The sequence below is a fragment of the Orcinus orca genome, chromosome 15, assembly GCF_937001465.1.
Source record: "Orcinus orca chromosome 15, mOrcOrc1.1, whole genome shotgun sequence".
Taxonomy (NCBI): domain Eukaryota; kingdom Metazoa; phylum Chordata; class Mammalia; order Artiodactyla; family Delphinidae; genus Orcinus; species Orcinus orca.
Genome location: NC_064573.1, coordinates 32,503,169 through 32,791,526, shown reverse-complemented (window position 1 = coordinate 32,791,526; position 288,358 = coordinate 32,503,169). Strand labels below are relative to the sequence as shown.

General features: G+C 36.9%; 1 protein-coding gene and 1 pseudogene across 8 annotated transcripts; both read left to right on the top strand.

Moving 5' to 3' along the window:
• Positions 1 to 96,342: 96,342 nt before the first annotated feature.
• PIK3C3 (phosphatidylinositol 3-kinase catalytic subunit type 3) lies at positions 96,343 to 251,436 on the top strand. Of its 8 annotated transcripts, none has more exons than XM_004283538.3 (25): positions 96,343 to 96,502; positions 99,493 to 99,681; positions 104,880 to 105,023; positions 110,786 to 110,915; positions 148,106 to 148,192; positions 150,172 to 150,267; positions 152,894 to 152,965; positions 157,211 to 157,315; positions 158,125 to 158,217; positions 166,518 to 166,703; positions 174,900 to 175,054; positions 176,650 to 176,740; positions 180,441 to 180,508; positions 186,921 to 187,026; positions 188,507 to 188,623; positions 193,956 to 194,087; positions 196,266 to 196,394; positions 197,053 to 197,122; positions 199,307 to 199,371; positions 202,039 to 202,123; positions 212,108 to 212,182; positions 233,425 to 233,593; positions 239,700 to 239,790; positions 244,129 to 244,254; positions 251,073 to 251,436. In XM_004283538.3, exons 1-25 carry the CDS (start codon positions 96,435 to 96,437, stop codon positions 251,085 to 251,087), a joined length of 2,664 nt encoding a protein of 887 aa, XP_004283586.1. In that variant the 5' UTR covers positions 96,343 to 96,434; the 3' UTR covers positions 251,088 to 251,436. The 8 variants fall into 8 exon arrangements, with proteins under 8 accessions (XP_004283586.1, XP_033268359.1, XP_033268360.1 ...); XM_033412468.2 differs by having other exon boundaries at positions 166,518 to 166,736; XM_033412469.2 differs by lacking the exon at positions 158,125 to 158,217 and having other exon boundaries at positions 166,518 to 166,736.
• Positions 176,751 to 179,527, top strand: LOC101273498 (integrin beta-1-binding protein 1-like; annotated as a pseudogene).
• Positions 251,437 to 288,358: the final 36,922 nt, after the last annotated feature.

Sequence of the window (288,358 nt, the reverse complement as noted above, 5' to 3'; positions counted from 1 at the left end):
GTGCCTTTCCTTTGGATGAGCAAATGCACCTGCTCTGCAGAATCATCAGAGGCCCATGTAAATATCAAAGACTACACAGGGACCCTTAGAAACGTCCCCAACTGAAGACACATGTTCTTGAGGTTGTTTTGAGACCCTGACAGTCCTATAGTTAACTGTCCAGAAACCCTGTGTTTTACCCCTCTGATTCTCATTGTAGTGCCATAACTAAACCCAAGCTGCCAGTCTGTCAGTGTTCACCAGGCAGCAGGAAAAATGTCTCTTCCCAATATCAGATTTTCTAATATTGCTTGTCTGATAAAAGTTATTTCATTCTGGCTCTATTTCCAAAAGATGACTTCTGGGTTGATAATGAAACTCTTCCTATAACCTTATCCTCAGTCATATTAACAGGTAGCAAACACCAAGCTTGGGGTTTAAAAAATAAAATAAAATAACCTGGTTTCCAGTCCCCTTTCATGCTTGAAAGGAAATTTGTAAATTGTCAACTTGACTTAATTTTTCCTCTGGACTTACACCTATTTTCTGTAATAAGAAATCCCCCCCTGGGTATCACTCATCTGCAGCACGTGGCAGAAAAAAAGGGGATTAGGATTGTATTTGTTGATTTCTCGAAGCGGATTTTCTTTCAGCAAGTCTGCTATCAATTCTGTCTGCCAAAATAACATTTTAATATGTTACCTGCCGGTCAAGTATGCTCTGTTAAGTTAACTTCTGCCTATGCTGTGTTTTCTGATGCTGTTTACCATTAATTTTTTCCCATTGTTACCAAGCTTATTATTTTTAATACAAATGTGGATTATGCTATTTTGATCGTGTCTCTATTTCCGCAATGCATTGGTTTAAAAGAAAAAAGAAGAGGGTGCAGAGAGGGTAGAAAACTGGTTTTCTCTAGCAGGAAAGACTATTTTAATGAGTTTTGTTCTGTGGTTGGGAAGATGCTCTTAACCTCCTTGGCCCAGTAGGAAATGATTTCTTGACACTGTGCATATTGCAAATGCATTTTTATCAGAGCTGCGTAAGGTGGACACAGAGGGGATTTCTCCAGTATTTAACGAAGCCATCTATTTGCAACACAAAGTAACACTATGTTTACCCTTCCTCTTTGTCCTGGGTATGGTATTATTCCAGAGGCATTGCTTCTCCCTTGCAACTGTCAGTGGCCAAGGGTACTTTTCAGCGTGTTTGGGATCATAATTGGCAAAAATGTCTGCTCGGTAGTGAAGAAGGAAAGGTCAGACGTGACCTGGTGGGGGCCGTTCTCCAGTTAGTATGACACGGACATCAAAGTGCTTCGCGCATTCTCCAAAGTTCACAAACCCTTCTCTGCATTCCAGGGACACAGCTTTCCTCCCTGCCAGATAATTAGCAGCAGCAGCAGCCCAGCCGCCTTGTCGCTGGGCACTCAATGGTGCTCCTTTCCTCCAAGCTCATTTCCTTGGAAGGCGAGAGCCATTATCGTAAAGAGGGACATTGTAAATTCTGTTCCTTCTGCTACATCATGGCTCTGAGCAGAGAAATTTGTGTTTTCTGCCAGGGAGAGGAATAACATTTATTTAATGGATGCTGAGCAAAAGGAATTCACATTTCATGCTTCATGGCTTAAGCTGATCCTGGATCAGAAGGGAACTTTTCCAGGCTCCAAACTATACAACTGTGTAAGTGCTTAGTGCTAACAACCCTTCTGTCCCATCTGGGGATGTTTTGAGGGGTACCACCTCAGGGGTACCTCCACAACCCCTCAGCTCCTGAATTTGTTCACAAATCATGTTTGTTTTTTACCACTCTCCCGCCAGCTTCCCCCAGAAATTTAAACCTAGTTATGCTTCACACAGATGGCTCTGTTCCATGGAATTTCAGCTCTGCCCATTGAGCCTCCCAGACCTGTCAAGAGAATCCTCGACAGTGTTATAGCTGTAATACATTAGTGTGTCCTCACTCAGCATCAGGAACAGCAGAAAACTGTGAGGACAGAGAAAGCCTGGGATAGGGGAAAGAGGACAGCTTTCAAGCTAGAAGGATTGATCCAGGTTCGAATCATCTTTGTACCCTAAATAGTTGGGTAATCATGAATTGCTTTATCTCACTGACAGTTTTCTCATCTATAAAAAAGAATAATAAATCTTACCTCACAGCACAGTTGCGGGGACCAATTGAAGTCACATGTGAGATGTGAAGTCTGTAGAGGACAAAAGTTGGTCCATGTCTCCCTTCTCTCAGGAGATTACCATTTAGTCCTGTTCTAACACTAACCAGCTAAGTAACTCCTGGCAAGTCATTCAAGTTCTCTGTGAGTTCATCTTCAAAATGAGGAAAAGAAAAATCTCTATCCTGCCTTCCCTGAAGGATTATTATACAGATTAAATAAATATTCATTAAAATAGAAACTTTTACAATGCAAAAAACAAAAGTGTTGCCAAGAAATAAGGTGTTAATATTATGCTGATGCTACTGTTAATATCTTTAAATTCTGGAAATTGTGTTTTATAAACTATCATGCACAGTTAACTAAGCCCATCTAAAAATACAATGATACCTTTTAATCACATGTAGATATAGGTCACAATGATGTGATGGTGGAAAAGTTGACATAATCTTGTGTCTTAAGAATAGGTTTGTTCTCAGAGCTGAGATAGAAGAGTCTTAGTGGCTTAGTCTATAAGTAAAATGAATAAGTACTTGGAAATTTGAATGCATTATAATTTGGCAAAGGCCTTGTTTATATAACATGTGAAGCATGTTACAGATGCTCATTGAATGTCCGATTTCAAGTGTTTGTGGTGTTCTAATCAGCTTTGACCATCTTCCTTACCCCCATTGCTGGCCTCTGGGCCCTCTCTACCATTCTCTCGTATACACTCTGCCCCACTTCAGTTCCCAGTGTCTCATGAACTTGAGAAAGGTAATAACCAGGCATTTCCAGTTGTAGACTCAATTCTTGCTGCTGGTCTTCTTTGGGCATAAGTTCCCAGTCTCCTAGCTAAGGTTCTGCTCCATACCTTTAACTCTACTAAAGGTATTCCTCACCTGTCCATGCCTCTGCCCCATTTCTCAGTCTCTCTACAGTGAGCCTCTTTTGTTCCTCAGTCCATGTAACCACTGACAGCTTCAGAGAGTGCAAGACAAGGATCCAGCTGCCGGCAGATAATAAATCAGTCTCTGGAGCCTGGCTGCAAATTCATGGATAATGGAGACTAATTAGCCCAACCTAAGTCACATGCTCACACTGATTAAACAACAGTAACAAAGGGGTGGATCACTGTTGACCAAAATTGAAAGAGTAGTAGGACATTATTAGCTGGATACCCCCAAGGTATCCACCAGACATGGTAGCGTGGTCCCCAGCATTGACCTCTACCCCTGTCCTAGCCCCTTTAGGTGATATCTTCCATTGAGCCCTCCACAGCCTGCAAGATATCATCAGGCCATGCCAGTGGCTTTACAGGCCCTAGAAGACAATCGCACACAGTGTCTGCCACTTGGTTCACTCCAGTACTTTATCTGCCTATACTGGACAATGCTCCTACTTCTACTGTATCTCCCTATCTCCACTAGAAGGTGTTGCCCCTCTATTGAGTCCCTCCACATCCATTAGGCAACAGGCAGCTTCAGCCAGGTTCCATCACTCCTGCTGCAGTGCCCACCTTTGTTGTGCGTTGTGAAAGTTCTAAGAAATACCTCCAACAAGACACTGCTGTTGCTCAGAAGTCACTGTCTCCTCAGCTGCCCTTCTATAGACTGCACTTCCCGCCAAGTAACTATACTGGTACATGAACTATTTAAAGAGCCACAGTACTTGAGAGTGATATGGAGAAGGGAACTAGGAAAGGAAAGAATGCTTCCAGAGTTCCACTCCATTCTTGTGTCAAAGTCTGTTAGTGGTGTATTAAATCCAGATTGCTCATGCCTTCTGTGTTACAGAGATTTAGGTGGAACTACTTTTTCTGTCATTTATTAGTGACCCTCAGCATCACTCTAAACTCGAGGCTTTGCCAGTGGGTCAAGTGGATCAAGATCATCATGCCTGGTTCCTTCCTTCTTTTTTTATTTTTAATTTTATTGAAGTATAGTTGATTTATAATGTTGTGTTAATTTCTGCTGTACAGCAAAGTGACTCAGTTATACATGTATATATTCTTCTTCATATTCTTTTCTATTATGGTTTATCAGAGGATATTGAATATAGTTCCCTGTGCTATACAGTAGGACCTTGTTGTTTATCTATCCTATATATAATAGTTTACTTCTGTTAATCCCAAACTCCCAATACTTCCCTCCCCCACCTCCCCTTCTTCCTTCTTCAACATGAGTTTTTTCTCCTATGGGACCACTTAGCTTTCATGAAATTCCTTCCGGCATGGCCTCAAATCCCATTGTTTCTTAGGCATGAACATGTAAGAATCTCATCTTGAACTGGGATCTTGCCACAGTCAGAATTAAAAAGACATAACTATGGACTAGATGTGAAGCTATAGTTTAATTAAAAAGGATTTTCCTCACCATAAGTTTATCAGAATCACCACCCTTGATGAATCTCATTATCCAGTCAACTAGGATTTTGTTTTTATCAGAAGCAGTCTCCTACAAAGAGGAAGTTGTCCCCAAACAACTTTGTTTTCTCTGTGTCAAAACATTTTTGTATTGAAATTGTATTACAATAGATCTGCCAAACATGGGAGTAGTTTGAAACTGGTTACAAAAAGCTGGTTCAATGACAGTTTCCAAGGCTAGGGAAGATGTTGGTGGTTGGGTAAGGCTGGAGCAAGGAAAGAAGGAGAGATTGGCTCAAGTTGGAGAGCCACAGTAAAATACTGTAAAATGCTGCTGAGGGCATCATCCTGAGTGCCTTCTCTCTGAGTCCCCTGGAAGAACTAACAACTGCCTGGCCTTTACAAAATGAAATTGACATTTGCAGGCTATGGTTCAACAGAAACTGAGAAGGGAGGGGTGGGTGATGCTGCAGGCAAAGCCAGAGCCCAGTTTCCTGGATCCAGGGCAGCAGACCCATAACTCTTCTGTGAGTGATGGGTCAATATACAGCTCCAAATCAAAAGCTGAAGTCTTCTTGAGTCAGCAGAGCTGAAGCCTCCTTCAGGGGGTAAGAATATAGCACTGGCCCTTCTCACGGAGCTGGAGTTGCCTGTAGCCTTTAATCTAAGGAAACCACAGGCAAAGCAAACTTGCCATATAAGTTTTCCTACATTAATTAGCACCCTTAAATTTAAAGGGAGAAAAATAATAATACTCAGGAGAGCAGCTAGAGCTCAAACTCAACTCATTTGCATTCAGAGCACAAAGAATCTTGGAGAGGGGACAATGGGGTGGAGAAAAGAGCACAGGCTGGAGCAGAAGAGAATATTTTCAGGTCAACTGAACAGTGGCTCTGAGAAGCTGGCCATTGTTTGAACTGTGCTTCATGATATTGATTACAAATCACCCGTAACAATTCTTCACCCTTTTGGTCAGGCTTCACCTGTCCTATTGGAAATGAGATGTGATGCATCCTAGAGCTGTGCTAAATGTGCTTTTTTCTTAGAAGCCATGAGCCTGTTGGGTGGACATGATTTTAAAATGTATTCTTAATAAGTTATTGTCTCATAAAGGAAAATTAGCTAAATATTTTTATTCCCACTGATCAGAAATCAAAAACAAATCAGTGACTGAGAAACATTACAGAACATATGTACTGTTTATTATTTATGTGATGTGAAAGATATAAAGTTCTTTTTTAAAAATGAACCTAGGATACACACATCAAACTCACCATAGTGATTCCATGTTGTGAAGAGGACAGAACTGAAAATGGTGGACAAAGAAGACAGTAAGCTTTAACTTATCATTCTAGTTTTTCTTTTTGAAAAGAATAATTAAAATTCATAAATCATTTGTATAATGATTTATAGAAAAAAATTAATCAATGTAGCCTTTTGTATTTCTGTTAAATTCCCAAAATTAAGACAAGGACTTGGCATTAGGTGGTTATTGTTTCTATCTGAAGATGACATTTTAAGAACTGTCCTTAGACAAAGGATACTGGACTCCTGACTCTGAGATCACTATCTAAATTCTTCCTAATTTCAGTGTGGACACAGGTGTGAGACTTTGTTGCCTGAGTCAGGCAGAGAGGCAGTAGGAGTTAGGCTTTTTGGAGCAAACCATCTCCACTTCTTCATGTCTGCTTGGCCAAGAAGAGCATTGGCTTAAATTCATCCACAGGGCTCTATCTCCTTTTATTTATTTTTTTTTGTTTGTTTACCTTTACTGCACATGTAGCACATTTTAAAACAGTAATTTAAAATATTTTTGAATGTTGTAAAAATTCAAAAATGAAAGCAATTTAAAATTATATTTCATTCTTCAGTTATACAAGTACATTTGCATCTATTATATTATTTAATTATCATAATACAGTTTGGAAGGTGCAAGGATTGGCACTATTTTACCATTTTGCAAATGAGTAAACTGAGATTAAATAACTTCTAAATCATACCAATAGTAGTAAGAGTTCAAGAGTTGTAAGAGTCCAACCGTAACTAGAGTTCAAGTCTTTCAATTCTTAGTAGTCCATCTATTTATTAATTCAACAAAAATTTATTAAGGCTCCTAGTATATAGATGGTAGATGTTGTATAGATGGTAGAATCCAAGAGCTGCAGAAACTTCAGGGAACATTCTCAGTGCCTGTGTTATCCTAGGAACTGTTCTAAGCTTTTGTTTCATTTCCACTTAGAGCCTATTACATAACATTGAGAACATAATCAGACAAGACCTTTAGGTTAGGAAAAAAAAAGTTAAAGAACACTTAATTTTCAGCTCTCAATTGGTTTTTATTGAGGTCCTATTACATGCACAATATTTTGGATGATATTATAAATAAACAAAGTAAAGCACACAGACCCCTTCCTTTTCCTCAATGTGAATTGTACTTTACAGTTTGTATGCTATCTCATTTCAAACTTTATAGTCCAGCATGGCAGTTATATGCCTGAGCTCTGAGTCAGACAATCCAAATTTAAATCCTGACTCTAATACTTTCCAGCTGTGTGACCTCAAGCAATTTGCTTAATCTCTCCAAGCCTCAATTTCCTCATTTGTATGACAATGATAATAGGGTTCTTGGGAAGATTAAAAGAGATAATTCATGTAAACAACTTAGCACAGTGTCTGGCACCGCGTAAGCCCTCAGTAAATGTTAGCTATCCCTATTATCATCTTTACAACCATCCTGCAAGGTAGGTAAGACACATTATTTATACATTACAGAGAAGACTGAAGCTGAGAGAAATTATGTTAGTTGCAAAAGGTGACTACAGGCATTCTCCCTCCAGTCCCAGTGCTAACCCCATTTCACACTGAGGTGAGGAAAAATACAAATGTGGAGGACAATTGCTTTAATCAATATCTGATCTGCAACTTACCAACAGATGAACACATACCTGGTATTATGAAGTTCTTTCCAATCAAACTTATTTTCCTTAATCTATGACAATTCTCTGTATTTTAATCTCATGTAAAGACTTATTGTTGGATTTTTGACACCACACTGTGCTTTCAGACTGAACTAAATAATACAAAACACATATTTAAATGTTATTCATTAATGAATCCAGAGAAATAATGAAGGAGGCAAAATTTATTTCTAGTCCCACACCTAGTTCTTAAACTTCAGTAAGCATCAGAATCACACAAATTGTTGGGCCAATTTCATAGTTTCTGATTCAATAGACCTAAAATGAATCCCAAGAATTTGTATTTCTGACAAATTCCCAGGTGATGCTGCTGGGACCACACTTTGAGGACTGCTCAATATCAGTGTTCCCTAAAACATAGTCCCCAGATAATCTATACCCGATCATTTTAGGCAATTATTAAATGCAGCTTCCTAAGTCCCACTCCAGACGTGCTGAAGTCTCTTTGGATGGGTCCTAGGAATATGCATTGTCACAAGTTTCCCAGGTGAATTTTAAGCCTATAAAAATTTGAGAACCACTAATTGAAATTCTGAGTTTTTCCATGACCTAAATCTTATTATTGTATGCCCAGGACCTAATAAAATGTTTGGTTTATAGTAGCTACTAAAAAAGTTTTTATTTAGATAAATCCCCCTTTGTGCATCCTGTTCCACAGTCCCCTCCCCACACCCGCTTCCCCAAATAACAGCTCTATTCTCTGAATTCCCACCTTACTGCCACAGCCACTCACTCAACATTTACAATTTGTTGCCTTAGAACAGCTTTTTTCATTGCCTTTTTAAGTACTTCTGCAAACTGTTATTAAACCTTGTGCAAATCCCCCCTTTTTAAATGGGATTATAATCTCCCTGAAGAGAGTGAGGAGGTCCCTCGCCTTTCTTCTTCCACCCGTAGAACCTCAATCCCAGTCAATACATTGTCACTTCACCCCAAAATAAAACACTCAATTTGTTTTTAATTTTGTTTCATTGAATTAGAAACCTGTTTTTATTTTGGTAAATAGTACCATTTGGTCAATGGCACCTACTTGGTACCAGACACTTAGCAAGATACTAGGCTCTCAATTAACATATATAAAAATAATCAGAGAATGAATACTTAGCAAATATTAATCTTCTCTCTTTCTTGTCTCCCCATCACAACACACACACGCACACACACACACACACACACACAGATACACACACACACACACTTCTAGGAGGCTGACAGTATGCACTAGAAGCTGAAAAGGAGAAAAGATCTGATAACAAAGTGATTTTTCAGGGAAGTCCAGGGAGCTTATCTCAATAAATATCTGTGCAATTCCATCCCTACCTCACCCCGGAGAAAGAAGAAGTCACTCTCTTTGCCCCTTAAACCTGATGACAGACACTTTCATCTTCCCCACATTCAATCCATGCTTTATCATATCACACTACATTGTTTTTTCACTGTATGGCACGGAAATGCTATAATCATTTTTATGGAAGCCTCTCCCAGAATCAAGTAGCTGTAGACAAGACTGGGTGGCAGCACAACTTAGACATTTACAGACGTGGATCTAGCTGTGCAGGAGAAAAAGGCAATTTAAAGGGACATTGTCAGATTTGAGAAGCCTAAATATTTCATCTTTAGTTTGGTAATTAGTAGCTTGAAAAACACCTGATTAGAAATATTTTCATAAATGTTTTAAAAAAAACAAAGATTTTTTAATCATATGAAGTTTTCCCCAGATAATAAAGCCAGGGAGTGCTAAAGGGTAAATGATAACTGCCTTCACATAAATATAAGTTTTTGCTGGAAGAGGCCTTAAAGATCAGCAATCCAACACCCTCTTAGGAGGAAGCTGAGGCAAGATTTTGTTACTTGCTGATCAGGTAAAATGTTAATGGCAGAGACCCTTAGAAACCTTAAAGAGATAGTGTACAACTGAGAACATGGGCAAAACCGTGATCCAGGGTCACACAGAACCCTCTCAGACTTGCAACCCTGTGTCCTCCTACTCCTCACTGCACCTTTGGAGAGAGGCTCTCCCCAGATGCCAAACAACATAGGAAAAAAGCAGTCTATCTTCATAAAGGATTTCAATTAGATATAAAAAACCCATTTCCCATGGTAAACTTGGCTACAAGGAATCTCTCCTCCCACATTCTCCTATTTTTCTTTAAAAGTCATGAATGATGGCAATGCTATATTTGTACTTGAGCAGATGCCTGTGATGTGAAGTTTATAAGAACTAAAAAAGTACTTTTGTGCCTTGAAACCTCCTTGTCATTTGCCTATCATGATGTTTAAAGTTCTCACCATCAGAAAATTGTTCCAAAACCCAGGGCCTCTTCCTGCCACACAGGTCCCAGGCCTAAACCCCACCCCCACCAAAGCCTCTTCCAGCTGTGCAGATCCCAGACCTGAATCCCACCTCTGCCAAAGGCTCTGAGGTCCTGGCAGTCCAAGTGCTGCCCTTGACAGGGCCTCCTCTGGCCACGTGAGTCCAGGTGGGCCAAGTGCCACCCCCATCCAAGTCCTCCTCCGGCTGCGCCAGCCCCTGTAGTCACACCTGTGGAGGTCTGTGCCCCAATTGACCTGCATGGGCACCTGTGCTTCAGGCCAGCTTCAGGAGCAGTTGCTTGTAAGAGGAAAATGCACAGAAGTGGGGCTGATACAGCAGGTCCAGAGACCTACCTAGAGGTCTTGGAAGGCTCCCTGGGGAGGTGGAGATTGGCTGTAGCTCACAGTGGAGGCAAAGACACTGATAATTGAGGCATCAGGGAAGTTTTCATTTTTTAAATTTTTTCTTTTTTTCTTTTTTATTCCTATCTTTTAATTTTATTTTTAAAAATTTTTGTATTTTTATTTCATTTTTTGCTGCTGTGTTTCTGTTTTGTTTTGTTGTTTCATTTTTATTGTTCTGATATATTTTTATTTTTCTAATTTTATTTTATTTTTTATTCTTTGTTATTGTTCTGCTCTTTTTTGTTTGCTGTCTTTTTTTTTTTTTTTTTGCCACACCACATGGCTTGCAGAGTCTTGGTTCTGAGGCTGGGGATCAGGCCTGAGCTCCTGTGTGGCAGCACCAAGTCCAAGCCATTTGACTAACAGACAACTTCAGGCCCCAGGGAATATTAATCATTGTGAGCTCTCCTGGAGGTCTTCATCTCTGCACCAAGACATGGCTCCAACCAACTGCCTGCAAATTCCAGTGCTAGACGCCTCAAGCCAAACAACCAGCAAGGCAGGTACATAGCCCCACCCACCAAGAAAATAAGATGACAAAAAATATGTTGCGGATGAAGGAGCAAGGTAAAAACTTACAAGACCATATAAACGAAGAGGAAATAGGCAACCTACCTGAACAAGAGTTCAAAGAAATGAAAGTAAAGCTGATCCAAAATCTCACAAATAGAAAGGAATCATGGATTGAGAAAATACAAGAAATGTTTAACAAGGACCAAGAAGAACTAAAGAACAAATGAACAGAGATGAAAAATGCAGTAACTGAAATGAAAAATACAACAAAAGGAATCAATAGAAGAATAACTGAGGCAGAAAATTGAATGAATGATCTGGAAGATAAGATGGTAGAAATAACTGCCGAGGAGCAGAATAAATTAAAAAAAGAATGAAAAGAAATGGAGATATACTACTGGGCATATACACAGAGAAAATCATAATTCAAAAAGACACATGCACCCCAAAGTTCATTGCAGCACTATTTACAATAGCCAGGTCAAGGAAGCAAACTAAATGCCCATCGACAGATGAATGGATAAAAAAGATATCATACATATACACAATGGAATATTATTCAGCCATAAAAGGGAATGAAACTGGATCATTTGTAGACATGTGGAAGGACCTAGAGACTGTCATACAGAGTGAAGGAAGTCAGAAAGAGAAAAACAAATATCGTATATTAACAAATATATGTGGAATCCGGAAAAACGGTACAGATGAACCAGTTTGAAATGCAGAAATACAGACATAGATGTAGAGAACAAACATATGGACACCAAGGGGGAATAGTTGGGGGTGGGAGGGATGAAGTGGGAAATTGGGATTGACATATATACACTAATATGTATAAAATAGGTAACTAATAAGAAACTGCTGTAAAAAAAATAAAATTATATTATATTTAAAATAAAAAAAAGAAATGAAGACAGTCTCAGAGACTTCTGGGACAACATTAAACACACCAACATTTGAACTTTAGGGGTCCCAGAAGAAGAGAAAAAGAAAAGGTCTGAGAAAATATTTGAAGAGATTATAGTTGAAAACTCCCCTAACATGGGAAAGGAAATAGTCAATCAAGTCCAGGAAGCACAGAGAGTCCCATACAGGATAAATCCAAGGATAAACATGCCAAGACACATATAACTCAAACTATCAAAAATTAAATACAAAGAAAACATATTAAAAACAACAAGGGAAAACCAACAAATAACATACAAGGGAATCCCCATAAGGTTAACAGCTGATCTTTCAGCAGAAACTCTGCAAGCCAGAAGGAGTGGCAGGACATATTTAAAGTGATAATAGTGAAAAACCTACAACCAAGATGACTGCCTAGCAAGGATCTCATTCAGATTTGACAGAAAAATGAAAACCTTTACAGACAAGCAAAAGTTAAGAGAATTCAGCACCACCAAAACAGCTTTGCATCAAATGTTAAAGGAAATTCTCTAGGCAGGAAACACAAGAGAAGGAAAACACCTACAAAAACGAACCCAAAACAATTAAGAAAATGGTAATAGGAACATACATATTGATAATTAACTTAAATGTAAATGGATTAAATGCTCCAACCAAAAGACACAAACTGGCTGAATGGATACAAAAATAAGACCAGTCTATATGCTGTCTACAAGAGACCCACTTCAGACCTGGGGACATATACAGACTGAAAGTGAGGGGATGGAAAAAGACATTCCATGCAAATGGAAATCAAAAGAAGGCTGATGTAGCAATACTCATATCAGATAAAATAGACTTTAAAATAAAGACTATTACAAGACACAAAGAAGAACACTATATAATGATCAAGAGAGCAAACCAAAAAGAAGATAAAACAATTGTAAATATTTATGCACCCAACATAGATGCACCACAATACATACGGCACATGCTAAGAGCCATAAATGGGGAAATCGACAGTAACACAATAATAGTAGAGGACTTTAAAACCTCACTTTCACCAATGGACAGATCATCCAAAATGAAAATAAATAAGGAAACACAAGCTTTAAATGACACATTAGACCAGATAGACTTAATTGATATTTATGGGACATTCCATCCAAAAACTACAGAATACACTTTCATCTCAAGTGCTCATGGAACATTTTCCAGGATAGATCATATCTTGGGTCACAAATCAAGCCTCGGTAAACTTAAGAGAATTGAATCGTATCAAGTATCTTTTCTGACCACAATGCTATTAGACTAGGTATCAAAGACAGGAAAAAAAAAAAAAAAAACTGTAAAAACCACAAACACAGGGAGGCAAAACTGTATGTTACTAGATAACCAAGAGATCATTGAAGAAATCAAAGAGGAAATCAAAAAATACCTAGAAAAAAATGACAATGAAAACATGACAACCCAAACCTATGGGATGAAGCAAAAGCAGTTCTAAGATGGAAATTTCTATAAATATAATCCTACCTCAAAACACAAGAAAAACCTCATATATGCAACCCAATATTACACCTAAAGCAATTAGAGAAAGAACAAAAAAACCCAAAGTTAGCAGAAGAACTCTTAAAGATCAGATCAGAAATAAATGAAAAAGAAATGAAGAAAACAATAGCAGAGATCAATAAAACTAAAAACTGGTTCTTTGAGAAGATAAACAAAATTGATAAACCATTATCCAGAGTCATCAAGAAAAAAAGGGAGAAAACTGAAATCAACAGATTTAGAAATGAAAAAGAAGTAACAACTGACACTGCAGAAATGCAAAGCATCAGGAGACATTACTACAAGCACTAAATGTCAATAAAATAGACAAAATGGAAGAAATGGACAAATTCTTAGAGAGGTACAAGTTTACAAGACTGAACCAGGAAGAAGTAGAAAATATGAACAGACCAATCACAAGCACTGAAATTGAAACTGTGATTAAAAACCTTCGTATGACCAGATGGCTTCACAGGTGAATTCTATCAAACATTCAGAGAAGAGCTAACACCCATCCTTCTCAAACTCTTCAGAAAAATTGCAGAGTGAGGAACATTCCCAAACTCATTCTATAAGGCCACCATCACCCTGATACCAAAAAAGACAAAGATGTCACAAAAAAGAAAATTACAGACCAATATCACTAATGAACATAGATGCAAAAATCCTCAACAAAATACTAGGACACAGAATCCAACAACACATTAAAAGGATTATACACCATGATCAAGTGGGGTTTATCTCAGGAATGCAATGATTCTTCACTATAAGCAAAACAGTCAATGTGATACACCATATTAACAAATTGAAGAATAAAAACCATATGATCATCTCAATAGATGCAGAAAAACTTTTGAAAAAATTCAACACCCATTTAGCATAAAAAGCCTCCAGAAAGTAGGGATAGAGGGAACTTACCTCAACATGACAAAGGCCATATATGACGAACCCACAGCCAACATCATTCTCAATGGTGAAAAACTGAAAGCATTTCCAATAAAATCAGGAATAAGACAAGGTTACCCACTCTCACCACTATTATTCAACATAGTTTTGAAACATTTAGCCACAGAAATCAGAGCAGAAAAAGAAATAAAAGGAATCCAAATCAGAAAAAAAGAAGTAAAACTGTCACTGTTTGCAGATGACATGATACTATACATAGAGAATGCTAAAAATGCTACCAGAAAACTACTAGAGCTAATCACTGAATTTGGTAAAGTAGCAGGATACAAAATTAATGCACAGAAATCTCTTGCATTCCTACACACTAATGATGAAAAATCTGAAAGAGAAAATATGGAAACACTCCCATTTACCACTGCAACAAAAATAATAAAATACCTAGGAATAAACCTACCTAAGGAGACAAAAGACCTGTATGCAGAAAACTATAAGACACTGATGAAAGAAATTAAAGATGATCCCAACAGATGGAGAGATATACCATGTTCCTGGATTGGAAGAATCAACATTGAGAAAGTGACTATACTATCTGAAGCAATCGACAGATTCAACGCAATACCTAACAAAAGACCAATGGCATTTTTCACAGAACTAGAACAAAGTATTTCACAATTTGTATGGAAATACAAAAGACCCTTAATAGCCAAAGCAATAATAAGAAAGAAAACAGGAGCTAGAGGAATCAGACTCCCTGACTTCAGACTATACTACAAAGCTAGAGTAATCAAGACAGTATGGTACTGGCACAAAAACAGAAATATAGATCAATGGAACAAGATAGAAAGCCCAGAGATAAACCCATGCACATATGGTCACTTTATCTTTGTTAAAGGAGGCAAGAATATACAATGGAAAAAAGACAGCCTCGTCAATAAGTGGTGCTGGGAAAACTGGACAGCTACATGTAAAAGAATGAAATTAGAGCAATCCCTAACACCATACACAAAAATAAACTCAAAACGGATTAAAGACCTAAATGTAAGGCCAGACACTATAAAACTCTTAGAGGAAAACAAAGACAGAACACTCTGTGACATAAATCACAGCAAGATCCTTTTTGACCCACCTCCTAGAGTAATGGAAATAAAAACAAAAATAAACAAATGGGACCTAATGAAACTTAAAAGCTTTTGCACAGCAAAGGAAACCATAAACAAGATGAAAAGACAACCCTCAGAATGGGAGAAAATATTTGCTAATGAAGCAACTGATAAAGGATTAATCTCCAAACTATACAAACAGCTCATGCAGCTTAATATCAAAAAAACAAATAACCCAATCCAAAAATGGGTGGAAAACCTAAATAGACATTTCTCCAAAGCAGATATGCAGATTGCCAACAAACACTTGAAAGGATGCTCAACATCACTAATCATTAGACAAATGCAAATCAAAACTACAATGAGGTATGACCTCACACCAGTCAGAATGGGCATCATCAGAGAATCTAGAAACAATAAATGCTGGAGAGGGTGTGGAGAAAAGGGAACACTCTTGCATTGTTAGTGGGAATGTAAATTGATACAGCCACTATGGAGAACAGTATGGAGCTTCCTTAATAAACTAAAAATAGAACTATCATACGACCCAGCAATCCCACTACTGAGCATATACCCTGAGAAAACCATAATTCAAAAAGAGTCATGTACCACAATGTTCATTGCATCTCTATTTACAATAGCCAGGACATGGAAGCAACTTAAGTGTCCATCAACAGAGGAATGGATAAAGATGTGGGACATATATACATTGGAATATTACTCAGCCATAAAAAGAAATGAAATTGAGTTATTTGTAGTGAGGTGGATGGACCTAGAGTCTGTCATACAGAGTGAAGTAAGTCAGAAGGAGAGAGACAAATATCGCATGCTAACACATATATATGGAATCTAAGGGGGAAAAAAAATGTCATGAAGAACCTAGGGGTAAGACGGGAAAAAAGACACAGACCTACTAGAGCACGGACTTGAGGATATGGGGAGGAGGAAGGGTAAGCTGTGACAAAGTGAGAGAGTGTCATGGACATATGTACACTACCAAACGTAAAATAGATAGCTAGTGGGAAGCAGTCTCATAGCACAGGGAGATCAGCTAGGTGGTTTGTGACCACCTAGAGGGGTGGGATAGGGAGGGAGATGCAAGAGGGAAGAGATAAGGGAACATATGTATATGTATAATTGATTCACTTTGTTATAAAGCAGAAACTAACACACTATTGTAAAGCAATTATACTCCAAAAAAGATGTTCAAAAAAAAAAAAAAGATCTTACAACACGAACAAGTGGGGTTTATTCCAGGAATGCAAGGCTTCTTCAATACACACAAATCAATCAGTATGATAAACCATATTAAAAAATTGAAGGATAAAAACCATATGATCCTCTCAATAGATGCAGAAAAGTTTTTGACAAAGTCAACACCAATTTATGTTAAAAACTCTCCAGAAAGTAGGCCTAGAGGGAACCTACCTCAACATAATAAAGGCCATATATGACAAACCCACAGCCAACATTGTCCTCTATGGTGAAAAACTGAAACAATTTCCTCTAAGATCAGGAAGAAGAAAAGGATGTCCACTCTCACCACTGTTATTCAACATAGTTTGGGCAGTCTTAGCCTTGGCAATCAGAGAATGAAAAGAAATAAAAGGAATCCAAATTCCTTTTCCTTTGGAAAAGAAGAAGTAAAACCATCACTGTTTGCAGATGACATCATACTATACATAGAAAATCCTAAAAATGCCACTAGAAAACTACTAGAGCTAATCAATGAATTTAGTAAAGTTGCAGGATACGAAGTTAATACAGAGAAAAATCTTGCATTCCTATATACTAAGAACAGAAGATCAGAAAGGGATATCAAGGGAAGAATCCCATTTACCACTGCAAAAAATGGATAAAATACCTATGAATAAACCTACCTAAGGATGCAAAAGACCTGTACACATAAAACTATAAAACATTGATGAAAGAAATCAAAGACAACACAGATAGAAAGATAAACCAATGTCTTGGGTTGGAAGAATCAATATTGTGAAAATGACTGCCCAAAGCAATCTACAGATTCAATGCAATCTCCATCAAATTACCAACAGTATTTTTCACAGAATTAGAACAAAAAATTGTACAATTAGTATGGAAAAACAAAAGACCCGAAATAGCAAAAGCAATCTTGAGAAAGAGAAATGGAGCTGGAGGTATCAGGCTCCCTGACTTCAGACTATACTACAAAGCTAGAGTAATCAAGACAGTATGGTACTATCACAAAAACAGAAATATAGATCAATGGAACAAGATAGAAAGCCCAGAGATAAACTCACACACATATGTTCAACCTTATCTGTGATGATGGAGGCAAGAATATACAATGGAGAAAAGACAGCCTCTTCAATAAGTGGTGTTGGGAAAACTGGACAGCTACATGTAAAATAATGAAATTATAACACTTCCTAATACCATACACAAAAACAAGCTCAAAATGGATTAAAGACCTAAATGTAAGGCCAGGCACTGTAAAACTCTTAGAGGAAAACAAAGGCAGAGCACTCTATGACATAAATCACAGCAAGATCCTTCTTGACCCACCTCCTAGAGAAATGGAAATAAAAACAAGAATAACCAAGTGGGACCTAAGAAAGTTAAAAGCTTTTGTACAGCAAAGGAAACCATAAACAAGATGAAAAGACAACCCTCAGAATGGGAGAAAATATTTGCTAATGAAACAACTGACAAAGGATTAATCTCCAAACTATACAAGCAGCTAATGCAGCTCAATATCAAAAAAACAAATAACCCAATCCAAAAATGGGTGGAAAACCTAAATAGACATTTCTCCAAAGAAGAAGACATACAGATGGCCAAGAGGCCCATGAAAAATGCTCAACATCACTAATTATTAGGGAAATGCATATCAAAACTACAATAAGGTATGACCTCACACCAGGCAGAATAACCATCATGAAAATATCTATACACAGTAAATGCTGGAGAGGGTGTGGAGAAAAGGGAAACCCTCTTGCACTGTTGGTGGGAATGTAAATTCATATAGTCACTATGGAGAACAGTATGGAGGTTCCTTAAAAAACTAAAAATAGAATTGCCATATGATCTAGCAATCCCACTACTGGGCATATACCCAGAGAAAACCATAATTCAAAATGACACATGCACCCCAATATTCACAGCAGCACTATTTACAATAGCCGGGACATTGAAGCAACCTAAATGTCCATTGACAGATTTATGGGTAGAGAAGATGTGGTACATATATACAATGGAATAGTACTCAGCCATTAAAAGGAACAAAACTGGGAGATTTGTAGTGATGTGGATGGACCTAGAGACTGTCATACAGAATGAAGTAAGTCAGAAAGAGAAAAATAAATATTGCATATTAACGCATATATGTGTAATCTAGAAAAATGGTACAGATGATCCTATTTGCAAAGCAGAGATAGAGATACAGACATAGAGAACAAATGTATGGACACCAAAGGGGGAGGGGGTGGGAAATGGGAGATTGATATTGATATATATATACACTACTATGTATAAAATATATAACTAATGAGAACCTGCTGTATAGCACAGGGAGCTATACTCAGTGCTCTGTGGTGACCTAACTGGGAAGGAAATCCAAAAAAGAAGGGATATTTTTATACAAATAGCTGATTCACTTTGCTGTACAGCAGAAACTAATACAACATTGTAATGCAACTCTACCACCCCCCCCAAAAAAAAATAAAGGAAAAGAAAATTATTCCAGAACCACTAAAATTAAAAGCATTTTCTCTTCAGAAAACTCCAGTATAATACTGCTAGTTCTAGGAAGGCTAACAAATGAATCAAATAGTAGTCATTAAGCATTGGCAAAGCTGGACCCTAAGGAAATGGGACATGTTGCTCATACTGGGAAAAGTAGAGTCTGAATCCATGAGTGCTGCCTAGGGAGACAAACATATAGGTGGCATAAATATGGGTCCTAACAAAGCCAGGTTACAATTTGAGGAAAGCCAGTAGCTGAGTTACTGAAGGAAAGAAAAAAATAAAAGAAGAAAACCCAAAATGAGCCACCTTACTTCATAATTTGAACTGTGGTGAACTTTGGATGATCCCCATGAAAATCATAGGCTAACACAAGCTTAATGATTCATTAAGCAAGTATTGATTTCATACTTCCTCTGTGTTACATTCGGTGAAGGAATACAGAAGGGAACCTCAGGTATGTGTTTCTTTCCTTAAGGATAGCAAATGAGTAAAAAGACAAAAAGCTAACAACAAAAGAAATGCAATGGCTACAGTTTAGAAGTATGGCCAACCAGCTGTGGACAAAGAATGTTGGCATTTCAGTAAACAACAAATGTGGCCATCAAACCATCAACCACTGCAGCTGCCCTAGATTATGTGCCCTGTGGATATTTCAGGATGGAGAAAAACAGGATACTGACCCTAGATATACAGTTAGGTTGCATATCAAAGGAATAATTTCTATGAGCCCAGACTCTTGCATCTTCCCATATGTAGAAAAGCACTAAAATCATTAACTTAAGATATCTGTTTTTTGTGATCAGCAGATGTTCAACTACATGTTTGTTTGTTTTTCAGCAAAAACTTCTATATAACCTGACTCCTCCCTTACCTCTTTGGAACAGCTCCTCAGAGCTATCTGAGACTCTGTCTCCTGGGCTATAGTCTTCAGTAAGGTCCCCAAATAAAACATAACTCTCAACGTTTAGTGAGTTATATTTTTTTTCAGTCAATACAAGATTCATTGAACCTTAATATGACTAAGGCTGTGATTTAAATATGTGGGAGTTCTTGATGCCCTCATAGTCTAATGATAGCAAAGATAGCCTTGGTATACAAATAGCCCTAGTAGGATGGGACATGAAGTCCAGGCAGGAGATATAAGGAAAACCTAAGCCATAATTGTGTGTGTTTGTGGGAGAGAGGAGGATGTTACTTCTACTGCAGAAAGTCTTCATTGTAGATATGTCACTAAACCTAAACCTGAACTTGAAGGAAAGGTAGACCTCAGTAGTTGAAGATCAGGGATGGAGCTTTAAAGAAGGCCATGGCAGCAGATATACAATATATGTTTTCAGGACTGTGAGCAATCCTGTTGACTGGGATGAAGAAAACAATTGAGAATTTAGGTGGGTCTTATATGGTCTTGGAGACCTTGTCCTTTTTCTACTTTTTAGGCATCAAGGAAACCTTGAAGGGCTCTTAAAGCCGAAGCATATTTCTCTAAAGTAGTAGAGTGAATTAGAGCCAACTACAAGGCTTGGGTTCCTCATTTAATGTGTAAATGACTCAGACAAATCATGTAACCTCCCTTAGCTTGTTTCCTCATCTGTAAAATGGAGAAATTTTTACTACTGGCTTTGTAGGGTTATGAGAGCCAAATAAGATAAAGTTTAAAAAAAATCCTAGACAGAGTTACACAAATATTCATTATCACCATTATTATGGAAATGTGCCTAGCATGCCTGGTGGAAGCCAGCACCAGGGCAGGACACTAGTCTGTCCTGAAAAGACCTCATATTCTGGGAAAGTAAATATCTATCTAAAATAGATATTTTAGACCTGACCTTCTAGAAGTGTTCAGATAGACAAAATGCTACAAGTGCTTTCATAAAGAACAACCAATAGAAATATTTCTCTCTACTTCTGATTGGCTAGTACTCCTTTGTATGTCATAATGCTAATAGGATTAAGTCTTTCAATACAACCAGTGTATTTTCTAATTACAGCATAAATACAATGCACAATGTATTATATTTTCCTTTACATGTGCTTCAAAGACCTCAAGTACATCTCTGAAGAGTCTTGGGAAATCTTAAGGATAGTCAATGACCACTTCTGGGTGAGTGAAAAATAGATTGAGTGGTAATAACTGTGGAGATCTTTAACTTATTATAAAGATATTCCAAAGGATCTAGATAACAATATGTTCTCTTTTGATGTAAATGTCTCCTGTTGCTTTAATTAGCCCCATCCCTACTCTTCCTAATGAGTACCATTATCTGCAGATTTCCCATACATTTTTAGAACAAATGAAAGGCAAGGGTGTAATCAGGCTTTGGGAGCAGTCACACAGGGTCCCACATTCAGAAAGGTTCCATACATAGTTTAAAGCTCTTATTCTTAATAGTAGTAATCTTTTCTTTGAACTTGTGTTTTATAAGCAAGTCTGATGGAACAATGGAGAGTAAGTTTGAGCAGAGGAGAATAAACAAAGGAAAAGAAAAAGTTTCACAATTTAATACCTTTCAATGGTGAATTTTGGCCTGAATTGACCAATGGCTATATTTGCAGAACAGCTCTTTTGACAGGATGCAAGACCACCAGGCTGACCTTGCAGGTATTGTTTCCTCATCTCCCGTTGGGCCTTGTTCTTAAGGCCCTGCTATGCCTCTAGCCTCTTCCACTGGAGCCATAATTTGACACTCTGTGACCCAGACTGTACCTTCTTTTGACCACAAAGCTATGCTACACTTTCAGAACTATATTAGGGTGGTAATATGTATTAGCTTTGTATTAGCTTTTTGAATTGTAAGAATGGTGTTAATTTTCTGTTTTAATCTATGATGAAGAAATATTCCCTATCAAAATCATTCCAGCCATGTTTTTCAAAGTAATTCCTGAAAATAAAAGCCAAAGAAATATTAAACAACTTAGAAATTCAAAGTAAAAACAGTGAGTTAAGATTAAAATTCTGAAATGCCAAATTAGCTTCTGTTTTGGCGGGTTCTTATCTAATTCCCTTCATAGGACTAAATTTGGATTTCTTTTTCATTTTTAGTACTTCCAACACATTCTGATTTGTTTTAAATGGGTGTAGGACACACAGACACACACACCTATCTGTGCATTTGTTAAATTCGCAGTCTGTAGTTATTGATGTTCTATTTAGAAGCAAGTCAGACAATATATAAAAGCTGTACGGAAAAGTTTCTTTGCATAACAAAAGAGCTAATGCATCAAGTTATGTTTGTTAATAACATTCAATTAACATAACTATTGTTAGTTGATTAAAATTAACTGTGAATAACCATTTAACATTTAGCACTTACAAATGTTCCCTGATTTATTAAAATTGTGGGAGCTAAGGAGTCTGGGGAGAAACTAGAAATATTTCGATGTTTTAATGAAAATTTTAGGCACAATGTGCACTATTTCTTCCTAGTAAATATACATTTGCAAATCAAGCTTCATGTTTTAACCCCCTGTGAAGAATTTGCAGACCTCCTGTTTTAAAGGCACTTGAGAAATAAATACCTGCCAGGGAGAGAAATCCCATCAGTTTTCTTGCTGTTCCTATAAAGATGGTAGACCATACTGTGAAATTTGCTGTTCTTCGATTGCTCCATTCTGCACATGCCCCAAGGAATCTCAAAATTGTAGAAACTAGAGATGTAGTAAACTAAATAGGTCATCTATTCTAATAGAAAATTTACCAGAGTTATACAAGACTCTTTTGAATTTACAATACAACATACTTCCAAGGGGGTCCAAATGCTGAACAGAAAATTGGCTTTTATTTTCCAGCCACCCTAGTGTCCTATATTATGTTCTATCATTAATCATGTGTTTCTCTTGTGAAGATAATACACTAGCAGAATGTGCACATGGAATTGCTTTCCCAACAAAAGGATTAGACTTGCAGTGATCCGTTTCCAGGCTCTCATCTGCACCCCCATCCCAAACCCAAACCAATGACTGTATTCTCAAGACAGCTATCTGAGGTCTCAGGAGTATTTCATGGCCTCAGAAAAATAAATGTACAGGTAAATGACCTATGTATGCATAATATTCAACAGTTTGGTGTCTTTAAAAATATACCCTAACCAATCAAAATAACCAGCTGCAGACATATTACATAATTACTCCAAAATAATTTCAACATATGTTTGAACACCAAGTGTGTGTAAAGAATAGTCAGGGAAACAAAAAAATTGAAACACAGTCTCAAGTCTTAAAGTTTGCATTCTTAGGTGGAGGAAAAACCATTAAATACATGAGAATTTCATGTGGATGTCCATTGTTTTGTCTGCCTGCCTTCATTCTTCTGTTCCTACAGGGAATATTCTCTCTGTGGTTCAGATGGAACCAACCCCACAGTAACTCATACATGTTGCCATAGCAACTGGTGCAGAAGTGATCAGCAATCTAAGTCAGCAAATCAGGGTCCTCCCAGGAATTTCATGCTAGAGGTCTCTAGGAAAATTTCCCTCCATCACCGGAAGTCCTAAACTTCCTAAACTGGGAGATGCAGAGTGAGAGGCTGCCAGTGGCAACTTAACAATGGGGAGCCCATCTGAGAAAGAAGCAGGGGTGAGAGAAGCCAAGAAACTGTGAGTCTTAACAATATCTTCTAAATTCAGCTGCTCCTGAGTCTACATCCAAATTTTTAATTTCTCTGTTCTGTGAACTCCCACAAAAGATCCCCTTCCTCTAGTTAAGATAGTTTGAGTTGGATTTCTAACACTTGTAACTGAGAAAGATCTAACTAATATGTAGAGACACCTGCCAAGTGAGATAACGAGAGTTATGGGAGTTCAGGGTAGAAGTTCAAGGGAAGATTTTCTAGAGAAGATGGAGCTTGAGCTATGCTTTTAAGAATTTGGGAAGATAGACAGGAGAAAACAGGCACTGCAAGTGAGATGGTGTATAAAAATGCTGAAAAGTACAACCTGGTTTCAAGGGTCAGAGAAGATAAGTTTGGGTGAAATGGAAGCTATGTATAGGATAAGAACTGGAGGTAAGGACAAGAGTAGAAATAAGCTTAATAAATGTGGAATGTAATTGATAACCTAAAAGAGACAATGTTTTTGAATAAACTTTGAAGAGAATAAAATGTTGAACAAGTATCATTTCATCATTATTAAAAACTACCAAAAATTAGATTCATTCACAAAAGCTTTACCCTGCACTCTCTTTTCCCCTGAGAGGATCTTGGGAGCGAGTCTTGAGAAAGCAGCTTGTGGGTAACCAGCCTTGCACATGCACTCTGGCTCATCTACAGAGTCCAGGGCCATCTACCCAACATTTGTCATGATGACATAATCCTTTTAGAAAGACCAGTAGAATCGACTCCCTGTATGGATTGTAATTTTTCTCCTCTTTTGGTCTCTTATCCCTGGAAAATTATTCAGTTAGATACTCTTTCTTCTCCCTCACACCATCCTGATCTTTTGTTTTTCTATGTCTTACATTCCATATCCTAACTTTCTCTTGACCTAGTGTGTTGTTGCATGCACAATACAGAAGAGAAAGGTTTATAATGTTTTCTTCATCTGCATCTGAAAAGTTCTTTTGTACTTATATAAAGCATGGAAAACATATGTCAAATGTAAAAATAATTATCTAGCCATCCTGATTTTTGGGAGTAGTGGTGAGGAGTTTGCAGTAATTTATAAAGACAAATTTTGTAAGCCTCATTAATAGGAGCATATAGTTAGATATATATGGCTATGGCTATGGATTTGGATATGGATATGGATTTAGTTATATAAAGATATAGATGTAGGTGTAGGTAGAGGTAGAGGTAGAAGAAGAGGTAGGGATAGGGAGAGAGAGAGAATGAATATGTCTGTGATCTGAGATTACCAAGGTGATTTATACTGCCTTCTTCTCATCTCCCCTTTCCCAATGACTTCTGGTCAAACTGTACTCCTTTTAGTTCTATAAGAGCTGTTAAATATCCTGTGTCTTTTATTAGAGTGAGCTCACTCAAGGAGGTAGTATATCTTCTGTATGTTAGACAATATTGGCAGAAAATTTGAACCAATCACTTGAACCACTTCATAATGTTGGCTGGGGAAAAGCAAAGGTTCAGCTATGTCTGACCAAGAAAAACATTAGGCAAAATCTTTTTCCACAAGTATCATTTTTCTCATCTACACACTTAGAGTTCATCCTTATGCACACATATCTAATCACCAGAGAGAAAAAAATTTGCAGTGGAGGCAGGGATTGGGATGAGAAATGGAAGCCAGTTTTACAATTTCTAAACAACTGAGTTATATTAATAATTTAGTTAACAAACATTGATTGAATACCTACTGTGTTCTAGGCATTGTTGGGGAAGAAGAAATTTTCCTCTATCTTTCTAGGTTCTCTGACTGGTCTAAGAATTAAATTGACATGAGACAGATTAACAGGAGAAAATCATATGGAGTTTAATGTGTACCTGTGTACATGGGAGAGACCCAGAAAAACTGAGTAACTCTCCAAAATGGCTGAAACTCTCACCTTAAATACCATCTTCAGCTAAAGACAAAAGAGGATGTTGAGGGTAAGGGTCTGGGACTTCAAAGGGGAGAAAGTCAATTGTCATGGAGGCAGCAAAGCATATGTTTGGTCAACAAATGTTTGTTGGGCCAGGCAGAGACAATGGAACACACAGTAGACTCTTATCTCTAGGCCCTGCCCAAGTTTCCCCCACCACATCAAGCCCATGTTCTTTGCAGATATTTCTAGTGATAGCTATATTCTTGTAATAGGCCCTCAATATAAATTCTTCAGACACTTAGGAAGAGGGTCAAAATTTCTTCCTGAATCTTTTGGGCCTTGATTGTTTTCAGCTTGAAATAATCTGCATGCTAAAGACATTTTGGGGTGGCAAATTTTTATTCCTCTACAACATCAAATTAGCTGCATGTTCATGCACCTGAGTTCCAGACCGTGAACTTGCTGAATGATCTACCCTGTGTCTCTCCATTTTTGTATCATAGAACCAAAGCAATGTCAGATATGTGGTAGATGGTCAATATTTGTTCAACAGATTAGTGGTTTGATGATTAAATTATATTAGGCATGCAAATTATAGAATTAGTATTCCATCAATGTTACTGTCTTTAATATTGTAACATTTAAATAGTAGATAAAAGAAGAAGAATCTGCAAAGACTGAGAAGGAAGCGATAAGGGAATCAGAAAACTGTAACGTCACATAAGCCATGCCTTCTGGCATCATATATTTTCCTCTGTGGAATGCCCTCATAACCTCTTTTGTCTGACTTCTTTCTTTTTTTTTTTTAAGTTTTACAACTTGTTTTTTTTTACAAGTCAAAACATTGCAGGAGTTTATTAGAGATCATCCAACTGGTATGGAAATGAAAGTTCTGGGGTTTTTTTTAACATTTTTATTGGAGTATAATTGCTTTACAATGGTGTGTTAGTTTCTGCTTTATAACAAAGTGAATCAGCTATACATATACACATATCCCCATATCTCCTCCCTCCTTCATCTCCCTCCCTCCCACCCTCCCTATCCCACCCCTCTAGCTGGTCACAAAGCACCAAGCTTATCTCCCTGTGCTATGAGACTGCTTCCCACTAGCTATCTATTTTACATTTGGTAGCGTATATATGTCCATATATACACTACCACTCTCTTACTTTGTCCCAGCTTACCCTTCCCCCTCCCCGTGTCCTCAAGTCCATTCTCTAGTAGGTCTGCATGTCTGACTTATTTCTACTCATCCACTAAGACGCAGTTTCCATGCCAGTAACCACCAGTCTGGGTTACATGCTCTCCTTTTCTAGTGGTGCCAGACTCCACATCTACCACCCTACATTCAGTATTTATAGTCTCTGGAGACCATCAGAGTTAAGATAATGAAGGCAGAAGTCTGATGAGTTTGTTTATTTAGATTCTCTGATGACCTCATTTATTTATTCAGACTATATTTATTGAGCACCTACGATGTGATATACACATCTCAAGGTCAGCCCAAAGAGTAAGCTTTTCAAAAAGTTCTATGCTAAGCCTATCTTCACACTTCACACTAGCAGCTTTTGCAGGTCACTCCTATTACTATAACGACAGAAGCCCATAATCAGCAGCATTATAAGGAAATTGAAGAAATCTTTTCATTTGTCCACAGGCATATTCAATAAAGTTAAACATTTCTGAGAAGTCAAGTAGCATGAGGCCTGAAAAGTCTTCTGGATTGAGACTCAGATGTTTGTTCACACTCTCTGTCAGGAATGTTGAAGTGAAGTGTGTAGAGATGGAAATCAGAAGGCAGTGGCTTGAACGTGAAGTCAAGAAGCTTAACTCTCATCCAAAGGAGTGCGAGAAATGGTTTCTAGAGGGGAGTGTGGAATACAGAGAGATTGATCTGAAGATTTTTTGTTTGTATGTTTTTAAGATAGAAGAATCTTGAGCACATTTATAGGATAAAGAAAAAGAACCAATAAAGAATGAGAGGTTGAAAATGAGGAGAGAAGCAGAAAATGACAATGTCTTAGGGGACACATATGGGGAGGGATTCACCTGTTCCTCAGGAAAGGAGAGGAGCCTAGGTGAAAATGTACCTTTCTCAGAAAGTGTAAGTCAAGGTGACCTGCTATGGCAGGGGCAGATTGGGGGCTGGGGACTTTGGAGACATGATGAAGTGACCCTTCAGGATGTTAGTGCTTTGGGAAGGCCAGAATTAGGCCTTACCTTTGTAGAGATGCTAACCTTACCATGGAGCTAGGCTGGCCAGGGAAGGAGGTAAAATCATGCTGGGTAGCAGACTGGGAAAAAAGGAGAGGGATTGGAAGTCCATCACTTTAGGAAGGATGGAGGAAGGGTCAGAGACCACAGAGCCAGTTTAAGATTTTAGTTGATTAAAAGAAACAAAAACCCAAGGTATGATCTTAGAATTATGAACCTGAGGTAGAAGGGATAAATATCATTTTAAGTTTGAGACTAGAGTAAGGGGGTTAAATATGTTTTTTTTCCTGAAGTGCTACGCTGACATGGGTGTTGAAGTCACCTAAGATTTTAGAGAGAAGAGCAATGGGGTGAGGCAGGAATCGAAGTCCCCAGTGACAAAGAATGGATAGCTGCTGGTTGCATGAACTCAAAAAAGAAGGGACTTTTTCCTGTAATCGTGTAAGACAAATGATCTCAAAACAGCAAAGGGAATTAACAAAATACTGACAAAACATTAGAAGATAAGCAGTTCTGCTAGGATAAAGGAGATGATGGCCTTAGGGGAAATTCAGTTTTCCATTAAGAACATTGATGGCTTTGGGTTTACCATGTAGAAAACTTGGTTTACTTTTGTGCATAAATCACTTAGGTGTAACAAGAGCCCTGAATCTGATCTGTGGGAGAAAAAAATTTGCCACCCCAAAATGTCTCTTTGGCATGTGAATTATTTTGAGCTAAAAGCAATCAAGGCCCAAAAGACCCTGGAAGAACTTTGACCTTCCCCCTAACTGCCTAAAGAATGCAAGTGGAGAACCTGTTCCAGTAAGAAAGCTATCACCATAGATATGTATAGTGTGAACTAGGTGTGTAGACAGGGAGGAACCTAGCAAGTCTGTTTGTTAGATTTCCGCTCTGTGTCTCATTGTCTTTGTCTGGCCCAGCAAATATTTATTTACAAACATTTGCTTTTCTGTCTCCATGTGAATTGCCTTCCTCCCCTTTGAGGTCCTAAAACACTACCCCCAATATCCTCTTTTGTCTTAAGCTGAAGATAGCATTTAGGGTGAAGCTTTCAACCATTGTAGTGAGTTAGTCAGTTTTTCTGGTCTCTCCCATGTAAGCATGTTATTAAACTGTGTTTTATTTACTCCTGTTAATCTGTCTCGTGTCAATTTAATTCTTAGACCAGCCAGAGAACCTAGGAGGGTAGAGGAAAATTACTTCCTCCCAGACAGATTGTACGTGGGTAAAGTGGTTAACAATCATCTGAAAGACCACTCTAAAATGACACTCTTTGATTCAAAAACTTTCATTGAAAACCCATATTCCTTAGCCTGGTTTCAGTCTAGTTTTACATTTTTTTCCCACCACTCCCCTAGCTAACTTTCTGCCCTAACCAGGCTGATGTGTCCACAGCCAATGCCTATTCCCACCTTCTCATGCTCATTCCCTCCTTTCAACATCATCCCCATCTCAGGGGCCCTTTGTTTCTTTCTGGCAATTAAGATCTTTCCTGCCCTTTCAAGCCTAGTCCACCACCGACTTGTTTCATGAGCTCTCCCTTTGATACCAGAGAATTATGACATCACTCTCCTCTGTAATCACTTGCACCCATTTTTTTTAGTTGTCACTTTTTTCATCACCAACAACCCTATTAGATCCTTGCATGAAAGAACAATCCATGTCTCCTACTTCGTTTCATCCCTCACAATACCTGACATATACTAGATACTCAGTAAATAACTGATGGATAAAGGAGTGAATGAATTAAGGAAACAACACCTATATTACTTCCACCCTGTAAGTTTTACCTTCTTAAGGGAGTGGAATGTGGGGGGTGGGGGAGAGGGGTTGAGGGACCGCATTTGGGATCCAGAGACTTCAGCATGATTCTAATAGGGAGAGGGAGGCAGAAATTCAACTTTAATCTGACAGCTGCAGAGTGGCAGTAGGAGGAGCTATAACCATCTGAAGGACAGGGGTGAGGAGGGGCGCAGCCTCTCCCCCATCGTCAATCACCAGAGAGTGTGCAGCACTTCTGGCAAGCTCCCATTATCCCATCACTCTCTCAGATGGTGGGCAGTGGAATCGATATTCCCAAGGCTTTAAAAAGCTCCCAAATGTGCTGCCATTCATTCAACAACAGGGGGAGAAATAAGGGAAGAAAAAACTGATGTTGGCTTCTTATTTTGCTTATGTTGTTAAAAGCTGCTCCAATGCTGTGGTTCTGGAATAGGTCTCCTCTTCCTTTGAAAGCATGCTGTGTGATAGACTGTCATTTGTCCCCTGCCTCCAGAAGAGCCAGCTGGCAGCTAAGTGCCAAAGCCAGTGACTTGCATGTGTTTTTCTGACATTTAACAAATGGGAACAGCTTGCAAATCTGCATTAACTCACTCTGTCTCACAAATAATCAGGGCCTATGCAGTGTAGACGCTGGGAACATTAGCTCTGACACAAAAGAGTGAGAGGCTGGGGGATGGGGGGGGCAACAGAAAACAAGTCAGCAAATAACGGATGTTTTAACGAAGAGATGAATGTAACATTCTGGTTCAGAGGGAAGAGTTTTGAAGTCATTTTTGTTTTTCAACAAGCCACTGCTAATGGTGCTAAATCTGTCTGTCAAGGCCCAGCTTTGCAGCTTGAAGTCATCTTGCCTGCACTTCACAAATGCTGATCTGTTGGTTGCTTCCATCTTGCAAATAGCATTTCAAATTCCTTATGCTTCAGAGCCAAGGATCTTTCAAAGGGGCTGTGCTTGACCGCAAGTGGACTTTTGCAAGTCTGCACCACACAATTAGATTGCTGCCCCTACTCTGACCCTGAATGAAGGAAAGAAAAGATATCACAGTTAAAAGGGCACACACAAACATGCATTTGCAGGAAAGTTGTTAAATGCATGTTCAGGTGTCTGTTATATGACTTCCTCACACAAACATGTCCCCATAAATTGAGGTACAGGTCCAGCTCATGTTAGCACTGTGCATTTATGATAAATTTAGGAGCCTTTCTCATCACGGGTGATTTGGCATTTGGGGAATGCACTATCATTCCCTAATGTTTCATTCCATTTAGAAGATAACTGTATTTGTGATGTTCCAACATCTAGCCTCAAATATCCAAAGAAAATAAATCCCTAATCATGGATAAATAGAGAAATAGATACACTGGGGACTGTATTTGGCAAAGGGCTTGGAAAATCTGTCTTCTAGGAGAGGAGAAATAAACTTGTACTTTCCTTAAACTTTCAGGAAGGGTTACTCTGGAGCAGCATAATTCCCATCCTCCTATTGGGGCCTGTGAGACACCGAGACAGGCCCTCAGACCCCCTGGAGGAACCCATGAAGAGGACTAAGGGGATCATAATTAGATCACTGGACCACAGAGCTAGGAGATTTTCACAAAGAAGAGGAATACAAATACCCCAATGACAGGCGTGAATGCCTGGGAAGACAGTCGCCTGGCCCGAGGGAGGGAAATGTCATAGAGCATGGCCCAGCCTGAGGCCTGGTCATGGTCAGAGCTCTTGAGGTGCCATCTCTCTGTGCTACCCCGGGACACAAGGAGAGTTTCCCAGTGAGGACTTTCCTCCTTCCCAGGTGCCTTGATAGAGGGAACAAAATCCTTGAAGACCAAAACAAACTTTCAGGGATCGAAAGACCAGGAATTAGAATCCTAGTTGATCACTGCCAGTTGAAAGAACAGCCACACTCAGAGGCAGAGGGGCAGCTGCCAGTGGAACAGATAGCGATTGGCAGCCCTACAGCTGAGGCTGCAATATTTTGGCAAGAGCTCCAGCTCAGCAAGGAAGCAGAGGAGAGTACAACACAGAGTTGAGGTTCAAGGGCATGAGGCCAGGTAGTCAGGATTAGGGACCCTGTGGCCTTGAGACTCTCCAGCTTTTTCTACAATGCTTTTGAGTCGTTTGTGATGCTGGGAAGAAAGACCAGAGAAAAGTGTGGCCCATTCCCTTAGTGCAGGGCATAACGCATGCAGCCACCATGGCACTGGACATGACCCAAAGGCCTCTCTGCAATTCCCATGAATCCTGATTCATTCCATGATAGGAGTCTGGGGTAAATAAGGGTTACAGACAATTTTTATACGTAAAAGATTAGCAAATTACAGATCTTGCTCGACTTACAATAAGGTTAACCTTACAAATAGGGTTACATGTGAAAAATCCATTGTTAACTGAAAATATCGTAAGTCAAAAATGCATTTAGGGGCTTCCCTGGTGGCGCAGTGGTTGGGAGTCCGCCTGTCGATGCAGGGGACACAGGTTTGTGCCCCAGTCCGGGAAGATCCCACATGCCGTGGAGCAGCTGGGCCCATGAGCCATGGCCACCGAGCCTGCGCGTCCGGAGCCTGTGCTCCGCAACAGGAGAGGCCACAACAGTGAGAGGCCCGCGTACTGCAAAAAAAAAAAAAAAAAAGCATTTAATACACCTAAGGTACAGAACATCATAGCTTGGCCTAACCTACTTTAAATATGCTCAGAACACTGACATTTGCCGACAGTTGGGCAAAATCGTCTCTCACAAAGTCTATTTGACGAAGAAGTGTTGAATATCTCACGTAATTTATTGAATACTATACCAAAAGTGAAAAACAGAATGTTTTTTTGGGTACAGAATGGTTGTAAGTGTATGGGTTGTTTACCCACATGATTGCATGCCTGACTGGGAGCTGCGCTCACTGCCACTGCCCAGCATCCAAGAGAGCATATCACTAGCCCAGGAAAAGATCAAAATTCAATATTCAGAGTACTGTTTCCACTAAATGTGTATCGCTTTTGCACCATCATAAAGTCAAAACATCGTAAGGCGAACATCATAAGTAGTTTAAAATGCCAGACAGCTGCGATATATATCCCTGCAGCTAGATCAAGCAGAGCTTGTTACAACATAATATATTTCAAAAACATTATATCCTAAAATAAATACTTGTGGGTCCAAATCCTTTATTTTCCCTGCCCTTGCTCTCAACCCAAACCTTGTGTTTTGATGGCTTTTATTTTAAATAATATTCAGACATACTTCTTCATTTCTGTTCACACTGTGCTAGACTAAGATGCCATCATTTTACTTCTCTACTGCAACAACATTTGAAGTCATCCTCTCCAATTCCACTTTTGCTTCTGAACAATCCACAGGCCAGAGGGGTTTCTTCAAAACAAAGGCTCGGCATCCGAATGTTCTACTTAAAACCTTTCAATTGGTATTTCTCAAAATGTACTCCATTAAAAACTCACAAGAGTGTTCTGGGATATTTTTAATTTTTTGAGGGAAACAGCAATACTCTACATCAGACACTACAATTTCAACATTAGATCACACTACATTTCTTTCAATGACATCATATCTTTTAGAAGCCATTTGCAATGATGGTTACGATAAGAAAGCCAATACCATATGAAAATCAATGTGGGACAGAAAATAAGGGTGGAGGTGTCCAATCTGATTCCAAGATTTGAGAAGCTGTGTGGTGTCCATCTGGCAAAACATCCAATTGATAAGTCAGGACACAGACTGCTACACCAGGCCTGGGTCCTGTTAGGGAACTAGCAATGCCTAGTGTGAGCATAACACTATAGTTTCCTGTAGTTAACACTCCCTGCAGCCAATCCTTTATCCATATGATTGGCCTTCTGGCCTGGTTTCTTGCTTGTATTCTTGCCTGCACCCAGAATGAAGTCTTGCTGTAAACCACCAAGCAGGCAGCCAGGGTCCTCAGCACTGCTTCCCCACTCTGCCTGGGCCTTTCTCCCGGAACTGGTCCCCATATCTCTTCTCCCAGATTAGTCCTCTTTGAACTGAAGCAGTGAGCCAGAAACTGCAATCTGCTGCCACTGAGAAGCCCTTTCTTTCCACTGTACCCCCCATCTTTCAACAACAATAAAAAATTATTGAGACTACTGTGTGCCAGTCACTGAAAAAAACGTAATATTCATACAAACAAAATTTAAATATGCACAGTGCTGGAGACAGACAATAAGCAAGTACAAAGAAATAATGTCATTTTCCAGTTGGTATTAAATGATCCCATTTGTTCATCAACATCAGCTTGGACTTCACTTGAGTTAACTCTGCCTTCCATCCCTGGTATTTTCTACTTCTGTCTCCTCCCAGAGAGATAAGAGACTGCTGCAGCTGCCACAGCCAGCTTACTGCCCATAGCTACTGGGCCAGTCTCCCTCATTTATTTCTGCTATGAGCTCCAATATCCTACAAACTCGAGTTCAAATTATTTAGAATACCCTTGCAGTGGTTAATTTTATGTGTCCACTTGGCTGGGCCACAAGGGGTCCAGATATTTGGTCAAACATTATTCTGGGTATTTCTGTGAGGTGTTTTCCTACTATGTGCCAGGCATTGTGCAGGATGCCAGTAAGATTGCATGTATTCCATGTAAACAAATAATCAATGCAAAAGCCAGAAGACACTGAGTTTAGAAACACACACCTCAGTTGGAGAGGCAACCTAGTATGCTAAACCAGGGGGCTAAGGTTCTAAATTTGGACCTGCCTTTAAAAATCTGTCTATATTTTTATTTTTTATATAAAAATTTAGGCAACAGGACTGAATGAGGAATGTTCTTTCTAGCTTTAAAATTTTAATTTAGAAATCTATTCAAGATCTCCTGAAACTACCCATGTTCCATTACATAGAAAAATAATTTACTTGTACTTTATTTCATCTCATATTGGCTATCAATGTTCTCTTCATTATAGTGCTATTCTACCTTTCTAATAATTAGATAAAATCTCCTACAATTTACCTCTTATACCTACACCAATTTGCCTCCCAGTTTAACCCTTAACAGTATCCTAAAATCATCTCACATTATCCCATCCAAATGCTTTTGCCATCACTGTTCTTTCAATCTGAAGTGTCTTTTCCTACCATCTCTATCAAAAGGCCACACTTTTCTGTGTGACTCAACAAAAAATGTTTCCTAATCCATAAACTTTGCACTCCTTGCTTCAGTTAATAATGAGAAAGAAAGAAAGAAAGAAAGAAAGAAAGAAAGAAAGAAAGAAAGAAAGAAAGAAAGAAAGAAAGAAAGAAAGAAAGAAAGAAAGAAAGAAAGAAAGAAAGAAAGAAAGAAAGAAAGAAAGAAAGAAGAAAGAAGGAAGGAAGGAAGGAAGAAAGAAAAAAAGAAAGAAAGAAAGAGGAAGGAAGAAAGGGAGGAAGGAAGAAAGGGAGGGAGGGAAGGAATAAAGGAGCTGCAAGGAGAAGGGTGCTGGATGGGCTGGTGGTGTGTAATCCCCTCACTGGCTCTCAGCTCCCTTCTGTTGATGAAATAAGGCTCTCTCACTGCCACAGATGACAGGAAACACCACTGGGATCTTGGGCAATTGATCACCCAGCAGGGATACTCCTCTCAGAATTTTGCCATGGAAGCTGCTACATTTTCAAGAAGCTTGTTTCACATTCCCATTTTTTCAATAGTCTATATTATAATAAGTAATTACCAGAAGCATGGACTATTTGGTCAAGCTATATCCCCATCTGAAAGCAGCAGAGGGTGGGGTTTTTCCTCCCCATCAGTCATCCATATTCAGCAGGTAGCCCTCTGCCTTGATAAGTGGTCCCTTAGTGTTTTGGATGAGGTTTCTCCTGAATACTACCTTAGCCTTCAACTTACTCTTAACATTTTTGTTAATACCCTCCTCTGTCATAACCTTTGGCAGTTTACAAGGAAACTTAGGCTTTATGATATATTGATATTATGCTCTGACAAATACAAATAACTTTCTACTTTATAATTTCCACTCATAGCAATTCATTCTCATAAGCGATGTTTCTAATACTTTCCCAAGATGATGCTGTAGGTAGTAAAAAGAATATACACATGCTAGTGGTGGTGCATGAAGTAAGCACAGTAACACAGTTACATACAATCAGTGATCTGGGTCTGCCTTTCCTACAAAACAAAGAACTCATGGACGTTAAGCCCACGCTTCCCAGACCTCATAAATCCATGGAAAATGCAATCATAAAATATCTGATTTAGAGCCCCTGTCAACAAAAAGATTGTTAAAACCCTGCCTACCTCTCACACTACACCCACATCCTTTTGTCTCTCCTCACTGATTACCTCACAAGTCCTACACGTAGCCAGTAGAGAATGGCTGTAGGACTAAGATTCTCAGGTAGACAGCAATATGTACACCTTAAAAATGATGGTATGTTGAAAACCATTCATTAGCACCAAACTGAATCATCATCCTGGCCCAGACAAAGTCAGTGAGCCCCCACCCCTCTGTATAGGAATAACTATTTTACACATTGCTTGCTTGAAAATTTCAGCACTAGGGGTAGACTGTGATGAGTGCCACCCTCTCTGGAATATCTAGTCATTCCTTATACAAAAGTCTCCTGAGGGTCCAGCCAGCAAAAGGTGTCCATATTGTCCAACCATAATACCCTTTGGGATTCTCCCTAGATAGTGCAATAATTATACACATGAAAGGAGGAAATGGTCTTATTGTATCATCACTGACCTGCAGCTTTCAAAGAGCCAACTGCTTCCAGCACTGCCTAGGAAGCACTCAACAACAATTTATGAGGCAACCCACACGACCCCCATTTTTCACTACCATGTAAATGTAACCCATCTGTGTCTTAGAATTTAGCCCATCTCAGAATCTTCTGAAGAAGTCAACAAGAAGGGTATTTTTAAGAGAGAAAACAAAAATAAAAAGAAGAGAGTATTTTTCCCTTGGTATATTTACTTCTGAAATATTTCATGTTGTTCTGAAAGATCCAGAAAATACATTTGAGATTTTTAAGGAAATAGAGAGTTCCTCTATAATGTCAAACTGCAAAATCCAAAGGAAGTGCAAGAACTGACAAGATATAGTTGAAATCAACTGGGTTTTTTTAATCATATGTCATATTAGTTTTACTCCATTACAGTTTACCATATAGTTTCATGTATGTTAAGTAATTGCTTTTCAGAGTCTACACAGAAGGCAGAATTTATCTCTATTTCTCAGAGGTGGAAACAATGTCACAGAAGTTAAGTGAGCTTCTCATATTTATCCAAATAAGTGTTGGTGGAACCAAAATTGGAGGACCTTCTAATTCTTAAACAAATGTGCTTCCATTTCACTACAAATCCTTTTTCACAAAAGGTTTGGAGTGGTGGTGGAGAGGGGGTTTATAACACTGCAGAATATCAGAATTTGGAAAGGTAGAGTGAAGAGATTTAAAAATAGAAAGAAACGATTTTAAGATGAATAGACTTGTTATTAAGGCAGTTTAGCAAACCTATCATGCAGACAAATTCTGCAATCAGAATACCTGTTTTAGGATTCCAGCTCTTTCATTTACTTTAAGTGTGTTCTAAGGCAAATAACCTTCCCAAAAGTCTCAATGTGATTGTCTGTAAAATGGGGGTTATCAGAGTATCATCCCTTTCAAGGTTGTTATAAGGATAAAATTAGACGATGCACATAGTGTAGTGAATCACATAGTGTAGTAAAACATAATAAATACTTCATACACTTTAAGAATTATCATTGGCATCTCACAAGTTGTAACACCAGCTAGAAATTTAAAATAGCTCAAAAGTGGTTGTTATGAATTCATAGATAACAGATCTAGAGATGTTCTTGAGAAGAATCAGAGTACTTGGAAAATGTTCCTAACTTCTTAACTCCAAGGAAAAGGGCTACAGCCCCCAACAATCTCTCCTTTTGTGCCTTGCTAGAATAAATCTTAGGTGGATGGAACAGAGCTTAATATATGTATTCATAGAAAATTTTTGTCTTGGTTAATACATACTTAATGCTATTGACTTCTGGAGGGCAAGGACGTGGAGTCTTCCTTAGATCACCTAAACCCCTCCCAAAGACCAATACACTACTCTGCATGCAATGAAATGATTTTAATCACATATTTATTGATGGGAAAAATATGAGGTATTTGGAGACATGCCAACAACAACTGATTGTGAAAAACAGCAATTAAACTTTATCAAGCAAAATCAATGGCAGGCAGAAACCGAGGAAATAAGCACTAGAAATTTGGAAATTGAGGCAACAATTGCCTGATATAGAAAATTACCCATAGAGGAGCATTTATTCTGTAATTTTACATTAAGCATTACAATTGATCCTCTTGATAGCCCTGAAAGGTAGGGTAATGTTTTCACATATGATTCAGAGATTCAGAGAGAGAAAATGACTGGCTTAGTGGTACACGGCCAAAAAATTGATATAAAAAGATAAAGCCAGATTGGTTCGAGATGGCAGAGTAGAAGGATGTGCTCTCACTCCCTCTTGTGAGAACACCAGAATCACAACTAACTGCTGAACAATCATCGACAGGGAGCCACAGGAACCCACCAAAAAAGATACCCCACATCCAAAGACAAAGGAGGAACCACAATGAGATAGTAGGAGGGGAGCAATCACAATAAAATCAAATCCCATAAATGCTGGGTGAGTGACTCACAAACTGCAGAACACTTATACCACAGAAGTCCACCCACTGGAGTGAAGGTTCTGAGCCCAACGTCAGGCTTCTGAACCCGGTGGTCTGGCAATGGGAGGAGGAATTCCTAAAGAATCAGACTTTCAAGGCTAGCGGGATTTGAATGCAGGACATCAACAGGACTGGGGGAAACAGAGACTCCAATCTTTGAGGGAACAAACAGAGTAGTGTGCGCATCAGGACCGAGGGGAAGGAGCAGTGACCCCATAGGAGACTGAACCAGACCTGCCTGCTAGTGTTGGAGGGTCTCCTCTTTAGGGAGTGGCTCTGTCTCACCATGAGGACAAGGACACTGGCAGCAGAAGTTCTGGGAAGTACACCTTGGCATGAGCCCTCCCAAAGCCCACCATTAACCACACCAAAAAGCCCGGGTAGGCTTCAATGTTGGGTCGCCTCAGGCCAAACAACCAACAGGGAGGGAACCTAACCCCACCCATCAGCAGACAAGCAGATTAAAGTTTTACTGAACTCTGCCCACCAGAGCAACAGCCAGCTCTACCCACCACCAGTTCCTCCCATCAGGAAACTTGCACAAGCCTCTTAGATAGCTTCAGCCACCAGAGGGCAGACAGCAGAAGCAAGAACTACAATCCTGCAGCCCATGGAACAAAAACCACATTCACAGGAAGATAGACAAGATGAAAGGCAAAGGGCTATGTACCAGATGAAGGAACAAGATAAAACCCCAGGAAAACAACTAAATGAAGTGGAGATAGGCAACCTTCCAGAAAAAGAATTCAGAATAACAATAGTGAAGATGATCCAGGACCTCGAAAAAGAATGGAGACAAAGATCAAGAAGATGCAAGAAATGTTTAACAAAGACCTAGAAGAATTAAAGAACAAACAAACAGAGATGAACAATACAATAACTGAAATGAAAAATACACTAGAAGGAATCAATAGCAGAATAACTGAGACAGAAGAACGGATAAGTGACCTGGAAGACAGAATGGTAGAATTCAGTGCTGCAGAACAGAATAAAGAAAAAAGTATGAAAAGAAATGAAGACAGCCTAAGAGACCTCTGGGACAACATTAAATGCAACACATTTGCAATATAGGGGTCCCAGAGGAGAAGAGAGAGAGAAAGGACCCGAGAAAATATTTGAAGATATTATAGTCTAAAACTTCCTAACATGGGAAAGGAAATAGCCACCTAAGTCCAGGAAGCACAGAGAGCCCCAAACAGGATAACCAAAGGAGAAACATGTCAAGACACATAGTAATCAAATTGGCAAAAATTAAAGACAAAGAAAAATTATTGAAAGCAGCAAGGGAAAAACGGCCAATAACATACAAGGAAACTCCCATAAGGTTAACAGCTGATTTCTCAGCAGAAACTCTACAAACCAGAAGGGAGTGGCATGGCATATTTAAAGTGATGAAAGGGAAGAACTTATAACCAAGATTACTCTACCTGGCAAGGATCCCATTCAAGTTCGATGGAGAAATCAAAAGCTTTACAGACAAGCAAAAGTTAAGAGAATTCAACACCACCAAACCAGCTCTACAACAAATGCTAAAGGAACTTCTCTAAGTGGGAAACACAAAAGAAGAAAAGGACCTACAAAACCAAACCCAAAACAATTAAGAAAATGGTCATAGGAACATACATATTGATAATTACCTTAAACGTGAATGGATTAAATGCTCCAACCAAAAGACACAGGCTTGCTGAATGGATACAAAAACAAAACCCATATATATGCTGTCTACAAGAGACCCACTTCAGACCTAAGGACACATACAGACTGAAAGTGAGGGGATGGAAAAAGATATTCCATGCAAATCGATATCAAAAGAAAGCTGGAGAAGCAATACTCATATCAGATAAAATAGATTTTAAAATAAAGAATGTTACAAGAGACAAGGAAGGACACTACATAATGATCAAGGGATCAATCCAAGAAGATATAACAATTATAAATATATAAGCACCCAACATAGGAACATCTCAATACATAAGGCAACTGCTAATAGCTATAAAAGAGGAAATCAACAGTAACACAATAATAGTGGGAGACTTTAATACCTCACTTACACCAATGGACAGATCATCCAAACAGAAAATTAATAAGGAAACACAAGCTTTAAATGACACAATAGACCAGATAGATTTAATTGATATTTATAGGACATTCCATCCCAAAATAGCAGATTACACTTTCTTCTCAAGTGCGCACAGAACTTTCTCCAGGATAGATCACATTTTGTGTCACAAATCAAGCCTCAGTAAATTTAAGAAAATTGAAATCATATCAAGCATCTTTTCTGACCACGATGTTATGAAATGAGTTACAGGGAAAAAAACGGAAAAAACACAAACACATGGAGGCTAAACAATACGTTACTAAATAACCAAGAGATCACTGAAGAAATCAAAGAGGAAATCAAAAAATACCTGGAGACAAAGGACAATGAAAACACGACAATCCAAAACCATGGGTTGAAGCAAAAGCAGTTCTAAAAGGGAATTTTATAGCTATACAAGCCTACCTCAAGAAACAAGAAAAATCTCAAATCAACAATCTAACCATACACGTAAAAGAACTAGAGAAAGAAGAACATACAAAACCCAAAGTTAGCTAAAGGAAAGAAATCATATAGATCAGAGCAGAAATAAATGAAATAGAAACAAATAAAACAATAGCAAAGATCAATAAAACTAAAAGCTGGTTCTTTGAGAAGGTAAACAAAATTGATAAACCATTAGCCAGACTCATCAAGAAAAAGAGTGAGAGGATTGAAATCAATAAAATCAGAAATGAAAAGGAGAAGTTACAACAGACACTGCAGAAATACGAAGCATCCTAAGAGACCACTACAAGCAACTCTATGCCAATAAAATGGACAACCTGGAAAAAATGGACAAATTCTTAGAGAGGTATAAACTTCCAAGACTGAACCAGGAAGAAATAGAAAATATGAAAAGAGTAATCACAAGTAATGAAATTGAAACTGTGATTAAAAATCTTCCAACAAACCAAAGTCCAGGACCAGATGGCTTCACAGGTGAATTCTATCAAACATTTAGAGAAGAGCGGACACCCAGCCTTCTCAAACTCTTCTAAAAAATTGCAGGGGAAGGAACACTCCCAAACTCATTCTATGAGGCCACCATCACCCTGATATCAAAACCAGACAAAGATACTACAAAAAAAGAAAATTACAGGCCAATATCACTGATGAATATAGATGCAAAAATCCTCAACAGGGCTTCCCTGGTGGTGCAGTGGTTGAGAGTCTGATGCAGGGGACACGGGTTTGTGCCCCGGTCCAGGAAGATCCCACGTGCGGCAGAGAGGCTGGGCCCGTGAGCCATGGCTGCTAAGCCTGCACGTCCGGAGCCTGTGCTCCGCAAAGGGAGAGGCCACAACAGTGAGAGGGCCGTGTATCGCAAAAAAAAAAAAAAAATCCTCAACAAAATATTAGCAAACAGAATCCAACAACACATTAAATGGATCAGACACCATGATCAAGTGGGATTTACCCCAGGGATGCAAGGATTCTTCAGTATATGCATATCAATCAATGTGATGCACCATATTAACAAACTGAAGAATAAAAACCATATGATTATCTCAATAGATGTAGAAAAGGCTTTTGATAAAATTCAACACCCATGTATGAAAAAAGCTCTCCAGAAAGTGGGCCTAGAGCGAACCTACCTCAACATACTAAAGGCCATATATGACAAACGCACAGCAAACATCATTCTCAATGGTGACAACCTGAAAGCATTACCTCTAAGATCAGGAGCAAGACGAGGATGCCACACTCTCACGGCTATTATTCAACATAGTTTTGGAAGTCCTAGCCACAGGAATCAGAGAAGAAAAAGATATAAAAGGAATCCAAAATGGAAAAGAACAAGTAAAACTGTCACTGTTTGCAGATTACAAGATGCTATACATAGAGAATCCTAAAGATGTCACCAGAAAACTACTAGAGCTAATCAATGAATTTGGAAAAGCTGCAGGATACAAAATTCATGCACAGAAATCTCTTGCATCCCTATACACTAATGATGAAAAATCTGAAAGAGAAATTAAGGAAACACTCCCATGTACCACTGCAAGAAAAAGAATAAACTATCTAGGAATAAACTTACCTAGGGAGACAAAAGACCTTTATGCAGAAAACTATTAGACACTGATGAAATAAATTAAAGATGATATCAATAGATGGAGAGATATACTATGTTCTTGTATTGGAAGAATCAATATTGTGAAAATGATTATACTATCCTAAGCAATCTACAGATTCAATGCAATCCCTATCAAATTACCAATGGCATTTTTTACAGAACTAGAACAAAATATCTTAAAATTTGTATGGAGAAACAAAAGACCCCAAATAGCAAAAACAGTCTTGAGGGAAAAAAATGGAGCTGGAGGAATCAGACTTCCTGGCTTCAGACTATACTACAAAGCTACAGTAATCAAGACAGTATGGTACTGGCACAAAAACAAATATAGATCAATGGAACAAGATAGAAAACCCAGAGATAAACCTATGCAACTATGGTCAACTAATCTATGACAAAGGAGGCAAGGGTATGCAGTGGAGAAAAGACAGTCTCTTCAATAAGTGTTGCTGGGATAACTGGACAGCTACATGTAAAAGAATAAAAGTAGAACACTCCCTAACACCATACACAAAAATAAACTCAAAATGGATTAGAGCCCTAAATGGGAGACTGAACACCATAAAACTCTTAGAGGAAAACATAGGAAGAACACTCTTTGACATAAACCACAGGAAGATCTTTTTTGATCCACCTCCCAGAGTAATGGAAATAAAAATAAACAAATGGAACCTAATGAAATGTCAAAGCTTTTGCACAGCAAAGGAAACCATAGACAAGATGAAAAGACTACCCTCAGAATGGGAGAAATATTTGCAAATGAATCAATGGGCAAAGGATTAATCTCCAAAATATATAAACAGCTCATGTAGTTCAATATTAAAGAAACAAACAACCCAATCCTAAAATGGGCAGAAGACCTAAATAGACTTTTCTCCAAAGACATACAGATAGCCAAGAAGCCCATAAAAAGCTGCTCAACATCACTAATTATTAGAGAAATGCAAATGAAAACTACAATGAGGTATCACCTCACACCAGTTAGAATGAGCATCATCAGAAAATCTACAAACAGCAAATGCTGGAGAGGGTATGGAGAAAAGGGAACCCTCTTGCACTGTTGGTGGGAATGTAAACTATTACAGCCACTATGGAGAACAGTATGGAGGTTCCTTAAAAAACTAAAAATAGGATTACCATATGACCCAGCAATCCCACTACTGCATATATACCCAGAGAGAACCACAATTCAAAAAGACACATGCACCCCAATGTTCATTGCAGCACTATTTACAGTAGCCAAGTCATGGAAGCAATGTAAATACCCATCGACAGATGAATGGATAAAGAAGATGTGGTACATATATACAATGGAGCATTACTCAGCCATAAAAAGGAATGAAATTGGGTCATTTGTTGAGACGTGGATGGATCTAGAGACTGTCATACAGAGTGAAGTAAGTCAGAAAGAGATAAACAAATATCGTATATTAATGCATATATGTGGAACCTAGAAAAATGGTACAGATGAACCTGTTTGCAGGGCAGAAATTGAGGCACAGATGTAGAGAACAAATGTATGGACACCAAAGGGGGAAAGTGGTAGGCGGTGGGGGTCGGGTGGTGTCATGAATTGGGAGATTGGGATTGACATGTATACACTGATGTGTATAAAATGGATAAATAATAAGAATCTGCTTTATAAATAATAATTTTAAAAAAAAGAAAACTAATATTAGAGAAATGAGACTACCTCTGTCACTGATGTAGCCTGTGGTTAGTTAATAAACCAGGAGATGAAACCACACACACACACACACACACACACACACACATACAGAGAGAGAGAGAGAGAGAGAGAGCCAAAGCCTTGAATTTGAAAAAAAAAAAAAGGTAAACAATGTTTGGGGAAATGATCCTCTTTCAAATTTTTGTGTTTAAAGGCATCTATACTGACAATAGTTTTCTGGTACTTTAACTGTCAAGCTAATAATACTTTTCAATAGCAGGTGAATTTTGTTTTTTAATGTAGTTATAGTTGCTAAGGTATAATATTTGATAACTGCATGGCATTGCCCTGAAAACCTGACCCCATAGCCTGAAATGTTGAAATATAAATGTAAATATATATGCATATTCTCACCTACCACCACTTCAGTCCACTCTTAATAAGGTCATGTGAGAGAATAATACTGTGAAAGACCTGGGAGCCCCCAGCAGAGTAACCTGAGCAGGGAGGAGTCCTGCTCCTCTCAGCCCCACATCATGGAGTCCCACCCAGCAGTGCTTCTGAGGGCCATGCTGATCTGATCTGATCTGCCCAACTGTCCTGAAAGCCCCTTAATATCAGGTACAATTCCTTCTCCTTTTACTTAGACAAGAGTAGGTACTTGGCAAATATTTGCTGATGAATATGTTGGGGATGGGGAAATCTAATGAAACTTATTAATTCTTTGTGGGGAAACGTGAAAGAATACTATACAAATACAAATAAAGAAAAAAATATTTCTGATTCAGACTAGACGTTATAACATAGCATTTGAACTGGGCCCTAAGGGGTTACTGGATCACCACAGAATGAGGACAGTTAGGTAAACAGAGGTCTAGATAGAAGTTTAATGGTAATGCAGTCCAGCAATGCTTTTGATATGATAAAATCCCTCCATAATTTGAAAAGTGAACTCAAAATTTCCAATCACATAAAATGTCTAGGCTGATTATTGTGAAGTTAATGAAATAACAAGTGTGGCATTTCATTTGGTGGCATAATCTGGATCTATCCAGATCCCAGTTATGGTTTAGTGCCACCTGATGGTGGTTATCTATTCCAGATTAACATTAATGAGACAATTCAGGGCTTGGGGCTGGCTGAGACGTCTAAGATTGCTGTAGCAATTCCTGGAATCATTTAATGAAATGACATCTGTTCCTTAGGTCTGGTCAGGAGAGATTAGACCAGAACATAGTCCTGCTTTCCTGGATGGGTTGCCTCCTATTTCCCTACTTAACTTCCCTCCCCTGTTTACAGCCCAGTGATATCTCCATTCCCTCCACCTCTAAAAGATAACAAATTTAGCCAGTCCATGTTGAAGAAAAGAATGGACAAAGGGGTCAATTGTCAAGTATATTATATTTTAATCCCTATCCTCATGGAGTTTATTATCACAGGATTTTACTATATTTGACTCTCTTATAAGAGATCAGTCAAGTTACTCTGTACACCCCAGTTACAAAGCAACCCATTCCATCCATGGATGCTTTTAATTGATGGAAAGTCATGGCCTAGACACTACACTATTTTAACATACATACATTAGTACTAGCTCTGTGATCATTCAGAAGGATGCTACATCCTTCAAATATTAGAAAATAACACATATTTGCTAAGTTTTCTCTTTTACAGGCTAGTTCTCAGTTCCCTCTGGAATTACTTGTCTGGTGTGTTTGCTGTTGTATCCCAAGAGCAAAGAGAAGTGCCTGGAACACAGGAGGCACTAGTAAAAATGTACTGAATGAGTGCTTGAGCCGAGGAGTGGTTCCAAATGCTTTTGCCCTATGATGAGCATGCCCTCTTCTGTGTCTGTTCCTCTTAGTGTAGCACCCAAAATAGAACGTAAAAGTCTCAGTATCATCCAGCAAGCACAGAGAACCAGAATGATCTTCTCTCATCCTGGATACTAAACACCCATGAACACGACCTAAGACTGACTTCACTTTTTGAACAATCCTTTTACTATGGATTCATATCAAGTTTATAGTCAGCTAAGACCCCCCTCCTGAGATTTTTTTCACAGATCTACTGTTAAATTATATCTCCTTCAATTGAGTTTTCAGACTAAAGTGCAAGACCTCACATTATTCCCTACAAATTTCATATTATTGAATTTAGACCATTACACCAGCATCTAAAGACCTTTTTGAGCTCTGATCCTGGCATATTAGATATTCATATTAGATATTTAGCCTAGCTTTGCACCACTTACACATTTGATCAGCATTTTCTCACTGTCTTCAACAAGTAGCTGGACGGTGTCCTGGTCAGAGCTCTGAGACTTGCTTCAAGAGACTTTCCTCCAGATTCATGGACATATATCTTGCAGCTGCATTATTGTCTAAGGCCACATGGGAAGTCATAAAAAAGCGAAATAGTATAGCACCAGAGCTTAAACAGACCTACTTTGTAGGTCTACCCCAGCTTATCATTAACTAATTGTGTTTCTTCTGCCAAGAGATAAGGAAAAAACACAGTATTTATTGCACAATTATGGTTCATATGTCAGATATTGGTAAAGGGTTTTGAACTCATAAGTTCATGCCATCATTAGAACAATTTACATAAGTATCATGATACAGAAAATTAAGGTTTAAAAAGGTGAAATAACTGTAACTATTTAAGTAGGAGAGAGCAAAGGCAATATTAGAATCCAGATCTTCCTCAGTTTAAAGCCTATGTTCTTTCCACTAAATCTGTGCTCCATACAAATCTAATTTTATAGGACAGACAATTTAGAAAACTTAGCAGTGGAGGAACCAACAGACACAACCTCAGTATAATCGTATATTAAATCTTTGGGGCATATAAGACATCTTTCGGCCTTTGGGGTGTTTTTAAAATCTCTTGAACATTTTTTAACTTTAGAAATAAATTCTGGCTTTAAGAAAAAAAATTCTGGGAAATTAATCATGTTACCCAGAGACATAGGGTGGTTGGTAACAAAGCCCATTTGGCAAACACCTAATGAGAAACAGACTTCCATCTCCTTCCGACTCTACCATGCTTCAGGATAGGAAAACATCTGCCTTATGTTAGGTGGAGATCAAAATCAATCAACAAATACTTGGCAAGTATATTCTTTGTACAAATTTCTTCCTTATGAGTTTCTGAGAGCACACAGAGAATAGTAAGATATGGACTCTTCCTTCAAGATGTTCACATTCTAAATGGGGAGATATAATATACATGATTTGATGCTATCTTATCTACATAATTCAACACCCTTGTATTAATGGTCTACCACAGGTAAGATGGGATGAATTGTACAGGTATAAGTAAGAGGCAGCTCCTGTGGGGAGAATTTTTATCCACCAGTAAAGTACTTAAACTAAGTAAACCATAGGATGAGGTATAACAGTATACACGTACCCAAGAGATATAGGCAAAGTGTTCCAAGGACTCAAGGAAGAAGTAGAGGCCTTCCTAAGATCTAGCGTGGTGCCTGGATCTTTTTTGGTACTTGTGGCAAAAAGGGTTTTCACAGTAACAAAAATATTAGCTCAGTAGGAAATATTTTTGACCTGCAAAACATAGGAAAAAATATGATGGGAAAAGGAAGTTTTATTTTGATCTTGAGAAACTGGTAAGACTTGACAATACTGGAAGGCTCTTCATCTGCACTGCCTAATGGCTACTTATGGCAATAAATCACTTGAGATGCAGCTTGTCAAAACTGAGATGTGCTATAAGTGTAAAATGCATATCAGATTTAGATGACTTAGTACAAAGAGAAGAATATAAAATATACCATTAGCAATTTTCTATATCAATTACATATTGAAATAATAATATTTTGGATATATTGAGTTAAATAAAATATATTCTTAAAATTAATTTCTACTGTTTAAATTTTTTTGTGACTACTAGAAAATTTTAAATCTCACGTGTGGTTTGCATTCTGTTTCTGTCAGACAGCACCAGTGTTGAGAGTGTCTGGCACAGAAAAGATGTTCACTACATGTGTGTTGAACTGGACTGAGACATAGGAAGACTATTCCAAGAGATGCAAACAACAAAAGCAGTGGCACAGAATCAGAAAACTAAGGCATTCCAGGGGACAGGAAAAAAATTATGATGTGATGGTGCTTTGGAAAAAGGATAAGCTATGAATGCACCATTTTCTTTCCATTTATGTTTATATAAAGATTGCCTCCATTTTTCACCTATTATTGGGGCTCATTAATTGGGAAAATAACTCCCTTAAGTGATAACAAAATAATTTCTTTTAAAACAAGTTTTTATGTACAAGTTAGCGTATCAAAAGAAGACAGGGAGTCCTGGTTCTTTGCAAACTTGCTTTGTGACATTGGCTAAGTTGGACTTAAGGTCCCTGCATTTTACTGTGGAGGGGTAGGTTTGGGCAAGGGGTTAGGGAGTAGACTATGGGGACAAAAAACAATAAGTTACCTTCTAGTTCCATCTGATGCATGTTTTTCTTTCCTCTAATCTTGCTGCTGTTAAGCTTAAGCTGCCTTGGACTCTAAAAATCCTCCTTCCATTCTACTTTTTGTTCTTGTTAGGAGAAAACACCTGAATATTTTCCAGCTCAGCACGCTGCCAATCATCATGGTAGTTAAGAAAAAATCCCAGTAATTGATGAAAAACACATTCACTCTAAATTCCCCTATGAAAATGTGGTAAATTGTTGCAAATATTATTTGATTCCATCCTAAATAATACCTCTTGCAGGGACAACTAATACATGTGCTTCAGGTCATAAAATGATCATGAGTCAAGATGACCAAAATTTGAACTGTAGTTATATTTTCTTCTAAAGACATTGACTATTGTCTCTATTAGAATAAGATGGCAAGCTGAGCCAGAGGTGTAAAATAATTTACTTAATGAAATTCCTAGTAGCAACACATGTGCCATATTAGAAGACCCAGTTGGACTGGCTGGGGATATATTAGTCAATATTCTCATGCTTGCCAGTAAAAGAAACCCAACTCAAATACTTTAAGCTAAAAAGGGATTGCATTGGATCATATAATTGGGAAGATCAGAGATGGAACTACTTCATCATCTTTCCCTTTGCTCATCTCACATCGCTGTTTCTCTCTGCAGCCTCATTCATTATAACTTCAGACAATTTTGTTTCATGTATTGATTGAGGAGAGGAAGTAGCAAGACCACCAAAAGTTCCAGGTTTGCATCATCCCAGCTTTACTATTCCAGAGAAAGAGATATCATTTTTCCATATATAAAATCCCAGGGAAGAACTCTAATTGGCTGGTTTTGGATTGTAAACCAGTTATAAGCCAGATACTATGATTGATGAGGCCTGGTAACATGCTTAACCCATAACCAGAAGTTTGAGAGACTGTGATGCACATGATTCTCAAGCTTCTCATGCATAATTTTCAATGTATTTGCTATTTCACGTTCTTATATGTGTCCCTCCCCAAACTCCAGTTCTGGCAGTTTACCAGTAATTCAGCCCCTCTATTTCCTAATCAAATTGAGCATATTTGGTGCTATGGAAACCAAGAAACTAACTAGGTTCCTGGTGGTACATTAATTTATGTGGTCAGGGATGGTTTTGCAAAAAAAATTTAGGTAGCCTAAATGATGGCTTCACAGAGGAAGATATCACTGGCATTGCTTGCAAAAACTTACATTCCTACCATCAGAATTTGATTGCACTGCTTATGAAATTCTTGCATTGTCTCCTGTTAAAATGGAAATCTTCAGTTGAAATTAGTTTATCAATCCTCTTCCCAAGGCATGATTTGATAAGAACTTGGAAAAGCATAAAAGCTCCAACTAACCAAAAAGAGGACCAAAGGATGCCATCCTGGAGGTCAAAGGCATAGGACCACAGACACTAAAGACAGCTCCTTCTCTGGCATTGCACTGTCCCAGCACATACAGTTCTGTTTCTGATTTCCCTTTATTCCTATGACCTAATCCGTTATTTTCCTTTTGCTCTATTGGGGCTCCCTGAGGCCACCCTAATCTTCTTTAGGACAGATGCCCCTTTTATATCAGAGCTGGCGATACTTCGAAACGTGTGCTTACAGCAGCTTAGGCTAAACAGAAAAAAGCTGAGGCTACTGAAAGGCCAGATTAGATGAGACCCAAAAGAGATCAGCATCAGCACAGTGGTGACAAGCTAATGGGGTTGCCAGAGCTGTAACTGCCAGATTGCCAGCATCTTACCTTCCAGAAAGGGAGTTGTGTATTGCTAGGTGGTTCTAAATGTTGATAATAGCTCCAGGGCCAGAGAAATAAAGGACACAGGTCAGACAAGATTATCAGTTCCACTGGCCCTCCATTGGGCTGTCTTGCATTATTAAGGTTTTGCTCGTTTGCTATTCTCTCTCTTTTTTTTTGAGGATGTGTCCTACACTGGTCTAGATATGGTTGTTGATGATGTTCACAGTTGCTATCACCCTTTGCATTATCTGAGAATGTCCTGATGAGTTGGAGGCAGCAATGAACAACCAGGCAGCCAACTCTCATAAAGATGAATCAAACTACGGTGATCTGATAAGAATACTTGTGAGATCCAAGTTTTTCACCCAGAAGGGTAAGAGTTATTATATCTTCTGAAATCGTCAGTGTGATAAAGTAACCAACTGGAAAATACGTTATACATGCTTCACCCAAATCCACTGACTGGGTAAACAGAGAAGCATGGCTTGTACCACAACCATAAATTTAAAGATAGTATTTCAGGTCTATATCTAAAGAATGACAGAATATCATCTCTCCTGATTCATCCAGCAAAAATGCATCATCCTTTTTCTCCCGATCTAATCAGGAGCACTTCTGCCATGTTCATTTTTCTTTATAAGTCAAAAAAACACAGAAGAGATTTAAGCCCTCTCTTCTACACCTCTCTTGACTCTGGGTGGGGGAGGAAGCAGGCTGCATCAGAGCAAAACCTGTTTCTACTCTGACCACACCATAGGTACTCGTTTTAATAATTTCAAATGCTGTACACAAGTGCCATCTAGTGGTTAGTAAAATTCACATGACTCTTCAAGAAGGAAGGAAAGATTTAATGCTTCTCATGAATAACCAAACATCTTTTTACCTTTTTCACTTAAACAGGAAGATTTTTTTAATTTGTCTTCTTTTTTAGAGGAAATTGTTTCTTTCATCTGTTTCTCTTTGGTCAGAATAGAAGTATCTTGGCTCATCTTCTGTCAAAGTGTGCTTCGAGCCATAAAATGTATGCTGGGGTGTATTCACAAGGAAACACACTGAGAATATTTTCTTTATTGCCAGTCAGTACCCTGAGGAATAAAATAGAGGTGCTTCCATTGACCCTGAACTTTACTTTAGCAGACAATATAGGAATGAGTGGCTAGAATGAAAGAGAAAAATAAGAAATGGGGATGGAGCAAACCACAGTCAATACCTTCAGTGGTATTGTATACCGGATGACAACAAAATCTCCCACCCCAAAGTCAAAATCTCTACAGTCTGACTCACATTCACTTTTCTAGCCTGTTTCTCCTTCTGCTCCCCAGTGTAAAGTTTTATCTTCACGTTAGCCTATCCACTGACTCCTGAATAAATAGAGTTGATCCTTGAACAACCCTCCCCGTAGTAGAAAATTCCCATATAACTTATAGTCAACCCTCTGTATGTGCAGTTCCTCCATATTTGTGATTCTGCATCGCAGAATTCAACCAACCACTGACTGTGTAGTAATATAGTACTTACTATTGGGAAAAAAAAAAGCATTTATAAGTGGACCTGCACAGTTCAAAACCATATTGTTTAAGGGTGAACTGTATATATTTTAACTGCTCTTCATTTTCTTACTATTGTCCCTTCTCCCCAGTCTGTGGTATTCTTCCTCTCCTTTCCCTGCTTATTCAACTCTTTTCATCCTTCAAGTTACATATTACTGTAATAGGATATCAAAATAAAATTATTTTAGTCTTGATTATCACTGAAACCTGTATCAATTAGTTATTGCTACATAACAAATCACCCCAAAACTTAGTGGCTTTAAACTACAAGCTTTAAGTATTGTCCACAAGTCCGTGGGTTAGGTAGGCAGTGCCAATCTCAGCTAGACTTACTCGCGTATCTGTGGTCAGTGGTGGGTCATGATGGCAACTCTGCTATTCTTTGTCCAGCTCTCTCACATGTACATTAGTATGAAATAATAAGAACTACATATTTGGTTTCTGTTTGTGGTTCCTGACACAGAGCTCCTAAAACCCTTGGAATATCCTTGGTGATAGAAGAGTCTTTTGTTCTAAGGAGACGGCTCTTGGTGGGCTTCCAGGTAGCTTCAGGATGGAGGCTGGTTACCAGAAAGACCAAGCCATGATTAGAAGCTTGGAACTTTCAGCCTTACCCCACAACCTCCGGGGATGGGAGAGAGGTTGGAGATTTAATTAATAGTCTATCAGGCCTATATGACGAACACTCTATAAAAATCCCTGAACTATGAAGTTTGGAGAGCTACCAGGTTGATGAACACATCCACATGCTGAGAGGGTGGCACAACCCAACTCATGGGGACAGGAGGTCTTATACTCAGGACGCTTCCAGACCTTGCCCTATATAACTCTTCAGCTAGCTGTTCATTTGTATCCTTTAAAATAAATCAGTAAATGTAAGTTAGCGTTTCCTTGCATTCTGTGTGTCCTTAAAGCAAATTATCAAACCTGGAGAGAGGGTTGTGGGAACCACAGATTTATAGCTAGTTAGTCAGAAGTACAGGTGACAACCTGGGACTTGTAAATGGTGTCTGAAGTGGGGGGCAGTCTTGCAGGACTGAGTCCTTAGCCTGTGGGATCGGCACTAACTCTAGGTACTTAATGTCAGAATTGAATTGTAGGACACCTAGTTGGCATCCAGAGAGTTGTAAAATTAATTGACGTCAGGAAGAACCCCACATACTTGGTGTCAGAAGTGTTATAAGTATAGTATAGAAAAATAGTTCCCTACTTAATTAACTAGCTGACTCTAGGCTGGTCTACGATGGTCACAGCTGGGACAACTGAACTCTTCTTCTAATGCTCTCCCATCTTCCAGTAGCCTAGCCTGGGTTTGTTCACATGGTGGTACAAGGTACCCAGAGATAACAGAACCATTCAAGACCTGTTGAGTTCCAGGCTTGAAACCAGCACTCTGTCATTTCCACCACAATCAGCTGGCCAAAGCAAATTACAAGATCAGTTGAGATTTCAAAGGAATAAATTCCACCTGCTGATAGTATCAATATGAACTACAAAGTCACTTCACACAGGGTGTGGATACAACGAAAAGTGAAGAAAAATGGGTATTTTAGCAATCAATCCACTTCAACGTCCCCATAGATGCTACATTTCACAGTGACCTGAAAGTTCCTCTGTAGAATTTTAAAGGGATTCTCTGAAATTGGGATGTAGTTTTTTTTTTTTTTTTTTTTTTAATTTTGGGCCACTCTTCTCGGCTTGCAGGATCTTAGTTCCCTGACCAGGGATTGAATCCACGCCCTCGGCAGTGAAAGCGCGGAGTCCTAACCACTGGACTGCCAGGAAATTCCCAGGCTTGTCGTTCTTAATCCTCACTCTCATCCAGATTTGGAGCTCAGATGAGGTGTTGTGCTTTGAATATAACTAACACTCCCTCCAACACACACACCAAGATTAAGTGTGAGAAATACCTGCCCTTAAACTGAGGTCTACAAAAGAGGTAATTCAGTTGGAGCTTTTAACAACCTTGAAATGTGTCTCCTAAAATCTGGAGGATGCTGTGAACTGGTGTCTGACTCAACATGGATAAGTATTAAATAAGAGCAGTTGGATAAAGCACTGTGGTTTGTGAAATTACTGCATTCCGGCCAGTGAGGGGTCACACATGCAAGGCTTCCTGTAGGAAATATGTGAACCAGAGATTTTCAGAGAGATGATACAATGTTGTCTTGGATCTCCCTCTAGAGGGCCATGAAAACCTAAAAACTGTGAAGAACTCAAGCATAAGAAAGCAGAATGTGCTCCACAGAATGCCTGGAAGTTAAGTGACCAGCTGGGAAAAAATGTAATTACCCATTTTGAGGAACCTGATGATCAGAGATGCTCAGATTGGGAGGAGGGGGGAAAAGGTGGAGTTCTCAAGAACAACAGGCACACTCCTATGAGAGAAAGAATCAGCCTTTGGTAAAGACAACTCAGATCACAGTGATACTTCTAGTCAAGTAAGAACTTTCCTGCTGCCACTGACTCTCCTTCTTCTCCTCCCCAACCCCCAACCCATTATAATTCATATTAAGGAAGATGAACAAGAGGAATAGCACTAGGTGAAGAACCACAGCAACTTCACTCTTTGCAAGACCTAGTCTTGGGAGAGGGAGGCAGAGGAGCTGTAATTTCAAGAGAAGTTTTACTTTTTTATTACTGTACTAGACATACTAATTACTGAGCTGGAATCACTTTTATAGCCTCAGATCTAGAAAGTCATGGACCATGCCTTGGTTTCCACTCAAAGGTAAAGAAAAATATTAGTCCTGCAGCATGTGTTTGAATGGGCATTGGAGCAATAAATCAATTTTTTTTTTTTTTTTTTTTTTTGCGGTAAGCGGGCCTCCCACTGTTGTGGCCTCTTCCGTTGCGGAGCACAGGCTCCAGACGTGCAGTCTCAGCGGCCATGGCTCATGGGCCCAGGCGCTCTGCAGCATGTGGGATCCTCCCTGACCGGGGCACGAACCGGTGTCCCCTGCGTCGGCAGGCGGACTCCCAACCACTGCGCCACCAGGGAAGCCCCAAACTGTTTTCTAATTACACCTCTCGAGTGCTGCAAGTTCACTGTAATGATTTCCTTAAATTTCCTCCTTAGTGTAGCTGTCCCAGGTGTCTCTTCAGCCACTGTCCTCTCTGCCTTCTCTGGTTTGGTCTGAGCTTTTCTTAAAAGAAAGCATAAAGTCTATATAGAGCTAGAGAATCTAAATTGGAATTCTAAATTGGAATTATAATTTATTATATGACTGTGAGCACATCCCATAACTTCTCTGATCCTGTATTTTCTTCCTTTTATTAAAAGTAAAATTAGTAAAAGTAAAATATGATAATAATACTCATATTCATGGTTATTGATAGTATTAGATGAGGTAGTACAAATGAAAGAGACTTTAAAATATCTACTGTTTTAGCCATTAAAATATGTTTTTAAAATATTTATTAAGTCATTTACAGGAACAATAATAAACCCATTACATATTTATGCAGTATAAGTAATATATTTGTATGAAAAGTAACTATACTTTCCAAAGCAAAATAATTTAGGGAGATGAATGTCATTGATTTCATTTTTACAAATCTTTTTAATGTCTGCCCTAGTAGAAGACAGCTAGATTCTAATATCTGCTTTTGCATTAAATACTGCAAAGTGTGATTTTTATAGTACATGAAGAAAATAGTACATTTTATAGTACATGAAGAAAATTTGGCCTCAGACAGGTAGGTGAAATAGGGAACAGTATATTAATAGCAACTTCAGATAATTCTAGATATTCTTCTTTGATACTACACCAAAACTCAACAAATGGTTATTTCTTTAAAGTTAGTTACAATGTGGAATCCAAACCCTATCAATGATTTTTGTACTCTACATAAAAATTCATTGGTTTATTGTGTACTTTGAGCAGATTTTTTAACCATGATGATTTTATAACATAATGTATTGGCCATTTGGAAAATACTGGCTCATTGAGTTATACAGATCATCCAAATGTTGACACATTTCATTATACAATATTTTTTAAAATCACATTTGTTAATAATATCACCACTGACCTCATCAGAAAGTTCTTTAAGTATTGGGACGCTATCATGGTCATGTGGCAGATATAAAGGGTTCATATTGCCAATTTTTGTTTAAAATCTCAAATGTTTTCACTGGCAATAAATATTGTTCATGTTTTCTTGAAGTGACAGATTTACATTGTTCATTTTAAGAAAATATCTGCCAAATTCTCGAGTCTGAATAATCATAATTTGTCTGTCATGTTTGATTTCAAGCAAAATGGTGTCTCATGAAAAAAGCTGCTAGTTAGATGATTGCAAAAGTGCTTTTCCAGTGGGAAAGGGAACATCTACAATGTTGGACACATTGTTCATGCCTCTTGGCCAAGTTAACAGTGGTGGCCTTCAGTCATATGGCTCAATAAGAATTTTATTTTGGCTTGAATCATCTAGAACAGCCATAGTAATAATGCCAAATTTAGTGAATCACAGAATTAGAAAATATTTTAAACATCATCTAGCCCTTTCTGAAAGAAAATCTTCTCTACAGCAGGCTTGAAGGTCACTCAGCTTCTGATCAAGTACTTCCAGTGATTTGAATCTCAATAGTTCTCTAAGCAGCCTATTCCAACATTCTTGGAGAGCTTCAATTATCATTCAGATCTTTGTCATACTAAGCCAAAATGTTCCGTTTTTGGTTACATGATGCAGAAGAGAATGAATCTACTTTCTCTTCCATATGGCTAAACTTCAAGCACTTAAACCTTAAATTTCTTTGAGTTTTAAAGACCACATTAGTACATACCCTTTCCCACTTCCTATCCGCCCCCGCCCCCCACCCCGCTGAGACACACACACACACACACACACACACACACACACACACACACACAAAACCTTCCCTCATCATGCTATTTCTTCTCAAGGACAGAACCTGGATTCTTTAGTACTCATCCTCAAATAACAGTTTCTAGCTCCCTGTCATCTTGTCATCCTGGACTCTTTCTGTTCACTCACGGGCCTCTTCAAAATAATGCCAGAACACTATTAAAAGACTCTGAATTAAGTATTTCTGGATCAATTCCTTTCCTTCCTGTACACTTGTACTGATGCAGTCTACAACTGTATTTGCTTTTTTGTTTGATTTTGTGTTTGTTTTTTAGGAACCACCTCAAACTGTGGGCTCTAATTAGTCTTCAAGCAAAATCTCCAGCTCTTTTTCTTGTATGAACATTGTTAATTTGTCTTTCCTATTCTGTACTTGGGCAATTCATTTTTTTTTTTTTGGCCTAAATGAAGGTACTTATACACTATAAGATAAATTTTTATCTTATAGGTTTGCACCCACTTAGAAAGTGTAGACTGTTTAAATTTTTATCAATTTCAATTTTGTATTTATGGCAGAGAATACTTGCTAGCCACCAAAACCTAGTCTCTCCTTCCCGGGCACATGACTGGATTATATTTCACAGCCCCCTTTGTAGTTAGATGATGCACTGAGACTGTTTTCTAGCCAACTGAATGTGGATAAAATACTGTACTTCTTTGGGGGGCTTTAGGGTAGCAGCATGCCTACTTCATCCTCTCTCCCTCCTTCTACTCTTGAACCCAGACATGATGACTCACCTTAACTATACTGTTGACAAAAAATTGGGGGGTATGACAAAGCCATAGGCAGAAGCAGCCTAGTTCCCTGAATCTCTGTGCAGAGAAGAGCTGCATCCTGACATGGGATACCTGTCCTGGAATTACAAACAAGAAATAAACTCTTCCTTAAGTCACTACATTTAGGCTCTATTTATTATAACAGTTTAGCTTAATTAACTAGTATAATATGCAACATATTAGTTGTAGGTATGATTATTAGGATATTTGTCTTCAACCAAATTATGTTTTCTGTGGTAGGAATAACGGAGAGAAATGTAATGCTCACTAATAAAATTAGTCCTTCTATATGTCTATGCTTCATTTCAGCTCATGAAACCTGTCTTTTTTCCTAGAAGATACCCTAAGCCCCTGATTCTGGTCGTAGTGCTTTTATTATAAGAAACCTCCTCTTTGAAGTCTCTTCTGTCTTCCCCAGGCAGAGTCAGTACCTGTCTCTACCAATGCTCCCACTGAAACTTTGCCCAAGCCTCACCACTCATTAATTCCATTAAAAATGTTTGCCTGCTCTCTTTTCATTAGACTATGTGCTCCCAAGGATAGGGACCACATTTTATTTATCTGTGTATTCTCAGTGCTGTGTCACAATGTCTGACACATAATGAATACTCAATAAATGCTTGAGAATGAATAAGTAAACAACTGGATACTTTTAGATTTGTACCTATAAGAAAAAGAAATCATCAGGAGCCATTGGTTCTAATATCACTATGTTTCTATTACTGTCAAAAAAAGACTGAGTCCCTGAGTACAAATTTACAGAAACAGAGCAGTTAGTTCTCTGGAGAGTCTCTCTGGTATTCTGAGTTCTTTAAATTCTTTTCTAATCCTATTTTTGCTTTGGCTCTCTAGAACTAGTTATGGTGTCATCATCACCTATGACTAGTCAATGTTACATGTTGCAATGAACAAGCCTCTGAAAACCACAGCATATTTTTCAAAACTTGTACAATCTCTTAAGATGGAACATACTATCTCCTTAGATATTTTTTACTTTTGGTTCGATTTATTTAAGACTATTCATGATGGCCATTTTGTCCACACTAATTTCAGACAATTTATCACGGTGCCCAGCTGTTGCATTAAATCTATTTCTTAAAGAAGAAAAATAATTTATTATTTTAACAAGAAGAGAATAGAGCACCAGACCTACGAAGTAGCCTAGATGTCAGTTCATGGCTCCCTGATCTTTACAATCTTTATCTAGAACTTATCCGATTGGCTCAAACTCCATTCAGTATCCTGTGAAAATACAAAGCCCTTACCAGATTTTCTCCAAATTCTTGGAAATATGGGAGTGGGGGGGCAGAATATGTCCTAATGGTGACCTCTTGCTTGGAGGTTTTCCTTCGCACCATCTCAGGTATACTCTACCTTCTGCATAATGTCAACCCAGGTATGGAGTTAAACTCCTTTCTCAATTCCCTCTAAAAATCCCATCAAATGTTATCGATGATATGGGGGAAAGGGAAGGAAAGCCAACATTATTGAATTGCAAACAACTTCAAAATGAATGTTAGCCTTTCAAGTAGCCTTGCTCTCTCAAATCCACACCCAGGGATTTTTTGCAACTGGTCACTTCACCTGCTGTGCATTAACCCTGTGTCTTCTCACTGGCTCTTCTCTCCTTCCCGCTTCTTAGACCTCTTCTCTCTCCCATCTCAATTTCTATTTCTTTCTAACTCAGAGCAATGTGGTTGTTTCATTTTTGGTTTGGGTTTCTACAGACCCAGTTAAGATCTCACCTTTCTCTCTTAATCTTATCAAGGTACTTTCCCAAATAATAACATTATTTTTTTTAAATGAATTCCAGACAATAAAACTTAAAGCCCGTTACAAACATATCCTGGGTGGTGGGGAAAGATTACTGATATCTGGACCTCAGTCATTCTGTATAGAGACTTGTCCAGGAGAAGCCTAAAGTATATCAGCTGCAGAACATAGCCCTGCCTCTGGGCCCCCTGACTCCCAGCCGACTCCTCACCACAGACCATATCACCAGCCTCTGCAGTGTGGAGTGAGTGACCACTACCCTAAGCCCAATCAACATGCCTCTATCCTCCTCCCTTTATGCCCCAAGTTCAGTAACAGTGCACCTTTCTCATTCTCTGATCCCATGTTCCTGTCTTCACAACGTGCTCACTACCTCTGTCCATCTAAGACTGGGACTCTGATACCCCAATGCATCCAAGATTAGAACCACAGTACCAGCTCTTGTTATTTCACTGTTCCCAGATATTATGATATTTCCATGTCCTAAATTACTATAGTTTGTTCATGTTTTTCAAAATCAGATCTGTATGATTTACATCTTGAGTTAAACTTAAAAAGCATTCTGACTGTATCTTCTCCCTCTTTAAAATCCCTACATTGTATCTTGTTATTTTAATTCACATATCCTGAGTAAGTAGGGAGGTAAGGCATGTTTTCTAATCTGTATTTATTGGTCATTTGAATTCATTTAGGACTAGATGACTAGATTATAAATTGTTAGAAGTTGGGATGGAGATGGGGGAAGCCAAGAAAAAGGAGAGGTGGTTATATTGTTTAATTAACCATTACCAGGATGAAATATTCAATATTAGATATCCAAATAGGGTTGGGCATTAGATAATCAGCCTTCATACATATGCTGAGATAGAATTACCCACATTTTGTCAATAAAACCACATATAATATGGACTGTACATAAACATTCCTCTAAACTATATCATATATGCTTTATCTCAGAGATGGGTACAGGAGGGGTTAATAATTGTTTCAACATGACATCAATATGTCTCCTCAAAAAGTTCATACACACACACACACACACACACACACACACACACATCTTCCAGATGTGTTACCTTCATGTTCTGGGCACCTGGCTGTTTCTAAATAGCTGAGTGCATGGGCTCCTGCAGGTGGAACATCTGGGTGATTGACTGTATTCTTCCTTATTCATCCAAAAGTTTTGGCAGCTACCTGCAGTCAGATTGAAAATCTTCCCCTGAAACAAGCAAGAGTAGCCTCTGTCAGCTGAATATTAACAGGATCCATTGGAGAGTTTCTTTCCCTAGTCTTGTCTACCATCAAAATGTTATTTTCCAGCTGCTAAGTGCTGACCTTATATATTATAACTCAAGAACAATTATATTCAGAATGAAACATGAAAGATAAATTAAAAAAAAAAAGAAAAGAAAAATACATTTAGTGAGATTTCAGTCCTCGCAGAGGCGTTTAGGTAACAGATAAAGTCATAGAATGGTACATAGGGCAATGTGTTTGTGAATATCAGACTATTTGACATCTGAAATATTCCTTCATGACTAATTTAGGCTTTATGTATTTAGGAAGAATTGTAATTGGTCATCTATTGGCAATTAAATTTATGTTGGTCCAGATCTGTGTGTGTCCATTTATTCTCATAAATTGTGAAATACTAAATTAAGGAATTTTCTGAGTTCCAATGGAATAAACAGGTGTTTTTAGTTGATTACAGATTGTCTGGCATTAGCAATCACAAATAAATTGTGTGAAATATACCTATACAGTAAAATATACATATATTTTTTCCTGCATATGCATACATTATTTAGCTGTATGGTTTTGTGGGTAAGAACATCTGTTTAGCAACCAAGCTGGGGTTGAATTTTGGCTCTAACATCTACTATCTACATGAACTTGGGCAAAGTACTTAACCTCTGTGTGACTTTACAAAATGTGCATAACAGTAGAGCCTGCATCATAAGGTGATTTTATGAGGGTTAAATGAGATAATATGTGTAAGCCATATGGGAGGTGCCTAGAACACAATAAACTTTCAATAAACATAATAGGATTGTATCTGTGAGTGTGAATAAGACAGAAAGGGAGTGTGTGTGTGTATGTGTGTATGCTTACGGTCTAGATATATACTAATTTCTTCTGAATAATGAAAAGCTTTTGGCATTGATTTTCTAAATTTTACCCTTCGCCTGCCAATGCAGGGGACACGGGTTCGAGCCCTGGTCTGGGAAGATCCCACATGACGGCGGAGCAACTGTACCCGTGAACCACAACTACTGAGCCTGTGCATCTGTAGCCTGTGCTCCGCAACAAGAGAGGCCGCGATAGTGAGAGGCCCACGCACCGTGATGAAGTGGTCCCCTCTTGCTGCAACTGGAGAAAGCCCTTGCACAGAAACGAAGACCCAACACAGCCAAAAATAAATAAATAAATAAAAAATACAGGAAGAAAAAAGCAAACTTAAAGAATGGAAAGAAATTTTGTTCAAAAGCAAAACGCTATTAGAGCTTATCTCTAAATTGCTAATCTTTCTTAAATATCACTCTGATCATTTCACTTCCTGGCTCTAAAACCTTCAGTGGACTTTGATCAAGTTCTTGCTTGGCCACTTAAAATATATTTGACTTTGGGCCAGCTACTGTATCCTCATCAACGGATGAGAATGGGAATCCCAATCCTACCTGCCTCTTGGAACTGTTGTGAGAATCACGTGGGAAGCTTTAACAGATATTTGCTGCTCTTGTGTGCCTAGCTCCTTCTTTCCTTGGAGGAACTGCCCTCTTTCTCCATTTGCATGTCTCCTGTGGGATTGATCAGCACGGGGCATGCTTTCTCCTCATCTCAGACCTGGGCACGTGGTAGAGGCCTGATCAGTTGTGGTACTCCATTCCCTTGTCCTCATCACGTAGTCCAAGGAATAGACATCCAAGGAGAATCAAGAATACTTTACCCATGAATTTAGATACAAACAGACCCTTGGTGAGAAAACATCCTCTTCTTGGATCACCATTTGTATAGAGGATGGAGGCTGGATCTTTTGCTATCACTTCCCCAGCCACATAAGGGAAGCTCTCAATAATAGTAGAGAAAGAGGGCAACCAGTAAAAAGTAGATATGAACAAAAGGACACAGAACAAGTCCATAGCAGAACCACTTTTCCAATCTCGCTATAGAGCTACAAGGCATCATTTACATTATTTCTCGCTACCCCATATCATGCAGCCTACAGGTTTCTGCCTTTACTCAGCACTGCTCTATTACCACTCCTCTCCCCACACCCCACTTCCAACACCTAAATCTCTTTTCCTGTTGCATTTTTAAATCTTGGACACTTTAAATTCTAGATTTCTTTTACTTCTCCACCCCTTACTGATTTCCTTCTCCTCTGAAATTTTACCAAATATTACCATGTACTTCGTATTTAGACACAATGATATTTATGCTATAATGATACTTTTAGATGTTTCATGTATCAGTCTGGGTTTCTGATGTACACCTGCTTCTGTATTCCAGTCCCAAGACTTCTCTTCCTCTGTAATAGAAGTCAAGGCTGCTTGCTTGCCAGCTGCTTCCTAACTTTTAAATATCCAATCCTGTTCACAGCAAAATTAACAGGTCTTTAATAGATAGTGCTTAGTTAGAAAGTTTTAAAAAACCTAGAATGTTAAACCAAACCATTTACAGACATTAAACATACTCACAGACAAACAAAACATGCATCTTATAAAAACAGATATAAACAAAAAGGTATATATTATACAGAATAAAGTGGATGTGGAAGAAGGGCATAATTGTAGGAGTAGGGTATGGTGATGAAAGACTTCTTACATGAGTTAATGGTAATGGTGTGCTATAAACTGAATTAATGGTGATGGTGTGCTGTAAACTAAAGAGGATTAAAAAAATGTCAACTCTCCACATCTAAGACCCTAAATACATTCATACATGTATACCTATATTCTGGGTCACAAGTATTACAGAATCCCTCAACAGTTTGGAGAATTGAAATCAGAACCTCCTCACGTACATGTTTTGTTACATATACCCTGTTTATACAATGAAGCAAAGAGATTGCACATTAAATGGATGTCAAACTTGAAGAAAATCTAATGTAAGAAAATATGGATTAAAAATTCTAAAACATATATTAAAAAGGTTGGGAAGAAATTATTTCTCCTGCCAAAAAAATGTGTCCTATTTAATAGATAACTTGCTGCAAGCTTAATTTAAAATTGAGCAGTCCAGTTCATGTAAAAGCATGTTTCAGTTAAATCGTTCTATTTTAAGAAATTTCACTCACACCAATATTTCATAAAAAGGAGCAGCTCTTTTTGTTGTTGTCGAAACTCTGCTTTTCCAACTTTAGTGTACATGTTTCACACCTTAATAATGAAGAGTATGCTGTATAAACTGTATACTAGAGAAGTCTGAGAACTTTCATTTTAAAAGTAATTTAACCAATTTTAAAATACATTTTCCAGGGCTTCCCTGGTGGCACAGTGGTTGGGGGTCCGCCTGCCGATGCAGGGGGCGCGGGTTAGTGACCTGGTCCGGGAGGATCCCGCGTGCCGCAGAGCGGCTGGGCCCGTGAGCCATGGCCTATGCTCCGCGGCGGAAGGGGCCGCAGCTGTGAGAGGCCCGCGTACCGCAAAAAACAAACAAACAAACAAACATTTTCCAAGTATTTGTTGAAACTTATTTTTCCATTTTTTGTTTGTTTTTTGGTTTGGGTTGTGTGTGTGTGTGTGTGTGTGTTTTAAATGCTGTATAACAAAGGCTCTCAAGAACAAAGGCGCATGGTGCCTTTTTTGTGTGAATCCAGATTTGCAGGGTCTGATGATGGCGATGATCACACTAATGATGTTAATGACAATAATAATGTTGGTGGCAGAGCAGTCAAGACTGGCAAAATGAAAAATCTTACATTTGAAATGGGCCTTTTTAAATTGTCATTTCTTCCTTCTTTTTTTTTTTCCTTGTCCTTTTCTCCATTGGCAATAATAGATAGAGAATCACAGATAATTTCAAACTATATTATGTTCCTTGACACAGGAGAGACCATATCTTAAAGCGCAAGTTGTCATAACATACTTATTTGCTCATAACGTACTCATTTTTCCTAACAACTGTGAAGTACTTTAAAATAAATCGTAGTGTGTGATATAAGTAATTAGACGTTAATAGGGAAAATACTTCAAAATGTGATTTTTAATAAAACAGTATCTTTAAGGCTCTACCATGAACAATGTCACTTTCATTCATTTCCTTTCAAATATGCTCTTTTGAGAGAGGAAAAAATGAAGATATAACTAGTATGTTAAAAATTGCACATAAAGCCTTTCTATTTTGTCCATACCACAACCCCATGCTGAAAACCTTCATGGATCCTCATTTTAAATGTACTGTCATCCCCCAAACAAGGAAAGATTCCAGCATTCATGTTACTATCTCACAATCTAAATCTAACGATGTGCTTCTCAATGGCAGAATTGGCACAAAAATCTTTTGTCAAATTCTAGATCCTGAATTTTTTTTTGAAAATTATGGTCACCATGAAAATCTGCTAAAAATAATACAATGTTTGTTTATTGCCATATAAAAGAGAAACAGAACCAGAGAACCACTATGCAGACATTTAATCAGATATAAATCAGGCATAAACCAGTAACATATGAAAACCCAGGTTAAAAAAAATTCTCTTCCATCAGAGCAATGCATTTAACTGATAATTTCAAGAATCCCCATCTCCAAACTCTTTTTACTGTGTCTGTTAACAAAAAAAAGAAAAAAAAAAAGAAAAAAAAAGAAAAAGGAGAAACTGCAAAGGTCATTCAAGCTTCTAAGAATTTGTAAGACCAAAACGGGAGACATTTAGCTATATTCATACCTGCAATAGAGTGTCAGTCATTTGCAGTGCACTGAATAAAGAACTGCCATTTTCAATTCACACTGGGGAGAGAGAATGGGAAAATTCTAGAGGCAAAAAGGAAAATGTCACATTCACACAAAATACTAAAGATATAAAGTTGAGTGAGAAAAAATGTGGGAAGAAAAAGGGAAAAGAAGACTGTGGGTGTTGGGGCAAGACGGAAGGAGCAAAGAGACGAAATTGAGTTTTTAATTTTAAGAGGAGGAGGAATTAAATTCTCCACCAGAAAAATAAATCAAGGGAACTTTTATAGGATGCCTAATACATTAATAACCTACAGGAAGAGCTGAGCTCTCAGGCAAAGCCAGTTCAAGGACAAAAGGGCGAGCTCTCACTCTTCCAATACTGTCAAGGGATCTTCAATGAATTCACAGAGCAGAGACACAGAATCCAGAATTCTTAGACATGCTCATCTGTGTCCAGAGCATCTCTTGTGTACATCTCTGAAAGGCCTTATTATTGACTAATGAGCTTGTCTGAACCACCTATTTGCTTTATTATTTGCAGGCAAACATACAATTATGCCTGAGCTAATTTGAGATTCCAACTTTTCATTTTTTATGCAGCTTAGTTAATGCATAAAACCTTTCACAGTGTTCATGACAAAAAGGTTACTCTTTATTCCTTTGTGCTAGTGATTTTTTCAAAGCGAGCTTCACTGGATGTCATTTTCTCTACAAACTTTTTTCCCTCCTTCCATTAGTGGAACAGTCGAATTACTGCATAATAAAAAAGAGAGGCACACAGGGCTGCCTGGCTTCACCACATCCACACAATGGTGCCAAATACGTCTTAACAGTCCAGTGAACTGTCAGCCGCAAAAATAATTGGAAATTGGGGGCTATTTCTTCATGTACTGGTAATGGGAGTTGTGCTTGTTAATAGGCAAATCACTCTCCAGAAGTAGGGAGTCTATAGTTAGTTTGTAAAGACTCTTTATAATGTTAAAAAAAAAAAAAAAAAAGGAAAGAAAGAAAAGAAGAAGAAGACACTGCCTTACTCCCTCCTAAAAATTTTTTTTCAATTACACATTAAATGACTTGGCATTGAGGTAATGTTATCTAGCTTTAATTCATCTGTTAGGAAATTGCCTCTCTCTAGAACCTGGGGTTAATAGAGTACAAAAGACCATTCTTATCAAGGGGTGGGAGAAAGGTGATTAATTTACACTATAAATTAAAACATGGAAAATGGAAAGAAAACAGACTCCAAGTTCTGGCCTCACTCCTGAAAAGCTATTATGTTTTGTTGTTTTTTCTGTTTTTATTTTGTCATTTTTGTTCACTTTAGCAGGCCTCTAATCATTCCAGGCAGAACACACAGCATGGATGAAACTACATGAAAGAATATGCTTCAGGAAGCAAAATTAATTGACATTTCAGGGAACATATTCACAGAGTCCATGGAGTTACAGCTGTGTGACTTCTATTCACATCACAGTAGAATCATTTGTCTGTTTAATATTTGCAAAAATGCATTGGAAAAGGAAAACCATGAAGTGCTAAGTAGCCTTACTGACAAGCATGAATCTTCTTTATCATATTTCATCTTTAATAAAAATAATGATGCTTGTAGATTTTTGAGTCTGTCATACAGAGTGAAGTCACAAAGAGAAAAACAAATACCATATGCTAATACATATATATGGAATCTAAAAAAAAAAAAAATGGTTCTGAAGAGCCATGGGGCAGGACAGAAATAAAGACACAGACGTAGAGAATGGACTTGAGGACACGTGGAGGGGGAAGGGTAAGCTGGGATGAAGTGAGAGAGGGGCATTAACATATATACACTAACAAATGTAAAACAGATAGCTAGTGGGTATCAGCCTTATAGCACAGGGAGATCAGCTTGGTGCTTTGTGACCACATAGAGGGGTGGGATAGGGAGGGTGGGAGGCAGACGCGAGAGGGAGGGGATATGGGGATATATGTATACATATAGCTGATTCACTTTGTTATACAGCAGAAACTAACACAACATTGTAAAGCGATTATACTCCAATAAAGACATTAAAAAAATATAATGATGCTAATAATGATTTAATCCATTTGTATCACATTCAGAACCCATTGCAAAGCAATGTAGGTCAGAAGATGGTTTCCCACAAGTGAGCCTGGAAATAATTGTTTATGGACCACTATGCTGCTCTTGGTGAAGACCAGTTGTTATAAATAAAGTCTCTGGTGAATTAATAGTAAAATAATAAATAAATAAAGACGGACACATAAGCTGTTCATTTTCATTTCAGGAGACAGGCCTTTGCTCTCTACTTCACCTACCTCTAACAACTAAAGGTAACAGCAAATCTGATCACGTGCATGTATAAAATATGCAAATATCACATGGTTTCCAGAATAACATAATATTTTAGACTGGTTTAGTTTTCTTCCATGATAAAGCACAGATTACATAGAGAAAGGATACATGCTATCAGTAAGGTATTCGAGGCTAATACAATTATTATTAGCACTTGAGAAAACATGGAATGGTCCCCATCATTGTTGCCTGGGACTATATGAATTGTAGTTGGTTAATAATGAGTCACTCTTCAACTAACTATTTCAAATGGTAGTCCAAATAGATCCCTTTGGCATCCATTCTAATCGGTCTATTGTTGAAAACAATGACTTTTTAAAAAATTAAGACTGTAATTAAGAAATTTCAATGTATCACAAAGTAAGTATTAGAAGGTAGAAACTTTAAAATGTCCCTGATAAATTGGGAAAATTATCTTTAAAAATAGTACAAAAATCAATGGGAACAAGGAGATACTTTTAGAGAAAATAAAGAAAAAGAACTGGAGAAAGGAAAAATCTCAGAGGAGAAGAGGGGCTTTTAAAGAAAATGAATTTTGATTTGAATAAAACTCCATCACTTCTTAGTTCTATAGCTTTACATACATTACTTAGACTCTTTCAACCTCAGTTTTCTTATCTTTAAAATGGAAATTATGTCTCTGCAAGTTTCTACTGAGAATTAGAATAATAAATATTCCAGGCACAGAGTAGCCACCCAGTAAACAGCAATAGTGGAAGAACGGGTGGTGGCGGCAGCAGCAGTAGCAGAGAAGCAGCAGTAGGAGTAGACTAACCTTTGGGGAGTCATATTTAACTATAGGCTAAATACAAAACAGCAATTTCATGCTGTAGGGAAAAAAACTAGTATTCTGAAACGTAATTTTTAGGCATGTAATGGAAGGGGGAAAATCAAATGGCTAATAAACATATGAAAAAAGTTCAATTTTACTAGTCATCAGGGAAATGCAAATTAAATAATGAGGTACCATTATGCACACATCAGATTGGCAAAAATTAAAAAGTGTGATAATATCAAATACAACTGAGGATATGAAAAACAGGAGCTATGAGAAGCACTTTGGAGAGCAATATGCAAATCTACTTTAAGAGCTGTAGGTCCTCTGCTGCTCTCCAGTGGCATTGCTCCACTGGAGACATGCTCTCATCTGAGCAGGAGGACAAATGTACAAACATTGCTTATAACAGAATTAAAAAAAAAAAAAAAAAAAGGAGAAAACCTAAATGTCTCTCAACAGGAGAATGGATATACAAAAATGGTATAATCATTAAATGGAATGTGTTAGAACATTTAAAATGAATGAATCAAAGCTATGTGTATCAACATGAATAAACCTTAAAAAACAATGCTAAAATGAGAAAAGCATGTTACTAAATAATAAAAAAAATTAAACTGCTTTATATTGGTTCTGGAAAAGTACAAAAACATGAAATGGTACACACTAGATTCAGAATGCTAGTTTTTCCTAGGAAGGGAACGAGAAGAACAGGAGTATAGACTCCATGCTATTTGATTTCTTTCAAAAAAATCTGAAGCAAATATGACAAACAGATAAGATTTCTTGAACTTGGTACTATGTGTGCAGAAAGACCCATATAATCACATCATGTAGACAAATCTCTGGGGCTTAGAATCACCATCTGTAAAATGAAATAACTGGACCAGCTAATCACCAAGTTCCCTTCCAGCTGAGATATTCCATAACTCAAAAAGTAATAAGAAGGACTTATAATGATGGGGTGGGCCAGTTAATTTGTTCTCTCTGGCATAGAAAAGGAAAATCAGTTTAAATTTGAGGAGAAATACTAGAAAGCTACAGTAATCAAGATAGTTTGGTACTGGCATAAAGATAAACATATAGATCAATAGAACAGATTTGAGAGTTCAGAAATAAGGCCTTATAGCTATGGTAACTTGATTTTCAACAAGGGTACCAAGACCATTCAATGGGGAAAGAATAGTATTCTCAACAAATGGTACTAGGACAACTGGATATCCACAGGCAAAAGATGAAGTTGGACCAGTACCTCACACTATACACGTAAATTAATTCAAAATATATCATAAACCTAAACATCAGGGCTAAAACTATAAAACTCTAAGGAAAAAAATTATGAATCTTTGTGACCTTGGATTAGGCAGTATTCTCTTAGATATGACACCAAAAGCACAAAAGGCAAAAGAAAAATAGATACATTAGATTTCATCAAATTAAAACCTTTTTCATTTCAAAGGACACCATCAAGAGGATGAAAAGACAACCTACGGAATGGGAGAAAATATTTGCAAATCATGTGTCTAATAAAAGCCTTGTAACAAGAATAAATAAAAAATTCTTATTACTCAACAATAAAAAGACAAATAACCCATTTTTTAAATGGGCATGAGATTTGAATAGACATTTCTCCACATACCAACGTACACATGGTATACAAAGGAGCAATAAACACATGAAAAGATGTTCAACATCATTAGTCATTAGAGAAATGCAAACTGAAACCACAGAGGGATACCACTCCATACTCACCAGGATGTCTATAATAAAAAGATGGCCAATATCAAGTGGCAAGGATGTAGAGAAATAGGAAACCTCATGCATTGCTAGAGGGAATGTAAATTGGTACAGACACTTTGGAAAACAGTTTGGCAGTTCCTCAAAAAGTTAAACATAAGAGCTATCATATTACCCAGCAATTCCACTCCTAGGTATACACAAAAGAATTAAAAACACATGTCCACACAAAATTTGTACATAAATGTTCATAGAAGTATTATTCACAACAGACAAAGAACAGAAACAATCCAAATATCAATGAACTGACGAATGGATAAACAAATTTGGTATAGCCATACAATGGAATATTAGTTGGCCTTAAAAAGTAATGAAGTACTGATACATGCTACAACATGGATAAACCTTGAAAATATGATGTTGAGTGAAAGAAGATAGACACAAAAGGTCATATATTATATGATTCAATTTATATGAAATGTTCAGTATAGGTAAACCCATAGAAACAAGAAGTAGATTACTGATTGCCAGGGGATAAGGGAAGGGGGGGATGGGTAGTGACTGCTAATGGGTACAGGATTTCTCTATGAAGTGACTAAAATGTATTAAAAATTAGATAGTGGTAATGAATGTACAACTTTGAATATGCTAAGAAACACTGAATGGTATTCTTTAAAGGATGAATGTTACAGTATGTGATTTATATCTAAATAAAGCTGTTATTTAAAAATTTAAGGGGGAATCTGGGTTTTTTGAAGAATATCTTAATTATCAAAATTATTAGAATTTCCATGGAAAACTCTGAGCAAATATGTGGGAGCATTGCAGAGGAGTTTCAGAAGAGAATGTCTTACTGTCTTAACGCCTTTAGACATTTTTTTATCTGAAGACATAAGGTTGGTTCATAGAATTTTATAAGATTTCTTCCAGTTTCATTCAATAATGAACCTAAGACTTCTGTTACCAAATACTGATTTTTTTTTTTGTTTCCCTCTTGGGTTTTACTTCTAAATACAAAATGTATTCTGTTTCTCATCAGATTTGAGGAAAATTCTTTGTGGAAATCAAAATTCAATGATACTATATTCACCTGTCATCATTGAGGAAGGAATTTTTCCATATAGGTAAATATTACAAAATAACTGAAATTTATCTGCAGCCAAGCTCCACACTGTGTTTTCCTTGATCACACCTGATAGAAATATCTCAAAAATGCTTTATTTCCCTGACTTCTGAAGCAGAGAATAGTGAACATACCCCTTTTTCTTCATGAAATGGGGTCAGCATTATGGATACCCATCCCCTGTAATGCACTGCCAGGCTCTGCATTGGTTTTGAGTGTCCTATCCTCCCAGGCTGTCAACAGTCACTTCTACTGTCATTACAGAATGCCTTCCGTGAAGGCTTTTCATAGACTAACAGAGGGATTATTTCACTTCTCCCTAGCCTTCTCCCATGTATCATCCCAATAAACTCTTTCATATCAGTCACTTTTTGGGGTGGCGGGCGGAGGGCTTTTTATAGAGATAAAATGAAAATAGAGGACAATTGCCCTGCACTCCCATAACTCGAATTCATCTCAGCTTAACTGATAGGTGTAAGGCTCCTGAGTTCAGCTATTATTCCTCTTAGGATGGATGGCTTATGGTGAGCTCAATGTTAACAAATGGATGAATTCCCATCTTTTCAGTCCCAGGGAGAGCCAGGGGAGTTGAGATGGATACCAGGACTTTATCCTAATAAAGTGGATATAATGCTACTCCCAGCAGCCTCATTCTATGACCAAGACCACTTCTCCCACCTTCTTTCTCTTCTCACAAGTGTTGGTATCATCTCCCTAAAGATAGTAAGGGGCGGGGGAGGTTTAGAGAACAAGGGGGCACAAAGGAGACAGAAACAATGTTCTTAATATTGACATTTCCTTCTAAGACATAAGCAGAAGCATAGGGATTAATTATCGTAGTATTAGCTTCTTAATCTTACTTAAAGACACAACTTAAATAAATTAAGTAATTAATTAAATAAATTCCTCTGTTACATCATGTTGACCAGACAGGACTATTTTTTATTCATGTACTACTTTTCATCTTTGAACCCTGAATACTGATATTGTCTTGGCTTCTAATTTTTCTAAAGGAAGAAAAAAAAAAATCTGCAGTGAAAATTTTCTCCCAAACTGGCCGCCACCTATTTTCCTTCTTTTGTCTTCCCAACACTTCAGTGTTAGATAATTACAAATAAAACTTTAATAGCCCTTGCATCTTCATGGGTAGGAAATAATCAGATTAAGTGTTTAAGTATTATAACAAGTATTTTCGAATCTCAGTATTCCTGTTCACTTTTTTTCTTGGTCCACAGAAAGGTGAGTATATCTGGAGTCTTGTTTCTAAATAAATCAGGTATTATATTCCAGAAATTATTTGGAGGGAACAAACCTAATTTCAGTAATTAAGGTTACTGAGTGTTCCAGATGGTACAGCTATTATTTTTTCAAGTATTGGTTCCTGATTGTGTGGAACAGGGGGCTTCCCTGGTGGTGCAGTGGTTAAGAATCCGCCTGCCAATGCAGGGGACATGGGTTCAAGCTCTGGCCTGTGAAGAGCCCACATGCCACAGAGCAACTAAGCCCATGCACCACAACTACTGAGCCTGCACTCTATAGCCCGCGAGCCACAACTACTGAGCCTGTGGCGCCTAGAGTCCGTGTTCCACAACAAGAGAAGCCACTGCAATGAGAAGCCCTCTGTAACAAGAGAAGCCACTGCAATGAGAAGTCCACGCACCGCAACGAAGACCCAATGCAGCCAGAAATAAAAAGAAATAAATTTAAAAAAAAAGAAATGCAGCATGAACAAGCAATGAAGATTTGTTAAATGATTGATATTTTAAGGTAATTTGTTGCCACAACATAACCTACCAATCTTGACTAATGTAAGCAAGAAGTCTAAAGATAGAGAAAATCTGTATGAAAAGGGCATTCAGCTTCATCTTTGTCAAGACTGGTTGTTGTTTGGAAAGAAAGAAAGCATTTGAGGCTAAAATATACAATTTGAATTCTTGCCGGGGACATCCCAAGAGAGATGACATTTGGGTGCTGCTAAGGTCAGATTCCCCCACCAACCCAATCATCTGTAGGCCAAAATGGACGATCACATCATACTTACAGGGATGCTGGGAGCTCACTCTGTGAATCAAGGATTTCCCACAGGGCGATGGCCTTGTGGACAGACTGGCCCCCAGAAATTGCTCACTACAAAAAGTAGATAAGGGCTTCCCTGGTGGCGCAGTGGTTGAGAGTCCGCCTGCCGATGCAGCGGACACGGGTTCGTGCCCCGGTCCGGGAAGATGCCACATGCCGCGGAGCGGCTGGGCCCGTGAGCCAAGGCTGCTGAGCCTGCGCGTCCAGAGCCTGTGCTCCGCAACGGGAGAAGCCACAACAGTGAGAGGCCCGTGTACCGCTAAAAAAAAAAAAAAAAAGTATATAAATTCATATATACTAGTAAATAATATGATAAAAGCTATTTTAGAAAATTTTACTTTGAAATTAATGAGCAGACTAGATCAAGATCAACATAGATCAGAGACAGAATAGATCAAGAAACATACATGTGAACATGTATCCTAGTAAAATTAACTGCTTATTTCAAAACAAAAGTAAATATGAAGGCAAATTCAGTTAAATCCTATCAATAATCATGATTATTTCTTGTTTGATATTCCAGGACTTGAATACTGAGTGGACAATATATTATTCAGTTAAAGTCATATTTTTTAATGGAGCCAATCAAGTCAGTTCCTCAAATTTTAAAGATAAATACACACAGACCTCATAACATTAGTAAATGAAACATTAATGCTTTCTACCTGGTTGATAAAGAGAATTTCCTCTATCCTTAAACATTTAAGTCAGAAGGGTTTTATGTTTAACTTTTCAAGCTATGAATAATACATTTTCTCATATATATTTTTTCATTTGGAATTTATATCTTCTTTTGATTCAATCTTGCAAGAAATGATAGTTTGATAAGGTAGAGAGGGCCCTAGCCTGATAGTTATAGACTTGCTCTGAAATCATAATTCTACCTCTCTTGGTTTGGAGTCCTTGAGCAAAGGAATTAGGCAGTCTGAATCTTTGTATCCTCATAAAGGTATTGATTTTTAAAAATATTTAACAAACAGGGCTTTGAGCAACACCAGAAAGCATCATTTAGTTCAGGCTGGACACCAAATGCAGAGAGTTGCATATGTATGGTCTCCCCATTTCCCATGCCATCCTGTGGACCAGTGTGATTGGCTGAGTTGCACTGGTCCCACCATAAGGCTGGACTCCAAGAGAAGGATTCTGCCCTCTGTAGCTGTATTCCCTTCCTGTGGTTCTCTGCATTGTGGAGGATGGCGATATAGTCTAAATGAGGACAACAGAGTCTGAACTTAGGTGCAACTGTTCTGGAGTTGCTGAATGCCAGCAGCCCTATGCAAAGCTACCCATAGGAAGTTGATCTTTTCATAAAGCCAAGCCTTAATTACTTGCAGATGTGAATAATTTTCCTATTCCAAGGTAGCAGTGTCTGTCACTATTTATCAGCAAATATAAAGACACACATGATCTAAGTATTCTTTGCTGCCGTCACTTGATGATAGATTGGCACTTATGTTTTCAAATAAACATATGTTCTCCCAGATCTACAGTACTGTAAGCCATGACTCCATTTGGCACATCTTCTACTGACATCTCTTTTCACATGGTCATATCAATGTTAGTGTCCCGCATTGAACCCTGAAACCCCAAGGGAAGATAATTTGCCTTTTTCCCCTTTGTGTTACCTGAACATTTTACAGTGTTTAGAACAGGATATATTAGATGTTCAATAAATATTTATTAGACTAACAAAACACAAAATGTTTCTTTACAAAACAAATATCTAAAAGAAAGAAATGAAGGGAAACAGAGATTTAAAAAGCAGGCAAACAAGTAGCTTGAGACGTTAATAAAGTTCCAAGTGGATTTCCACCTGCCCTAGGAAGTGGTTTTTTTTGTAAAAAGGCCAAAGGGATCCTTCAGCAATATGATGTGCCCTTTCTTTCTAGTCCAGTTGCTTTTACCCTTTTCAGCTAATTCCTATAATTAGAGGGTGTGTGGTTCTTTGGATTTACTGTATTTGATATTCACTCAGCTCTTTAGTCTGTAGGTTTATATCTTTCACCATATTTGGGGAAATTTCAGCTATTTCTTTGATTAAGTTTTTAGTTGTATTCTCTCCTCTCTTTTGGGGACTCTAATGATATAAATGTTATCTCAGGTTCCTGAGATTCTATTCATTTTTTTTAGCCTGTTTTCTCTCTATTGTTCAGGTGAATTCTACTGATCTATCTTCAAGTTCACTGATTTTCTTTTCTGTCATCTCCACTCTACTACTGAGCTCATCAATAAGTTTTTCATTTCAGTTACTGCATTTTCCAGTTCTATTAATCTCCATTAGATTCTTTTTTATATCTTCTATTTCTTCACTGAGATTTTTTATTTTTTCATTTGTCTCAAGAGAATTCATAATCATTTATTGAAGCATTTGACAATGGCTGCTTCAATATCTTTGTTAGATAATTTCAATATATTCATCTTGGTATTAACAAGTGTTGTCTTTTCTCATTCAACTTATGATTTCCTGCTTCTTGGTATAATAAGTGATTTTCAAATGCATCATGGATATTGGGATATTATAGACTATGGAAACTACTTAATCCATTTTTTTTTTAACAGGTAATCCACATGTTAAGGTGTAGTGAGAGGTGCCTGTTTCTCTAGGCACCACTTCCCATCTCCCCACCCTCTTAGACCACTCCTGCAAAAGTGCACCCTGATTCCTATTGCCTCTTTGCAGATGTATGAAGTGGAATCTCATCTCCCACTTTTGCCAGGCTGATACCTACCCAGGAAAGAGAGATAACACTAGCACCACAGCATTGCCTCCAGTGGGACTATAAACCCTGGGCCTCCTGCTGACACTGGAAAAGGAGAGGAGAGAAAGTAGATTGTCAATTATCCCTGCCTCCTATCAAGTCACCCTGCCTTGTCAGATGCCAGGTGATGGTGGAGATTGACTCCTCACCAGGCCTTGCAGATCAGAAGATGGAAGGGAGAGGGATGTGGGAGCAGGAGAGGAGGAGGGGAGAAGGGAGGCTAGTACAGACTAGCCCTGTTTTGCACTGTTGCATTCAGTCTCATTGCAGCCAGGTGGATGTAGATGTTCAGCTCCCCACTCAGCCCCACTGACATGGGTTGGGCTGGGGAAGAGTAAAGTGTGGTGATGCTGAACCACCACCTCCACCTCTCCAAATCCCCCACACCCGCCTACCTCACACCATCTCTTTAAGTCTTGTTGCTGCCTGCTTGGAGTGGAGACTCAGGACCATAAGGATCCTGCTGACAATACCCTGTTGGAAAGCTTCCTTCCCTGGGAGGGAGGCAAGGAAGACCAGTTCCCCATTCAGCCCTGCTGAAACCACAGTGGAGGCCACTCTTTTTGTGATTCTTTGGCTAGGAGAAACAAGCTTTTCTTGCAGCTTTTTTTGTCTCCACCTGTTTGTGGTTTCAAGGTTGGAAGTTCCTGCCAGCCAAATCCAATCCAGGGATATATGGAAGACAATAAGGAAACCCAGGGAACTAATTGTCCTGTGGTTGCTCAAGTCCCAAGGTCCCTAGGCCATTTCTTTCCACCTTTCAGAATCTCCTTATGCTTGTTTGTTTTGCTATGTCCAGGGTATTTCAGTTGACCTTTATTTCAGTCAGAACCAAAAGTGTGAGGTATGATACTCTAATTCAGGCAACTGAGACACTCTCCAGATACACAGGTGGGAGCCAGCCCAACCAACAACCTTCTTAAGCAAAAATATTTTAGAGGAACGAATGAATGCATGCATGCATGAATATCATATGCTCTAAACTTTTAGTTGTTACCACATAATTTGAAGAGAAGTTTCATCCCACTATCATCCACTTTCATGTATTTTAATATAACCATTCTTATTTTCACTCTAACACAAAAAAAGACATTTTACTAAAACAACCAGACAGATTAACATAAAACATGCTCCAGTTAATTGTGATGTGTATATATATATGTTTGTTTGTTTGTTTGTTTGTTTTGCTTTGTTTTTGCGGTTCCCGGGCCCCTCACTGCTGTGGCCTCTCCCGTTGCGGAGCACAGGCTCCGGACCCGCAGGCTCAGCGGCCATGGCTCACAGGCCCAGCCGCTCCGCGGCATGTGGGATCCTCCCAGACCGGGGCACGAACCTGTGTCCCCTGCATCGGCAGGCAGACTCTCAACCACTGTGCCACCAGGGAAGCCCGAAGTATATATTTTAATATTTTAAACAGCAAATGCTGGAGATGGTGTGGAGGAAAGGGAACCCTCTTTCACTGTTGGTGGGAATGTAAATTGATACAGCCACTATGGAGAACAGTATGGAGGTTCCTTAAAAAACTAAATCTAAAAAAAAAACAAAAACAAAAAAACTAAAAATAGAATTACCATATGACCCAACAATCCCACTACCGGGCATATACCCAGAGAAAACCATAATTCAAAAAGACACATGCACCACAATGTTCATTGCAGCACTACTTACAATAGCCAGGTCATGGAAGCAACCTAAATGCCCATTGACAGAAGAATGGATAAAGAAGATGTGGTACATATATACAATGGAATAGCCATAAAAAGAAACGAAATTGGGCCATTTGCAGAGACGTGGATGAATCTAGAGACTGTCATACAGAGTGAAGTAAGTCAGAAATAGAAAAGCAAATATTGTATATTAATGCATATATGTGGAACCTAGAAAAATGGTACAGATGAAGTGGTTTGCAGGGCAGATATTAAGACACAGTTGTAGAGAACAAACGTATGGACACCAAGGGGGCAAAGTAGTGGCGGGTGGTGGTGGTGGTGTGATGAATTGAGAGACGGAGTGACATGTATACACTGATGTGTATAAAATGGATGACTAATAAGAACCTGCTGTATAAAAATAAATAAATAAAATAAAATTCAAAAAAGAAAAATAATAAATACTTAGTTATTGATCAAATGCTGAGCTTGTCTTCAAATCTGATTTAAAAATCTTTTTTCTTTAACTTTTAAAAAGCTCATTTTAATTTTTATTAGAAAGGTAATACATGCTTACTATGGAAATCATAAAAGTATAGAAAAGTTTAAAGAAGAAATTAAAGGCATCTTTAATCTTACTGCTTTTAATATTATACTGCTTTTAATATTATTCCTTTCTAATCTTTTTTTTGTATGTGTCTACTTAGGTGCATTAATTGGATTAACACAGTACATATAGATTTAAATCCTCCTTTTTTTCATCTAATACTGTATCCTGACCATTTCTTATGAGACCAAACTTATTGGGAAAATTCATTTTAAAGGCAACAGAATTTTCCATCTCAGAGATAAATCTGAATTTATTTGGACAATCCCCTTTTGTTGAACACTTAGATTGTTTCCTTATTTTTTGCTACTACAAATTGTGCTGCAAAGAATAATTTTTAAATAAATGTTTATTTTTATATAATTGTGATTATTTCCTTAGGATAGATTTCTTGCCTTCAATCTTTATTTTGAAGGGGAATTTCATCCCATAAGTTAATGCCAGTGTTTTGGTCTGTTCAGTAAAGGTAGAAAAATAGTCAAGATCCTAGTTCTGAACTTTTCAATATGTTGTAAAAGCATATAAAAGTGTACACATTTACATGGAAAGCGAGAGCTTCGTGTTTCTAGTACGTATTTACATCTTTATGATTAGATGCTTTAACAGAGCTCATGATACTTTGATACTTTTAATAGTCTCTGTACTTATGTAGAATTAGTGATGAGTGGCTCTTACCTGACATATTTGATTTTCCCACTGCAGTGTGAGGATTGCATTTGAAATAGTAAACAACATCTTAAAGATATACTTGAACACATTTTTTTTTTCAGTTTTAGGTCTTGATGACATCATGAGAAAAATGTAATAATTTTTTCTTGAATTACGTGTAGGAAAAACATTGTTGAACACAAGTTGTTTGAGAATAGTCATAGGTAGCATGTAAGTTAGTGGAATTTCTAAAGGCCTTTGGCTTATAAGAATCATATGATTTTTAAAAGAAGTGAATTTGTTTATCATTGTAAAGCATAATAATTAAGCTTTAGTAGAAAGTGGTACAAGGAATATCACAAAACATGAAAAACACATTATTTGAATTCAGCTGACTTGAGGATGAAAACAAACTGGTTATAAGGTAAAGTTCTTCATTTCCTAAAATGCTTAATGGTAGAGGAAATATTCACATAAAAGAGTTTAAAAATTAATTCACTTTGTTATAAAGCAGAAACTAACATACCATTGTAAAGCAATTATACTCCAATAAAGATGTTAACAAATAAAAAAATAAATAAATAAATAGCCTTAAAATGCCTTTCCTTCCTTTAGAAAATAGACACAATATGGCTCTTTATAGCAACACATCTCTTCTGTAATTGACATGGTAAATAAATGGAGCTGGGCAAAACCCAAGGTGGTTAGGAGTTTGAGCTAGCGTATTGCATTTACACTTTCCAAGCTTCCTTTTTTAACTTGTGACTCTGGAGCTGAAATAATGATCTCTTTTTTTCCCTTTAAAATAAATCTTTCCCTGCTTCTAAGTACCAGGGGAATATTATGAAAACATTCAGAACTAACATTACAGAACTAACATAGCTAAAAACCGTGCATCAGCATTGTGAAAAGGCCTATAATCCCAGAGAGAGAAAAACTCCAAACACTATCAGCAGTGCAGGGCTCTGTTGATTCTGAGAAACAGTAAGTTTGGGGTTCATTTAGCAAAAATAAACTTTAAAAAGGAGAAGGAGGAGGAGGAAGAAAAAAGAATAAACAAAAGGAACCACATAGAAAACACTTCCTTGTGCTACCCTCCACCTTGGTACTTCATGACCAAACTCTCACAGAATGAGAGTGGATTTAAAAGATGGTACTGTGGAGAGCATGAGCAGAGGGAGGAACGGAGTAGAAGCATCAAGCTTCTGGGGTGTTGCTTCCTCCTCCATGATGCTTTGCTCATCCAGAAAAGAATATATATGTCAGACACCAGTTTTATTCCGCTATGCCTTCCCAGCCGGTGTAGAACTGAGCAGGGGATCTTAAGCAGCTCCAGTTAGAAAAGATGTTCTCAGAACAATTATGACTTCCACCTACCACACACACGCACAAACACACACACACACACACACACACACACACACACACACACACTAAACCAAATGCTTACATCTCACCATGAGTTCTCTGGTTCCTTTTGGTATTTAGTTACTGTCACTATAGTTTCAAAGTCCACTGTGCATATCTCTATCACAGCATGCACGACTTGTGTGTGTGTGTCTGTGTGTGTGTGGGGGGGGTGTTGGGGGGAGGGGTAATTCTTTGTTTCACTGTCTCACCACTTGATTATGAACTCCTTAAGAATATCCTTGAATCCCTAAGACGTTGCAAAGTACTTGGCATGTAGTAAGCATTCAACAGTAATAATAATTCTTATCTATTGAACAACTACTCACTCCCAGGAATTGTGCTAAGTAATTTTAACATAGATCATAAACAGAGGTTTAAAGAAATGAAATAACTTGTCCAGGGTCAGCAACTAGTGGGGGCAAGTCTAGCCCCAGGAGCTAAACTCCTGACAAGCAATAAACCCTCACACATTCGTTGAATGAATATAGGAAGCTCTCTACCTCTACCCCCATTGTGATAACTAACTGTGGCTACAGATAGCTGATAGTTTTAATTTAAGAATCTGAAAAATCTATCTTTTCACTATCATCAAAACACTATTCGGCACTTATACATACTGAGATTGCCTTAGAAATGTTTCCTGCCTTCTAGGAAGCTAGAATCCAGGGTAATTACATTATGGGAAGCGTAGACACATAAAGGGTATACAGCCTGAGAATAAAAGCACTATCCTATACATTAATGAACCATAATCTACTACTCAGAGGGCTTCACTTTTCAAATTACACTTGAAACTACAGCAGGAACATCTGATATATATTTATATATGTATGTATATATGTATGCATATATAATATCAATCTAAACACACTTCTGTGTATGTATATCTATACTTCTGTAATTATATACACCTATGTATATATGTATATACATATATACACGTTTCCCTTGCTAACCAAAAGTAGAGCATGTCTATGAAACTTTTGTAAACTGAAATGGTATAAAGCAAAGAAGAAATTACCTTAGGACACATCTTGCTAACACATGCACAAAATAAATCAAGATAAAGCACAGATGCTCACAAACACAGCTCAAAGATATGGTGTCTTGTTGCTGAGATGCTGAGTATTGTTCCCAGAAAGGAGCTTGGCAGTGCCCCTCTTGCTGCTCTGGGTGGGAGCTGCCTCTATAACAGCTCACCGCAAAACAAACATTGAACACTAGCTATTTTCATTTTTCCCCTTTTTTCATAAAAGCAAAAATCCTCTTTGGATTTCTTTTGGTTATTGAAAACAAGTAGTAATGTAGGTCTTTTGTAAAACAAAGTGGCCTAAAGCAAACTTTGGAAAAGCAGGGGATACCTGTATGTATACATATATGTATACATGTGTATATATACATATACACACACATGACAGAGTCATTATTGAGGAGTGGCCCCTAGACAAGTAACTACCTCTTTATTTCTCTGATCTCTCCCCTGTAAAATGGGTTGTTGTGAGAATTAAATGAGATTAAAGCATAAAACTGTGCTTTGAATGCAGTCTGTACCCTCTCAGTCATTTTACAGATTATCACAGCAGGAGGGAACAGTCCCTGTGTGGTTAAAGTTAGCAGTCCGGTGAGCTGAACTCCCAGAGTAAGTTTTCCAAGGACCATCTACCTACTACTAAACAGCTCAGGACTTCTCCAAGCACATAATGCCTCACATTCAAGTTTCCCCTGCCACCAGAAATCCAAGTCATCTATTATCACCCTAATTCTCATTTCCATTTGGCCACACTACCCCTAATCTGACTCAATTCCATCTCTTCTCCTCTGAATCCTTTCCCTGGGCCTTCTGGAATCATCTTCTGTGATCAGATGGCTGCAGCCTCATTTCTGAAACTTTCCTTCACCTCTATACCTATGGGTAACATATTTGTCCTTGAGAATCCCATTCTCCCTTTCAGATGAAAGCTGCTGTTTCTTTCTTCCTCTTACACACCACTTACTTCAGGGCCAGGAGGTAGATCAGATATACTCTTGATCCCACTGCTGCCTCCAACCATTTCTCCATCATCCCCCTTCAAACAGAGACTGATTTATCCATTGGGTACAGAAGCACAGGACCTAGAGTCTGTGCTGCTTTTAGAGAACTTAGGAAAATATTTTGATTTCTTTTAAAATCAGAAGGAAAAGCTGAATATAATCCAAGTTGGATTATATTCATCTTTTATTAACAGTTATAAAATATACATTTTAGTATTTTTTATGAAGGAAGGGGCTAATATACTTAGGGCCCAGGAAAGTAAATAATGTGGCCCTGTTGTAAACCCCTAGCTCTTTCCAAGTTCCTGCCATGAGGGTCTATCACATCTACTCCCCTACTTGTCCATCTAAGGGCCAAAGTTCTGCTCTTATTTACTGAGCACATGAGCTCCCATCCACTTCACTCCTCTCCATCCAGAATCTAACATCCAAGATTGGCCTAGCTGAATACTGAGTCATTAATGCAAGAAGCCATGCTTCTAGATCAGCCTCCCCAGTAGACTGGAGAAGGTATGTGTTTTGGGGTGGGTGCAGGGGTGAAGACGAAGGAAAGAGTCAAGGCTAAGGGCTGGAAAGTTGTAAGTCTTTCCTATTCGGTCCAGATGATCTCAGACTTTGGGGAAGGATTGAATCTTCTAGTAGGGGGCCTTGGCAAGCCTGACGAGAAGAGCTAGGAATGGCATACGGAGGAATAGCAACTGAGGCTGAGGATAGTACAGCCATTTGGGGTTCTTCACCAATATTCTCTCCCTTTCTGTAGCCTCAGCTACTCTCATTTACTGGGCTGGGCTGGGTAAGCCAAGCAAGGGATGCCAGGAGGGTGTGCTCATGGCCAGTGCTTCTAAGGGCTTCTTTGTGCTCCAGCCCTGGATCAGCAGACCACATGCCTATGCCTCTGAGTGCCCCATGTCCCAAAAGCCGTGATGTGAATTTTCAAGGTGCTTCAACGCATCCTGTAGGGAAAGCAAATGCTCATCACAATAGAGGGGAAAAAAAACTGAATCCTTATTTCCCCTGAAGCTTCCTAAGTTCTTGAAGTGCAAAGTAGAGAGAAAAGCTCAATGTGTGTGCAGAGGGCTCTTCAGGCTGTAAAAGCCAGCCTGAGAGTGGCAGGCAGCACTCATTAGGCAGGCATGGGAGAAAGCCTCTTCTTCAAAAGGCAGGAGGCTAGATAGCAGCTGATGGGGCAGATGTGTTTGTTTTAGCATGGGCTTGGTCCTGGGACTGATCTGTGGGGAAGGACGATTGCCTGGGGTCAGAGAATAACCTTGCCCCAGGCGGCTCTCTCTCCTTCCCTTTTTCTCTCTTTGTTAAAATACAGATTTATATCAGGAGGAAGCCCAGCTTCATAATGATGGAGACTACCTCCTTGCAGATATAATCTCTGATTGAGGGGTTGATGGGAGGGAAGGAAGAAGACAAAAGAGAGTTTATGAATTCACTCTAAGATTCAAATCACATCAGGGGCCCTGTCAGTCTCCTTAGCATAAAATTGGGCAAGGCAGAGAGCAGCAGTGTGTGTGTTGATATTTTGCTTGCTCCCCCTTTGCTATAAACCTCTATTTACTCACTTAACAACCTACTGAACTTTCAGAATGGAGCCTTACTACCCCTTCTTACCTAAGGCAAAACAGAAATAAAGATTCTTGCTTTTTTTTCTTTTAAGCACCATTATTCCCTGGGGACATGAGCAAAACTGAACTTATTGGCTCACTTTTAAAGAAACTTTTATCTAAGTTGCTTCTAGTGGGATGTTCTGACGTTACTTAGTTTACTATTTGTCTCAGTATTTAAAATATTAATGTATTAATTACAAATGGAAATTTGCAAATGCTTACTGTCACTCACCTAGAAACAAATACTCAAAAGATAATTTAATATCAATACTTCTTTTTTTTTTTTTTTTTTTGAGTGCCAAGATTTGTCTGGCACTGTTCTGGGACCTTTGGTGAATATAAGGAAATAAAGGTTATAGTCCCCTCTGATCAATGTGGGATGAAAAAGCAAACTGAAACAATAGCAATGAAAGTAGCACCCTAAATTTAAAAAGTACCAACAGGCATAACAATGCACATTACACATTCTAGGTGTTCCACACATGTATTGAATAAATAAGGTTTATATTTTCTGTACAGTAATACGGGCCTGTAAATACATTACGCCATTTCATAATGCTGGTTACCTCACCCATATAACATGAAAATCATCTGGTTCAAATGAAATAAAAAAGGGTAAGGTCTTTTTCCTTTTGCTCTGAGATTTGTGATGCTAAGAGAAAAAAAAAAATCAACAATCATAGAAAGATTCTAAGTAATGCAGAGCTATTTAAATCAGTGTAAGAAAAACTTGCATTTTAAAGGGGTGTCTTCTGTAGAAAGGGGAATCCATAGCTTCTGTGCATTGCACTGGAAAACACTTTCAGTAATCCTAAAGTCAGCTGGGAACACAAATACTAAAATGCATATCATCAAATGTTCATCTCATAAAAAACTTTTTTTGTGCTCTTTATTTTTTTTATTAGTTGTCTATTTTATACATATTAGTGTATATATGTTAATCCCAATCCCCCAATTCATGCCACCACCCTCCCCCCGCACTGCCCACCACTTTCTTCCCTTGGTGTCCATACGTTTGTTCTCTACATCTGTGTCTCTACTAAATAACTTCTTGCAAAAAGTACCTTTAAAGACAAAATAGCATGTTGTATAATTTTGCCTTCAGAATTTTTCTTTCTCTTTCTTCACATAATTTTGAACTCTTTTCATTGTACATATATAAAATTTAATTTAATTATAAATAGTTAAATCCAATAAGAATTTTAAATTTTTTATCAGAGGATTGTAGTGCAGAGAGAAATCAGCCCTTTTGCAGTGTCCCAAATGTGATAGATACAAAAACTATGGATGAGACCCCAGGTATGGAATAGGAAGAGAGAAGCCAAATAGAGTTGACATAGGAACTAAGGTTGAAGAGGAAACAATAATTTCACTGAACTTCCAAGTTGTCTATTACATTCTAGATTTCATTCCAATTTCAGGGCTATTAGGAAGCACTTGGAATCTGGGAAGGAAATTACTTTTATTCAGACTATTACTATGGGGAGAACATTGCAGATCTGAAGATCAGAGTTTCTCATCAAGGTGGTTTCATCTTAGACTTTTGTTGGGAGAAGTAGAAAAATTATAGGTATGATGGTCTTACAGTTTGGATTGCTTTTGTAATCAGGGGGATTTTCAGTCAGTCACCTGAATAGGAAATAATTTTTCTCTGTGTCTAGCTAATTTGGGGAAGATAAACAGTTCAGTTAATCATTTATGAGACAAAGAATAGAAGTATAGAGGGACTGTGTCTGGTCTTTTCATAAAGAAAAAGTTGTTTATTAGTAAGTTTTACCTAAGTCACAGAGAGAAAAGTGTGGGTCTTTGTGTTGTAGTAAGCCATTTCCCTGGGTCACAGAGAGTAGAGGTTTTCTTAACCATCCCTGTATTCCAGGAACACAGGGCTCAAGATGAAGTTCAACACTGTCATTCTCAATCTGGTTATTAATTAGAACTAAACTGTCTTGCCTCTTGAGAGTTTACCTACTAGGCAACCTGACTTATTCATGCAGTTGTTCATTTATTGATTTATCATCCACTGAGGGATCCATGTTCCTGTAAAAGGTAATTTTCAGAAAGAGGTAAAATGTTGACTCTCATACAGATATAAAAATAAAGACACGTTAACAATTTTATTCTACTCATTAACTAAGGAGGGAACCAGGAAGACATCCTAACCAGCTCAAAAGAGAATTCAAAGATTACTCCTGATATTTTTAGATCAAGAATATTGACATGAATATGCAAATTGAGGCAAAACTGTTTTTTCCAAAGGTGGTGGAGGGAAATTAATTTGGATTTGTCCGTAGGAATTATTTTGCATTGCTATTAGTTGCCTATAATCTACAAAGTGGTAAACTATCTCAAATACTATGAAATACTAGAATCGTATAACCTGGAGGAATGTCAGCAGAAAATGCATAATTCTTTGTTGAAGCACAGTTTTTGCTACATTACCTTTACAGTGAAGCCTTAACATTTTAGTGTTCTTTACCAGGTCCTGGTCCTATCTCTCACTCTCCTTCATTGCCTTTGCTTGTTGTTATTGGTTGAATTGTGTCCCCTCAAATTCTTACGTTTAAGTGTTAACACCAAGTAAACTCAAATTTGGAAATAGGGTCATTGCAGATATAATTAGTTACAAAGAGATCACACTAAAGTAGGATGGGTCCTAATTCAATAAAATTGGTGTCCTTATTAAAAAGAAAAAGGAAATTTTGGACACAGACATACACACAGGGAGAATACCGTGTGAAGATGAAGGCAGAGTTCAGGGTGATGCTTCCCTACACTGAGGGACACAGAAGATTGCCAGCAAACCACCAGAAGTAAGGGAGAGATGAGAAAGATTCTCCCCCACAGACCCCAGAAGGAACCAACCCTGCCAACAAGTTGACCTTGGACTTCTAGCTTCCAGAACTACAAGACAAAAAAATGTCTGTTTTTTATAGCACCCACTTTATGATACTTTGTTACAGCAAACCTTGCAAACTAATATATTCCCTTCCTATTGTGTTCTGTGCTTTTTACAATCATCCTTTTTTGAGAAAACCCAGGCTGTTTCCTCTGCACAGAACACTTTTCTTCCTTCCTTCCTATCTATGTTTCTCCCCAGTCACCTGGTCAACATTTACTCATCCTTCAGATCTCTGCTTCATCCTTTCTTCCTCTGCAAAGTCTTCTTTGTCCCATCTGATCCCCACAAATGTAAAGAAGCACTATATCGCCTTTCATACTTATCATAAACAATGAGTCAGTTCTGGTTATTTGTGGTATTTATATTCTATAAAGTAGTCACAACCAATGAATTAGTGAATATGAACCATTGTTCCTAGGGGAAATACAGGGTTAGGCTCCTGTGAGCCTCTGGTCACATTTTCATCAATCAATACATAATCTTGTTTTATATGTGTTTCTGTTTAAATACACCTTATTTAATATATATTATTGATTCACTAATATTGAAGTCATGACCAATAGCACTGTAACTCATACCTGAATGGAACTTTAAATATTTTCTCCATGAGACACATCACAACCTATCTACACTTAGGAACATATGACAGCACGTCAGCACTACATTTGGGGGCCATTTTAAACAGTGAAGTCTCCAGTACAAAACACAAACATGAAAAACAATGTGACACTAAATAGACTGCAAAAAGAACACTTTACAGTATGTGAGCTGAGGGCAGAGCATTGCTTTGTTTGACCTCACATGGGAACGTGCACTCTGGATGACTCAAGATTTTTCCCACTCTTCATATGTTTGTGAACAACCACAAAAGTGCTGTGAGTATTAATTTGGGGGTTACAGATAAATTTTAGTGGGTAGGTAAATTCATAAGTATAGACTCTGTGAATAATGAGGATTAACTATACTTGTTCAGTTTTCTGCCTTCCCTATGAGACTGTACCTTGGAGAGAGCAGAGGTAATACCTACCTATGTCTACTTTATTTCCAGTGCTATCCCTGGTCCATGGCAGATGCTCAGTAAATATTTGCTGAAGGAATGAATGACAGATGCAATAATAAATCTGTATGCTATTGTGCTATGGAAAATACAAAGATAAGTTAATTTAGGCTCTGGGTTACTTCTACAAGATAACAAATGTGCATGCATATGCATGTCAATGAGTGTAGAAGTTTCAAAGGTACCTAAGAGTTTGGAAAATTTGTGCCTGAAGATTAAGGAGGGCTAAATAGAATGAAACTGTTTCTTGAAGTAAGTGGGACAATGATGTGTCAACAAAAAAAATCAGTCAATCTAAGAAATAAGTGGAAAATTTTATTCGAACCAAATTGAAGTTTACAACCTGGGAGCAGCCTCTCAGAAGGCTCCAAGACCTGTTCCAACCATTAGAAGTCACAGCTTCACCCATTAGAAAGCACAGTTATATAAGTGTTTTGAAACAGAGTTCATTAAATGACGTATCACTGACAGTTTACACAATCCAGATCTGCAAGTACAAAGTGGTGAATCATCGTGACTCCTTACGAGATCAAGAAGGAAGGTTATCTTTTAAGGAGCTGTCTTCTTTGTTCTAGGAGAATGTCACTATGGTTAAGGAGGTATTTCTGCTGATAAGAGAGGTTTAGTCAATGCAGGTACATAGCACGCGGTAGAGGGAGAAGGGGGGCTAAAGGACAGAGAAAATTTTTTATGTTTAATTTTTCCTTGTCTTGCCATAAAATATGAATATTATTTCACAGAGGGAAGAGGTGACTTTTAGGGAGAAGACAGCATAAGCAACAAATATGTGGGGAAATACAGGTTGCAAGAAGACTGCAGTTGTCTGGAGCCTAAGCAGAGGGTCCATCTTGAGAAGCAGTAGAAAACAACATGCCAGAAGGAGGCTAAAGGAAGAATCTGGTAGATAAAGCAGTCCCTGGCAAGAGACCTGATTTTTATTCCATCAAATGTGATGAGGTTTTAAGGGTTTTGAATGGGGGAGTGACAAACTTGTAATATATATTAAATGTATGCATGATAGAAAAAAATAGAATGGACCCTTATCCTGACTTATTAGAAACTCTATTAGAAAATTTTGCTCTTTTTAAGAAGTATTAAGAAGACCCTCATAGCACAGAGGTGGCCTTTAAAAAATGCAAAGAGATATGGGAAAGGAATGGCACAGGGGAGAAGCAGAGAGAAGCCAAAGCAGATCATAGCTTCCTAGGAAGCACAACCGTAAATTTAATTTGGTGCCTGTTAGCATCAGAGGTCCATCTCCTTTATAAAGTCTTATGGAACGCTGTACTCAAGTTCCAACTTTATAATTATCAGTATGACCTTGGCAATTTTCTTTATCTCTGCAGGATTCAATTTCTGTGTTTCTAAATGAACCGGAATGGATGGTGCAGATTAGTACTGCTCAAGACAGACTTAGCCTCAATCACTAGAAATGAAACCTCTCAGGCCCCACCACCCAAACCTACTGAAACAGAATCTTCATTTGGTGAATCATATGCACACTGGTCTAGAGAAGCTCTTCATTCTCTTCTGAGAACAAATACAGTCAAATCTCATTATTCACAAATTCTGTATTTGAAAATTCACTGGTTCACTAACATTTATTTGTATTTCCAAAATCAATACTTGCAGCCATTCATGGACATGCATGGAGCAGTGAAAAATTAGAGTCACCCAACATACATGTCTCCGGCTGAGATCAAACAAAGAAACGCTCTGCTTCTTGTTTCAGCTCTCGTACTGTAAAGTGGCCTTTTTGCTATTTAGTGTCATGTTGTGGCTATTTTGTTTGTTGTTTTTGGTTTCTGTGCTTTTTATTAGTGATTTCACTGTTTAAAATGGCCCCCAAGTGTAGTGCTGAAGTGCTGTCTAGTGTTCCTACGTGCAAGAAGAATGTGATGTGCCTCATGGAGAAAATACATGTATTAGGTAAGCTTCACTGGGGCATGAGCTATAGTGCTCTTGGCCATGAGTTCAATGTTAATAAATGAACAATGTATATTAAATAAGGTGTCTTTAAAAGAAACATAGACAAAACAACATTACATATGTTTATGTTTGATAAAAATGTGATCAGAGGCTTGCAGGAACATAAGCCTTTAATTTCACTATGAACAATGTTTCAATATTCACTAATTCTGTGCACTGTGATTTTATAGATCATAACTACCATTAGCAACAAGAATCAATTCTACTACTGGGTGAAGATAAAGGCAAAATCTGAATATAGAATAAGAGAAAGGATATCATTCAGAATTGATATGTTCAAACAAACATTGAGAGACAAATAGAAAATAATTTCAAAAAACAACTAAAACTTAGCTCCAATTTTAAATAGTCCATGAAGTCCTGGAAAGCCTCCCTTTCCTTTTAACGCCTGTAAAGAGCCCTGGTATGGAATAGTATTTCTGTGTTTTGTCTCTGTTGGTTTGCTTCTGAGTATAATCTGAAACTGGCTTCGTACTCGGAGGGCAAGGAGAGACCAAAGAAAGAGGCAGCTCTTGGTAGGTGGTGCTCCCAGGAGTGGATCTGGTCTACCCACCAGCATCTTAAGAATTTATAGAGAGGCCTTGATGGGGTTCAGTCACATACACCATCCAATGTGGTCTCAACAACACATTGCTCTCTCAGTGCTGTATCCTTTGAACTTGGCTCTCACTGTGGGAACAGTGGGAAGAGCACAAGTTCCAAGGATGGGGGAGGGGCAAAGAGCCTCCTATCGCCCAGGTCCAGCTCTAGGACTGACCAGTGGTCAAGTCCTCTCCTGACCTCCTCCAACAGTCTTTTTTTTTTAATCTTTATTTTTATTTTTGGTTGTGTTGGGTCTTCGTTGCTGCACGCAGGCTTTCTCTAGTTGTGGCGAGCGGCGGCTACTCTTCGTTGCAGTGAGCGGGCTTCTCATTGAGGTGGCTTCTCTCATTGTGGAGCACAGGCTCTAGGCACGTGGGCTTCAGTAGTTGCAGCACGTGGGCTCAGTAGTTGTGGCTCATTGACTCTAGAGCACAGGCTTAGTAGTTGTGGCACACGGGCTTAGTTGCTCTGCGGCATGTGGGATCTTCCCGGACCAGGGATCGAACCCGTGTCCCCTGCATTGGCAGGTGGATTCTCAACCACTGCGCCACCAGGGAAGCCCCCTTCAACAGTCTTTAAGACAGAAAGAGAGACAAAGTTTCACCTTTGGCCTATAGGGAGACTAATTTTCTCTGAGATGAAAGTTCAAGTGTTTTAGTTCTCACATTCTCTAATTTAGTCTTTCTCTGCCTATTCCCTCATCAAATCCAAACTCCAGCCTAAGCATTCCTCTCTGAAAAGAGTATTAACTTTCATAACTCTCACACTAATGCACAGCTGAAATCCAAGCTGACTTTCAAGCAAGTAATTCTCCTTCTTTTCCTTCCTCTTTTTCATTCCAAGTTTTCTTTTAGTGTTTACATAAGATTTTTGTTTTGTTTTTCACTGAAAGATAAATTCTTACAACACAGTGAAGTCTTTCCTCCTTTTTAGGGTCTCTGCCACTCTTTCCCTGTGCTTTTATAGAATCTGGGTAGGTGGCAAAGTGACTTAGAATGACTCCAGGGATCCTGAGGAATTAGTTGTGTCACTAATTACTGTCTATGGACTCAGGCTCTGATAGCTCCTCTTCCTTTTGTCTCAGAGAAGCAAGTCTGAATGTTGGGTCAACAACTTTTCTGTGATTAAATATTCATGCACAAACACAAATGCATACAAGCAAGGCAATAAGAAGTGCCAAAAATAACAGCAGTATCTCTGTCCTTTGGAGCATGTAGAAGCACAAGGAAAGAATGAACACAGACCAGAATTGCAGATCAAACATAATGTGGGCTGAGGTTGTACTTATTGTAATGGGTTTTCTAACAACAGTGGGTTCTCGGAAATGTCTGAAGTCATTATCATCCCACAATATTTATAGAACAAGTGAAATAAAGCTCTTTGTCACCTATGATATTAGAGGATAGGTTGCATGTGACATAGGAAACATACACAGAGGGATGCCAGGGTTGGCACCACATGCAGATGAGGTATACTATCCTCTAGTGAGATTGGACAGACCAATGTCTAATCCAATGCTTGCTGTAGCTCTTGGCACATTTTAAGTGGTCAGTAAAAATTTGTTGAATAAATGGATGACCTGTAAAGACGCTGAGTGGACCGAAATCTCCTCCCTCCATGGAGTTAATCTGTAAAGAGTCAAGATGTTTACCTGAGAGTATAATCTATAGAGAAGCGGAAGGATCAATAGCAGTGCTAAATAACACCAAGGATCCTATAGAGACTGCCATTAATATTTTTTCTGTTGCAGAAAGTAAGTTTAGGAATTATTCTGGAATATTCCTTCATAGTTTGGTAAAATATCATGTGTTTTGAAGTCAGACACATCAGGCTCTGCCGTCTATTAGCTATCAATCATATATAAATCACCTAACCTATATTACAGTTACTTTTCTGTAAAATAGGGTAATGGCACCTACTTCACTATTTTGTTGAAATAATTAAATAAAGTAATATATGAACTGGCCTAACGTGCTGACAGATAGTAGTTTTTCAAATGCTAGATTCTTTCCTACTTTTCTTATTCAATATCTGCTCTGTGCCAGGAACTAAAGTAGAATACAGTGGTAAATAAAATTCACACAAATCCTTCCCTTGCAGAGCTTGTAGTCGAGTGGGACAGCATCGACTGAATAATTATGATAGAAACTCTTGAAAATACTATGGAAGAATAATACAGGAGGAACAGATTTTCAAGTGAGGTGACTTAAACTAGTGTTGGGGAGGAAGGTGAGGTCAGAAGAGGCTTCTCTGAAGCAGTGATCTCAGGCTTGCAATACACAAATCTAATAGTTTTTTAGCAAGGGTAGGGGAGGAAGATGGAGACTCTCTCAGGGTCTAGTACGTTTTGTAAAAGTCCAGAGTTTATGGGGCTCAGAGTTTTTAAAATCTTTAAAAATCTTGAATCAAGAGAATATAAATAACACCAGATATTTCTCACAGCTTTATAGTTCTCCTTTCCAAGGTCTGAGTACTAGAGATCACTCCTCTTATTGAGTGACGGGGGTGAGGAGGCACAAATCGCTCAACCCACAACCATGTTCCTTGGGTATGACCTGATCATGCTTTCTGGGAGAGATATGATCCAATTCCTCTTTTATAGCTGAGATTCTTGACAGTGATGTCATTCAACTATCAGGATTTTTTCCTCACTTGTGACACTGAGAGAAGAGCTTCTTTTATTACAGAGTAGAAGGAGCTCACACACAAAATATACTTTTATTATTTTTCAGAAAATGCATTCTTTTGATCCTTTCCCTTTTGCAGCTGATAGGAATTACCTTTTTGAATGGAACCACCCAGTCTTTGTGGGTTCCTACTCCAGGATCACTAAGAGACATTCTCAAGCCCATCTTTTCCACACTGTCACTTGACAAATGGCCATAAGTCTTGGCTTACGATGTAGGATTTTTCAAGTTTCCTGACAATGCTGTCTGTTCTATCATGTGATTAGGTTCTAAACTCCTGGAGTTTCTAGAAAACTTGTAAAGGCAATTTTTTTAATTGGAGAAAAAGCAGTTATGAGGTTATTTTAATCTCACAATATCATAGTCATTTTATCTTGATGGAAGGCCAATAATAGATGGTTGCTTTTCTAAGCTACGAGTCAATTTTTTTTTTTTTTTTTTTTTTGTGTGTGTGTGTTACACGGGCCTCTCACTGTTGTGGCCTCTCCCGTTGTGGAGCACAGGCTCCTGACGCACAGGCTCAGCGGCCATGGCTCACGGGCCTAGCTGCTCCACGGCATGTGGGATCTTTCCGGACCGGGGCACAAACCCGTGTCCCCTGCAACAGCAGGCGACTCTCAACCACTGCACCACCAGGGAAGCCCACGAGTCAATTTTTTATTACAAGCTAAAGAGAATAAATTGGGTGCAGAGCTGACAATTATCATGACATGAATCCTGGGCAACTAGAAGGAACAGACCATTATCAACAAGTTTCTCAACCAACATTAAGATTTGTATTTTGAATAATTAAACATGAAATTGAAAAAAGATGACAAAGGAAACACAGAATAAAAACTGCATCTACAAAGGTGAATTACATATGAGACAAAATAGTCAACGAAGTAGCCTACCACACAAAGAAAACACCTATGCAAAAAGTTATTTTCCTACAGACAGTCAGTGGTCTGTGGAGCTGTGGGTTCTTGCAATGCAAACTGTGTTCTATAATTATAAGTGTCTGTTATATTTATGAGTTCACATGGGAAAGATTACATGGGAAAGAAAACATCATTTCTTTCCTTTCAGAATAAGATGCCTAAGACTTCCATTTCCCATGGTCTTGCTAACTGGAGTCTGATACTCAGGTCTGCTAACCACACCTTCCTGATCCATGGTTGGTCCAGGAAAGGCACTGCCAGTTTTGGTTTCTGTGACTTTTAAAATGCTTCTGCGACCTGCCACAATCCTCCTCACTGGCACATTAGTTTTCCTTTTTTTTTTTTTTTTTTTTTAATGTGTGTGTGGTACGCGGGCCTCTCACTGTTGTGGCCTCTCCCATTGCGGAGCACAGGCTCTGGACGCGCAGGCCCAGCGGCCATGGCTCACCGGCCTAGACGCTCCGTGGCATGTGTGATCTTCCCGGACCGGGGCACGCACGAACCCATGTCCCCTGCATCGGCAGGCGGACTCTCAACCACTGCGCCACCAGGGAAGCCCAGTTTTCCTTGTTGCATTAATGTCTTTGACAGTTACAGTCCAGTCTTCTAAGATTCTCCCATAATACATTCTTAATGTTGTTTTTTTCTTGATGATTACCTTTAAAAAGTTAATATAAGTCTATCCTGGATCCTATGAATGAATATCTTGGAACTAAGTATTGATATTTCATTTTTATATCTTTATCTGTGTTCTGCCTTTGACCGTGTTGGGACTTTAACTGTTATGGGCTAATGAAAAAAGGACAGAGATAGACCTAAGACAAAAAATGCTTTGGGGGGCAAGTAAAGGCCAAATACCATCATGGTACTTATACTAATGAAGAGTTCATAGTAATTTGAATAGAAAATGAGGCAAGAAAATTGAAGTGCCATGTGGTATACAGCAGTATAGATGTCTTGAATTTCAAAGAACCAGTCCTGTAAGAGTAGTCAATGCCATATTCATGTTGTAGGCAATAGAGTTTCAGCAAAAAGGTTATGCATTGTATTAAGGTTGTTAATTTGAAGTTTTTATATTTAATTTGTAAATTTGATTTTTAAATAATTTATAAGAAATATATACGTGTGTACTTATATGAAGTTTACTCAGGTTTATACATTAAATAACATTATAATAAAAGTAATTTAAGTCAGCACTGGGATCAGAAAATTTAGTTCTTTACAGATTGTCAATATTTTATTCAAGTTTGAGAAACCTGTTTCACATCAGACCTGACATCCACCGCTGGAATTATGCCATAGACATGGCACTTGTAACTATTTGTTTTACTGTTGGGAGCTCTGATGATTAGAAAGTTCAAGTTTCTTTGCTTGCTGAAATTACATTTCCTATAAGTTCCAACCATTGGTAATAGTTATACTCAGCAACAAATCAAGTTGGCTCTCTTTTTGTTGGAACTGTAAGTAATAGGAGAATAACTATCATGCTTTTCCCTAGTGTTGCTTCCACACATATTTTTGAAAATCTACTTGGGACAAAACATTGTGCATTAGCCATTGTTTTTGAATTTCTAGGTTAAACAGCTACACTCCTTTCAATCTTTCCTTGAAAGTTTTTTCTTCTCCCCTAATTATAGTAATTTATATATACTCTAGCAATGTCCCTCTTACAATGTGGCACCTAAAAATAAACACATAGAAAACAGAGAATTTATTGACTATCACCAATAATAATGAATAGGAATTATTAAACTCAACAATGTATTAGGCACCAAGAGGCACACTATTCTTGCCAAGAGTTTTGGATCTAGTTGGAAATGCACATTACAATTTTACATACTATTAAATATAAAAATAAACATTGTAGGAGTTTAGAGGTCAGAAATCTGAGTCCTAGAGCTGTTACTGGATGTTTCTAGGTTCTAACAAGGGCTAGGTCTTCAAAGATATATTGGGTCTGAATACACTCTGTGTAAACAAGCACCCAAGTACTTTGATTAAAGTAGACTATATATTTGCAAGTCCTTCCTCCACTCTTTATAACGGAAAGAGGAAATCTTTGCTTGAGATAGCAAATACATGATTAAATCTACACGTTTTGGAAGGGGCCCTGAAATTTAAACTTGTTAAAACTCTAATTCCTGTGATTGTTCCCTGGTTAACCAACCTCCAGCCAGTGAAAGTTGTGATAATTCTTTTTGAACTGCATTTCCTTTTGGACAGATTTTAGAAATAGCTCAGGCTCAAAAGACAGTTTCTTATTTTCTTTAAAAAACAACAACAAAAAACAAACAAGAAACAAACCACCGCTAACACTGGAAGAACACAGGAAGTCTGGTATGTAATCAAATAGGCGGCGTTCCCGGAATTCTATTTACACTCAAGAAGATGGTGGGCTCCCTTTGCACATGCGCAAAGAACGCTTGGAGGGGCGGGCAGTTCCGCTGCGTGAGGTCGCGCTCCCGGCAGGGATTGGCGGAGCCAGGGCTGAGAGGCGGAACCGGAAGAGCCTGTGTTGTGCGGCTCCGCAAATTCAGTGCCGGAGTCGTCCCAGCTCCCAGTTTTCAGCATTTGGTGTAGCTCTTGGCCGGCGGTGTCATGGGGGAAGCGGAGAAGTTTCACTACATTTACAGTTGTGACCTGGACATCAACGTGCAGCTTAAAATGTAAGAGAATTTGGGGACCGGGACTGGGATTGCTGAGCTTCAGGGGCGGGGAGGCAGGGGCCTATGGGTTGGGGAGAGAAGATGCTTATTAGCTTGATGGTCGGCCTGCGGACGGCCCGGAAGGCTGAAGCCAGGGAAACAGAGGTGAACGGGAGTTTGGAGAGGGGCCGTGTGCGCGGACTGAGAACGTGGTCTCAGTGAGCAGGACAGCTGTAGGAATAAATTCGTAAGTCCCACAGGGTTTATTTTGAAGAAAGCGTTTTGCTGTTCACTGCAACCTTTTGTGGGATTATTACTGCCTCATCTTACAGATAAAGAAATTAAGTCTTGGTTAAATCGTCGTCCTGCCGTTAATAATTGGAAGATCTTACTTTAAAACGGGGCTGGAAGGTGGAATAGAGACTGAAGAAATTATGAAGAGGTAGATACAGGCAGATAAGGTAGCTGAGCACATGGAGGTAGTACTAAAAACACGAGAGGTGATAGAGGATTAGGTTGAGTCTTACGACAGTCTGGCATTGCTTAGCCAGGGAAGTTGGGAGTCAGTCAAAGATGAGGAGGGCTCCAGGTGTAAAGGGATTAGAATATATAAGAGAGCCTTGCAGGAAAATCTTGGGATACCACAGTTGAAGTAAAGGTCCAGGGCATGACATCTTGAGATGAGAATAATGGAACTGAGATGGGAACAGGTAGCACCAAGTTGGAAATTATGTCCATTGGCAGTCTCATAGATGTATTTTCATATGTGAAAACTATTATAAATTATCACAGATTATTAATCCCAACATCATTCATCATATGTTTTAATCAGTATTCAAAAAATGTGCCTCAGACATAGGGCTACATACCTGTAGTAAATACATTTTCTGAGTCATTAGATGCTCCTTTGAATGATTGTTTCCAGAAGTTACTTACTTCAGACTCTGACAAGTCCTTTACTGTTCATTTCGTGGTGGTAAGAATAATATGCCAAACTGTACCTTTGTATAATACTTTACACACCCATTTAAAGTAATTTTACAGCATACACCAGTAGATGTTTATACAGGACCTGTATTGCCATCATCTGGTAAAGGACTTTCCTTCAGTCTTATTCCTCTCAGTATTTCTTGGACATATGAATGTTTTTTTTTTTTTTGAAACATTTTAACATTAAAAGGAAAGAAGAAAATTTTTTTAAAAATTTGTCCATTATTAACAGACACACATTGAGTATTTTGAGGAAAAGATAAAGCATAAATTAGAAGTTTGGCAAAATTCAGTACAAACCACCTTTTAGCGTCTGAGACTAGTTTTGGGGAGGGCAGGAAGTATCAGTTTAGAATCATATAGTCAGAGAATAGTAAATTTTAAAATTCTGTTTATTTTCCCCAGGCCGTTTCATCTGTGTCTGTGGTTTTAATAAAACTTGCACTTTGATGTCTCTTTTCTTAGTGCCATAGTTGAATATCAAACTGCCCACAAGACATGGTCACTTTGGATGTCCCAAAGCACTTCAAAAGCAGCTTGTCCAAAATGGAGCACATCATTAGCATGCCCTCTAACTCTTATCTTCTCTCACCCTATTTTGGTGATTGTTAGCATCATTCATTGATTTTGGTTAAGACAGGAAAGGAGTCATACGGATTCACACAGACAGCCCCTCTCACCTTCTCTGTTTAATCCTTTACAAGTTGTCTTGAATCTACCTGCTCAGTATCTTTGATCCATGCCCCCTTTAAACCCCATTGCCCTAGCCTTAGTCTACCCTTTTCCTTTTAATTTTGATTGAAAGTCTTCCAACTGATCTTGCTTTCAGTCCCACCTATCCATTACTTTCTTATACTCCTGCCAAAGTATCATAAACACAAATCTGATTATATTTCTCTCAATTCAAATTGTTCAGTTAACAGGTTTTTGAATTTTCATTTTGCGTGAGGCACTGTACTGAATTTGATGGCTACTTGGCTTCATTGCCCCCCCTACACTTCATTCTCATCTCTAGCTTCTTCTCCACATGAGCTTTATGCTTTAGCTATACCAACCTGTAGTTCGTCAGACACACTATCTTGCCTTTTTTCAGTTGTATATGCTGTTCTTTTATTCTGGGATGACTCTCTGCCTCTGGCTCTCATCTTTCATATATTGTTCAGGCTCATTTCAGGCATCTATCTGGGTTACGAGCCCTACCTCCAAGCCACGTTAGGTGCTCCTGAGACTTTCTGTTATATCTTTTGGTAATGGGAAGAACATTGGCTTTGGCTTCCTCTGTCCTGGTTTTTATTCTCAGCTCTGTTACTTACTTTGTGATCTTGGATAATAAGCTTGGTCTCTGAGTCTGCTTCATGTTTTATAACATGGTAATATGGTGAAAAGTAAGTAAGAAAGTCTCTATAAAATGCCTGGCACAATATATGATGTAATCTTGATTTCCAAGTAATGTTCCTACCTCTTTTATAATTTTATGCATATCTTTTACTACTTAAAACACTGTATTTCTTAATTTAAAGAACTGATTAGATATCTACATAGTAAAAAAAAAATGAAAGCATAAAAAAATATGCATTAAAAGTAAGTTTTCTCCCTAGAGCAAGGACTTAATATTTTCCTGTAACACTGTATTGTTTATCTTGTCTTTCATTTCTGGACTTCTGTGCTTAGTACAGTAAATGTTGTTGAAAGACTACAGGAATAAGTGGTCAACTTGAAGTTAATAAAATGAAACTAATGCTTGGAAAGCTGGTGACATCTAGAAGGTAGACACAAGAGTTGATGACAGGGTTTAAAATTAAGAAGCCTAAAATAAAGAAATATGTTGATGAAGTTAGGAATGATCTTAGGCATGTTAGTATTTTAGGAGACCTTTAGTAAATGAAAAAATGACTTTAATTTCATCTATAGGAAAATGTTCAGGTAGCATAAGGTTACTGTGACATAACCATAAGCTCTTAGTATTTGTTGTGTTTGTCTTTTAAAAATGTGTCTAAACATTATTGCTTTTATGCTTTCAGAGGAAGTTTGGAAGGGAAGAGAGAACAAAAGAGTTATAAAGCTGTTCTAGAAGACCCAATGTTGAAGTTTTCAGGACTGTACCAAGAAACATGTTCTGACCTCTATGTTACTTGCCAAGTTTTTGCAGAAGGGAAGCCTCTGGCCTTGCCAGTGAGAACATCCTACAAAGCATTTAGTACGAGATGGAAGTAAGTTATTTTCTTGAATATGGTGGGTTCCAGACTATTCTCCCATTTGTTTATAGATGTTGAAAGTATTATTTGGGATTACAGAGGAATTAAATTCTTTATTTAATACCTATAAGCAGTGATCGAATAGTTTAAAGTAGGAACCTACTCAGATAAAGTAGGTGGAAGTGAGGTGGAAGTGAATTTATTTGCCTAATTGAGGTGGAAGTGAATTTATGTTTGTATTGAGTATATTGACATATTTTTATGAGAACTTGACTGATTCACAAAATGACCCAAACCAAAAACACGTCTCTAAATTTGCTCCCATTCTACGCCCTTGAACACAGAAACACTTTTGGATAGTCTGAGAATGTTGTCTAAGCTGATGTTTGGAACTCAGATCTTTAGAGAGAGATATGTTGTCATCTGTTTGGATCAGTTGTTTATGTTAAATGTGAAACTAACTTTTTTTTTAAGTTTATTAAGCATGCTGCATTAGCAAGCCATTGTTGGAATTCGAGGTAAATGTAATGAACATGAAGTTCCCGTTTATCCAGGATAGTATTGTAGGTCCTTAATATAATCTCTTGACACTTCTTATTTGATAGATTGTGTGGTGTAGTTTTAATGTTTGATTCGTGAGTATTATTCAGTACCCTGGTAGGCTTGGTACAGGATACACAGGTTGTGTGCCTCTCAGTGAAGGAGTTTATGCCCACAGTATTCATGGAGGACAGGATGTGGCCACATGGACTCCCAGGCGGTACTGTTGAGGATACAACCCTTTGTTTACCAAGTGTGGCCCAGCAGACTGGGAAAAGTTTTGTGGAGAGATCAGAAGCCTAAGCTCTGATGATCTGGCTACACTGAAACCAACTGTTTTAATGGTGTAATTTCTTTAGTAGTCTTTTTGTGGCTAGATATATATACACACGAGTATATATATGTATTTGTACTTATTATTCTGGAAAATTTCAAACCTGTAAAAGTAGAGAGAATAATATAATGAACTTCCAGGGCTCCCTCACCTACCTTCAGTAATTACTTACTCAGGCCAATCTTGTTTCAGCTATACCCAATGTTATTTTGAAGCAAATTCCAAATATTATATCATCTTAACTTAAATATTTCTTTATGTCTGTAACATAGCTACATATCATCATTACACCTAAAACAACCCACCAAAACTCCTATAATTGTATCAGAGGTTCTTAAACTGGAATCAGGAAATCTACAAAACCCTGAAATTGTATGCAGAATTTTTTTGTGTCTTGCGCATTTTTACGGGGACAGAGCTCAAAGCTTTTATTAGACTTTTTGAGGTGGCTTGTGACCTCCCCAAAAGATTTAGAACCACAAATTTAGGTCTAGGAAGTCAGCATTTATGGAGAATTCCACTTTTCTTGGGGGAAATTGTATGGTGGTTTTGTTCCATGCCTTGGCAATAAAAGAGATTAGAGCAAAAGCAAATTCCCAGTTATAGGGAGATGAACATCTTTCTCCTCTTCCTCCCATTTACCAGCTTCTCTCTGCATTGTTTATGTATTTTCAAGGATATAAAAACTTTCATATTTGCTCTCTCAAGGTTTGAGGTTTTTAGTTTATATATTTTTTTAATTGTGAAACTAACAAAGTACTCTAAAATAATTAGAATGGCTTTATTTTTTAATTAAAAGGTTTAAAACAGCTGTGTAGAAGATAGATTGAGAAAATACCTTACGTTGGGTAAATATATGAGGATAGGTTTTTATCTTTTTTTAAAATTAATTAATTTATTTATTTTTGGCTGCATTGGGTCTTCGTTTCTGTGTGTGGGCTTTCCTAGTTGTGGTTAGCAGGGCTACTCTTCGTTGTGGTGCACGGGCTTCTCATTGTGGTAGCTTCTCTTATTGCGGAGCACAGGCTCTAGGCACGCGGGCTTCAGTAGTTGTGGCTCGCGGGCTCTAGAGTGCAGGCTCAGTAGTTGTGGTGCACAGACTTATTTGCTCCACGGTATGTGGGATCTCCCTGGACCAGTGCTCGAACCCATGTCCCCTGCATTAGCAGGTGGATTCTTAATCACTGCACCACCAGGGAAGTCCCTATCTTCTTTTAAATATACTCTTTGGGCTTAAGGGAAACATTTGCAGATTTTGTACATCCTGCTCTTTAGTATTTAAGAGTTGAAGTTTTTACCAATTCATCAAAACAAAAATAGCACTTCTAAAATAAATAAGGGCAAACTTTATACAGCCCTTATTTTCTATAAGCACTGACTTAAAAGAAGATTCTGTAGACTGGGGGGGGGAAATAAATTATACCACAAAAGGATCTCTTGCTATCTTAATTTTTGCACTTCAGAAAGTATTTTGGGGTAGTATGAGATTCCAAGTTGTCTAAATCTATTTCTGAGTTTCTGATAGTGAGTTGTGAGAGTTCAAATAATGAGAAGCTCATCCAAAATTCATCCGAATCTCTTCTACCATATTCTATTCTATCCTGTCCTATAATAAGAGAGCCCATGAGGAGGAAACCTATACTTTCTTTAGTTACACTTAGGGTAAAATTATCATCTTTAGGTGTGAAATACTGCAAATTTTTAAGTTATATATATGAATATTATTCTGCAGGCAAGTGGTTTAATTTTTTTTTTAATTTATATTTTGTCTTGTCACGTGGAGGATTTGAAATGGCTTTAGACATAGACTATCTAATATAATTTTAAAGTTAGAAAGTTAGGATTTAGGAGTGCATTAATCACACTAGAGAATTAGTACACTGGTGTATGGGTGTGGGGTACGTGGTGGGAAGTCATACCATCCAGAATCAAGCTTTAGAATCCTGGAATATTTTGAAAGTTGCCAGGTGAATTTAAGCCTAATTAGAGTTGGGGCATGAAGAAGGGATGATTCATGGGAAGGGAGAGAACAAAATGGTGTTCAAAATACACAGTTCTTTGATATCTGACCAGATCTTTTCATAATTTCTAGAATATCTTGAGTAGTTTTCAAACTATTTTTTAGCTGCAGATTCATTTTCTTCAAAAGAAATCTTCTGCAGAAGCCCAGTATGTAAAACAGGTAAAGTGTTTTTGCTTTAATTTAAAGAGGTATGGGGGTCAGGTGTTGGATGGCAAAAGGTTTGAGGCAAATGATTGCTTGCTCTCATGTATTCTCCTAGTCAAAGGACAGAATATAAGGATGAGTATTTTCACAGCTCATTTTAGATATTGTTACTGACTTTTCTCTTTAACTTTAGCCTGTGTTAACTAATCTTTGTGGTTTGTTCATTGGCATAAGGTTACACTGCTTAGTATTTACCTTTTTATTCTGGCCTACCATGTGAATAGTAATTAAATAAATTCATTTAGTTTCTTAAGCTTGTCTGTAGGGGAGAAAGGCTTTTTAAACATGTATTTTATTTCTTTAAGAACTTCATAGAATAAAAGGATTTAATGATGTTTAGAGTCTCCTTTAAATCGAAAGCCATCTCTAATTTTCCTGTAGGTCCTTGAATTTATATGGTGGATGTAAATGTTTTGTTCTTTAATAAGTTCGTGAAATTCTGTTCAGTTTCTTACTGATGCAGGTGTATTTGACCTAGACTGGGATATGCCCTTTGAGAATAATTTTGAGTAAACAGAGAGAAGCAGTTCTGTGTGTCTGCTGGGTATTACTTTGTGTGTTGTTTGCATAGTTTTCTTTTGGGATTTTAAAAGCCATCTGTTGTTTAAGGAAGTTGAGATGATCAGATAAATCCAGTGTTAAGTTTTAATGCAGAAGAAAATTTGCAGAGGTGAATAGAGAGTAAAAAAAATGGGAGAACTGTGCTGTCATTACTGTTAGTAAGAACAAACATTCCTTAGTGAAATCATATGTAAAAATATGCTTTGAAAGCATTAAAAAAATAGCTAAGCATTATTGGTATTTATGAAATAACTTGAGTGGAAGAAAAATCTCATGTAAAAAGTTGTCACATATCTGTCCAGAGCAGTCTAGTAACTTCATGTTACAAAGTTAGTGGATGGTCTCCTTTGATCTCTTTAAAATTTTGTTTTTTTTCTGCTTTATTGAGATACTGATGTATATTATAGGACCATGTTATACCTAGCAGCATTTTGAGTATAATATGAGTAATTCTGATTTCTTTCTTTTCTTAATAAAAAACTGTTCTGGAGAGTGCTTACAGAAAAAAAAAAAAAATCACAGTTTAGTTCTAAAACAACTTTGGTTCTAATAGGTTTATGTGTTTTCCCAGATTTTTATTAGCTATTATTATATTCTTTGTGTCTTAGTGATATCGTCTGTTTCTCTTTTCTTCATTGAAGTATAGTTGATTTACAGTATTGTGTTGGTTTCAGGTATATAGCAAAGGGATTCTGTTATACATATATATGTATATATCTTTTTTCTTATTCTTTTCCATTGTATTTTATTACAAGATATTGATTATAGTTCCCTATGCTATACAGTAAATCCTTGATGTCTGAGTTTCTTGATTAAAGAATTTACCAGTGTTATTTTTCATGAGCTTTGTTTTTCAAAATATTTTTTTTCATGTGTTCTATAGGTATATTTTGGAGATATTGCAGGTTCAGGTCTAGATCACCACAATAAAGCGAGTATTGCAATAAAGCAATTTTTTTGGTTTTCCAATGCATATGAAAGTTATCTTTATACTGTAGTCTATTAGGTGTGCAATAGCATTATGTCTAAACACAGTGTTCATACCTTAATTAAAAATTACTTTATTGCTAAAAAATTCTATCATCTGAGCCTTCAGCGAGTCATGGTAGTAACATCTAACATCAAAGATCACTTACAACAGATCACCATAAAAAATATATTAATAATGAAAACGTTTGAAATATTGAAAGAATTACCACAATGGGATAGAAAGACACAAAATGAGCAAAAGCTGTTGGAAAAATGGTACCCATAGCCTTGTTAGATGCAGAGTTGCCATAAACCTCAATTTGTAAAAAATGCAATATCTGCAAAGCCCAATAAAGTGAAGTGAAATAAAATGCAGATATGCCTGTATTTAAAATTGAAGTTGCGTAGAGCAAAATTGAGGTAAGTGCCACGTTATTTTTTGTACTACTAACTTAATCTTTTGACATTTTCTCTGGACAAACCTTCTTGTATGGTTTGTTAACTTAAAAGAAAGTTATACACATATGTTTATGTTGACCTTCTTTCCTTAGCTTTATGTTTTTGTTGACTTTATTTCCATAGCTGGAATGAATGGCTAAAACTGCCTGTGAAATACCCTGACCTGCCCAGGAATGCGCAAGTGGCCCTGACTATATGGGATGTGTATGGACCAGGAAAGGCAGTGCCTGTGGGAGGAACAACAGTTTCACTGTTTGGAAAATACGGGTAAGCGTTTTCTTTTCCTATGGAAATGTTGTTGCTTTCTGGCCCTTTTCTTTCTTGACCTTAATAGTTTATGCCCAGTCTGGTTCTCTGTGCTAGGAAGTGAAACCTATTGGATACATATTGGATACATATGATTCTGTAGTACTTGAGGCTGAAGTTGACACATATTTCCTTCAGGAGATGCAGATAAATTAATTAAAAAACACAGTTTGTATTTCTCTACTGTTAATGATTGGTAATGTGATTTCTATTAGGAAATAGTCATTGGAAACTAGAACCTTATTTTTAGGAAAAAAAGGCTATTTGTCATATACTGTAACTGCTTTGTTATAGGGTTTTTCTGCTTTGTCATAATAGTGACAAAAAGGACAATAAACAGGGTTTAAAAAGTACTAAAGCACTAATTTGCTGTAATGGTAATGATTATAATAGGAAAGTTAATTTTGTTTTTAAAAATTTACAGATAATAGAAGTTAATTGTAAAACAAAAACAAAAACATGATAGTCCTTTAGGGTGTTTTTTCTCTATCCCTTTTCTCCTGAGCAGAGAGATCACTCTTCATCTTAAGAAAATTGTTGACATTCTATTCTTTCTATGTTTATTAATTGGAACTTTTCTCTAAAAAACTTGGTCTTTCATCATATATTGAGTTACCTTGGTATACAGTTCATATAGGAAAGGCAGATTAATGTTTAATTTTTTTTCCCCTTTAACAATTTTAAGAATGAATTGGTTGGTGCCTTGGTAACCTTGAAAGTGACGATTGATGGTTTTTTGGTTTTTTGTTCTTAAGTTTCATCATGAACTTTTAAACAGTTTTGAAATGTTTCAATCCATTGTTCTTTTTATTCTTTATAATTCTTAAAAATTCCAATTTTTGGTCAGTAGGAGCCCCTTCAAGTTGATCCCATGTTCTTTTGACAGTATAGCACACCAGTAGTCATTGGTAGCTTCTTTACTTTCTGGAGACAAGCTATTCCAGGCTCATTGGGAAATTTCCTGCCCCAGACCTGGACTCTCTGAAAGAAGTCCTAGTTCCTTTAGGTATCAAATGGTAGAGACCATAATCTAGGTATTATCAAACTTCTTAATTTTTGCCCATTTTAAAATTGAAAAATATTATCTCCTAAATTAATTTTCACATCATTAAATATGAGTGAAGATGATTGTATTGTGATATTTCCCTTTACATTTGTGTTTATGTTTCTGTGAATTGCTTTTTCATATCCTTTGCCCATTTTTTAAAATTGAGGTATAATTCACATACCATAAAATTCTTTGTCTTTTTTTTTGAGTTGTCATTTTTCTTATTAATTTGTAAGGGGTCTTTGTAGATTAGTGAAATTAGCCCTTTGTGTGTTACATGTTACACATATTGTTTTTCCTGTTTGACATTTTCTTTTGAATTATATATTTGTTTGTTGCTTATTTACTTGCAGCTCATGAATCTTAAATTATGATGTTGAATTTATCAGTTTTTTATAAACCAGTGGGGGTTAGGAAGGCAGGTAGAACTAGATTGTCTGGGTTTAAAACCTGGTTCTTTTGCTTATTATCTGTGTACCCTTGGGCAAGTTATTTAATCTCTTTATGCCTCAGTTTCCTTATCTGTAAAATGAGATATTAGTATTTACCTCACAGAGTAGTTGATGATGATAAATTACTAAAGACATGTAATGAGCTTAATAAGTGCTCAGTAAATATTAGCTGTCATTATTTCTGAACTATTCTTGTTAGTTTTGAATACTATTAATTATAAAATGTTTTAATGTTAGAGACGGATAATCTTCCTCATTCGTAGTCCTTTCAGAATTTCTCTGGATAGTCTCTATATTTTATCAGATAAATATTAATATTATTTCCTCAGTTAAAAAAAAAAGCTCATTCTTATTTTGTTGGGAAACTGTATTGAATTATATATGTGAATTACAGAGAGAATTGATATCCTTATAATATTGAATTTTTCTGTTCAGGATAGGATGTCTCAGAAAAGCTTCAACTCATGAATAAAATGTAGATGTAATTTCATTGAGAATAGCTTGATTGCTTAGTAATGTGTAGGTATTTTACTTTAATGTATCTATTAAAGAAACATTTATTATTGAAATCCATGCAGGAACAATAATTTAGACATAGTCTGAGACATCGTGGCCTCCAGTTTTAAATATGTTTTTTGATAAAATGGCAGGTTATAGTAGAATGGACATATTACAAAATCAGTATGTTTCTTTTCTGGAATGTTTGTACCTTTTTACTTTCTCTACCAGGGTGGAATTTGCTTGCCATATAGAAAAAAAATGCACAACAGATTATTACTCTTACTGTAGTCTTAGTGGTTAAATCTTCTTGAGAAACAGCCAGATAGACCTCTTGGTTTTTCTTCCTGGCCTCTTCATTAGTGGTTTACCTTCTGAAATAACAGCGGGAGTTTCCCTCATGAAAACACCTCTTTTAACACTCATATATCGATACATTTTCATTGACCTTAGGATGTAGTTTCAGGAGACAATCTGACTAGACTATAGGTGTGAGACAATAGAAATTTCCATAGAAGTACAGTGAAATGACCTGCCTACAGCCAAATCAATTCTCAGATTGACATTTGTGACACGGTTTTACTTGGCCTTTGACAAGTTTTTATAAAGTACGTGAAATCAGTAGTAATCATTGTGTGTACGTGTATGTATAATAACTCATGTTAGATCACCTACTGTTCCCTCTAGGCTGATGCTTATAGTGACCTGCACCTCAGAAAAAGGAAATCTGAGAAGCCCTATGAAATTAAAATAACTCCTTTTTCTCTCTGTGTCCTGGGGCCTTCCCTTGAAGGCTAACTGGGATGCAGTGGAGACAAGCCGAGGCATTCCCTCGCAAGATACTGGACTTCCTGTGCACCTTTGGATTGTGGAAGAATATGATATTCAGGATGTTCCAGGTGCTATAGCAGAGTGCAGACATCCACTTGTACTGCTGGGTCACAGCTGCTTCTCTGCATGGTGTTGCTGACATTCATGGTGAGAAAGTAGCATGAGTCTTCTGTGTGATCTCAGGAGGAAGCCTGTGCAAATTTTTTTCCACCTACCATTAAAAATCATGTCATGTGCCACCACAGTTCTCATGACTTAGGGAAATGCTGCTTTAGACCTTCATTTCCTCAAATGTTTCTTAGGCAATGAAATAACACCAGTTGTACCGCACCTTGTTCCTTAAATAGTCCTGGTATGGACTTATTAGCTATTTAAAAGTGGTCCTCAAAGTGTGTAATAGCTGTGTTATAGTATCGGGAGTCCTGTGACTACCAACTCTTGCTGTTTGCTAATACCTGTTTTGTATTCTTGAGTCAGTGTGAAGCAGTGCTTCTTGGAGGATAGTGTAGTTAATCTAAAGACAGATGTATTAGGATATGGCTGGAGTAACTAATTGTCCTCATTTTGAAAGTCTAGCTTGTGAGATTCCTACGTAGCTAAAGAATTGATTGATCATTAGGTTAAATTGGCAAAGGATCATACGCAAGCTGTATATTTCTCTTGCAGATGTTTTTTCCAAATGTGAATTCTGAAGTCAGGCCAGTTGTTGCTGTAGTGGTTTGGCACTGGGAGCTGGAGCATCTACAGCAGCTGTTGCTGGGGCCTCTGTTTGTGTCTGAGGGAGATCCTGCTGTACCGTTTTCTTTCTTGCCTGTTTGGCTTAATTTCCCAAATGGACTTGATGCTCTGAGCATCTTCTGGCTTGCCACCTGGAGGCTGTGTAACTCTCTGTAAAGGTTCCATTAGTGTCAAAAGAAAGTAATATGTTCACTTGATCATTTGAATCACTTGGCATCACCCCTACCTTCCATGTCCCCTTATCCTTAAATCTCTTCTCCAGATCCATCCCAAGGCACCTAAATTATTTAGTAAACTGGCTTCCTGCCAAATGTACTTATTTTTGATTTAGTTAAGTTCAGCCAAACTATTCACTTGGGGGCAAGGAAGTGGAGAGAAGGAAGGGAAGCTTTCTGCTGTTTCTGAAGGTATATTTAAGGATATTCATGGAAAGTGGTATTATGACCTTACTGTACCCAGTTTCTTAGAGACTAAGGTCTGCTTTATGTTGAATGTCTCTCAGTTGAAAGGGAAAGAAAATGAACTTTATAAAGGCTTTTTAAATAATACCACTTTTTTTTTTTATCTTTAACATGATAGATAAATATTGGGTGTATTGAGTCTTCACAACCAGTCAGTACATTTTGTGTTGGGCCTATAAAGTAAGCTTTTGCAGATATGGTTGCTGGATATTACCTGTTTATTTCCAAACTTAGACCTTAACATATTTGGTCCTTAATCTTATACTGCTCATCAGCTTGTAGCTGTCCCTTATAGTTTCCAATCTAAATGTTTATGGCATCATTACTTACATACATTACATAATATTCAGTGAAAATTCTCTTTATTACCTCAGGAAAATCTGCTAAGAAATTTTCCATTGGTCAGATCATGATAATAATGGTTTAAAAATTAATGTGAACCTTTTACAGTTAAGTACAGTGGTTTTAAAGATGGGAAAAGTGCATCACTATATCCATCGTGTACCTAATTAAAAAATTATTTAATATGGGAGTCTTTGGACTTGCCTACTCACCTGCACACACTTCTAGTCTTATTCTTTTCATTGCGATTGACAGCTTGGCCTTTCAGCTTTGGGAGGATGCTGTTTGAATAGACTTTATATTGTTTGAAAGGCCTTGTTAACACTTAAAAAAAGAAAACACACTAACAGAAGACTATCTCTAAACCTCTTCAAAGAAACAAAACTCAGAAACTTGACAGCGTATTTAAAAAGCATATTTGTCTAGAGCTTCTTTTATGAGTTTGTTCAGCCTTTACTGTGGGTCTTCATGGTAGCTTTTTGAAAGAAGCAGAAGCAGAAGCATGACAATCAGAGGTCATGTAGTCTTTTACTTTAAAGCAGGATCATCCAGCTCAGGCTGAATTTCAACAATATGTTAAATTTCTGACTTGTAGACATGGGTATTTTTTCTTACTGAATCCACTACTGTATTCCCTTTTAGACATCTTTCTTATGGAAAAGAAGATGGGAGAAAAATAAGCCTGTACCCAGTGAAAAGGAAAATAATAGCTAACATTTATCGAATACTTATTACGTGGTAGACACTATTCTAAGTACTTTTTACTTGTAATGGTTTATTTAATTTTTCTAACAACTCTGTGAGATACAGTTCCTCTTTATAATCTCATTTTATAGATGAGGAAACAGGCACAGAGAAGTTAAGTAACTTACCCAAAGTCTTGTAGGTAATAGGTGGCACAGCTGGGATCCAAACCTCGGCAGTTCAACTCCGCTGTCTACTATGCTGAATTGTCACTTAAAGTAGAAAGTTATATAATTATTTTAATTTGGTTTCAATCATTGTAAATGTGACATTCTTTCGCTGGGTAGAAATTTGGTTTCTGTTTCTAAGATCTCCACTGACGTGTTGAAGTGCATGTGGTCCATTACTGATGCTTCTCTGTTTCCAGTTTACCTTTAGAATCTCTGTAATAGTTCTAACTGCTTGGAGGAGAAAAGAATGGCACGTGAAAAACAGTGTTACATGGATTTTAGTTGCTTGGTTAATTGCTTTACAGCCCACTGGAGGCTTAAAGCTTGGCAAGAGAGACATGCATTTCCTTGGTAGAATTCTCTCTGTTTACGAATCTGAAATTTCCCATAATGAACTACATTAATTTAATTCTGTCCTGAACATTCTCTTTTTGCCTAGCATGTTTCGCCAAGGGATGCATGACTTGAAAGTCTGGCCTAACGTGGAAGCAGATGGATCAGAACCCACAAAAACTCCTGGCAGAACAAGCAGTACTCTCTCAGAAGATCAGATGAGCCGCCTTGCCAAGGTAAAAAAGAAGCTATTGGAACAGGTGGAAGGCTCTGAATGATGTCTGTTGTAGTATAAATTGACATTATGAATTCTGTCAGATTACTTTTTAATTTAAATTTAATCTTTTAATAATAGTTTTATTGAAATATAATTCACATACCATAAAGTTCACCCTTGGAAAGTGTACAGTTTAATGGTTTTTTAGTGAATTCACAAAGTTGTACGATCATTACCACTATTTGCTTTTAGACCATTTTTATCAAAAATATAACCATGTACTCATTAGCAGTCATTCCCCATTCCCTCCTTCCTCCAGCCCCTGTCAACCACTCATCCACTTTTTATCTCTGTAGATATTCCAATTCTGGACATTTCACGTAAAGAGAATCATAATACATGGCCTTTTGTGTCTGTAATTCCAACAGATTTGAAAATGTAGAGCTTTTGGTGATACCTTTAAGATGACCACCTACTTTTTTGGTAACATTGTCTTAAAGGTGCAAGTGCTAGAGATTCTTATATTGTTTGAAAGTGAAAATTTCTTATATTAGCCTGTCTAAATTACCCTCACTCCACCCCACCTCTCTTTTTGTAAATTGACTGAGTTATTACCTCTTTTTTTCAAAATTGTGTTAATGAAGTGTTTTCATTTAATGCTTGTATTTCTAAGTTCAATTCTATTCTCAAATCACAGTAGTGTAACTTATGTTGTGAATATCTGTTCAAAAAGTACTATGTTAGATACTGTTTAAAGATGCTTTTACAATACTTTTATTAAGAGACTTTCTTTTAATTTTTACATGTAATTTTCCTTTGTGATCTTATTAGGTACGGATGACTCTATTACGTCTGGAGAAAGTTTTAATGCCAAGCACTTTACAACTTTTTTGTTTCAGATTCCATATATATATGTGTTAGCATACAGTATTTGTTTTTCTCTTTCTGACTTACTTCACTCTGTATGACAGACTCTAGGTCCATCCACTTCACTACAAATAACTCAATTTTGTTTCCCTTTATGGCTGAGTAATATTCCATTGTATATATGTGTCACGTCTTCTTTATCCATTCATCTGTCAGTGGACACTTAGGGTGCTCCCATGTCCTGGCTATTGTAAATAGTGTTTTAATGACCGTTGTGGAACATGACTCTTATTGAATTATGGTTTTCTCAGGGTATATGCCCAGTAGTGGGATTGCTGGGTCATATGGTAGTTCTGTTTTTAGTTTTCTAAGGAACCTCCATACTGTTCTCCATAGTGGCTGTATCAGTTTACATTCCCACCAACAGTGCCAAGAGGGTTCCCTTTTCTCCACACTCTCTTCGGCATTTATTGTTCATAGACTTTTTTTTTTTGCGGTGCGCAGGCCTCTCACTGTTGTGGCCTCTCCCGTTGCGGGGCACAGGCTCCGGATGTACAGGCTCAGTGGCCATGGCTCATGGGCCCAGCTGCTCCACGGCATGTGGGATCTTCCCGTACTGGGGCATGAACCTGTGTCCCCTGCATCGGCAGGCAGACTCTCAACCACTGTGCCACCAGGGAAGCCCCTGTTTCTAGATTTTTTGATGATGGCCATTCTGACTGGTGTGAGGTGATACCTCATTATAGTTTTGATTGCATTTCTCTGATGGTTAGTGATGATGAGCATCCTTTCATGTGTTTGTTGGCAGTCTGTATATCTTCTTTGGAGAAATGTCTATTTAGGTCTTCTGACCATTTTTGTATTGGGGTGTTTGTTTTTTGGATATTGAGCTGCATGAGCTGCTTGTAAGGTTTGGAGATTAATCCTTTGTCACTTGCTGCATTTGCAAATATTTTCTCCCATTCATAGTGTTGTCTTTTTGTCTTGTTTATGGTTTCTTTTGGTGTGCAAAAGCTTTGAAGTTTCATTAGGTCCCATTTGTTTATTTTTATTTCTATTTCTTTAGGAGGTGGGTCAAAAAGGATTTTGCTTTGATTTATGTCATGGAGTGTTCTGCCTGTGTTTTCCTCTAAGACTTTGATAGTTTCTGGCCTTACATTTAGGTCTTTAATCCATTTTGAGTTTATTTTTGTGTATGGTGTTAAGGAGTGTTCTAATTTCATTCTTGCAGATGTAGCTGTCATTTTCCTGGCACCACTTATTGAAGAGGCTGTCTTTTCTCCATTGTATTTTTTTTGCCTCCTTTATCAAAAATAAGGTGACCATATGTGTGTGGGTTTATCTCTGGACTTTCTATCCTGTTCTATTGATCTGTATTTCTGTTTTTCTGCCACTACAATACTGTCTTGATTACTGTAGCTTCATAGTATAGTCTGAAGTCACGGAGCCTGATTCCCCCAGCTCCGTTTTTCTTTCTCAAGATTGTTTGGGCTGTTCAGGGTCTTTTGTTTTTCAACACAAATTGTGAAATTTTTTGTTCTAGTTCTATGAAAAATGCCATTGGCAGTTTGATAGGTATTGCATTGAATCTGTAGATTGCTTTGGGTAATATAGTCATTTTCACAATGTTGATTCTTCCAATCCAAGAACATGGTATACCTCTCCATCTGTTTGTATCATCTTTAATTTCTTTCATCAGTGTCTTATAGTTTTCTGCATACAAATCTTTTGTCTCCTTAGGTAAGTTTATTCCTAGGTATTTTATTCTTTTTGTTGAAATAGTAAATGGGACTGTTTCCTTAATTTCGCTTTCAGAGTTTTCATCATTAGTGTGTAGGAATACAAGAGATTTCTGTGCATTAATTTTGTATCCTGCTACTTTACCAAATTCAGTGATTAGCTCTAGTAGTTTTCTGGTAGCATCTTTAGGATTCTCTATGTATAGTATCATGTCATCTGCAAACAGTGGCAGCTTTACTTCTTCTTTTCCGATTTGCATTCCTTTTATTTCTTTTTCTAATCTGATTGCTGTGGCTAAAACTTCTAAAACTATGTTGAATAAGAGTGGTGAGAGTGGGCAGCCTTGTCTTGTTCAGGATTTTAGTGGAAATGGTTTCAGTTTTTCACCATTGAGAAGGATGCTGGCTGTGGGTTTGTCATATATGGCCTTTATTATGTTGAGGTAAGTTCCCTCTGTGCCTGCTTTCTGGAGAGTTTTTATCAAAAATGGGTGTTGAATTTAGTTGAAAGCTTTTTCTGCATCTATTGAGATTATCATATGGTTTTTATCCTTCAGGTTGTTAATGTGGTGTATCACATTGATTTGCATGTATTGAAGAATCCTTGCATTTCTGGGATAAACCCCACTTGATCATGGTGTATAATCCCTTTAATGTGCCTTTGGATTCTGTTTGCTCGTATTTTATTGAAGATTTTTGCATCGATGGTCATCAGTGATATTGGTCTGTACTTTTCTTTTTTTGTAATATCTTTGTCTGGTGTTGGTATCAGGGTGATGGTGGCTACCTAGAATGAGTTTGAGAGTGTTCCTCCCTCTGCTATATTTTGGAAGAGTTTGAGAAGGATAGGTGTCGGTTCTTCTCTAAATGTTTGATAGAATTCGCCTGTGAAGCCATCTGGTCCTTGGCCTTTGTTGGAAGATTTTTAATCACAGTTTCAATTTCAGTGCTTGTGTATAGTCTGTTTCTCTTTCTTCCTGGTTCAGTCTCAGAAGTTTGTGCGTTTCTAAGAATTTATCCATTGCTTCCAGGTTGTCCATTTTATTGGCATATAGTTACTTGTAGTAATCTCCCTTGATCCTTTGTGTTTCTGCAGTGTCAGTTGTTACTTCTCTTTTTCATTTCTAATTCTGTTGATCTGAGTCTTCTCCTTTTATTCTTGATGAGTCTGTCTAATGGTTAATCAATCTTGTTTATCTTCTCCAAAAACCAGCTTTTAGTTTTATTCATATTTTTTATAGTTTTCTTCATTTCTTTTTCATTTATTTCTGATTTATTTCTGATCTGATCTTTATGATTTCTTTCCTTCTGCTAACTTTGGGGTTTTTTGTTCTTCTTTGTCTAATTGCTTTAGTTGTAAGATTAGGTTGTTTGAGGTTTTTCTTGCTTCTTGAGGTAGGATTGTAATGCTATAAACTTCCCTCTTAAAACTGCTTTTGCTGCATCCCGTAGGTTTTGGGCCATCATGTTTTCAGTCATTTGTTTCTAGGTATTTTTTGATTTCCTCAGTTATCTCTTGATTATTTAGTAGCATATTGTTTAGCCTCCATGTGTTTGTATTTTTACAGTTTTTTTCCTATAATTGATATCTAGTCTCATAGCATTGTGTTTGGAAAAGATACTTGATACAATTTCAATTTTCTTAAATTTACCAAGGCTTGATTTGTGACCGAAGATATGATCTATCCTGGAGAATGTTCCATGAGCACTGAGAAGAAAGAGTATTCTGTTGTTTTTGAATGGAATGTCCTATAAATGTCAATTAAGTCCATCTTGTTTAATGTATAATTTAAAGCTTGTGTTTCCTTATTTATTTTCATTTTGGATGATCTGTCCATTCGTGAAAGTTGGGTGTTAAATTCCCCTACTATGATTGTGTTACTGTCAATTTCCCCTTTTATGGCTGTTAGCATTTGCCTTATGTATTGAGGTGCTCCTATGTTGGGTGCATAAATATTTACAATTGTTACATCTTTGTCTTGGCTGGATCCTTTGATCATTATGTAGTGTCCTTCTTTGTCTCTTGTGGTAGTCTTTAAAGTCTATTTTGTCTGATACGAGAATTGTTACTCCAGCTTTCTTTTGATTTCCATTTGCATGGAGTATTTTTCCATCCCCTCACTTTCAGTCTGTATGTGTCCCTTGGTCTGAAGTGGGTCTCTTGTAGACAGCATATGTATGGGTCTTGTTTTTGTATCTATTCAGCCAGTCTGTGTCTTTTGGTTGGAGCATTTAATCCATTTACATTTAAGGTAATTGTCAATATGTATGTTCCTATTACCCTTTTCTTAATTGTTTTGGGTTTGTTATTGTAGGTCTTTTCCTTCTGTTGTGTTTCCTGCCTAGAGAAGTTCCTGTAGCATTTGTTGTAAAGCTGGTTTGGTGATGCTGAATTCACTTAGCTTTTGTTTGTCTGTGAATGTTTTAATGTCTCCATCGAATCTGAATGAGATCCTTGCTTGGTTGTAGGTTTTTTAATTTCATCACTTTAAATATGTCCTGCCACTCCTTCTGGCTTGCTGAGTTTCTGCTGAAAGATCAGCTCTTAACTTTATGGGGATTCCCTTGTATGTTTCTGTTGTTTTTTCCTTGCTGCCTTTAATTTTTTCTTTGTATTTAATTTTTGATAGTTTGATTAATATGTGTCTTGGCATGTTTCTCCTTGGATTTATCCTTTATGGAACTCTCTGGGCTTCCTAGACTTGATTGACTATTTCCTTTCCCATATTAGGGAAGTTTTCCACTATAATCTCTTCAAATATTTTCTCAGTCTCTTTTTTTTCCTCTTTTTCTTCTGGGACCCCTATATTTCGAATATTGTTGCATTTAATGTTTCCCAGAGGTCTCTGAGACTGTCCTCAATTCTTTTCAATCTTTCTTCTTTATTCTGCTCTGCAGTAGTTATTTCTACTATTTTACCTTCCAGGTCACTTATCTGTTCTTCTGCCTCAGTTACTCTGCTGTTGATTCCTTCTAGAGAATTTTAAATTTCATTTATTGTGTTGTTCATTATTGTTTGTTTGCTCTTTAGTTCTTTTAGTGCCTTGTTAAAACTTTCTTGTTTGTTCTGCATTGTATTTCCAAGATTTTGGATCATCTTTACTATCATTACTCTGAATTCTTTTTCAGGTAGACTGCCTCTTTCCTCTTCATTTATTTGGTCTGATGGATTTTTACCTTACTCCTTCATCTGCTGTGTGTTTCTCTGTCTTCTCAGTTTGTTTAACTTACTGTGTTTGGGGTCTTCTTTCGCAGGCTGCACGTTCTTAGTTCCCATCGTCTTTAGTGTCTGCCCCCAGTGGCTCTGGTTGGATCAGTGGATTGTGTATGCTTTCTGATGGATGGGACTGGTACCTGTCTTCTGGTGGATGAGGCTGGATCTTGTCTTTCTGGCTGGCAGGACCGTGTCCGGTGGTGTGTTTTGTGGTGCCTGTGACCTTACTGTATTTTTAGGCAGCCACTCTCCTGATGGGTGGGGTTGTGTTCCTGTCTTGCTAGTTGTTTGGCGTAGGGTGTCCAGCACTGTAGCTTTCTGGTCATTGAGTGGAGCTGGGTGTTATCATTGAGATGGAGATCTCTGGGAGAGCTTTCGCTGTTTGACATTACGTGGAGCCGGGAAGTCTCTGGTGGACCAGTGTCCTGAACTCGGCTCTCCCGCCTCAGAGGCACAGGTCTAACACCCGGCCGGAGCACCAAGACCCTGTCAGCCACATGGTTTAGAAGAAAAGGGAGAAAAAAAAGAAAGAAAGAAAAAAATAAAATAAAGTTATTAAAATAAAAATAATTATTAAAAATAAAAAAAAAGTAATTAAAAAAACAGTCAGAAATAACCTTAGGACAAATGGTAAAAGCAAAGTTATACAGACAAAAATCACGCAAAGAAGCATACACATTCACACTCACAAAAGGAGAAAAGGGAAAAAAAAATATCTATATATTGAAATAGAAACAGGAAGTGAGCAACCAAATCAATAAACAAATCTACCAATGATAATAAACTCTAAATACTAAAACCAGAAACAAATTAGATGCAGAAAGCAAACCCCAAGTCTACAGTTGCTCCCAAAGTCTGCCGCCTCAATTTTGGGATGATTCAGTCTCTTTAGGTATTCCAGAGATGCAGGGTACATCAAGGTGATTGTGTAGATTTAATCCACTGCTCCTGAGGCTGCTGGGAGAAATTTCCCTTTCTTTTCTTTGTTCGCACAGCTCCTGGGGTTCAGCTTTGGATTTGGCCCTGCCTCTGCGTGTAGGTCACCTGAGGACATCTGTTCTTCACTCAGGACGGAGTTAAAGGAGCAGCTGATTAGGGGGCTCTGTCTCACTCAGGCCTGGGGGGAGGGAGGAGTACGGAATGCGGGGCTAGCCTGCAGTGGCAGAGGCAGGCGTGACTTCGCAACAGCCTGAGATGTGCCATGTATTCTTCCATGGAAGTTGTCCCTGGATCACAGGACCCTGGCAGTGGCGCCCTGCACAGGCTCCTGGGAGTGCAGGTGTGGATAGTGACCTGTGCTTGCACACAGTATTGTTGGTGGCTGCAGCAGCAGCCTTAGCGTCTCATTCCCGTCTCTGTTGTCTACGCTGATAGCTGCGGCTGGCGCCCATCTCTGGAGCTCGTTTAGTCAGTGCTCTGAATCCCCTATCCTCGTGCACCCCGAAACAGTGGTCTCTTGCCTCTTTGGCAGTTCCAGACTTTTTCCCGGACTCCCTCCCATCTAGCTGTGGCGCACTAGCCCCCTTCAGGCTGTGTTCACGCAGCCAACCCCAGCCCTCTCCCTGGAATCTGACCTCGGAAGCTGGGGCCTCAGGTCCCAGCCCCCAACCGTCCAGGCAGGTGAGCAGACAAGCCTCTCAGGCTGGTGAGTGCTGGTCGGCACTGATCCTCTGTGCGGGAATCTCTCTGCTTTGCCCTCTGCATCCCTGTTGCTGCACTCTCCCCTGTGGCTCCGAAGCTTCCCCCCCCGCCACCCCCATCTCCACCAGTGAAGGGGCTTCCTAGTATGTGGAAACTTTTCCTCCTTCACAGCTCCCTCCCAGAGGTGCAGGTCCTGTCCCTATTCTTTTCTCTCTGTTTTTTCTTTTGCCCTACCCAAGTATGTGGGGAGTTTCTTGCCTTTTGGGAAGTCTGAGGTCTTTTTCCAGCATTCAGTAGGTGTTCTGTAGGAGATGTTCCACATGTAGATGTATTTCTGATGTATTTGTGGGGAGGAAGATGATGTCCACATCTTACTCCTCTGCCATCTTGAAGGTCTCCAAGAATGAATGTTATAATTCATATAATAATGAAATTCTGAATTTGAGGGGGAATGGTCAGAGTCAAGAAATATAAAGCTATATAGTTGTGCAATTCATCCACCTAGGTTCTCTTATATTAAACAAATTATATGGGCTTCTATTCACATGTTCCTAATTTTTTCCCATTTATTTATTTAAAAATTTTTTTTTGCGGCACGTGGGCCTCTCACCATCACGGCCTCTACCATCGTGGAGCACAGGCTCCGGACACGCAGGCCCAGCGGCCATGGCCCACAGGCCCAGCCGCCCCGCGGCATGCGGGATCCTCCCAGACCGGGGCATGAACCCGCGTCTTCTGCATCGGCAGGCAGACTCCCAACCACTGCGCCACCAGGGAAGCCCTCTCATTTAGTTTTGATGCAGATTTCAGAAATAATTTTTGTAACAACTGATTGACATTTTTCAAACAGCAGTAAATGCAGCATTGGAATTTGAAATGGACTTTTTAATGTAGCACAATGTTATAGTATACATTTCTCATTTTTATCTTTTGAATTTTATAGTAGGAGAAAAAGGTGTGACTTGATAATGATCAGCTTTTTTTATGGTTGCAACTATAACTCCTTAAAGAGTTGTTTGGGTTCATATTTATTCTTTTGATTATCATTGTACATTTGCAGCTCTCAAAATGATGAGTAAGCATATGCAGCGCTAAATGAGGTATTGGAAAGAAGCCTTCTTAACAGTTTTGTTAATGGGTAGCAATCATCAACAGTCTAAATTCTTTATATTGGAGAGGATGGGAAGTAAGGTCCTACTTTTTCAAGAGGTATGTATTAAAATTTATACACTGACTATTACCGAGGGTGGCTAATAGTTTTTAAGTGAGTATTTATGCATTTGTTTCTCAATCTTTAAAATGGGGATAAAAATTAATGAGAATAAGTCTTTCTTATGCAAATTGGAGATGAGCTCCTTTCAAAGTTCTTTTTCCCTAATAGAATTCTATTTCTTACTTCTGAGTGGAGTGGAGCCTTTGGAGGTTGCTGTGCTGTGACAGCTTGCATTAGTGTTTAACTCATGTTCCCCAGAGACTAAATGGAAACCATTAAAACCAATAATTACTCTTCTTAAGGGGAAAAAGGCATCATGTTTGTAGCATTTTTGAAGGAACTGCTCTCCCTTTGAAGGAAGCGTTTTTTAATTTTTTGGCACTTGGGCTAATATGTTTTATTCTTTTCTGTACAGCAGTTGGTCATGCTGTTTGAAGTTTCAGAACCGTTATATCCCTGCTGCTGTTGAAGTTGAATGTGTTTTATAAATGATGCTTTGGTTTGATGAAATTGGAAGCTTGGGCATTTGGAAGCACTTTTCAGTGGGAAGAGCACTGTAGTATGAGGCAGAGATTTGGCCATCCTACCAGCTCTGGGAAAATAATTTCTAAGCCTGTAAAATCAGAAGTTTAGAATGGATGATATTTGAGGTCCCATGTAGCTATTCACATTCTATGATTCTAAAAGTACTGCAATAGTAAATAATTGGGATTTTTTATTTACCTGGATTTTATAGTTACCACCTTAATAGAGAAACAACATGCAGTCATCAGTTGGCAATTATGGAATCGTTGTTCATGCCGTTCCTTTTCATCTGTAATACATAAGCCTAGAGTAAAGCATCGTTCAGGACCTGCCTAATGTGAATGATCTGGCTGTGCTCTTAGATTTTGTTTTTGTTGTTTTTCTTTTCTGGTTAGTGACTGCTTCTTAAATTTTTCAGACTGGCTTCCTTAGTATTTCCCTTGCCTTATACCAGAAAAAGTATACTTTGATATTTGTTGTGGTCTTAACTTATAAACTTACCAGAGAGAGTATACTTTGATACTTGGTATACTCTGAATTTAAAATGATACTTTGGTATTTGTTTGTTCCTTAAAATTATGCCACAGTAGCTCTCTCCCTCCTTTTCTCCTCCTCTCATTTTTCTGGTTCCACATTAAAAAGTTTGTTGAGTTAGATTGTCATTCTCTTCCTCAAAACATTTCGAAATTGTCTTTGGTACCGTATTAGAATATTTTGAAATTGTTTTTGGTTCTTTAAAAACCTGGAAAAAAATTTCTATGCTATTGTTTCCATTTTCATATAAAAGGAACAGATATTTCATTTTCTCACACTGTCATTTTAAGAAAAGAAATGAGTATTCAAATAGATGAGGTTTAAGTGGTTAGAACTGAATGGTTTCTTTCTTGTTGTACTTTGATTTTTCCAGTGAATTTACTCTGTTTCTAATTGTTGAGAAAGGTGGCTTAAGAGTAAAAACGTGTATATTAATCTTAATAATAGCAGAGCATAGTTACCATGCATTGTACCCATGAGCCAAAATAAATAGCATAGTGATGATTTTCAAACTGCAATTTAAGGGAGTTTATTCAGTTAAAGAACTGCTTTAGTCCTGGCTGCCTGGGGATAATAGGACAAGAGGGCTGTGAAATGAAGATGAGCTATTTAAATGGCCTATAAAGAGACAATGTTAGATAATTATTAAGCAAAGAACCTCAAACTCAAGCTGTACTGAATATTCTTATTCTGACTTATTGATAGAACTGAAAGTTAAATTATAAGTGCAGTATGAATAATGGAATTTTAAAAGACTGATTTCTAGGTTTAACATTTTTTAAAAAGTCAAATCCTTTCAGAATAGTTTTAGTGGAATTAACCTCTAATGATTTTATTTTGTGGACATGCCTAGTTTTCCTTTGAGGAAAAATTGAGTGTGAGAAAAGGAAACAAAACTGAATAGTCTTGGGACTTCCTTGGTGGTGCAGTGGTTAAGAATCCACCTGCTAATGCAGGGAACATGGGTTCAAGCCCTGGTCCTGGAAGATCCTACATGCTGCGGAGCAACTAAGCCCATGCGCCACAACTACCGAGCCTGTGCTCTGGAGTCCACAAGCCACAACTACTGAAGCCTGCGTGTCTAGAGCCTGTGCTCCGCAGCAAGAGAAGCCACCGCAGTGAGAAGCCCGCTCACTGCAACGAAGAGTAGCCCTCGCTCGCCACAACTAGAGAAAGCCCGCGGAAGCAATGAAGACCCAACACAGCCAAAAATAAAATAAAATAAGTAAATAAATTTTAAAAAAACTGAATAGTCTTTCGTTTAGTTCTTATTTTTTATGACTTGCATTTCTTAGACTTAGTAGGGAACAGGAAGAAAATTAATATATTGAAATATACTCTTTCCCCCATCTTCCTCGTTATCTTCTCTTTCCCATCTCTAAATTTCCCTAATTAATTTTTTACTAACATAGTAACTTTCTGTTTGAATTGATTTGTGAAAATAATCAAAGCCCATACCTCTTGGGCATTTATTACTCTTTGATTGTCCATGACTGGCCTTTTAATGATTGTGGGCCTTAATTGAGCAAATTTGCCCATTGTTCCCATCTGCTCCATTTTTCAGCTTGTCGTATTGTAAGAGTTTTATGACTAGGATACATATCCACCTGGGGTTTTGGATGTGACTACCAAGCTTTAGTGTTTGATTTATATTTGAATCCATGTCTTTAGACATGAAAGGTTAGTGCAAAAGCATGCTTCTCCACTCTCTTCTCTTCATTTTAGCAGCTCTGCTTGATGTCTTTGGAATGTGCTTTAGTTTCTGTCAGTTTGATTAAGAGGAGGCAAAGAGAAAGCAATGACTATTTGAAAAATGCGTTGTGGTCTGTGTGACGCAGATGGGGTGGAGAATGTTAGGTAGAGTATATAGGTGAGCATTGCTACAGGGAAGTTGTGGTAAGATGTGGTGATGTTTCAGGCTGACCCTCAGAGTGCCTACATGGGGTCATTCTGGGTCCAGGGTCCAGACTCAGGTTTATAACAATAGGAACTGGATTTTTTTTAGTTCATCCAGGAAAAATTAGTATCTTGAGAATAGGTTCATGCCAATCAATTCAAGGGGTTATTTTTAATCTAGAGCTGTACTGTCTAAGATAATAGCCACAATTCACATGTGGCAATTTAAGTTAATCAAAATTAAATTTAATTTAAAATTCACTTGCTGTGTTACCATAATCACATTTCAAGTGCTGAATAGCCACATGTGGCTAGCAGCTACCTAGTAGACAGTGCAGGTGTGGAGTATTCCCATTATTGCTGTTCTATTGAGCAGCCCTGGTCTAGAGTACCAATTTACTAATTTGTATTGGGTGAGTAACCATATCACCTTTCTGGTAGCCATAATACTTGTGTCTGCTATCCAGGACACCATTTTTTAAGGCAGTTTGGAAATTAAATTAGTCTTCAGGAGTTATTAATTTCTTAGTGAGCCATGAAGGAGCCTGAAGGAGCTACAAAGTTTTGTGAGATATTTCTCTCAGTATGGGGAAATCTTAAAAGGACTCTTCCTCTTTCTCTCATGACATTGTCTTTCTAGTTGCAGGATTACGTGAATATGCTGGCTACAGTGTATGTTTTGAATAAACATTGACAAATAATCATGATCACAAAATAATCCTTTACAATTGAGATTAATATAACAAGAAGTTTTCTGGTTACATACTTCTGTGAAATGGGATTGAGACTATTTATTTTAAATTATTTTATTGTACTGTTTGACCTGCCAAAATATTTGCCCTTGAAAGACAATATTTTACATTGAATGCACTGCATTGAATGGGTACTTGTTTTGAGGTATTAATTTAGAGGAGCTCACTGAGATTTTTATTTTAAGTATGTGGAAAAGTCCTCTATATCCACCATCATCACTTGCTATGTTGAAGACACACTTCTAAATGCTGGAGATTTAAGAATTATGTTACTAGGTTGAAGCTGTCATTATTACTAGTGTCATTATGAGGAATAATAATAATAACTATAATAATCTCCTTACATGCATAAAGTGCTTTAATAGCTCTAAAACCCTTTACATGGATCAAGAACTAAAAATGGAGCTGTGATTAAAATCATGGCTTTGGAGACCATTTTTCATTCAGATTCCAGTTGTGTTCTCTTGTTTACATGTGATCTCAGATTAGCTACTTAACATTTACTAAGCCGTGAATTCCTCATCTTTAAAGAGGAATAAGGGTTATATCTACTTTTCTGAGTAACTGTGAAGAATAAATATAAAAGATAAAATATTTAGTTTTTAACATACTGTGGGACAGTACTGAGCACTAATAAATGTTAGCTGTTGTTACTTGATCTTATTTGCTTTCATTTAATTCTAACAAGTTTAATGATTAAACTTGTAATACAGTATGTTTTTTGTCTCCCTTTTATTTATGTATTTATTTATTTAACATCTTCATTGGAGTATAATTGCTTTACAATGGTGTGTTAGTTTCTGCTGTATAACAAAGTGAATCAGCTATATATATATACATATACATATATCCCCATAACTCTTCTCTCTTGCGTCTCCCTCCCTTCCTCCCTCCCTATCCCACCCCTCTAGGTGGTCACAAAACACCGAGCTGATCTCCCTGTGCTATGTGGCTGCTTCCCACTAGCTATCTGTTTTACATTTGGTAGTGTATATACGTACGTGCGTGCGTGCCACTCTCTCACTTTGTCCCAGCTTACCCTTCTGCCTCCCCGTGTCCTCAAGTACATTCTCTAGTAGGTCTGCGTCTTTATTCCTGTCCTGCCCCTAGGTTCTTCATGACGATTTTTTCTTCTTTTAGATTCCATATATATGTGTTAGCATATGGTATTTGTTGTTCTCTTTCTGAATTACTTCACTCTGTATGACAGACTCTAGGTCCATCCACCTCACTACAAATAACTCAAACTTCGTTTCATTTTATGGCTGAGTAATATTCCATTGTATATATGTGCCACATCTTCTTTATCCATTCATCTATCGATGGACACTTAGGTTGCTTCCATGTCCTGGCTATTGTAAAAAGAGCTGCAGTGAACACTGTGGTGCATGACTCTTTTTGAATTATGGTTTTCTCAGGGTATATGCCCAGTAGTGGGATTGCTGGGTCAAATGGCAGCTCTATTTTTAGTTTTTTTTAAACTTGCTTTTTAATTAATTAATTTATTTATTTATTTTTGGCTGTGTTGGGTCTTCGTTTCTGTGTGAGGGCTTTCTCTAGTTGCGGCAAGTGGGGGCCACTCTTCATTGTGGTGTGTGGGCCTCTCACTCACAGCCTCTCTTGTTGTGGAGCACAGGCTCCAGACGCGCAGGCTCAGTAGTTGTGGCTCACGGGCCTAGTTGCTCCGCAGCATGTGGCATCTTCCCAGACGAGGGCTCTAACCCACGTCCCCTGCATTGGCAGGCAGATTCTCAACCACTGCGTCACTAGGGAAGCCCATATTTTTAGTTTTTTAAGGAACCTCCATACTGTTCTCCCTAGTGGCTGTATCAATCTACACTCCCACCAACAGTGCAAGAGGGTTCCCTTTTCTCCACACCCTCTCCAGCATTTACAGTTTGTAGATTTTTTGATGATGGCCATTCTGACCTGTGTGAGGTGATATCTCATTGTAGTTTTGATTTGCATTTCTCTAATGATTAATGGTGTTGAGCATTCTTTCATGTGTTTGTTGGCAATCTGTATATCTTCTTTGGAGAAATATCTATTTAGGTCTTCTGCCCATTTTTGGATTGGGTTGTTTGTTTTTTTGATATTGAGCTGCATGACCCACTTGTAAATTTTGAAGATTAATCCTTTGTCAGTTGCTTCATTCGCATATATTTTCTCCCATTCAGAGGGTTGTCTTTTTGGCTTGTTTATGGTTTCTTTTGGTGTGCAAAAGCTTTGAAGTTTCATTAGGTTCCATTTGTTTATTTTTGTTTTTATTTCCATTTCTTTAGGAGGTGGGTCAAAAAGGATTTTGTTTTGATTTATGTCATAGAGTATTCTGCCTATGTTTTCCTCTAAGAGTTTTAAAGTGTCTGGCCTTACATTTAGGTCTTTAATCCATTTTGAGTCTATTTTTGTGTATGGTGTTAGGGAGTGTTCTAATTTCATTCTTTTACATGTACCTGTCCAGTTTTCCCAGCACCACTTACTGAAGAGGCTGTGTTTTCTCCATTGTATATTTTTGCCTCCTTTATCGAAAATAAGATGACCATATGTGTGTGGGTTTATCTCTGGGCTTTCTATCCTGTTCTATTTATCTATATGTCTGTTTGTGCCAGTACCATACTGTCTTGATTACTCTAGCTTTGTAGTGTAGTCTGAAGTCAGGGAGCCTGATTCCTCCAGCTCGTTTTTCTTTCTCAAGATTGCTTTGATTATTCAGGGTCTTTTGTGTTTCCATACAAATTGGGAAATTTTTTGTTCTAGTTCTGTGAAAAAAGCCGATGGTAGTTTGATAGGGATTGCATCGAATCTGTAGATTGCTTTGGGTAGTATAGTAATTTTCACACTGTTGATTCTTCCAATCCGAGAACATGGTATATCTCTCCATCTGTTTGTATCATCTTTAATTTCTTGCATCAGTGTCTTACAGTTTTCTGCATACAGGTCTTTTGTCTCCTTAGGTAGGTTTATTATTCCTAGGTATTTTATTCTTTTTGTTGCAGTTGTAAATGAGAGTGTTTCCTTAATTTCACTTGCAGATTTTTCATCATTAGTGTATAGGGAAGCAAGAGAATTCTTTGCATTAATTTTGTATTCTACTACTTTACCAAATTCTTTGATTAGCTCTAGTAGTTTTCTTGTACCCTCTTTAGGATTCTCTGTGTTTAGTATCATGTCATCTGCAAACAGTGGCAGCTTTACTTCTTCTTTTCCGATTTGGATTCCTTTCATTTCTTTTTCTTCTCTGATTGCCATGGCTAGGACTTCCAAAACTATGTTGAATAATAGTGGTGAGAGTGGGCTACCGTGTCTTCTTTGTGATCTTGGTGCAGATGGTTTCAGTTTTTCACCATTGAGGACAGTGTTGGCTATGGGTTTGTCATATATGGCCTTTATTATGTTGAGGTAAGTTCTCTCTATGTCTACTTTTTGGAGAGTTTTTATCATAAGTGAGTGTTGAATTTTGTCAAAACCTTTTTCTTCATCTATTAAGATGATCATATGGTTTTTATTATTCAATTTGTTAATATGGTGTATCACATTGATTGATTTGTGTATATTGAAGAATGCTTGCGTTCCTGGGATAAACCCTACTTGATCATGGTGTATGATCCTTTTAACATGCTATTGGATTCTGTTTGCTACTATTTTGTTGAGGATTTTTGCAACTGTGTTTATCAGTGATCATGGCCTGTAGTTTTCTTTCTTTGTGACATCTTTGTCTGGTTTTGGTATCAGGATGATGGTCACCTCATAGAATGAGTTTGGGAGTTTTCCTCCCTCTGCTATATTTTGGAAGGGTTTGAGAAGGATAAGTGTTAGCTCTTCTCTAAATGTTTAATAGAATTCGCCTGTGAAGCCATCTGGTCCTGGGCCTTTTTTTGTTGGAAGATTTTTAATCACAGTTTCAATTTCAGTGCCTGTTATTGGTCTGTTTATATTTTCTCTTTCTTCCTGGTTCAGTCTCGGAAGGTTGTGCTTTTCTAAGAATTTGTCCATTTCTTCCAGGTTGTCCATTTTATTGGCATATAGTTCCTTGTAGTAATCTGTCATGATCCTTTGTATTTCTGCAGTGTCAGTTGTTACTTTTCCTTTTTCATTTCTAATTCTTTGTTGTGGTCATCTCCCTTTTTTTCTTGATGTGTCTGGCTCTTGGTTTATCAATTTTGTTTATCTTCTCAAAGAACCAGCTTTTAGTTTTATTGATCTTTGCTATTGTTTCTTTTTCACTTATTTCTGATCTGATTTTTATGATTTCTTTCCTTCTGCTAACTTTGGGGTTTTTTTGTTCTTCTTTCTCTAATTGCTTTATGTGTAAGATTAGGTTGTTTATTTGAGATGTTTCTTGTTTCTTAAGGTAGGATTGTATTGCTATAAAATTCCCTCTTAGAACTGCTTTTGCTGCATTCCATAGGTTTTGGGTTGTCGTGTTTTCATTGTCATTTGTTTCTAGGTATTTTTTGATTTCCTCTCTGATTTCTTCAGTGTTCTTTTGGTTATTACGTAGTGTATTGTTTAACGTCCATGTGCTTGTATTTTTTACAGATTTTTCCCTGTAGTTGATATCTAGTCTCATAGTGTTGTGTTTGGAAAAGACACTTGATATGATTTCAATTTTCTTAAATTTACCAAGGCTTGATTTGTGACCAAAATATGATCTATCCTGAAGAATGTTCCATGAGCACTTGAGAAGAGAGTGTATTCTGTTGTTTTTGGATGGACTGTCCTATAAATGTCAGTGAAGACCATCTTGTTTAATGTATCATTTAAAGCTTGTATTTCCTTATTTATATTCATTTTGGATGATCTGTCCATTGGTGAAAGTGGGGTGTTAACATCCCCTACTGTGATTGTGTTACTCTCAATTTCCCCTTTTATGGCTGTTAGCATTTGCCTTATGTATTGAGGTGCTCCTATGTTGGGTGCGCAGATATTTATCATTGTTATATCTTCTTCTTGGATGTATCCCTGATCATGTAGTGTCCTTCTTTGTCTCTTTTAATAGTCTTTGTTTTAAAGTCTATTTTGTCTGATATGAGAATTGCTACTCCAGCTTTCTTTTGATTTCCATTTGCATGGAACATCTTTTCCATCCCCTCACTTTCAGTCTGTATGTGTCCCTAGGTCTGAAGTGCGTCTCTTGTAGACAGCATATATACAGCACTCGTTTTTGTATCCATTCAGCCAGTCTATATCTTTTGGTTGGAGCATTTAATTTGTTTACATTTAGCTAATTATCGATATGTATGTTCCTATTATCATTTTCTCAATTGTTTTGGGTTTGTTGTTGTAGGTCTTTTCCTTCTCTTGTGTTTCCTGCCTAGAGAAGTTCCTTTAGCATTTGTTGTAAAGCTGGTTTGGTGGTGCTGAACTCTCTCAACTTTTGCTTGTCTGTAAAGTTTTTAATTTCTCCATCAAATCTGAATGAGATCCTTGCTGGGTAGAGTAATCTTGGTTGTAGGCTTTTCCCTTTCATCATCTTAACTATGTCCTGCCACCGCCTTCTGTCTTGCAGAGTTTCTGCTGAAAGATCGCTGTTAACCTTATGGGGAATCCCTTGTATGTTATTTGTTGTTTTTCCCTTGCTGCTTTTAATATTTTTTCTTTGTTTTTAATTTTTGATTGTTTGATTAATATATATCTTGCCATGTTTCTCCTTGGATTTATCCTGTGTGGGACTCTGTGCGCTTCCTGGACTTGATTAACTATTTCCTTTCCCATATTAGGGAAGTTTTCCACTATAATCTCTTCAAATAATTTCTCAGTCCCTTTCTTTGTCTCTTCTTCTTCTTGGCACCCTATAATTCTAATGTTGGTGCTTTTAATGTTGTCCCAGAGGTCTCTGAGACTGTCCTCAATTCTTTTCATTCTTTTTTCTTTATTCTGCTCTGCAGTGGTTATTTCCACTATTCTATCTTCCAGGTCACTTATCTGTTCTTTTGCCTCAGTTATTCTGCTATCGACTCCTTCTAGAGAATTTTAAATTTCATTTATTATGTGGTTCATCATTGTTTGTTTCCTGTTTAGTTTTTCTAGGTCCTTGTTAAACGTTTCTTGTATTTTCTCCATTCTATTTTCAAGATTTTGGATCATCGTTACTATCATTATTCTGAATTCTTTTTCAAGTAGACTGGCTATTTCCTCCTCATTTGTTTGGTCTGGTGGGTTTTTACCTTGCTCCTTTATCTGCTGTGTGTTTCTGTGTCTTCTCATATTGCTTAACTTACTGTGTTTGGGGTCTCCTTTTTGCAGGCTGCAGGTTGTTAGTTCCCTTTGTTTTTGGTGTCTGCCCCCAGTTGCTAAGGCTGTTTCAGTGGGTTGTGTAGGCTTCCTGGTGGAGGGGACTAGTGCCTGTGTTCTGGTGAATGAGGCTGGATCTTGTCTTTCTGGTGGGCAGGTCCGTGTCTGGTGGTGTTTTTCGGGGTACCTGTGAACTTATTATGATTTTAGGCAGCCTCTCTGCTAATGGGTGGGGTTGTGTTCCTGTCTTGCTAGTTGTTTGGCATAGGGTTTCCAGCACTGGAGCTTGCTGGTCGAGTGGAGCTGGGTCTTGGCATTGAGATGGAGATCTTTGCGAGATTTTCGCTGTTTGATGTTATGTGGAGCTGGGAGGTCTCTGGTGACCAGCGTCCTGAACTTGCCTCTCCCACCTCAGAGGCACAGGCCTGGTGCCTGGCCGGAGCACCAAGACCCTGTCATCCTCACAGCTCAGAATAAAAGGGAGAAAAAAAGAAAGAAAGAAAGAAAGAAAAAAAATAAATTATTAAAATAAAAAATAATTATTAAAAAAATTTATAAATTAATTAAAAAAAGAATGAAAGAACGAAGAGAGCAACCAAACCAGAAGACAAATCCACCAATGATAACAAGCGCTAAAAACTATACTAAAAGAAAAAACGGAAAGACAGAACCCTAGGACAGATGGTAAAAGCAAAGGTATACAGGCAACATCACACCCAGAAGCATATACATACACACTCACAAAAAGAGAAAAAGGAAAAAATATATATATACCTTGTTGCTCTCAAAGTCTACCACTTCAATTTTGGGATGATTCTTTGTCTATTCAGGTATTCCAGAGATGCAGGGTACATCAAGCTGATTGTGGAGATTTAATCTGCTGCTCCTGAGGCTGCTGGGAGAGGTTTCCCTTTCTTTGTTCACACAGGTCCTGGGGTTCAGCTTTGGATTTGGATCCACCTCTGCATGTAGTGTCCTGAGGGCCTCTGTTCCAGCTCAGACAGGATGTGGTTAAAGTAGCAGCTGATTAGGGGCCTCTGGCTCATTGAAGCCAGGGGGAGGGAGGGGCACGGAATTTGGGGCGAGCCTGTGGCGGCAGAGGCCGGCATGACAGCAGCCTGAAGCGCACCGTGTGTTCTCCCAGGGAAGTTGTTCCTGGATCACGGGACCCTGGCAGTGGCGGGCTGCACAGGCTCCCAGGAGGGGAGGTGTGGATAGTGACCTGTGCTTGCACACAGACTTCTTGGTGGCTGCAGCAACAGCCTTAGCGTCTCATGCCGGTCTCTGGGGTCTGTGCTGATAGCTGCAGCTCGCATCTGTCTCTGGAGCTCGTTTAGGTGGCGCTCTTAATCACTGCTCCTCGTGCACCGTGAAACAAAGAGGCAAGAAAAAACCTCTTGCCTCTTAGACAGTTCCAGACCTTTTCCCGGATTCCCTGCCAGCTAGCTGTGGCGCACTTGCCCCCTTCAGGCTATGTTCACGCAGCCAACCCCAGTCCTCTCCCAGAGATCTGCTCCCCGAAGCTGGAGCCTCGTCTCCCAGTCCCCACTCGTCCCAGGGTGAGTAGACAAGCCTCTCGATCTGGTGAGTGCTGGTCAGCATCGATCGTCCGTGCGGGAATCTTTCTGCTTTGCCCTCTGCACCCCTGTTGCTGCTCTCTCCTCCATGGCTCCGAAGCTTCCCTTCTTCCGCCACCCGCAGTCTCTGCCCACGAAGGAGCTTCCTAGTGTGTGGAAACCTTTCCTCCTTCACAGCTCCCTCCCACTGGTGCAGGTCCCATCCCTGTTCTTTTATATCTGTTTTTTCTTTTTTCTTTTACCCTACCCAGGTACGTGGGGAGTTTCTTGCCTTTTGGGAGGTCTGAGTTGTTCTGCCAGTGTTCAGTAGGTGTTCTGTAGGAGTTGTTCCACGTGTAGATGTATTTCTGGTGTATCTGTGGGGAGGAAGGTGATCTCCACTTCTTACTCTTCTGCCATCTTGAAGCTCCTCTATACAGTATTTTGTAACTCATGAAATATACATTGTTTTTAAACTCCTGAAAAGATGGAAGCTTAGAGAAGTTAAGTGATTTATGTTAACTTTTCAAATAAACAGTAAGTTATAGAACCAGGATCTAAAATCAGGTCTTTAAATCCTTTATGTAAACATCTTTCCAAAGAAAAGTATCAGTGAAGTGTTTTAGGTTTAAGGATTGTGAAGAATTAGTTTGCATAGAGAATGTGTCGTTCTTATCAAGAAGATTAAAGTGGAAAAATAGGAGAAAAGGCAGAGGGAGTATGAAATGAAACAATATATATTCCTGCAGGTCCTTAGGTATAGCATAAAAGATGGTGCCTAGTGACTCAATAAACAGTGACTTGCCTGTGGTGAATGAGCACCCATTAAATATTTGTGCTATAAATGAACTCGTGTTACAAATAGTACTTAGGCTTCAGTTGTTGTTACTGTTACCTAGTGCAAACACCTAGTGCTTGCCACATAACAGGCCAATTAATGGAGAGACTAGGTGTTGGGGCAAGGAAAAGTGATTTTACTTTGAAAGCCAACAGACTGAGAAGATGGTGGACTAGTGTCCCAAAGAACCATTTTGCCCGAGGTAGAATTTAGGCTTCTTTTATACTAAAAGGGTGTGTCTGGTTGTTACAAACTTTTTTTTTTTAATTGAAGAATCGTTCATTTGCAGTGTTGTATTAGTTTCAGGTATACAGCAAAGTGATTCAGTGATATATGTGTGTACATATACATATACAGACACATAAACTTTTCAGATTCTTTTCCATTATAGGTTATTACAAGATATTATAGAGTTCCCTGTGCTATATGGTAGGTCCTTGTTGTTTATCTATTTTATATATAGTTGTGTGTATCTGTTAATCCGAAACTCCTAATTTATTCCCTCCCTAATTTCTCCTTTGGTAACCATAAGTTTGTTTTCTATGTCTGTGAGTCTGTCTCTGTTTTGTAAATATGTTCATTTATATCCATTTTTTGGGTCCATATGTAAGTGATATCATGATATTTGTCTTTTTCTTTTCTTTCTCTGTCTGACTGACTTCCCTAGTATGGCTAATCTCTAGGTCTATTCAATGTTGCTGCAAATGGCAAAATTGTATTCTTTTTTATGGCTGAGTAGTGGAATATAACATATATTATATAATATATATAATAGAAAATATATATGCATGCCACATCTTCTTTATCAGTTCATCTGTCTATAGACACTTAGGTTGCTTCCATATATTGGCTGTTGTAAGTAGTGCTGCTGTGAATCTTGGGGTGCATGTATCTTTTTGAACTAGTTTTTATCTTTTCCATATATATGCCCAGGAGTGGGATTTCTGGATTACATGGTAACTCTGTTTTTAGTGTTTTAAGAAACCTATGTACTGTTCTCCATAGTGGCCACACCAATTTACATGTTCACCGACAGTGTGGGAGGATTCCCTTTTCTCCACACCCTCTCCAGCATCTATTATTTGCAGACATTTTGATGATGGCCATTCTGACTGGTGTGAGGTGAGGTATCATTGTAGTTTTGATTTGCATTTCTCTAATAATTATCAGTGGTGAGCATCTTTTCATGTGCCTGTTGGCCATCTGTATGTCTTCTTTAGAGAAATGTATGTTTAGGTCTTCTGCCCACTTTTTGATTGGGTGTGGGTTTTGTTTTGTTTTGTTTTGTTTTTGATATTGAGCTATATGAACTGTTTGTATATTTTGTAAATTAAGCCCTTGTTAGTCACATTGCTTGCAGATATTTTCTCCCACTCCGTAGGTTGTCTTTTCATTTTGCGTATAGTTTTATTTGCTGTGCAAAAGCTTACAAGTTTGATTAGGTCCCATTTGTTTACTTTTGCTTTTATTTCTTTTGCTTTGGGAGACTGATCTAAGAAAGTATTGCTACGACTTAATGTCAGAGAATGTTTTGCCTATGTTCTCTTCTAGGAATTTTATAGTGTCATGTCTTATATTTAAGTCTTTAAGCCATTTCGAGTTTATTTTTGTGTTTGGTGTGAAGGAGTATACTAACTTCATTGATTTACATGTGGCTGAAAGGACACTTTTTTTTAATGTAAAGAGACATTACAGAGAATACCAACTTTCCCCGGAAAGCCCTAACATAAAATTAATTGAAGGTATCTCTAGGAACTTCATGTTATATTCTGAAAATAGTAAATTACATAATTATAATAAGGGAGACAGATCATTAATAGGTCCTATTAATAATTTATTTTCTTAAACTGATTTTACCCAGAATGTCAGTTTATTCATGAAAATTATTTCACAAAGCTACGTCAGGGTAGAAATGTATTCAGAAACCAAGAAAAGTATACTTAATCAACTTGCTATACTATAAAGAAAATGGTCTCTGAGGTTGTTTCCTTTTCAGAATAGCTGAAAAAAAATCATCATGATGATGACACTGTTATGATTCCTGTAATTAACAGAGAGAGTAGAGTCCAGCTGACCACATTCTATCAATGAAAAATGTCCACAAATACAGAAATAGCTGGTTATTCAATGAGCCACTGTGAGAGCTATAAATCAGGGTTTTTGACTGCCAGTCTTTCTACCCAGTTATAATGTACCTCATTACTATTTAAATCTTCCATAAATTTTGTTCCATTAATTTTAAAAGCATAAATTAAAAGGTTATGCTTTTAATTACCAAAACACCTCCCTGAAAATTCCATGTTCCTCATTTCTCTAAAATCTAACTACAAATATCATGTGGGTACTGTTTTAAAAGTCCACGTAAGTCATCACTTTGATAATCTATTCTTGGATTTATAAACAAAAATGATATCTAGCTTATAAATCACATTTATAAAACTCAAAACATTTGCCAACCTTACATCTCTTTCTTTCTCTAGGTTCCTCTAACATCAATAGCAGATAAGCAAATAATGTTTGGTTTGGTTTCTGGTTTCAGTAATGTGGAAGACTAAGATAAACTGAAATTCCTCCCCCAACAAACAGCTAATAATATGAAGTAGCAGTAAAATAGGTATAACCACTTAGGAAGGTAAGCCCTACAAAAGATGAGTTTGCAATCTAAAATTTTAAACCAATGGAAGCCAAAATCAGTAATCATAACAAACAACTGGAATATATGCACCAGAAATTCAGATAATGGAATACTGAAAATTAAAAAAAACTATTTAAAAATAAAACAGTAATATAAAACATAAAGAATCAGAACAAAAAGGAACAAGATATTATTTACTACTATAGCTATATAGTGAAACTTAATAATGGTTAGAGTAATTCTTCCCCCTTTATTCTCCTTTCTTCAAACTCAAGTGGTTTTATAAGCTGGACCTACAAAGCCTGCTGAGATCAATATGACCATGATACCAAAGCTAGAGAAGAAAAGTGAAAGAAAGGAAAATTATAGACAGTTCTCAGTTATAAATACAGATGCAAAATTTCAGCATAAAATTAGCAAACTGAATCAAGTGGTTAAAAAATATATCATGCCCAAACAAGATGTATTCCAAGAATGTAAGAACAGTTTAATACAGAATATCTATTAGTGTACATTATTATCACAGTATTGAGTGTTTCAGGGGTCCCCCAAGATGAGATGATGAAAGCACAGGACTTAGAGGCAGTTGTACAGCTAAGATTGATTATAAGCAACACAATAAGAATATACAACTAGATGGTTCAGTAAAAGAAAAAGATATAGGTGGGGTCTGGAGAAATCCATACGCAGGCTTCCTATGCTTCCCCTTCCCAGCCCAGGAAGAGACACTGAGTGTGCTGCTTTCTTTAGGAAGAAAAATGAAGCCTTTTAGAAAAGCCCATTTGAGACTCAGAAATTAGGTTTTTTACTGGGGGTCTGGTCACACAGGCATTCTCTGCCCTCAACTACCAAAATTCTGGCCTCCCAGAAAGAAAGCAGGTGCTCACCATAAATCACAGTGTACAAACAGCCTAGCCACAGTGAAACATCTATACCCGTTAGAGAATGTTTCAGAAGTCAAGTTCTCACACATTTGCTGAGGGTCATCCTTGCAAGCAGGTCCTTCTGAAGATAGTGGCTTCAAACCTGTTGTGTTAACTATCTCCTGCATATTAAATTAAGGAGAAAAAAACATATGGTCAAATGGATTCCCAATCTTACCAACTTTTTAGTGAGTTTCAACAAACATTCATCGTATAAAGTTTTGGTAAAATAAAATAGGACTTTCTTAACCTGATATGAGAAATATACCAAGAACTGATAACCAGCATCTTACCAAATGGTTAAATGTAAGAAACATTCTCATTAAAGTCAGGAACAAAACAAGGATGCTTCTATTACTGTTCCGATTAGACATTGTACTAGAGTTTCTTGTACTAGTCAGTACAAGAAAACCGTATATATAGAGGTAAGAAATAAAAATTATTTACAGATGATGATTACATAGAAAAGTCAGAAGAACTATTAGACAAACTGTTATAAATAATAATGTTGTTAGATACAAGATTAATAACAGAAATCAGTTATTATTCCAAAATTCCTATTATTGCCGTTTTACCAATCTAAAAATAAAATCTTCAAAAGATATTTACACTAGCAACAAAAACTACGTGAAATTTAGAAATAAACCAAACAGAAAATGTATAGATTTTTATCTTGGAAATCCAACAATTTCACACCTAGATTTCTACACTAAAGAAACTCACTTATGGGCATAAGGAGATATATACACGTATATTCACTTCAGCCCTGATAATAACACAAAAAGTTGAGTTTGTTGGGAGAATAAATAATAAACTGATTTACTCGTACAGTGGGATACTATACAACAGTTTAAATGAAAGCATTTGAGCTGTGTAAATTAACATGGATAAGTATCAAAAACAGCATTAAGTTTAAGTTTAAAAAAGCAAATTGAAATGAAAGAATTAGGGAAGTCTTTACAAATATCTGTGATTTTTTTCATCTTTTTTAAAAAGTGTGAAACAAATAAGGCAAACAATACATGTTCAGTTTTGACAGTGAATACATGGATATCTCATATTATTCTGCATACTTTTGCTTTATAATAAAAATAAAAAATTTAATTATATATATACATAACTTTAAAACTCAGACCTAGTACTGGGAAAACAATAAGTCAGCAAGTCCCATCTTACTACCTCTTTTCACTAATCTTGGAATTCAGTTACTACTTAGCCAAGTTATTTGGTTAATTCCCTTACGCTGAAGAGCACTTTGATGAAGAAGATGAAAGTCAACTAACTCAATTAGGTTGTCTAATACAGAACTACTTCTTCAATGTGCCTTTAGTGGGAAGGAAGGGAGGGAGGAAGGGACGGAGGAAAAATATGAATATTCGTTATCTTTAGGGATTTTTTTCTTCTAAATGTCAGACAATTCTTAGTGAAATTATTCAAGGCTGTAAAACTTATTTAGTGGCACCATCTATGTCATCAAAAATGCATCTTGGGCTTCCCTGGTGTCGCAGTGGTTGGGAGTCCGCCTGCCGATGCGGGGGACGCGGGTTCGTGCCCCGGTCCGGGAAGATCCCACATGCCGCGGAGCGGCTGGGCCCGTGAGCCATGGCCGCTGAGCCTGCGCGTCCGGAGCCTGTGCTCCGCAACGGGAGAGGCCACAGCAGTGAGAGGCCCACACACCGCAAAAAAAAAAAAAAAAAAAATGCATCTTAACTACAGGTTTTTGTATAAATAATAAGTGTAACTTTTATAAACATAATGTATTGGATTTGATTCTGTGTTGCTTTTCTTTTGTGTCATAAAAGAAGAGTTTGGGAATCTCTTATAAATTTATTCCTAATGATACATGGTAGAATCTTTTTTATCAGTCACTTTGATTTGCGTACTGTTGTCTAAGACTGTCAAAACTTTTAGATTTGTCTTGAAATCGATGGTAGCAAGTAGACTAAATTAGTTTTTGCCAGTGAAAGATTGAGCCCTAAAAGAATATCGATTCATGTTCTGTAAATCTGTTGCTGTCTTTACAGCTATAGTTTCTGCCAGAAAACTAGAAAGTAACGTGCTTTTAAGACTACATTAATCTCTGAGGAGTTAAACTGAATGGTTTCATTAAGAGGCAAATACCACTCTTCCTGAATAAGATACACATGTAAAATTTCAAAGTAAAATTGAAGATTTGAGTCTAAGACTTCATTAATCAGGAAGGTAGAAGCTTTGTAAGAATTAATTATAATAGGTGTGGGTGCAAACTCTAACATACAGATACAACTCCTTTTTTTTGTTTGTCTGTTTGCGGTATGCGGGCCTCTCACTGTTGTGGCCTCTCCCGTTGCGGAGCACAGGCTCCGGACGCGCAGGCTCAGCGACCATGGCTCACGGGCCCAGCTGCTCTGCGGCATGTGGGATACTCCTGGACCGGGGCACGAACCCGTGTCCCCTGCATTGGCAGGTGGACTCTCAACCACTGTGCCACCAGGGAAGCCCCGATACAACACCTTTTAAAATCTCAGTTTAAGTGAATACTTTTTTTTAACATCTTTATTGGAGTATAATTGCTTTACAATGGTGTGTTAGTTTCTGCTGTATAAGAAAGTGAACCAGCTATACGTATACATATATCCCCATATCCCCTCCCTCTTGCGTCTCCCTCCCATCCTCCCTATCCCACCCCTCTAGGTGGTCACAAAGCACCGAGCTGATCTTCCTGTGCTATGCGGCTGCTTCTCACTAGCTGTTTTACAGTTGGTAGTGTATATATGTCCATGCCACTCTCTCACTTCATCCCAGCTTACCCTTCACCCTCCCTGTGTCCTCAAGTCCATTCTCTACGTCAGCATTTTTATTCCTGTCCTACCGCTAGGTTCTTCAGAACCATCTTTTTTTTTTTAGATTCCATGTATATGTGTTAGCATATGGTGTTTGTTTTTCTCTTTCTGACTTCACTCTGTATGACAGGCTCTAGGTTCATCCACCTCACTACAAATAGCTCAATTTTGTTTCATTTTATGGCTGAGTAATATTCCATTGTATATATGTGTCACACCTTCTGTATACATTCATCTGTCGATGGACATTTAGTTTGCTTCCATGTCCTGGCTATGATTTTCTCTAGATATATGCCCAGTAGTGGGATTGCTGGGTATATTATTTTTATTTTATTTTATTTATTTATTTTTGGCTGTGTTGCGCAAGTGCTTTCTCTAGTTATGGCAAGCAGGGGCTACTCTTCGTTGCGGTGCAGAGGCTTCTCATTGCGGTGGCTTCTCTTGTGGACCACAAGCTCTAGGTGCACGAGCTTCTCATTGTGATGGCTTCTCTTGTTGTGGAGCACAAGCTCTAGGTGTGTGGGCTTCAGTAGTTGTGGCACGCAGGCTCTAGAGCACAGGCTCTGTAGTTGTGGTGCACGGGCTTAGTTGCTCCGCAGCATGTGGGATCTTCCTGAACCAGGGCTCGAACCCGTGTTCCCTGCATTGGCAGGTGGATTCTTAACAACTCTGCCACCAGGGAAGCCCTATACAACTATATTTTGTCTTGAATTATAAATTACTGCATAGCTTGTATTTGATTTGACATGGATAGGACTCATTGTTTATTGAAGAATTATACTGTTTAATAATACAAATGTCTCAGTGAGCCACAGTGCATCCTGCAAATAGATTACTGACCAATAATGGTATTCTGTTTAATGAGTACTTATGCTCAGTTCTAGTCTAGGCTTAGGGAAGTGTTAGTGTTGAAAGAGTTATATTATAACCTTTAACTTGAGGGAATTTAGAGGAAGGAGATATGGGGTATTTGAATAAACACAACCCTCTATGATCATGCTGGAAAAAAATTAGTCTTGTACATGGTAGTACCAAACATTTTTATTGGCCAGTATTCCTATAAATGTGTCAAGAGAGATTTTGAACATTCACATAGGCCCTCTGAATCTGAAAGTTTTCCATCTGGTGACAAGAATAGACTGGGTTTTTTTTTTGTTTATTTTTTCAAGTGGCAGAGGGAAAAAAGGAAAAAAGGAAATACAGCTTTGTCATGTTTTTCTCCTAAGATTTCCTAAGAAAGCGTAAGTGTATCTGGCCAAAGCATCACCTATTGCATAGCTACTTATTTTGGAAAATCCACTTATCTTGTAACTCCCCTCTTACAGTTTCTTGATGTGAGTAAAGTTTGAAACCTTAAGCCTGTACATTTTTTTATATAGGAGTTTTTATTAACTGCATATTGAAAAGTGGCAGCTTTTAATTTATATGTTTTTTTTTTTTCATTTAATTTATATGGGTTTTTAGTTGGACCCAGTTGAAAGGCCCTTGGAAGAAATAATTTGAGAGAGAACAATTATGTTGATACCTGGTTTTCATTTCATATGATTGAGTTAAATTAATCAGATGGGTCTTTATTCTTTGAGTTTATTATGAAGTAATGTAACTTTATTTAGCATCGTCTTGATAAATGCTAATCTTTTATGGTTTTCTCAACAGGGTTTTCTCCACAGTTAATTGTTCTTAAAATAACTTTAGTTTTTAAATAACTTATCTTTTGTTATTACAAGCTAACATACATCTACAATAGAAGAAGATTGTTAAAGTGCAAAGACTGTAAAAATCACCTCTAATCCTCTACTCACAATAGTCATCATTAGTATTTTAGTTGATATGCTTTTGGTAAATAAATAAATAAATGTATGTATGTATGTATGGAATGTATGGAATATATGTGTATTTATTTTTAATTTGGGATCATATTGTGTGTGTGTTTAAATGAATCCTGCTTTTACGCTTAATAATGTTTCAAAATTGTTCCAGGTCATTTAAGATGCTTACATAACATGATTTGTAACGACTGTCAGGTTTTGCATAGTATGGATATGCCATAATTCATTTCAGCAATCCTCTATGGTTGGCTGTTCAAAGTATTTGCAATTCTGTGCTGTTGTAAAGCCTTTATCCACTTTAAACTTTCTACTAGCTTGAAAATAGAAAGTGAGAATTGTTCTTCTAAGTTATTTTTATATGGCTCGCTTGATATGTGCTTGTATGCTGTATTTCCAAATTATCAGACATAGTCATAAGGTGTATGTGGGTGCTTAAAACCAGGATCAGAGTTTGGTGTACATCTTTGAATTCTTTTATCAGTTATATTCTGTCTTATGTTCATCTTGTTCTTCATCTTGTTTTCACAGGTAGATAATAAACTCTGTGAATTACCATACCGTGTCTTGATAAACCAACAAAACTAGCCCACCTTTCATAGCATATGTGAACTTGGGCCATGTGTCTCGTATTTTGATTAATACATGTTAATTGATGCCTTTTGTAAAGATAAAGTGGGTATATGAATATGGAAGAAACTGGCCAGGGAAAAATTTGTAAAGCAGAAACCATTTTCTCTCCAGTTTCCTTTTGAGTCTGTCTCTCCCCATTTACCTCCCTACAAATTCCTAGGCAGATTTGAAATAGATAAACATTTTTCAGTTCTTTTCACTCTTCCCTTTCTTCCTTTAGGCTGTAAGTGTGGTATCTACTATAAAGAAAAATCTAGATCATGATGAACCTCAAGAAAGATGATTCCCAGTAAGCATCTTATGTATGTGTAGATCTTCCTACTGTCCACCTCACAGAGAACTTGATTTACTTAAATATTTACCGAGGACTACCATCCTAGTCTCTCTTTAATACCTGGGTACATCAAACTCCCTGATGTGCTGACAAATAAGCTATTTCCTCTGCATGGAAGATTTTCATCCTGTTTGTTTGACTTACTCCTTATCCTTCAAGTCTCTGCTTTAATGTTACTGCCTGAGAGGCCTTCTCAGGAACTCCCATTATTTTCTGTCACATCACCCTGTTCATGACTTTCATATTACTGTTTCAATTTGTATATAGACATATAAGCATTTACCATATGGGCATATAGGCATTACCATACAAATGGCTCACCCCTACCTTAAGTTCTTGAAGGCAGGGAACTTGCTTCTTTTGTTCAACATTCTGTGCTTATCTCCAGAGCAGAGGACCTGATGGAAGTTTGTAACTTACAACAGCAAATTAAGTAATATATATTTATGTTGAACGTATATAAGTACTAGGGCAAAGTGACTAAGGGCATGAATCATTCTTTTCTCCAGCTTCCTTTTGAGTGTCACTCCCTTCCCCTTGCTCCCCATTTACTCCCCAAAACTCTTAAACAAAATTGCAGAATATACAAGCATTTGTTTTCTGTTCTATCACCCTTCCACATTAGAAGTCCTGTCAATAAATATAAATATTCATTGAATGGATAAATGCTAGGTTCTGTCAACCATTCATAGCTCTAGCACTCAAGAAGCTTATGGTCTAGTAGGGCAGATACAAATAAGGAGCAAAGAACTGTGACTTGTGGTGATCATGGAAGTCTATCTGTTCCCAGGGATAGCTATCCAGTTTGACATTGCTTTTCTCTGCTGTTCCTCGTCTATATACAGTGTAGCAAGTTGGCCTACTTTCAGTTCTGTCCTTGGTACTTGTATTGAACACCTACTAATCTGAGGCATCTTCCTCAAGCACGTATCTGTCCTCCCATTAAATCTGATATACATGATTAGTACTCCAAGCAGTTTCCTGGGCATGTTCTTATTTGGTTCTTACACAGATTCTTTTATTTAAGTAGCTTGTAAAACCCCTTGCTATTTAATTCTTGGAGAAGTTAGAGCTCAATAATTATGCTATTATGTCTGTGACAGTGGGCTTCTCTTCCAAGCTCTATACGATTTCTTGTGAATTCTGTAGAAACTTATGTTCCTTAAAAAGAGAGAATGACTCTTTTACTGATATCTTGACCTAGCTGCTTTCTAGGATGGGCACCCTAGTGAGGATTATCTCTTCACAAGCAATTTGAAACAGATTGTACTAGTTTTACCCTGCTGTTTAACAGAATGCAGATTTTCTCATTTGGAAGATCTAGGTCAGACCCCAAATGAAATATAAACTGTTCAAGTTCATTTGTTGGTCTTCATTATCCATAGACATTCTCAAACTGGAGACAAGTGGAAACTGCTTTGGACTGGTGAAAACCACCCAAGTCTGTCTACATAGTCATCAGCACCTATAGAGATGAAGTGACATAGATTATGGGCTAATAACAGCTGCTTACAGTTTGCATAGTGCTTTATAGTTCTCTAAAATTTTTAGTAAAAAATTTCATCTAATATTAAATTATTTAATCTGCATTGAGTCTTAGAAGTAAAAGGCCTTACTGTCTGAAGAACTGAAATGGGTGGCTGGAGTGTAATATATCAGTTGGAGAGTTGTAAGAGCTTATTTTGGAGGGGAAGGCAAGGCCTAATCATTTAGGAATTGTGATAGCTAATTCTAGACTTTACCTGATACCTAAAGTCCAGTCAAGAGCTAGCTTTGCCATCTTCAAATTCTCTCCCCTTGCTCTTCTGCAATTGAGCAATCTACTGTATGCTTAGATTGTCCAGTAAATGCTGTGCTAGCTAGTCTCCAAAGGTGACCCTCAATGAAATATGCCTCCTGATACTCACGCTTCCATGTTGGATCTGCAGTAGCTCTGTGACTCATTTTAACTAACATGATGCAGCTGAACTGATGCTATGCCTGTTCCAGGGCTAAACTTTAAGACAACTTGAAAGCTTCTGTTTTTTGCACTTTTGGGGAATAATGAGCCACCACGTAAGAAGTCCAGCTACCTAGTTGGAGTGACTATGTTGAAAGACTACCTGGAGAGGGAGCAGCACTGAGAGTGCCTTCAGAAAGAGAGGCCCCACCACTCTGGTTTCCCACCTGCGCCCATCCTTGCCCATGAAGGCGTTGGAAATGTGAGTGAAGCTATCTTGGACATTCTAGCTCCAGCTACCACATGACAACAGTCTCATGAGAGACTGTTAGACTAAGAGAAAAAAAATATCCAAATGTCCTCAAGAAAATGACTTCTTGATGTCTCCAAGAATCATGAAAAATATTAAAATGAGTGGCGTTTTAAGGCACTGAGTTTTGTGGTGCTTTGTTACATAGTATCAGATAAATAGCACAAGTAGCTAGGGGACATTTTGAGTGGTAACTTTCTAGTGCAACAGAAATTATAAAACTGATTCAAGCAGAGAAATAATCTAGAAATTCTGCTGTCAATCTCAAGAGTCTGGTGTGAGACAAACTTGTAAACAAACAGTCATAGCATAAGTGGTACCTCTCATTCTGCAGTTGCTTTTGCATTCAACAGTGTCATAGTGATGTTTCCTAATGGGGTATATGGATTTTTCTTTCTTTTTGATTACAGTATTTCTTAGTGTGTGTGCCATAGTTTGCTTAATAGTTCCCACTATTGATAGACATTTACATTATTTTATGTCTAAGTTTTCCATATTGCAAACAGTGATGCACAAATATGAATATATCTCAGGTAATTTAAACTTGTACTCCAAAATGGCTTTACCAGTTTATGGTACTACCATCCTTGACCATGCATTCTTTGGTTGCTATTTGTAAGGTTGAGAATGGTCATCTTTTACTATTCAAATACAGAAGGTAAGAATATGCTATATAGGAAGTAATATTTATTGGCAGCAAACATGAATTCTGGAATTAGTGAAATGCCTTCAGAAAACTTTCGATTTGTCTGATTATTTAGTAAGGGAGAGAAAAATGCCCAACACATTCTGCCACATCTAAACTCAATATGCTATTGTCAATTTTTTCCTCAAAGGAAACTAGTGGAGAATCAGCTACTGTATCATAAATATGAAACGTGTGTTTAAAAAATTACAGAAGTTAATTAGACTTAAATCTTTTACTATGAATGCATCAATAGAGGAGATAGCAAAGACTGATAGAAGAAGTATGAACTTTATAGACCTGGGGTTTAAATCCTAGCTCTGCCACTTCAGTGTGGTAGTTGATGTGATATGACCCTTTATATTTTTATTCATTTAAAAAACTAGTTTGGAACATGTGGCAAAATGAGTGAGAATATAATTCTTTATAAAGACTGTATGGAATAATACTACCTATCATATTTTGCATCCATTATTCTATTTGAATTTTGCTAGCAGAAATAGAAATTAATACTTCTTTTTGTACATGAGGGTTCAAAAATGACAGAATTCGAAAATGGAGTGCTAGGGTTAGAACCCTGGTCTAATGGCTCCTAGTTTAGCACTCTTTCCTTTAGGTCACATTGCCTGGTGTTCTTTTGGTTCCCTTGTAACTAATTCTTAGTGTTTCCATGTTAGTGTATTTATCTAATGTTCCACCAGAGCCAGCAAAATGTTTAGTCCCTGCTTTGTGAGTAATAGTGGTAAACACTTTTTTTTGCCTCATCCATTTTCATTTAGAGATTACCTCAAGTGAAAAGGAATTTGTTATTCAGAAGAAAGCTAAGCTGATAATATTTTTATATTACAGTGATCCTCAGACTTTTTGTATGAAGCTACTATTTTCATTTCTGAAATAGTATGACCATGTAGTTGTGATAAGAGTCCCTTAGTTGAGGAATATAAAGAATATTGATGAAGATTTTTAGTTCTGTGAGAGAGATAATAATTGGTAGAAGTGTTTGGCATCCTTGTAGGAATACCATCATAACTTGTATAATGGAAATGAAGACAAATCATAAAGACAAGCTACCACTGAAGTCCTTAATGCTCAGTTTTCCTTTATGCTATGAATTTGTTTAGAAAGAAAGAAGGGATTTGATACATGAATAATGCTGATGTTTAAAATTACACTTTCTAAGACAAAATCTAGTTTCAGTTTGAGGACCTTGGAAATTATCTTGAATTCTCTGTATATTTGAAGGGTCAATGTATTATTTAATTTGTGAAACCAAGGGTAGGTTAGTATGTAAGACCTTCAGAGGGTTCTACCAACTGCAACTCTAGAAATTCTTTTACCACTGGTTCTTTTATTACTGTTAATTATTTCATTACTCCTTCTTAAAAGTAAAGCACACATGCACACTTATGTGCTTAAGTCTTAGAGTAGTAAATTATAGGCTCCAGAGAAACGCCTTATGTATGTAACTTTGTTATTTTTCATATTAAGATGTGAAAAAAATAGTTTATTTCCAATTTGAAGAACTATCATTATAATTCTCTCCCTTTGTAGTAATCAAAATGCAAGAAATATAGAACATGGAGATACTTTCAGGAAAGGCTTCATTATTTTTTAGCATGTTTAGATGGCAGATTGTAGACCATTTAAAATTTTTTGTTTTTCTGTAAAAACTATGATGATTCGTCTCTAGCCAAGTCCATTTCTTATCTTGATAGTTTTGTGTGGCTTCTGTTGTGTATAGGAATGTATCAAATGTGAAGGTGACATAACACTTCTTTTTTTGATTTTTTAGATTTTTTAAAGATTTTATTTTTGTTGAACAGTTTTACATTCACAGCAATACTAAGAGGAAGGTACAGATATTTCTCATATACACTCTGCCCCAGCACATGCATAGCCTCTCCTATTGTCAACACCTCTCACCACAGTGGTACATTTGTTACAATTTGTTACAATTGATGAACCTATACTGACAACTCATAATCACCCAAAGACCATATACCTCAGTGTTCTCTCTTGGTATTGTACATTCTATGGGCTTTGACAAATGTTTAATGTCATTTGTCCATCATTATAGTATGATACAGAGTAGTTTTACTGCACTAAAAATCTTCTGTGCTCCACTTATACATCCCTTCTTCCCCCCCAACCCTGGGCAACTAGTTATCTTTTTATTATCTCCATAGTTTTATCAATACCTTTTCTTTAGTTGTAATCATACTGTACCTAGCCTTTTCAGATTGACCTCTTTCACTTAGCAATGTGCAAGTAATGTGTACTTAAGGTTCCTCCATGTCTTTTCATTGATTGATACCTCCTTTCCTTTTAGCACTGCATAACATTGTTTGAATGTATTCATTTATCCATTCACTTGGTGAAGGCCATCTGAATTGCTTCCAGGTTTTGGTTATTATAAATAAAGTCGCTATAAATATCCATGTGCAGGCTTTTGTGTGGGCATTAAGTATTCAACTCCTTTGGGTAAATACCAGGGAGGGCAATTCCTGGACTGTATGGTAAGAGTATGTTTAGTTTTGTAAGAAACTGCCACACTGACTTCCAGAATGGCTCTACGTTTTTGCCTTCCCACCAGCAATTAATGAGAGTTCCTGTAGCTCTACATCCTCACCTGCATTTGATGTTGTCAGTGTTCCAAATCTTGGTCATTCTGATAAGTGTTTAGTGATTTCTCATTGTTTTAATTTGCATTTCCCTGATGGTATATGATGTGGAGCATCTTTTCACATGCTTATTTGCCATCCATATCTCTTCTTTGGTGAGTTGTTTATTAAGATCTTTGGCCCATTTTTTAAATCAGGTTGCTTATTTTCTTGTTGTTGAGTTTTAAGAGTTCTTTGTATATTTTGGCCAACATTCCTTTATCATATGTGCCTTTTGCAAATATTTTCTCCCGGTCCATGGCTTGTTTTCTCATTCTCTTCACAGTGTCTTTCACAGAGCAGAATTTTTTAATTTTAATGAAGTCCAGCTTATTAATTATTTCTTTCATGGATTATGCCTTTGGTGTTGCATCTAAAAAGTTGTCACCATACCCAAGGTCATTTAGGTTTTCTCCTGTGTTATCTTCTAGGAGTTTTGTATTTTGCAATTTACATTTAGGTCTGTGATTCATTTGAGTTAATTTTTGTGAAGGGTGTAAGGTCTTTGCTTATATATATTTGTTTGCATGTGCATGTCCAGTTATCCCAGCGATATTTGAAAAGACTCTTTGCTCCATTTTATTGCCTCTGCTTCTTGGTCAGAGATCATTGACTCTATTTATGTGGACTTTTTCTGGACTCCATTCTGTTCCATTGATCCATTTATCTATTCTTTTGCCAGTACCACAATGTTTTGATTACAGTAGCTGTATATTAAGTCTTATAGTTGGGTAATGTATAGCTTCCAGTTTTGTTCTTCAATACTGTGTTGGCTATTATGGAGCCTTTGCCTTTCCATATAAACTTTAGAATCAGTTTGTTGATATCTACAAAATAACATGCTGAGATTTTTTTTGTTTTGTTTTGTTTTGTTTATGGACTAGGATTGCTTTGAATCTATAAATCAAGTTGGGAAGTACTGACATCTTGACAATATTGAGTCATCTTACCCTGAGCCCATTAATTTACTTCTTCTTTGATTTTGTTCATCAGAGTTTTTTAGTTTTCATCACATAGATCTTGTACATATTTTGTTAGATTTATACCAATTTGATTTTTGGGAGGCACTAATGTAAATGATACTGTGATTTGATATTGTGTTTTTAATTTCAAATTTTACTTATTGATTGCTGGTAACAATATGTAAGAAAGAGATTGACTTTTATATATGAACCTTGTATCCTCCTTGCTGTAATTGCTTATTAGTTCCAGGAGCTTTTTGTCCATTTAAAAATAGTTTCTACATAAATGATCATGTCACCTTTGAATAAAGAAAGTATTATTTATTTCTTCCCAATCTGTATATCATTTATTTCCTTTTTCTTTGCATTAGCTAGTACTTCCAGTGTCATGTTGATGATCATTTCCATTCTTTATCCTCCTTTCTGTGAGATCTATCTCTTAAAATTTTCTGCATTATATATTTTTTGCAGCTCACCAAAGCTCATCGACAAGGTCACATGGTGAAAGTAGATTGGCTGGACAGATTGACATTTAGAGAAATAGAAATGATAAATGAGGTGGGTTGTATCCCTCTTTTTTATTTCAAAATATTTTCTCCAGAATTTTAACTGAAAAAATTTTTAGAAGAACTATTTATTGCCAGGTATCTCTCAAATGTGGGAGCATTGAGGATTACCTCTAGTTGTGAGGTTTATGCTAAAAAGGAAAGCTTAGGATATCTGCCTTTCTTATATTTTAGTGTTCTCTTGAACCCTGAAATAGGTAGTGGATATCATAAGTGTACTAAATATCATATAAGTGAAGCCCATGTTAATCTTGATGCCTCACTTGTATGTTCTCTCTTTCTCCATATGGCAGTTTATGTCCAAGTTGATTGGATAAATCTGTCAACATAGTGTCAAAACAACCTCTTCACTTCAGTTACCTTAAGTCATCAATAGCAATTCCTCTCCCCAATTAAGATATTCCTTGTCTTATTTAGTACATATAGGGCTGTGCACACTTAATGAGGTTACATGGTTCAAGTAATTCGTGTGCTTTCTTGATCTTGTGTATTGGTCCAGAATATGTTCAATGAAAAGATGGCTTCAGTGAAACTCTTTACAAAAGTTAGAACGACAAAAAAGTTTTTTATGTACACTAGCACTGAAATACTAGATGTTTGGCCTAACACTCTATGTCTAGAGAGCAGAAATAATGCTTATATATTAATCACATTAGGAGAGAGGAATAGCAATTTTGTGAAATGCGTAGCTTATAGTGATCACCACATGGCACAACTGACTTGATTTGTGTTCTTTCAACAGTTTTCAGCAGGTGGAAAGAGAGAAATTTGTCATTTTACAGTGAACACTTAGAAAAATAAAATTTTGACATTGTTCATTTTTTAAAAACAAATTAGTAGTGTCTAACAACATTTATATTCAGTATGAATACTGGGCATCTTTTCTAAATGTATTCATAATACATTCTTATATACTGAAACTGGAAGAAAATTTTACTTTTTTGAATTTTGATAATAGTCACATTCCAAAAATAGTTTAATTAAAATGCTTTTTTCTTTTTCCTATTTTTAATTAAAAAATATTTTTAATTTTTCTATTCTTCAACTTAGATACCCCTGGGTTTAGAAAATGTAACATTAGAGCATACTTTGCCCATCCTTTTTCACTCACTCTATCTGCACTCTTTAAAACATAGGAGGCTATCTATTATCATAATAGATTATAATATGCTTCATAAAGCTGAACAGTTTAAGTGACCTCCTTAGATCTTTATGATTATATACATATAGATTTAAAGCCATTTTTCAAACTGTTTTGGGTCAGGACTAATCACCCTTTTAAATTTAATTTTATTTTCACTTCATTATTAACATAATATTTGCTTTTTTAAGGGGACACATTTATACACACAATCAGCATTTTATATGTTGGGGAAGAAGTAACTATTCCCAGTGTATTTAAAGTGTATTGATCAAACTTTACAAATGATTACAAGTTACTTTAAGACCGTTTATAAATTGTGAAAAACTTGTAAATGTTTTATGTGTTAAGCTCAAATGACCTCTGTCCTTAGTTACATGCACTTTGTTTTACTTTTGTTTTTTTGTTATACTTATATTAATTTCTACAGTTAGATTAGTCCATATGGTTTAAGGGTGAACTGTTCTTTGCTTAAAATTATTAGAAATACAAATTTTTTTTTAAATAAAATAATTCTCCTGCAAATGTATATGAAATACCTTTAAAATGTTATATAATAGAATTCATACTACTGAATAAACCAAAAATGTCATTAAGTTTGAGGAGGGAGTTATAAGTGAGTAGTAGACACTTCTGGATAAAACAGTAGTGCTGTATATAATGAAATAGTAGTGCTGTGTAAAACAGTGCATTTATAATAATGAAATAAAAATTTGTTACAGTTTAAATTATATTTGATAGAATCCATGTATTACTGAATTGGGAATAATGATACAAACTGAGGTTGAAGAAAATCATTTTTCATAAAAAATCTTGTTTTTTTCTTTTAGAGTGAAAAACGAAGTTCTAATTTCATGTACTTGATGGTTGAGTTTCGATGTGTCAAGTGTGATGATAAGGAATATGGTATTGTTTATTATGAAAAGGTATTTTCCTTGGAACTGTTTATGGTCTCTAAAGTAGAAGGGACGGGAAACATTAAAAACAATTTACCGTTTTTCCTGCTGGGATGAATTCTTTGGCTGCAGAATGGCAGCAGACAGCTGTCAGCAGCAGCTGTTTGTATATACACAAATCAAATCATATAGCTACAACAAGATTACAAAAGCTGATCACTCATGTAATGCAGTTCTGGGTTATAGAATTCAATAAATATACAAGAGATTAAAAACTTTTTGATTAATTGTTCTGTAAATTGGCAAGTAAGACATTAAAGCAGTAGCTTCATTAACAATTAGTGTCCATCTGAAAAGTAGAAAGAGGGAATCATATGTTTTATGTGGTAGGCTATTGAATGGTAAGGGTATGTTTGTTATTTGAATGTGTATGTAATGTGTTGGAATTGTATATGTAACAATTCCAACATAAGTATGCTTATGAAATACCTTATAAATGTTCATTTATATAATATATGCAGAATTAAGAAAACCATGTTATCAGTAGGCTGAGTGGTAATGAATATGAAGTTATGAATTTGCTCTGGTCTGTTCATTACCAAAAGAAAGTAGTTATATATTTGATATCTAGCTACTTGAAAAATATCTGTGCCTTAAATGCTTATTTATGGGTCTTCATTTTAGTACTACAGAAATAATAGTATGCATAGTTCAAAACCACATAAATTAGGTACCTTCTGTTATTTTGGAAGTACTGAGACAAGTGCTTATGAGGACAGTGCGAATCAGAATCAGTGTGAATGAGGACAGACTTTCGATACATGGCATAATAGAATAATATTTCTTCTAGCATAGAGCTAAGCTATATGCAGTTTATTTGTTCATTAGAAGCAGCACTTTTAAATTACCTTTACACATTAGTGTTATTTGTTAAAGTTGTCACAAGTGATTTTTTAAAAATATATGTTTTATAACTATTAAATTACTATTTGAAAGATGTTTTCATAATGAAGGTTTAGGGTTTGTATAGTTAATTTGTGATCATTTTTCTGGTACTTTTCAAGTTAATGTATTTTTCCCTTTAGCTTGTACCCCTTCCTAAAGTAAAAGGTTAGGAAAAGTGAACTTGTTTCAGCTTTTTATTTTATAAATAATATTCTCTGGGGGAAAAAAAAGATAAGAACGTAGACTATTTAATATTGTTTGCTAATTCATTAGAAAGACTACATTAAAAAGGGAAACGTAGGTGAGTGAAATTGTTTTGTTACCAATACATTCTTAATAAAATCACTTTTTACATTTTTACTATATGTAATTTCATTAAAAGCAATATTTCCTGCCTATATGGAGTTTATAGTGCAGAACCATGCTAATGGTGATGGTACTTTCAATCATTAGAGACTTGAAGGATCTTTTGAAAGACAGCTTTGTTGATAGGTGAAATAATAACAGAATAGAAATTAGAAGAATTTCAAGTATTTTTGAAAAGGTTCTTGACCCCTTTCTACTGCTTCTTGAAAATTGCCCATAAATTAATGCCTGTCTACCTACCCTGTCATATTTCCACTTAGTGTAAAGATTGCTGGGCCAGTGTATTGAATCTAATGGAAATAGACTTTCTTGTCACCTGTCTTTTGTGACAGATAGCCTTAGTGAAGATTACTTGTCACAGTTGGGCTGATAAATGTGTTTTCTGATGTTGTGACTGAGAACCAGCTTGTTAAACAATGGCTGTGGGAATTTGTGTTTTTTTCTAGGACTCAATTACTGAACCTAAAGTAAAGTCACAATACTTGCCTTCTTTCAGTCTCTCCTGATTTTGTTGTTCATATTTAAAATTGAAAATATGCTAGCATTTGGAAATTGACAGAAAAATTTGGCGCTAGGTGTACAGTTGTGAGGAAATGAATTTCAACCTTAATTAGTTTATCCTTTTCCAGGATGTATGTAGTGATATTTATTATGCAGAATTACCTTTCTTGCCTGAATTGGATAAAAGTAAAAGCCAAAATTCTTCAAAAATGATAATACCAACAAAATAAAACAGATTTATTTCTTAAGAATTGATGGATTGATTCTTGCTATTCAAATTTGCATTGCGTTAAGTATCCTCTGAGAAGCAATGCTGCTGAGTTTCTAGTCGTATGTAAGTTTGAGTAATGTTAACCCACATTTAAAATTCTACTTATCTGAGTGGAACTTAATTGTGATAATTTGAAAAATTACCAAAATCCACTTAGTAGTTTTTGCAAATGATGTGACAGATCCATTGTGCCATATTTTAATTATACTCTTTGGTTTCTTGTTCTCAGTTTGAAAATTAGGACATACTATTTTGACTCAGTCATTGTAAACAAAGTTGAAAACAAAATCCGGACAGAGACAATCTACTAATTTCCAGACCTCATATCTCTAAAAACTATAATACAGATTTTTTTTATTGTTAGAGTTTATTTTTCTCAAAATATTTTATCAGCAACAAAAGGTAAAAAATGGATATGTATTTTTAAAATATAGTTGAAAGAAGATAATATTTTAAAGGGAGGAACGATGTTCATTAAAAATTAAAATACATTAGAGTGCACATGATCATGTATGACGTTTTAACCGTTTGGTTAAAAATTTTTTTTTTTAAACTTGTTATGCTGTAATCCAGGATGGTGATGAGTCATCTCCAATCTTAACAAGCTTTGAGATAGTGAAAGTTCCTGACCCTCAGATGTCTATGGTGAGTCATTGTCAAATTTCTTAAGAAAATTCTTTTTTCCAGAGTGATTATGACTTAGATCCACATCATACACTTTCTTTTTAAAAACTATATCTGTAACTACATTGGTTATTTAAAGGTGATTCATAAATTCACTTCAGCTATTGATATATGTAATCAGGTTCAGATGGAATCTTTGCAAAAAATATTAACACCTTCAAAAAAGGTCAAGATAGTATAGTGTTGGGGAACCATTTTGTTTGAATTATTGAAAAAGCTATGGAATGTAGTCTTGAAGGACTTGGGGTAACAAGTATTTGAAAGATTGTCATCATAACAGAAGGGAAATTTATTTATACCAGAAGATAACACTAAGATCAATGGATGGAAATTTTAGGGAGACTGATTTTGTTGAAAAACAGGGAAGATTATTGTAGCTACTAGAACTATTCAATTTGGATTATGGTGTCTTGGAGGATTTTGATATACCTGCATTGGATTGTTGAGATGATAGCTCTCTCAGGAATAAGAAAGAGGAAGAATTCCTACTTTGCAGCAGAGATTTAATTTGATGACTTCAGATTTAGAAAGTTCCAGGCAAAAAATCCTTATAGCAACATAATAGATACTGTGATATTTACACTTAGAATTCATTTGTATCACTCTGAACTATTTTCTCCTTATTTTATACATTTCTAATTAGATTAATTACCTTCCTAATCAGAACAAAGTAGATAAAAAGTAGTACATGGGAAGTTGAAAACATGATGACTGGAGTAAATACAGTTCATTAGAGCAGGAAGTAATGGCTGATGGCCTAACATCAAAGGAAGAAATAGGGGGGAAAAGCGAATAAAAAGTTAGAAAACAAAGGTCACTCGGGAATCTTAGAAACAAACACCTAAGTACCTTCACAGATCCTATGCCTAGCATAATAAAATAAAGTTAATAGATCTAAAATTGACACCATGGATTGGAAGATTCAACATTGTGAAAATGACTATACTACCCAAAGCAATCTCCAGATTCAATGCAATCCCTATCAAACTATCACTGGCATTTTTCACAGAACTAGAACAAAAAATTTCACAATTTGTATGGAAACACAAAAGACCCTGAATAGCCAAAGCAATCTTGAGAAAGAAAAACGGAGCTGGAGGAATCAGGCTCCCTGACTTCAGACTATACTACAAAGTTACAGTAATCAAGACAATATGATACTGGCACAAAAACAGAAACATAGATCAATGGAACAGGATAGAAAGCCCAGAGATAAACCCACACACATATGGTCACCTTACCTTTGATAAAGGAGGCAAGAATATACCAGGGAGAAAAGACAGCCTCTTCAATAAGTGGTGCTGGGAAAACTGGACAGCTACATGTAAAAGAATGAAATTAGAACACTCCCTAACACCATACACAAAAATAAACTCAAAATGGATTAAAGACCTAAATGTAAGGCCAGACACTATCAAACTTGTAGAGGAAAGCATAGGCAGAACACTCTGTGACATAAATCCCAGCAAGATCCTTTCTGACCCACCTGCTAGAGAAATGGAAATAAAAACAAAAATAAACAAATGGGACCTAATGAAACTTCAAAGCTTTTGCACAGCAAAGGAAACCATAAACAAGACCAAAAGACAACCCTCAGAATGGGAGAAAATATTTGCAAATGAAGCAACCAACAAAGGATTAATCTCCAGAATTTACAAGTAGATCATGCAGCTCAATATCAAGAAAACAAACAGCGCAATCCAAAATTGGGCAGACGACCTAAATAGACATTTCTCCAAAGAAGATATACAGATTGTCACCAAACACATGAAAGAATGCTCAACATCATTAATCATTAGAGAAATGCAAATCAAAACTACATTGCGATATCATCTCACACCGGTCAGAATGGCCATCATCAAGAAATCTACAAACAGTAAATGCTGGAGAGGGTGTGGAGAAAATGGAACCCTCATACACTGTTGGTGGGAATATAAATTGATACAGCCACTATGGAGAACAGTATGGAGGTTCCTTAAAACAACTAAAAATAAAACTACCATATGACCCAGCAGTCCCACTACTGGGCATGTACCCTGAGAAAACCATAATTCAAAAATAGTCATGTACCACAATGTTCATTGCAGCTGTATTTACAATAGCCAGGACATGGAAGCAACCTAAGTGTCCATCGACAGCTGAATGGATAAAGAAGTTGTGGCACATATATACAATGGAATTTACTCAGCCAGAAAAAGAAACGACACTGAGTTATTTGTAGCGAGGTGGATGGACCTAGAGTCCGTCGTACAGAGTGAAGTAAGTCAGAAGAGAAAAACAAATACCGTATGCTAACCCATATATATGGAATCTAAAAAAAAAAGAAAATATGGTCATGAAGAACCTGGGGCAAGACAGGAATAAAGATGCAGACCACTAGAGAATGGACTTGAGGACACGGGGAGGGGGAAGTGTATGCTGGGACAAAGTGAGAGAGTGGTAATATATATATGGACATATATACACTCCCAAATGTAAAATGGATAGCTAGTGGGAAGCAGTCGCATAGCACAGGGAGATTAGCTCGGTGCTTTGTGACCAGCTAGAAGGGTGGGATAGGGAGGGTGGGAGGGAGGGAGATGCAAGAGGGAAGAGATATGGGGATATATGTATATGTATAGCTGATTCACTTTGTTATAAAGCAGAAACTAACACACCATTGTAAAGCAATTATACTCCAATAGAAACGTTAAAAAATAAAAATAAAATTGACACTGAATTTTCATTATAAAATCAAATTGTATTTTGCATCCTGGATATTTGAAACACACTAATGGTTACCTTCAAAATGGTTGAGAGTATTCAAGTTTTGTCATACTGGGACCATATTAACTCCTACCAAAATGTCAGGTAAATGAGATGTCTGTATATTTAGTGTATTTTTTTCTAAAGAAAACGCTCGTCAACAATTATAGGTTTAATATTATGGATGCTGTAATTAAAAAACAAAGATCTAGGACCTCTGTCAACAATTTTTAGTTTTAAATACAATCAAGGAAAAACAAAACAAAAAATTAAGAAAAAAAGCTACCCTCCTTACCCCCATGTTAAAAAATTTTAATTTGTAGCCATTAGTATTAACTAAACAGAGGAATATATTTTAACAAACATTGAGTGCCGCTAAGCTGGTATATCACTGTATCAGACAATAAAACAGACTCTACAGTTACAAGTGTGGTACTAGTACATGTATATATGCAAATGGACTGGTAGAACTGACTAAAAATCCCAGAACTAGATCCAAGTACATATGTAAATTGACGAAGGTGGCATTTCATCACTGGAGCATAGTGTTGGGGAATGAGCCATTTAGAAAAAGATGAAATTGAATCAAATCCACACATCACACCATACATAAGGAAAAACTCCAAATGAATCAGGGATTTAAATATTATAAAATGAAACCTTACTAGTACTTTACTATCAGTGTAGGGAAAGACTTTCTAACGTTGAGTCAAAATCCAGAAGCAACAAAAGAAATGATTGATAAATTTGACTATGTTAAAAAATTTGCATGGCAAAAGCACTGTTAAGTCAAAAGACAATTGACAAACTGGGAGAAACTATTTGTGACATACATCACAGGCAAAGAACTGATTTATCTAATGTGTAAAGAACTCTTAAAAACTGAAGAATAAAGGACCAAAAAGCAAAATTAGGAAAAAAACATGAACAGACAATTCACACATGAAAAAGTGAATAAAATAAAGTCTCTTAAGCAAAGACAGTATGTTCAAAACTAATGATTTTGGCCATAGGTAAAATAGTTAAGCATTTTGGTCATTCATTGTCCCTGCCCTCAGTTACTACTGGCAGTTAAACTCTAAGATGATAATACAATTATATCACGAAGTCACTAGTAGCTCATAGGAAGCGGGAGTGCTTTAATCTGAGCTGCCAGGGGAGATTTTGGAATGAAGGTAACATTTGAGTGGGTAGAGGGTATAAAACCCTGAATACAATGGAGAGTTAAAACAAGAAACTGGAATGGCATGCTCAAGTGCGCCTGGTGAAGCATAAGTTATGCTTACTTTCCCTATCACCACAAGATACATAGGAGACTAAAGTTGTAACACGAATAAAATGTTAAATATTATAAACTGGTCTTAAATAAGTAACTATTTACTTTTCTATTTCTAAGTGGCTGTTGAAACTGCTTACTGGTGAAATTTACATTGTTGCTTAATATTCTTAAATAATTTATAGGAAAATTTAGTTGAGAGCAAACACCACAAACTTGCCCGGAGTTTAAGAAGTGGACCTTCTGACCACGATCTCAAACCTAATGCTGCCACAAGAGATCAACTGAATGTAAGAGAATTTATAAAATATTAATTTAAAAATAATTAAGTGGGTATTTTGGTTGCAACTGATGCGATAGCACATCACTTAAAAGTGATTCAGACACAGGTTAATGAACCCTATGTAATTTCAACAACTTCACATTTCTGTAGTTTTATATCATTTGGGGGCTTTCAGGAAATATATTAGCCCTAGAGACAGAACTGCAAATAGTATATGCTTTCTTGATATAGTGTTCTTAGAAACTGGCCCTAAGATACATTGCCTGAGCTTCCGCTGACTTAACAAGAGAAATGTTTATCATTTGGGTGTTTTTTTTTTTTTTTTTCTTTTCCTTGTGTGTGTGTTGGGGGGAGGGGACTTTTTCCCTCATTTTTATTTTTTAAAAAATGTTTTATACAATTTTTAAGGGTTACTTTCCATTTGCAGTTATTACAGATTATTGTCTCTGTTCCCGGTGTTGTACAATCCTTGAGCCTATCTTGCATGCAGTAGTTTGGTGGGGGGGAGCTTTTGTTATTTGGATTTGTTGTGTCTTTGGTTGAAGTAAATTAGCTCTGCAATTACATACGTTTTTTTTAATATGGAACTTGACTTTTTTTTATCTTATCTTTTTCTCCTCTTATACTCTAATATACTTTTTGAACTGATAAATGCAGCAAATTTAAGTCTTACTTGGCTGCATGTATATTCTCCTTGCTTCTATAATAGTTCAATTATAGATATATTTAAATGAATGAAAAATTTTGAATGAAATGGAAATATATAGGAAGATTTTTTTTATTTGACAAAAGTAGTTTTTTTTTTCTTTGTTGTAGATTATTGTGAGTTATCCACCAACCAAGCAACTTACATATGAAGAACAAGATCTTGTATGGAAGTTTAGATATTATCTTACTAATCAAGAAAAAGTGAGTTTCTTGAATATTTTCATATATAAAATTATCTATAAACTTTGTTGCTAATGAGCAAAATGAAGTAAAACTGCCATAGAAATACAGACTTATTGTCAAACTTGAAAAAAGAAAGGTTTATAGAGTAATATATATTGTTACTCCATTTTTTAAAAAGTTAAAACACAAAGACACAGGTACCTATTTGTTGATGTATAGACAATGTCTGAATGGGTTAAGTCAGAGAGTCTTGGGCTCAGTTTCCAGCACTACAACTTATTCTTACTGGGTAAGGTGAGGCAAGTTGCTTTGGAAGGTTTGTTTCCTCGTTTTTCTAATTATGACAACTCTCCTTCACAGGTGAGATAATACAGATGAATAACCTGGTTGGGTACTTAATGCATAGTAGGTGCAGAGTAAATGTTGACTCACTTTATCTTCATTCTTCTCACCTCCTTGAGCCTGGGTGGCCGGCAAAAGATTTATGTTATTTAAAGAACTATAGAATTCTGGAGGAGATGTGGCTAGAGAGAGAGTATGAGAAATGTAATTTGAAATGGTAAATTGAGTTGGTGGAATGGCATCCAGCTTGGCAAGAGGATAGAGGCTAGGTCAGAACTAGACGTTTGCTTTCCATAATGAAACTATGGAGTAGATAAAGTTTCTGGAGAGAGAGAATTGGGATGAAGCACTAGACTTGAGTGTAGAGACTTAGTTTTGAGGCTTACTATTTATTACTATTTATTGTTACAAAGAAGCTTTTTGACTGCTTTAGTTTCCTCATATTTAATATGAGTCCATTAAATTATAGTGAACGTTAAGTCTCTTCTAGTTCATAAAATAGTCAGTAAATTCTTAGAACATAGGTTCAAAGACTGTTAAGGTATAATAATAATAACCAGCATTTATTAAACAACCACTGTGTGTCAGAGATATTTGATATCCCACAACAACCCCACAATATAGATATTATTGTTACTATTCTACAGATGAGGAAACCTGAGTCTTAGAGAGATTAAGGAACCTGTGCAGAATCAAAGCTTATAAATGCTGCTGCTTGATAGGCTCACATTTATGAGTTAGTAGAGAAGGTAGTCATAGAAAAGAGGATTATACAGAAAATACAGCATCATGCATGCTGTAACAGGAATTCTGAAATGCATTGTGGGCAAAACAGAGAAGCATCAGGAAAATTAATATCTGTCAGATATATAATTATTTGAGAATGAATGAATGTTTACAATCTTATGAGATTGTCTTTAGCTACTTTGTTAACTTGTTTTTCTGAAACAATTGTATTTCCTTTAGTCTCTAAAGTAAAGATAAAAATCCAGTTACAGCTCACTTTAACTCTTCAGCTTTTCTTCTTTATGTTTTATTGATGCCTTGGGAAATTCTTTGTAGATGAATCATATCCATTCTCTTTTATATCTATAACAAGAATGAGAGAGGAATTTTAAATTTGCTATAGCTTTTGAGTGTTATTCTCTTTATCCCTGCAAAGAAGGAAAGATTCATCAGCAGAAGCACAGGTTTATGATTTTTGTGTTTTATAAAAAGATTGAGTTAGTATCGTGATACTCTGTTAAATGAATAACCTTGGTCACAGAAATTGCATCTTGAATGCAGCACAGTGCTGTCTAAAAATACGCAGTAATATATTGAATTAAACTTGTTAGAATGTATAGGTTCAAGAAGCATAGAATAGATTTACAAAGCAGAACTCCCTTAGATAGAAAGGCTTCCAAGGAAAACTATGTTTTAACAAGTCGTCACTTCCCACTGAAATTCAATTACTTCTAGATATGTGTAAAAGAAAAATGCTCAAGTGATATAAAGTGTGTGACAAGTTTCATTTAACTAATTGATTTCAACTTTTTGAAAGGTAGGTGATGAAACTTCACTTCTCAGGACATATTACAGGATTCTTAAGATCACTAGAGTAGAGTAAACACTGTTTTTTGTTTAGGAAGCACTTTTCAGAAAGCCAAATATATATTGGTCTTGAAGTAACCAAAGGAATTATTAAAATAGCTACATTTGTATCTTTGTAATAATTTAAAATGGGTTTTGTAGAAAATAAATACTCCTGTACCATTGTCCTTTAATTTATTTATAAAAGAAATTCGTTCAGTGCCAGTTTCTCAGGAACTGTGATTTAGGTTATTTGACAGTTGAGCCCTAAGGCTGAAAAGATTTCGTAGAGAGAAAGCAGTGCTCAGGAAACAAGTTGGTGGAAATTGGTTCTTACAAAGTTGTACTTCTTATTTATTTTTTTAAATAAATAATTTAAATAATAATAAATTTGGTCTTTCCACCTATTTTTTTCTAAATGACCTGTCTTAAGTATTTCGGATAAAAAGCCCTCTAGTCTAGACTTGATGTTGTACCTGAAAAGTTCACAGTAATAAGTTTGTCCAACAAAATCAGTTGAATTTATGAAGTATTTTTAATTTTGTGGTCCACAGCATATAGGAAGTGACTCATTTTTGCAGAACTCAAAATGTGACTATTGTAACTTTTTAAATTCAACTTTAAAAAAAAAATCAGCTTTTAACATGGTAAATGGCCTTTCTTATTAAAATGTTAATAAAAAATAACCGTTATATTAATGCCTTTCCATTATGCTTAGGGAACAAAAATAGTAGGAAGAGTCATAATGGTGAAGGTAATAGTGATGCACACTGAATGCTCTTATGAGGCTGCTTCTGAGACAGTGACATCAGGACAATAATATTTGTGCCTCCTGGCAAGAAGTTGATGGCAGACAATAGCAGAAATGAATTCAATTCAGCAAGCATTTGGTATCAACTCTTGGCCTAGAGTTATTTAAGGCTCTGAGCTTCGAGGTATTATGTCCCTGTAAATTTCATATAAATTAAAACTGTTTTGGGGAAACTGTTAAAATTAAACTGTTTTGGGGAAAACCAAAATGGAGAAGTAGAGGATAGTAACTGATAAAGGGTCACTGTCTTATTAGTAAACAGTTAGGTAATTACTATAGTAGAGATGTGAAGGAGAACAAGATCAGTGTGCTAAGATATGAGGGAGGTTTTACAGAGCCAAGATTTGTCTTGAAGTTTGAACAAACTTTGATGGTCATTCTTATTTGATGATCATTTTTCATGGGAAAGAAAAGCATGAATAAGGCAGAGTGCTAGGTTCAGGAGACAGAAAAGTTTGTATGAAACATTCTTTAAATAGAAAAGGTGGAATCAGATTGTAATGAGCCTTGAATTCTGTGGTTCGGAGTTGGATATCACTGGCAATAGGAAACCCCTAAAGCAAACAGAATGTGTCTAAGTAAGTGATGTTTTAAGGAAGAGGAACCAGGTGGATTGGAGCAGAGCTGAGAATGAAAAAAGAGACATAATTAGGAGGCTTATGTATGGATTTTGAGAGCTGTATTGGAGAGCAAAGGAAGGGGAGGATAATGTGTAAAATGACTTGGAGGTAATTCCCAAGAATTAGGCCTGAGTGACTGAAATAAGGAAATACGGCAAGTGGAAGGGGCAGAGTAAGGAGATATTTCGTTTTTGAATGTTTTGAATTTAAAATATTAGAATAGCTGTGATACGGTGATATAATAAGAAATCATATATTTGGTCTTCATCTCTGGTTCCTGGCACAGAGTTTCTAAAACCCTAGGAATTTCATGAGTAGTAAGGATGAGAGGAGTGTCTTTTGTTTTTCATAATAAGCCCCTTTCAACTATACTTGTATTTATGGTAATGAGGTGACTCTTGGAGAGTGGGGCTCATTGCCAAAAGAACCAAACCTCTGATTAGAGGGTTGGAATTTTCAGCCCCACCCTTGACCTCTGTGGAGGGAGGAGGAGAGATCGTAAAGGGGCTGGGGATAGAATTAATAACTCAAGAATGGCTAATGATTTAATCAATTGTGTCTACGTTATGGAATCTCTATGAAAACCTATAGAGCTTTTGGGTTGGTGAATGCATCAGTATGCTAGGAAGGTGGCACATTCCTAACTATGGGGACAGAAGCTCCTGTGCTTAGGACCCTTCCGGACCTCGCCTAATGTACCTCTTCACCTGGTTATTCATTTATATCTTTTATAATAAATTATATCTTTTATAATAAAAGATATATCATTTATATCTTTTATAATATATTTCTCTGAATTCTTTGTGCCATTATAGCAAATTATTGAGCCTGAGGAAGGGTCATGGGAATCCCCAATATGTAACCAAGCTGGGCTGAAGTATGGGTACCTGAGAATCCAGTGTTTGCTCTTGGCATCTGAAATGGGAAGCAGTCTTATGAGACTAACCCCTTAACCTCTGCAATCTGCACTGAGTGTCAGAATTCAGTTAAATTGTAGAACACTTAGTGTCTGCAGAGAATTAGGGAATTGGTTCATGTGGACAACCCACACATTTGATGTCAGAAGTGTCTTGAGTAGAACAGGTTTTCCTTTAACAACATGGTAGTAATTTCCAAAATTTAGTTGGTAGAAGTTAATATTAGAAATATATATGACAAATACAGTGTTTTCAGCTCTGAAATGTGATCATGATTCTAAAAGTAGGAGATAACAATGAAGTGATTCTAAGATCAGAAAGGAGGTTAACAAAATATTTATTGCTATTAATATAAAACATGGTAATACATACAATAATGTTAACATTTGATGCTGGACTCAACAACAAAAATAGAACAATAATATCAGAGTTGAAATAATTAACATTTATCAACTATTTATTTTATATATATATATATATATATCCTGTTTTAAGCATTTATATTCATTAACTTATTTAATTTTTACCATGACCTTATGAGATAGATCACTTAAAAGTTAAATAATGTGCTCCATGTGACACAGTAATAATTGATGGAGCTGGAAATTAAGATTTAAACCCAAACACCTTGGCTTAGTCTAAAGCCTATACTATCTGTGGAAGCTCTAGGGATAAAATTGCATTTGAATCCTGTACCTTTGTTTTACATAGATCAATAAATCATCTTTAAAGGACCTGAGATTAAGTATCATCATTATTATCGCTGTCTTCAAATTGTTACACTTCCTTTCTTTCTCATTACTCTTCTTGTTTCCTCCTTCATTCTATTATCTCCTTGTTTACATTTGTAACATTTAGCATTATCAAGTTGTGAAATCTTTGTACAGTGTCTTAAGTTCCCTGGCAGCATTGTATTCCGTAAATCTTACTAATAAATCTATAAATCTGAGAATCTGGGAGTTAGATTGTTTTGGTTGCTGAACTGAGTACATCGGCCTGCTGCAAGATTTGCTTATAATAAGTACATACCTGCACATTTCTATTAAGACCAGTGATGTACTGTGAAATGGCAAAGCTTTCACTGTAGTTGTTTAAGAAGTATTGCTGTGTTTCCACATTCAGTCTAGAAATACATTTTGGAAGTGAAAAATAAATGCATAGAATAAGTTAGGAGGGCAGTCCATGTTTTTATATGGAGAGCAAGCACTGCACTAAATGGTGTGCAGGAGGTGCAGAAGAAATGGATAGCTATCCTTGGGGGATGCAGACTCCAGTTGTAGGCATAAGAATGCCCAGAAAAGCGTTTGGTAGTTAGAAGAGCATCATTTAAATGAAGATAGTAAAACTGAGGCAGCTACTAAAAGAAGAGCTGAAAGTTGCTGAAAACTGCCTGGAAAAGTTGAGATTTTGACAAGCTGGCCTTAAATAAGATGACACTAAAGTTTTGGCGAAGAGTGTAAGGAAGGAAGGAACTCCTTGTAGACGGAAGTTAGACAGTCATTATAAAATAGGTTAGCTTGGTTGAAGCATAGAGGGGCAATGAGAGCTTAATGAGAGTCACAGGTTTGGATTGTGGTGAGAGGTATCAAGGAATGTTTTGAGAAAGAAGCCAAGGTTTAAAAAACAACAAAAATGATTTCACTGTCTAAATACAATGAGTACTTTGGAAATTAGTCACTGGAATTACTTAGGTAAATATTGGGTCTCTTTTGGTCAGAGATATTATAAGGTAAATTTCTGCTGACAGTGGAAGTTTGTGCTAATAAAATCACTTCCAGCTTGAGTGTCTGACAGTCTGTGAAATGATTAGAAAAGAAACTGGTGTTGAAGCTCTTAGCTAGAAGGCTGTGCCAAACTCTAGGTGTTTGGTATAGTGAGAGTCAATCTGAGGGGAACAACAGGAAATATTGCCAGGAAATAATTGACCGGAATTGGGAATGGATTTGAGACAGGAGGGAAGTGGGCAGGGCACAACCATTAAAAGAATGATACAACCATTAAGAACAGGATACCACAAAAACTGGTTAGAACCTAATAGGCCCAAGATGGCAGAAGATTTGACTTCCGGGAGACCTTGAGCCTCATTATATACTCATTGTAATACATTAGCTAAATGACACACCCACAGGCGCCATGACAGTTCTGAGGCCAGCCATAAAAGGCCAGAAAGTGGGCGGTGGCCCAATTCCTGGAAATCTCTGCCCCTTCCCTAAAATAGTTGGAATAATCCTCCCTTCCGGTAGCCTATGAAATTACCCAGCCCATAAAAACTAACCACCCCCACATTTCTGGGCCACTCTTGCCTTTTGAGACAGACTGCGTTCTGTCTATGGAACGTGTATCTCCCATGACCACTCTCCTCAGACGGCCCACTCTCTGTCTGTGGAGTGTGTATCTCTCTAAATAAACCTGCTTTCACTTTACTGTGTTTGGCTCTTGAATTCTCTCCTGTGCGAATCCAAGGACCCTCACTAGGTGGCCAGTCCCAGGGACTCACTCAAGACCTGGGACATGACCCTCCTCTTGCACCCCATTTTTTTCCTACAACAGATTTAGGAAATAAGTGTTGGTGGAGTAATGGCTCCAAGGGGGCATGGGCCTAGCTAAGTAGGAGATGCAGTGCCTTAATGATAAGGGGGAGCCATCTGGTGTAACATGCATAGGCTGGGGGTCAGTGGATTTAGATTCTGGGTCTAGCCTGTCACCATTTTGAGACGATGGGCAAGCCACTTCACTGAGATTATATACAAATTTGAGCACTGGACTAGATCATCTCCATAGTGCCTTTTTCCTTTATTTAGTTAAATTAAGAGTAAGTTAGGGAATGGGAATGAAGATTCCTTTTATGTCATACTAACGAGTAATTGTGTTTTATTGTCCAAGTGAACATTTTTGAGAACTTGATTAGTTTACTAATGAAAATATTTTTAATTGGGCAGAGCAGGAATTTAAAATTTTGAAGTTATCTTTGTTCAAGAGATGAATTCATAGAGGAAGAGAAAAGAAAATGTCTTGGGATCAGCCAGGAAAGTGTTGCCAGTAGGGAGATCTGGCAATAGGGACTGCTTTTTATGGAAAACAGGTATAAACCTTTCTTTAAAGAGCATTTATTGTTATGCAGCCGTTAATGATATGCTCAAAGGTAGTTTACTTACCCAACAGTCTTATGAAGACTTCGCTACCTTTCTAAAGAAGTGAGGCTCCAGAATGATTCTGCAAACAGCCAGCTGAATCAGAATATATATACAGAAGCTGGAGCTTCTATGTATTTATCTATTTTTATTATTGTTACTGTGGAATTTTTGTCTTTTTTTAAATGTTTTTTTAAATTGTGGTAAAAATCACATAACATAAAACATACTATTTTAACCATATTTAACTGTACAGTTCAGTGGCACTAATAAGTACATTCACATTGTTGTGCAACTCTCACCATCATCCATCTCCCGAATTTTTCACCTTCCTAAACTGAAACTCTGTCCCCATTAAACACTAATTCCCCAATAGTTACTTCTCTGTGTAAAAGAGACATACATATTTGACTTCATTTGAGTCCTTGTATGTGAGTATCTAGGAAAACCATTGACTCTGGGAGGTGTTCAAGTGTGGGGTTCTGCCCTTCTTGACTTTGGGCTCTCATTCACTGGCTGCAATCTCTTATGTCTCACATGTCGATGTTGTAAAATGAAGGTTTTCTCTAAGGTATCTCAGAGTTCGTGAGACATGCATCAACTATTTCCCTGTCTTGAGGTCTGCAGTGTTTTAAAATAACGAAAGCAAAATGAAGAAAAGCTGAAGAAAATTTAAAAATTCACAGTGGTTTGACCTGAAAAAAACATAGTTACAAGGAACATGATTTTTTTTTTCCTCGTTCTGCAGTGTTTTTCTAGGATTGTGTGTATACTAAACACTAAACAAAGTGTTTATGTAAGGAGTCAATCGTTGACTTTGTGACTCTGCCATCAAGTCCAAGCTGAGCTCTGCCTAGTCACCCTTGACCCTTCCTATCCCAGAATAAGCTGTTGCTTCTAATTATTAAACCTTTTCTGATTTTAGGCTTTGACGAAGTTCTTGAAATGTGTTAATTGGGATCTACCCCAGGAGGCCAAACAGGCATTGGAACTTCTGGGAAAATGGAAGCCAATGGATGTAGAGGATTCCTTGGAGCTGTTGTCCTCTCATTACACCAATCCAACAGTGAGGCGTTATGCTGTTGCCCGGTTACGGCAGGCAGATGATGAGGTCCATTGTTATGCATTACTCCTCTTCAACTGGGTGAATTTTAAACTAGAGCCTGATTATGGACTCTGTGTGTGAGAGAGAGTGTGTGTGTGTGTGTGTGTTTGTGTGTGTGTGTTTGTGTGTATGAGAGAGAGAGAGGGAAATTTTTAAAAGGGAACTGGATATACTATGTGTGTTTGCAGAAGCAAAATTAAACTATTCCTCCAAGGACTCCTCTGAAATGAAAATTTACTTCCTGATCTGTTACGTGATAGGCCAGTCTCTCCCAGGACATTTACCTGGCAGTAGAGCTTGTATTGCTCTGTCTGGAAAAAGGAATTCTAGTGAAAAATGGTTTAATGCAGTACCAGCTAGGGAATAATTCGGATTCCCTCTATCAGTCAGTCTACAACAAGCCACATTTAATTGTAGCCTTGAAAAGCCCTTGGGGCCTTTAAAGCATAGAGGTGCATGGTCATCATATTCTCTTTCAAACCCCTCCTTTAAACTTTGAGCTACTGACAATTATGTGTATATGTAGATTTTCTGAAGGTGGTTTTGAATCCTCTGGAAAGGAAAGACTACAAACATTATGGTGGCTATTTATATACATATAAGGCCACCAGGGAAGGTAGAAAACTCTGTTGACCCAAAGCATTGCTGGATTTTGAATTTTAGTAATTTCCTAATACGGTAGATGAATTCACTAATTTTTTTACTTACTAATTTTTATAGAGGGAATGTGTTCTCAAACATAACCTAATAGTTTATGCTAGCCTGCAAGGCTTATGGAATATGGGATGACTCTTCTCAAGCCTCAATATATATAGGAGTGCCAATCATTATTTTGAATTCAAAGTGGTATCTGAATTTCAAGAAGCAAAATGCAGCATTTATTAAGGTTGATAGTTGTATATGTATTTAATTACAATAAAATTTAAACACTGAAGTAAGTAGTATAGTGAATGCTCATACATAATTTACCCATCTTCAGCAGCTGCCAACTCATAGACGATTTGTTTCATCTCTAACACCAATTATTCTCTCCTCCCCATTCCCTACCCTCCTCTAGATTATTTTGAGGTAAGTCTCAGATATTGTATAATTTTATTGGAATAGGATGTTTTTCACTCTCCTATCAAAGAGCAATTCCTAGCATTGTGATTCAGCATATTATCTTCTCTGTTATTGTTTTTACTATATCACAAGTAAAAAATTATTACAATATTTATTTAAAATACTGAAATGTTTGTTTTGAAATTCATTAGAAATTTCACTTTAGTCATTAAGTCTTTATCTACGTTTGACATGAGTCAAACAGAAAGGCCTCTGGGCTATAGTTAAGATAGTCCCCCTCAACATGGGTTCAGACTTTAAATAGAAATACTGTAAATCATTGTTTTTGATTGCCTGACTTTGTTGCCTTACAAGCTTAGAGGCTAAGCATTTGATTGTTTCTGGAGTTAACAGTATTCATGCAAGTACTGAACTATTTCTAGACCATTTTATAATTTTTGTTATGACGTAAAGAATAATGATAGAAATACTGCATGCATCCTAAACTGCAAAATATGGTTGTTAGTTTTGGGTTTTTTTTTTTTTTTTTTTTTTTGCGGTACGCGGGCCTCTCACTGTTGTGGCCTCTCCCGGAGCACAGGCTCCGGACGCGCAGGCTCAGCGGCCATGGCTCATGGGCCTAGCCGCTCCGTGGCATGTGGTATCTTCCCAGACCGGGGCACGAACCCATGTCCCCTGCATCGGCAGGCGGACTCTCAACCACTGCACCACCAGGGAAGCCCTTGGGGTGTTTTTGAGGTTTGTGTATACTTAGCTTAAAAATAAAAGGTCTTTTAGTTCAGTTTCTACTGACTCTTCAGATGTATATTAAGATTTGAATTTTGTCTTTTCTCTATGTACCTGTAAGTCTTTGGGAACATATATTATTCTCACCTCGGTTTCCCATCCAAAAAATAGTGATAACAGCTGCTTATGTCACTTGACAGTTATGAAGAAAAAATTATCTGGGGCAGAATTTTGAAAATTGTACTCATACAGTTATGCTGAAGGATTGTAAATTTATATTATGTCAATTTTGTACTAAAATCATTCATGTTGTACCTTTCATTTCTAATCGTTTTAAAATTTCTCCTTGCTTTTGCTTTGTCTGTGGAATAGTATAACATTTATGGTTTTATAAACTTCAAATGTTTTTTGGTATTTCAGAGGATAATATAACCATATATTGGGTTGGTCAAGAAGTTCCTTTGGTTTTTAAGTAAAAGACACATTTTTCATTTTCACCAAGAACTTTATTGAACAGTGTATTCACCATTTTGTTCCACCACCATCTGCCATTTTTCAGGCAACTTCATAATTCCATCTTCCCAAAACTTTTTATCTTTTTGAGCAAAAAACTGTTCCAGGTGCCTTTTACAGTCTTCCAGGGAATTGAAATTTTTTCCATTAAGAGAATTTTATAATGACCGAAATAAATGGAAATCCGAAGATGCAATGTCTGGTGAATACAGCAGATAAATCAGAACTTCCCAGCTGTAACAGTTTTTGACTGGTCATCAAAGAAACATGCGGTCTTGCATTATCCTGATGGAAGATTATGCATTTTCTGTTGACTAATTCCGGACGCTTTTCGTTGAGTGCTGCTTTCAGTTGGTCTAATTAGGAGCAGTACTTGTTGGAATTGATCGTTTGGTTTTCCGGAAGGAGCTCATCATAGAGGACTCCCTTCCAATCCCACCATATACACAACATCACCTTCTTTGGATGAAGATCATTTAGCCTTTGGTGTGGTTGGTGGTGGTTCATTTCACTTTCCCCACGATCTCTTCCATTCCACATTATTGTACTACTTTTCATCTACTTTTCATCTCCCGTCACAATTTGTTTTAAAAACAGAACGTTTTCGTTACATTTAAGTAGAGAATTGCATGTGGAAATACGGTCAAGAAGGTTTTTTTTGCTTAACTTATGTGGAACCCAAGCAACAAAGTGATTAAGATAACCAAGCTGGTGCAAATGATTTTCAACGCTTGATTTGGGTATTTTGAGTATGTCAGCTATCTCCTTCATGGTATTATGTTGATTGTTCTCAGTTAATGTTTCGATTTGATTGCCGTCAACTTCAACTGGTCTGTCCGACCATGGAGCATCGTCCAGTGAGAAATCTCCAGCATGAAACTTCGCAAACCACTTTTGACACGTTTGATCCATCACAACACCTTCTCCATTCACTGCACAAATCCTTTTTTGCATTTCAGTTGCACTTTTACCTTTCTTGAAATAATAAAGCATAATATGACGAAAATGTTGCTTTTTTTTCTTCCATCCTCAATATTAAAATGGCTACACAAAAATTCACCAATTTTGGTAAGTTTTTTTTTTAAAGGCACACTTGATATGACAGCTGTCACAATACGATCTAACAAAATTGTTTTGAAAGAAGTTAAAGACAACTAAGTGCTACTAAAGCCATCTTACGGAAAAAACATGAGCAAACCTTTTGGCAAACCCATAATGATATATAATATAATTATATAATCATAGCATCAAAGATACGTCAAAGGTCACTTTGTCTAAATATCCACATCTTGGATGACCAAAAAACTTGAATGAAAAATACTGTGTTTTATATTTGGGCAGTCTGATATTTTCAATATGCTGTAGTCCTTCCAGTAGCTAGGCCTGCCAGGCCTTTATATATGCTACTTCATTGTCTTAGTGGAGTCTTCCTGCTGTTCATCCTTAAAGCTGTAGCACAGACCTCAACATCTCTGAGAAACCTCTCTTAACCATTCCAGGAAGCAGATGGCATTTTTGTTTGTTTATTTCCTGATCCCACAGCATTTGGTTTGTTCCTTTACTATATGATATTATCATCTTTTGTTTTCTGATTCTCTTTGCTTTTAAATTGTAAATGAAATAGTAACATAGAAAGTAATATTCCTTTAACAACTCCACTTCTCCAGCCGTTTTTTATCCCTAGAAAGGTAGCCACTCTTTTATCTTTTCATATATTTTCTATGCAAATTGCAAGCATATACATGCATGTATGGTATATATTTACACCTCTTTAAAAATTAAGAAAAATAGGAATATCCTATACATATTGTTAAAACCTTGCCTTATTAATTGAACAGTATAATCTTGGATATTTTCTCATCTTCAGCACATATATTTGGTGTCCATAAAGTCTGGAAACATAGGCAAATGAATATCAAGGCAAATGATGTCAAAGGCACGTTTAATCTGTAGGAAAGCACTGTGTTTTTAGACTTAGTGGATACCTGTAGATGTACCTTATTCCTTTCAAACAGCAGCATAATATTTTACTGCAAATTTATTTTATAATTTATTTAACCAGTCAGCTCCTTCTGGTAGGCAGTTGTTTTCTAATCTTTTGCTGTAACTATTTTAGTGAATAGACTTTTGAATATATGTTTTTCCATATTCTTGAATAAGTAGCTTACATTGGAATTATTGTCATAATATATATGCCTTTTACATATGCTTTTTTCTGATAATTCTTTGTGAACCTTCTGTTTTTATGCTTGTATCATACTTTTAAAAATTGCAGTTGTTTCATAATAACTTTAAATATATGATTGGATAAAACCCCTCCCTTTCTTTTTTTCTTAAACAATTTTCTTTATAATTTTTGTATATTTATTCTAAATTTAGAACAATTTTGTCATTTTCTTAAAACTCCACCAGAATCTTACGTGGAATTACATTACATTTATATATTATATTAGGGAAGATTAACATCTTTATGATATTAAATCTTCCCTCCTGGAGATACACGATTATTTCAGTCATAATTTTATAAATTTTTTTTCACATTTTAAAACATTATATTTATTCTGTGACAATTGTTACTATTATGAACTACCTCACCCCTTTTATCTCTTATTTCTGTTTGTTGGTTAAATGTAAAACTGTGTTTTTATTTTAATATTTATGTTTTATCTAATTTCTGTAGTGATGTTTCTTGATAGTTCTGTTAAGTGTTAGGTGGGTCCCTGTAATTTGTAGGTATAGCATCATGCTGTCTGAAAAACATTGATATTTAATAATACTATGCATGAAATAGATGCTGAATTCCTAATGTTAAACTCACCATACATTTATAAATAAATATTAATCAGTCTTTTAATATCTTTCTGAATTTGATTTGTTTAATGTTCTGTTTCAGAATTTTTAAAAGCCATATTTCTTACTATTGTGTGGCTCAAAATGAGAGAGATTCCCCATTAGAATTTGAGGAAGAAGTGGCATTTGAGATAGACAATGAAGGAAGAGAATTTTCAGAGTTGAACATGAGTTTACATGAGCAATATGAGCAAAGGCAAAGAGATTGAAAAGTACAGGAAAAATAGAAAATATTTCGCTTTAACAGAAGTGTGGGATATATGTGGCTGTCTGGGAAGCAAGGTCAGAACCCATGTATCTAACTGTAACTGTCAAACTGTAAATGTCTATATGAAGAGTTACGCTTAATTCAATAAGAAATGGGAGTGATTTTGACAGTGAACGTTGCATTTATATTCTGAAGCATTAGAATTAACTTGTTCTTGAGAAGAATGGTGATTGCTATCTAGATAGTATTTCATAGCTCTTGGGAAATTTTTACTTAATTGCCTGAGATAGAAATATGATTTTTTGTTTGTTTTGTTTTACTTGTATGCTTATGTCCTTCATGCTTGGAGGAATTTTATATTTTCCAAGATGTGCCTGTTTAATGAGCAAACAGACTTTGTACTTACTACTGAAGTTAATTCATTTTCATACAAATGAAGGAAAGTGTAGTTTGAATACAGAATACCAGATGGCTAACATAATCAGATTGTGATGAATGACTTAAAAAGAGGAGTTTTCTTCCAAATTTCTCCTTCCTGGGGAATTTAATAACAATGCAGCGTTTTTGATTTCATGTAGTAAGTCTTTTCTATACTTGGGAAAACACACTAGGTGATACATTCAGCAGCATTTCCAAAGCATTCAAGGCTAGCAGTGAAACTGAATTACTTATACCTCCTAAGGAGGATACTTGATTAATCTATTTTCTGTTATGTAATTTTGTTTCTTAAAATAAGCATATAAGCATACCTAGCTGTTAGATGCCATAAATCTCAAATAAAATAATAGAAAATCAAACATTTATTGATCCAATTAAAAATTGTTTATAGAAACAGAACACTATAGAGATGCTTTGGTAGTCATTTGATTTCCCTGGCCACTGATGCTGATATATTTGAGTAAGAATTAATAAGCCAGTTAACGTTTCATTTAATTTTTTGAGAAAAAATGGTATTTAGTGGTAAAATCATGTATATTGCTTTTCGTAATTAAAAGAAATGTTGACTGTCAATATAAGAAAAAATATGAAAAGAATATATTTTGGTTTAAGTAAGGGAAAATACATTTTTGGGAAGTAGTCTGTCCTCATGGAATTTATAAAATAGTAGAAATGACAAAGAGTAAATAAACAAGTAATTACAAATGCCATAGTTGTTATAGACATGAAAGGAAAGAGTGGTCCATGAAATATTTACAAGGGATTTAACCTGGTTTCTGGGCTTAAGGAAAGGTGACTGAAATTGAACTGATAGTCACGAAGTCTCAAATTATCTAATTATGAGTTTTAAGTGCCTGAGTGGCAATTGGAACTGGAAGACAATAGATGCTTTAAATTTTTTTTTTGAGTTTTGTGAGTTTCTTCAATTTGTAATTATTTTTTGTTTTGTTTTTTTTAAATTTATTTATTTATTTTTGGCTATGTTGGGTCTTCATTGCTGCGTGAGGGCTTTCTTTGGTTGCGGTGAGCAGGGGCAATTCTTCGTTGCGGTGTGTGGGCAGCACAGGCTCTAGGCACAGCAGGCTTCAGTAGTTGTGGCACGTGGGCTCAGTAGTTGTGGCTCACGGGCTCTAGAGCTCAGGCTCAGTAGTTGTGGTGCATGGGCTTAGTTGCTCCACGGCATGTGGGATCTTCCCAGGCCAGGGCTTTAACCAGTTGGCAAGGCAGATTCTAAACCACTGCACCACCAGGGAAGCCCTGTAATTATTTTTAAAAGCAAAATTTTTGGAGTTTTCTTAGTAGTCATTGGGAAGGGCTAAGAACTATATTTATAGAGTAAGATAGGAAATATTTCCATTCTGAAGATTAAACCTAGAGTTTTTTTACATTAAGGGAAAAACTCAGGTAAAAACTACTCTGTTGACACTTTTTTAGTCCAAATTATTTCGATTGTCAGTAGAAGTATGAGAAATTTAGATTTAGAAATTTGTTTTCTTCAAGCCATTATTGGTAGTTGGCAGGAAAGTACACATTTCCTTTAAGCAAGAGTGTTAAAATGTCTGTTTCATTGTATTTTCCATTTAAGAAGCAACCCAGATTCTCTAAACTCTGAACTCTTTAAACTCCAAGTTCTCTTTAAAAAAAAAAAAAGGTAATATTTTTAAAAATCCCAACCAGAAAAGATTATGAAACAGAAACTTAGAAAACTTGAAAATTTGGAGTTTCTTATGTAATCGTAGACCTAAAATGCCGTTATCTGATCTATTGCTGAAAAAAGGAACCTTTGTTAATTTCTCAGTTTTATATGAACCATCTCAATCTTTTTTCTTTGTTTTCATTTTCACCTTGATTTTGAGATACTATTTTTTTTTAATTTTTTATTTTACATTGGAGAATATTTGATTAACAATGTTGTGTTAGTTTCAGGTGTACAGCAAAGTGATTCAGTTATACATATACATGTATCTTTTCTTTTTCAAGTTCTTTTCCCATTTAGGTTATTACAGAATATTGAGCAGAGTTCCCTGTGCTATACAGTGGGTCCTTGTTGGTTATCTATTTTAAATATTGCAATGTGTACATGTCAGTGGGATACCATTTTAAACAAGACATTTACTGGTCACTTAGTCTGTGCCAGGCACTATTCTGTGACTTTTTTCTATTAATTGGTTTAATCCTCACAACTCAATCTCTAAGGTTTATATGATTATGGCCATTTTAAAGGTGAGGACCCAGTGAGGCACCAAGAGGTTAAGAAACCTAGTGATCTGCCCAAGGTAACACAGCTGATAAGTGGTAGATAAAAGTAAATTGTTAGCTTGATATTTAGGAATAATTAGACGTAACTTGTCTATAATCATATTGCATTTTTTCTAATATTAGCTTATTTTTTGTTTGTTTTCCAGGATTTGTTGATGTACCTATTACAGCTGGTCCAAGCTCTCAAATATGAAAATTTTGATGACATAAAGAATGGATTAGAACCCACCAAGAAGGATAGTCAGGGTTCAGTGTCAGAGAGTGTGTCGAATTCTGGAATAAATTCTGCAGAAATAGATAGGTACGGATATACAGGGAGGAATTATTTTCAAATCTGATAGTTTTCCACCTTTTCAGATTGTCTTCTTTTATTTTTCCCCAGATGTACTGAACCCTAAATTGGAAGTTTTACCAGTGAATATGGCATGTGCACTCACAGAACACAAACCACTATATTACAGGGCAGTGTTTTGCAAGCTATACAGTCAGAATTCCTTAGTTAAAATCTTTATTCTGCCACTTACTAGCTGTGTAAACTTGTGTAAATTAAATATTCTCTGTGTGGCCCCAGTTTCTCATCTTAAAAACGGGGATATAGCAATAGTAACCTTTAAGGATTGTTGAAAGATTAAATGAGTTAATACATAAAGCATTTAGAAAAGTGTCTGACACATGGTGCTTTGTGTCAGATATTGCTATTCACGCAAAAAAAAAAAAAAAGATGCGGCAAGTTAGTGGACTCAAATATTTTATTGTAAAGTTGTATTTTTTACTGACTGTTTTTCACCTCTTCAGTAGTTAAAACAACCTGTTAGTTGAATTGAAAGTCAGCTATTAACAGTAATAACAATTAAGAACTCCCACCTCTGTAGCAGACACCAAGAGATGGTCCACATATATTAAACCTGTTATTAGTAGTCCTCTGAGGTAGGTATTCATATCCCTAATTTAGATATGAAGGACTTAAGGAGAAGTTAAGTAAATTGCCCAAAGTTTTTTATTTTGCAAATTAGGTAGAGTTGACTCCATAGCCCTTGTTCTTTCTGTTTTGCCATTTTGCTTTTCATAAAATCTTAAAATTTGAGATAAATAGGAACATTTGGGTGAGAAATCTGAGGCTAAGGTATAAAGTTGTTTTGTGAAGGTCATGAGATTTGTCAGTGACAGAGGAGGTCTAGAATTCAGATTATCTGAATTAGTACAATTATTTTGATTATCATGTGAGTTCAAGGTTATATTTCTGAATTTTTCGTAATGATAATGCTGTTTTTATCTTCTGTTTTTCATTTGCAGGAGAACTGAGAAACAGGAAAAAGACATTTTTTCTTACGTAGGCTGCTTTGTGTTTTTCTGTTTTTATGAGAAGAGACCCCTTACATTTTCTTCCACTGTACATTGGAGGCCTTCAGTCTCTAGTGATGCTTATTTAACTTTGTCTTACTTATGCCCCCTAGAACGTTTTATTGGAAGTCTATTTAAAATTTCATGATAGGTTGTAAACTATAACCCAGTATTTCCCAAATTATGGTCTGCTGGTCACTAATATGTATGTTTTCTAAAAAGGTTAAAAAAGGTAGGGGTTTGTCTTGTGGTCAAATATGTTTGGAAGATACTGGCTTAAAGTAAAATGTACTTTTTTAAAAAAACTATAGTATTTATCAGAAACTTTAATACATGCAAACTTGCACATACATCCCAAAGAGGCTATTACCCATATTCTCTGACTATGCAGCCTCTTTTTCCAGAACATAATGTGACTCTAGTCCTACACAGAACATACTTTAGGAAGTAGTGCTTTAACCAGACACAGTTGAGGTGAACTATGCTAAAAATGTGTATCTTCTCTTACAGAAAGAATATTTTACATATCAGTGATATCTCCTATTATTTTTTCAGCTCCCAAATTATAACCAGCCCTCTTCCTCCAGTGTCTTCCCCTCCTCCTGCATCTAAAACAAAAGAAAGTTCAGATGGTGAAAATCTGGAAGTGAGTACAAAGCTTTTCAGGTTTCCTATAGGAGAGATCCTACAAGATAAACGTTTAATGTTGGTCTTGAAAATATTGATTTTGATTAATAAACTAAATATTACAACTTTATTAAATAACCTGGTTTATGATGCATGTTTATAACTTTTCCTCCCAACAAAACGTGCCATCTTCAGTTCAAGGCATTTTATTGGTGCTTTGGACATATAAATGAATTCAAATGCAGTGTGAAAATAAACTGGGCTTAAATATTTTTTTAAGGAAACTCAGAATATTTATTGTTAACACATTTATAAACATTACTGTAATTGTTGGTGTTTGTGATTACATTGTAGAAATGTATGACTTTGATACTAGGGGAAATACACTAAACTGCTGTTTTTAGCTTATACAGAAAAATTAAGTTCTTTTAGCTAAGCAGAGTAATTTTTGAGGTACGACAGGTCTTTTTGGCTAGTGCTACTCTGAAAATTATATTTGGGAGTGCATTTGCAGAAGTTGATCTAGTATGTATTGTTGATTTTTCTCCCTAAGACTTCTAATTTGAGAAGAATCTTTCACATCCCTGATGTTGAAAATAAATAATACATACTTGATATTAGAAAGAAGATTGATTTTCTAAATGTATATATTATTGCTTTTAGTAAAATTTTAGGAGTTAATGTTGATAACTGAGTGACGTTTGTTTTCAGTATTAACTGTTAACCAGAGTTTGCTTGTCTGCCTACCTCTTGATGTATTCGAAAATACTGAAAAAAAGAATTTTAAATTACAGGATCATAGAATCCTTAGGGGAGCCCTTTGAGGAACCATTCACCTCCAGTTTCATTATTTTGCCCTTTCAGAACTAAGGGATTGATTCAGTAATCAGTTCATTCACACGTTTTTGTTTTCTTTGCTTTTTTTTTGTTTTTTTTTTTTTGCGGTACGCGGGCCTCTCACTGTTGTGGCCTCTCCCGTTGCGGAGCACCGGCTCCGGACGCGCAGGCTCAGCGGCCATGGCTCACGGGCCCAGCCACTCCGCGGCATGTGGGATCTTCCCAGACTGGGGCACGAACCTGTGTCCCCTGCATCGGCAGGTGGACTCTCAACCACTGCGCCACCAGGGAAGCCCGAAAAACTAACTCTTCATGGTTTGGATGATACCATACATCCCTTGTTTTCCTCTTCACCTCTCTGGCTGTTCCTTCTTGGTTTCCTTTGTCGGCACTTTCTCCGCTGCTTGACACTTTATTGTTCCTCAGGGTCCTCTTCTTTTCTCAATTTATCCTCTTGCACTAGGCTGTAGTGATAAACTCAAATTTATATTTTTAGCACATTTCTCTCATCTGAGTTTTAGATTCATATATTCCAAATATGATTTCTACTGTATATCTGACAGGCATTTCAAACTTGATGTTTCAAAATACATCTCTCTCCCCCACACACTCTTGCCTGTTTCTCACCTGGAATTTCCATCTATGATGTAACAAATCAACCCGTTTGCTAAATCCATAAATTTGGGAATTACTGTCAATTCTTTTTTTCTTCCTACTTCCTCTCCATCAGCAAGTTCTATTAATTATATTTCCAAAATATTTTAATGATCTGTTACTTCACTCTATCTCCACTCTCACCGTTTACTCTTCTAGACTACTGTAATAGCATCCTGACTGATCTCAGGTCTGTACTATTCAGAGCAAATAGAGTCATATTCAGAAAATGTAAATCAGATCATCTCACTCTCCTGCTTTAGATCTTTTGTTGAGTAGCGATTGCCTTGAAAATAAAATCCAGAATGGGGGTGGCTGCCGTGGCTCTGGCTGCCCTGGCGATGGGTGTCTGACCCTGATCGCAGGTGGCGGTGAGGTACCTTGTTTTTCTGACAAGAATTGACCATGTTGGAAGGAAAGGAAGCTATCTGTGCAGACTGCTGTCTGTGGAACCTTTGAAGACGATAAAATAGTGTTCGATTCTGTAGGGGGCGCCTCTGGATCAAGCTATGGTGGAAGATGTTCCAGAAAGACAAAAAGCGACAGAGCAGTAGCAGCTCCCAGAATACTGAAATCAGTACTAAGAGCAAGTCTGTAGATTCCAGCCTTGGAGGGCTTTCTTGATTCAGCACTGTGGCAAGCCTTGATATTGATTACACCCAGAGCTCAGTACAAAGCAACAGTCATTCAGATACCTGTGCAGAATTTCGAATAAAGTATGTTGGTGCCGTTGAGAAACTGAAACTCTCTGAGGGGAAAAGTCTTGAAGGGCGACTAAACCTGATAAATTATATAGATGTCACCCAGCAAGATGGAAAGTTGTCTTTTGTTCCTCTGGAGGAAGAATTTATTAGTTGTTTCTAAGTATGGTGTAAAAGTATCCACATCAGATCAGTATGATGTTTTGCATCGGCACACTCTATATTTTATCATCTGGATGATCTGTTATGATGATGGTCTGGGGGCAGGAAAAACCTTATTGGCTCTGAAGACCACAGATGCCAGCAACGAAGAATACAGCCTGTGGGTTTACCAGTGCAGCAGCCTGGAACAAGCACAGGCAATCTGCAAAGTTTTATCCACTGCGTTTGACTCTGTATTGTCATCTGAGAAACCTTGAATTGTGCAATAAGGGGAAGTAGACTTCATGTGCAAGTTCAGCTGTTTTCTCAATAGTTCTGTTTTCAGTCTGTGGTGTTGAACTATTATAGAAATATGAGCTATCCTTTGCTCTAGATTTTCTGAAGAAAATGCAGTGTATAAAATCGCAATCATTTGTTTTTCTGTTAAAATGTGTCTTATTTTTTTTTTAATAAACAAGGAACTTGCCTGGTGGTCCAGTGGTAAAGAATCCACCTTCCAGTGCAGGGGATGCGGGTTCCATTCCTGGTCAGGGAACTAAGATCCCACATGCCGCGGGGCAACTAAGCCTGGGCGCCACAACTACTGAGCTCACGCACCTCAACTAGAGAGACTGTGTGCTGCAAACTACAGAGCCCATGCACTCTGGAACCCACTCACCACAACTACAGAGCCCATGCACCCTGGAGCCTGCGTGCCACAGCTAGAGAAGAGAAAACCCGCATGCCACAACTAGAGAGAAGCCCGCACACTGCAGTGAAGAGCCCGTGCACCACAACGAAAGATCCCACATGCCTCAACGAAGATCCCACATGCCGCAGCTAAGACCCAATGCAGCCAAAAAAATAAAATAAAATAAATAAAATAAAATCCATACTCAGTAGTGTGACCTTAAAGGTCTTCACAATTTGGCTTTTACCTACCTTTTCAGCATCCTTTACTTTAGTGTTCACCATATTTCAGCTACATTGAGCCTTTTAAAAGTTCCTTGAACAGTTAGGTTCAGGGCCTTTGTACATATCGTCATTTTGGTCTTGCCTAAATATCACATCCTCATTGCTGCCTTCTGACCTCCCAATCTAAACTATTGCTGTGACTTCCTTTAATGCTTCTCTCCTCCACCAAATGTTAAGCTTCCAATAGGACAAGGAACTCTGCAAACCATGGCGTCCTTAGCCTCTCACATATCACCTGGTTTAGAATAAATACTGGATGGTGGGATGGAGGGATAGATGGATGCATGAAAATATGATCTGTGACATAGATATGTAGATGAAAACCGATAGGCAAATGTAGACTCTCTTATTTCCCCCTTGTTAATAGCAGATGGTAATATAATATGTATACATTTCTTTTAATTCTTTCAGCAAGATCTGTGTACCTTCTTGATATCAAGAGCCTGCAAAAACTCAACACTGGCTAATTATTTATACTGGTATGTGAAATAATTTTTTGTTTATTTTCTCATCACTGTTCAAGACTGTTTTTTCCCATACTGTAAACAAAAAGGCAGTTTAAAATAAAGTATGAGCAATCATCAAAAGCCTATGCAGTATTTATATCTAGCTGTATTTCTTTTTTTTTTTTTAACATCTTTATTGGGGTATAATTGCTTTACAACGGTGTGTTAGTTTCTGCTTTATAACAAAGTGAATCAGTTATACATATACATATGCTCCTGTATCTCTTCCCTCTTGCGTCTCCCTCCCTCCCACCCTCCCTATCCCACCCCTCCAGGCGGTCACAAAGCACCTAGCTGATATCCCTGTGCCATGCGGCTACCTAGCTATCTACCTTACGTTTGTTAGTGTATATATGTCCATGCCTCTCTCTCGCCCTGTCACACTAGCTGTATTTCTTTACAACTGTGCTAATGGAAATGCTTATTAGCACCACAGTTTCTCTTCCTTTCACTAACTTTCCAGGATCTAAGATAAAACTGGGTAAGATAATCGTTTTTTTCAGTTTGATGTCTGCTTGCCTTTTATGCTATTTAAGTAGTGTAAGTATGATACTTCACTGTCCTTCAGGATTATGTATTTTCACATTATTTACTAAAACACTGGAATCATGCAAGGACAGAAAATTAGAATTTGAAGTTACTTATACATGAGGAAACTGAGGCAGAGGCATGATGTAGCTGAACTTGGTAAAACCTGAACTAGGATTGGATCATTTATCTCACATTTTGCCATTTACAGAGTATTGTCAGTGACCTTTTCTCATTTGTTCTGTGAAGTTAAATAGGGCAAGTGTAAGTATCTATTTTACATGAGAGCAGGTTTCCTGAGTGAGTTACATGAAAGAAAGAGAGGAACTGAGGCATAGAAAAGCTAACTGATTTACTGAGACACAATTAATGTGAAGCATGGCTCCCTTTATCTGTCATAGAATTCTAAAGTGTAAAGAACAAGTACCTTAAGCCACAATGAGAAATATTTTGGTTCAATTAAAGAAAGCACTAGGATTAAACACTAGACAAGAGAGCCTTATCTAGTTTTATAGAGCAAACAAAGGGCAGAGCCAGTTGGGTAAGCTCTACCTGAAGCTTTCTGTACATTTGAGAGAACATTTTTTTAAACTTCCTGAGAGACTTGATACTTTTTTGTTGTTGTTGTTCTTGTTGTTTTTGCGGTGTGCGGGCCTCTCACTGTTGTGGCCTCTCCCGTTGAGGAGCACAGGCTCCGGACGCGCAGGCTCCGCGGCCATGGCTCATGGGCCCAGCTGCTCTGCAGCATGTGGGATCTTCCTGGACCGGGGCATGAACCCGTGTCCCCTGCATCGGCAGGCAGACTCTCAGCCACTGTGCCACCAGGGAAGCCCAAACTTGATACTTTTTTTAACTGTAGAAATGATCTCTGATCTAATCTTACTGCTCAGTTTACTGCGGTTAACTTAAACAGTACAAATTAATAGCTGTTCATTCTGAAAGGTAATTGTTTTTGAAGAATAGTGAGGTGTTTTGCTTTCCGTGTTTTAGACTGAGTTGGAGAACTGTCCTGTAGGTCAAATCATTAACTTCATTTTCCCACTCTCCAAACATAATCTTATCTGGATACTGCTCTTGTAGCCAATAAGTAGATAAATAAATCAAGGCTCTTTAATAAACGTGGGTGTTCATTACTTACATAACAAATATTTCTTTAGTTTCAGCCTTCACGGTTCTCTTCTCATTGAAGAAAAACCACTTTCAACAGTCTTAACTAAATCACTCATTTTTTCCCCTTTCAACAATCTTAACTAAATCACTCATTTTCCCCCCCTTTGGGACCTGTAATTTTATTTTTCCTGTTGGCCTTAGTAGTGGAAGGAAAAATAGTTCCTTGCTTTTACTTTAGAATTTAATATAATATTCATAAACCACGTTTCCCTCACCGTAACTTTCAGTGTGTCCTTGAAAATACTTCCACAAAATGTTTTGGCTAGTTGTTAATCACCATTTTTACTTTGAAAATTTTGCTTAGAAATCATTGTATTACCAGATAGGTACTATTTCCTTTTAATGTAACCTCTTGCTTCCTAATGTTCTCCATATTCTAATCTGAATTCTTAAGTGTATGTCTATTCACTGGTGTTATGGAAAAATATTTCCTCATAAAAATCTGGGTAAATAATTCAATGGAAATTAAAAAAAAATGTGTGGGGCACAGTGCCAAGGTTTGAGTAAGTACTTTTAAGCTTCTTAGGTATTTAAAATTAAGGTTTTATATATTTTAAAAATCATTTACTAAGAATTCCTTTATAGATATTTTTATTTCCTTGTGATATTCATGGAAAGTTTACTGTGGCTCAGAATTTATAGTCTAGAGTAGTCACTATTATAAGAGCTATATGTATGTATACTGATTATGTGGTGTTTAAAATTATGTATTCTTTGGATTTGAGTATAGACCAGATTTCATTGTAAAATTTGAAATTAGTTGCGATAGCATCTTTGATATCTTATTTCAAGTAGGAAGAGTTTTCAAACCATTCTGAAAGCAGCTGAACAGTAGAAAACCTATTAGATGAGCAGTTTCCAACGAGGCAACAGTTTCTGTTCAGAAAGAGCACTTTGTTTTCTCCATAGATAATAAACAAAGTACAGCCCTAGCTCCCAGTCTTATAAGCATTCCATCAAACTTAGATTTGATTTGTGTTTTCCCACTATGTCTCTGATTCACTGATGCAATAGCATGTGCTATGTCTATTCATTCTCTGAGGAGTAATTGTTTTTCCCATATTTATAATCTGCATATTTCATATTCAGAAACACTCATGGGGAAGAAAAAGCTATTGATGTGGACTTCTGACTTTGGTACACACCACTTTTGTGATTGTAGGGTGAAAATATGGGAAATAATTTCAAATAATTGACTTAAAATAATCATTCTATTCCTTTGAACCTGGACAGAATAGTATAAAAATATTAATCACATTTAACAATTTATATGCCTCTCAGTCTAAGCTTACTCTGTTATAACAGATGTATTAAAATATAAATTTTACTTGATTGTGCTATTTCCTTTTGAACATTTTGAATTTCCTTGTTCATTTGTTCCCTTTCCATTGATTTAAACAGGATTCCTGCTATAGTTGAATCCTTAGAGGCCTACAGTAGTACAGACAATCCTTTTAAAATGAATAGTGTCAACATTTTAAACCTCAGAGGGGAGTTATAGTCTCCAGTCTGTAAAGTGTTGGGCATCAGGATCTATAAATTGTTGCAGTTTTTTTTATTTTTATAGCTATTCCAGTATGTTGAAATTGAAAGTAAACTTTGGCTGCCTTGACATGTTTTTCTGTAACTTTTAAGACCTTTCAAGGTAATAAAGGTTATTTACCTCACAAAATGAAATTGCCAGGAAACAGGTAGCCCACTGATGTCATCATATGATGGGTACCCAGGCAATTTTGTCTGCATTTCTACTTGAAGATGACAGGTTTCAAGGAAGCACCTGAGAGTGCTTTGTAGAGTCTCCTTACTGCTGAGAACAGAGAATTCAGAAGTGACTCAAATCTAGGTCTTCTAGTCTTGATCTAAATTTGTCCTTCATTTTGGAGATGACACTGTCATTTTTATTTTAGATGGACTTTTCCTTTGCATAAGAACTTTGGCTTGAATGATTTTGAGAGGTGTTTGATATGTGACCTTTATCACGTAGCTGCAGCCATTGTGTTTACTTGGCAGTCAATGGGACCTGAACAAAGCAGTGGAGCCGTATATTGTGGTCATCTGTATTACTCCTTTAGAAAGGAGTTGCCGTGTAAACACAGGAAAACACAATGAATATACTAAGGTGATGGGAATAGTCAAGGACTTTAAAGGGTTAGAGAGTATGGACTGGGTTTGAACCTGTATTGACAGTTTCAAGATTGAAAAATGCTTTCTTGAATTTTTGGTTTAGAACTCTCATTCTATAAGGTAGATATAGTATCAGGGTTTAGTTCCTCATACCACTTTACAGAAAATTCTATTGTTAGGTTATACAACTCTGAGGACTTCCAGATCACCTGGGAAGTCAGTGGGAGAAGGCTCTTAACTTTTATCAACCTTTAAAACATTTCTTTGTGTAAGACTATATTGTGTATGTCAAGGGCTACTAAAGATTTTTAAGATACGGAATCTGGCATCGGTTTCTTTATAATCTCTGAAAGGAGCTAGGAGTAAATGTGTGAAACAGTGACGAGCAAGGTAACATTATCAGCACAAGTTGTATGAGAGGCTGTGCCTGTTTTAGGAAGGCAGAGGAGAAAGAAATTGTTAGGGTTTGCAGAAACTTCCTGGAAGAGACGGAGTGTCACCTGTATTTGAAGGGTGGGTAGAATAAGGAAAGGTGGAGGTGGGAAGGTGTTTCTAGACAGTACCGAAATATGAGCAAAAACACAAAGTGGGGGTGGTGGGGAGTCGAGCTGATTGGAGTGTGAATGCATGAATTGGAGATGGTGGAAGTTTGAACCAGAAGCTTATGGCCACAGAAACTGTTTTAAAATAGTAGAAAAGCGGGAACCATTGATGTTTTTGTTAATATAGGTGGGACATGATGAAGGTAGTTTAAAGAAGAAAAATTTGGATGATTGTATTGATCAATAAGGGGTTTGTTTTTAGAGTTAGAGAAGCTAGGTGAGAGGTATCTGCTGGTTGATTCCAGACAGGGCTTGCTAGTGGTACAGTACAACTACAAGAAGCATTTTTTAGGAAAAAATCAACAGGGCCTAGTGACTAATTGGATATAGGTGTTTGAAGTGAGGGAATGTAACCTAAGTTTGGCTCTAGATGCACAGACCACAAATAAAACACAAAGTGCCGGTTATAGTTTTAGGTAGAACCTGTGTTCTCTGGTTTGGTTACAACCTCACGTGATTCAAACTGTAGCCTAAATGCCTGAAATATTGATAATGCCTTCAATTGAGATAGAAAAATAACTCATTTAGTGTGATAACTTCAGTTTTACACATCTTCAGTTAAAAATGACAAGCAGTGTCTTGAAAAGGGGATCTGCTGCTTGAAAATTAGGGTAGTTGAATATAAAAGCAGATCACCTAATGACATGCAAAGTTAGGCCTTAGATGTGGGAAAAGGGATATATATTAATATTTGAGAATTATCAACATTGAGATACTTGTTAAATCCATGAAATTGTAAGCTCTCTGCTCTTATGAAGTTTACCTTCTAGATGGTTAACTATTTTCTTTCCAGAAATAGTATAAAGGGAAATAGTAAGCCCTGTGATTTGAGATTTGTGAAATACTATCAGTTAAGGAAGTTGAAAAGTTTCATGTGGTTTTTAAAGGTCAAACTGTGAGAGTAAGCTTAGTAGAAAGAATTCTAGCCGAGGACCCCAGAGTCCAGGGTTCTGATTTCAGCTCTTCAGTCAACCAATTGTGCCACCGTGGGCAAGATACAGCCACCTCTAAGTTTCGCTATTGATAAAATAAGCAAGTTTGAAACTGCACATCATTATCCACTGAAATCAGTTTTAAGGCTCACAGTCTAGCATTTGTTATTTAAAGAAAAGTGAAATAGAACAGAGTAACAAATATTAACATATTGTTCATAGAATATTGCTTTGTGAAATTTTTTTCAGTTTTATGCATCTGTGTGCACACATGGGCTGTGTGTAACGAGTTGTGATCTAAAATGTATTTGTTAGTATGGCTTGTTCCAATCAGAACAGTTGGAAACACTGGATTAGACAACCTCTAAAATCTAATCCAGGTCATTGTTTATATGATTATATGAATTGTATAAGCAGTTTAGGTTTAAGACTATATTTATATTTAAAATTTTTTAACTCTCTAAAACCACAATTTTATGATGGAAAAATTGAAGATTATATATGGAATTTTGAGAAATGGGGAAATTGGATATGAAAGGAAAAATTAAGATTTTAATTTATCTTTCAGAGGTATGTTAATGAAAAAAGCTTCAGTGTTGTTGTTGTTGTTTTTCCCCAGAATAAGAGAGCCTTATGTAATACCAAAAGTATTACATATATTTTGAAAATATTTTTGTTCATGAGTTACTTGGTAGATTTGTGAGCTTATATAATTTCTGAAGATGTTAATGCTCTGTGTACCTCATAAAGCATTAGGAGAAAATGCTCATTTTGATGCCAAATTTTTTAGAAAGTCTAGGATATTGTACACATTAAGGCATTCTGTTATTAATTTACCTTTATAGAAGGTTATATATGTTGTTCCTGAATTTTCAGCTTTAAAAAGAGTGATAATAAAATGTGTTTCATTACTCCCATTAATTATTTTTGCAAATGTGAATTGATCTGTTTTAATGGAAAGGCATAAGTGTTTACAAAATGATTCTGAGTTTCATTTCACATTTACATGAATGACTTAACATTTTTAAGGTATGTGATAGTGGAATGTGAAGATCAAGATACTCAGCAGAGAGATCCAAAGACCCATGAGATGTACTTGAATGTAATGAGACGCTTCAGCCAAGCATTGTTGAAGGTAACCATTTAATGTAGGGGTTGGCAGACATGGTGCATGGGACATATCCGGCCTATTGCCTGTTTTGGTATGCCCTATGAGCTAAGGATTTTTATTTTTAAATAGTTGTAAAAAATCACAAGAGGAATAATACTTTGTGACACATGAAAATTATGTGAAATTCACATTTCAGTGTTCATAAGTAAAATTTTATTGGGACATAGTCATGCTCATTTGTTTTCATATTGTTTGTGGTCACTTTTGTACTCCAATGGGAGATAAATATCTGGTATGGAATCTCTATAGTCAACAAGACCTAAAGTAGTTAATCCTTGGCCCTTTATAGTAAGTTTGTTGACTCCTGATTTAGTAAAATAAACCTATACCTGGAACAAAAAACCCCCAAAGCTTTGCTTTTTTATTTCACTCTCTGTTTTCTGTTTTTATTTTTAAGACTAGGTTTATTTATATAAATCTGGTAATGATCATATTACAGATACTTTCTATATAACTTATATTTTTGCTTTTATAGTTTCTAGAGGTATGTAAGCCATTTTTCGCCCGGTATTCTTGTGATTGTTAAGGCAGTGTCACAGTTCAGCCAGCAGAAGGTGCACAGGCAATGAAAAGAAAACTGTCACGACATTAACTGTGATTTGCTGTAGAAATGTAATATTTTACTTCAGAACATCTTTATCTGCTGTTTCATGTTTCATTTAAATTTTCTTAAAAACTTAAGTCACATCTTATTGAACTCTTTGAGTCTAAACTTTTGTACAGTTCTCAGAGGCCAGAGATTCTCTATATCTAACTGACTAGCAGATAAGCAGTTGGTCCTCTCATAATCTCTGTCACTTATAACCTTTGTCATCCTGTGAGGAAATTTCACTTTCTTTGAGCATAAATTTCCATCTTCGAATAAGGATGACAATTTCCAAGCTGCCTTTATCAATGTAATTGGAGAGATTAAATGAGAAAATGTTATTTTATAATATTTTATGAACTGAGAATTACTACATGAGACTTTATAGCATTTAGTTTTTATGACTTCTGTTTTACTAAGCAAGCATATCATATTACTCTTTGAGAACTTTTTTTTTTTAAGTATATATTTATTTCCTTGAGGATAGTATTGTTTCTACTGTATGCCCAGCACATTTTTGAAGAAATTATAGGCTTCCAGATATTTATTGAACTGGTGAGTGAATACATTTTGGGTGAATGAATTCTGTCTTGTCACATGGTTGCGTGTGGGAAAAAAAGTACAATTTTTGATAGACCAGTATTCGCTGAAGATTCAGTTAATTTTCAATTGTGGAAGAGTTGGCGGTGTTTAAGATAACAGATTTATCATTATCTCTGAATAAAGATAATTTTTTTCAATACTACTTTGTGGTGAAGTTTGTGGCTATTAAAAGAATAAAGATCACCCATGCTATTGAAGAAACCCTAATCATTATGCTACATAGAATTAATTTTTCTTTCCTTTGAATCCCTTCAGGGTGATAAGTCTGTCAGAGTTATGCGTTCTTTGTTGGCTGCACAGCAGACCTTTGTAGATCGGCTGGTGCACCTAATGAAGGCAGTTCAGCGTGAAAGTGGAAATCGTAAGAAAAAGGTAAACCTTTGGGCTTTGCTTTCTGTTTATGACTAATAATGTCTTGGTATCATAAAATACTGAGTTTTGGTACTGTCTCTTTGGTTGATATATTTTATGGAATTCTTATCATGCAATTACGGCCATACCTCAGAGATATTGCAGGTTCTGTTCCAGACCACTGCAGTACAGCAAATATCACCATAAAGTGAGTCACATGAATTTTTTGGTTTCCCAGTGCATATAAAAGTTAGATCTACACTATACTGTATAGTATAGACTATACTGTAGTCTGTTAAGTGTGCAATGGCATTATGCCTAAAGAAAGCAATGTATATACCTTAATTAAAAATATTGCTAAAAAACGCTAGCCATCATCTGAGCCTTCAGATAATCATACTCTTTTTGCTGATGGAAGGCCTTGCCTCGATGATGTGGCTGCTAACTGATCAGGGTGGTGGTTGCTGAAGGTTGGAGTGGCTGGGGCAATTTTGTAGAATAAGACAACAATGAAGATAATTAATCTTTGCCACGTCAGTTGACTCTTCCTTTCACTAACAATTTGTTTTCACTGTAGCATGCAGTGCTCATTGGCAGCATTTTTACCCATAGTAGAACTTCTTTCAAAATTGGAGTTAGTTCTCTCAAACCCTGCCACTGCTTTATCAACAGACTTTATGGAATATTCTAAATCCTCTGTTTGTCATTTCACCAATATTCATAGCATCTTCACCAGAAGTAGATTCCATCTCAATAAACTACTTTCCTTTGCTCATCCCTAAGAAGCAGCCTCTCATCTGTTAGTTTCATCACGAGTTTGCAGCAATTCAGTCACAGTTTCAGGCTCCCCTTCTAAGTCTAGCAAATCTTGCTAGTTACTTCTTCCACAGAAGTCTTGAACCTCCCAAAGTCATCCTAAGAGTTGGAATCAACTTCTTCCAAACTCCTGTTAATGTTGATATTTTGACCTCTTTCTATGAATCACAGTTATTCTTGATGGCATCTAGAATGGTGAATTCTTTCCAGAACTTTGCCCATATCCATCAGAGGAATCACTAACACTCACAGCCTTATGATAGTATTTTTTAAGTACTGAGACTGGAAAGTCAAAATCAGACTTTGATCCATGGGCTGCAGAATGGATATTATGTTAGCAGGTATAAAAAACATTAACTCACTGTACATCTTCACCAGAACTCTTGAGTGACCAGGTGCATTGTCAATGAGCAGTCATATTTTGAAAGGAATCTTTTTTTTTCTGACCAGTAATCTCAACAGTGGGCTTAAAATATTCAGTAAACCATATTGTAAACAGATGTGATGTCATCCAGGCTTTGTTCTTTATTTATAGAGCAGGCAGTAGATTTAGCATAATTCTTAAGAGCCTTAGGATTTTTGGAATGGTAAATAAGCGTTGGCTTAAACTTCAAGTTGCCAACTGCATTAGCCCCTGACCAGAGAGTCAGCCTGTCCTTTGAAGCCTTGAAGCAAGGCATTGACTTCTCCTCTCTAGCTGTGAAAGTCCTAGATGGCATCTTCTTCGAATATAAGGCTGTGTCATCTACCGCTTTTGTTAATTATCTTAGCTAGATCTTCTGGATAACTTGCTGCAGCTTCTACGTCAGCACTTGCTGCTTCACCTTGCACTTTGATGCTGTAGAGATGGCTTCTTTCCTTAAACCTCATGAACCAAGCTCTGCTAGCTTCAAACTTTTCTTCTGCAGCTTTCTCACCTCTTTCAGCATTCATAGAATTGAAGAGAGTTAGGACTTGCTCTGGGTTAGGCTTTGGCTTAAGGGAATGTTGTGGCCGGTTTGATCTTCTATCCAAACCACTAAAACTGTCTCCGGATCAGCAATAAGGCTGTTTTGCTTTCTTATCATCCATGTGTTCATAGTAGTTTAATTTCCTTCAAGAATTTTTCCTTTGCATTCACAATTTGGCTGTTTGGCATAAGAGGCCTAGCTTTTGGCCTGTCTAGGCTTTCAACATGCCTTCCTCACTAGCTTAATTATTTCTAGCTTTTGATTTAAAGTGAGAGATTTGTGACTCTTCCTTTCACTTAAACACATAAAAACCATTGTAGGGTTGTAAATTGTCCTAATTTCAACATTGTGTCTCAGGGAATAGGGGAAGAAGAGAGAGGGAGAACAGCTGGTCAATGGGGCAGTCAAAACGCACGTAACGTTTTATCGATTAGGTTCTCCGTTTTATAGGGGCTTGGTTCATGATGCCCCAAATCAATTACAATAGTAACATCAAAGATCACTGATCACAGATCATGATAACAAGTATAATAATAGTGAGAAAGTTTGAAATATTGTGAAAATTACCAAAATGTGACATAGAGACACAAGGTGAGCAAGTGCTGTTGGAAAATTGGCACCGATAGTCTTGCTTGACACAGGGTTGCCATAGACCTTCAATTTGTAAACAATGCAATCAATATCTGCATAGTGCACTAAAGTGAAGTGCAATTAAATGAGGCCTGTTATAGTAATAGGAGTGGTTAGAAGTACAGATTATGTATGGGACTCTATTTTATGAGTTTATATACATTGATTTTTATCCACACAACAACCCTATAAGTTAGGTACTATTATTATCCCAATTGTAAGGAAAAGTAGGTAGTAGGAGGTTAAGTAATTTGCCAGATGTCCTCAGTTAGTAAGTGTTGAAATTAGGATTTGTACCCAGACATTCTGAGTCCATATTTTTATCTACAGTGCTTTTCTGGCTCTCATTTTAGAATCTTAGTATCTTAGAATACAATTTATTTGACATGGAAAGAACCTCTAGAGATTATTTAGACTAGAATTTTTCTGAGAAAAAGAAGGTCCAGAGTAACTCACCCAAGGTTGCAGAACTAGTGATAGTGACTGGCAATGTGTTCTCATGGCCAGTACATTGATTTTGCTCTCAACGGGGTGAGGTTTCTACTTGATGATAATAGATGAGCATCTGTTCTTCAGATGTTATTTTTCCTGATCTTTTGCCCAAATGATATGAAGGATTCATCTGATATCTTCTCTTTACCTAATCCCATAAATGGAAAATCTTTCTTGGTGACATTTGTAAAACACCACAACACATTTTACTGTCCTTCAGAATTGTGAGAGGAAGGCGGAGAGACTAAAAGGTGAAAAATTGAGTCAGGAATTTAAAGGCAGGGGATCAGGTCTGGCAGAGATGCGTGCAGGGAATAATGTTAACGAGGTTAGGGAGGAGAAAATAGGCTGCAGAGAAACACATGTTTATTGAGTCGGCGTTTTCTTTGTTTTTGAGAAGAATCACAAATCCTGGTTAAATAACTAAATTCCTACTGCTGTTCCTCCTGGAGCCCTTCTCTCCAGAGGTGCCCTGGTGAGGAGCAGTGTGACCCCAGTGCCCACCATCAGAAAGAATGCCTGTTCTTTTGACTGTCAGTTTGGGGCATGTATTTAAACCGCAGTTTGTTCTTATGTGACATACTCTTTTGTTCACCACCCATGAGCCTCTGGATACACCTCAGTTTTCGCTGTTCTGGAAGTTGACTCCCTACTGGAGACAGCACTTATAGTCCCCCCAAATAAATGTTGTTTTTGCCACATATTGCAAAACACATATTGTTTTTTCCTATATTTTAAGTCAGACAGTCCTAAATATAGTATCAACATTGGCTAAAAATCTTTTCAGACAGTTTTTCATGATGTGATAAAAGACAAACATAGTTTTATTTACTTAGTTTTACTAGAAACAAGCCCTCGAGTTTTAGCGAAATGCCAAGATGACTCTCTACCACCATTATTTGTGTTATTACTAGGAATAATGAAATGACTACAGCTAATAATTTGCAATCATATGTAATAGTACTTTTCCATCCCTCATAACGAAGTTGGGAGAGAGTTGCCTTGGTGAGTGCAACGGCGTTAAATGTGTGGCCAGGGGATCCATGAGTTAGGTGTCAGATGGTAAAACAAATAATAATATTGTTGCCACCTTCTTTCCTTTGCTGATCTCATTTAAGGAAAAATTCTCTTGATTGAGGTCTTTGAATGTAGATATTTGAGTTCCAATAAAAATGCATTGATGCCACACTTTTAAAAAACAATTAAAGCTTTCATTTTGAATGTTCAGTAGTCTCTTTTCACTTTGTGTTTCTTTATGTTATAATATTTATTCTATAAAAATGTATCACATGCCTACTGTGTGCCAGGCACTTTTCTAGGTTCTGAGGATACAGAGGTGAATATAAAAATCCCTGCCTTTAGAATGTAAGGACCTTACATTCCTGTTGGAGGAGAAAGTTAACAAAATAAGTAAAATATATTTTATGCTAGATAGCGTCATGTGCTTTGGAGAAAAAGCTGGAAAGGGGAATAGGAAGTGCTGGGTTCGAGTATTAAGGCAGCTTTTCACTTCTCAATGGAATAGTCAGGAAGGCCTCACTGAGAGTTGACATTTGGACAGAAACCTGAAGCAAGTAGGGGAGCAAGCCACTGAATAACTAGAGAAGACTATTCCAGCCAGAGGAGCTGCAAGCACAAAGGCCCTGATATGGGAGCATGTGTGACATGTTTGAGAAATAGGAAGAAGCCCAGTGTATTAGGTCAAGTTTTCTCCCTTTAAGAACAAGCTCACCTGTTTAAAGAATGCAATACTCTCACAGCTTTCAAAGGAAATAGATTGTTATTTTGAAATTGAATAGATGGGCTTGGTCTAAACACTATAGATGCTGCTAAATGACAAAGCTGTTTCATCATGGCTTGAATTTCTCAATTTCTGAAATCTTGGCTCAATGCAGCGTGCATGTGAGCTAAAGGAAATAAATAAATGGTGATATCTTGGGAAAAGTTCGATCAGACAGAGTCAATGAACAGTAAAAGGTAAGGTCCAAATTCCTCCAAGTAAATTGAGTTTACTTTCTAAACCCAATACATGCAATGGAACAGCTAATGAAATTCTTGCTTAATATTTGGTCATGAGAAATTAAGCTTCAAATGAAATTAGTTTCTCCTTGTGACTTCACAGATCCTTTGAAAATAGAAATTGCATCTTTAAGTCCAGCTTGAGTATATCCCTGATTATCAGTTGCAGCAAGAGAAACATATTCCCTAACCTTATGAAAGTCCAACTTTTCATAGGTCAAGGGATTGCTCCTTTTAAAGCATGCTGCTGCTTTTGTCAGGTGGATTATAAGTGCTTGTCTCTCACACATACTCTCTCCTTTATGTTGTATTACTTCGCATAAACTTTTATGGTGCTTTGCAAATATTTTAAAGTTAATAGAATCAGTCTTTATGTCTTTACCATATGCTTTAAAAACCCCTTTTCCATTTTAACCTAATTAGTACTTTCTAACTTGTTCTCCTAGAATGAGAGACTACAGGCATTGCTTGGAGACAACGAAAAGATGAACTTGTCCGATGTGGAACTTATCCCATTGCCTTTAGAACCCCAGGTGAAAATTAGAGGAATAATCCCAGAAACAGCTACATTATTTAAGGTAATTGTGGTGGATCTTTAGACACTACCTTTGAAAAAAGATACCTTTTATTTATCAGTGTGTTTTAAGATCTTTTTGTATTATCAGTAGACATTTTTATGTGAAATGTATAAAATATTTTTATATCTGGATTTTTTAATCTTTAATTTTTGAACTATTTATTAATCACCTGATTTTTCTCATGTAAGCTTTTTTTTAAAAAAAATTAAAAGTTAAATCGCAAACTTAGACATTATAAGTTCCCGTGGTTAGATATGAGTTCTAGTTAACCTATGACTTAAATTTTTTCTTGTATTTTCAAGTGTAGTAATTCTCTTTAGTCCTTAATAGCATGCCAGACTTTCTTTTGGCTGGCCACCACCTGGATAGTTAGAAAGAACTGGTAGCAGCTGCCTTCTCTAAGCAGGCCAAAGGGCTGAGCATCATTACTTGTGAAGAAGCATCATTATCTGCTGGGCATCATATTGAAAGGTCTCTCTGAGGCATGATGTTTTAGGTCTTCTGATTCTAAGGGTGGAAGGGCATAAGTTGCATTGGGATATTACTTTGTATCAGATAAGAAAGGGCTCATAGATCAACAACTTGGGTATATGAAAAGGGGTGTGATTACAGTAAAAAATGGTTGATTTTTTTAAGGGTGTGTTTAAAGGCAGCCCATGGCAGCCCAGCTCACACAACTGCAACGTAAGTTTCATAAAGCAGTACTTAACCTTACTGCATATTATGGACTCTAATAGTTTCTATTCTTTTAAAAACTGTTCTGTTGCATTAATTTTTAAATGTTTGCAACGTATTTAATTGGTTTTAAAACTCATTATTGAATTATATCTTGCAATTTGAAAAATGCTGGTACAGGAGAGAAAATGCAAGTATTTCTTAGTTCTTGCTAGAACTCCCAAATAAGACCTGCTTCTAATATTCTCATTCCCTTAGGACTAATCAAAACCAGTGAATCAAAAAAGGAGTTTTATTATTTTTTTGCAAACAGGATAAAAAAGAATATCTAAGACATAGAGCAGGAGTTGTAAGAGTGGGGCATAAGAATCTATCATTATTGTTAGGTGTATTCTGGATCCATTTTTCCCTTAATATAATTTTATAATTATGTCTTATATACACAAAGTAGATGGTCAATAAAATATCATGGGACATCTTTTTAATCCTAATATTCAGTCCTGATTTTTTTCTTCCAGCTCTTATTAAGTACGTGGGCATTCTTAAAAATTCTGAATTGCAGTTAGCAATTAATGGTTCTAGAGTGTTTACTACATAACTCTAGCATTATAATTCTTAACGATTTTTGAGTCATGAATGTCTTTAAGGGTCCAATGAAAGTGATGGATTGGATACTTTAGAATGTTACCCATATGCTTGTACATACACTGAAATGTCTGCACAGAGTTGTAGGGGAATCCATGAATTCCTGTTGTCTTTTTATGAACTCCTTAGAGCTGAAAAGGTTATGCACCTAGTTTTCAGTATTTTTAAACAGTATTTTGTAGACCTTAGCTTAAGAATGAAAGCTAGATCTCCATGGGGAGTGAACCCCTTAAGGCACTGGGATTAGTGCTTAGTTATCCTGAGATTGTCAGCTGCTTGCATTAGATTTCAGATGAAATCTAAATTTCAGAATCAGATCCGAATCTGAAAAGGGAAATTACAACAAAGAACCTCTTGCTTATCATTTATCTTTAGGAAGATCACTTCCAGTTCTTCTTGAGCTTTTGTGAGCTAGGGTACAAGGTAATTTATAAAATAAATTTTGCCTGAGGTGATAAAAGGATACTACAAATTTAAGATAATTTGAAGTTTGGAGTTTCAGTCCACTAGAGGTTGTAGGTTCTAACCATATATTCTTTGAAGCATTTTTGTTGCCTTTTCCCCCAACATTTTATATGAAAGTTTTCAAACATACAGCAAAGTTGAAAGACTTTCACAGTAAACAACTGTATACCCACTTCTTCTATCCTGTTATTAACATTTTACTGTATTTGCTTTGTCACACGTCTGTTCATCCCTCTGTCTGATACTTTTTATGCTATTATTTCTCATGGCCTGTATAAATTAAGGTTATTATTATTTGTTTTCTTTATTAGACTCATTTCTTTTCTTTAGATTATTATAAATTTCCCCACATTTCCATCTTATATAATTTGAAAATAATATTTTTATTTCCAGAGTGCCCTTATGCCTGCACAGTTATTCTTTAAGACAGAAGATGGAGGCAAATATCCAGTTATATTTAAGCATGGGGATGATTTACGCCAAGATCAACTTATTCTCCAAATCATTTCACTCATGGACAAGGTGAACATAACCTTATGTTGGTAGGGAACATATTTTCATTTTAGAAATTGATGATTTAGTGGATATGCTGTGCATGGACAGAATTGTTTTGTAACATTCAGATGCAGTCCTAGAAAGCTGAACAATCTCCACTTGATCTTGAGCAAATTTAGTTGTTTTTGTACACTGCAGGATGGCTCTTATGATTAGTATAAAATGAAACTGCATGTGTTCCTTTTTATAAAAATGTTTTTCCCAGTTAAGTTCTTTCAGTGTTAAACTTAGTAATTTTCTTCCTCTTAGTCAATTAAATCTTCTTCTTTTTAAAATCCTGTTTCTGTCCCTGGCTTATAAAGGAAAATATTTGTCCTCATTTCCTTTTTCTGTGTTCTAAAATACTTTGTGACCAGTAAGGCCTGCATAAATCCTTGGGAGGAACCCTTCTGTTCATCAAAAACTGACAGTGATCTAGAAAAAGATAAGAAATTTGACATGCCACCGTGTAAAGTGCTTAATACATTTATTTTGATGATCAAAGTTAAATTAACTAATTGATTTAATTAAGCCTTAATTTAGGTTTACCTTCTAAATCTCTGTGTATTAAAGTGCTATAGTACTTGCGTGCAAAACTATTTTATAACAGTCTTTTCATTTGGTTAATATAACTTTTGATCTTAAGCTGCTACGAAAAGAAAATCTGGATTTGAAGTTGACGCCCTATAAAGTATTAGCCACTAGTACAAAACATGGTAAGTTTATTTTATAACATTATTATTTATTTCAGTGTCCAATGAGTATACTTTTCCTCTTTTATTATTTATTTATTTATTTATTTATTTATTTATTTATTTTGCGGTACGAGGGCCTCTCACTGTTGTGGCCTCTCCCGTTGCGGAGCACAGGCTCCGGGCGCGCAGGCTCAGCGGCCATGGCTCACGGGCCCAGCCGCTCCGCGGCATGTAGGATCTTCCTGGACCGGGGCACGAACCCATGTCCCCTTCATCGGCAGGCGGACTCTCAACCACTGCGCCACCAGGGAAACCCTACTTTTCCTTTTCCAATTGAAAAGTGTTAAGAATGTTAGAGATTGAACTCATGTGTAACACTGAAGACCACTTGGGCCTTCCTGACTGCTGGCCTACCTTCCGTCTCTCCCTCCCTCCCTCCCTCCGTCCCTCCCATTCTTCCTTCTGTCCTTCCTTCCTTTTATACCTCTTGGAATCATTAAACAACATATTTGGAAGAAAAATTAGCACCTTTCTGATGTATTTCTTTGCAGTAAAAACTTTCAGTAGCTACAAACTACAGTAGTTTTCTTCCATGGTGATCTGTATCTGGAATCATTACTGAGAGTTACTAAAACCCAGAGAGGCTGTGCCCTGCTTATACAAGCCACTCAGCAGATGATGTTGCCTTATCCACTAATTTTTTTTTTAATATGTATCTAAGTCTTTTTGATATTGAGTAACCTCTGGAAGTTTGGCAGAAGATTCCCTAGGAATGCTTGCCTAATGCCTATTGTAAATTTTATAATCTTGTTACTCTTAGAGCTTCTTACCCTTAGGTATCTTGAAGAAACAAGTACCTGTTTTATTTTAGGCTTTCTGCCCTTCTCTGGGCCACCCCCAAATCTTTTTGATGGTTTAATTCCTGTTCCCATTTTTCTCTCAGAATGATCTTGTTAAAAGTGCAAATATTCTACCATCCTACATAGATTGATTTATTTAGCTTTCATTTGCTCTTGGGACAAAGACAAAAGCCTTAGCTTAGTTTACAGGTTCTTGCATGGTATGACATACTTCTGCACCTATCTCTGTCACCTCTTTCTTGCCACTCTCCCCCTTGCTTCTTAGGCTTTAGCCACACCAGCCACCTTCCATTTTCTCAAATGTACCATGCTCTTTTCAGTCTTATATGATCATTGTCTTTAATATCCTTTCCGCTTTACTAATTAATCTTTATTATCCTTCAAAACACGGTTCAGATGTCAGATGTCCTCTGATCCCTGTTGTAATATAGGTTTCCCTATGCTATTCTCTTTCATTCATAGTTTTTATCTCAATAAAACTTGCAAGCTTGTAAGATCTTTGAAAGCAGGGTCAAGGCTCTATTTTTGCTTATCTGACGAAGTTCTTGCTACATAGTAGAAAAACTATAAACGTCTGTTAAGTGCATTAATGCAGACTGTTCAGTATTTATAAGAATAGATGATACATTTCTTACTCTAAAGAAATATACAGTCTCCTAATTTGCATGTGAATGATTATAATGTAAGACTTACCAAAACCAGATCATGGTTATGATCCTGAAATAGTTTCCATCATTCAACGTTGATTTTTTTTCACAGATTTGTAGTTTTATACTTCTTTTGTTGTCCCTAGACTTACCAGATTTACTTTTTCTCTTTATTCTCCTGTATACTATCTTCTTTCCCTTCTTTTTGGTAGTTTAAGGGATTTATACTTCCCTCTTATATCATTTCCAGGGAATGGCAGAAGATGGAGTATTACACAAAGAAAGCCAATGAATATACTATAATTTTAGGGTTAGGTGATTGATATTCCACAATTCCAGATTTCTTAAAATGATTTTAAATTCAGAATAATTTTAATTGACATATGTTATAATACTATAGAAAGAAATTTTTATTCCAGATTTAAGAAGCCTAGCCTATTACTTTGTGTTCCTTGTGTATAATAATAGAAATTGGCCTTGAGAAGCATACAGATTGTCAGCTAATTTTTTTTTAAAGTTTCCTTGTATTTCCTATGATGTAAATGCCAGTGTATACTAAATACAATGTTTATAGACCTCTTTAAGCTATTAGGTTTGTAGTGTATACATTTTCAAATGAAGACTGTTCTTAGCAGAATCTTTATTTTTATTGCTTCACCAATAGCTATGCTTAATACAATGCATCTGTTTCTGTGTAGGCTTCATGCAATTTATCCAGTCAGTTCCTGTTGCTGAAGTTCTTGATACAGAAGGAAGCATTCAGGTATAGTATCTATTTTAAAGATTTATAAATTTCATGAATATATTCTTATTATAAAATTTTCAATCTTTATAAAAAGTATATAAAGTTAGAAATGACAGTCTCTTTTTATCACCTGTCTTCCCTAAAGTTGTTTTCCTTTCCTGAGAAGTAAATAATGCTAACAGTTAGAAATGCTTCCATGGTAGATGTTCAGTTCCTTAAAATGGGCCTAACATATAATAGGAGATCAGGAATTAACTGGTAAACAAATTTTAAATTTGTTAAAGTTTATGGTTGTATTATATTTCAAAGTATGGAAATACTATAATTTATTTAGCCATCAGTGAACATTCTGATTATTTCCGATTTTTGTTGTTTGTCAGAACAGTCCTACGGTGATATTTTTGCTTGTACATGTTTTGCACAATTATTTTTTTAAGACCCTTATCCCCACCTCCAAAGTCATTTCTCTCCTTTAGTATAAGAAAAGACAAGTTTTTTCTGGGACTAAGCCATGTATATCTTTGGATTTTTTTTTGTACATTTTAAATATGTGAATTAGTGTTTAATTCAGAATTCTTATTACATCTTAATAGTTTATTTTGTTAATTTTTAAATATAATTTTTCTTTTTCCTAAGAAAAATGTATATAATTCACACAGAAAAATTGATATGCCTGAGATGAAAAATAATACAGTGAAAGGCTTGATAGAGGATATTTGCTGTAGTGTGTTTTTGTGTTTCTCAGTTTAGAGTGTCTCAGTAATTCAGTATGGAGTTTAGATTTTCAAGAAAGCGTTACTCTGTTTTGTTGGCAAAACAGGTGGTTGATTCTGTTGTTTGGTTTGGGATACAGTCATGTTCAGTGGTTAAAAGCTCACACTCAAAACATCAAACTGCCTGAGTTTGAAGTTTGGCTCTGCAGCTTTCTAGCTATATTTTGTGTAACCTTGCAAGCAGGTTAGCCTTTAGCTGGTATTTGGCTTTCTGTGAGAACTTGGCTTTTAACTGATAAGGGTAGTTCACATACCTAGACTGTTTGTACAAATAATATGATTTATAGCAAACAACCTGCTTTCCTTCTAGAATTTTGATAGTTACTGAACTAAATAGACTGTAGAGGGTGCCTGTATGACCAGCCCCCAGTAAGTACGCTCGGTGTATGCTTTCACAGAAGACAGGAAGGAGGATTGCACATGGAATTCACAGGCTTTGCCTGTGTATTTTTCCCACGCTGATCCTGTTGTGTATACTTTTACTGTAATACACACTGCTGTGGTACAACTGTAAGTTGAGTCTGTGACCCCAACTAACAAATCAAACCTGTCAGAGGTGTAGGGGACCCCCTAACATACCCTTCAAGTCTCAGTTTTTATATCTGTAAAATTTGGATAATGATGAAGAGAACCTAGCTCTAGAATTGTTCTGAAGATGACATGAAATGTATGCAGAGCTTTAACACAGGTTCTAACTGAAGTAATTGTTTAATAAAGTTATCAATTATTATGTTGCTCTGTGCAATTATGATTTTGTAAATTAAACCAATGACAGTTTGTGTCCTGATTCTTAGTTTCATGTGTGATCTGTGTAAATAATTTTGCTGAGTCATAGCTTATCTTATCTTCAACTTTAGTAGATAATTAAAAATTGTTTTCCAAAATAATTGTTTTTATAAGCAACTGTTTCTCATTGCTACCCATCTTTGCCTAATCTTGGTATTGTCAAACTTCTAAATTTTGGTATTTATTATTATTTAGTTTTCATTTCCCTGATTACCTGAAAGATTGAGTATTTAAAAATACGTGTAGGCCATTTATTTCTTCTGTGAAGTGCTTGTTCATATCTTTTGCGCATTTTCATGTTGGGTCATTTGTCTTTTCCTTATTGATTTATAGGAGTTCTTTATATATTCTAGATATAGATTCTTTGTCAAACTTACAAAGTGCTCCAAAAAGCTTAAAACATAGGATAAACTTACTTTTTTAATAGTATGTTAGTTGTATTTTCAAATAATATACACTGTGTATTTTTCTTTAACATCTAGATGTAAGGGAATAGGTCCAGTTGGTAATCTGGGGGAAAAATAAATAAATGCATGATTTTCCCCAGTGTTTCCAGACTCTTTGGACACTCTAGTGTATTTATTGTGCCCCTATAATTCTTTGGTTCAGTCTTCATCTCTTATATTTATCTTTCTATCACTTTCCTCTGAATCTGAAAATTCTTAGCATTGCATTATAATTATTTTGAAAATTGGAATGTAACTTTATTGAGTTTATTAATGGTAACAGTGTTTCAGTGGCCATACTTAAAAGGTAATTTTTAAAACTCATGTTCACTTTTAGGAGAATGTATGATACCCAGAAAACCCCTCATGTTTACATTCAAGAGAAAGGTGAAACAAACTGGTAAATTAAGTATAGAGATATAGCAGTAAGTTTATTTAATGTTTTCCCCTGTGGTATAGAAGTAGCAGGCTTTTATTTATTTATTTGTTTGTTTGTTTGTCTTAGCCTATAAGCATAGTAATAAGACTGATTCCTGAGGAATATGCTTCCTAAAGTCCACATTTTATAATTACTGACTGCTGTACACCAGACACCTCTTTGTCATTATTTACAATTTTTAAATGCTAATTTGTTTAAGGATTGTATTGAATTTATAAACATGAAAATAATATCTTTTCAGAACTTTTTTAGAAAATATGCACCAAGTGAGAATGGGCCAAATGGGATCAGTGCTGAAGTTATGGATACTTATGTTAAAAGCTGTGGTAAGTATTTCAACTTACTACGTTTCATTGATATGTGGAAATAAAGGAAAACAAGCTATCCTGATATTACCATACTCATACACATTTAGAACATGTTAGGATTTTTTCTAGTCCATTTGGGCTACAATAACAAAATACCAGAGACTGGGTGACTTACAAACAACAGAAATTTATTTTTCACAGTCCTGGGGGCTGGAAGTCTGAGATAAGATGCCAGCCTGGTCAGGTGAGGGCCTTCTTTGGGTCAAAGACGTGTTACTGTATCTACACCTGTTGGGAGGAGCTAGGGAGCTCTGTGGGGTATCTTTTATAGGGGGCTAATCCCATTCATGAGGGCTAAGCACCTCCCGAAGTTCCCACCTCCTGACACCACTACCTTGGGCATTAGGATTTCAGCATGTGAATTTTGAGGGGACACAGACATTCAAACCATAGCAGTTTTAAATGCTGTGCAAGAAGATTAAAAGATAGAAAATGTGAAAAAAGAGGTCATTAGTGTTTTGACATAATAGTAGGAATAAGGTGTAAATTCTGTTTACTCTTTTATAGATGCATCTTTTTTTTAAACATCTTTATTAGAGTATAATTGCTTTACAATGTTGTGTTAGTTTCTGCTGTATAACAAAGTGAATCAGCTATATGTACACATATATCCCCATATCCCCTCCCTCTTGCATCTCCCTCCCATCCTCCCTATCCCACCTCTGTAGGTGGTCACAAAGTACCGAGCTGATCTCCCTGTGCTATGTCTCTGCTTCCCACTAGCTAGTTATTTTACATTTGAGAGTGTATATATGTCCAGAACACTCTCTCACTTCATCCCAGCTTACCCTTCCCCTTCCCTGTGTCCTCAAGTCCATTCTCTACATCTGTGTCCTTTTTCCTGTCCTGCCCCTAGGTTCATTAGAACCTTTTTTTTTTTTTTTTCCATATATATGTGTTAGCATATGGTATTTGTTTTTCTCTTTCTGACTTACTTCACTCTGTATGACAGACTCTAGGTCCATCCACCTCACTACAAATAACTCAATTTCATTTCTTTTTATGGCTGAGTAATATTCCATTGTATATATGTGCCTCATCTTTATCCATTCAATTGTCAATGGACACCCAGGTTACTTCCATGTCCTGGCTATTGTAAATAGTGCTACAATGAACATTGTGGTACTGGACTCATTTTGAATGATGGTTTTCTCAGGGTGTATGCCCATAGTGGGATTGCTGGGTCATATGGTAGTTCTATTTTTAGTACTTTAAGGAACCTCCATACTATTCTCCATAGTGTCTATATCAATTTACATTCCCACCAACAGTGCAAGAAGGTTCCCTTTTCTCCACATCCTCTCCAGCATTTATTGTTTATAGATTTTTTTTTTTTTTTTTTTTTTTCGGTAAGTGGGCCTCTCACTGTTGTGGTCTCTCCCGTTGTGGAGCACAGGTTCCGGACGCGCAGGCTCAGCAGCCATGGCTCATGGGCCCAGCCACTCTATGGCATGTGAGATCTTCCCGGACCGGGGCACGAACCCGTGTCCCCTGCATCAGCAGGCAGACTCTCAACCACTGCACCACCAGGGAAACCCTGTTTATAGATTTTTTGATGATGGCCATTCTGACTGGTGTGAGCTGATACCTCACTGTAGTTTTGATTTTCATTTCTCTAATGATTAGTGATGTTGAGCATCCTTTCATGTGTTTGTTGGCAATCTGTATATCTTCTTTGGAGAAATGTCTGTTTAGATCTTCTGCCCATTTTTGGGTTGGGTTGTTTGTTTTTTTGATATTGAGCTGCATGAGCTGCTTGTGTATTTTGGAGATTAATTCTTTGTCAGTTGCTTTGTTTGCAAATCTTTTCTCCCATTCTGAGGGTTGTCTTTTCGTCTTGTTCATGGTTTCCTTTGCTTTGCAAAAGCTTTTAAGTTTCATTAGGTCCCATTTGTTTATTTGTGTTTTTATTTCCATTTCTCTAGGGGGTGGGTCAAAAAGGATCTTGCTGTGATTTATGTCATAGAGTGTTCTTCCTATGTTTTCATCTAAGAGTTTTACAGTGTCTGGCCTTACATGTAGGTCTTTAATCCATTTTGAGTTTATTTTTGTGTATGGTGTTAGGAAGTATTCTAGCTGTCCAGTTTTCCCAGCACCACTTATTGAAGAGGCTATCTTTTCTCCATTGTATATTCTTGCCTCCTTTATCAAAGATAAGGTGACCATATGCACATGGGTTTATCTCTGGGCTTTCTATCCTGTTCCATTGATCTATCTTTCCGTTTTTGTGCCAGTACCATGCTGTCTTGATTACTGTAGCTTCATAGTATAGTCTGATGTCATGGAGCCTGATTTCTGGGCTGTGTTTTTCTTTCTCTGGATTACCTTGGCTATTCGGGATCTTTTGTGTTTCCATACAAATTGTGAAATTTTTTGTTCTAGTTCTGTGAAAAATGCCATTGGTAGTTTGATAGGGATTGCACTGAATCTGTACATTGCTTTGGGTTGTATAGTCATTTTCACAGTGTTGATTCTTCCAATCCAAGAAAATAATATATCTCTCCATCTGTTTGTATCATCTTTAATTTCTTTCATCAGTGTCTTACAGTTTTCTGCATAAGGTCTTTTGTCTCCTTAGGTAGGTTTATTCCTAGGTATGTTATTCTTTTTGTTGCAATAGTAAATGGAAATGTTTCCTTAATTTCTCTTTCGGAGTTTTCATCATTAGGGTATAGGCATACAGGAGATTTCTGTTCATTAATTTTGTATCCTGCTACTTTACCAAATTCATTGATTAGCTCTAGTAGTTTTCTGGTAGCATCCTTAGGATTCTCTATGTATAGTATCATGTCATCTGCAAACAGTGACAGCTTTACTTCTTTTCCCATTTGGATTCCTTTTATTTCTTTTTCTTCTGTGATATCTGTGGCCAAAACTTCCAAAACTATGTTGAATATTAGTGGTAAGAGTGGGCATCCTTGTCTTGTTCCGGTCTTTAGAGGGTATGGTTTCAGTTTTTCCCCATTGAGAATGATGTTGGCTATGGGTTTGTCATATATGGCCTTTATTATGTTGAGGTAAGTTCCCTCTATCCCTACTTTCTGGAGAGTTTTTATCACATGTGGGTGTTGAATTTTGTTGAAAGCTTTTTCTGCATCTATTGAGGTTATCGTATGGTTTTTATCCTTCAGTTTGTTAATATGGTATATCACATTGATTTGCATGTATTGAAGAATCCTTGCATTCCTGGGATAAACCCCACTTGATCATGGTGTATGATCCTTTTAATGTGCCTTTGGATTCTGTTTTCTAGTATTTTGTTGAAGATTTTTTGCATCTATGCTCATCAGTGATATTGGTCTGTAGTTTTCTTTTTTTGTGACATCTTTCTCTGGTTTTGGTGTCAGGGTTATGGTGGCCTCGTAGAATGAGTTTGGGAGCGTTCCTCCAAGTTTGGGAGTGTTCCTCCTTCTGCTATATTTTGGAAGAGTTTGAGAAGGATAAGTGTTAGCTCTTCTCTAAGTGTTTGATAGAATTTGCCTGTGAAGCCACCTGGTCCTGGGCTTTTTTTTGTTGGAAGATTTTTTTTCTTTTTTTTTTTTTTTCTGTTTTACGTGGGCCTCTCACTGTTGTGGCCTCTCCTGTTGCAGAGCACAGGCTCTGGACACGCAGGCTCAGCGGCCAAGGCTCACAGGCCTAGCTACTCTGCGGCATGTGGAATCTTCCCGGACCAGGGCACGAACCCGCGTCCCCTGCATCGGCAGGTGGACTCTCAACCAGTGCGCCACCAGGGAAGCCCTGTTGGAAAATTTTTAATCACAGTTTCAATTTCAGTTCTTGTTATTGGTCTGTTTATATTTTCTCTGTCTTCCTCGTTTTGTCTCAGGAGGTTGTGCTTTTCTAAGAATTTGCCCATTTCTTCCAGGTTGTCAATTTTATTGGCATGTAGTTGCTTGTAGTAATCCCTCATTATTCTTTGTATTTCTGCAGGGTCAGTTATTACTTCTCCTTTTTCATTTCTAATTCTGTTGATTTGAGTCTTGTCCCTTTTTTTCCTGATGAGTCTGGCTAGTGGTTTATCCATAGATTCATCTTTGCAATCACTTAACTGTTTTGTAATTATAAGTTATTTCTTCCTGGAAGTTGTAATTTTTCCCTTGATTTTCCCTGAGTTTGAGTAAGCAATTAAGTAGACTGTGGGAAAAGTGTTTCAGGAATAATTATATTTTTGATAAATCTCTAGAGCTAAGATAACAGTGCTCTGTTAGGAGGTGCCTCTCATGGTATTTTAGATTAGTACTTATGGTCCCTTTCTGGAAATAAATAAGTAGTGACATGCCATAGGGATTAATTCAAATGTTTCAGCCACTTATGCCTATTCTCATGAAGTTTATATTCTAGAGGATTATTTTTTATTTTCTTGAGAGATTTTTTTTTTAATAACTAGATTGTTTAAGGGAGGGTTAATAAAGGAGTTGACACTAGAGTTGAGCCCTGAATAGTATATGGCATATATCATGTTATTCCTGTTTTACATAAATATTATATTTATGTTTATGTCCATATTTCTACTTAAGCAGTCAAGCTTGGGGAAGCAAGTAGAGGATTTTCTAGACATATAACAACTATATTTAAACTTTCCTATCATTTTATGGCTTATAAATTGCTCTCTTATACATGACATTTTTTTATTTTTCACAATGCTCCCATGAGGTAGTATTCCATGTTATTTTGTACTACATAATTTATTCCGAAATTTATACTTGATACATTTTTGGCTGAGAAGTATAAAGAATATAATATTCCTAGGAACTTTTAAAATACTGAAATAAAATGTGTGTATGTATATTCATATTCCTTGTGGTTTTAATTCTTATTTTAACCTAAGGAACATTACATGTGTTACGTGTAACTGTGCTTACCCATAAAAATGATCGCATACAGTGTATTTAGATTTTAAGACTAAAAAAAATTGAAGCATCTAAGAGAAAATGTTTCCCTTTTCTTACTCACTCTGTATTTCTCTCTCCTGTCCCTCTTTCCCTTCCTGCTTTACTTCCTTTCTTCTGTCCTTTTTTCCCTTTTCTCTTCCATTCACTTTTTTCTCCATTAAGTCTGTGTTTTCTAAGATCTGAAAAAATTAATATACTTCTAAAGGCTTGATAGATCACTCACATGGCTGGCAGCTTATACTGTTTTTCAGCAAGACTTGTCAATCAAGGCAACCATACAAGGCTTACCCTATGGCTTGTGTTTCTCAGAGCTGGGTTTCAGAAGGAAGTATTCTAAGAGACAGGAAGTAGAAACTTTTGGTTTCTGAAGGCCTGGATTGGGAAGCTGGCAGTTTGTCACTTCTGTCATATTCTGTTGGTCATAGGAGTCACAGAACCTGCCTGGATTCAAGGGGAAAGGATATAGTTCCCATCTTAAATGAAAAGCATCTTAAAGAATCTTTAATCTGCCACACCTAGTTTTCAGTACTTTATTACCGGAGATATTTTGTATACCCTCAAGCAATTACCTCGTGTCTTTTTACTTAACTTTCTGATAGTTACTGTAAATTTTTTTACCTTGTAAATCTATTTAATAAAGAAATGTTAACTTTTTCTACTTAAAGTATATATGCACACAACCTATAAGTATTGACTAAATTTTGAAAACCCTGCTCACTTAAAAAAAGTACTGGAACAATATTTCATAATATGTGCTAAATGTCATAGTATTGTGTCTTTTATATAATGTTCCATTTTTTCCCATGAGCTAACGAAAATATGCCTTTTTTTAATGTAAAAAAAAATAGCCATTTAGATTGTACCTGGACAGTTAACTTCAAATTAGATATTCTTCCTAATAAAAGCATTTCATATTTATTCATATCCTGATAACTGATTTGATGGCAGGCCTTCTCTTCATCTTATTTTGAATTCCCTTCTGTTTTCTATATATACTGCTGTGTTACAAAATAATTTTGTGTGTTTCAGTGAGTTTGGTAGCATTCCAGGTAATGTTGCAAGTTGAAAGCCATTTGAATTTTTCATTAGAGGATTCAGTGCTTAATAAGTTGCAACATTGTACTAGAATCTGATTGTTGGGCATTATCACATAGATGCATGTATTATAACTTTCATTTTAAAAAGTAATGTTTTAGGTTTTTGGCAAAGTGTAAGAAGAATGCGATTAGTTATGGTGACATTTTTTCCAGATTATGCAGGGTGTCAAATCTATATTATGCAAGTAAATGTGGGAACACTGATTATTCTCACACTCATATCTTTACTAGTAAAGGGAGATAGTATTGTTTAGTTGTCTATATTTCTCTGTATTTTGCTTTAAGTCAAAGTTGTTTTATAAAACCAGTTTCAAGATGTTTGTGTGTGTATCTCACATGAAGTCCAAATACTAATGAATAGCATCCTTTTGACGAGATTCTCTTGGACAGGTATAGTGTTTCCATTATAGTTAAAAAATAACTTCATTTTTCCTGAAACTCTTCTGATCTACTCTGTGCCATCTCAAATCATTCTGAATATTGTTTATATCCTCAAAATTTCGAAGGATCATCCTACTCTTGCCTCAGATACCTTTTTCAAGATGTAATCTTTTATCTTTTAAGTGTTGACATTTGAATTATTGAAACACCCCAAATTCTCATCTCCACCATTTATATATATGAAAGAGAGAAAGATCATATGCTGTCTCACTTGACTTAAAAAACATTTATTGAAATGATCATCCAACATATTTATGACCTTAACACACTGAGGCAGGGTAAAAGGCTCTTTTTCATACATTTTCCATTTCCATTGGAAAATAATCCAGTAATAACAATGAAATATTACTGAAAAACCAAATTTGATGATAAAGAGTAGTTTATAAAAAACATCTTGCTGGGCTTCCCTGGTGGTGCAGTGGTTGAGAGTACTCCTGCCAATGCAGGGGACACGGGTTCGTGCCCCGGTCCGGGAAGATCCCACATGCCACGGAGCGGCTAGGCCCGTGAGCCATGGCCACTGAGCCTGCGCGTCCGGAGCCTGTGCTCCGCAACAGGAGAGGCCACAACGGTGAGAGGCCCACGTACCGCAAAAAATTTTAAAAAAACCATCTTGCTTTATCAGCAGAGACAGGCATAATTCATACATGTCTAGTTACATGAAAATTTTAGGTCAAAAATACCGTTGCTGTGTATGTGAATCATTACTTTCCTAGAGATAGCTAAACAACTTGAAACAAAGTAAATAGTGATAAAAATTAAACTAATTGTAATTTATAATTAATAAGAAGGTAACTGGTACCATGTAACAACTCAGATGCACTGATAACACAATGTTGTTCTTTGTGAAAATTGCAGGAATTTCAGCTATCTTCATATGCATATTATCAGTAGGAGTTTTGTATCCTTGACAAGTGGCAACCAGATTTCTAAGTGAATCCCTTATTAGAGAACGCAGTGTGCTAAGTTCTAATGTGTTCTCAGTTCTCTTTACCAGTATCAGATTTAATATCCTTCAGTTAAGTCACTTACTAGTCTTTTAGTGGAGAGCCTTTAGTCATTTGTGGAACTGCATATTTTACAGCAGTTTTAGAGCAGTGCTACTACAAGTATAATCCAACAGCATTAGCTTCACCTGGGCACTTGTTCGTATTACAGACTCTCAGGCCTTTTCCCTGCTGTTTGGATCAGAATCTGCATAGAGGATTCCCAGGGGATTCTTAGATGCATTAGAACACTAGAGAAGGCTTTTCAAACTTTGATATATATAACAATCACTCTCTGGACATTGCCCCTGGAGATTCTGATGCAATAGGAATGAAGTAAGGCTTAAGAGTTTGCATTTTTAACAAGATTCTAGGTGGTAGTGAAACTGTCAGTCTGTGTATCACATTTTGGGTAGCAATGCCTTAGATCAAATGTCAGTCAATTTTTCCCTAAAGCCTTTCAGATAGTAAATACATTTATACTTTTCAGGCCAGGTGGTCTCTGTTGCAACCATTCAACCAGGCCATTATAGTGCTTAAGAAATATTGAAATAAATGGGCATGGCTCTGTTCCAATAAACTTTCTTTATAAAATATAAAAACAGAGGGGGACCAATTTGGGCCATCAAGCTGTATTTGCTCATCCTTTATGTAAATGACCCTCAAGTCCCCCAGTGGCCCAACTACCAGTTTCATTCAGCATCAGTTAACATAATCTAACTATAGTGGTTTACACACGTAACAGTTATATTCTTTTTTTGTAAGAAGCCCAGATGTAAGCCATTACTGTTGTTGTTTTAACTCTTTAGGGATGTTAGTGTCAACCAAGGTCTCTGATTCTCTTGGTCAGCTCCCTCTATAAAAATGCTCACCACAAAACTACATTTGCTTTCTGGACAGGCCTAACTTCAAGTGAGGCTGGGAAATGTAGTCTTTTATGTAGGTACAGTCTTGCCCCAGAAATCTTAGTTTGGTCTTCTTTTAAGGAAGAAGTGTACATAGGATATTGTGTTTTTGGCAAACTAGTAGTCCTTGTCACACTACAGACTATATTTTGAGAATAACTGATTTGTTTAGTCAACTGTAACTGATTTGTTACAGTTAAGTGAAAATTATTAGTAGACCAGTAATATGATTAGAAGCATTTTTTTGAATGATAGTATGCTATCTTTCATTCATTCTCTACATATGGATATATTTTGAAATATATATAATATATAATTTTATCTAGAATCAGGGTATGGTGAGTTATTCTAAACAAATATACTTGAGCTTAAATATCTTGTTGAATGTTGCATCCATCAAAATAGCCACTTTGGGAAGGAGGAATTACACAGAGTACAGTGCAAAAGTGGCGTAAGCAATGATGTTAGAGTCTAACTTAGGTTTAAACCCCAGCCCAGTGACCTTCGACAATCCTGTTAACTTCCGGAGCCTTAGGTTTTTTAATTTGAAGGATGGTTATAATACTTAACTGACATCATTAAAAGGGTTAGACATGATGAATGTAATGTGCCTAGCTAAGAACCTAACCTTCAATAAATTGTAACTTTGTTTATAATTATAATTGAAGATTAATCTGATGATGGATGTCATTGCTTAAGCCACTTTTGGACTTCCATAATGGCCTTCAGAACCTGAATCAAATGAACTTTAATATTAATGAATTTAGACAGGATTAATTTGGTTATTAACAGGTGGTCCGATCTTTTTTCTACATAGTGTCTGAAATAAACATGTGTTTGTAAATACTGGCATAGTCATATGTGTGTTTGCAAGTTGCATTTGTTCTTAAGTTACTAATGCGGGAAACAGAACAGAAAAAAAACGGCTTCAAACAGGTGTTGTTTGCTTAAATTTTTTGAGCACTTTCATCATGCGCCAGGTTTCCAGACTTTAGAAGAGAAAGAAAAAGAGAATAAAGGTAGAGACAGTGACTCTGCCCCTTGTCCTGCTCAGGTAATTTTTCTTAATTTAGAGGATTATGCTGTGAACTTCATACATGCCTTTACCACTCACGTGAATTCATTTGTTTTTCTATCTGCTGGCACTTCAAGATTGTTTCTCTAAAGATTTTTTTTTTAATTCTACACTTACTTTTGTTATAGTGTAGATAAGATGGTTGTGGGATGGTTGACTTCATTATGTGTGTTTCTGCAGACACTTTTTTTTTCACTGTCATTCTTAACATATCTACTTTGAAATGAGAAACAATAGACACATGTTATAATTAAGGTTTCTGAAACCTCATTTAACTTTTGATTAAAGTGACTTTTATAATTTGACAGAATTCTACAGGGTATTTTCTCTGTTGCAAATAATAATTTGAGTTTCAAGTGATAACCTCTTCATAGAGTCAAAGATTACACATTTAATTTGAGAATTTAGGTAAGAAGTCAGAAAGAGTAGTAATCAATTTGAAATTAAAGTAGCACAAGCTGCTGTTGTATTCAGTTGTATGTATAACCTGGTTTGCATGTGTTTTTCACAGTTCTTTTGTCTTTTGTTTTTGAACTGTTATTGCAGCTGGATATTGCGTGATTACATATATTCTTGGAGTTGGAGACAGGCACCTGGATAACCTTTTGCTGACAAAAACAGGTAACAAATAATGGCTAGTAGCAAATATACATTTTATATGACAGTGATTTTTGCCCTGGAATCTACTTCATAAGAAAATAAGTTGCATAAGTGAATTTAAATTGAAGTCCCTTTATATGGTACCTTGGAAGGACATGTCAGGGAAACTCCCATCCCTTATAAGAACTGCTTTAGTAGAAATCCTACAGATGGTCATCTAGCCCTTACTTCTCGAAATGCCTCCTTTAGTGGGAAGCCCATAATGTATGCAAGCAGTCCAATCTCTTACTGTACAGCTCTAGTTAGAATGTTTAAATGTTCTTTCTCTTATCAAAAAACACTGAACTCACATTAACCTCTATCTTTAATTCTTTACCTTTTCCCCTTGGAGTTAGGTGGAATAATCATTCTCATCCTTCTTCCTAATAACTCCTTGGCCCCATGGCTTTAAACACCATCTCTGTGCAACTTCCAAACTTACTCTATTTCAATCCATTTCATTAGCTGTTTACCTGAAATCCTAAATATTATACAGCTAGTCATAAAAGTTGTTTTCTTCCTCCACTACCTGCCTGATAAGCTGCTCCTCACTTGGTTTCCTCATCTTAATAAATAGTAACATCACCTACTCAGTTGTTTAAGCCCCAGACTTGGGAGTCATTTTTAATTGCACTATTGGCTTCATCTTACATATCGAATCTATTATCAAATTGTATCTACTGCTCACCAAAATAAATCATGAAGTTACCCCCTCTTCATTTCCACTGCTTTTATCCCATTTGAAACCACCAATATCTTTTGCCCAAACTATATGATTAAAATCTGAACTCTTTACTGTAGCCATTGTGGCTTGCCTACACTAACAGGTTTGAATGTATGAATGTAAAATCACTCCTGTCTTGGGCAAGTACCCTTGTTGTTTCTTCTTCCTGGGAAGCTCTTCTCTCAGATCTTTCAAGACTTCGGTGAGTAAGTCTAAGATTGAATGGCATCTTTTTTTTTTTTTTTTTTTGCGATACGCGGGCCTCACTGTTGTGGCCTCTCCCGTTGCAGAGCACAGCCTCTGGAGGCACAGGCCCAGTGGCCATGGCTCACGGGCCCAGCCGCTCCGCGGCATGTGGGATCTTCCCGGACCGGGGCACAAACCTGTGTCCCCTGCATCGGCAGGCGGACTCTCAACCACTGCGCCACCAGGGAAGCCCTGGCATCTTTTTAGAGTATCCTTTTCTAACTCTCCAGTCAAATAATATTTATATACCTGCCACCCCACCCCTCTCCATTACTCTCTATTTATTATTCTGTTTTGTTTTCTTTATAGCACTTATCACTAGCTGAAGTTATCTTTTTAATATAATTCAACAAATGCTTATTGAGCACCTACTATATTTTAGGTATTGTTCTAGGTGATGGGGATACCAAAATAAACAGGACAGAAATCCTAGCCCTCGTGGAGCTTGTTGACTTCTTAATCATCATCCTCTCCCATTCCGGATGTAGGTTCCATGAGAGCAGGGACCTTGTCCATGCACTTTGCCACCGTGCCTCCAGAGCCTTGAACAATACCTAGCTAAAATGTTTGATAAATCATTGTTGAATTAATTAATAAATATTTCTGTTCTTCTGTGTAGCCTTTTCTTCCATATGCCAAATAATCCAAGTTTCTTCAGCCCTTCACAGAAAATAGATTTTAAAGTACACTTAAAATAGTCTCTCAGGTAAGGACATTATGTAGTTTGTTAGTATTCCTCCAAATTTTGATACCAAAATTGAGTGTAGCCTGACTAATTATTAATATAGTAACCATGTTAATTCATGTAGTCTGGAATTTCATATATTCAGTTTTAAATTATTAGTGTGAAAAATTATCTGGTAAAATTTGCATGTGGGAACCATGTCTGTATTAATGCCAGGCAGTCCCTTTAATTACCAAAGCCTGAAGGAGTATAATCAGATTGCATTGGAGGTTCTTGCCAAATTTACTAATTTAGCAAAAGATATTTATAAAAGGTTATGCTGCTGGGCTTCCCTGGTGGCACAGTGGTTGAGAGTCTGCCTGCCGATGCAGGGGACTCAGGTTCGTGCCCCGGTCGGGAAGATCCCACATGCTGCAGAGCTACTGGGCCTGTGACCCATGGCCACTGAGCCTGCGCGTCCGGAGCCTGTGCTCCTCAACGGGAGACGCCACAGCAGTGAGAGGCCCGCATACCGCAGAAAAAAAAAAAAACATTATGCTGTGTTTGGAAAAAATTATAATTTGGAAAAAGTTTTCCTGTGTTGTTTTCTTAGCTCTCTTTTTCAGTTGAATCTTTTAACCACAAGAATCAGACTTCCAAAATAATTCCATTTGTTTTTATATTGTTATCATTATAACCACAGTGGAATTCTTTAATGTATAGAGTAACATTAGATCTATGTTATATTCACAAATCTTACTTGTCTCTTCTTCTGGAAATTGATAAATAATAGAACATTTTCTGTTGGACTTTGAGAACTGCTCTGTCTTGTGTGTGTCTGTGTGTATTGATGGGGATACTTTAAGAGTAAGATTTGGAAAGAAAGGTCTACCTAATATACTTTTTTGGCCCAGGTCATAGATACTTGTATGGAAATTGAATTATAAAATTTCAAAAACAGGTTTTAAGCTTCTTGTCACCAGTTTTCCACTAGAGGGTGCTCTAAATTTTGTTTTAAGCTTACCTAAAAATGTGCTAGATAAGAGGCACATTCTCTCTCTTTTAAAACAGCATTTCTTTGAGTTATTTCTTCTTAACTGCTCTTTAATAATTTCATACACTTATATCATACAACAAGCATTTTACATCTTCCTCACTAGGATAAGTGTTTTAAATTTTTGGATTTAGTTTGAATGAAATTGGATTGTATAAGGAAAGACCAATTATGTCAAGACAAATGGAAGTATATAATACATTCCTCAACTTCAAGAAATTTATAATGATTTATTTTAAAATGTTTGTGTGTCTACTCATTTTTTACTAACAGTCCGTATTTCAGAACAGTTTCGAGTTATATTAATTACATATGTTATAATTTGACTTTGTATAGTTTAGACAACTATTAACATTTTTTTTTTTTTTTTGCCGTACGCGGGCCTCTCACTGTTGTGGCCTCTCCCGTTGCGGAGCACAGGCTCTGGACGCGCAGGCTCAGCAGCCATGGCTCACGGGCCTAGCCGCTCCGTGGCATGTGGGATCTTCCCAGACCGGGGCACGAACCCATGTCCCCTGCATCAGCAGGCGGACTCTCAACCGCTGCACCACCAGGGAAGCCCTAGACAACTATTACATATTTAAAATGAATTTTGAAGGTGTTTCATTGCAGGAAATAGATTTCAATGCTTGTACTTAAAAATGCCTTGAATATTATGAAGCATCTTCCACTGTATATTTTGGATCCATTATGCCTTCAACACAGACCATAACATATTAAAAACTTAGAACTTTAGATTTTCTTATATAACTCTCCAGTCTCTCAGTGTTGATGGAGCTTTTATTAATGATAAATAGCATTTCTCCCATTCTTCAAAATAAAATACCTTTTGTCTTCTATTCTCATTTTCCAGCTTGGGCAGGTGTGTGTGTGTGTGTGTGTGTGTGTGTGTGTGTGTGTGTGTGTGTGTGTGTGTGTGTGTGTGTGTGTGTGTGTGTGTGTGTGTGTGTGTGTGTGTGTGTTTCTTGGACAGGTTTAGATGGTTTGGAATTATAATCAGAGTACTACTGATTTGTCAGTGCCCAGTTCCCTGATATGAGAGATGGAACAGAGAGGAAGGAGACACCCAGATTTCATTTCACTGTGGTCTTTTGGGGATTCACCCTAAATACACACTGTTCCGCCTGTAAATATAGATGAGACAGAAAAGGGTCAGACTAAGAACTTCAGGAATGTGTGGAGGAAAATGTTTCACCTCTTATAGAGAATTTCAAAATCTGTACAATGGTAATGTACAAAAATGCAAAATATAAGTCTCAATTTCTCAGAAATTTTTTGCCCATGCTTTAATTGGTTGTGGGTATTTTTAACTTGGTTGAAGTTTCCTCAACTTGTGCAGCAGAGGGCGTTGTGTGTCTATCACAAATGTAAAAGTCTGGAAATTCCTTTGTCAATATTATGGTTTTCTACAAGCATATTTTGGGGTGAATGATATTTCACTTATTAATGCATTAATATATTATTTTGGCAAGAAACTACAAAATTTAAGCTGTGATACAGGATAGGAAAAAATGAATTTTTTTCAGAGTTGCTGTTTGAGGAAGTTTTAAGAAGTTTATTCAGGGTAATTCAATTGTGGCAGGACTCAAATGAAATTAGACTTGAGTTTATCTCAACTCTTTGGAAAAAGTTTTGTTTTGCTTTTCTTTTTGAGAATTTGAGGGGGGAAAAAAAGGACCAGTATAACTGAAAAACGTGCTGTTTGTTTATGATATACAGACTGTATGATATAATTAACATATAAAATTAATATGTAAATAATTGAAAAACATTCACAAAAGAGAAGTAGGAACTGGGTATCTGTAGTAAATGGAAAGTTTTTTGTAGGTCATAAAGATGGCCTTGTTAACCTGGGCTTATCTATTTATATAGTGAGAGGAGTGGTAGCTTTTTTGTCTGTGGTGGCACTTCAGAGTAATACCCTTTGAGCCTTTTGTCAGAAAGCTCACAGCAAAGAAAAATAGTCATTTTAATCCTAATTGCACATTGCTTTCAATACATCTCCTATCCTGATCTTCTTTATCATTCTTTAATTTTATGTACAATTGATTCACTTCCCTTTTTTTAATTCTGGGGAACAATTTCACATAGGAGTTAATATGTCAGGCTCTAAAGTCAAATTCTTTGTGTTTAAGTTGCCCCTCCACCATTGTATGACCGATCAAGTTATCTAATATATCTGTGTCTCAGTCTCTTCTCCTCAATGCATAAATAATAATAGAACTCTCTCCTGATGTGAGGGTTGAATGATTTAATATGGTAGAATTTTGTATGGTACTGTGCACATAGTAAACATTCCTTGTGGGCTAACTATTACGGTGTTTGTGTATTTCACCACCAAGAAATAAGAATGCCTTCCTTATTTAGCTTATTTAGCTGTTATTTGTAATCATAATTTTAGAGATAAGGAAATAATATATCTCAAAAACTTTTTCTACCCTAAAATCCAAACTCCTGTAACTTACTGCCCTCTAAAATCTCTTTTGAGTGGCTCATTATTTTAGTAGTACATGTGCTTGTTTACTCTCTGGAACATGAGAGAAAGGAGTATAAAAAGCTCTGTGCGTAGTAGGCACCTAGTAAATGCTTTGAAAATAAGTAAATGAACTAGGTTTTTTCATGTCATTTTAATCTATGCTCAGGGTTTCAGAAAAATCTGTTTCCTGTCAAAACTTAGTTTTACTATAGATTGTGGATATACTATTACTTACCAGTTTGATTTGTATTTCTCAGTTGATATATGGAAAAGAGAGCCAAGCACATAAGACCTGCCCTTTTTATCCATAAGTACTTTTTTAGTCTTTATTGATCATTACTTTAGATGTTTAAATAACGAGAACTTGTCTTCATGTGAATAATTTTCTTTTTAACATTATTTAAAATCTGATCTTTTGAAAGTTTCTTAAATATTTAGTATCAGGAAGTCAGTCTTTATGTTAACTGAAACCTATCATAAGGAAAATGTTAATTTTTGTAGAGGCTTTTTTTTTTTTTTTTTTGCGGTACGCGGGCCTCTCACTGTTTTGGCCTCTCCCGTTGCGGAGCGCAGGCTCAGCGGCCATGGCTCACGGGCCTAGCCGCTCTGTGGCATGTGGGATCTTCCCAGACCGGGGCACGAACCCGTGTCCCCTGCATCGGCAGGCGGACTCTCAACCACTGCGCCACCAGGGAAGCCAGAGGCTGCTTTTTTTTTTTTAAGTTTGTTTGAGAAGAACATTGTATCTTCTCATTAGAGGTAATAAAAAATGATAAAGGGCTGTACTCTTTTTACCTAAGGAGGTGCAAATTACTTTATGGATAGAGTAACTTAGACTGGGTCATGAAGAATGTGTTGGATTTGTATGGGATACAAATAGAGAAAAGCACACATTCCAGTAAAATATCCGGAAGCTGAAATAAGCCATGCCTTTGCAGGTAATATATATAGGCTGGTTAGAAAAATTTGACGTCAGATTATGGAGGGAAAGCAATCTACTTCCTTTCGGATTACCTTTTATATGGCAAACCTTAATTCAGTCACTGAAGTAAAACTGTAGATTAGCAGTAAATTTTTTAATGTAAGTTTTTTTTTTTGTTTTTTATTTATTTATTTAATTTTTTTTTTTTTTTTTTTGCGGTACGCGGGCCTCTCACTGTTGTGGCCTCTCCCGTAGTGGAGCACAGGCTCTGGACGCTCAGGCTCAGAGGCCATGGCTCACAGGCCCAGCTGCTCCGCAGCATGTGGGATCTTCCCGGACTGGGGCACAAACCCGTTTCCCCTGCATCAGCAGGTGGACTCTCAACCACTGTGCCACCAGGGAAGCCCTAATGTAAGTTTTATCAGATGATATATTCCTTAATGCTGGCTAGACACTGTTTTGCTTCGAAATGAATAATTTGGGGAGAGATTACATTTTAATGTATTTTAAAGCATTCAAAGTTTCATAAACTAAAATATTAAAAAAGTTATGTTTATAGTAACCCCAGAACAAAAAGAAGTGCCAAATTTTAAGGTAATGATGTTGAACAACACAAGGAAACTAACCATTAGTCTGAATATGAGTTTTAATTCATTTAGGTGATTCATCTTGCCACTGTCCCTTCCATGATGACCTGACTGAGTCTGAGAGTTGTATTAGTCAGTATAAAGTAGATCAGAAGTCCTCAAGCTTCTGACTATATTAGAATCATCAAGAGAGCCAGTTAAAATACAGATTGCTGGGCACCAGGCTCAGAGTTTTTGATTTAGTAGGTACGGTAGGGCCTGAGAATTTAATAGCCAAGAAAACGATCAGTAATTCTCTGAAAAGGTTATTAAGATTCTTCTCCCCTTTTAAAATCCATTTCTATTTAGAGGCTTTGTTCTTTCACTTCAGTCAAAACAATATATCATAATAGATTGAAAGAAGAAGCAAATATGAGAATCCAGCTTCTCCTATTAAGCCAGACATTAAAAAGACGTGCAGGGCTTCCCTGATGGCGCAGTGGTTGAGAGTCCGCCTGCCAATGCAGGGGACACGGGTTCGTGCCCTGGTCCGGGAAAATACCACATGCCACGGAGCGGCTAGGCCCGTGAGCCATGGCCGCTGAGCCTGCACGTCCAGAGCCTGTGCTCTGCAACGGGAGAGGCCACAACAGTGAGAGGCCCGCGTACCGCAAAAAAAAAAAAAAAAAAAAAAGATGTGCAAAATGTAAGGCAGTGCCACTCTTCTCATTAATTATATTTTGTTTTGGAAAGTATTATTAATAGAAAACAAATTTATGTTAAAACGTTATTGAATTGTTATTTTTAAGCTAATTAATATTTTTTAAATGTCTCAGTTTCCATTTCAAATGTAGTAAATATCAATATAGGTAGTCCAACTAAGGCATTTTTGGGGTTCTGAATAATTTTTAAGAGTATAAAGGGTCCTGAGACCATGATCTTTTAGAATTGCTTTTTGAAGGCCATTGTTTTTCATCTTCAAAGGGTTAATAACTGTTCTGCTTCAGACATTAAAACAGTTCTCTAGAAGAAAAGAGTGTTTCAGGGAAAAAAAACTTTGTTTTAATGACTGTAGGAAAAATGAAAATATATAACAGTTAAATAATCGTTTTTCTTGAATGGAAATAGACTATATAATCAGAGATATAAGTAGACATGGTTTTGCCCCCTTTTCATTAGTTAGCTTAATGTTATCCCTGTTTATAAGAAGCCATCTTAACAATTGAATGTGAAGTGATAATAAATTATGTGAAAAATTTAGCAGGTGACTGTAATGTCTATGCTAATCTGTACTTATGTATGACTTATTGTACTTTGTTACTCAAAAACTAGTTTTGAAAAATATTTCCTCATTACTATACTTTTTAACTGTAAATGAAAATACCTCTAACCAAGTATATCATAAGGGTTTAACTAATAAGTGTTGGGAGCAGTGGGAGTGTAGGTGTAGGGAGCATTTTTAATTCTAAAATATAAGTTCCATTGTATCAATAAATAGTTATTCACACCCTTCTTTTTTTCTAGGGTTTGTGGTAGGGCAACAGGAAAGATATAACGTTCATGTAAGAAATAAAGGCATTCTGGGGAAAAAAATAAAATGTCAGGTTATATACAAAAAAAATTGAGAGTGGGAAACTTACTGGGGAGTAGAGTAGCAGGGAAGAATTTTTGAATTTGGGAATTGTGTGGGATTTTCAAAAAATTAGAGTCTAGTTTATAGGAGAGATTACAGGAGAGAGTCAAGTAGAAGGAATAAGCAGTGTAAAAAATGGAATAAGTACAGTTTTGAGATTGGTTGCATTTAATTATTAAATAGACAAAAGGGAAATTAAATAAATAAATAAAAAAGAAACTCTACCACTAAATACTATTAATTTTGGCAGTATCTAGTCTCTTTAATCCAAGAACTACAAATGTCTTCAACTACAATTTAAAAAATATTTTCATGTCACTTATGCAAATAACAGGAAAAATTAATTAACACCTCTTATTCCCTTTATATTGCAAGGCAGGGACAAAAGAAGGTAGTTACAGTTAACATTAAGTTTGTTTTATGTACACTTTGCTCCTTGACTATTTAATGTAATAGATTTGAATAAAACCACATTCCCTGAATTTTTTTAACATTTTTTTAATTTTGTGAAGTGTATTTTAAAAATTCTTAAAAGCTTAATTTATAGATATTAAGTTTAAAAAAGCCATTCCCTTTGGTATGAGGATAAGTTTTCTTAAAACGTTGATAGCCTCTTTTCAAAATACATTCCTCTTTGAACTTGCAAAGCATAGTAATGGTTTCATAGTTAGATACTGAATCTTTTATGCCTTATAATTAAGTAGTAATCCTGTTCTTTGAGAATTTTCTTACAAGAAGGATAGAAGTATACTCTTCATTTGGAGGCAGTGATGCATAGATGACATTGGAATTCCATTAATGCCTGTTAGGAAATGAAGAAAAGTGGGGCTAGGTTTCCTATTAAAAAGCACCAAGCCCGTTAAATAAACTCTGTGTGATGGTTGATACCATTTGATACATGATTTATTAAGGGTAGCAGTTTTGAATCAAAGATTGGTCAAATAGGTTCTCTGCTCAAGTGGTGGGTATCAGTAGGAAATATATTGATAACAAAGCATTATTTAAATAAATAGAACTAAGAAAGGTTTATCTGTACCCACGATATTGTAAGCTTCTAATTTCTTAACTCTTGAAGGGTAGAATGGTATTTGTCTAACAAGGTAGATAATAAATGGGAAGTCCAGGATGAAAATAAGCAGAAAATGAAGTGCTTAGCTTAGTTGAACAGAGGACATGTGTTTAGCTGAAGGCAGTGAAACCTTTAACAGAAGTTGATCATGAACTTTTCACCAAATCATGAAAAATTCAGTGATAGCATCCTCCCTTGAACCTTAAGAGATTAGGAGATGGTGCTTTCCCAGTAAGTACCAAATTTTCAAATTACTTATTCCAAAACTGATTTCTCATCTTTTGGGAATCTTGGACTTCCCTTGGGAAATTGGTGAAGTCTGTGAACTTCCAAAAATACTGATTTCATTGTGTTTAGAGACCCTGAAGCACATTTTGGAATTCTGAAAATGTGTTTTTCAATCAAGAGCAATACGTAGGACTGTTTTAAACAGAAATGAAACCCCCCGTGTTGACATATTACATTTTATAATCTTAAATATGTACAACATAAAACCTGATCTTAACTTACTATGCATCTACTCATACATAACTGTAAAATACAAACAGATTTATAAGATAATGTTACAAACTAACAAAATTTAACCTAACAATATTAATGTGACAGAAAAGGAATACTGAAACTAAATTGCCACTTGCTAGTGTGAATATGGTATAGATAATATAGTGTGAGTTTCAATTCAGAGTGCTGTTAATGTCCTGTCCCATGCTAATATTCTTACACTACTTTCCTCGAACTGCTTCATAACCTTCATTTATTCCAGATGCTGTAATGTAATTTTCAAGGTACTCTGCTTCTGTTAGTATTAGCCTGCAACAATTAAAGTAGGTTTGTTGTTTGATACCAACCCAGTCAAAAACACTGAAATCATAGGACAGTATTAAGGAGTAAGGTGGCATCCAGATGATCCAGACTCAGCCTTTATTAATTTCATTATAGATCTTCACAGAAATGAAGACACAAAATTTTTAAAACATGACAACGTCTATAAGAACTATCAGGTTTCTAGAAGAAAATTTCTCACATCAGTAATGTTATTAAAAGTTGTCTAAGGGCTTCCCTGGTGACACAGTGGTTGAGAGTCCGCCTGCCGATGCAGGGGACACAGGTTCATGCCCTGGTCTGGGAAGATCCCACATGCCGCAGAGTGGCTGGGCCCATGAGCCATGGCTGCTGAGCCTGCGCGTCCAGAGCTTGTGCTCCACAACAGGAGAGGCCGCAACAGTAGAGGCCCGCGTACCACAAAAAAAAAAAAAAAAAAAGTTGTCTAAGCTGTAAAGATGAAATTGAGATGTCATTGGTTAAATAAATGCAGAATAGCCAACATTGCATACTCCTGTATGCTAGGCAATATTCTAGGTTTCAGGACTATAACAAAAATAAATGGAACAAGGTTCTTGAGTATAAGACTCTTAATGATTCATTAAAAGTTTAGTGTTGGGGAGAAAGAGGAGTGAACAAATAATTTCAATATACACCTCAGCTAAAGTGTTTTGATAGAAATAGGTGAGGTAGGAGCCTCATTAATAACTGCTTACCAAAAGCATGCTGATTTAGGTAGCCCTAGTGTGAGCTATAGGAAGCTTTTAGCTAACCTGTTACTGCCTTTGTTTTTTGGGGTGGGGAGACAAAACCACTTTTCAATTCTCCACAGGCTCCTTGCTATCTATATCTAATTAGAATTCCTTCTCATTTCACCTCCTCCATTTGTCATTTACTATACTAGATAGATCCAGATATATCCATTTAAAAAAATTCTTAAGAGACTATTGGGGAGGAAGAAATTTTCCTCTAACCTTCTAGTTTCTTCTGGCTGGTCTAAGAACTAAATTGACATGAGATTATTGACAGATTAACAGGAGAAAAACTAAAGTTTACTAACACATGTATATGGGAGAGACCCAGAAAAACTGAATAACTCACCAAAATGGCTGAAACCCTCACCTTAAATACCATCTTTTGCTAAAGACTAAGGAGGATGTTGGGGATAGTGGTTTGGCACCTCAAAGAAGGAGAGGCAATTGACAAGGAGATAGAAAAGCAAATGTTTGGTAAATGTTTGCTAGGCCATACAGAGACAATAGGACACAAAGGAATTTTTAACAAACTTCGCTAGGTTCCTCCCTGTCTGCATACATAGTTCATACTATAATTAATCTATGGTGATAGGTCCCTTCCTGGAACAGATCCTCTACTGACATTTTTTTAGGTAGCTGGGGGAAGGTCAAGTTTCATCCTTTTGGGCCTTGATTGGTTTCAGATCAAAAATAATTTTCATGCCAGAAAGACATTTTGGGATGGCAAGTTTTGCTCCCCTATAAGACTTTAACCAATTCTCCAGTTTGAACAGAATATTTTAAACCTGGTATATCTTTTAAAAAAAATTAAGATAATTTCGATAAATGGAAAACTGGTATTCAGTGCAATAGTTACATTGATGATGGTGCAGGGGAACAAAATTAGCTACCCCAAAATGTTTCTGGCATGCAGTTTCAAGCTGAAAACAATCAAGGCCAAAAAGCCTCTGGAAGCACCTTTGACCTTGCCCCTAACTGCCTGAAGAATTTAGATAGAGGACCTATAACAGGAATAGAGCTATCACCAGAAATATCTGCAAAGAATACAGGCTAGGTGTGGTGGGCGAGACTCTTGGAAATTTAGAGTCCACTCTGTGTCCCATTGTCTCTGCAAGGCCTAGCAAACATTTGTTTCCCAAACATTTGCTTTTCCATCTTCATGCCTTCCTCACATTTGAAGTCCCAACTCCTACCCCAACATCCTCCTTTGTCTTTAGGTGAAGATGGTATTTAGGGTGAGGGTTTCAGCCATTTTGGGGAGTTACTTGGTTTTTCTGGGTCTCTTTCATGTTTACATGTTATTAAACTTTGGTTTGATTTTCTCCTCTTAATCTGTCTCATGTCAATTTAATTCTTAGACCCACCAGAGAACCTAGGAGGGTAGAAGAAAATTTCTTCCTCCTGGACAATGGCTACTTTTTCTACAGCCAGGTGATGATAATGTTTAAATCTCTGGTTAGTTGTCATTATGAGCACTCATTTGTAAGCTGTTGTTTCTCTTTGTATATGAACTCCATGTCCCAAATTCAGTACACCTTCTGTCAACTCCAGGTAATTTGCAATATAGTTTTCTTTACTGTTGTGGGAAAATAGTGCCAGTATCTATCTTGAATTTTACTTAAATTTAATATTATTATTGCCTAAAATTTGTACTTTTTATTACCCAGCCTTGGCACATTTGAAGTTCTTTCTCATTTTCAGAGTTTTATAACATTTCCAGTTTAATGTATTATTTAGTTTTTCTTTGTTAAGAAAGATGCCTGAAGAAGTTGCAGAAAATAAGATTGCTTATCTCTTTAATATTTAATTTTACTAATTTCTGGCCGTTGTGATCTCAGGTATCAGGGACATTTTAAGCATGTTTAAAATGTATTTTTTTTTTTTTCTCGGTACACGGGCCTCTCACTATTGTGGCCTCTCCCGTTGTGGAGCACAGGCTCCAGACGCGCCGGCTCAGCGGCCATAGCTCATGGGCCCGGCCGCTCTGCGGCGTGTGGGATCTTCCCGGACCGGGGCACGAACCCGTGTCCCCTGCATCAGCAGGCGGACTCTCAACCACTGCGCCACCAGGGAAGCCCAATATTTATTTTTGAACAAAGTTCAGTATTTAAAATTTAGAGTGATTACTGTCTATCAAGTACTGTGTTAAGTATTAGCTATATTATCTCTTTTAATTCTTCCATAGAAGGTAATTATCAGTATTAACTTGTTTTGTAGTTTAGAAAGTGAACCTTAGAAAGGTTAAGCAACTTTATAAGGATCACGTACCTGATCAAGTGAGATGTGAAAGTGTTTTAATAAAGGGCCATTATGCTCCTGACTCAGAGTGCCTGCCAGGGCATCACTGTTACCTGGGACTTTGTTACCACAACTAGAGTCAGTTCCATGCCCATTGTTGTTTATGTTTCCAACAGTGACCTAATGATGGTGTATAAAGTTCACAGATAACAGTGTTAATGCTCAGAGGAAGGCATAGACAGAAGGGTATAGCTTAACATTTTAACTGGATAGAGTCACTATCAAAAAATATTTTGCAAGATGGCAAAAGTGTGTAAAAACTCAATATATGTGCCTCAAGAACAATGGCTTGTGCCATTGAAGGAAAGAAATCGAAGCTTCCCCAAAAATGATGGATAGGTTTCCACATAAAACAGGTCAGAATGCATTACAAGATAAATGAGAGTGGGCAGGTTGCATTAGGGAAATTTTGAGTTGGCTTTTTAAATGAATTCATTTCTTTTTTTCTTTTTTTTTATTGGTTCACATGGCTTTATTGGATGAAAATAAGTAAAATGAGCAAAAATAAGAGAGTTGTTAACAAGAATTTTTGCAAAATATTTCAAGCACATAGCTACTACATCAGTAAAAGTACTGAACAATTCATTTGGATAATGTCGCAATCATGCTCCTATAGTTATAATAAGAAAATAAATTCTGAACATTAAGAAAATAAATCTCATTTCATATTTCTCTCAAGTTCTAATAAGGTAATGGCTATTTTAATTCATATGTATAGATGCAAATGCATTACACAGAAAAAATATATTTGTTGTAACTTATCAGCCTATCTTGATCTCATTTATAACTGCATACTTGATTTTATTATTAAGATTTTTAAAAATAAATTCCCTCACTAAAATATGTGAAAGAATTATGATAAGCCACTTTAGGAAGGCTTTTAACTATTTGGGGTTGTTATATAATAATCATCACCATAATGTTTTAGAGATTCAAATTCTAAGGAAAAAAATAACTTGTGTATATAAGCAAAAGCTTTTTTTAATTTTTAAATTTTATTTTATTTATTTTTTTATACAGCAGGTCCTTATTAGTCATCAATTTTATACATATCAGTGTCTACATGTCAATCCCAATGGCCCAATTCATCACACCCCCACCCCCACCCCCCGCCGCTTTCCCCCCTTGGTGTCCATACGTTTGTTCTCTACATCTGTGTCTCAATTTCTGCCCTGCAAACCGGTTCATCGGTACCATTCTTCTAGGTTCCACATATATGCATTAAAATACGATATTTGTTTTTCTCTTTCTGACTTACTTCACTCTGTATGACACTCTCTATATACATCCACGTCTCAACAAATGACCCAATTTTGTTCCTTTTTATGGCTGAGTAATATTCCATTGTATATATGTACCACAGCTTTTTTATCCATTTCTCTGTCGATGGTCATTTAGGTTGCTTCCATGACCTGGCTATTGTAAATAGTGCTGCAGTGAACATTGGGTGCATGTGTCTTTTTGAATTATGGTTTTCTCTGGGTATATGCCCAGTAGTGGGATTGCTGGATCATATGGTAATTCTATTTTTAGTTGTTTTAAGGAACCTCCATACTGTTCTCCATAATGGCTGTATCAATTTACATTCCCACCAACAGTGCAAGAGGGTTCCCTTTTCTCCACACCCTCTCCAGCATTTGCTGTTTGTAGATTTTCTGATGATGCCCATTCTAACTGGTGTGAGGTGATACCTCATTGCAGTTTTGATTTGCATTTCTCTAATAATTAGTGATGTTGAACAGCTTTTCATGTGCTTATTGGCCATCTGTATGTCTTCTTTGGAGAAAGGTCTATTTAGGTCTTCTGCCCATTTTTAGATTGGGTTGTTTGTTTTTCTAATATTGAGCTGCATGAGCTGTTTATATATTTTGGAGATTAATCCTTTGTCCATTGATTAGTGTGCAAATGTTTTCTCCCATTCTGAGGGATGTCTTTTAGTCTTATTTATGCTTTCCTTTGCTGTGCAAAAGCTTTTAAGCTTCATTAGGTCCCATTTGTTTATTTTTATTTCCATCACTATAGGAGGCGGATCAAAAAAGATCTTGCTGTGATTTATGTCAAAGAATGTTCTTCCTATGTTTTCCTCTAAGAGTTTTATAGTGTCTGGCCTTACATTTAGGTCTCTAATCCATTTTGAGTTTATTTTTGTGTATGGTGTTAGGGAGTGTTCTAATTTCATTCTTTTTTTTTTAAATTTATTTATTTAATTTATTTATTTTTGGCTGTGTTGGGTCTTCGTTGCTGCGAGCAGGCTTTCTCTAGTTGCAGTGAGCAGGGGCTACTCTACGTTGCAGTGTGTGGGCTTCTCATTGCAGTAGCTTCTTGTTGCAGAGCATGGGCTCTATGCACGTGGGCTTCAGTAGTTGTGGCTCACAGGCTCTAGAGCACAGGCTCAGTAGTTGTAGCACACTGGCTTAGTTACTCCGCGGCATGTGTCATCTTCCTGGACCAGGGCTCAAACCTGTGTGTCCCCTGCGTTGGTAGGAGGATTCTCAACCACTGTGCCACCAGGGAAGCCCCTCTAATTTCATTCTTTTACATGTAGATGTCCAGTTTTCCCAGCACCACTTATTGAAGAGACTGTCTTTTCTCCATTGTATATCCTTGCCTCCTTTGTCATAGATTAGTTGACCGTAGGTGTGTGGGTTTATCTCTGGGCTTTCTATCTTGTTGCATTGATCTGTGTTTCTGTTTTTGCACCACTACCATATTGTCTTGATTACTGTGGTTTTGTACTATTGTCTGAAGTCAGGGAGTCTGATTCCGCCAGCTCCGTTTTTTTCCCTCAAGACTGCTTTGGCTATTCGGGGGCTTTTGTGTCTCCATACAAATTTTAAGATTTTTTGTTCTAGTTCTGTAAAAACTGCCATCGGGAATTTGATAGGGATTGCACTGGATCTGTAGATTGCTTTCAGTAGTATAGTCATTTTCACAATATTGATTCTTCCAATCCAAGAATGTGGTATATCTCTCCATCTGTTTGTATCATCTTTAATTTCTTTCATCAGTGTCTTATAGTTTCCTGCATACAGGTCTTCTGTCTCCCTAGGTAGGTTTATCCCTAGGTATTTTGTTCTCTTTGTTGCAGTGATAAATGGGAGTGTTTCCATAATTTCTCTTCCAGATTTTTCATCATTAGTGTATAGGAATGCAAGAGATTTCTGTGCATTAATCTTGTATACTGCAACTTTACCAAATTCATTGATTAGCTGTAGTAGTTTTCTTGTGGCATCTTTAGGATTCTCTATGTATAGTATCATGTCATCTGCAAACAGTGACAGTTTTACTTCTTCTTTTCCAATTTGTATTTCTTTTTCTTCTCTGATTGTCGTGGCTAGTACTTCCAAAACTATGTTGAATAATAGTGGTGAGAATGGACATCCTTGTCTTCTTCCTGATCTTAGAGTAAATGGTTTCACTTTTTCACCATTGAGAATGATGTTTGCTGTGGGTTTGTCATATATGGCCTTTAGTATGTTGAGGTAGGTTCCCTCTAGGCCCACTTTCTGGAGAGTTTTTATCATAAATGGATGTTGAATTTTGTCAAAAGCTTTTATGCATCTATTGAGATGATCATATGGTTTTTATTCTTCAATTTGTTAATATGGTGTATCACGTTGATTGATTTGCGTATATTGAAGAATCCTTGCCTCCCTGGGATAAATCCCTCTTGATCATGGTGTATGATCCTTTTAATGTGTTGTTGGATTTTGTTTGCTAGTGTTTTGTTGAGGATTTTTGCATCTATATTCATCAGTGATATTGGCCTGTAATTTTCTTTTGTTGTAGTATCTTTATCTGGTTTTGGTATCACGGTGATGGTGGCCTCATAGAATGAGTTTGGGAGTGTTCCTTCCTCTGCAATTTTTTAGAAGAGTTTGAGAAGGATGGGTGTTAGCTCTTCTCTAAATGTTTGATAGAATTCACCTGTGAAGCCATCTGGTCCTGGGCGTTTGTTTGTTGGAAGATTTTGTATCACAGTTTCAATTTCATTACTTGTGATTGGTCTGTTCATATTTTCTGTTTCTTCCTGGTTCAGTCTTGAAAGGTTATACCTTTCTAAGAATTTGTCCATTTCTTCCAGGTTGTCCATTTTATTGGCATACAGTTGCTTGTAGTAGTCTGTTACGATGCTTTTATTTCTGCAGTGTCTGTTGTAACTTCTCCTTTTTCGTTTCTAATTTTATTAATTTGAGTCCTCTCCCTCTTTTTCTTGATGAGTCTGGCTAATGATTTATCAATTTTGTTTACCTCCTCAAAGAACCAGCTTTTAGTTTTATTGATCTTTGCTGTTGTTTTTTTTTTGTTTCTAATTCATTTGTTTCTGCTCTGATCTTTATGATTTCTTTCCTTCTACTAACTTTGGGTTTTGTTTGTTCTTCTTTCTCCGGTTCCTTTAGGTGTAAGGTTAGATTGTTTATTTGAGATTTTTCTTGTTTCTTGAGGTAGGATTGTATAGCTATAAACTTCCCTCTTAGAACTGCTTTTGCTGCATCCCATAGGTTTTGGATCATTGTGTTTTCATTGTCGTGTGTCTCCAGGTATTTTTTGATTCTTTGATTTCTTCAATGATCTCTTGGTAATTTAGTAATGTACTGTTTAGCCTCCATGTGTTTGTTTTTTTTTTACGTTTTTTCCCTGTAATTCATTTCTAATCTCATAGTGTTGTGGTCAGAAAAGATGCTTGATATAATTTCAATTTCTTACATTTCCAAGGCTTGATTTGTGACCCAAGATGTGATCTATCCTGGAGAATGTTCTGTGTGCACTTGAGAAGAAAGTGTAATGTGCTGTTTTTGGATGGAATGTCCTATAAATGTCAATTAAATCTATCTGGTATACTGTGTCATTTAAAGCTTCTCTTTCCTTATTTATTTTCGTTTTGGATGATCTGTCCATTGGTGTAAGTGAGGTGTTAAATTCCCCTACTATTATTGTGCTACTGTCAATTTCCTCTTTTATAGCTGTTAGCAGTTGCCTTATGTATGAGGTGCTCCTATGTTGGGTGCATATATATTTGTAATTGTTATATCTTCTTCTTGGATTGGTCCCTTGATCATTATGTAGTGTCCTTCCTTGTCTCTTGTAACATTCTTTATTTTAAAGTCTATTTTATCTGATATGAGTATTGCTATCCAGCTTTCTTTTGATTTCCATTTGCATGGAATATCTTTTTCCATCCCCTCACTTTCAGTCTGTATGTGTCCCTAGATCTGAAGTGGCTCTCTTGTAGACAGCATATAGATGGGTCTTGTTTTGTATCCATTCAGCAAGCCTGTGTCTTTTGGTGGGAGCATTTAATCCTTTCACATTTAACGTAATTATCGATATGTATGTTCCTATTACCATTTTCTTAACTGTTTTGTAGGTCCTTTTCTTCTCTTGTGTTTCCCACTTAGAGAAGTTCCGTTAGCATTTGTTATAGAGCTGGTTTGGTGGTGCTGAATTCTCTTAGCTTTTGCTTGTCTGTAAAGCTTTTGATTTCTCCATCGAATCTGAATGAGATCCTTGCTGGTAGAGTAATCTTGGTTGTAGATTCTTCCCTTTCATTAACGTATACCATGCCACTCCCTTCTGGCTTGTAGAGTTTCTGCTGATAAATCAGCTGTTAACCTTATGGGAGTTCCCTTGTATGTTATTTGTCGTTTTTCCCTTGCTGCTTTCAATAATTTTCCTTTGTCTTTAATTTTTGCCAATGTGATTACTATGTGTCTCAGTGTGTTTCTCCTTGGGGTTATCCTGTATGGGACTCTCTGCACTTCCTGAACTTGGGTGGCCATTTCCTTTCCCATGTTAGGGAAGTTTTTGACTATAATCTCTATAAATATTTTTTCTGGTCCTTTCTCTCTCTCTTCTCCTTCTGGGACCCTTATAATGTGAATATTGTTGTGTTTAATGTTGTCCCAGAGGTCTCTTAGGCTGTTTTCATTTCTTTTCATTCTTTTTCTTTATTCTCTTCCACAACAGTGAATTCTCCCGTTCTGTCTTCCAAGTCACTTATCTGTTCTTCTGCCTCAGTTATTCTATTGATTCCTTCTAGTGTAGTTTTCATTTTAGTTATTGTGTTGTTCATCTCTGTTTGTTCCTTAGTTCTTCTAGGTTTTTGTTAAACATTTCTTGCATCTTCTCGATCTTTGCCTCCATCCTTTTTCCAAGGTCCTGGATCATCTTCACTGTCATTATTCTGAATTCTTTTTCTGGTAGGTTACCTATCTCCATTTCATTTAGTTGTTTTTCTTGGGTTTTATCTTGTTCCTTCATCTGGTACATAGCCCTCTGCCTTTTCATCTTGTCAGTCTTACTGTGAATGTGGTTTTTGTTCCACCAGCTGCAAGATTGTAGTTCTTGTTGCTTCAGCTGTCTGCCCTCTGGTGGATGAGGCTATCTAGGATGGTTGATGGGAGGAACTGGTGGTGGGTAGAGCTGACTGTTGTTCTGGTGGGCAGAGCTCAGTAAAACTTTAATCTACTTTTCTGCTGACGGGTGGGCCTGGGTTCCCTCCCTGTTGGTTGTTTGGCCTGAGGCGACCCAACACTGGAGCCTACCTGGGTTCTTTTGTGGTGCTAATGGCGGACTCTGGGAGGGCTCATGCCAAGGAGTACTTCCAAAAACTTCTGCTGCCAGTGTCCTTGTCCCCATGGTGAGCCACAGCCACCCCCGCCTCTGCAGGAGACCCTCCAACACTAGCAGGTAGGTCTGGTTCAGTCTCCCCAGGGTCACTGCTCCTTCCCCTGGGCCCTGATGCACACACTACTTTGTGTGTGCCCTCCAAGAGTGCAGTCTCTGTTTCGCCCAGTCCTGTCGAAGTCCTGCAATCAAATCCCACTAGACTTCAAAGTCTGATTCTCTAAGAATTCCTCCTCCCATTGCCGGACCCCCAGGTTGGGAAGCCTGATGTGGGGCTCCGAACCTTCACTCCAGTGGGTGGACTTATGTGGTATAAGTGTTCTCCAGTCTGTGAGTCACCCACCCACCAGTTATAGGATTTGATTTTACTGTGATTACACCCCTCCTACCGTCTCACTGTGGCTTCTCCTTTGTCTTTGGATATGGGGTATCTTTTTTGGTTTGTTCCAGTGTCTTCCTGCTTATGATTGTCCAGTAGCTAGTTGTGATTCTGGTGTTCTTGCAAGAGGGAGTCCATTTCTTCATTCAACAATGATTGCTTAGTATGTGCTAGAAACTATTCTGAGGCTGGGGAAACAGCAATATACAAAATGCATAAGTCCTTGCCTTGGTGGTACTTAGATTGTAGAATCCAGGGTGTTACTTTTAGTGTTATAATGTATGCCTACTTTATACCTACTTGTAAATCAAAAGATGCTTTATGCTTTCAGTGGTGAATCATTCTAAAGTGATTGATCAGTCACATTCTTACATATGTGACCTACGAGTTTAGATGACTGCTCAAGGGTTTGTCTTCTTGGGCACTATAGCTGTATTCAGCCCTTGACAGAGGTGAATACTGTGCTTGGTTTCCTAGTCTGCAGCTAATGAGTAACACAGATTAGTTGGAAATGATTCAAATGAAGCTAACAATATAATTTGAAATTTGGGGGGATGTTTTTGAAGGTGGGGAGAATAGTGATAAGTTAAAGGAAGGATTCATCTCAGGAATACTTAAAGAAGTGATCTTCCTTTAGCATAAGAAATTTGCTACAAGATACTAATTTCTACTAATACCTTTAAAAGTTGTCCAGCCTTTAGCTATCTTTGGTTCTGGAGATCTAAAAGTAGGATTTAAATTTTAAAATATTACTGTGGGATGATTTTAAGTATAGTTTCATCAGAATGAATGTGAGCTGAAGGGAAATAAAATATGCTCTGAAGGCCACTCCCTAGCCTGTGGATACAGGATCAGACAATTTAATAGACTTCATCATGAACTAATATTCTTTATGAAGAGACACTGCTTTACCAATTATATGACATATCTATTTCCCAGTTCCTTAATATAAAATTCTGGAAACAAATGAGTTTTTTATCAACATCCAGGCAAACTCTTCCACATAGACTTTGGATATATTTTGGGTCGGGATCCAAAGCCTCTTCCTCCTCCTATGAAGCTGAATAAAGAAATGGTGGAAGGAATGGGGGGCACACAGAGCGAACAGTACCAAGAGTTCCGAAAACAGTGTTACACAGCTTTTCTCCACCTTCGAAGGTAAGTTGATTTGCTTGACATAGAGAATTTTGGTAAATTGATTTCACAGAGCAAGAAAAATATTTGTTCAAATGTATACATTCTTTAGCATCACTCTTTTTAAAATGACACAGGCAGCAGTATTTTTTAATGTACATTTGATAACTATTTTGATAAACAGTCTGATATCAAAGGAAAAAGACAGTTTCTTGCTTTCTCACTAATTATTTGACTGCTAAATCCCACCAAGTGGGAAGCTAGCATTACACAAGAATGAAGCATTTAGCTCACTTGGAGTGATTAGTCAAGTAATTTTTATTTTTTAGCACCTTTATCAACCTTAGTTTGGAGCATTCCGAAACAGTTGAAGAATAAACGTTACATATGGTTTTGTCTCTCTTCACCACCTCATCAGTCATTCTGCTTAAAAAAAATGTTGATTTTTTTCTCTATCCCTTTTTCTCTAAGGCCACTGTATCTCTGCTTCCTTCATCCAAATTTACTTAGGACTGGACATCATATATCATCAGGAAAAAGATAAATTAAAAGTCATGTTTGTTAAATTCAGGACATGGCTCTGATGGTTAGTCAAAAATAATGGATCATTTTATTCTAACTCCATTTTCAACTTAACTATGCAAAATGAATATTCTTAGTCCACCAGAAAAATCCCAGCTCAGGAGACACCTGTATGCTCTTCCAGGTGAATATGTAACCAGTAGAAGTGAGTTGCCTATGCACGTGGGCCCTGTCTTTTCTGTCTTTGTAACCTCAGCTTATAGACAGTATATGTATGTTGAATAAGAACCTTCAGTATTTGTACGAACAGTTCTGCATCACATCTGGAGTGAGGCCATGTTCCCTGGTGATATTGATACTACTGGTCCCAGGTGAATGGCTGTCTTATATTAATAAGGTTTCATCTTTGCAGTGGCTCAATAGGCCTTCACTGTTAACTCAGTCTCGACCGCAGGTCACAAACTTTAACGTACATTTTACAAACAGCTGCATTATTATCCTATGAGTGGTAGAGTGGCTCAGTTTTACTCTCCAGAAATGCTAAAGGAATAATGAGAAGATGGGTGTCTGGATGCAGAAGCACTTTCAGAGATGAAAATTCCACTTTAATACCTAGGATTTTTAATTTAAAATAGAGCCTACAGAAAGCTAGATGAAACTATGGTGATCTCAATGAGGAGGCAGACAAGATGATATGCAATGATAACTAGAGAAATGTCAAAGGTGCTCTATCTTATTGAAAGCAGAAAGAAAACAATGTGTCTTATAAACTGTCATTGATAATGGATTAGTAGCAATTCAGCAAAATGAGAAAATAGGCAGATTATTAGTACAGAGCCAAAAGTTAACTTTCCTCACTACTAAGAAAAATCATAAAGAGATTAATCTACCTCACTTTATGTTAAGTCTTCATGAAAATTGTTTTACTTTTTTATTTTCAAAAATTTCACTGTTAAGATTAGCTAGACCCTAATATTTTGATAAACATTTATTTTTTAATGTTGTATTTTAGAATATGGTTCAGTTAGTAAAAATTTCTCTTAGGACATAAGAATTAACCAGATAGCCAAAAATTTGTTTGGAGGTAAGGATATTTGACACACTTATTATTAGAGTTTTTAGGTGTGACCAACTGTGTTCTTTTCATGGTTTTTGTTGATTGCTGATCAACAAGAAATCATTGAATAAACTGTGGACCACAAACAGAGCAGTCCCTTTTGAATTAAGTTATGAATGTTACTTGTACAGGTGCCGGAACACACTTTATGGTGTGATTTTCATATAACAAAATACACTGTTATACCAATAATAAATTAGAAAATTTATTTTTTGAATACTCTTATGGCAACTCTTTAGTAATGCTAAAACATTTTAAATATTAAGTGTTCAAGGAAAACATAACTTCTCTTAATCCATGTTTATGCCAAACACCATGCTAGACACTGATGATACAAAGAGGGCCTAAACTTTTCAGTAAAAATATTGAAATTTGGAATGCATTTTGCTGTATCAAGCAAAGTTCTTAGATTGTCTTAGAGGATGTTTGCCTAGTCACCAAACAGCAGTGAATCTATTGATCACACCTCTTTTCATCATTAATCTCATTGTTTTCCCTTCTAGAAGTAGTACACTTGTTAAATAAATATTTTTATAGGATTCTACTCTGATATTTGTTGCATGCAAAATGGATAGATTGTAGGGGAAACAAGATGTCTGAAATGCTGTTAAGAACCTCACTTGTTGTAGTTAATGCTTTTTATTCTTAGTATTGAAGGTTTTTACTGAAAAATTTAGACCATCTTTGTATACCCAGTGAGTAGCATGGTGGTTGGCATAAACATGGGTATGAGAAAGAGTTCATTTTCCTTGAACTCTGTACTTAACCTACTCCTTTTTAAAAATCTAATTTATATCACATCCATCCTTACATCTTTGTTTAGACTTGGTTTTGCCCACTTTGCCCACTCTATCATTTTTTTAAACTTAACCTTATATTTTCTTTTGATAATGGCTTTAAAGATTTCTGGTAACCTTTCTGTTTTTCTGGATAGCATTTGAATGACTAATATATAATTTCTGTTTTGTGTAACTGGTTCTGTCTTAAATGGAAAATGCAGGTTAATGGCAACAGATGTAAAAGATTAATACAGTTAAGGTAGTGACAGGTTATCCACAAAGTAATTGGATGTTTAAGCTTCTTATAGAATATTCCATTTTATATTTATTTACATTGTTTCCCTTTGCCATAATAATAGAAGCATGGGTGGTTATATGTATACCAGCAGATAATGGAGAAAACATTAATATTTGCCTTTTACAAAAGGAACACACATGCTTCCATAAAGGCAGACATTTTAACATAGATCCTGGCTGACCGTTAAAATCACCTGGGGTTCTTTGTGGGCTAAGGGGGGACCAAAACAGTTCTGAGCCCCATCAGATTTAATTGGTCTGGGATTTGGCCCAGTCATTGGTATTTTCAAAGAAGCTTCCCAAATGAATTTAATGGGCAGCCAGGTATGGGATATACTTTGAAATATCCCTTTCAAAACTGAACCTTGTATTCCTCTCCCTGTGTTACCTTGTGGTAGATTCCTGAGATCCCCCTATGGCAAGGTTGGGACAAACCCCATATAGTCAACAAAACAGAGTATGAATAATTAAGGGTTCATTGAAAGAATATTTTTTCGTAACATAATATGTAGCAGTTGGTTGTATCCTACTGACACCAGTCCTTACAAGCCTTCTCAGTGGACCCTTTTCTCTATTTCCATTTCCTACATACCACAGAGCTTAGAGAACGGCCTGGTGCCCTTTTTGCTCCCTAATGCCACTTCCGAACCATTTCTTCCCATTGCCTTCTTAAAGAAGGAAAGCCTAGACACACACCGTGAAATCAGATGAATTACCTACTGCTGACCATCAACTGCCTATTTCCCTGTCATTTTCATTCATTGAAAATTTTGTCTTCTTCTTCAGGCCTGCTTCTGTGACTTCAACATCTGCATAAATGGTCCAGCCATGACCGGACCCCTCTCGGGGCTGTGTCCACCTCATGTAAAGCCAACCTTGGCCACTCCCTCTCATCAGTAGTAAATTTACCTCTCCAAAATCTTGATCCCCCACTTTTCACTTACTAGCCTCCTTTCTTCCTTCAGGTTTCTCCAGTAAGTCTTCCAGTCCTACTCTGCTATTGAAACTAATTTTATCAAAATAAACAATTACCTATACCAAATCCAGTGGCCACTTTTGCTTCCTAGAAGCTTTGACACAGTTGACCATGTCTTTGTTCCTAAAAACATTTCTTTTATTTGGTGTAACCTACTCCTCTATTTTCTTTTTGCCTTACTGGTCACTCCTGCTTCTTTGCTGGTACCTTCCCTCTTCTTCCTGACCTCTATATATTAAACTATCTACAAGTTCCATATCAGTATAAAGAGTTCTGGATCTTTTTCCCCTAAACTCTCTCTTAAGCATTTACATCTAGACTTGTGACTTTAAATAGGATCCAAATGCTGATGATTCCAAACTATTACCACCAGCCCTATTATCTCCTCTGAAATATGTCTAACTGCCTATTTGACATCTCTACTAAGAATGTAGTAGGGATCTCAAACTCAATATGTGTCTAAAATGGAACTCTTGATTCCCTGCCCCAAATCCTGTTCTTCTTTCATTCATTTTTTTTTTTTAATTTTGATAAATAACCATAGTTCCCCATGTAGGCTAAATCCTTGGTGACATTCAGGTTCTCTGTTCTCCCCTTTATTGAAGGCATCTTGAAACAAGTGATATCCAGTCCATCTCCAAAATATAGCCTGATAATGTCCATATTATTTATTTTCCACCTGGACATCTGTAAAATAGTTTCCCTTCCTCCATTCTTATTCCCCACAAGATAGCCAGTGTGGGCTTTTACAAAATGCATATCTGAGTATGTCACTCTACTCTTTAAACTCATTTATTTCAGTACAGTTAGAATAACATCATACCTCCCTAAGATGACTTTTCTCCCCACCCCATCAGTCTTTGACCCATTTTGCTGTTTTTTCTTTATTTTTAAAAATCTTTTGTCAGTCAAGTACTCATGAAATTATCTTCTTTGTCAGTTTATTGTGTGAGTCCCCACCCTCCTCCAGAATGTAAGCTTCATGAGTATGTAGAAACCTTGTTTGTTCAGTTCACCACTATACCCATAGTGCCTAGAACAGTGTTTAGAGTGAGTACTCAATAAATATGTGTTGGTTGAATGAATAAAATTATTATGTGGGTAGAAATGGAATAAGCTGTGACATGGTTTTTATCAGTTCCCACAAGGAAATCAGTAACTTTTAAAACTATAAGTTCAAGCTGTTTAGCTATTATCATACTTTTTTTAAAAGAGTATAATTGAGTTGGGGCCTAATTTGATTAGAAGATTATATCAAGGTAGAATTTTTTCATTATAGTGCCTGATTTTCATGGGTAATATAAAATTCAAAAATGATGAAATAGGTAATTTGAGGTTCATATGGATAGTCATTTTTGTCTACAAGTTCTATTTTCATTACAGTTCAAGTATTAGTTTTTATGTACTTTTTTATATTATGGATAAGTAGATGGCTGGAATAAAGGTTCTGCATAACCTAAAGTCCTGACTTCCATCCACTCGAGAAGACAATGCAAGGCACTTGTGTTGACACTTCTACCAAGACCAGCTAGAAACCTTCATTGCCTAAAACCAAAGCTTTCTTCACTTACATCCATCCCCAAAGTCAAACCTGGACCTCGTTTTATCACTACAGTGCTGCAGGGCCGCTCAGGGCATAACTGTCCAAGGGGAGAGTGTTCTGGAGCAGGAGGTGGATTGCACCCAGTGTACACTTAATGATACCTTTCCCCACATGGCTGCACTCCTGGAAATGAGATTTGGAATAGTAACATTCTTTATTCTTGTTTGGAGGAGGATGAAAAGTTTGATGATTGATGAGGATAAACCTTTAGTTCCTACAGGGGCCAGCATACTCCAAAGGTGAAGTTATTTAGATATCTTGCACATATTTAGTGTAGAAGAGTACAAGCTATTTTCTCCTCTGTTTAGGGTTGCTTATATCCAGGCCAGTCATTATATTTTCGAAGATGGTGGGATTAGTGTCCCTAGAGGATATTTATGAATGATTAGTGAACTCACACTATTTCCCTTTGACTCATTTACCCATGACATACTGAGGTAGTCTTAAGGTAGCAGATTCTTGTCAGCATTGAGCAAAGACAGATCTTCATTGCTTAGTAATGCTAATTAATGGTATAAAGCAGATTCCCCTTAGATCCCTTCTAAAAAGAATATACTTACTAAAGAATGAAAAACTGTCATTATTAGATGGTTACTCCAAAAGTGTGTTCCCTAGTGGGGGACCTAGAAATGGCATTATATCAAGACCTTAGAATAAGATATGTTTTCAAGGCTTGCTTTTCATTGAGACAGCTGGTGAATAAGCTCACATTCTATTTTCCATAGGAGTAATAGTAATCATTATAAAGCACTACTTCTAGGAGTGCTCTTAATATGAGAAAGAATGGCAAAATTCTAACACATTGCTATTTATTTTTCTTTCCCACTCTCCTTTAGGTATTCTAATCTTATTTTGAACTTGTTTTCCTTGATGGTGGATGCAAACATTCCAGATATTGCTCTTGAACCAGATAAGACTGTGAAAAAGGTAATTTTTATACATCCTCAGATATCATAGTCTACTTTTCATATGTAAAAAATAACAGGGTTTTAACAACCCATTTCCCCTTGTCCTGACCCCTAGACTCTTAAGTAACATGAATTAAGAAAGAGACCTTGTGTATATTTTTGTTTCACATTCCAGAATATGACAGCCTCTCAAGTCCTCTGCAACAAGTTTTATCCCCTTGCCTGTTTGTACCCACAGTCACATGAATAGGTCACTACACCAGGAGAGGGAGCTTACTATCACAGCCCTTGCTCTTTGTCCTGAAAGTTTAGCTTCTCTTTAATATTCCTACTGGGATACCTGATTCCTGGTACTCCCAGACTAAGCCTGCTAAGGATCAGAAACAAAATATTGTAATAGTATGGAGAAGCAGAAGCAAACAGCCATTCTTTATCCTTCCCATTCATACCCTTGCTTACAGGGGTTTCTTACTGTGTCAGGAGAATAGAGACCTGCCTTAACTTAACCTGCAAAGAGAAGAATGAAGGAAAGCCATCACGTAGATGAGCAGTTATTCAGAACAATCGTACCCTGAGTTGCAGCAGGAGATGGGAGGAAGGGTAACAGATTTGAAGATTTTTATTCAAATTAATTTCTTACTCTCTGATTCATTGAGAGGGATGTATGTAGTGTACTTTATTTATCCAAAGGTAACATAAAATGATCTTAAATATCAGTGTGGTTATTAATACTGAACTTCAAAGTTAGTGTAGTTTTTTAACTTACAGAGGTATAAAATTACTAAAATTAAAACAGTCTCATAGATGGAATTGCCCTGGTGGTTAAATTAATAATTGGCACCAAAATCCCTAAGTTCTGATGTAATTGACTCTGAGCATTATTAGAAAGGTACCTCTGTGGTTTAAACATTGTCTTGGTCCATTTGGGCTGCTATATATAACAAAATACAAGAGACTGCATGGCTTGTAAACAACAGAAATTTATTTCTCATGCTTCTGGAGGCTAGAAGTTCTAGATCAGGGTGCCAGAATGGTCAAGTTAAGGCCCTTTTTGGGTCGAAAACTTGTTGTATCTTCATAGAGTGGAAGGCACTAGGAAGCTCTGTGGGATCTCTTTTATAAGAGCACTAATCCCATTCATGAGGGTTCCACCCTCATGACCTAAACACCTCCCAAAGGGTCCACCTCCTAATACTATCACATTGGGCATTAGTGTTTCAACATGGATTTGGGGGATACAAAAATATTTACATCATTGCAAACATGAATGAAGCTAATCTCTTTTACCTAATTTTATGAGTCATTGGCAAGCAATGAGAGGGATTTTAATGTAAATATTTTATTGCTTAACGATTTAAGGAAATTATGTTCTTATTAAGATTTCATTTATTATTATCCAGGAAGCACTGTTTCAGCACCCCCCACCCCCAAACTAGGCAATGGACTACTTATCACACTAGGTTTTGGCCTGGGTTATTTTTTGTCAATTTAAGCTCATCCATCAAGAAACATGGTTGATGAACGTTTTCTTAGCTAAAGTTGATGACTGCACCAGATTTAAAATGTTGTTGCCTTTTTTTTTTTGCTTTGCTGTTTTCAGGATCTGTTTTTGCTGTTTATTTTAAACCCATCTATCTCTGTCATATGTTCACTGTTGCCTGACTTCACTTGTGTTCAGAAGTCATTTATGAAAGTTCTAACAGTATTTGTCAAACGGAGTCTTCCAGTTTCTTCTGCCAGTTGTTATATAGTTACTGTTCTTTTGTTTCAACTTTTGCTTCTCTTTTAGAGAATCATGATTTTATTGTTTAGTTTGTTACCAGCTCTCTTTATGGCATCATCCTTTAACACATGAAGCAATTAATTTATGGGGAAGAAAAGCATGTACCTTAGTCATTTTTCTTTATACTATTTACTCCCTAGCTGTTTATTCTAGTTTCAATTAAGTGAACCTTGAACAAAAAGTATTTTACCATATTTTTACCCAAAAGGGTATTCCATAAAGATTTATTTGCTTGCTACTGTTTTATCAAGAATGTGAAGTAACCAATTGCAACATAAACTTGACTTTAAAGTAATAATAATATTGGAAAGTGATGCTGCAATAGACTAAAATTTATGTTTCATATTGTTTGGCTTTTTTAAGAAGTAGAAATAGGTTTTAATACTTTGTGAAATAACACTTGCTGGCATTACTTTGAAGTCTTACTACCTAGAAAATTTTTGCATTGATCTCATGAATGAAAGCCAGCTAAAGAAACAGAGTAGCACATTTGAGGCTGAAGTCTTCAGAGAAGTACATATTATTCAAATGATTTAATCATAACAAAGTTCAACAATATTTTCCTTTTTTCTAACATATTTTAGTACATATATATCAATTTCTTTTTACTTCTTTTTAAACTGTCTACTCATTTTATGGTGCTTCATAGATAATTGCGTTTCTTACAGATTTTGAAGGTTGTAGCAACTCTGTGTTGAGCAAGTCTGTTGGTGCCATTTTTCCAACAACATTTGCCCACTTTGTGTCTCTGCATCACATTTTGGAAATTCTCACGATATTTTAAACAAAGGGTATCTTATCTACCTTTGAAAGACAGTGCAGAGGCTGAGATTTACAAGTGTGTATCCTTTTGCTTAAAGGCACTCTCCAGATTGTTTTGAGTGCAGCCTTACTAATGAGGTATGAAAGGAGAGGGTTTGGAGCTGGTAGGGATAGCCAAGAAGTCAGGGGAGAAATTCTGGAAAGGTGAAAGTCACAGAGGTGACTTAGGGGACAATAACAAGTAGCCTAACATAAGTCAGTATATACGAAAACAGATCAACCATTTATATGTTGTTAACCTTCTTTGTTATAAAAGAGAATATCTTCATATTTGGCAAATAACATTTTCTTTATATGCTAAATACATATCTTCTGTTTGTAATTTAAGTACTTATGTAAGTATGCAAGTTTTGATAAATTGGGTTAAAGTTTTATTTTGATTCTCCTGCCCTACAGTTTTTTGACGTTCTTAAAAAATAGTTCCAAAATTGTCAGACGTGACCTCTCTAAGTAGAAATCAAGGAATATAATGGATTAAACTCTTTAACTGGGACCCAGAAATGGGAGAGAGAGTTGATTGAAAGTATACTTTTAGGTCTCCCTCCACCAAATTGTCCTTCACTTATTATATTAACCTCTCTTTTACCTCCTCTATCCTGAGGCTGAGGGCTGTCGGATCAGCTGGTATACTTCCAGTGCAGTGAAGAGAAAAGAGCACTGAGCAGGGCCATGGGTTGTCATACTGTCTGCCCTTTCTTCTTCCTGGTTTTATAGTAGTTAAACTCTATACTTAAAAGGAAATACTAAATGTGGACCACTTTTTATCCACTTGGAAATCCCATTTTCTCCTAGCCTGCCTTTTCAGAAATATATATGGGTTATTTATAAGAGGAGAAAGGAGTTAGTACAATGGTTAGTGCAGTAGGATGCAATTGTCTGGAAGTGAAAGCCACTTATCATCAGTTAAAGGTCCCTGGATTGGCTGCATAAATTCTGTGTCTCAGTTTCTGCATCTTATAGATGGAGATACTATCTACCTCAGAGCCATCTGAGAGTTGAGTGAAATACTTTGCACAGTGTTTAGCACAAAGTAGTCATTCAGTAACATTGGCTTTTGTGTTTTAGGGAACTATTCTGATATATATCTCTACTAAGTTTTCTAGTACTTATTGCTATTGAGAATCAACTGTATGTTTTAATATGAAATAATGAAAAAGTCCTCTGTCTTTGGAAATTATAGGCCAGTTGAAGTAGTTCTTTGCAGAAGTACAGGGAACTCCTATAGGAAAGGGGACATTTTAGAAGATCTAGTTTAGTTCATTTTGCCAGCAATTGACATAGTTCCTGTTCTTGTGTAGGCAGAGAAGGTGAGGGAGAATAGTAATATAAGCTTACCTTGCTATATCCATTTCATAAAGTGAAGGAGATTGTTAATAATTATTATGTCACAATTTAAATCTTATAATTCTAGCTTTGAAATGCAAATACTAAAGCACACCTTTGAGTTAAAAGAACAATTTTTGTCTCTTTTTAAATTTGCAGGGTCTAACAGAATTATATTTTCTATTCACTTTGTTAATTTTTTTCTGCAGAAATATTTACAACCAACAAAGATAGGGTGATATAAAGAGCATATAGCAAAAAGTAAAGTTCCACATTCAAGAGAATAGTATTCAGAACTCCTTACAGGTTATGAATCATTTCTTTGGCATAGAATAGTTCATTGTAATAATATCTATATCTGTTTGTTCTTGTCTTTTCGAAATGTGTGTTTTTCTTTATTCAAAAGCTAATAAGACTGTGACCTTGTAGGTTCAGGATAAATTTCGTCTAGACCTGTCTGATGAAGAGGCAGTGCACTACATGCAGAGTCTGATTGATGAAAGTGTCCATGCTCTGTTTGCCGCGGTGGTAGAGCAGATTCACAAGTTCGCCCAGGTAAGTTCTCTGAGGGCAGTGTGTTCATCTCAGCTTCTCCGTGTACTACCCTAGAATCCTCACAGAACCATACCTTTCCCTGCCAATGACATCTTTTCTGTTTTTTTTTGTCAAGCCTTCTTGACATCTCACCAACCTTCCAATGTGAAAGTGTTCGATGCACTAGTAACATGCACTAAAACATCCCACTGAAATGTTCTTAGTAACTAAATTGTGGAGTGTCAGCATAGGTGTATCTGTCCTTTTTAGTCAGTGGTGACTATAAACCCTTCTTGAGAATAATCTTGGGTCTAGCAGAGGCCTTGACAAGTGAGACTTGGACACTCGTTGGATTTTGGTAAACTGTGAAGTGCTAGGAAAGGAGTTTAGAAGCTGAGAAAAGCGATGTGTAGCACATACAGATCTATTTGTAGACTTTTGGTTAGCAGACTCTTTCCTATAAATGTTTGAGGGAAGACTTTTTGATGATAAACCTCAGATTTGAAAACTGTTTTAGTTTTAAACTTCATAATGAGGTTGATGCTGGAAGTGATCAGCAAACAGAAAAATTAGGCCGCTTTCCTCTCCCACATCCTCTCACTCCTCTCCTTGTAAACTCCTTCCTGACTTTACACATTCAGTTAATAATAATTTTACAAATAACCCAAGCTCAAAGCTTGTCTGTTTTAACTTCTCCCTCACTCAGTATACAGAATGTTACCAAGTCTTGCGAGTTTCTTTAAGCATTTTTTAAATCATCGTTTTCTGTCATTTTTCCATTATAGACATTTTAACCCAGTTGTTTTTCACTTTATGATACCTTGGGTAACTAAAATCCTTCATAACTGTTCTCTCTGTTTTAGTATTTTTTTTTTCTTGCAGCATTCTTATCTTTATTATGCTAAATATTTCAGTTAGATATATCTTCACAAAATACTGTTTTACACTGGGTTTTGTTTTGTTTTGTTTTAAATTTAAATGTGAAAAGTGTTTCCCTAGTGCCTAAAAGTGACATCCAATCTCTAGGAACTCAAGGCCTTCCAGACTGCTGTGTTCTAAACTTCTTTCTAAGCTATTTTCCTAATACTCTCTTTCTCTCAATATTTTTATCCTCTTCCATTTCTCTGGCTACTTTGCTGTTCTATTTCTTCAGCCCAGAATATCCATCTTCTTAATAATGAATCATCTGTAAACTCCTGCTTGCTAAAATCCAGTCTGTCCTTCCAAGATCTATTCTTAATGCCACTCTGATTCATCTTCCTCTGAATATTAATAGTACTTTGTACTTTTATTATAAGTTGAACTTATATTTTGTTTTCTATTACAGATATTTGGATACTTACCTTATAACTCCTAAAATGCAAACTTCTTAAAGGATGGGATGTATATCAGTGACCCAGAAACACAGTGCCTTTAAACACTTAAGAAATATCTAATGAGCATAAGGGAATTTTTTTCCTGTAAATGTTAGCTGATACTCTTTCTCTCTCTGAACAAAACATGTTTCTTCTCTCTGAACACCAGTCTGAGTCATATTTTATTATAAGTGCCAACTCAAGGTTTGATTCACATGTCATTAATCATAGTCACTTCTCAAGAGAGTAAACTGTGACTCAGATAGTAAGTAAGTGACTTGTCAGAGCCACCAAGCTAGCTAATGGCAGATCTGGATCAGCATATAGCACAGCAGAATATTTTAGAGCTGTAAGGGAAAAAGGCCCAGAGATGTATAATGACTTAGCCAACTTCATGTGTCTAACAAGGCACAGAATCAAGGCTTGAACCCAGATCTTTTGACCCCCCATATCCAACCAATGATAATCTAGATTACTTTGTAGTTTGCCGAACTCGAGTCTTCTTTATCAGAATCCCATATTCTTTTTTATTTTCTACTGAGGTATAGTTGATTTACAATGTTATATAAGTTTCAGGTGTACAACATAGTGATTAACAAGACTCCCATATTGTTTATCCCAAGAAGTTAACCTGAAAATATCCATGCTCTTAGGTTCCTTTAAATATGTCATCTCTGCTCATACTTTTGTACAACTAAAACAATATCAACATAAGAGTAACATAAGAGGGCTTCCCTGGTGGCGCAGTGGTTGAGAGTCCGCCTGCCGATGCAGGGGACACGGGTTCGTGCCCTGGTCTGGGAAGATCCCACATGCCGCAGAGCAGCTGGGCCCGTGAGCCATGGCCGCTGAGCCTGCGCGTCCGCAACGGGAGAGGCCACAACAGTGAGGGGCCCGCGTACTGCAAAAAAAAAAAAAAGAGTAACATAAGAATATTAAATTTAATTGGAACTTGCTTAGGCATTGAAGGGTACCAGAGATACTAAATGAGGTCTTAATTTCACATAAGTCTTTTCAAATTATAAAATTATAGATGCATACTTGTTTCTTAACTAATCTCTGAGGAAGTTTATTTTCCCTTTGAAATTCACATTCCTAAATATACATTTTCTAAATATTGATACTAATAAATCACATGCACACTCAAATTTTGATGATCAGCATCTGTTTTTTGTCACTCATAGCATTTATTATAAGGATGCATTTTGCTAACTGAGTTACGCTAATTTTAGTGTATTCCTGTTAATCATTATGGATTATAGAACCCAGTTTTTAGAAAATGGAGGTAGACAGATACATGCTAACAAAAGTTCTTTCTACATAAAAGAAGTATTCTTTAAAATGACTAAAAAATTGCCAGATACAACTATTATGTTGAAATGCTGAAAAGGCTTATTTTATTCCATCACGCCAATTGCTAGTAAGGGTAGAGATTAAACATTGCAATATTTGTTGCCTAGCAACACCCACCTATTAGTAGTAGAAATTTTCCACTGAAAAACACTTTTATTTGGGTCATTGTCTTTGAAATTGCATCATCAGAACTCTTCTTCCCAGCAGAAAGGTGGAGGTCACTTAGTTTGGATCACTTCCTGCTCTAAAACTATGCCTTTCAATGGAAATCTCTCACATTGCAGCCCATTCCTTTCCAGTTTCTGCTTTTTCCTGTCTCTCTTCACTGATTGATGGTAGAAGTTTGGAGAAAGGGGATGTGATTTTCATTAATCTTAATACATATTAATCTAATTAAATGAATCTTTATAGATAGGGTTAGAAATATATATATTTTTTCACACTAAATGTTAAAAAGTAAGAACAGATTGCATTCAGAAATTTTACCTAAGTCCCAGCTCAGGATACTAAGAACAAAGATCACTGTCATCCATCTGGCAAGGACCCTTCCTTAGCCCCTGGATGTTCAAGGAGGAGGACCACAGGTCCGAGTGGAGGGTCACATGAATGTGCAGTCCCATCTGTGCACCTTTAACTTAAGAGAAGCCAGCTATACACACACACTCTTACACTTGAGGGGGTTAAAAAAAACAACAGTGAAAGGAGGAAAACAGTGTGTTCCTTATGCCTGATATTTCCCATGTGTCTAGTAAATGTGTCAGGGACTCCCTCCGAAGTGTTTCAGATCTGACGTTCCTGCCATAACGTAACTTCTTACAATGCTGAATGTCATTCCAATATTGAGGGTTCTCATTTTTTTTTGTACAACATGGCCTCAGTACAAGCCATCTGCCCCATCTGCTGTTCAAACAAAGAAATAGGTTTTTTGCATCAGTGCTGAGGGGAAAGCTTCCTATTTTGGACTCTTTGAGAAATGACTCCAGTATGTTGCCTTCTGAAGGGCTTTTCTTGAGTAATTTTGTTTATTTATATTCTGTTTTACCTTTAGGTACTGATCTTAGTTCTTAAACCCAGTGTAGGATGTTTCCACTGTAACTGTTCTACTCTCATCTACTTTAAGAAGGCATGGATGCAAAAGATGCCCTAAGGAGAAGAGACTAGAGCATCATTTCTGATTTTACATTATATGGACCTTATTTTACCTTTAGGAATAAAGAAGAGCAATGTAAAATATTTCATTGATCAAAACATAAAGTATTGAATTCTGTGACCAATTAGAAATTCTTCAGTTCTAAAACAAAGTGATTTTTAATTTAGTAAATATTTTTCTAAAGAGTCAGATGATTCCCAGATACGTGGCTTAAATAAATAACACCAGTATATCATACAAAACTATTTTTTATCATTTTGTGTCCCAGATCTAGCCCTAATATATTTGAGTTATCCTGTAAGGAATAATAAGAAGAACAACAACAAAAACACAATAGTAGCAATAATAGCAGCCTATTGAACACTTAAATGTGCCAGAAATTATGTAAACTTTTTTCTCGTCAGTACCTCCTTTAATCCTCATACCTGTAGAGTAAATGTATCACTAGGCTTGTTTACAGATGAGAAAGCTGAGGCTTAGATAGGTTAAATAACTTGCCCAAGGTCTTAAGGTGAACAGGTGAAAAAGTCCAGATTCAAACTCAAACCCTGGATTGTAGAAATAGACAGTAGTTTCTAAATAATGTTTCTCTCAATTTACATCTATGTCTTAATTTATTAGGTATGAATAGATTATGTGGTGAGTGGTGAGTTTTAAAAATAACTTGTAAATTTTAAAAATGATCTTTTAATTTTCTCTCTTTAATCTTTCATCTGAGCATCAAAAGAAAAAAAATCCATGCAGACAGCCAATAGTGTATGACATAAAAAGGAGTTATTGGGAACAGTTAATCCCTGATAAATATGATAAATATGGGATATCACTTATCTTGTACATTGGCCAAAACCCAGTCTTGAATTTTATCGACTCACATGTTCTCTCTTGTTGCACTGCAGTCAGTACTGCTGCATAACTATGTTAAAACCTATGATGTTATAAACTATAATATAGGCACTTGGTACATTACAAATGTTTTAAGGTTTTAAGATTAGTTATCGTAATAGCAGCACTCAGCAGAATGCTCCATAACTTTCAGCTAAAATTCCCTACGGTTTATTTTTCATCAGTACAAATTTAATTTCCTTATCTTTTCTAAGGAAAGTTTTCAGACACTTGAATGCACTCCATGGTAAGATTTGCCTGTTTGGTTCATTATCGGCTTTAGTAAGTTTATTTGTAATACTAACTATTGTTTTCCCTCCCCTCTGTTATATCGAACTTTTATGTAAGTTCTTCAAATGTGAAGGGAGTGGAATATTTTGGGCTGGCTCTACTACATAGTGTTACTAATTTTTTCCCCCATAGGTACAGACACTTTGAAATATTTATGAAATCTGTTAGAGACCATCTGTTTAGTAGCAGCATTTTTCTCGCATACAAACATACGTATACACAGGTGTGGATACATAGGTGTGGTTTTTCTTTGTTTCCAGGGTATTTAGACTTCCTAGCATGTCAGTGAGGAACTTTCGCAGTTTGCCTTTAATCTGCATTTTCAACTTTCATCATCTTCTACCAGCCTTCTAAAAGAACCTTCTTTGTAACCCTGATGAGCTACCCCATGACACTTCCTATACCCAATATCCCTACTTCCCCAAGTAGTACACCTTTTTCTTTGCCTAGAATGAGTCCCCACCCATTTGTCTAACTTTCAGGTGTGTGCAGGGGAGGGGTTGCGGGTAGGGGTAAATAACTGTTTCTTTATATAAGCATTTTGTCTTAAAGTAACTTGGGGTCTCCCACAGAAGCTGAACTGTTCCTGGTACATAGTACCAAATAAATGTATGTGATTTTATGTAAGTGCCAAGGACCATTTGAGAAGTTTATTTTCTCTGATACTACCTTTAAGAAAATACTTAAATAGCTTCTTAAATTATAAATTACATTCCTTTTATTAGCATTAAAAATAAATCTTACCATATTCTTTCTAGAATTGCCACTTTAAATTATATAGATTAAAATCAGTCAGCATCTTTCACATTATACGCATATACACGCATGTGCACATACATACACAAACCCACTTGTCAGCACGGTTCTTTTTCCTTCCCGTTTTCTTTCAGAGTAATAATGAGGTGAAGTTCATAGAAACAAAGTTTTGTGACCCATAAAAAGCATTCTTAATTCCTCCAAGATAAGCCAGCATATATTTGACTGAATCAGAGGGCACATGAGGTGTGGATGACTCACCCCAAAAAAGTGCCCAGAGTTGTTCTTACTGAGAGAGTGGGTGATTGTACATGTTAAAGACGACAACCTTTAACTGTTGTACATTACTTTGAGATAATTGTGAGGGTGCCTAGCACAAAATAGGTGCTAAAAATGTTGATATCTTTTATTTTAACGTGATATTTTAATATTGAACACTATTAATGTATTGGCCCCAAAACAACTCTTGACTGGGCCTTTCTTATTCTTTCAGGACTGCTTCCTTTGATTTTTTTTTTTTTCCAGACCATTTCTGTACTCTGTATTGTGCATTGGCTGCACTCTGGAATAAATTATACATTTTCACAGTCTCTAAAAATGTCATACCAAGAACTAAGCTCACTACTCAAAATATTAATCATCTGTCACTGCAGAATTCAGTGGAATTTTTGCCTTCCTAGTGCTAGATTTGTCTGCTGTGTAATAATGAGATCATCTTGAGCTTACAGTTAGCAAACATTCCCTCTCCCAAATATTTGCTCATATAAACTGATTTTTAAGCCAAGTCTTAGGAATCCTGTACGTTGTAGTTAATTTAAATCCTCTACATGGCATGTAGTAAAGTAATAATTTCACCTTTTTTTTTTTAATAGAAGACTTTTTTTAAAAAAAATTAAGGACTGGAATTACCTGAGGGTGTTTTGGGTTTTTTTTTTCTATTAAAGAATTATATGTCTCTTTGTAAGCAGTTTTTAGAACTATAAACTTGTTTCTCTTTCTTTGTGAACAGTGAAGCTAATTATTTTCTGTTTCTTTGTTTTTAATTTTTGTAGTACTGGCGAAAATGAAATTGGTTTGGCCCATCAAGATGCTTGTCTCTGTAAGGAAACTACTTTAGAAACAACATGTTTATAACGAAGACTTCAGGCTAACGAGCAAGGAAGAGAATATTAGTCTTCAAAATACCATATATCCTAAATGTTAAAGGCATCCTAAATGCCTGAATTCTGTTTCCTTGGTTGTCCTTGCTTAAATATGGTCCCGAAGGGTTTGTTCTGATATATTGTATATATTTATTTTCAAATGTACACATTGTTAATAAGCTAAGAAGTAAGAATTTTGTTCCAGAACCACGTACATATTATGAGAGCTCTGAAGGAATTTCATGTTGACATAGTAAAACATTTTAGTCTTCAAGTTTGAAAGTCCATTTTTTTCTTCATCTCTTCATATCAGATGAGCAGTTATATGAATCTGGACTGTCTTAGTTTTGGTTGGTTGTTTGTCTCTCCCTCCCTTGTTCCCTTTCTCTCTTCTTCCTTCTCCTCTCCCCCTACATTTTTTTATTTTTTAATTTTTTGTCCTATAACACTCAAAGTTTTACACGTTATGGCCTATTCATTTATACGTTGAGAATTGTATATATTTCAAATAAGATAGCCATTTTTTTTTACAAATACTGTATTTTGTTTCTTATTTTTTTTGTGGTTCACATTTCTCTTAGGTTTTAAGTACATAAAGCAGGTTATAAAAATGTAGCTATCTGAATAATTGGCCAAAAGGTAATATGGCAGCAGCTATTCATATTGAGCCTAAAATATTTTTACATGTAAGCATAAATTGTCTTTCTGCAATAATTTTTTTTTTTGTAATGAAAACTTAGTTTTCAAGAGCTTTTAAAAATAGCTCCCCTAGACCTGTTAATGTAATATATCCTTTCTGATTAAAGCAAAATAATTTTTGGTCTTTTAAGACTAGAAGTCCTACTAATCCATCTAGCTTTTTTGCCTCATGGAACAAACAAACATGAAAAGGAACAAACACAAACGAAAAGAGCAGCACAGTAATAATCTTTGCAAATTAATGCGTTGCAAGGGGAAAAGGAACAAACACAAACGAAAAGAGCAGCACAGTAATAATCTTTGCAAATTAATGTGTTGCAAGGTCATGTGATTTTGTTTTGGAAGATAAATAATATCTCATTCTTTTGGTGCTGAATAAATATTTAATATCAAATGACAGAAAAGATTAAGAAGGTTAAATTTAGGCAGAGTTTCAGAGAATGTCATTAATTATAATGTTTGTCACCAAATTCATATCTGTGAGTCTGCCTTGTTTGGGTGGGGTTCCCAGCTGGAAAGCAAGCATATAATTAAGAGATATCTTAGAAGCATATGGAATGTGACTTGTATAAAACATACATCAGATTAGAAAAATGGTAAAGATGAAAAGGCCTTTGCAAATTATCGTAAGAGAATAATGACTAACCTAATTGGCAAGCTTCATCCTCTCTCTTGCTTTTTCTTTGCTTCACATATTTCCATCATTTTTTGTTGCCTAGAAGTTTATAACCGATCTGCATTCTTATTCTTTTAGTCCTATTTCTATTGGTACCAAAAAGTTCTCAAAATGGCATTGCTGAAAGTGACCACTCCAACTTTCTGAACTCTTTTAATTCTTTATTTGTAGCTTTTTAATTGACACTTAGTGGGTAGTTTTGTTATAGTTACAGAGGTTGGCCCTTTTCTCTAAAGGGCCAAGATAGTAAGTATCTTCAGCTTTGGAAAGCATATGATCCTGGTCACAACAACTGAACTCTGCTTTACGAGTAAAACAGTCATAGACAACATGTAAACAAATGGCATGGCCAGATTTGACCCTCAGGCCATAATCTGCTGACCCCTGTTTGAATTAACTATAGGGCAAACTGGGTCATTTTAATTATCTTTATAAAATCCATAACATTTTGCATAGATAGTAACATGTATATTTATATTACATGCTCTATATTTTTTGGACTAGTATGAAATTGTATAATGGCAAACACTGACAACTAGTAAGGAGGGTTGATCATGAGTAACCTTGTAGTCCATGCAAACTTGGTAGGGATTATGAGGGAGATAGAGCTTTCTAGGAAGGAAGACATGTATTGACCGAAGATAGATAGCGGCTTTGGTTTTGCAAAGTATTTTGGCTCTGGGTGGTGAGCCTACATCAGAAAGAAAAATGATTCATCAGTTTCAATTTCTATTGCTCACAGCAACCTGTGTGCTCTTACTATTTTCCCCAAATGCCATTGTTTTTTATAACGTAGTCTGTATTTTCCTTTACTATCATTGCCATTCAGATTCTTTGGCAAGTTTTACAGTGTTTCAAGCACAATGCTTGCTTTGAGTTTGAAGAAAGTGTTTGTGAGGACACAGTGCTTTAATTAAAAATTATGAGTGTACTATAGTATTCAGAGTGGTATTTCTGAGTTAGGGAAAGAAAGTGTGGATAGCAGCCACTGTGAGTGGGGCTACCAGAAAAAAGTAAAGTGTGGTTCACATCCCTAAATAAGGGGTTGATACAACTTGATTTTTGTTATTCTCCATATACTAGGGTTGTATGTTATTCTCCATATACTAGGGTTGTATGTTCCCCAGCTCATTTGTTTTATGTTTTGGGTATATATTATAATAATAATAGTCAACATTATTTATAAGGGCTTACTATTACATATCAGGATTATGCTAATTGCTTCATATGCATTATATCACTATTCTGTATAGCAGTCCTGATAGAGAATTGTCTCCCCGTTTTCCAGAACTTTAAGGCAAGTGAATCATCTGCCCAACGTAAGGCTGCAAAGTGAGAGCAGAGTTAAGTGTTTTAAGCTGAGTTACTCAGATTCCAATGATCACAGTCTTGACCATCAAAATCTCCTGGCCTTCATTTCTCACTGAGGTAATGGTACTGACCTCTAGTATGCGCATGTATGTGTACGTATGTGGTTCATTAGACTTGAATCCCCCCAGACAAAGCCTGTTCCTTATTTATTTATTTATTTTTTGTCATGAACAGGATTACCAAAGGTATGGGCAGTAGTCAACAAATTAAACAAATTTCTAAGAAACTGAGTTGTGTCATCATGCCACATGTTCATACTTGCCTTGAAATAGGAAATAAGTCATTCAGTAAAAACATACAGGCAAAATAAATCTTAAACATGTAACTGTTAACCTATAATCACAATGTACTTTATATTTTTGCACATAGATCTAACATTGCAATTAAAAAAAAAACAGATTGAGACTTAGGAGGATTGGGGGGTTGGGGGTAGGCAGGTAAATTTCAAAAACAACATGAATTTTCTATAATTAATACAGAAAATACACTGGTTTTCCCAAATGAATAATTTGATATGTTAACACTTCACCATAAAGAATGCATGCCACCTGGATAGGATCCTGGCACAGGAAAAGGACATTAGCTAAAAACTAAATAAATCTAAATAAAGTGTGGACTAGTTAAAAACAAAACAAAACATAGAATTAGTAGCCTCAAAGGCAGGGGCCTTCCCTGGTGGTCCATTGGTCCAGTGGTTAAGAATCTGCCTTCCAATGCAGGGGACACGGGTTTGATCCCTGCTCAGAGAACTAAGATCCCACATGCTGTGGGGCAACTAAGCCTGCATGCCACAACTAGAGAGACGCCTGCAATGAACAGCCCGCACACCCCAACAAACACCCAGCACAGCCACACACATGCAAAAAAAGTATAAAGCAGTTACTTTGTAGAAAACCCCAGTTTGAGTTTGTCTAATTTTCCTCAAGATTTGTTCATTTTTGGTGGGCCAAAAATGCCATGTACTTCTCAAGGCCTCTTATCAGAAAGCACATGATGTGAATTTGTCCCATTCCTGTTGGTAGTTACTTTTATTACTTGGTTAAGATGTGTCTTCCAGCTTTCTTCACTCTGAAGTTAATTTGTATTTGATACTTACAAATTAGTGAGCAATTTGTAAGTGTTTTATGGGGAGATACTTTGAAACTATGCAAATATCTTGTTCTTTACCACACTTGTACCCACCAGTTTTAGCATAGATTGATGATTCTTGCCTGAATCAAGTATTACTATGGTGAAAGCCAAATGGTGATTTTTTTTAATTCAATTGTTCTTTCTACACTTGTTAGTGATCTCCTGTTAGGTAGAGCTTTCCTTTCTCCATTATTTATTCATTTATTTATATTAGGATGGACTCTTTTATTTTATTGTACAATACATTCCTATCATCACTTATTTTGTTGGTAAAATTGCCCCAGGACTGACCTGACTTCAATCTGGTGCATATGTCCCTGACATGACTTGGATGTTCTTGAGCCCTTTCTTCCTTTTTGGCACAAGATGATCCAGGCTCACCTTATGCTTTATGTGCCCCAGCCCTGGAGTAAGCCAGTTCTCTAAAGAGTCCTAGTTCTTTTCTGGTTCGATTTTACCAGATAGCTCCCCAAATAAGGTGTCTAACTTTTTTAAAATAGAAGTTATTATAGCATCCCAGTATTGCCATTCTAAAACTCTGGAGTCTAAACAGGGGAGGATGTTGATATAAATAAGCTCAATAGTAGAGTAATCCATATCTGAATGAACCATAGAATTTAGCTATTTCTTCCATTCTTCTCAGCTTTAGATCATCACCACCACTATCTTCCTTGAGACCATCAGGGCCAGTCATCATGTTCTTTATCTCTGTTTGTTAGCACAAAGAAAACGAGACCTCTGTAGGTCAATGAGAATGGTCTCTCATTCCCGTACAGCTTTGTACAACCCCCATCTCTCAAACCTCTGGAGTTCCTTGGACCATCATCAACAGAATCTATCGGTGTCAAATTTACCTTCCATGCTGTAAAACTAGATACTACACACATTTTTTTTTTCCTATTCTCTCTTTTTAGAAGAAAAATACAAGTAAAACCAAGCAAGTTAGTTTAAGGAATTCAGTAAAGTCAACTAAAAAAAAGTCTCAAAAAGTATATCCATCCTAATGTACACACAGATTTCCAGCCATCAAAGAAAACTAATGATGTGTAGTTTAATATTGAATGGTTATTACAATGGCTAGCTCAAAAAGTGTTTGAAAAATGAGTAAAAGAGTGGTTAATTCCAAATTAACAAGAACATTAATTAGAACTTCCTTCACCAACTTTAGTTTCAATAGGCTAGTTTCTTGATCAAACATTTTATTGTCAATCTAATAAAAAGAGATCTGAGACATGGAGAAAAAAAAAGGTTTAACATAAACTTAGTATACAGAACTGCAATTCCACTCCTAGGTATCTACCCAAGGTAAATTAAAACATATCCACATAAAGACTTGTATACAATTATTCCTAGCACGATTCATAGTAACTCCAAAGTGGAACAACTCAAATGTCCAACTGATGAATGGCTAAACAATATGTGATACATTCATACAATGGGTACTATTCAGCACTAAAAAAGAACTACTTATACTGCAACAATATGCTAAGTGAAAGAAGCCAGACACAAAAGACCACATACTGTAAGCTTTCATTTACCAGTGAAGGTAAATCTTCAGCAGAAAGCACATCAGAGGCTGCCAGGGGCTGGGTATGGAAATGGGAATTGATTGGAAACGGACACTGAGGGAACTTTATGCAATGATGGAAATGTTCCAAAACTGGAACATTTACTACATGTACTAAGTTTACAACTACATTTACTAAAAACATAGAATTATGTTTTATGACATATAAGTCATACCTCAGTGATGCTGGTTTTAAGATAAACGATCCTAAGCAACTCACAGTCTAAAGCCAGGAAACACTGGCTTTCTACCTCACAGGAGCCAGGCAGACGTAGCTCGCGGCAGTCCCAAGAGGCACTTTCACGGCGACTTCTTCCCAAACCACCCCTTCCAGCCCGTGTCCGCCTGGACGTCACCAGGATCTCCAGCTTCACCTGCGATGTAGTCGCTGCCCTGGCAGACACCACCTCCTCCAGCACTGCTCTCCCAAGTCGTGGGAAAGCGACACGATACACATTTCCAGGGTTTCTGACATGGCAGATAAGGACCGACCAGCCCAGGCCGCTGCAGGGGAAGGAGAGGAGCCCAGGAAGCAATGGAGGAGCCAAGCGGGGTGTGGGGCTACACAAGCCCACGGACGCCCAGTTCCTTAAAAGTCCACCTGGCTCAGTGCAGGATACCAAGTCCAGTTATGAAAAGAAGGCCAATTTGGTATTCTAGGACAATTGTAACTCTTCTCTTTGGACCAGGTGAGAAATTTGTATGGCATTCCAAAACATATGCTAGGAATGCCCAGGGTGCTGGTCCATTTACAGTGTTACTGCTGTAAGCAGCTACCATCAGCTGCCAGGTAGAGGTTTTGTCTTGTCTTTCCTTTGGGAAAAAAGCCACAAACACATGCTGCCACAGAACCAGCAGAAGCAGAATTAGCCTTCAAATAGATGCACCTAACCAAAATTACCTCAAGAGCATCTCTGTGAATCCAAAGGCTATTTAAGAACTTGTTCTCAAATGCAAATCAAAACCACAATGAGATATCACCTCACACCTGTCAAAATTGCTATCATCAAAATGTCTACAAATGATAAATGCTGGAGGTGTGGAGAAAAGGGAACCCTCTTACACTGTTTGTGAGAATGTAAATTGGTGCAGCCACTATGGAGAACTGTATGGCGGTTCCTTAAAAAACTAAAAATAGGGCTTCGCTGGTGGTGCAGTGGTTGAGAGTCCGCCTGCCGATGCAGGGGACACGGGTTCGTGCCCCAGTCCGGGAGGATCCCACATGCCGCGGAGCGGCTGGGCCCGTGAGCCATGGCCGCTGAGCCTGCGCGTCCGGAGCCTGTGCTCCACAATGGGAGAGACCACAACAGTGAGAGGCCCGCGTACCGCAAAAAACAAACAAACAAACAAAAAAAACCTAAAAATATAAAAATAGAGCTACCGTATGACCCAGCAATCCCACTCCTGGAAGTATATCTGGAAAAGATGAAAACTCTAATCTGAAAAGATACATGCACTCCAATGTTCATAGCAGCACTATTTATAATAGCCAACACATGGAAGCAATCAGTCAACAGATGAATGGGTAAAGAAGCTGTGTTACATATATACAATGGAATATTACTTAGCCATCAAATAGAATGAAGTGTTGCCATTTGCAGCAACATGAATGGACCTAGAAATTATCATACTAAGTGAAGTAAGTCAGACATAGAAAGACAAATACTATATGATATCACTTATATGTGGAATCTAAAAAATAATACAAATGGATCTATTTATAAAACAGAAACAGACTCACAGACAGAAAACAAACTTATGATTACCAAAGGGAAAAGGGACAAATTAGGAATATGGTATTAACACACTACTATATATAAAATAGATAAACAACAAGGCTTTACTGTATAACACAGGGAAAAATACTCAATATCTTGTAAGAAACTATAACATAATCTGGAAGAAAATTTTATATATATATATATATATATATATATATATATATATATAAAACTGAATCACTTTGCTGTATTCCTAAAAGTAACATCATGTTGTAAATCAACTATACTTCAATTAAAAATATATGTATAAACTTGTTCTCAAACATTATTGTGCTTCCCTGTGAGAGCACTAATATCCCAGTCCACCTCAATTAAATGACTCATTTCTGCCTACCCACCCACAGTACTGGTAGTTATACCAGAATCTCAATAGTGAGCCCCTCACACATCAGTGCCATCCCATTTAGTCTGTCACTGAATGGGAGTCCCAAAAAATGCAATTAGAGAATCGTGACCAGGTAGTCTCATGTCTTCCTACCTTCCTGGCTGCTTTCTCAGTCTCCTTTGTGGACTGTTTCTCCTCTGATCAATCTCTAAATGTTGAACTAACACAGTGCTTGTGGCTGGGACCATTTGTTCTTTCTATCTTCTCTCTCATGGGTGATCTCATCCAGTCCTGTGGAGTTAAGTGCCAATTACATGCTGATACCCAGGGCCAGCTTCATGGGCATAGCACTACCTGTGCAGTTGCACACGACTCCACATTCACAAGTCCCTGAGCTTAGTTTAATGGTATGCTGATGCTGTGTTAAAAGCCTTAGTAATTTTATCTTGGTGTTTTGTTAGTAAGTCTGATGGGGTAGTGCAGCGTGTGCAGGGGGCAGAAGAGATACCTGTGATATGTGGTCTACCACCATTCCTTGCCATCCGTTAGCATCTGCAGTGCCCCAGGAGCACAGAATTCTGGTAGGCCCACCATACACAGGGTTCAGTGAGACTCAAAGAGAGAACAAGATGATTGTGGTATATCTATGACTGAAAGTGGGAGCACTGACTGCTTCAAGAAGCCACACTTACCATTTGAACCAGAACTTACTTTGAACACAGAAAAAAGTCAATGGTGTTCTAAGAACACAAACAGCCAAGAAACTCTACACACATCCTGAAATGTCAGGGAACTCTGTGTCTGTGTGTGTGTGTGTGTGAGTGTGTGTGTGAGTGTGTGTGTGCGCTGTGGGGGCCAGATGATAGTATGAAGGTTAAGGCCCATCCAGTGCACAGCAGGGCCCAGTATGAGACTTCCCTCTGCAACTATATATATATATTTTTTTTTTTTTTTAAATTGAGGTATAATTGACACATAACATTGTGTAAATGTAAGGTGTACAATGTGTTGGTTTGGTGCGTTTATATATTGCAATATGATTACTATAGTAGCATTAGCTAACACTTTTTTCATGTTACATATTTATCATTTTTTTATGTGATGAGAACAGTTAAAATTTAGTCTCTTAGTAACTTTGAAATTCATAATACAGTATTGTTGACTATAATCACTATGTTGTGTATTAGTTCTCCAGAACTTATTTATCTACTGGTTATAAGTTTGTACCCTTAAAACAATTTCTCCCCAATTCCCCCACCCCCTTATAACTTCTACCCTCTGTTTTTACAAGTCCAGTGTTTTTAGATTCTACATATAAGTGATATCATACAGTATTAGTCCTTCTTTGTCTGACTTATCTCACTTAGCATAATGCCTTCAGGGTCCATCCATGTTGTCACAAATAGTAGGCATTCCTTCTTTGTCATGGCTGAAAAATATTCCATTGTATATATATACCACATCTTCTTTGTCCATTCATCCAATGACAGATACTTAGGTGTTTATCTTGGCTATTGTGAATAATGCTTCAGTGAACATGGGTATGCAGATAACCCTTCGAGATACTGATTTTAACTCATTCAGATATATATCCGGGAGTGGGATTGCTGGATCATATGGTAGTACAATTTTTAGTTTTTGAGAAACTGTCATACTATTTCCCATAATGGCTGCACCAATTTGCATTCCCACCAATAGGTTTCTCCACATCCTTACCAGCAATTGTTATTTCTTTTTCATAAAAAACATCCTAACAGGTGTGAGGCGATATCTCATTGTCGTTTTGATTCATCTGCAACTCTTTTAATTTCACATACTCCTGGGTTTAGTCATTTTCTTCTAGGACCAACAGCTGTCAACTCTCTAAATCAAGCCAAAAGTCCCCTCCCATGCCTTCCTGGTGTACATCAGTGTAGCACAGTGGTTATGAACATAGGTGCCAGAGCCAGAGTGCCTGCATTCTAATTCCAGGTTTACTCATATCTTGCCTGGGTGACATTGAGGAAATTGCTTATCTTCTCTGTAGCCAGATTTCCTCTCTTTAAAAAAATGGGATAATAATAGAATTTACCTCATAAAGTTGTTGTGAGGTTTAAATAATTGTTCCATGCAAAGGGCATGTAACAGTGCCCAGCCTATACTAAGCATTATGAAACTGTCCTCTATTATTAATCTTTAATGGGTAAAAATGAGATATTTATTCAAGTACTGATTTAATGAGCACTTATTGTGTGCTTAGCACTGGGGATACAATGGTAAAAAGAACAGACATGGTTCCTAGCTGCATGGATCTTAACTTAATGAGAGAGACAGAAAATAACCAAGCGTATAAGCAATTAAATTAATACAAAGTATAATAAATGTGTTAAAAAGAACAACTGTGTGCAGTGAAAGAAGATATGAGAGAGACCTAATTTAGATATATAGTCACCAAAGAAAAGTTCTCTTAGGAGATGATACTTAAGCCAAGAACAGATGGGTCAAAGGAACTATCCATGGAATAGTAGGGAGTTGAGGTGGCAGGAGGAGCATTTTATTCAGAAGAGACAGCATGTCTCAAACCAAGAAGAAGGTTGTCTTGTGTGAGAACCTAAAAGAAATCTGGTATGTCTAGAACCTGTGAGCAAGGGGAGACAGCAAAAGACAAGGCAGGAAAGGTAGGTGGATTCAAATCATGCAAGGGCTTATATGTCATGGGAGAGATTTGAGATTTCATTTAAGTGTAAAGCACATCAGTGAAAACTTTTAAGAGGGGGACCAAAATAATCTGCTTTAAGTTGTTAAATTATCACTGTTTCTTGTGAAGAAAAATGGATCTTTTGGGAAAAATCAGGGAAACCAGTTAGTAATCGAGAAGACAATTATAATGGCTGGATTAAGGTTTTAAAAGTGGATATGGGGACAAGTGAATAAGTTTGAAGTATGGTTTGGAGGAAAGATGGGTGGGACTTGCTGAACGATTGACTGTGGAGTGAAGAAGAGGGAGGAGTGAAGACTGACTGTCAGTTTCCTGCATGAGCAATGGGGTTAATTGTGGGGACACGTATAGTAATTAAGTGTAGGTGGCAGAAGAAATGCGATGGGGTGAGTTATGTGGATGAATTTTCTGTTTCATTTGGACAGTTTGAAATAGCTGTGAGACAATTCATTGGGACTGCCAATTAAAGGCATAGCTTCAATATGAGTCACAGCTTCAGAAAATGATTTGGGTAATATAATTTGGGAGTTGTCTGTTTATGAAATGGTATTTAAAGGATAAAAAATGATGAAGTGCAAGTGATCAAAAATGCCCAGAACATTCTTGAAAAATAACAAATTTAGAGGACACAAACTTCCTGATTTCAAAACTTACTACAAAGCTACAGTAATCAAGTTAATGTGGTATTGGCATAAAGATAGACATAGAGATCAATGGAATATAATTGAGAACTCAGGAATAAATAATTAATTTATATTCAATTGATTTTTGAAAAGAGTGCCAAGAAAATTCAACAGGGTAAGGGGGGAGGATAGTCTTTTCAACAAATGATGATGTGACAATTGGATAGCCATGTGCAAAAGGATGAAGTTGTAACTGTAACTCACACTATACACAAAAATTAATTCAAGATAGACCATAGACCTCAATGTAAGAGCTAAAACTTGTGACACTGGATTAAGCAGTGACTTTTTAGATATGAATCCAAACCCACACACAACAAAAGAAAAAAAATAGGTAAACTGGACTTTATCAATATTAAAAACTTTTGTGCTTGAAAGTACACCATTAAGAAAGTGAAAAGACAATCCACTGAAAGAGAGAAAATATTTGCAAATCATATATTTGATGACAGTCTTGTATCTAGAATATATAAAGAACACTTAAAATTGAACAATAAAAAGACAACTCAATTGAAAAATGGGCATTTTTGGTTATTCTTAGTCATTGAGGAGATTACCACTTCATACCTACTAGGATAGCTGTAATAAAAAAGACAATAACAATTGTTGATGAGGATGTAGGAAGATTGGAACCCTTATACTCTGCTGGTGTGATTGTAAAATGTTTCAGCCTGCTTTAGAAAATGGTTTGGCTGTTTCTCAAAATGTTAAACAAAGAGTTTACCATATGACCTAGCAATTCTACTCCTAGATATATCCAAGATAAATGAAAACATATGTCCACACAAAAACTTGTACACAAATGTTCATAGCAGCATTATTTATGATAGCCAAAAAGTAGAAACAGCTCAAATATCACAAACTGATGACTGAATAAACAACTGTGATATACAAAACAATGGAAATTATTCATCAATAAAAAGGAATGAAATTCTGATACATGTTACAATGGATGAACCTTGAGAACATGCTACGTAACAGAAGCCAGCCGCAAAAACACCACATGTGATAGGTTCCATTTATTTGAAATATTCAAATCTATAGAGACAAAATGGATTAGTGGTTAGCAAGGGGTGGGGGGAAGAGAGAATGGGGGTTGAGTGCTTAGTGGGTATATAATTTCTTTGGGGGATGATGAAAATATACCAAAATTAGGTAGTGGCTATGGATGTACAACTCTGTATTATGGTAAGTGAATTACATTTCAATAAAACTATTATTTAATACACTACCAAACGTAAGGTAGATAGCTAGTGGGAAGCAGCCGCATAGCACAGGGAGATCAGCTCGGTGCTTTGTGACCGCCTGGAGGGGTGGGATAGGGAGGGTGGGAGGGAGGGAGATGCAAGCGGGAAGAGATATGGGAACATATGTATATATATATAACTGATTCATTTTGTTGTGAAGCTGAAACTAACATACCATTGTAAAGCAATTATACTGCAATAAAGATGTTAAAAAAAACAAAAAACTATTATTTAAAAAATTGATGCCATCACCTTTGGAGAAAAATGTTAAAAAAGGGTATAGAGGGTGGGTACATAAGACTGATGTGTGAGAAACTACTATATATGGAGGTCGGGTAGGGCAGAGGAGCAGGAGAAGGAAACTGAGATGGAGTGGCTAGGGAAGTAGGAGAAATACATGAGTGTGTGACAACACAAGCCAATTAAAGAGGGTCTCAAAAACAAAGCAGTGGTCAATATGAATGGGGGAGGAAAGGTATAGGAAGTTTGAAGGGAGAGATTATTTAGTGAAATGATTGCCACAATAAGGTTAGTTAATATAGCCATCATCTCACATAATTACAGTTGTGTGTGTGTGTGTGTGTGTCTGTGTGTCTGTGTGTTGAGAACTTTTAACATCTATTCTCTTAGCAACTTTCAAATACACAATACAGTATTGTTAACTATAGTCACCATTCCCAGAATTTTTCTTCTTATAAGTGGCAGTTTGCATCCTTTGATCATTTTCACCCATTCCCCTACCTGTGGCAACCACCAATTTACTCTCTATTTCCATGAGTTCATTTTTTGTAGATTCTGCATATAAGTGAGATCATACAGAATTTGGCTTTCTGTGACTTATTTCACTTAATATGATGCCCTTAAAGTCCATCCATGTTGTTGCAAAGGGCAGTCTTCCCTTCTTTTTATGGCAGAATAATACTCCATCCATCCATGAACACAGTTTGTTTCCATTTCTTGGCTATTGTAAATAATGCTGCAATGGACATGGGAGTGAATATATCTCTATGAGATAGTGATTTCATTTGCTTTGGACACATACCCAGAATTGGAATTGCTGGATCGTATGATTGTTCTATTTTTAATTTTTAAAGGAAACTCCATAATTTTTCCATAGTGGCTGTACCAATTTACAGTCCTACCAACAGGGTTTAAATGTTCCCTTTTGGGCTTCCCTGGTGGCGCAGTGGTTGAGAGTCCGCCTGCCGATGCAGGGGACACGGGTTCGTGCCCTGGTCTGGGATGATCCCATATGCCGCGGAGCGGCTGGGCCCGTGAGCCATGGCTGCTGAGCCTGCGTGTCCGGAGCCTGTGCTCCGCAAAGGGAGAGGCTTCAACAGTGAGAGGCCCGCGTACCGCCAAAAAAAAAGAGAAAAATTTCCCTTTTTTCCACATCCTCACTGACACTTATCTCTTGTCTCTTTGATAATAGCCATTCTAACACGTATGATGTGATATCTCATTGTGGTTTTGATTTGCATTTCCCTGATGATTAGTGACATTGAGCATTGTTTTTCATGTACCTGTTGGCCGTTTGAATGTCTTATGTGGAAAAATGTCTATTTAGGTTCTTTGCTCATTTTTAAGTCAGATTTTTTTTTTTTGCTATCAAATTGTATGAGTTTTTTTAAAAATATATTTTGAATATGAATCCCTTATTAGATATTACAAATATTTCCTCCCATTCCATAGGTTACCATTTCATTTTCTTGATCATTTCTTTTGCTATGCAGAAGCTTTTTAGTTTGATGTGGTCCCACTTATTTATTTTTGCTTTTGTTGCTTGCACTTTTGGTCATATCAAAACATAATTGCCAAGACCAATTTCAAGGAGGTTTTTCCCTATATTTTCCTTTAGGAGTTTTATGGTTTCAGGTCATATGTTTATGTTTATACTCCATGCAAGTTAATTTTTGTGAGTGGTGTAAAATAGGGGTTCAATTTTATCCTTTTGCATGTGAATATCCAGTTTTCCCAATACCATTTATTGAAGAGACTATTTTTTACCAATGGAGTATTCCTGGCTCCCTTGTCAAATATTAGTTGACCATATAGGCATGGGTTTATTTCTGCACTCTAAATTCTGTTCCATCATTCTGCATCTGTTTTTATGCTAGTGCCATACTGTTTTGATTATTATAGCTTTGTGATACATTTTGAAATCAGGACGTGTGATGCCTCCAGTTTTGTTCTTTTTCAAGATTACTTCAGCTATTTGGCGTCTTTTGTGGTTCCACACAAATTATAGCAGTTTTGTTTTCTGTAATGATGCCGTTGGAATTTTGATAGGGATTACATTGAATCTGTAGATGGCTTTGGGTAGCATGGACATTGTAACAATATTAACTCTTTGATCTATGAGCAAGGGATATCTTTCCATTTATTTGTGTCTTCAGTTTCTTTCATCAATGTCTTGTAGTTTTCAGAGTAGGAATCTTTCACCTACTTGGTTAAATTTATTCCTAGGCATTTTATTATTTTTGATGTTATTGTAAATGAGATTGTTTTCTTTATTTCTTTTACAGATATTTTGTTGTTAGTGTATAGAAAGACAACTGATCTGTATGTTGATTTTGTATCCTGCAACTTTACTGAACTTGTTTATTAGTTCTAAGAGTTTTTTTTTTGGGGGGGGGTGTTGATTTTGTTATTGTGGAGTCTTTAGGATTTTCTATATATAAGATCAAGTCATCTGCAAATAGAGATAGTTTTACTTCTTCCTTTCTGATTTTGATGCCTTTAATTTCATTTTCTTGCCTTACTGCTCTGGCTAGGACAAATACTCCAGTAAATAATTGTCAGTATTGATTACCCATTTCAAGATTGTGATCATGAATAAGGTGAAGACAGTTGTGCAATCTCTCCTTTTCTAACAAACTTCAGCTGCAAGCACAGAAAAGTCAGATTGTTGGGGTTGTCCAGAGCTTGAGTTTGGTCTCATGAAGGCCAAGAAGGTAGGGAAGAATAAGAGAATTCAGTATTTTTAAAGGGACTGCTTGAATTGATGAGGCATATCATCTATGCTCCTCAAAGAGGAATGTGAAGCTAGGATAGTGGGTAGATTGTGAAAGTGATGGAACCAATGCATTGGAAGTCTCCAAGAGATTTAAAATGTTGTAGTGGCAATGGGTGAGCAGGTGAGCTAAAAGGTAGGTGGTAATAATCATGGAGTGGTATGTTTCATGCCAATATTTTAGAGACAATGGAATTTTAGGTGTTGACACTGCCTATGTAGGATGGAGCAGTGTGAGTGTGTAGCTAAGAAAGAGTTGAGGGAAAAAAGATAAAAAGTATTCAATTGAGAGGCCTGGGAATTGGATAGACTATCTATGTGCATATGGAAGACAGTGAGAATTATGGCCCCTTAAGCTACTAATGGTAGAAGTGGACTGCTCTCTCAAAATCTACTTAATGGTGACACCTAAGGTGGCCTGAACAAAGAGCAACTCACAGCATCTTTATCTAAAGAAAATTGGCCTCGCCATTTGCACATCGGAAATATTTTCTGGTAGTCGTATCTAAGTGTGTACCAAGGACGTTCATGCAGTCTCATTTAAAATTTAGAAAATCTTGAAGATTTTCTTTGTGGAATAGTTTTAACAATCCCTGTCTGAAAAATGACACTTTATTATTCTGTGGTCCTCTCTAGTTCTATAGTTTTCCAATTCATTCATTCATTCATTTGACAAATTTTTAGTCCTTGCATATGCTGTGTCAAGAATGTGCTAGCACTGAAAGTTCAGGTGAAAAAGATATACATAGTGGTGACCCTCAGAGCTCCTGGTGTGATAAACTGTAGTGGTATCCATTGTGTGATCAAGTATTATGTATCATTTGCATAATTCTCTTGTGTTGGTTAAATTTGTGGTTTGTGCATCAATAGATGCTTTATAACTCATCGTTAGGAACTGAAGGTAAGTAGAATTTTTTTGTAGTGTTGACATCACCATACCCGGCCATATTCATTATATGTATTATTTTTTCAATGTTTGCTTTGATTTGTTTGATTTCTTTGCCTTCTAGACTTTGACATTTTACTGGAAGACAGTGAACTAAGAATGTCGTGGAGTGTCCTAGAGTGTGTGTCACTGAAGTCTGCAAAATTGAAAGATTTTCTAAATCAGCTGTCAGGAACTTGTTTCTAGAGTTACTTTCCCTGATTTCAAATCAGGGTCATTGAGCACATTTCCAAATGCTCCTCAGGGTTGTACGATTTGCTGAGAAAGTAGAAACACAGGTTCTTTCAGCTTGTCATATGGGGCAGTCTGAAGCTGCCTTTGATGATCAAAAATCCCTTCTTCTTTTCAGCCATTTAAAATGTTACTTCAGCCTGCCCACAGTTCAAATGTTCAGCCAGGGAAGCCAGCTCTTTTCAGTATTTCAGTCAATCAAATATCAACTCTTTTCAAGGTCCCAGTCAATCCAATTTCTTGGCACATACTATAGAATCAAGCTTAGCAATGAAAGGCAATTTGTTCTTCATTCAACTTCTTTAGGGATTTCATTTTGCAAACCCACTCCTGCCTGCTCTAATAAAAAGGAAAGAGTTGTAAACGTGTTTGCACATATATTACCCTTGTCCCTGTATCCTAGTATTCCTTTGGACTTCAAAAAATGTTTATATTATGCTTTGTAAGGGAGATTTTGATAAAGAAAACAACTCTCTCGCCCTCCTCATTCTCACCATTTTCCTAAAGTTAACTCCCGCAGATTTCCCACTTCTACCTATTTCTGCTTAGTTGAGAATACTTAATGGTGATTAAAAATGAATGTGACATTGAAATTTATCATGCTATTAAAGTATTTCCACAGATCTTTATACAGAATTTATCTTCACCTTATCAGTGGGATTTAAAAATTTTCAAATCGCAAGCAACTTGGATCTTGAGAATAAAAGTACATACTGGGGTAAATAAGTTTGCTCATATTGCTTATAGATATGAATCTTCAACTTATTTACACGTGAATTGAACTTTCCACCATTTTCCATAGAATGCCAGGTAGAATGTTCATTGTCAGAGAAAATATTTTTAAAGTACTATTTTCTTATGGCAAATGATTTGAAAAAGCAAACAAATTAATCTTTATGACCCATAATTGCAATGCCTGAAATCATAAAATGATTAGAAATCATGGAGTCCAAACTCTTTATTTTCTGGAAGAAACTGAAGCCCAATAAGGTTAATTGAGTCTCTGAGTCATAGGGGAATTTGTGCGGGACTGAGACCAGGTGATGGTTTCCCAGTTCCCACACTAGCTCCTCCCAACATGGTGAAGAAAGCCCTTCCCTATGCTAGTTGGTTCACTGATGATGGATGAGATATCATTTCCTAATCTGTAAAATGAAGGGGTTGAGTTAAACCTCTAAGATTCTAGCCTGGCTAGAGAACAGTTGATCTTAGTCTCTGAATTTAATAAGAAATAATGTAAGTGGCTGGAGGAGAATGTGTGAAATGGGGCTGCTTGACACCATCTCAAATTTTAGTCATGTTTTTTCTCTTCCAAATAATAATACATTTTTGTTTTACATTTTTGTACCATTCTGTGCAGATTTAGGGGACCTTTCAGTTACAGTGCACAGCACCCCCAGCAACAGAGATGGCTATGTGACTCACACCTGCCCTAATCATAGTACCAAACTTGTAACATACATATGGGATTTTATGTGCCGTCACTGGGAGAGACAGTTAAGAACTTTCCTCCAGGATGATGTAAACCTGGAGCTATCTGTGGATCTGTAGTCTCAACCCTCCATGCCCAACCCCAGCCCAAAATCTCTTGACATGAAGGAAATCTAACTGGTAGAGGAGAAATAAAGGGCAAATGAGAGAAAGGGAAGGAGGAAAGGAGGGAAAGAGGGAGAGAGAGATAGAAAATATGAGAAAAAAGGGAGAGAAAGAGAGATAATCATTTGAACCCATGGATTTATCTATGCCTGAAGTGTCTTCCTGGTCTTCCCAATTACATGAAGCAATAAATTACTCCTTTTTTGCTTAAGCTAATTTGAATTGGTTTTCTGTCACCTTTATCTGAAAGACTCCTGACAAATGCAATTACCTATGCCCAATATAAGGAAATTTAAACTGGGTCAGGAAAAATGCTTAAAAAAAAAATCCCAAGAATAGTGAGCAATATTGGTTGTGATCCTTAGTTATTTTTATTTACTCATTCATTTACTGAGCACTTTCCAGATGCAAAGCACCCTAACTTTGGGGAGTTAAACTGAGAACAGAAAAAAAAAAAAAAAGAAGCAGCAGAGCAAGTCAGAATGTGATGTGACCAACATCCCAACTTCAAGACACATAGTCTATGGAAGGTGGGAAGCAGTATCAACTGGGAAATCTGGGGAAGGCCTCCAAGAGAAGGTGAAGACCCATTGGGACACACCCAAGTGATTGGGCTGAAAGCAATTTGGTTGAAATGAAGATTGGTGAAAACAAAATAAAACTCTTTTGGCTAGGATTTTCTAGTATTGGTAACTGGTGCACCATGGGATAGTTTGATAACTTTTAAAGTGAACTTAACCATTTTTTTTCTACTCAGAATTTATGTAGTTTTCTTCTATCTTGCTTTAAAATTTTTTATTACTAAATGCTATTCTTAATGGAGAAAAGCTGGTACAATATAGTTGTGTAACAACTGATGGATTTTTAAATAAATTAAAATAGGTCATAAAACATACTGGATTGCATAATCCCATTTTTGAAGAAATTAATACATGTATATACTGAAGGAACTAAAAGGAGATGCACACCAGTGTATTAGCAGCTGGTGACTCTGGGTGGGTAGGTGGGCATCTTGGCTATTCTTTTTTTTTTTTTTTAACATCTTTATTGGAGTATAATTGCTTTACAATGGTGTCTTAGTTTCTGCTTTATAACGAAGTGAATCAGCTATACATATACATATATCCCAATATCTCCTCCCTCTTGCATCTCCCTCCCTCCCACCCTCCTTATCCCACCCCTCTAGGTGGTCACAAAGCATCGAGCTGATCTCCCTGTGCTATGCAGCTGCTTCCCACTAGCTATCTGTTTTATATTTGATAGTGTATATATGTACATGTCACTCTCTCACTTCGTCCCAGCTTCCCTTTCCCCTTCCCTGTGTCCTCAGGTCCATTCTCTACATCTGCATCTTTATTCCTGTCCTGCCCCTAAGTTCTTCAGAAACTTTTTTTTTTTTTTTTTTAGATTCCATATATGTGTGTTAGCCTATGGTATTTGTTTTTCTCTTTCTGACTTACTTCACTCTGTATGACAGACTTTAGGTCCATCCACCTCACTAAAAATAACTCAATATCATTTCTTTTTTATGGCTGAGGAATATTCTGTTGTATATATGTGTCACATCTTTTTTATCCATTCATCTGTCATTGGACACTGAGATTGCTTTCATGTCCTGGCTATTGTAAATAGAGTTGCAATGAACATTGTGGTACATGACTCTTTTTGAATTATGGTTTTCTCAGGGTATATGCCCAGTAGTGGGATTTCTGGGTCGTATGGTAGTTATATTTTTACTTTTTAAGGAACCTCCATACTGTTCTCCATAGTGGCTGTATCAATTTACATTCCCACCAACAGTGCAAGAGGGTTCCCTTTTCTCCACACCCTCTCCAGCATTTATTGTTTGTAGATTTTTTGATGATGGCCATTCTGACTGGTGTGAGGTGATACCTCATTGTAGTTTTGATTGGCATTTCTCTGATGATTAGTGATGTTGAGCATCCTTTCATGTGTTTGTTGGCAATCTGTATATCTTCTTTGGAGAAATGTCTATTTAGGTCTTCTGCCAATTTTTGGAATGGGTTATTTGCTTTTTGATATTGAGCTACATGAGCTGCTTGTATATTTTGGAGATTAATCCTTTGTCAGTTGCTTCACTTGCAAATATTTTCTCCCATTCTGAGGGTTGTCTTTTCGTCTTGTTTATGGTTTCCTTTGCTGTGCAAAAGCTTTGAAGTTTCGTTAGGTCTCATTTGTTTATTTTTGTTTTTCTTTCCATTTCTCTAGGAGGTGGGTCAAAAAGGATCTTGCTGTGATTTATGTCATAGAGTGTTCTGCCTATGTTTTCCTCTAAGTGTTTGATAGTGTCTGGCCTTACATTTAGGTCTTTAATCTATTTTGAGTTTATTTTTGTGTATGGTGTTAGGGAATGTTCTAATTTCATTCTTTTACATGTAGCTGTCCAGCTTTCCCAGCACCACTTATTGAAGAGGCTGTCTTTTCTCCATTGTATATTCTTGCCTCCTTTATCAAAGATAAGGTGACCATATGTGCATGGGTTTATATCTGGGCTTCCTATCCTGTTCCATTGACCTATCTTTCTGTTTTTGTGCCAGTACCATACTCTCTTGATTACTGTAACTTTATAGTATAGTCTGAAGTCTGGGAGTCTGATTCCTCTAGCTCCGTTTTTCTTTCTCAAGATTGCTTTGGCTATTCGGGGTCTTTTTTGTTTCCATACAAATTGTGAAAATTTTTGTTCTAGCTCTGTGAAAAATGCCAGTGGTAGTTTGATAGGGATTGCATTGAATATGTAGATTGCTTTGGGTTGTATAGTCATTTTTACAATGTTGAGTCTTCCAATCCAAGAACATGGTATATCTCTCCATCTGTTTGTATCATCTTTAATTTCTTTCATCAGTGTCTTATAATTTTCTGCATACAGGTCTTTTGTCTCCTTAGGTAGTTTTATGCCTAGGTATTTTATTCTGTTTGTTGCAACGGTAAATGGGAGTGTTTCCTTAATTTCTCTTTCAGATTTTTCATCATTAGTGTATAGGAATGCCAGAGATTTTGGTGCATTAATTTTGTATCCTGCTACTTCACCAAATTCATTGATTAGCTCTAGTAGTTTTCTGGTAGCATCTTTAGGATTCTCTATGTATAGTATCATGTCATCTGCAAACAATGGCAGCTTTACTTCTTTTTCAATTTGGATTCCTTTTATTTCTTTTTCTTCTCTGATTACTGTGGGAAACACTTCCGAAACAATGTTGAATAATAGTGGTGAGAGTGGGCAACCTTGTCTTGTTCCTGATCTTAATGGAAATGGTTTCAGTTTTTCACCATTGAGTATGTTGTTGGCTGTGAGTTTGTCATATATGGCCTTTATTATGTTAAGATAAGTTCCCTCTATGCCTAATTTCTGGAGCGTTTTTTATCATAAATCGGTGTTGAATTTTGTCAAAAGCTTTTTCTGCATCTATCGAGATGATCACATTGTGTTTATTCTTCAGTTTGTTAATATGGTGTATCACATTGATTGATTTGGGTATATTGAAGAATCCTTGCATTCCTGGGATAAACCCCACTTGATCATGGTGTATGATCCTTTTAATGTGCTGTTGGATTCTGTTTGCTAGTATTTTGTTGAGGATTTTGGCATCTATGTTCATCAGTGACATTGGCCTGTAGTTTTCTTACTTTGTGACATCTTTGTCTGGTTTTGGTATCAGGGTGATGGTGGCCTCGTAGAATGTGCTTGGGAGTTTTCCTCCCTCTGCTATATTTTGGAAGAGTTTGGGATGGATAGGTGTTAACTCTTCTCTAAATGTTTGATAGAATTCGATCTTCGCTATTCTTTATATTGTTTTGCCTGTCTGCATTTTCTGATATTTTTGTAATTATTATGTGTGCTGAATTTTTTAATAAAAACATGATGAGAAACACAGGCATTAGAAAATATAAAAATGGAAGAAAACTGAACACAAACAACACAGCAAGTAGCAAGGGCTGGATTAATGAAGGGTAAATGTGGAAGGGCACAGGCAGACATAGGATGTGGAAGTGTCACAGGCAGAGATCGGATGTGGTAGTGGCACAGGCAGAGATCTGGGCACAGGGCAGGGGGTGGGGAGCATCTTGTGTTGGGTGTTTAGGAGGAAGGAGAAGCAATGAGCAGGACTTTTTCTGTTATACCTGTTTTGGGTCATCAGCATTTTAAATAGTAAAATTAATTTTATTTTGAAAGGAAATTTTAAATGAAGAGATATCAGTAAAAATGCACTGCTTTGGGCTAAGAGGGGTTAGGGCAGGTTGAGACTACAAGAAAGGGTCATAAACTGAGGTGGACATTACCCCTTGAATGGAGGCCACTGCCTTTGTCACCTTGCTCTTGACTTTGAGATAAATACAAAACCCAGTGACAATTTGAAACAAGTTATTTAGAATGAGAGACTGAGAATCAGGAGCCTCAACAAAAGGGGACGAGGCTCTGCCAAGGGTTTGTTAGGACAACAGATCAATCGCTGAGTCTCCAGAACTTAAACAATGACTTGGGTTGCTGGAAAGGAAGTGCGTCTCTTTGAATGTGACTGATGGAAGGGATCAACAGCAAGAGTCACCACAGGTTTGTGAATCTAAATAACCTGCTGAATGTTGCTGAATACCAGAAAAAAACCCAAACCAAAAACAACCACAAAACCTATTTTAAGCTTGCTTCTTGAAAGTTCAAATAGAGAAGAAAGGCAAATTAGCAGGGACAACTCTCTGTGGACTGAATAAGAGCATCCTAACAGTGATGGGAAAAACTAAAGTCTTCGCGATAAAGTTCTCTATGTAAGATTAAAAAAAAAAAAAAAAAAAAGAAAAACAAAAAAAAACAGGAAAATAAAAAGCTTAAAATGTTGGAACAGGCTTTGAATGTATATCCCTTGGAACTGGTGATTATGCAAACCATGTTCTAAAATCTACAAATTATCTGTCAATAGTAGAGTTTCAAAAAATGTTTACTTTGGGGTCGCTTCTCTAATTGTGGGTTAGAAAGAGCACAGGAGTGCTTAATTGAAGAGAAAACAGAATTTGAGATCCAAAAGTGTTAAGTGAAGAGTCTGTGATATCAGACTGTTAATTGAGAAGATACTATAACGTTTCTTAGCACTGCACAATTCCATAGTCAGGACAAATCCCTGCTGAGTTAACAAGGTTGGAATCTATGTAACTCTTGATGGGACCCAGAGTTCCCTTCCTCCCGCTACTGCCCCACCCTTCATTTTCTGTGACTCAGACTTAAGTCCAAGCCCTTGTACTTGTGCCTACTGTTGGGAGACAGTACTACTGCTCCACTCATTTGCCCTCTTCAGACCCTGTTATGTGAAATACTGTTTTTGTCAAGGGACATCTGTGGTCACGCCCCTCTCAGTGCAGTTCAGCCTATCAGGTTCTCAGCTGGTTGCCCAGAGACTCTGTATTTTACTCCACAACAAAGGACCTCCACATGTGGACAAGAAGGCTCTTGCTCAAATGTCCACTGTCGTATTCTGAGTACTTGTTCAGATCAAACTGCTGTTGTTTCCTGGCTGTCAGGGTTTTTTAAGACCCAGAGAGCATGGTTTTCTGTTTCTTTTTCTCTAAAGCAGATCAGGACTTTCCCGTTTTTCCTTTCTCACACTCTCTTCTGCCCATCATATCTCAAAAGACAAAGTTCTGGAGTCACAGATTTCACCTCCTTCCTCCCTTTGGTACATGATCCAAATCTCCCATCTAGTTGTTTGCATCTGTAGCCAGTGCAGTCTGTTGCACCCTCAGGCAGAGAAACCCCATAATGACACTAAGAATTTTGCTCTTTCATGCCCATAAGAACCTTAAATCTAGTGGTTAGGTGTGGACCAAAGAGCTGACATCCCTGTATAATAGTAAGTAGAGAGATTCTCTAATTCAGCCAAGAGTGGTTGGAAATGACTGAATCTACACTCTGAATAGCAAACTACCTATACCTTATTGAGCATAGTTGATATTTAAGAAATTATAAAGGGCACTAGTGGAACAGGTGATAACCCTGAATAGGTGTGTCTGAGGGAGCAGTTTTTGATATGTTTATTTTCCTTTGTAAGTTCATGACGCTCTTATCATACTACTTATTGCTTTAGGGACTTGTACCCTTGCTAAAAATATAGCCCTTAAACACTGGTTCTCTCAGGTCACTTCTGGGGAGGTTTTGATTTTTCACCGTGCTTCTCAGAGTGTTGGCTGCAATGGTAGGGTACATGGTGTTTCTTTTTCCCCCCTCCCTAGCTCCCTCCCTCCACGTCCCCGGGGTAATTCCCTCCCTCTCTCCCTAGGACAAATGTTCTCTGCAGTTGTATTATCTTTACTATGATATTTACCTTCTGATAGTCTGATGTAGTCAAGAACCTGATAACCAGGAAGAGGACAGCTGGAGGGATCCTTATCCATCTTCTCTATACACCTCTCTTATCTCCTCTTGCTAAAATATGTTTTGAACCCTTCCAAGGTAGGTAAATGGGGAGGGAGCAGAGTCAAGAGCCAGAGAAGTCATTACTTGAATGGTCCTGCCCTGAGAGAGCTTTGTGATTGGTAGGCCTGTAGGTGTTTAAGTCTGTCTCTTTCTCAGGTGCGTGCCTCAGTGGCCTTCTCAGAGGCCCCCCTTAGGGACCACACTAACAGTGACTTCCTCCAGCTGCTGCCTTGCCCTCAGCCCTTCTTTCTTGACAATTTACTTCAAAGACACTCAGTCTGCCAGAACGCATTATCTTTCCTGACTATTTTCTTTCGTGGGATTTCACATGGCTCCCAGCCAGCTCTCCTTCCCGTTTGGACCACGCCTGGTCCATGAGAAACTCTTATGCAGCCTTTGCCCCAACAAAGCAGAAACTCCCTGTTCTTCTCCCTCCAAAGCTGTGAACTGGCCATATCTCATCCCCTGAGCTTGCTAGAGTGAGAAACTAGGCCACTGAGTACTCTCCTTATGGCAGGGGACCCATCGAATTTTTAGTTGTAGTTTCTTCTCCTTAATGCTTAGATACAGGGCTGGACCACAGGAGAAGCTGAGTGAGAAATACAACTGGGCTCAGAATCTCTTCCTTTCAGTCCTGAGTAAATGTCATTGAACTAAGAGTTTCTTGTCTCCCCTTTCCTGAGACTGTACTTCCCCTGAGCAGGCCACTACAGAGACCCTCTAGACATGTAAAATGAAGGTAATAATAGTTCCTACCTCATAGGGTTGTGTGAAGGTTAAATGAGTTAATGTGTTTAAAGCACTTACAGCAGATGCTAGCACATAGTAATTGCCATGTAAGTATCAGCTATTGTCACATTTACAGTGCCATGAGGATGAACCCTCTAGCTCACACCTCTAGTTCTGTAGATCTGAGGCAGAGGGATGGAGCTGGAGGTGGGATAAGCAAGGATTAGTCTTGAACAGGAAGGAGATTTGGGACTTGGAGTGGGAGACCTAAGTACATTAGGTTTATTAGCTGTACAGGAAGTAACTAATTAAAAACATTATTACTGAAATTTCTTCAAGCTAGGCTTCATGAAGAGGAAATGTTGAATAGCCAGACAAGTGAGATATTAAAATTATGCATTTGGCTAGACTGGAAGAAACAGTCGATGGAATATACTGTCTTGTTAAATATATACAGTAATTAACCCTTTACTCAGTGAAGTAGGTGAACTTTTAAAATCCAAGTTTATGCCTCAACAGTATCTAAATGATTGGCTGAGATTTCAAAGGGACTCTGGAGCCCAATAGAAATTAAGATGCCAACTCATTACCTGTCAGCAGTTGAGTTATTGTCCATTTTAGACCTTGAACAGCGATCATGTTCTGTGTTTTTAGGCTTCTGAAAGGTGCAGAGTATGCAGACACAACCCAAGTACAGTAAGTGCCCTACATACAAACAACTTCCATCCCGAGAGTATGTTCGTTAAGTCCAATTTGTTTGTAAGTCCAACGAAGTTAGCTTAGGTACTGAACTAACACAGTCGGCTATATAGCACTGTATTGTAATAGGTTTATAATACTTTTCACACAGATAATGCTTACATAAAAAACAAACACAAAAAATAAAGAAAACATTTTTAATCTGACAGTACAATACCTTGAAAAGTACAGTAGTACAGTACAACAGCTGGCATACAGGGACTGGCATGTTCACATCTTTGAAAATTTGCAACTTGAATGTTCGTATGTGGGGGACTTACCGTAATTCAACAAAAGTCCTCCCCTGTTTTAGGAGTCCTATGTTTTCCAAATTTTATAAGATTAGCACATTCTTTACAATCAGATAAAAGACCCCTGCAACCTGAACTAATAAGCACTGTGATGGTTATCCACCTGCCTTGATTGTTCTTTCTGCTTACTTGCCTGCCTGGGCTCTCTCCAGCTTCCGCTGGCCTCCCTGTCTGCCAGCTTCAGGAGCCTTGCTGACCAGATCAGCCTTCACATGCTATCAAATCCCGTTGGCTATGTCTCCTCTCTCCCAAGAGCTACATGTAAAACACGGGATGTTCTGCACATCGATTCCATTGATGTCTTGTCAAATACTTTGAAGCCCACAGCCTCATCAGCAGATCAGAGATGGCCCCTCTGGTCTTTCGACCCTGATTATTCTTTCTTTTTATTCTGACTTTCTCTTGGCATTATAGAATTATGTGGCAAAGGAAAGCCTGAGGGAGGGGGAAGGAAGGAAACAAGGAGGAAGGAGGAGGAGGTCAATGCTCAAAAAAACACAAGAACAAAAGAACTGCAAATTGGGACTTCTCTACACAGGCACCTTCCTTTCAGAAAGTCAGTGTGAACCATCCATCATCTCCCAGGACTCCCAGCTCAGGGCTCGCTTGGACCAAGTGAGAGCTGCCTAGTCGGTTACTCATCAGGGTCCCCTCTGTGCAGTCATCCCACTTTCCTCAGGGGTGCCTCCCACTGCCTTTGGGGGCTTCACATCCCAAATATTTATTAAGGAGACAAAAAGGAATAGTTAATGGAGCCTGTGGTTGGAGAGTAGCAGGTGGCCCAGGGCTGCAGCTGCAGAGCGGGCTCTTGCTTGGCAAATGTTTGACCAGGTTTATTTTCTGTTGTTTTTATTTTGTTTGGGTATTTGTCATTGTTGTTACTGAACACATCAAGAGATGATATGTGCCCTAATTGCACTTCCGGAGTACTTTCTAACAATTCTGATAATCTACTGTTTTCAAAATTCAAGTCTTGGCATTGGAAGTTCCTCTAATATCTGAGTCTGGTTTGTACATGAAGGTGGGTTGAGACTGAAGAATCTATGAATAATATATGCAATTTGTAACAATCTGTGGAGCTGAAAATGAAATGGATTGTATGTGTGTGTATGTATGTATAAAATCTCTGTATTTGCCTCCTGTATTTGGAATTTAGAGTTTTAAGTGAAAGTTGGTGCATTTATCTGACTTGTCAACATTATAGATGATACAGTATATTTATAAAGATATTTGTATATCTTTTATCAGACAGATGCTCTTAGATGATTTAGTGTTCTAGCTTATATTTGGAAAAGAAATTAATACATGAAATGAAGATGAAAATCTCAGGGGATTTGGCTCACTCTTAGTCCTACGTTCCTATTGCACTTGGGTTGTGCGACCTTTTGGGGTCAATGCTGGATGTGGGCAAATTAGTGAAATAGGGGCCCTCCCACCTCTTTCTCTTTTGTTACTGCCCACCTGCAGACTACAGTGTATCCTAATCCTCAGAGGTTTATTTTGGGCCTTGCAGTTCACTGGTTATTTAAAATGCACCTCCCTTCTATTGAGTTTTAAATGGACAGTCTTGAAAACCTAAAGTATCAAAGATTAAAAAATTGGAGCTCCTTAAGAACTTCTGCAACAAAAGCAAACCTGGTTGAAAAAGTGCTTTTGCACATATTACCTCATTCTGATTTTTCTTTCACACTTACAGAAGCCCTATGTGATAAGGACAGTTTTTATTAGGTATGTTGTACAGATGATAAAACTGATATTCAGCACTGTAAGGCATTTAAAGCCACAATAAGCCTCAGCCCCAAGATATGAGGGTTCATCTCCCTTGAAGTGCTTTCCACCCCTATGATATAGCTACTGCCTCTGCTCTCTAATGATGGAATTTCAGGCAGTAGGACAGAAGAGGGAGAGAGACTTTGGGTCAGGGAAGCTTACTCATCTCCTTGAGGATTGCCCTCTGTCCTACCTCTTCTGGAAGAATAATATGGTAGAGCAAAATCTACTTAGAATCGGACAGAATTCAGTTCTTAATCCAGCTCTGCAACTTGCTAGCTGTGTGATCTGGGCAAAGTATTTAACATCTCTGAGCTCCAATTTTGCATTTTGTAAAATGGAGAAACATTGAAGAATTTGAAATGTGCATATAATATTGCTGGTTTATATTGGAAACCAAGGTGATATTTCTGATTAATACCTCACATTTGCTTTCTCCCTTTTGGGAATGAGGAAAACTCAAATAAAAGGACAATTCAAGCTACACATACAGGTGTTTACACACAAGTTGGCTTCAGGTTAAAGAGAAAACTGGTCTAATTCAGATAAGCAATGATTTTTCTATTATCAAATAGTTGATTCCATCGAGTTTGAGTTTCCCAAATGAGTTTTAAGTGGAGATAGAGTCTCATTTCATTGAGTTTTCATACTTGGCCACCTAATATGCTCATCTGGAGGACTCATTTTGGGGGTTAGAACACAGACTCGAAGCAACCATGTCAACAAATGTGAGGGGTTTGAGATTTTTTTCCCTACTTGCAAGCTAACAGGTTGGTCAACCACAGTTTTATGGGCCCTGGTGGAAGACTCAAGTGTCCTGAGTCAGAGACAAAGGACCTCATTGCTCACAGCACAGCGAGCAGCAGAAGCTTTATGTTAGTGTCCATTCCCCTTGGCCTCAAGTTCTAAAGCAACACTGGCAGCCCAGGAGGTGCTGCACAGATAGCGGTAGGCATCATGGCTGAAAACTCCCAAATTTAGGAAACCACGCATTTTATAATGGGCTGCAAGTAAATCTTCTCAACTTTTACCACAGAGGCAGTTATTATCTTTATTATACTGGGCAGTAAACAAACCTGCCCTTAGCTTTGGAGGAAGAGATCTTCTAAGGCTAGTTGTTATACAAACATCCTTAAAAAGATAATCTGGGTGGGGGGGCACAAATTAGGAGTATGGAATCAACAGATACAAACTACTATACATAAAATAGATAAACAACAAGGATTTACTGTATAGCACAGGGAATTATACCCAATATTTTATAATAACCTATAATGGAATATTATCTGCAAAAAAGCAGAATCACTATGCTCTACACCTGAAACTAACACAATAGTGTAACTTAGCTATACTTCAATTAAAAAAAAAAGATAGTCTAGAACAAAGAGAGTCAGTGCCTCTACTTACAAGATATGCAGCAACAAGAAAGACCCATAGAGAGTTGTCTCCCTGAAAATGACATACACATTCATTGCCGATTACACGTGTACTAATATCCACTAAGAGCACTAAGGCACTGCTTGTTTTGTGATGGGTCAGGGAATTGCTTGGAGTCTCAGGGTCCTCCACAACATCTTCCAGAGTTTCTCTCCTTTGAGAACACTGATAGTTTTCTGCATTGAGCTCTTTCTCCCTTACCAGTAAACTGGCCACACTTTATATTTTTAAAAGTTACCCCCTCCCCAAGTATTTAAAATATTTGTTACTAAGCGCTTCCTATGTGCCAGGCATTGCTGATGCTTCTCATTAAGTTACTCTGATCTCCATTCCACAGATGAAGAAACTGAGGCCCAGGGGTTAAGTCAGTTTAACCAGGATCACATGGGTGATTAGTGGCAGGGATTGGACTGAAAGATCTGGTTCTTTGCAATCTCACTAAAATAATAATAATAATAATAAAGATAAGCAAAATGTGTCTTATGCAGTTCTTCCTTATTGAAATATACTTGGAGAGGGGGATAGAGAATTAGAAGCAGGAACAGAAAAACTGGGGGAAAAATTCTCTTCACATTTTACAGTCACCATTTAAGTCACTATATATACAGAGAATGCTTGGAGGAACCTGTAAAATAATGAATAGCATATGGGAGAAACATTTATATTTCAATTGTCTACATTTAAGAAACACTTTGCATATCTGTTCAAGGCTTCCAGGCATGGTTTTGAATATGAATGAGAGAGGAGGAAACAAAGGAGGCCCAGAGGCAAGAAAAGGTAATTAGAGGGCCTCAGACAGGGCACATCAAGGGAGGTAGAGGCTTTGGCCTGACCTCATCACCAAGCTAGGTGAAGTCTAAGTCTACTTTTGGCTGTTTTCTAACTGAAAATGGGGTCTCCCTTCATGGCCTCCTCTGAGACTTACCTGGGATTACATCAGACCTTGGGCCATAATTTTCCTTCATAAATGGCTTGTGTGGCTGCATGCAATATACAAGTTATTGGACTGTAACCAGTCACTTCATTAATTTTCAGATGCATTGATTAGGTTAATATGTGCCACAATCCTAGAAGGGGAGAAAACTATTAGGCTTCAACCAAACTTACCTAAATTCATGGGATCTTGATGAGTCTGCTGTTAGAATTAGAGCAAAAATTAACTTTCATCTTTCAAGTGAAGCTATGAACTAGTAATAAAGACCCCGAGGCTTTGCATTGCTTTGTATTTTAACCCCTGTAGCTGAGAGAGTAAATAAATAGAGCAGGCACTCTTACCCCAATTTTATGCATGAGATGGGGATGCAGAGTTAAATGACTACTGAAACCAGCTCATTGCTGGTAAAACCGAACAAAGTCTTTCCACTAGATGGCGCTGCCCACTAAGCTAGAGGCTTGGCGTTGTGCCTGCTATTCACGGAGCTTGTTTCTCAGTATACAATACTGCAAGAATTTCTCCCCCAACCCTTAAATAACTGAAAGAACAAAGCCTCATTAAAAGTTCTGTTGTCCAGCTTCCCTGGTGGTGCAGTTGTTGAGAGTCCATCTAAGATCCCACATGCCGCAGAGCGGCTGGGCCTGTGAGACATGGCCGCTGAGCCTGTGCGTCCAGAGCCTGTGCAAAAAAAAAAAAAAAAAAAAGTTCTGTGGTCTTCCTTGACTTCTCTCTGCTCAGCCGTAATTTAGTGTGGTTAGTATTAAGGTGCAGATCTGAACACGGTATTCCTGGAATAGCAGCCTTTTGAAGGCCACATTTATAAAGCAAATTTCTGAAGATTAGATCTTTTTTTAAACACTTTGGTTTACGTGATTAAAATTGAGATGGGTATAAAGAAAGAAATCTGACATTCCAGGCAAAACATGGACATAGAAACAAGGATAAACAATTGAAAATAATACTGCTGGAAGAAAAATCATACCCTTTGGATGAGGCTTTGGCAATAGTAACTCAGAATAAGTCATAAAAAGAAATACTGTTTTGAAACTTCATTGTCTCTCATTTGTGAATATCCTAGAAAAAATATAATAGTATGTGGAATTCTGGCTTCTTTTGTTCAATTAATATGCTCTATTCCAAATATTATTTTTTTTAAAAAGCTATTGTTTATAAATATAAACAAATATTGGCCTGTACTTGGGTTTAGTCTGGGTTACTGCACAGCTATCTCTTTGCTGATAGTTTGGATGATAAATATTCCTGTCCTGCTTACCGCTGAGCTAGATTTTTTTATAAAAAAGAATCTTGTTTTTTATATTTAATGGAAATCTTTTTAAAGCAATTTTAGGTTTACAGAAAATTTACACAGAAAATGTAGAGAGTTCCCATAATCTCCTCTTCCCCCTTTTCCCCTATTATTAGCATCTTGTATTAGTGTGGTACATTTGTTACAATTGAGGAACAATACTGATACACATTATTCTTAACTAAAGTCCATAGCTTAATTAGGGTTCCCTAGTTCTTTGAGTTATATAGTTCTGTAGAGTTTCACAAATGTATACTGCTATGTATCCACCATTATAGCATCATGAAGAATAGTTTCACCATCATAATTCCCTGTGCTCTGTTAGAAAAAAACACAATTTAAGAGAGTAATTTGAAGATCTAATTGGCTTCATTAGATGATTCATGAGTCGGGCAGCATCCCATCTAGTAACTAGAAGGGTGCTCAGAAGAGTTGTACAAAGTGGAAGTTTTTTATAGGAAGAGGGGTGGGGCAAGGAAGCTATTAGCAAAAGAAAAGATTATATTTAGGCCAGGACATCTTTTGGGGGGTGAAGGGAATGACACAGGCTTTATCATGCCTCTTCTTCCTCTGGTGGGGTGGAGAGGGCCCATTTGACAGATTGCCTTATTGGTGCTGACTAGAAAATTCCAAACATTCTGATTAAGATAACATTTCTAGGGAAGGTTGAAACTGCAATTAGTTAGGTGTTAAATCTGCATTTGATATCCTGGACATTAGACAACTGATGCCATTTTGGGCCTGTGGTTTTCTTTTTAACAGCTCTGTCTATTCATTCCTCTCTCCCACAGTCACCAACCCTTGGTAATGACTCATTTTTTTTCCCTGTCCTTTTGCCTTTTCCAGAATGTCATATAATTGGAACCATAGAGTTCCAATTAGCCTTTTTAGACTGACTTTATTTTCCTTAGTAATATGAATTTTAAATTCCTCCATATCTTTGTGTGGCTGATAGCTCTTTTTTTTTACTTGCTGAATAATAATGCATGGATGTATCAGTTTGTTTATCCATTCACCTGTTGAAATAACATCTTCATTTCTTCCAATTTTTGGCAACTATGAATAAAGCTACTATAACCATTTGTGTGCAACTTTGTGTTCGGACATAAGTTTCTAAGTCATTTGGTAAATACCTAAGAGTGCAATTGTTGGATCACATGATAATGAACGTTTAGCTTTGTAAGAAATTGCCGAACTGTCTTCCAAAGCGGCTGTACCATTTTGCATTCCCACCAGCATTGATGCTGGTTCCTGATGCTCCACATCCTTGTAAGAAGGCCGTTCTAATAGGGGTGTAGTGTTATCTTATTATTGTATCTTATTGTTGTTTTAGTTTGCAGTTGAGCATCTTTTCATTTTTATTTGCCACCTGCTATCTTCTTTGGTGAGGTGTCTGTACTGATCTTTTGTCCATTTTTTTATTTGAATTGTTTTCTTACTGTTGAGTTTTAAGAGTTCTTTGTTTTATATATACATATATCAAAAATATATATAAATTTAAAAATATATATTAAAGTTATATTTATAAAATTAAATATTAAAATTAAGCATATATATTAAATATATGTATATATATGTTGTTGTTGTTTTTTCAGCTGCACCATGTGGCTTGCGGGGTCTCAGTTCCCTGACCAGGGATTGAACCTGGGCCATGGCAGTAAAAGCCCAGATCCTAACCACTAGGCCACCAGGGAACTCCCTTCTTTATATATTTTGGATACATGTCTTTTTGCAAATATTGTCCCCCAGTTTATTTTGTCTTTTACTTCTTTTAAAAGACATGCTTTTTAGGCCTATTTTAAAACTGTCTTACACTAACACAAAAACTTGATTTTTTTTTTTCTCTTCCTTCTTGTAGTCTCTGCATGTATAAGAAGCCTCTGGATTTCAAGGGAGGCTCTGCTTCTAAATAGAGAAAGTCACCTTTCTCCCTAAGCATCAATATCCTTATATGTAAATACAAAGCAATTGAATTAGATTGTTCCTAAGGTTGCATGCAGCTTGAGATTATATGATAGAACTATGAATGTGTTTGATGACTACAGATTCTAAACAGCCATGGATTTTTCTGAAGCTCACTTTTTTCCACATGGATGTTCTTATTGGAGACTTTTATGATTCCCTACATATACTGATGTCAGAAATGGAGAACTCATTTTCCTTGGAATGGGTATTGATCCTGTCTTGAAGTGTTTATATTTCTGTAAGGTAAATAGAAGAATGACATTGGAATACAACACACAAACTCACAAAAAATGACATGGAATCCAAGTTTGTAAGGTTGAAGAAAGAAGAGTATCAAGAGGGGTAACTTAGGAAACATGGAAGAAAGTCTCTTCTTTCAGATTTTTGCAGGCCTGTCATTTTTGCTTCTTCTTCCCCTTCTCCTTTTTGCCTCTGTTAGACTGACTGGCAGTTTCAATATCCATTTTTACTTCTACTACTGCTTTGCGAGTTATCCACATGATTTGCATTCTACTGGTGGTTAATCTTACATTTTAAACATGTATAATTTCCCTAAAAAAGGTTAAAATTAATTAGTATATTTCCTGCTCTGAAACACTCTCCAAAGTTTAATCATCATGTTTTCTCTTTTTAATCCTCAATACATATTTATGTTTCCTAATGTGTTTAACATCTCCTTTGCTTCTTGCATTCTGCTTCTTTGTCATGGGTTTGATCTTCTTCTTGTAGAAGTATATCTCTTATATAGTTATTTTATTAAGAATTTTTAAATAGTCAACACTTCCGGTTTCTGTATTTCTGAAAATGTTTTTATTTTGCACTTTACTCTTGAATGATCATTTAGTTCCCTGTCAAAATTTAGTCTGATGGTAATTTCTACCTACTTTGAAGATATTAGCATTTGTTTTCTGGCATCTATTATTGCTTATAAAAATATTATTAGTCTAATTATCATTCTTTTATAGAGAGACAGTCATTTCTGGTAGCAGTTGGAATTTCTCTTTTTCTGTTATAGTCTGTAGCTTCACTAGGAAATGCCTAGTATGGATTTATTTTTATTTGTCTTGCTTGGGACCTATTGTGCCTCTCAAATCTCAGAATCCATATCTTTCTACTGCAATCTTTATTACTTCCCTTCTGTTTACATTTTGTTTCATTTATTCTTCTTTTTCTAGTCTTTCAATGGAAGTTAAGGTCATTAATTTGAGACTTTTGTTTTTTTCTAACATAGGCAACTTGTGCCATAAATTTCATTTTAAATACTGCTCTAGTTATGTCTCATACAATTTGATATGTTGCTTTTACACTTTCACTCAGTTCAAAATTGATAATTTCTCTCTTGATTTCTTCTTTAATTCATGGGTTATTTAGAAGTATATTATTTAGTTTGCAAATAATGGAGTAGTTTCTAAAAGTCATTCTGTTATCTATTTATAATTTAACTCTAAATGAGGTCGGGGAAATATGTTTCTTTTTATTACTACTTTTGAAAACTTTGATTATGATATACCTTGGTTTAATTTTCTTCATGTTCTTATGTTTGGAATTTGTTGTGATTCTTGGACCTGTGAGTATATACTTTTCATCAAATTTTGAAAAGTTTCAGTCATTATTTCTTCAAATATTTTTCTGTCTCTTCCCCTAAGGACTCTAATTTTACATCTCTATTTATTTTTTTGAACATCTGGAATATAGCTAACTTTTAAAAATGTTAGTGCTTAAGCTTGCTATTTTATTGTTTTCTGTCTACTTGTTCTGTTTCTTGTTCTTCTTTTTACCCTACCTTTTCTTCTTGCAAGTTACTTGAACTTATTTTTTTAAATTCCATTTTCATTTATTTCTAGTGTTTTTTAAATACAACTGTTTTTTAGTGGTTGCCTCTAGGTATTAAAAAATATATATGTAATATATCACAGTCTATTTGTATCAACATTTTATCACTTTGAATGAAATGCAAAAACTTTATTTTCATTTAGGTTCCTTTATATTTCCCACTTTTAGAACGTAAAAGTCTCTAGTATCTCCTCTGCACACAGTGAGTACAACATCAAATGATGTTATAATTTTTGCTTCATCCATCAAATATAATTTTTAAAAACTCACAAGGGAAAGAATAGTGTATTATACTTACCCCTATTTTTACCCATTCCATTGTTCTTTCTTCCTTTCTTAAGTTCACGTCTCTTTCTGTTCTGTTATCACTTCCTTTCTGTTTAGAAAAGTTCCTTTAGTCACTATTTAAGAACAGGTTTGTTGGCAAAAAAATTCTCTTAGTTTTATTTATTCTGAAAATGACTTTGTTTCCCCTTCATTGCTGAAAAATATTTTCACTAGATAGAGTTCATTGTTGACTGGTCTTTGATTTTAGCACCAAAAAAGTTGTGCCCTTTTTTGGTCACTTCTTTATGGTTTCCATGGTTTCAATGAGAAATCTGCTGTCAGTCGAATAGTTTTTATGCACTATAGGTAAGAATAGCTTCTCTCAAGAGTTTTTCTTGGTCTTAGGTTTTAAGAAGTTTGATTATGGTATGTCTTGGTGTGAATTTCTTTGGCTTTATTCTGTGTACAGTTCACTAATCTTAAATTAGTATGTCTGTGCTTTTCAGTAAATTTGAGATATTTTCAGTCATTATATCTTTGAATATTGTTTCAACTCCCCACTTTTCCTCTCCTGTAATTCCAGTGATACAAATATTAGATATTTTGATATTGTCCTAGAGGTCCCTGAAACTCACTTCAGTTTTTTTTTGTTTGTTTGTTTGTTTTAATCTCTTTTTCTCTCTGCTGTTCATTTTGAGTAATTTCTATTGATCTTTGAGTTCACTGATATTTTTCCTCTCTTGTCTCCAGTTTACTTTCAAGCCTGGCCAGTGAGAGTTTTTTTACTTAGGTTATTGTATTTTTAATTTCTACATTTTTTCTTTGGTTATTTTTTATATCTTCTATTTCTTTGCTGAGATTTTCTATTTTTCATTTGTTTCAAGAGTGTTCACAGTTGCTGAAGGAAGATTTTTATAATGGCTGCTTTAAAATCCTTGTCAGATAATTCCAACATCTGAGTCATCTTAGTGTTGCTATCTGTTGAGTCTTTTCTCATTCAATTTGTGATTGTCCTTGTTCTTGGTATGAAGACTAGTTTTCAATTGTAACCTGGAAATTTTTGGTAATATGTTGTAAGACTCTGGATCCTATTTAATCTCCTTTTTTTAGCAAGCAGTCACCCTGTGTTTTGTTCCCTACTAGGCCCTGGTGACAGCACCCTGACAAAAGAGAAGTGCTTCCTCACGCGGCCTCACTGCACACAAGTGGGGTGCACAGTAAGCTCTGGTTGTTTCTGCTGACATCTCACTCGAGGAAATTAAACACCAACTTGTACCTTCTTGCTGCTGCTGCATAGTCATGTAAGCCCAGCCCCTGCTTAGTCCTGCTATCACTACCCTAGTGGGGAATTGAAATGCCACCTCCTTTTACCACTGGGTGGGGGTTGGGTAATCAAGTGTCTGCTTGGTTCTACTGAAACTGCAGAAAGGAGGAAATGTGAGTGGTTTTCCATTGGTGTTTATTTTCTATTTTGTTAGGGTTATATTTTCTGAATCCACTGACCAGAGAGAACAGTTTTTCTTG

Excerpts from the sequence above, each read along its gene's own strand:
- PIK3C3 (XM_033412468.2), top strand. The coding sequence starts at position 96,435 with ATGGGGGAAGCGGAGAAGTTTCACTACATTTACAGTTGTGACCTGGAC. Across the intron at positions 166,737-174,899 it reads CATTACTCCTCTTCAACTGG|GATTTGTTGATGTACCTATT; the intron begins GTGAATTTTAAA and ends TTTGTTTTCCAG. Across the intron at positions 194,088-196,265 it reads AAACAGCTACATTATTTAAG|AGTGCCCTTATGCCTGCACA; the intron begins GTAATTGTGGTG and ends TTTTATTTCCAG.